The 233,021-nt window shown below is 60.3% G+C and overlaps 16 protein-coding genes across 31 annotated transcripts; 7 read left to right on the top strand and 9 right to left on the bottom strand.

Moving 5' to 3' along the window:
- The first annotated feature begins 1,248 nt into the window (after positions 1–1,248).
- On the top strand, positions 1,249–66,509 carry LOC102101559 (fibrillin-2). The gene is made up of 64 exons (XM_005531629.3): positions 1,249–1,415; positions 8,934–9,016; positions 9,639–9,737; positions 12,608–12,703; positions 14,757–14,852; positions 22,880–23,077; positions 23,918–24,043; positions 29,712–29,837; positions 32,442–32,594; positions 33,277–33,474; positions 33,740–33,883; positions 33,988–34,107; positions 34,706–34,831; positions 35,180–35,302; positions 35,980–36,255; positions 36,709–36,762; positions 37,959–38,084; positions 39,219–39,344; positions 40,391–40,510; positions 40,808–40,945; positions 41,195–41,245; positions 42,151–42,276; positions 42,942–43,169; positions 43,252–43,377; positions 43,773–43,901; positions 45,220–45,345; positions 45,895–46,020; positions 46,356–46,478; positions 46,659–46,784; positions 46,887–47,012; positions 47,564–47,686; positions 48,344–48,466; positions 48,715–48,840; positions 49,183–49,305; positions 49,486–49,608; positions 50,257–50,418; positions 50,815–50,883; positions 50,975–51,100; positions 51,386–51,511; positions 51,929–52,078; positions 52,291–52,362; positions 52,990–53,115; positions 53,386–53,511; positions 54,028–54,153; positions 54,274–54,390; positions 54,496–54,624; positions 55,424–55,543; positions 55,767–55,892; positions 55,975–56,127; positions 56,398–56,463; positions 56,723–56,848; positions 57,562–57,681; positions 57,985–58,107; positions 58,955–59,086; positions 60,200–60,325; positions 60,722–60,928; positions 61,667–61,792; positions 62,380–62,502; positions 63,010–63,126; positions 63,722–63,850; positions 64,262–64,381; positions 64,953–65,184; positions 65,472–65,640; positions 66,127–66,509. Exons 1-64 carry the CDS (start codon positions 1,249–1,251, stop codon positions 66,499–66,501), a joined length of 8,619 nt encoding a protein of 2,872 aa, XP_005531686.3. The 3' UTR covers positions 66,502–66,509.
- Positions 66,510–69,171: 2,662 nt separating this feature from the next.
- CTXN1 (cortexin 1) lies at positions 69,172–85,203 on the bottom strand. Of its 3 annotated transcripts, none has more exons than XM_088067732.1 (3): positions 85,086–85,203; positions 70,919–71,036; positions 69,172–70,363 (listed from the first exon to the last, which is right to left on the bottom strand). In XM_088067732.1, the coding sequence occupies exon 3, from the start codon at positions 70,225–70,227 to the stop codon at positions 69,973–69,975; it is 255 nt and encodes an 84-aa protein (XP_087923858.1). In that variant the 5' UTR covers positions 70,228–70,363; positions 70,919–71,036; positions 85,086–85,203; the 3' UTR covers positions 69,172–69,972. The 3 variants fall into 3 exon arrangements, with proteins under 3 accessions (XP_087923858.1, XP_014115768.1, XP_087923857.1); XM_014260293.2 differs by lacking the exon at positions 85,086–85,203 and adding an exon at positions 74,037–74,260; XM_088067731.1 differs by lacking the exon at positions 85,086–85,203 and adding an exon at positions 72,927–73,018.
- Positions 85,204–89,494: 4,291 nt separating this feature from the next.
- TIMM44 (translocase of inner mitochondrial membrane 44) lies at positions 89,495–101,509 on the bottom strand. Its single transcript, XM_005531627.3, has 13 exons — positions 101,409–101,509; positions 100,617–100,721; positions 99,985–100,155; positions 99,456–99,536; positions 98,899–99,048; positions 97,775–97,914; positions 97,091–97,176; positions 96,231–96,323; positions 95,766–95,890; positions 94,879–94,929; positions 93,569–93,658; positions 91,773–91,883; positions 89,495–90,539 (listed from the first exon to the last, which is right to left on the bottom strand). The coding sequence occupies exons 1-13, from the start codon at positions 101,430–101,432 to the stop codon at positions 90,420–90,422; spliced, it is 1,347 nt and encodes a 448-aa protein (XP_005531684.2). The 5' UTR covers positions 101,433–101,509; the 3' UTR covers positions 89,495–90,419.
- An 854-nt stretch (positions 101,510–102,363) lies between these two features.
- LOC102101001 (heterogeneous nuclear ribonucleoprotein M) lies at positions 102,364–111,684 on the bottom strand. 2 transcript variants are annotated; one of them, XM_014260332.2, is made up of 13 exons: positions 111,558–111,684; positions 111,382–111,475; positions 110,467–110,661; positions 109,997–110,150; positions 109,080–109,129; positions 108,703–108,763; positions 106,672–106,773; positions 106,050–106,094; positions 105,591–105,665; positions 105,103–105,201; positions 103,596–104,377; positions 103,230–103,281; positions 102,364–102,756 (listed from the first exon to the last, which is right to left on the bottom strand). In XM_014260332.2, the coding sequence occupies exons 2-13, from the start codon at positions 111,457–111,459 to the stop codon at positions 102,593–102,595; spliced, it is 1,857 nt and encodes a 618-aa protein (XP_014115807.2). In that variant the 5' UTR covers positions 111,460–111,475; positions 111,558–111,684; the 3' UTR covers positions 102,364–102,592. The 2 variants fall into 2 exon arrangements, with proteins under 2 accessions (XP_014115807.2, XP_005531683.3); XM_005531626.3 differs by lacking the exon at positions 106,672–106,773.
- A 471-nt stretch (positions 111,685–112,155) lies between these two features.
- Positions 112,156–120,119, bottom strand: LOC148182499 (uncharacterized). The gene is made up of 3 exons (XM_088067790.1): positions 119,902–120,119; positions 117,709–117,878; positions 112,156–112,366 (listed from the first exon to the last, which is right to left on the bottom strand). Exons 1-3 carry the CDS (start codon positions 120,117–120,119, stop codon positions 112,302–112,304), a joined length of 453 nt encoding a protein of 150 aa, XP_087923916.1. The 3' UTR covers positions 112,156–112,301.
- Positions 120,120–120,913: 794 nt separating this feature from the next.
- On the top strand, positions 120,914–126,464 carry YJU2 (YJU2 splicing factor homolog). The gene is made up of 8 exons (XM_005531625.3): positions 120,914–121,004; positions 121,571–121,671; positions 122,346–122,490; positions 122,878–123,012; positions 123,205–123,386; positions 123,751–123,871; positions 124,880–125,039; positions 125,827–126,464. The coding sequence occupies exons 1-8, from the start codon at positions 120,981–120,983 to the stop codon at positions 125,913–125,915; spliced, it is 957 nt and encodes a 318-aa protein (XP_005531682.1). The 5' UTR covers positions 120,914–120,980; the 3' UTR covers positions 125,916–126,464.
- A 1,063-nt stretch (positions 126,465–127,527) lies between these two features.
- Positions 127,528–130,438, top strand: SHD (Src homology 2 domain containing transforming protein D). Its single transcript, XM_005531683.2, has 6 exons — positions 127,528–127,740; positions 128,324–128,408; positions 128,485–128,697; positions 129,000–129,129; positions 129,542–129,661; positions 130,200–130,438. Exons 1-6 carry the CDS (start codon positions 127,528–127,530, stop codon positions 130,384–130,386), a joined length of 948 nt encoding a protein of 315 aa, XP_005531740.2. The 3' UTR covers positions 130,387–130,438.
- A 542-nt stretch (positions 130,439–130,980) lies between these two features.
- On the top strand, positions 130,981–136,096 carry FSD1 (fibronectin type III and SPRY domain containing 1). Of its 2 annotated transcripts, XM_014260314.2 has the most exons (13): positions 131,009–131,056; positions 131,764–131,871; positions 131,946–132,077; positions 132,190–132,291; positions 133,083–133,105; positions 133,314–133,435; positions 133,718–133,927; positions 134,049–134,147; positions 134,232–134,391; positions 134,468–134,547; positions 134,832–135,083; positions 135,659–135,747; positions 135,827–136,096. In XM_014260314.2, the coding sequence occupies exons 1-13, from the start codon at positions 131,045–131,047 to the stop codon at positions 135,929–135,931; spliced, it is 1,494 nt and encodes a 497-aa protein (XP_014115789.1). In that variant the 5' UTR covers positions 131,009–131,044; the 3' UTR covers positions 135,932–136,096. The 2 variants fall into 2 exon arrangements, with proteins under 2 accessions (XP_087923783.1, XP_014115789.1); XM_088067657.1 differs by lacking the exon at positions 133,083–133,105 and having other exon boundaries at positions 130,981–131,056; positions 133,788–133,927.
- Positions 136,097–137,635: 1,539 nt separating this feature from the next.
- Positions 137,636–141,364, top strand: MPND (MPN domain containing). Of its 3 annotated transcripts, none has more exons than XM_088067656.1 (13): positions 137,636–137,683; positions 138,513–138,739; positions 138,938–139,168; positions 139,244–139,406; positions 139,477–139,561; positions 139,635–139,731; positions 139,881–139,953; positions 140,025–140,101; positions 140,177–140,345; positions 140,434–140,504; positions 140,603–140,692; positions 140,938–140,985; positions 141,067–141,364. In XM_088067656.1, the coding sequence occupies exons 1-13, from the start codon at positions 137,677–137,679 to the stop codon at positions 141,151–141,153; spliced, it is 1,425 nt and encodes a 474-aa protein (XP_087923782.1). In that variant the 5' UTR covers positions 137,636–137,676; the 3' UTR covers positions 141,154–141,364. The 3 variants fall into 3 exon arrangements, with proteins under 3 accessions (XP_087923782.1, XP_087923781.1, XP_087923780.1); XM_088067655.1 differs by having other exon boundaries at positions 140,893–140,985; XM_088067654.1 differs by having other exon boundaries at positions 138,938–139,406; positions 140,893–140,985.
- A 635-nt stretch (positions 141,365–141,999) lies between these two features.
- On the bottom strand, positions 142,000–164,203 carry SH3GL1 (SH3 domain containing GRB2 like 1, endophilin A2). Of its 3 annotated transcripts, none has more exons than XM_014260268.2 (10): positions 164,021–164,203; positions 150,432–150,500; positions 150,257–150,329; positions 149,592–149,735; positions 148,110–148,243; positions 147,076–147,234; positions 146,616–146,719; positions 145,780–145,904; positions 145,282–145,338; positions 142,000–143,883 (listed from the first exon to the last, which is right to left on the bottom strand). In XM_014260268.2, exons 1-10 carry the CDS (start codon positions 164,063–164,065, stop codon positions 143,687–143,689), a joined length of 1,107 nt encoding a protein of 368 aa, XP_014115743.1. In that variant the 5' UTR covers positions 164,066–164,203; the 3' UTR covers positions 142,000–143,686. The 3 variants fall into 3 exon arrangements, with proteins under 3 accessions (XP_014115743.1, XP_005531680.1, XP_014115744.1); XM_005531623.3 differs by having other exon boundaries at positions 145,282–145,335; XM_014260269.2 differs by lacking the exon at positions 145,282–145,338.
- Positions 164,204–164,656: 453 nt separating this feature from the next.
- Positions 164,657–178,677, top strand: CHAF1A (chromatin assembly factor 1 subunit A). Of its 2 annotated transcripts, none has more exons than XM_088067679.1 (15): positions 164,657–164,712; positions 165,639–165,689; positions 165,878–166,797; positions 168,527–168,583; positions 170,364–170,605; positions 171,056–171,116; positions 171,555–171,623; positions 171,995–172,218; positions 172,355–172,523; positions 172,705–172,785; positions 172,862–172,951; positions 173,157–173,418; positions 174,014–174,477; positions 177,034–177,121; positions 178,362–178,677. In XM_088067679.1, exons 2-15 carry the CDS (start codon positions 165,641–165,643, stop codon positions 178,427–178,429), a joined length of 2,844 nt encoding a protein of 947 aa, XP_087923805.1. In that variant the 5' UTR covers positions 164,657–164,712; positions 165,639–165,640; the 3' UTR covers positions 178,430–178,677. The 2 variants fall into 2 exon arrangements, with proteins under 2 accessions (XP_087923805.1, XP_014115820.2); XM_014260345.2 differs by lacking the exon at positions 164,657–164,712 and adding an exon at positions 165,030–165,070.
- Positions 178,678–180,097: 1,420 nt separating this feature from the next.
- On the bottom strand, positions 180,098–184,134 carry UBXN6 (UBX domain protein 6). Its single transcript, XM_005531622.3, has 11 exons — positions 183,916–184,134; positions 183,612–183,769; positions 183,307–183,368; positions 183,041–183,163; positions 182,726–182,823; positions 182,324–182,399; positions 182,154–182,238; positions 181,712–181,931; positions 181,506–181,636; positions 180,747–180,892; positions 180,098–180,247 (listed from the first exon to the last, which is right to left on the bottom strand). The coding sequence occupies exons 1-11, from the start codon at positions 183,996–183,998 to the stop codon at positions 180,122–180,124; spliced, it is 1,308 nt and encodes a 435-aa protein (XP_005531679.1). The 5' UTR covers positions 183,999–184,134; the 3' UTR covers positions 180,098–180,121.
- A 2,139-nt stretch (positions 184,135–186,273) lies between these two features.
- HDGFL2 (HDGF like 2) lies at positions 186,274–195,674 on the top strand. 3 transcript variants are annotated; one of them, XM_005531680.3, is made up of 16 exons: positions 186,274–186,424; positions 188,020–188,096; positions 188,170–188,308; positions 190,051–190,230; positions 190,592–190,708; positions 190,847–190,918; positions 191,156–191,297; positions 191,453–191,528; positions 191,611–191,896; positions 192,499–192,593; positions 192,964–193,034; positions 193,367–193,437; positions 193,577–193,678; positions 193,775–193,988; positions 194,628–194,745; positions 194,903–195,674. In XM_005531680.3, the coding sequence occupies exons 1-16, from the start codon at positions 186,353–186,355 to the stop codon at positions 195,003–195,005; spliced, it is 1,935 nt and encodes a 644-aa protein (XP_005531737.3). In that variant the 5' UTR covers positions 186,274–186,352; the 3' UTR covers positions 195,006–195,674. The 3 variants fall into 3 exon arrangements, with proteins under 3 accessions (XP_005531737.3, XP_014115772.2, XP_087923947.1); XM_014260297.2 differs by having other exon boundaries at positions 194,900–195,674; XM_088067821.1 differs by lacking the exons at positions 188,020–188,096; positions 188,170–188,308 and having other exon boundaries at positions 194,900–195,674.
- A 360-nt stretch (positions 195,675–196,034) lies between these two features.
- LOC102110612 (perilipin-3) lies at positions 196,035–198,801 on the bottom strand. Its single transcript, XM_014260283.2, has 8 exons — positions 198,678–198,801; positions 198,265–198,322; positions 197,858–198,053; positions 197,681–197,763; positions 197,181–197,595; positions 196,886–197,076; positions 196,677–196,799; positions 196,035–196,603 (listed from the first exon to the last, which is right to left on the bottom strand). The coding sequence occupies exons 1-8, from the start codon at positions 198,791–198,793 to the stop codon at positions 196,259–196,261; spliced, it is 1,527 nt and encodes a 508-aa protein (XP_014115758.2). The 5' UTR covers positions 198,794–198,801; the 3' UTR covers positions 196,035–196,258.
- A 685-nt stretch (positions 198,802–199,486) lies between these two features.
- LOC102110424 (perilipin-3-like) lies at positions 199,487–203,205 on the bottom strand. Of its 3 annotated transcripts, XM_088067714.1 has the most exons (9): positions 203,103–203,205; positions 202,177–202,238; positions 201,903–202,098; positions 201,569–201,651; positions 201,298–201,484; positions 200,798–200,871; positions 200,558–200,761; positions 200,348–200,461; positions 199,487–200,158 (listed from the first exon to the last, which is right to left on the bottom strand). In XM_088067714.1, the coding sequence occupies exons 2-9, from the start codon at positions 202,225–202,227 to the stop codon at positions 199,736–199,738; spliced, it is 1,332 nt and encodes a 443-aa protein (XP_087923840.1). In that variant the 5' UTR covers positions 202,228–202,238; positions 203,103–203,205; the 3' UTR covers positions 199,487–199,735. The 3 variants fall into 3 exon arrangements, with proteins under 3 accessions (XP_087923840.1, XP_014115760.2, XP_014115761.1); XM_014260285.2 differs by having other exon boundaries at positions 200,558–200,871; XM_014260286.2 differs by lacking the exon at positions 200,558–200,761.
- Positions 203,206–204,006: 801 nt separating this feature from the next.
- Positions 204,007–222,142, bottom strand: SEMA6B (semaphorin 6B). Of its 3 annotated transcripts, none has more exons than XM_088067703.1 (17): positions 222,116–222,142; positions 210,913–211,061; positions 210,433–210,562; positions 210,261–210,321; positions 210,060–210,122; positions 209,626–209,727; positions 209,333–209,423; positions 209,140–209,259; positions 208,973–209,061; positions 208,614–208,831; positions 208,250–208,381; positions 207,920–208,069; positions 207,242–207,436; positions 206,337–206,477; positions 206,077–206,154; positions 205,852–205,910; positions 204,007–205,774 (listed from the first exon to the last, which is right to left on the bottom strand). In XM_088067703.1, exons 2-17 carry the CDS (start codon positions 211,025–211,027, stop codon positions 204,801–204,803), a joined length of 2,718 nt encoding a protein of 905 aa, XP_087923829.1. In that variant the 5' UTR covers positions 211,028–211,061; positions 222,116–222,142; the 3' UTR covers positions 204,007–204,800. The 3 variants fall into 3 exon arrangements, with proteins under 3 accessions (XP_087923829.1, XP_087923830.1, XP_005531734.2); XM_088067704.1 differs by lacking the exon at positions 222,116–222,142 and adding an exon at positions 213,966–213,984; XM_005531677.3 differs by lacking the exon at positions 222,116–222,142 and adding an exon at positions 212,766–212,943.
- Positions 222,143–233,021: the final 10,879 nt, after the last annotated feature.

Here is a 233,021-nt window from a genome sequence, read left to right as displayed (position 1 = left end):
AATTTTCTTTGTCTCCTTTCCCCTTCCCACTCTCCTCACTCACTGCGTTTGAAACCTTAGAGCCTGAAAAATTCCTGCCCTCAAGAGCTGAGACATTCCCAGCTGGGACGCTGGGAGCAGCGAGGGAAATCGAGCTTTTAATTATTTCTAATTATTTTTAAAAGAATTTTTAGGGTTTGGGTTTTTCTTCTTTTTTTTTTTTTTTTCTGGTGGGGTTTCTTTGTTGGGATTTTTTTGGGGGGATTTTTTTGTTGGTTTTTTTTTTTTTGGTTCAGACACATTTTCTGTCCTGTCTGGGCTGATTTTCGAGGCTGGGCTGGCCCGGGAAAGCTGCAGTGGGAGAGCAGGGGGGACAGTCAGGGGTGGCTCGGGGGCCGCTCCTTCCCCACCGGGGCCTCTCGCAGCACGGATTGTTCCCACTCCGGGCCACTTCCAGGACGATTCCTCATTCCTGGAACACCAAATTTTGGGGGTGTCGAGGTGAGAGCTGCATCCCGAGCCGCTGCTGGCCGGCAGGAGGAGGAGGAGGAGGAGGAGGAAGGATGGGCTCCCCGCGGGCAGAGCTGGGGGATTTGGGAATGGTTCCCTGGGGATGGGGTTGGATCCTTTTTGGAGCCTTTCCCTTGGGATTTCTCATCTCCCCGCTGATCCCAGCCTTGCCTCCCCCCAGCCCGTCCCGGGGGCCACCCCCAGGACACCCCGATGTCCCGGGGGGTCGGTGCGGTGCCAGGGGCTGTCCCCATGCCGGGACAGGAGTGTCCCCAATGCCACGGCCGGGCCGGGAGCTTTTCCAGCTGTCCCGGGTCCCCCGGAGCCCGGCAGGGCTGTGCGATGATGGTCCAGAAACTCGAGCTGCTCTTTCCTCACCTTCTCCTCTTGCCCGGAGGACTTCGGGCGCTCTTTGTTTCTCCATCAGGAAAATAAATGTGAGGCACAACCACAAGTCTTGGACACCTCCTGCTCTTGGGAAAGAAGGGTTTGGCAGCGGTGGGGGCTGGCAGAGGGAACAGCGGGGGGACTGAGCCCCTGCACCCGCTCCAGGAGGGGCTGCCTGGGCTGATCAATGACTTCAAAACCCGCAAAGTCCTTAAAAATCTATTTCCCCCTCTTTTCCTTCCAGAAAGGGAACTCCAGGACGGGTCCTCGGCACCCGGGGGCTGCTGCCAAAATCCATCCTCCTCCTCCAAGGGCAGCAGGGACCCTGCGGCTGGACAGAGCTCTCGGGGGACGCTCGGAATCGGGGCCAGCATGGGGGATTTGTGGCTGGCCAGGCTCCTGCTGGGCTGCACGGCCGTGCTGGCCGTGGCACCGGCCCGGGGACAGTACGAGGGGGACTTGCAGACAGACAGATTCGCAGCCTACGAGGAGAGACCCCCGAACAGGGTGAGGAGAAGGGGCCAGGACTCGCTGCGAGGGTGAGTTGGAGTTCTCGTCTCTTCGGTGGAGCGGATTTGGGGTTGGCAGCAGAGCACACGGAGCTGGGCTGGCAGGATTGCCATTCCCCGAGCTCGGGAAGGAGCTGGAGCTGCAGGAGGGCAGCTCCTGGCACCGGGGACAGCCAGGGAGGATCCCACGGGAGCAGCGCCGGGCACCGAGCTCCCTTTGGGGTCACTCACCTGCAGGGTCTGCAGAGCCCCCACACCCTCCTGGTGCGTGGGTTTGTCTTCCCTGCGAGGGTGGGCACAGAATTCCCAGACAAGCCGTGGATTGTCTGTGGATTTCCCATCCCTGGGAGCGTCCCAGGGGCAGTGGAAGGTGGCCCTGATGGGCTCTGAGCTCCCTTCCAGCCCAAGCCATCCCGTGCCCTGCTGCCTGTCGTTCCCACGTCCCCTGTGGGGTGTTGCCAGCTCGGGATTTGTCCCTGGAGTCCCTCTGGTCCCCGCAGCTGCCGCGGCTGTGCCGGGAGGGTTTTACCCCTGGGCTCTGCTCGGTCCCTCGGGGCAGCTCCTGCTCCTCCCCAAATTCCTCACCTGAGGAGAGCTCCGGGCCCAGCCGGGCTGAGCTCGGCTCTGCTGCTCTCACACGGGTCCTGCGTTATTTGAAGTTATTTGAAGTTATTTGAAGTTATTTGAAGTTATTTGAAGTTATTTATCCCGCTCTGCTCCCGTGTCCGTGGGCAGGAGCGGAGCGGGATCCACGCGCGGGGCCGGGCTGTGCCGGAGGCTCGGGAATGCTGGAGAGCTGCGGGAATGGGGACAGGGCCCCCAAAAAGGGCCGGGTTTGGGCCGTGGGGATGGAGGCATCTCCTCCTGGAACGCTCCCTCCTTTCCCTGCCCTCTGGAGCTGCTGCTGCAGGAAGAGAAACCCCCCGGGAGAAGGGCAGGGAAATGTGTGCGGCTGGAACTGGAGGAATCATTGTTCTCCTGCTCCCAAGGAGGGATTCCTGGTGGGCAGGGCTGGAGCTGCTGCCCCAGGGCTTCCCGGGCTCCCTGAGCATCCCGGGGTTTGTGTCCATATCCCTCCTTCCCAGCCCTTCTGCTGGAAATCTCCCTCTTTGAATCCCCTGTGTCCCAAGGTCTCGGGATGAGAAATGGGATGTGTTAAATAATGCCCTGTTGACTTTGGGAAGCAGCCCCAGACGGCACCAGGCAGCCCCAAATCCCAGAGATTCCCCAAAATGGTGCTGGACCTTTGTCCCTGCAACAATTCTGGGAAGTTCAGTCATGGATCAGCATTGGGAGGCTGGACTTGATGATCTCAGAGGTTGTTCCCAAATTTAAGAATTCTGGGATCTTCCCTGAGCTGCCTTTTGCTGCTTTAAGGCCTCAGGATCCTTTGGTGCTCTGGAATTTCCCCTTGGTGAAAGCGGATCGGTCACAGCTCCAGGTTTGGTTCAGAGTGGCCAAAGGGGTGAACCAAGGGGGAAATGTCAAGGAAGGTTGGCTCAGCTGTTTGAATCTGGGGTTGTTCCACAATGTGGGCACGTGGGTGACCTTGACAACTGCATTTTGAGGAATTATCTCTTCTCCAAAGCCACCCAGTGAACATTTCATGCCATTTATCATTTAACAGCTCAGGACACCGCTGCAAATATTTGCTTTGGCTTTGCCTTCACAGCCCTCAGCTTTCCCTTTCAGGGAGATAAACCAGCTCCAGTCCAGGCTCTCTCCTGGGCTGAGCCTTCCCGTGGCCCCAGCGCTCGCAGGAGGAATTTGGGCAGAGCTGGAATTAAAATCCAGCTGAGCTCAGCTGGGCTGGACTGGAGATTCCCTGGGCACTGAGGCTGCTGAGAGAGGGTGCAAAGGTTTGGATGTTGGGTCTGGATGGAGGAAAATGGACAAATGTGGAGGATTTGCTGTTGGATTTGAGGGTGGAGCAGTGCAAGGTCCTGACTCACCTTCCCAGGGCTCCGGGACTGCCTGCAGCTCTATTTGTCCCCTGAAAGAATTTGATTTCCCAAGGCGAGTTAATCAGAGTTTGCCCTTCCCACACCTTTTTTTCCACCTCCCAAAACCTTTTACAGCATTTTCCTGCCATTCCTGGAGCATTTTATCCATGGCAGAAGTGTTTTCCTTCCCCAAACACCTGGTGAGGGACGGACACATCCAGGGACTCACAGGACAGTCACCAACCCTGACAAGATTTGGATTTTTCCCTTTCCTTTGGGAATTTTCCCCTTCCCTTTGGGCATTTTGCTGGGTTAATGGTTGGGATGATCCCGAGGTGTTTTCCAGCCCTAAGACTCCTGGGATTTATCCTTGACTGCTTCTTCTTTTCTCCCTCCATCTCCAAATTCTGTTGTTTCCCAAATGGGGTGAGAAAGCAGAGCCCCCCAGAAGGTCAGAGAGAGAAATGGGGCTCAGGTGACTTTTTAAGGAGTTTTTTTTTTATCTCTGGGAGATGAAAATACCCAAACATTGGTTCAGTTTCTCTTAAATGTCACCCACAAGTGGCACAAAGCATTTCCTGTGGGTTCTGTAGAATCCCGGAGTGGTTTGGCTTGGAAGGACCTCAGAGATCATCCAGAATCCATAAAAACCTCGGGACTGGGAGGGAGGAGCTGCTCCCAGTCACTCCAGGTGCCCAACACGAGCTGTCCCTGCTGCTGTCACTTGGAGACACCTCGGGAAGAGGCTCCAGCAGCTCAGGCTGGAGATTGGGGCTGTTTCTGCTGGAATTACATTTATTTAGAGCCCATTCTCCCCAGCCTCCTTCAATAAAGGGGAAAGTATGAAATAAATGCAAAGCAGGGATTAAATACAAAATAAACAAGCCTCTTATCCAGCCCTGCTTTCCCAAATAACAATTAATAAAGGCATGGGGAGCAATAAATCCCAGCCCAGGCCCGGCTTTAATCCAGCCTTAAACTCATTAAAGGAGAGACAATTCCAAATGAGCCTTTCCTGAAGACAAATCCCGTTCTGAGGCAGGATTGGGATGGGATTATTGCTTTAATGAAGCCTTGAGCAGTTTCCAGGAGCAGGGATGGTTGGACTTCCCGGGACTCTGGGTGTCCAAGGAAGGATAAAGGCCTGGCTTTAAACACATCTCATTATGTTAATAACAGGAAATAATTAATGGTAATTATGGGCTGGCCCCTGTAGGTGAGGAGATGGGTGGGGAGAGGATGGGGAGGCGTCTGTGGGACCCCTCCCCTGAGGGCAGCGCTCAGAGGGGGCCAAATTAAAAATTCCTTGTGGGGAAAAGGGAACGGGAGCAGCTTCCAGCTGATTCTGACACCTCCTCATTTTCCACTGGGGAATGGAGAGGGAAATGCTGGAGCTGGGGGATGCAGGGGGGTTCTCCAGAGTCTCCCTGAGCCTGGCTGCAGAGGAGAGGGAAAGCCACGGGGCACAAACGGGCCTGGAGCTGACTCTGGGGTGATGATAAAGATCGAGGACAGAGCTCCAGCACCTCTGGGTGCCCTCAGAGAGGGGCACAGGTGATTCCCAGCAGCATTTCCATCCCTGAGCCTGCAGTTCCACCAGAATCCTAGGAACGAAAAAGATCCCAAGCCCACATGGGGTGGGACCTGGGGACCTGCTGGTGACCCTGCTGGTGGCACTGCCTGAGGATCTCAAAGTCTTTCCCAGATTCTCTGAACCAAGGTGCTCCTGAGAGGCACCAGAAGCTGAAATTTCCTAATTTTTAACTCAATCCTGGATTTCAGGCAGCCAGAACCCCTCATGGAGGGGGAAAAAAGAGCTTTAACTACAACGACTGAAACACTTCAAAAAACCAAATTAGCAAAAGAGCCCCAGATTCCCTCCAGGAAAGGTGAAACTGGAGCTCTGCCCCTGGGATCCAGCCACCTCTGGAGCACATTCCTGCTTCCAGCTCCACGTCTCAGCCTCCTTCCCAGCGCCAGGGCTGGAATACTACGAACAACACCAGGAACAACGAGAAGGCAGCACTTGGAAACCTCTGACTCGAGACTTTTGTTCCTCAATTTTCCTCAGGCCCTGATTTATGTTGTGAAATGGTTGATCTTGGCCCCCTGGCCGTGGCTGGCTTCTCTTGTTTTTGGCAGGGGGAATATTGGAATGGCAAAGGAATATCTGGCAGAGGAGCCAGAGGTTGTATGGGTTTTGTCTGGAAGTTTTAAGGGTTGCATTTGAAGTTTTGATTTATTTCAGAATTTAAGGAGGGGGAAAAAAAAAAAAATGGAAGAGTTGGTAGTGCTGCTTTCCAAATGAAAGTGTGAAGTAGTTCCTGGAAATCTGTTGGGTTTTTATTCTTTTTTCAAAGGAAAAGGTTCCTTGTTGGTCTGTAGGGGTTGAATTAAATGTGCACCAAGGAGGGAGATTTTCCTCCCATCACTTTGAGGAGATGTGGGAAAAACTCAATAAAGGGGAAAAATATTCTTGTGGACAAAGCAAAGGTGATTAACAAGATTTTATAGATCCCCCGCTTGCTGAAAAAACATAAAATAGAAAATGATCAGGAATATTGAGCTTGAACCCAGAGCAGCTGGAACCCAACCCTGCACAGCCTTTCAAGGCTTTCCTTCTCTTTTCCTTCATTCCTTCGATGGAACTGAACAAGAATAATTAAAAATATCAATTCCAGCTCCCAGAGGTGAGGCCCTGGAAGAGAATTCCCGGAGCAGCTGTGGCTCCTCCATGCCTGGAAGTGTCCAAGGCCAGGTTGGAGCAGCCTGGGGCAGTGGGGGTTGTCCCTGCCCGTGGAAGGGGTGGATTTGGATGGGATTTAATCCTTCCAGCCCAAACCAGTCTGGGATTTTATGATCCCATGTTTCTACGTGCTGAACTTGGAATATTTTTTGTGCTGGCAGTGTCACACATCCAAATTTCTGTTGGAAGTTCTGAGCTTTGTGGCTTTTCCTCATGGCACATTCAGCACCTCTCACCTTTAAACCCCAAACCAAGAAGAACCAGAAGTAATTGGAATTGTTGGGACTTGAACCCATTCCTGAAAGTCCTCAGGAGCTTTTTGCAGAGCCAGGGACGGGTTCCAGCTGGGAGGAATTCTGAGCCCCCTTTGCAGCACCTTGTCATTATCCCCACACTGGACAGGGGCAGCTCCGACTTTTCCAGGGGGATTTCTGGAATTTTCCCTTTGCAAATTCCTCATCAAACACAGCCAGGCCTGGGGGAGCGAGCAGAGGGCTCCTCAAAGGGAGAATTCTCGGCAATAAATCCCTTTGGCATTTCCTGGGGGGATCTGGTCAGTCCAGCAGGACACGGATGCACCGAGCATCTCAAAGCCAGCATTGTTTGGGATCTGTTCCCACAACCCCAAACCCCTCTGGGGAGGGGAAGACGCTTTCCCAAACCCACCCTGGCATTTGGCACCAGCTGCGGTCCCCTGTGACCCCCCCGAGGCCGGGGGGCTCCCGAGCTGTCCCCAGCCATTGTCAGAGCTGATCCCAAGGGAGCAGCAAAAATCCGGGCACGGAGCAAAACCAGAGCGAATCCTGAATTGGAGAAAAGATTTCCAGCTCGGACGGAGAGGTGGGATCATTGTCCCTGGAAAACCACAGGCTGAAGTCATCCACATTCATTTTCTTTGAGTTTCACAATGAGAGAAAGGGGGGCCACAAATAATCCCAAAAGAAACTTCCCTGTTTGTTCCTTAAAGAAGATTTTCCGGCTTCTTTTGGCACTGCAGATCCTCATTAACCTGGAATTAGGAAGATTGGCACTGATGAAGCAAAAGCTGCCCCTGGATGGTTGGGAAAATGGTCAATGGACATTATTTCAAAGGTGAACGAGTTGGGAATTGGCTGCCTCTGTTCCCGAAGGGTTTGATTTTCCCCACAAATTCTGCTTAGGATGAGCAACTTGAGGACAGAAGAATTTTCCAATCAGGAAAGGGACAGGGAAGGTGGGAACTGGGAATTCCACTCTGCTCCCGCCCTGGAGGAGTGGGCAAAGCAGGAGAGAGAATTCATGGCTGGAGTCACACAGAGAACACAGAGAAAGAAAGGAGAAAATAGCTGGGAAATATTGAGATGTTCCCAAAATATCGGGAAAGCTGAATGGATCCCAGAGTCAGGAGATGCCGCTCGAGCAGGAGAGGGAGCGGCGGCTCCCCTGGAATCCGAGCCCGCAGATTCTCGGATTGCCCCAGTTTTCCTCCCTCTCCAGCCTTTCCCAGGATCCGGGAGCAGCCAGGACCGAGCCCTTCCCAGCTCCTTCCTCCTCCCGGGGCCTCATCCCGGTGCTCCCGGAGCCTTTCCCGGCTCCCTGCAGCCCCATCCAGGCTCCACCCGTGTCCTGGAGCGGGGTTTGGGGGGCGGCTCCTCCTGCCGAGGTTTCCCGTCCGATTTTTCCCATCCCAGGGCTCTGTTCCAGGTTTTTCCCTCTGTTCCAGGTTTTTCCCTCTGTTCCAGGGTTTTTCCCTCTTTTCCAGGGTTTTTCCCTCTATTCCCGGCTCCCGCTGGAGGCAGCGCATCCATTGAAATTCCCGCTGGCTCCATCCCTGCGTGTCGCCAATCCCGGAGGGTTTGAGGCGATGCCCAGCGCTTGTTTTCCCTCTGTCCTTCCTTAGCATCCCTCTGTGGGTCACACTCACCTCATTTGCATAATTCTCATTAGCTAATGAGCCCTTTCAGCGGCACAAAAGGTGAGAAGGGACGATCCATCCATGGAAAAACGCCCCAGGGCTGCGCCAGCTCTTGGAAAAAACCCCGAGCTGAGAGGAGAGGGAAAAAAATCCTTTGGATTTTTAAGTTTAATTTTCAATTTTTTAATTTTGTTTTTTAATTATGTCCTCATCCCTGGAAGGGTCCAAGGCCAGGTTGGACGGGGCTTGGAGCAGCCTGGGACAGTGGAAGGGGTCCCTGTCCTCGTCAGGGGTGGAATTCCATGAGTTTTAAAGTCTTTCCATCCCAAACCGCTCTGTAATTCCATGATTTTAGGACATCCCTTTTATCCTGACCTTCTTTCTGATGCAAATGAGGGATCCCAGCTCGTGTTTCCCAGCACTGAGCAAACTGCTGAGAACTCTAAAAGCAATTTTATCCCAAATTTGCTGAATTTGATATTTTTCCCCCCCCTTACAAACCAGCGTTGTCCTTCTGGAGTGATTGCTTTGGAATCTCATTCCCTTCTCCCTCTGGGTCATTCCTGGGACATCATTCATCCCAGCCCGTTCCGAGTGGATTCTCCCCATGGTTTATTTTGAAACTCTGCTAATTTTTAGCAGATGCTCAGCAAGGTTCACTTTAGGAGGAACAATTGGCTTCCATCTCCCAGGATCCCTGCTTGAAATCCTTGGATTAATCCGTTTTGGAAAGAGCTGATTAAAACTACTCCACTTTATCCATTCCACTGAGCTCCCTTCTCTGTCTGTCCATGGCACTGACAGAGATCAATTCTTCCTCCACTGATTTTGACCAAAACCTCCCAAAATTCTAAGCAGGAGGGCGATGTCCCACAGGGAGCTCTTCCCTGCTCTCCTGCAGAGCCTGGATTTATCCAAAGGCATGGGAACAGAGGGAAAAACCCCAAACTGTGTTTGATTTTCAGCCCAAATGTCTGCGGCTCCAGGTTCCATTCCTACTGCTGTCCCGGCTGGAAAACTCTGCCTGGAGGGAACCAGTGCATTGTCCGTGAGTATCCCTTTTTCCCTGGATCCACTGGATCCATCTGATCCATTTCCCTGCTCCCAGGGAGCTGCCAGCCCGCTGGGAAGGAATTCCCAGCTCAGGTCGGGGAGGGCTCCTGGGAATCCCCAGCTCTGCTAATCCCGATGAAAGCCGGGCGGTTCCAGTTGGTCCCAGTTACTGAATTCAGCCTTTAATTCAATTTAATTTAATTTCATTCACCTCTCCTGAGGCGCCACCGTGTCCCTTGGCAGCGCCTGCTCGGGACAGGAGGCTCCTGAGGAAGGGATCCCTCGTTCCCATGGAATTGATGGGGACACCGCAAACCCGCTGCCACCAGAGCTGTGTCCCAGCGGGAATTTCCATCTCCAAGGGGCCACGGGAGGATGGCTGAGATAAATCTCACCTGGATTGGGAGTTTTCCTTCCTGTCAGGGCTCTCCAGGGCCGGTGTCCCGCATTCCTGTGGGATACAGGGTCCCTGCCCATGGATGGGATGGGATTTCGGGTCCTTCCCGCAGAGCTGCGCCAGCCCCTCCCTGGCGGGTTCCTTTCCGAGGGATGAATCCAGAGGCAGAGCCGGGTCTGAATTCCCGAGGTGTAATCCCAGTGTCCTTCTGTGCCCCCAGCAATCTGCAGGAATTCCTGCGGGGATGGATTCTGCTCCCGGCCCAACATGTGCACGTGCTCCAATGGACAGCTCTCCCCGAACTGCGGCTCGGCTGGAGGTGAGGGAATTCTCCTGCTGCCCCCAGGGTGCTCTCCCCAAGGGAACGGAATCCAATCCCTGCACTTCCACCCCGAACTCGCTAAATACACCAGCTTTCAGAACGTGTTCCGTGTTTTGGGGTGCTTTCCCTGAGGGCTTTTCCTGCAGAAATTTGGATTTTGGAGTGTGTTAAGGTCTCGGCTGGAGAGAGCCATCCCGAGAATCAATTTTCCCTCAGTGCCCAGAGGAGCCTTTGTGATGAAGTGACCCCTCAAATCCACAGTCAGGGGGTGCCTGGGAGAAGGGAATTCCCGGGATCTGCTTCCCCAGAGCCAGATCTCCCGGCAGATCCCCCCTCGGCCAGGGGAAGCTTCTGGAGCCACCAAACTCCGGGAGCCAGGGTCCATGTGGGAGCAATCAGGGAGGAATTCCAGGAATGCCGAGAGCTGTGCATCCATCTGGGCACGGTCCTGGCATTCCCGGGAGCCTGGGCTGGCTGGGAAGGGGGGGCTCCTCTGCGGGGGCTCCTCCGATCTGGAATTCGCTGTTGGGGGCTGGATTTCTGTGGAAAAACAGACAAATCCTGCATTCCAGAGGCAAGAAAAGCCACCGTGCCTCCTCTGGAATAACAAAGAGCGGCGTTTCCTGCTCGGTTTCTTGCTCCAGGGAGTAAAGATGCTTTAGGAGCCCTCTGAAGGGGCCGGTTAGGTGGAGTAGTGAGTGAGTAGAGACCAAAACCCCACAGCTGATCCTTGGCAGAGCCACTGATCCCTTCCAATAATTTGTGGGGCTAATCCAGTCCAATCCAATCCTGGAAAAGTTAATGAGGACGAGCTGTCATCCTCCTTTTCCTGTCATTCCTCCTTTTCCTGTCATTTCTCCTTTTCCTGTCATTTCTCCTTTTCCTGTCATTTCTCCTTTTCCTTTCACCCTTTTCCTACAACTTTGGCCTCTGCTACCCTGGCAAATCCTTGAAATTCCTGGTTGGAAGATGCTCTTCAACATTCCAGATCCACAGGGGGCTCCAGCGGAGCCAGGCTTGGGCAGTCCCGGGTTGGACAGGGCTTGGAGCAGCCTGGGATCCCCGAAGGTCCCTGCCTAGGGAAGGGCTGGAATGGGATGAGCTTTAAGGTCCCCACCAGCCCAAACCTGTCTGGGATTCCCAGACAAATCAGAAGGTGATGGCACCTCAGGGATTTTGGGATCGTGGCAGGAGTCAGGAACGGGACCTGAAGGGTGTTTCCCGCTTGGTTGGAAATTCCTGGCCGAGGATCAGGGCTCTTCCTGTGCCCTGAACCCCCGAATTCCCGAGCTCGGGATGTTCCCCTGCCATGGGCACAGCTCTGGCACCGGGCCCTCCCCAGCCCCCTCTGGCTCCCAGATGTGCTGGAATTGCTTTCCCAGGAATGCCTGGGCGAGCTGAGGCTGTAGGGAAGTGTTTTCCGGATTGGAGCCTTTTCCCAGTGGGAACAGCCTCGTGTCTGGCGGTCCAGGCAAGGCTTTGAAGCCTCGAGCTCCGTTTCCTGAAGGATTAAACTCCCATCTAAACCTGGGCTGATCCCCGGCCGTGGGGCGGGAGGAAGACGAGGAGACATCGGGACGGATCCAGAGCAGCCCCGGATCCGATGCCCAGCCCTTGTGCCGAGCACTTGGAGCACTGACACTTCCCAGCCCAGCCCTCCCTGCTCCCAGAATTCCCACAAATCCAGGGGAATCCACAAAATCAGCCCCGGAATTCTCCCACTCGGACACTCGTGAGTGCTGCTGCTCCTGGACGGGCGCTCGGCTCCAGCTCTTCCCTGCCTGGAGTTGGTGTTGGAGGAGCCACGGCTGAGCCTCCATCCCAAAAATCCGGCCCTGGAGCTGCCAGATCCCGGCTCCTCCTGTCCCCGGCAGCCCCAGCCCAGCTCTCCGTGGGGCTTTTGTGTCAAATCCACTTCTCACACCATTTGCTCTTGGAGTGCTCGCACCTTCCAGAGGAGGAATGTGTTATCCCAGGCATTCCAGAGGGAAAGTTGTGTTAGTTACTCACTCTTGAGCCCCAAACCTGGGCTGCTTTAATCCCAAATTCCTTAAAGATGGAGTGAGGAAACAGTTAAAGCCTGAGGACTCGGTGTCCACAGCAGGATGAAACTTCCCAATTTATTTATTGCTATTGTTTTCCTGCGGTGCCTCAGTCACATCCAGCGGGTCATAATCCAGTGGGAAAGCTGAGCTCTCACATGGAAGAATGGAGGATTCGTGCTTTTCTTTCCAAATCCATGAAAAAAAAACCCTCTCCCAGTAACTGGATCTTGCCAAGGAGGCCACGTTGTGTTTGCAAAAGGAGGAGAAATGTCTTAAAGTTGATGGTTTTCCTCCACCAAGGAAATCCCATCCCCCAAACTCCTCAGAGGGCTTTGATAGGGAGGAATTTGGAAGATTTGAGTGTGAAAAGGGTTGAAAATGGAGCAATAATGGAAAACAATGATAAAAAGAGTGGGAAAATATTGGAAAAGTAGAAAATCCTGAAAGAAAAGATTGCGTCAGAGACAGGGAGACATCGGGAATCGTGCCCTGGTCTGCAGGGAATCCTGCAGGAAGGACAAAGCTGGAAAGGTTCGATTGGGGTGGATTCCCTAACGGAATAAAGGGATGGATGCCTTGGGATTGTGTGGAAGGAGGGCTGGGATGGGTCTCAGGGAAAGGTTTTCCCGAGGGTGCTGGCACTGGCCAGGCTCCCCAGGGAACGGGCGCGTTCCCAGAGCTCCAGGACAGCCCCGGCTGGGATTGTTGGGCTGTCTGGAGCCAGCAGCTGGATCCGGGATCCCTGGGAGTCCCTCCCAGCCCAGGACATTCCCTGAGACGGGAATTCCCGGGGTGATTCCCTGTCCCTGTCCCTGTCCCCAGTGCAGAGCTGCAGCGTGCGGTGCATGAACGGCGGCAGCTGCTCCGAGGAGGCCTGTCTGTGCCAGAAGGGATTCACAGGAACATACTGCGGGCAGCGTGAGTGTGGGGTGGGAATAATGGAATGGGAATAATGGGAATAATGGGAATGGGAATGGGAATGGGAATAATGGGAATGGGAATGGGAATGGGAATAATGGGAATGGGAATGGGAATGGGAATAATGGGAATGGGAATGGGAATGGGAACGGGAACAGGTCCTGTCTGTGCCAGAAGGGATTCACAGGAACATACTGCGGGCAGCGTGAGTGTGGGGTGGGAATAATGGAATGGGAATAATGGGAATGGGAATGGGAATGGGAATAATGGGAATGGGAATGGGAATGGGAATAATGGGAATGGGAATGGGAATGGGAACGGGAACAGGTCCTGTCTGTGCCAGAAGGGATTCACAGGAACATACTGCGGGCAGCGTGAGTGTGGGGTGGGAATAATGGGAATAATGGGAATGGGAATGGGAATGGGAATGGGAATGGGAATAATGGGAATGGGAATGGGCATCCAGGACACTCCAACATCAGCACTGTGTTCTCCTTCCCTCTCTCATGACCAACACAGACACAGCTCTGGATCAAAATACAGATATCAGATATAATTAATGGATTAATTTATTTCCCAATATACTGTATAATATTATAATATAGATTTTTCAATCGATTATAATATATAGATAACAGATACCAATAGTATTGTATTTATTGTATTATCTATATGTGATGTAGAGATAAGTTATATATTCTAATATAAAATAAATTCATAATATAGAATGTAATGTATAGTGTATATACATATTCATAATATCTCATGTATTATTATATATGAGATAACATTATTATAGATGAGATAATGTATGTACAATATATTAAACATAACAGGCACCCATGTATCATATATACAATTATACCTCTCAATAATTATATATTCTCTTATTATATTACCATGATATAATTCTATTTCACACATTACAGTTATTATATCATTATATCAATTATAAATGATATCTATATATTATATATATTCTGCCATGTGATACATTTGAAGAAGCCTTTAGTGAGCAAATAAGCACAATATCTTTGAAAGAATCTCTTATCAATGCCAGCAATTCGAACTTCCCAAATTCCGGATCCACGTGGGAATCACTCCCAATGAAATCACCGAGGATTCCTAAAGACAAAATCCCCCATTCTCCCCAAACTCAGCTCCGCCCGATCCCTCGCTGCTGAAACTTCCCCAAAAGTTCAGCTGGAGGCTCCAGATGGAAAATTTCATCCCGAGCAGCAAAAGCTTGGGAAAATTCTCCGGAGCAGCAGCCTGGGACGTGCAGCCGTCGCTACGTGCTGCTCCCAGCCCTGGCAGCACATCCCGGCAGCCTCGGGAATCTGCACCCCTGGCCCGGAGCAGAGCTGGGAGCTGGGGGGTCCCTTGGGGGTCCCTTCCCCCTCTGGACATTCCATCAATCCGTGATTTCCACCAGGAGACTCCTTTGGCTCCAGCCCTGGGTGCAGGCTTTCACCCCAGGGTAGCAGGGCTACGTTAAAATCAGAAATACTTAAAGGCAGGAATATTTAAAGTCAGGAATATTTAAAGTCAGGAATATTTTAAAGCAGGAATATTTTAAGGCAGGAATATTTTAGGTCAGGGAACACCCAAGTGCTGCTCAGACCTCAGTTCCTCGCTCTGGGCACGTGGGATTAAATCCCTGAGCACCCTCCCATTCCAGCTGCTCCATTCCTCACTCCTTTCCCTTGCTGCATTTTCCCGTCTGTATCCGCTCGTCCCGACCGTGCCACTTCAATCCCGAGGCTGAGCTGAGGGAGCCGAGATTCCAGAGGGCAGGAAATCCTCCCCAGTGCAATGGGAGTTTATGGCCTTTGCAGAAAGGGGCTCAGGCAGGGTCAGGGAACAATTTTTCCAAGGAAAAAGCATCAAAATCTCGGATTTCTCCGCATTTGCCGCGGGTGGGAGAGCACGGAGCTGATATTCCAAGCTGTGGTATTCCAGCCTCCATGGAGGTGCCATCCCAAGCTCTGCAGCAGCACTGAGGGGTTTCTCCAGGAGCAGAAATGATGGAATTCTCTGTTTTCCCTCTCAGCTGTGTGTGAGAACGGCTGCCAGAACGGGGGCAGGTGCATCGGGCCCAACCGCTGCGCTTGTGTCTACGGCTTCACCGGGCCCCAGTGCGAGAGAGGTGAGCATTCCCTCATTCCCACATTCCCTCATTCCCTCATTCCTGCATTCCCTCATTCCCACATTCCCTCATTCCCTCATTCCCACATTCCCTCATTCCCTCATTCCCACATTCCCTCATTCCCTCATTCCCACATTCCCTCATTCCCTCATTCCTGCATTCCCTCATTCCCACATTCCCTCATTCCCTCATTCCCACATTCCCTCATTCCCACATTCCTGCATTCCCTCATTCCCACATTCCTGCATTCCCTCATTCCCACATTCCCTCATTCCTGCATTCCCTCATTCCCACATTCCCTCATTCCTGCATTCCCTCATTCCTGCATTCCCTCATTCCCACATTCCCTCATTCCCTCATTCCCACATTCCTGCATTCCCTCATTCCCACATTCCCTCATTCCTGCATTCCCTCATTCCCACATTCCCTCATTCCTGCATTCCCTCATTCCCACATTCCCTCATTCCCTCATTCCCACATTCCCTCATTCCCTCATTCCCTCATTCCTGCATTCCCTCATTCCCTCATTCCCTCATTCCCACATTCCCTCATTCCCACATTCCCTCATTCCCTCATTCCCTCATTCCTGCATTCCCTCATTCCCACATTCCTGCATTCCCTCATTCCCACATTCCCTCATTCCCTCATTCCCACATTCCCTCATTCCCTCATTCCCTCATTCCCACATTCCCTCATTCCCACATTCCTGCATTCCCTCATTCCCTCATTCCCTCATTCCCACATTCCCACATCATTCCCACATTCCCACATTCCTGCATTCCCTCATTCCCACATTCCCTCATTCCCACATTCCCACATCCCCACATTCCCACATTCCCTCATTCCCTCATTCCCTCATTCCTGCATTCCCTCATTCCTGCATTCCCTCATTCCCACATTCCCTCATTCCCTCATTCCCTCATTCCTGCATTCCCTCATTCCCACATTCCCACATTCCCTCATTCCTGCATTCCCTCATTCCCACATTCCCACATTCCCTCATTCCCTCATTCCCTCATTCCCTCATTCCCACATTCCCTCATTCCCTCATTCCCTCATTCCCTCATTCCCTCATTCCCACATTCCCACATTCCCACATTCCTGCATTCCCTCATTCCCTCATTCCCACATTCCCTCATTCCCTCATTCCCTCATTCCCTCATTCCCTCATTCCCTCATTCCCTCATTCCCACATTCCCACATCATTCCCTCATTCCCACATTCCCTCATTCCCTCATTCCCTCATTCCCGCATTCCCGCATTCCCACATTCCCTCATTCCCACATTCCCACATTCCCTCATTCCCTCATTCCCGCATTCCCGCATTCCCACATTCCCACATCATTCCCTCATTCCCACATTCCCACATTCCCACATTCCCACATTCCCACATCCCCACATTCCCACATTCCCACATTCCCTCATCCCCACATTCCCACATTCCCACATTCCCACATTCCCTCATTCCCTCATTCCCGCATTCCCGCATTCCCTCATTCCCACATCATTCCCTCATTCCCACATTCCCACATTCCCACATTCCCACATTCCCTCATCCCCACATTCCCACATTCCCACATTCCCACATTCCCTCATTCCCTCATTCCCTCATTCCCTCATTCCCGCATTCCCGCATTCCCACATTCCCACATCATTCCCTCATCCCCACATTCCCACATTCCCACATCATTCCCACATCATCCCCACATTCCCACATTCCCTCATTCCCACATTCCCGCATTCCCTGCCATTCCAGGGGCAGCTGCTGGAAATCCAGGCTGGGTTTCACGCTGTGGCTTTGGGTTTCTGTCCCGAGTGCTGTGTGTGGCTGCGGGTGTGGGATGGGAATTCCCGGGATGTGGCTCGGGGTGGCTTTGCTGGGTTGCTGCAGGAGCAGGTCTGGGCTCCGTGGGCACCGCTGAGCTTTGGCTGAGCCAGGGAATTCCTCCCTTTCCCGCTGGCTCAGGTGGGCACCCCCAGCTCCCGCAGGATTTTTGGAGTGGCCCGGATCCGAAACACGGAGCCGATTTTGAACTCCCAGACCTGAGCTCGGAGCCGCTGGAAATGTCCCGATTTTCCAGCCTCCAGTCTCCCAGGACTGGGCTCGTTCTCCATTCCCAGGGACTGGGCTGCCCTTGCCTTCCCTGGGATTTTTCCATGTGGTTCAGAGGGTGAGGCAGGAGCGGCAGCTGGGCTCTGGTGGCTCAGCCAGCAGGAATCCACCCAATTCCACCGGGCTGTGCAATTCCCGGGAATCCAAAAGCACCTCCCGGAGCTCGGGGTGCAGGTGAGCCCCGTCCAAGGCCTCTGCTGGAGTCTGAGCCGCTCATTTTTGGCTGCAGAGAAGGGAAAGCTCTGTAAAAGCCTCCACACGTCCCCTGCAGTAACCTTGCCTTGTTCCCGTCTCCTTCTTTGGAGAATCGGGGAATTGTGGAGTGGTTTGGGTTGGAAGAGAACTGAAAACCACTCAGGAACAACTCCCACTGTCCCAGGCTGCTCCAGCCTGGCCTTGGATGCTTCCAGGGATGGGACATCCCCAATTTTCTGGACAATTCTGTTCTGCAGCTGTCAGAGATTCTTTAAACCCTCTCCTTGCCTTTTTCCAACACCCAGGAATTACCAAATTACGAGGATTTCTCTCTGGAGGGCTCTGCCCTGGGAGATTTCTCCCCCAAAGCCCCAAACCCAGAGCCTGGTGAGCTCCTCACCTTTTCTCCCTCACTGGGGCCTGAGGTGCTGAGATTCCCAAATCCACCCAGATGTTGGCTGTGTGTGAGCAGAGAGCTGGAAATTCCTGAAAGAATCTTCTGGAGAAAGCTGGAAAATCCAAGTGTCCTGTGTGTGTGTGGAGAGGGGAAGAGGCAGGGGCTGAGCAGGGGCAGACTTTGGGGCCGTTTGTATAAAATTCTTGACAGAAAGGAGCATTTTCACAAAGCCTGCAGAGATTTGGCTGAGCCAGACTTGTGTGAGAGACAAAACAAATCCTGCAGCTGTGTCCACAGCGCTGCTCCCTGCCAAGGCAAACACAGCCTGGGCTGGGAGGGGATCCTGGGGGCTCTGCAGCCAGGTGAGTGCCTGGCACTCAGCTTCCAGGGAAAATCTGGGAGCCAGGGAACAGCTTCAGCCTCCCCAGGGAGCTCTGGGCTCCTGCTCCATCCCCAGGGCTGTGAGAGGAGTCCCTGAGCACCAGGGTTGGTGTCCTGCTGCTCCAGGGGGTGTTTGGTGGGTCCATGGGATCCTTGGGAGTCTCCAGGAGGAGATCCCAGCAGCGGCTGCACCTTCTGTAGCTCTCAGGTCAGCTCCAGCCCTCTTTCCTGAGGATTTTCCTGGAGCAGGAGTAACTCAGAGCAGAGCCTGAAGGCTTTTCCTCGTAGGGAGAAAGGACAAATCTCATCCCAGAGCCAGGGAATGTCCTGGGCTCTGCCAGGTGTGGAATTCTCCGCGCTGAGAACCGGAGTGATGAGTGAGGAGCATAAACACAAACAGAAGAGCAGAAATTCCACCCCAGCAGGAGGGAAAAGCTCTTTCCCTGGAGGTGGCAGAGCCCTGGAGCAGCTGCCCAGGGAGTTGGGGATTCTCCTCATCTGGAGACCCCAAACCCACCTGGTTCTGTGTCACCTCCTCCAGGCCACCCTGGCTTGGACTGGGTGATCCCCGAGCCCAGAATCCCGGGATTCTGTGAACCCCATCCCTGAAAAAAGAGCTCATCCACCCCAGATCCATCTGATCCCAGATTTATTTCAGGGCTTCACTTGAATTTACTTTGCTACCGCCGTAACAAGAAATGATTTCAATTTTAAATTGGAACAAAGTGAATTTCTGAGTGCTGAGAGCAGCTCCAGTAAGAGGCTGCTTTGTACTGGGAGCAGAACAACCCCCCTCACACCTCATCCAGGAAACTCCCCCCTCCAGAGGGAAATACCCTCGGAGCAGGCACTCAGAATTCCAGCATCATTTCCTCCCTCTCCCTGGCATTTTCGGGGATGAGGGGATTTTGTGGAACCTGAGCTGCCATTACATCAGTGTGGGAGGGGAAGCTGCAGCCCAGGAAGGCTGAGGCCAGGGGCTGCTCAGGGTTTCACGGCACAATGAAGGATTTTGGTGTCGTGGCTCTGACTCCAGCCTCCCTCAAGTAGGAAAAAGTGACTCGGGGCGAGCGGCTCGGTCGGGCTCAGGTGATGTTTGGAATCCTCCTGTGCTCCAGGGATGAGTTTGTCATTTGGGGTTGTTTTTCCAGCCAAATGAAATCTTCCCTGTGGAGCTCATCCCTGGGATCCAGGAGCTCATCCCTGGGATCCAGGAGCTCATCCCTGGGATCCAGGAGCTCTTCCCTGGGATCCAGGAGCTCTTCCCTGGGATCCAGGAGCTCTTCCCTGGGATCCAGGAGCTCTTCCCTGGGATCCAGGAGCTCTTCCCTGCGATCCAGGAGCTCTTCCCTGGGATCCAGGAGCTGTGGTCTCTTCCAAGGGACTCTGGGCAGTGCCAGGTTTCCAGCTGAGTGCTTGGGAAGAGTCTGGAGCTCTGGAAGTGCCACCCCAGCCCCTCCCCTGACCAGCCCTGACCCCGAGGGCTCTTCCAGGACTTTCCAGCTCTGACATTTCCAGCCATTCCTCCCGCTCTGGAAGCACCAGCTCCCTGATTCCCTGTGTTCTTTGTGCCCCAGGAGCTGCTCCGTGAAACTCTCTCGGGTTTCATCAGGCCGAGACTTCATCAGGAAACTGTAAAAATAGGACAGGAAAACTCAGAAAAAGTTCTCCCTTTACAATTTCCTTTGGACGTGTTTTTCCAGCACTTGGAATGTCTGGCCGTAGAAAGTGCCCCCGCCAGCTTTTTCTTTTCTGCAAAAATCCAAACAGTTAAACTTGAGGAATGTGGCTGTGTTTGGGTGAAGTAAGGAAATGACGAGCTGGAGAAAGCATTCCATGAGAAAGGAGCCCCTCAGGGAGACCCTCGGGCTGCTCCCCTCCCCTGCCCCGAGCCCGAGGGGCTGGGGGAGCTCCGGGGCTGGAGAACACCGGGGGAACAACAGGGGAACAACAGGGGAACAACAGGGGAACAACAGGGGAACAACAGGGGTACAACAGGGGTACAACAGGGGAACAACAGGGGAACAACAGGGACAGTCAATCCTGGCTGGAGAACACCTGGGGAACAACAGGAACAGGGTCTTTCCCAGTCCCAGTCTCTCCAGTCCCAGTCTCTCCAGTCCCAGTCTCTCCAGTCCCAATGTCTCCAGTCCCAGTCTCTCCCAGTCCCAGTCTCTCCCAGTCCCAGTCTCTCCAGTCCCAGTCTCTCCAGTCCCAGTCTCTCCAGTCCCAGTCTCTCCCAGTCCCAGTCTCTCCAGTCCCAGTCTCTCCAGTCCCAGTCTCTCCAGTCCCAGTCTCTCCAGTCCCAGTCTCTCCAGTCCCAGTCTCTCCAGTCCCAGTCTCTCCAGTCCCAGTCTCTCCCAGTCCCAGTCTCTCCAGTCCCAGTCTCTCCAGTCCCAATCTCTCCCAGTCCCAGTCTCTCCAGTCCCAGTCTCTCCAGTCCCAGTCTCTCCAGTCCCAGTCTCTCACTGGTGGCTCTGGAGCATCCAGTCCCAGCCATGGGCTCCTGCCCCATCCCGGGATTTGTGGCCCCGGCCCGGAGCTCCCTGGGGATGATCCACAGGCCACTCTTGTCCTGCAGGGTTTAAGGAAAAGCCTCCATTGTTTATTGTGAGAGGGAATTGGAGTTTGGCAGAGGAAAAAGCTCCTCTTCCTCAGCTCTGTTTGTTTGGTTTGCAGAGCAGGAATTCAGCCCTGTCCCGGGAGGGGATTCCAGAGGGTGGGAGAAGAGAGAAGCTCCTCATTCCCTCCCTCTTCCCTTGTGCTGCACTCTGGATCTGGCTGTCCTTGAGGCAACACAGAAAATCCTGGAATTATCCCACTTTTCCATCTCCAGGGATCTGAATTCCCACTGGATTTGACTCAGGGACACCGTCCTGACTCCGTGGATGTACAGCAAATCCTTTTTTCTTGGGAATATTTTCAGAAGTTCCTGATCAAACCCTCTCCCCAGAATCCCCCCTGATCCAGGATTTCTTGCTGTCCTTTGATGGGAATTGTCATTGGAATTGTCAGGGATTCAGAGCTCAGGGGGTTCCCTAAATCCCCCCAAATTCAGGATTTCTTGCACTCCCTCAACGGGAACTTCACCCGGAGCTGCTCCCTGTCCCACTCTGGGCTCTGCTTTTGTCAGGCTCAGGGATCTGGGAAGAGGGAACAGCAAATCCCAGCTTTCCCTGGGCTTTTCCAAGGAAAAACCCAACTCCTGAAGGCCAGCTACCTGCAGCAGGATTCCTGGAACACGGATCCCATGCAGGGACTGGGAAAGGCTTCAGACATCTCCTAAGCATCCTGATTTCCTTCATAAAATTTCATTGGTGCCTCATTAAAAATTTAATCATTTGCCCATTAAAATTAGCACCAGCTGGGGCTGGGAGGCAGCCAGGGCTCTCCAGACTGCGATTTCCTTGGCTTCCTTCCCTCCAGAGGAGTCATCTGCATAGGAAAAGTTATTTTGGGCAATTATGGGCTTAAAAGGGGGTGTTCTCCTCACAATCCCGCATTCATTATCCCTCTCCAGGAATTCCTGCAGTGCCTGGGGGAGATGAGGTAGGAGATGAGGTGGGAGGTGCAGGTTCAGCCACTTTTCTCTCTCAGAGCATCGGTTTGGGGCTTTTCATTTATGAATCTGAGTTTTTTTGGGGTCCACCCTGCAGTGACATCGGCCACTGGTCTGGGGACTTGTAAAATTGGGGCAGCAAAAGAAGGATCATTGTTTGGTAACTCCCCGTGGTTCTGGTCGGATTCCCAAAAAATAAAAAGGCTTTTTTTGGGAGGTGCCATCACCTTCACACCAACACAACATCCAAACCATTCCCTTTTCCCCTCTCAAATCCTTCTCCTCTCGAGCACATCCACAGCCCAATTGTCTCAGCTTTCATTCTCAAGTTCCAACTGCTCCAGAGCACAAATCAGAGGGAGCACTAAGCTGGAAACGAGGAATTCTTCGCTAATTGATTCTTTCCCAGACAGGAGAATTTCCTGGGTGTTTTCCACGGATTTTGGGACAGGGTTACCTGGGGCTCTCACCCCCCTCCACACATCAAACCCAAATCTTTCCCTGCAGGGATGTCTGGGGGTTAATCCGGGAGCAGGGAATTGGGGTCATGGCGGTTCCTAATTACTGCCTAATTCCATCCTGGAAATTCCTGGAGCCGTCTCAGCCGGGCTCTGGCTGCCTGACCAACACCTGACTGCTCACACACTTCAGGGGGAATTTTCTGGGCTGACCAGGACGTGCTCCAAGCTTTGGGTTTGTTTTTTTTTTATTCCCAGCCACAGATCAAACACTTCTGTGCCACCACCTCTGCCCAGCTGAAGGAAAAATCCCACGGAAGGATTTTGCTTCCTGCTGGATTCCTGCTGTGCCAAAATCCCTCATCAAGGGTCCAGGCAGTGGCAAACCCACATTCCTGGGGGCAAAACCCCGCAAAAATTGGGTTAAAATCCTTGGGGTTTAAGGGATGGGAGGATCCTAATTGGGAATGGGAAACCTGCTGGGTGTTCCTGCAGTCTGGGGTTTAAAGTTGAAGTTGCCAGGAGATGTTTGGGAGTTAAAGTGAAGAAATGAATCATGAGAGAGAATCCCAGAATCCCAGACTGGTTTGGGATGGGAAGGGAACATAAAAATAATGGAATTCCACCTCCTGCTTTGGGCACCTTCCACTATCCCAGGGTGCTCCAAGCTCCGTCCAGCCCGGCCTTGGGCACTTCCAGGGATCTTTGTAACTGAAGTGGAATTCGATTGCTTTTCTCACCCCTGGAATTGCCAGAACAGGCGCGGTTGCAGCCCTGGAATTGCCTCTTTGCCTGACTTTTGATTTCCAGCTCCTTTTAGGGCCAGCACCGCCTCCGTGGCAGTTTCCCCCCCGGAGCTGAGCGCAGAAATCCCGGGATTCCCAGGCGGGATCTAACCCAGGGATTCATTCCTTTCCTCCCCAGATTACCGCACCGGGCCCTGCTTCAGCCAGGTGAACAACCAGATGTGCCAGGGCCAGCTGAGCGGCATCGTGTGCACCAAGACCATGTGCTGTGCCACCATCGGCCGCGCCTGGGGCCACCCCTGCGAGATGTGCCCGGGCCAGCCGCACCCCTGCCGCCGCGGCTTCATCCCCAACATCCGCAGCGGAGCCTGCCAGGGTCAGCACCGGGACCCACAGCCCCCGGGGGGAATTCTGACAGCAGAGCCTGGAAAACAGCCCCAGGGAGGGAATTCTGAGAGCAGAGCCTGGAACAACAGCCTGAAACAGCCCCAGGGAGGGAATTCTGAGAGCAGAGCCTGGAAAACAGCCCCAGGGAGGGAATTCTGAGAGCAGAGCCTGGAAAACAGCCCCAGAGTAGGGAATTCTGAGAGCAGAGCGCCAAAATAGAGAGTGAGGAGAGCAGGAGCCTAAACCAGCCCCAAAATAAGGAATTCTGAGAGCAGAGCCTGGAACAGGAGCCTAAACCAGCCCCCAGGGAGGGAATTCTGAGAGCAGAGCCCCAAAGCAGAGCCCCAAAACAGCCCCAAAGCAGAGGACACTGAGAGCAGAGCCCCAAAACAGAGCTCCAGTCTAGAGCTCTAATCTAATCTAATTAAACCAGGGAATACAGAGAGGAAAAGCCCCAGAGCACAGAACTCTCTGTGGAGCTCTGCCCAATCCCCCCGTGGGTCACGGAGCATCTCCAGGGACCCAGGGTGTCCCCTGGGATCTCCCAACACCATTTTATCCCAGAGATTCTGGCCACACTCGGCTCTGGGCGAGCTCCTCCACCCCACAGGGTGTCCAGGTGTCGGGACACATCCTTTGGGAAGCATTCCCATGCTTTTATCTCCCTCTTGCTCGAGCCAGGAGTTCACCCCTGTCCGTTCCCTGTCCTTATCCCTGGTGCAATCTGCGGGGAGATTCCCTCTGGGACGTGATCCAGCTCCTCGGGGCACAGGAGAATCCGTGGATCCATGGCTGCTGTTCCCTCACGTCCCTGCTCCTCCTCCCGCAGATGTGGACGAGTGCCAGGCCATCCCTGGCCTCTGCCAAGGTGGGAACTGCATCAACACCGTGGGATCCTACGAGTGCAAGTGCCCTGCTGGGCACAAGCAGAGCGAGACCAGCCACAGGTGTGAAGGTAAGGGAGGCTCCACGCCTGGGTTTGCCAGGATTCTCCACTTCCCAGTGTCCCAGGAGTGTTTAAAGCCTGGGTTTTTCCACGGCAGAGTTGGGAGAGAGCTCCCATTCCAGGCTGGATCCCGTTTCCCAGCCAGCCCTGCCAAAGGGGTTTTTAATCCACATCCCAGAGGCCAAGGCCAGGAAATGAGGGGTAGGCCTTGCCTGATCTCCTGATCTTCCCTCAGACCAGGAGGAAATGGTTTGGTTTGTTCCCAGAGGGTTTTTTTTAAGGATATTTTAATGGGAACACAGGCTGATGGCACAGGAGGAGCCTCTGGAAGGCTTTAGCCAGGCTCAGCTCAGCGCTGCCTCCAAAGCTCTGCCGGGTTCTGAGTCCAATCAAGCCTTGAAATCTCAACAACTTTTCATTCTGAGGCTCTTCATTAGGGCTGTGAAGATTTAATCAGCGTGAAATGGGAAATCAGGCTGGCTGTGGGAGCTCAGGGAGAGCTCTGCCTGCCTCTGGAAGCCTCTGGAATCGGGATAGGGCGAGGTGGGATGAGATGATCTTTAAGGTCCTTCCAACCCAGACCATTCCAGGATTCTGTGCCCTGGCTTCAGCCCCTCAGGAAATCTTTCCCAAAGAGATCCAGGAGGTCAATCCCTGCTGGGGGATGGACATTCCTTCACCTCCAGGAAACATCTGTGTCTGAGCATCTTCCTGATGTGTCTGAGCATGCCAGGAGACTTTCCCTAAAACCCTGACAGAATTCCTGCAGAGCTCCGACACCCGAGGAAAGCAGGAGAATCCAAACCAGCCCTTCTTTTGTGTCAGGTGAAGGAGCAGCTCCCCAAATCCAATGACATTCCAGGAATTTGCCTGGCCAAGGTGGGAGCAGGGGCAGCAGGAAGCTGCTCCTGCCTCTCCCACGCCGGCTGGGGAGCAGAGCACATCTGAAACCAGTTGAGCTGGAATCTCCTCCATCCCGGGATTAAACCAAATCCATTGTCTGGATCTGTCCTCCAGATGTGAGGGGCCTCCCACTTCCCCCAGTGCCTGGCCACAAACAGCTCCCCTTCCCTGTCCTGCCCACAAAAAGGGACAACTCCGGCATTCCCAGGAGCTGCTCCATCCCTGGGATCACCACCAGCACAGGAAGCTTCCCTTTGGATCTGGGAACGGCACAAACAGCAGGGATGCTCCAAAGGGACGGGCTCTGAGGGCTCCTGCCCCAGCTGTGTCACCTGCAGGTCCCAGTGGAATCACCTTTGGGATTCCCTGAAATGTTGTGGACGGGGGAATCGAGAGGGTTCCCCTCCCGCTTCAGGGACACGAGAAGATTTGGGCCCCGAGTTCCCTGAAAACCTCCGAGTTTCCTGCAGCCTTTGATCCATCAGGAATCTGGTCCAGCAGATGGAGCATCAAATTCCTGAGCTTCACATTCCTGCTGGAACTGCCAAAATCTCTGCCTTGCCCCGAGTGCTCTCCTCGCTGAGCCCAGGGCTTTGATCAGAGCACAGCCAGAGGACGGATTTGTTATCCAGGTGTGCTCCAGGCTCCGAATCCCAGGATTCCTCCTTTGAGTTTTGGGTTCATTTTCCAGCTGGGCAAAGGAGGGAATGCTCTGCTTCCCTCTCATTTTCACATTCCCCATCCAAGCCGGGCATCCAGGGAATATTAAAACCTCTTTGAACCTCTCTGGGAGGTTCTCCTGGTTTGTGCTGGGGGATTCCCGGTGGGAATGCGCTGGAGCCGGAGGTCAGAGCTGATTTGCGATGTCCCCTCATTAACGCCGTCCCCTCATTAACGCCGGTCCCTGGTGCGAGCAGAGCGGTGCCTTCCTTATCTCCCGGCACAATCCTTATCTCCCGGCACAATCCTTATCTCCCGGCACAATCCTTATCTATCTCCCGGCACAATCCTTATCTCCCGGCACAATCCTTATCTATCTCCCGGCACAATCCTTATCTATCTCCCGGCACAATCCTTATCTCCCGGCACAATCCTTATCTATCTCCCGGCACAATCCTTATCTCCCAACACCTGGAATTGCGTCCCCGGAGGATGAAGGCGCTTTTCCATCTCCAGATATTCCCGGCTGATATCGGAGGCCGCGATGTCCCGGAGGCAGCTGGATATTCCCGGGATGGATTCTCGAATCCTTTTCCTCTCCGGGAATCTCCAGCCTGGATTTGCAGCGGAGCCTCCTCCAGGCTCCGGCTCATCCCGGATGGATGGGACACTTGCAGAGGGTTCTCCTGTCATTCCATTGTCCATTTTATCCCAAAGAGCTCCAGGGAGGATGAGGATTCCTGGCGCTGCTCCCCTGGGAGGGATCCGAGCAGGAATAGGAACAGGGATTGGATTTCGGGAGGGGAGGGGTCGGGCTGCTCCCAAAAAAACTCGGGAGAGGTCGGCTTGGGAAGCACCGAAAATTTGGTTTATATTGTGCAAAAAGATGAAGAAAGAGGGCAGGAACAGCCAGGTTAGGGATGAATCAAGCGATCCCACGCCTGGATTGTGGCGGAAGAAAGGAAAAAAAGCAGGATCTGCTGAGGTTTTAAGGGAATGAGAGCCTGGGGAGAAGGGAAGGTTTGGATCCAGCTGAGCTCTTAACGCGGCGGGAGGAAAATTGTTGAGGACACAAGAAAATTCCTGGTGCAAAGTGGAGAGAGGGAACATCAAAGCTGAACTCGGACACATCCTGCTGCTCCAGAGACCTGGATCCATAAATCACAGCGAAGGGGAAGGGCTGTGGCATTTTTAAATTCTCCTGGAAGCGACCGGAAAAATGACACCGAAGGGAACAATTCCGTGGTGTGGAGTTAAGGGGGAACCACTGGCTGGACAAAGCTTTTCCTGCCATAATTCCAGGGTTTCTATGCCAAGAATTTCACTTTTTAACAGCCCTTCCTGAGCTGCAGGACAAAGGCCAAGCTCTGCTATCAGTGAGGTAATGCCAGTGCCTCCTCCAGGATGCTTCCCAAAGGAATGTGTCCTGCTTCCAAAACCCATCCGGGGTGATAAGAGATAACAAAACCCCGTGGAGAGACACCAGGAAAGGGAGTGGAAGGCTCCAGACAAGCTGTGTGCAGCAGCCTCAGCCAGGATTTGCCCATTTTTGGCCTCTCCAGGACATTCTGCCAAAGGGAACAAATCCTGGGATTCCAAATCTCACCTTTTTCCTCACCCCTTTAGATGTGAGGAGCTCCCCACAGGCCAGGCTTTTATCACCAGGGCACAAAATCCTGAATTTCCTGATGTTCCTGCACCAGAGGGAGCTTCCCAGAGTTTTCCACGGGCAGATGGAACCCCACAACCACTTTCTTTCCATTTCCTCACAAAACCCCTCTGAAGAGCTGATTGTTTGGCTCCATCCCGAGCTCATTTCCCTGGATTTGGGTGGTTTGGAGGTTCCATTCCCCCCTCTGTGGTTCCTTTCTGGGAGGGGAGGGCAGCGAGTCCCCGGTGCTGCACCGAGGGACCCCAAGGCACGGCTCCTGGGGGTGTTTTCTCCATCAAATCCAGGGTTTTTAGCACATGGGGAGGTTGGGGTTCCCACAGCTCTGCAGCTCCGGCTCTTCCAGAGGCTCTGCTGCCTTTGGCTTTTCCAGCCTTTTCAGCCTTAAGGACGAGGCCAATTCCAGCCCCAGCCCGGCTCCAAAATCAACGTTTGCCTTGAATCCTGCCATTGTCTGAGCAGCAGAGCACAGGATCCTGCTTTAATTCTGAACAGAAGGCTGGAAAAGTCGGGAAGGAGCCAGGCTGGGGCTGGCAGGGTTCCCTCCCCGGCGCTGGGTGTTAATGAGAGGGGAATGAACCCGTCCCACTGGGGCAGCTCTGCCTGAGCGGCTCCAAACCACCACGGGACGCTCACAGAGGGAAAACTGAGAAGGAAAATGCGGTGGGGAAGAACTGAAAGGACAACAAAGCCCAGGGCTCAGGTTCCTGAGGCACAGGATGTGGAGTCCTGGAGGAACGGGCTCTTTTCCTGCTCCCCAGAGCTGGGATTTTCACAGGGGGTGGGGGAAAGAGCTCTTGGATTCCCTGGTTTTCCATGGGAATGGGATTCCCTGGTTTTCCATGGGAATGGGATTCCCTGGTTTTCCATGGGGATGGGATTCCCTGGTTTTCCATGGGGATGGGATTCCCTGGTTTTCCATGGGAATGGGATTCCCTGGTTTTCCATGGGGATGGGATTCCCTGGTTTTCCATGGGAATGGGATTCCCTGCTGCCCCTGGTGCTGCCTGGGGCTGAGTGAGGGGTGTCAGAGGCACAGATCAGCCAGCAGGGCTCGGGTCCTCCCCAGAACCACTCCAAGTTTTTGGGTGGTTCTGGTTTTTTTCCCCAATGGAGTGACTTTGCCTTCCTAAAGCTCTTTTCCTTCCAGAGCTCCGGGGCTTGGAGGGCAGGGCAGGGATGGAATGACAGGGCAGCCTGGCTGATAAAATCTCCTTTTGGCTGCAGGGGCCCGGGTGGGGGAGGCATTTTCTGGTGTTTTCTGTGCTCTGCTCTCTGCCCTGGCAGCTCTCAGGCTTTTCTGACTGAGGGACTCGGAGCATCAAAGAGCCAGAGCAGCACCGGGGGCGCGGGGGACACCTCAGGGGGCAGAATCCCAGAGTCCTAAAGAGCCAAGCAGGAATTTGTCTTCCCCTCTTGACTGGAATAGAATCCCAGAATGGAATTGTGGAATATCCTGGGCTGGGAGGGGCCCACAGGGACCTGCAAGTCCAGGCCATGAGCCACCACCCCCATGGCACTGAGAGCCACACCTGGGCTTTCCTTGGACACCTCCAGACCTCCCTTTCCAGTGTCCAGTCCCTCTCTCTGGGAAGGATTTCTTCACAGATCCACAGAATTCACAGAATGGAAGAGACCTCCCAGCCCACCGAGTCCAGCCCAGCCCAAACACCTCAGCTAGGCCACGGCACCGAGTGCCACATCCAGACTTTCTTTAAACACATCCAGGGATGTGCTGGACTCCATTCCAGCACTTTCCTTGGGTGTCCAGCCCAAACCTCCCCTGGCAGGAGCCGTGGAGAGAAGCAGAGCCCCCACAAACCCCTCTGGGCGAGTTTGGGAGACCTTTCCTGGCCTCCAGCACCCCCTGACCGCCCACAGCCCCGGCTGGTGCTGTGTGCCCGGGTTTGGTGGGGAAGGGGACATTTGGCACTCAGCTGGTGCTGTGTGCCCGGGTTTGGTGGGGAAGGGGACGTTTGGCACTCAGCTGGTGCTGTGTGCCCGGGTTTGGGTGGGAAGGGGATGTTTGGGCTCAGCTGGTGCTGTGTGCTCAGGTTTGGTGGGGACGTTTGGCACTCAGCTGGTGCTGTGTGCCCGGGTTTGGTGGGGAAGGGGAAATTCGGGCTCAGCTGGTGCTGTGTGCCTGGGTTTGGGTGGGAAGGGGATGTTTGGGCTCAGCTGGTGCTGTGTGCCCGGGTTTGGTGGGGACGTTTGGCACTCAGCTGGTGCTGTGTGCCCGGGTTTGGATGGGGAAGGGGAGGTTTGGGCTCAGCTGGTGCTGTGTGCCCGGGTTTGGTGGGGAAGGGGATGTTTGGGCTCAGCTGGTGCTGTGTGCCCGGGTTTGGGTGGGGAAGGGGAGGTTTGGGCTCAGCTGGTGCTGTGTGCCCGGGTTTGGTGGGGAAGGGGACCTTTGGCACCCTCCCAGCCCGGTTCTGTGCCTTGCAGACGTGGACGAGTGCGGGGCCATCCCCGGCGTGTGCGACGGCGGCGACTGCACCAACACCGTGGGCAGCTACGTGTGCTCCTGCCCCCGCGGCTTCGCCAGCAGCCCCGACGGCTCCCGCTGCCTCGGTGAGGGAAAAACGGGATCCGGGGCCGGAGCGGGGCTGGGAACGTCCACAGAGGCACCTGGGGGTGGATACCGGGAGAAATGTTCTGTTTTGCTCCATCCTGCTCCCAGTCTCGTGCTCTTCCTCCCTCTCCAGAATTTGGGCTGTGAATTTGCTCTGAGAATCCGTTTGCCTCCAGGAAGATGAGGATGGGGAGGTTTGGGAAGAGGAATTCTTACAGCGCAGGCAGAGATTGGTGGTGCAATGCAAAGTGTCAGGTGCAGCTTTCTGTGGAAACGAATACAGAAAAAAAAGAAAAGAGAAAAAATCAGCTCCAAATTCTTTTCTAGCCACGGATCCTGGAGCAGGATTAAATGTTTTAGTTCCAGGAGGAAAAAAACGTTGTGAAGTGTGAGTAAAAAGTAAAGCCTGAGTCCTCTTGTTTGGGAAACTGATAGATTTTAATGGGAATGGAATTTTTTCCTGCTGTTTCCCAGCCCCTGCCATGAGCCCAGAGGGGTGTGACAGCTCTGGGATGAGTCATGTGGACATTCCCCGCTTTCCTTGAAACCAAGAACTTCAAGAAATGAAAATAAATAAAATTAGAAAGCTCAGATTTAAAAATAGTCCTGAGCTGATTTAGCTGCAGTGGACTCAGACTCCACCTGAACTGGCTCGGGGTGCTCCAGCCTTTCCCTGAGCTCCCTTTTTGGGACAGGCTGGGTTTGTTTTGGCAAAACCCACAGCTCCTGCTGGGGTGGGGCTGCCCTGGCACCCAAATTCCCCCAGCTCTGCTCGAGGGGACCTCGGGGCTCGTTTGGGGAGTTTGGGGTTCCAGGTTTACATCCCATGGAATAAAGCGAGGGAGCAGTTGGGGAAACGGAGGATGGATAAATAATGTGGGCACTTTCAAAGCATGGCCAGCGTCAGGAGAGGGGAGATTGTCACCCTGGAGGTGACCTCAGTGCCTCAGGAGAAGGCAGCTGCTCATTCCCCTCCCTCCCTACACCTTTTTTACCACAACCATCTCCCGTAGTTTTTACATCTGGAGCAGCAGCACCCCGAGCTGGAGCCCATCCCCAGGGCCAGGAGCTGCTCCCAGCGCCTGCCCCAGCAAAACCCCAGCAGGAGAAAACCCCATCCCGGCCCAGAGGAACATTCTGGAGCCGTTCAGGCACCTGGGCTGGCCACCAGAGCCCGGTCCCACCCTGGGCCACCAGAGCCTCGTTCACTCCTTGTGCTGGGGGCTCCCTGCATTTCCCTTGGTACAAAGGGTTCCTCTTCCAGAGCAGCTTAAAAGAACCATTTTCTACTGAAGAAAAATGGCCTTTTGGTGCATTCCCAGACGAGCACACGGTGTTCCTGCCCTCCCTCCTGAGACTCAGCGCTCCTGCTCTGGCCTTTCCCAGATTTTACCCTGAGAGCGCAGCGAAGCTCGGAAGGATTTGGGTTGTGCCTCTCCTCGGGCAGAGTCAGAGCTTCCAGTCCTGGGTCCTGCTGAGCCCTGGGCTCAGGGAGGGCTGGGAGGGTCTCACCGAGGCCTTGGCCTGCCTGAGGGGCCCTTGTTTGATCCACTTTGGGCTCAGCAAGAGGAAAAAGGAAACGTGAGGCTCCTGGAACCATGGAATGGGTCGGGAGGGGTCTCAGGGTGTGCCCAGGACATCTCCCACCAGCCCAGTTCTGTGGGATCAGCTGTGCTGGATAATCTCCCCTGCTTCTCCTGGGATCAGGACAATTCCCGTGGGATGGGTGCAGGCCCTGCCAGACCCCCAAGGATGGCTCCTGTCCCCTCAGGATGAGCAGGACCCACTCCCCCTCCTGCTCTGCCATCCTGACCTTGTCACCCCCAGGGCCCTCTGGGCTCAGTCCCCACCTCTGAGCTCTCTAATCCCATCTGGAATTTCCCCTCCCCTCTCTCCTGCAGCATTTTCTGCTTTTCTGGGATTTTGTGCAAACTGGGACCCCACACTTCTCCTCTCCTTCCTCAGGATTAGGAGCTGATCCACTTTTGCTTTCAATCCCTGCTTTCAAATCCCCCTTCTCCAGCTCTGACTTTCTCTCTGCTGCTGTTTTCAGTGGCTAAACTTCCCCAAAAGGAGCAATTCCCTGGGAATGCAGCTCTGAGCAGGGCTGGGGGTGCTGAGGAAGGACCTGCTGGTTTGAACTGGGGTCAGCATCCCCTGCGGGTGCCCGAGCTGTGCTGGGAGCAGAGGGGCACCCACAGCCCGCAGATCAAACAGCCCCAGGCAATTAATTCCAATTACATTCCCGGGAAGTGGCAGCCACATCCCGGGAGACTTTCCCCCTCATTAATTGACTTGAGAAACAACAAGGTGGGAGATGACCGAGGGGAAGATTCCAGGTTTTCCTGGAGGGATCGGTGCCAGCTGGAGCCTGCTGGATGTGAGAGACCCTCAGTCCCCTGGGCCTTGGCCAGGAGCCACAAACCCCCCAGCAGGGCCAGGGTTGGGGTCAGGGGGGTCAGACTGGGACAGGGGATGGCCGGGAGAGATTCCACCGGGAATGGGCCCTCAGGAGCTGGCTGAGAGGGTGGTGGTGGCACATTGTGACCATGTGTCTTGTCCCTGTCCCTGTCCCACCCCTGTCCCTGTCCCTGTCCCCCCAGACCAGCGCCTGGGGACGTGTTTCTCGGCTCTGCTGGGTGGCCGCTGTGCCGGGGACGTGCCGGGCCAGGCCAGCAGGATGCAGTGCTGCTGTGACTCCGGGCGCTGCTGGGCCATCGGCCAGACCCCCGAGATGTGCCCCGTGCGGGGCTCAGGTCAGTGACACCCCGGGACCCCAAAACCCAGCATCCTAAACCTGTGGGTGCTGTCAAACAAGGCTGGGAGAGCTCCCCAAGAGCACCAAACCCCGTCCCCAAGTGCCACATCCCCATGGCTTCAAAACCCCTTCGGGGTTTGGCTCCTTTGCCAAAGCCACCATTTCCATGAGGAATTTTTTCCCTGATATCCAGCCTAACCCTCCCCTGGCACAGCTTGAGGCCACTCCCTCTTGTCCCCTCTGTGTCACCTGGGGAAAAGCCCAGCCCCATCACCTGGGCCGGCTGCTCCTCCTACCTGGGCCACACCTGAGGCCAGCACTGGTCCCTGTCCTGCTCCTGCTCGCTGTCCCTGGCTCCCAGCACAGCTGGACCTTGGGGCGAGCCCCGGCAGGAGGAGCGGAGGGATGGAGCCCGTCCCTGTGCATCGCCTCCCCCCGGAGCCGCCGGCACCTCCCGTGTCCTTCCCTGCCTGCAGGGACACAAAAATCCTCTCCAGACCCCTGGCGAGCTGTGCCCCGCCGTGTGCTGTGGGGTGAGGGGTGTTCCGTCCCTCCCTGCCCCGTTCCCATCATTTCCCATTTCCCATTTCCCATTTCCCATTTCCCATTTCCCATTCCCGCTGCCTTTGCTCCCTGCCCGTCCCTCCGCTCGCTGCTGGAAAATCCCTGTTTTGTTCCAGACGAGTACCGCAGGCTGTGCATCGAGGGACTCCCGGTGGTGCCAGGCTTCCCCGGGAACTTCCCAGGAGTTCCTGTATTCGGGCCCAACGGGGTCGGGCCGGGACTCAACGGGCCCGGGGGCATCGGCCCGAACGGGGCGAACGGCCAGGGCGGGATCCCGGGGCTGCCCGGGATGGGCCCGGGGAGCTCCAGCATCGGTAATTCCCGGCTTTGTCCCGATCGCGAACGGCTCTGGGAGCAGGACGTGTTCCCCACGCCTGGAATGGCACATCCCTGGATGTGCTGGCTCGGGGCAGAGCTGGGATGTGGCAGGAGCTGAGCCCCCGCACAGATCCAGCTCCCTGATTCCCAAATGCTCCAAGCAGGAGCTTTCCCATCACCACCACCTCATCCTCCCCTCCTGGCTTTGCTCCCCACCTTGGGCTCCCCCCAGGGGCTCCCCAACCCTCCCTGTGCCCCCAGGAACGGCCACGCTGAACCAGACCATCGACATCTGCAAACACTTCACCAACCTGTGCCTGAACGGGCGCTGCATCCCCACCCCGTCCAGCTACCGCTGCGAGTGCAACATGGGCTACAAGCAGGACGTCCGTGGGGAATGCATCGGTGAGTGGGGGCTGCTCCCACAGCTTCCCCCGGCTGCTCTTCCCGTTCCTGGCCTTTGCTGTGCCTCAGGGTCCCTCACAGGGAGGCTTTTCCCCCCCTGGCAGATGTGGACGAGTGCTCGAGCAGCCCCTGCGTCCACGGCGACTGCGTCAACACGCCGGGCTCCTACCACTGCAAGTGCCACGAGGGCTTCCAGAGCACCCCCACCAAGCAGGCCTGCATTGGTAAGGGCTGTCCCCGCTTTTGGGGGGCTGCGGGGGTGGCAGAGGGGTCAGCAGAGCCCCTGGAACCAGAGAAGTGTTGTGGGGGTGAGATGCAGTGAGGAGTCCCCAGGTGTGGGATGGGATCCGTCCAGGAGAAGTTTCCTCTGCCTTGGCTTCCCTTCAAGTTTTGTGGTGGCAATCAAGGGACCTGCAGAGTCCTCCCCAAGAGCAGAATTCTGTTGGGAGGACTCGGTCTGACAGCAGGGGGATTCTGGTGTGGATGCAGGATTTCCCCCAAGGCTGCTCTGCCAAGAGGCTGCTGCAGGTGAGGGACTGCCGAAAAGGAGGGAAGGGAATGTCCCACCATGGGAACAAGCAAAGGCTTTTTCCATTTCCATGGCAGTGCCCAAGCTTGGAAATTTTTATTTTCTCCCTTCCTGACAAAGTGGCTCCCAAAGGCTCCCCCATTGCCTGGCAATGTGGGAAGATCCCGGTTTTCCGAGTGGGATTTTTGAGGATGAATTCCCGTGTCTGAGGGAACGCCTGCCTGGGTTTCTCACGGAGGGATGTTAACGTGGGGTGCTCCTGTCTCTCCCACATCTGGGTGATTTCCCTGCAGACATCGACGAGTGCATCATGAACGGGGTGATGTGCAGGAACGGGCGCTGCGTCAACACCGACGGCAGCTTCCAGTGCATCTGCAACGCCGGCTTCGAGATCACCCCCGACGGCAAGAACTGCGTGGGTGAGGCTCCAGCAGCTCGGGGCTGGGCTGGGATCGCCTCCTCCCGGGGCAGTAACCTGGGATATCCCCCAAGGAGAGGGCTGGACTGGGTCGGTGTGTCCGGGGGGCTCCCGCGGGGTTTGGGGTGCAGGGGATGGGCAGGGCTGGGGCTGGAGGTGCTGCAGGACTGCTCTGACCAGGAAAGGTGACCCTGGCTTGGAGCTGATGCTCTGGGAGCTCCCACCCCCACCCCTCTCCCCCCCTGCTTTGAGACCCAGCTGCCACCAGCACAATTTGGGATGGGGCACGGGGGGGGTTGGGGCACGGGAGGACCTCGCTGCAGCTCTGGGGTCCTGTCTGTGCCCCCAGACCACGACGAGTGTGCCACCACCAACATGTGCCTCAACGGGATGTGCATCAACGAGGATGGGAGCTTCAAGTGCATCTGCAAACCCGGCTTTGTCCTGGCTCCCAACGGGCGCTACTGCGTGGGTGAGTGAATCCCACCGGGCTCGTCCCAATCCCAATCCCTGCCCACATTCCTGGTCCCTCCCAGGGGCAAGGGGAGCTGAGAAATCCGGGGGTGCAGCCTGGCAGCCCCTGCTCTGCCACCAGAAATTGTTCTTTTGTGGGAGAATGGGAAAAAGGGGAAAGGTTCTCATGTCCTGAGCCCCTGTCTGTGTGTCCTGAGCCCCTGTCTGTGTGTCCTGAGCCCCTGTGTGTCCTGAGCCCCTGTCTGTGTGTCCTGAGCCCCTGTGTGTCCTGAGCCCCTGTCTGTGTGTCCTGAGCCCGTCTGTGTGTCCTGAGCCTCTCTCTGCATGTCCTGAGCCCCTGCCCATGTTTTCTGCACCCCTGTTCATGTGTCCCAATCCTCTCCCTATGTCCCAGTCCCCTCTCCTCATGTCCCAACTCCTTCTCTGTGTCCCACCCCTCTCCCCGTGTGTCCCATCCCTCTCCTCATGTCCCACCCCTCTCCCCGCGTGTCCCACCCCTCTCCCCGCGTGTCCCACCCCTCTCCCCGCGTGTCCCACCCCTCTTCCCGTGTGTCCCATCCCTCTCCCCGCGTGTCCCACCCCTCTCCCCGTGTGTCCCACCCCTCTCCTCATGCCCCACCCCTGTCCCCGCGTGTCCCTCTCCCCGAGGTCACCCCACTCCCGTTCCTTGCCCAGACATCGATGAGTGTGAGACCCCCGGGATCTGCATGAACGGCTGGTGCATCAACACGGAGGGCTCGTTCCGCTGCGAGTGCCTGGGGGGGCTGGCGATCGGCGTGGACGGCCGGGTGTGTGTGGACACCCACATGCGCAGCACCTGCTACGGGGGCATCAAAAAGGGCACCTGCGCCCGTCCCTTCCCCGGAGCCGTCACCAAATCCGAGTGCTGCTGCGCCAACCCCGACCACGGCTTCGGGGAGCCCTGCCAGCCCTGCCCGGCCAAGAACTCCGGTGAGTCCATCCCTGGCTGCCCGGGAAGTGCTCGGGGATGTCCCGGGATGGGTTGGGCAGCTTGGAGAACCTGGAATGGGGAAAGGGGAGCCAGGCAGCCGGAAAATGGAGAGTGGACGCCCAAATCTGGTGCTGGGATGTTGGAACTGGGAGTATCAGCGTTAAAATGAACGAAGTCACAGCAGCAAGGCTGGGAGAGCTCGAGGAGAGTTTGGACAATGCTCCCGAGGACAGGGTGGGATTGTTGGGATGTCTGCGCAGGGCTGGGTGGTCCTCGGGGTCCCTCCCAACCCAGCTCGTTCTGTGATTGTGTTGTGTGAGCATAAACAGACCTAGAGCTGCCAAACAGAGAATTAAACCCTCAGTTTAACTTTTAGAATTAAACTAAGCTCAGTGAATCTCACTGTGGGCAGTTCCTGCCACGCTGATGGCTCTGCTGTGCTCTGTCCCCAGCGGAATTCCAGGCTCTCTGCAGCAGCGGCATCGGGATCACGGCTGATGGCAGAGGTGGGTGCAGGATTCCTCAGGGGTGTGCAGGGTTCCTCAGGGGTGTGCAGGATTCCTCAGGAGTGTGCAGGATTCCTCAGGGACCGTCAGGATTCCTCAGGGACCTGCAGTATTCCTCAGGGGTGTGCAGGGATCCTCAGGGACCTGCAGGATTCCACGGGCACATCCCACAGCACCCTCAGCTGCTTTTCCTGGAGCAGGGATGGGTCTGTGCCAGCAGAGGCTGGGCTGTGCTCCGTGCTGTGATGGGAATGAGCAGCGGGACCCTGCTGGCTCTTTCCCTGCTCTGCTCTCCAGCTCCTCCTTGGGGTGTCCCGGGCAGAGGGAGGTGACAAACCGGGCTGCTCTGAGCTCCGAGAGGTGCCAGTGGCAGCCCTGGGCAGCGCCTGGATCAGCAGGGAGAGCAGGGAGCAGCCAGGCAGGCACGGCCGTGCCAAGCCTCCCGGATGGGAAGGAGCCAGAGGCGAAGCCCCGGTGGCTCCTCGGGCTCCCATCCAGGGCTCCGTGTCCTGGAGCCGTCCCACGGGAATGATGAGACTCTCTAGCAAGGCCGTGCTCTGGTCATTCCATCCCTGGAGCCAGGGCTGCACTCAGAGCTCTCCAGGCTGCGTTTCCCTGGATGGAGCTGAGCTCCAGGAGCGTGGGGACGAAGGCCAGCAGTGCCTGGGCAGCCGTGGCCACCTGGCTCTGCGGGGAGCCTGCGGTGCCAGCGCCGGGCTGGGCGAGGCTGGGGCTTGTTGGGGTGAAATCAGGGATGTTCCTGCAGGGGAGGGACGGTGCCCACCCGGCTGCCACCTCTGGGTCACTCAGTGCTGAATCCAGGGATCACCGACAGGCCTGAGCTCGGTACTGGGATAAAGAATCTGGGATGTCACACAAGGACCTGAGAGCCCTTGGCATAAAACTGGGCTCATCCCAGCCCCTCATCCAGCTCTCTCCTCCTGAGCTCACAGCCCCGGGCTGGGTCAGGACAGGGAGAAGCTGTGGCTGCCCCACCCTTGGATGTGTCCAAGGCCAGGCTGGACAGGGCTTGGGGCAGCCTGGAATGGTGGAATGGAATGAGATGGGCTCCAAGGCCAAATTCCCACCCAAACCATTGCGGGACTCCACGATTCCTGCAGTGAGGAACCAGGAGGTGGAAGGTCTGGTCTTTGCATTTGCTGGGCTCCATCCCATGTGCCTCTTTTCCCTGTCAGACATCAACGAGTGCGCCCTGAACCCCGACATCTGCCCCAACGGGATGTGTGAGAACCTGCGGGGCAGCTACCGCTGCATCTGCAACCTGGGCTACGAGTCCGACCCCACGGGCAAGAACTGCGTGGGTGAGTCAGGGGCTGGATCTGGGGCTGCAGGGGATGCAGGGGATGCAGGGGATGCAGGGGCTGCAGGGGATGCAGGGGCTGCAGGGGATGCAGGGGCTCAGGGGCTGCAGGGGATGCAGGGGCTGCAGGGGATGCAGGGGCTCAGGGGCTGCAGGGGATGCAGGGGCTGCAGGGGATGCAGGGGCTCAGGGGATGCAGGGGCTGCAGGGGATGCAGGGGATGCAGGGGATGCAGGGGCTCAGGGGCTGCAGGGGATGCAGGGGCTGCAGGGGATGCAGGGGATGCAGGGGCTGCAGGGGATGCAGGGGATGCAGGGGATGCAGGGGCTCAGGGGATGCAGGGGCTCAGGGGATGCAGGGGATGCAGGGGCTCAGGGGATGCAGGGGATGCAGGGGCTGCAGGGGCTGCAGGGGCTGCAGGGGCTCAGGGGATGCAGGGGATGCAGGGGCTCAGGGGATGCAGGGGATGCAGGGGCTCAGGGGATGCAGGGGCTGCAGGGGATGCAGGGGCTCAGGGGATGCAGGGGATGCAGGGGCTGCAGGGGATGCAGGGGCTGCAGGGGATGCAGGGGCTCAGGGGATGCAGGGGATGCAGGGGATGCAGGGGATGCAGGGGATGCAGGGGCTGCACCTCCAGGAGCTGCTGCAGCCCCTGATCCCCTCAAGCACGGTCCAAACCCTCCCCAGCAGCTGAGCCGGGGGGAGAATGGGAAGGGAGGAAGCTGGAGCACTCGTGGGTCGGGATCAGGACAGTCCAGTGGGGAAAGGAAAACCAGGACTCGTTCCCTGCTCCCTGCGGGTGTCCAGCGCCTCCAGGAGAGCAGGGGGGACTCGATGAGTTCCTGGAGAGGGAAGAGCAGGGGCAGCTCTGCTTTCTGCTCTGGGACAGGACCCGGGAAGGGCTGGAGCTGTGCCGGGGTTTGGGATGGAGCCCAGGGAACGTTCTTGTCCCCGAGGGTGCTGGGCACTGAATTCCCCCAGGGACGGTCCCGGCTGGGACAGCGCTCTGGGATTGTTGGGGGTCTGTGCAGGGGCTGGGGCTGGATCAGCCATCGGGGGTCCCTCCTGGGATGGTGTGGGGGCAGTTAACCCTTCCCAGCCCGAAGCAGCTCACGGCTGCCGCGTCTGTCCCCAGATGTGGACGAGTGCAGCGTCAATCGGCTGCTGTGTGACAACGGGCTGTGCAGGAACACCCCCGGCAGCTACACCTGCACCTGCCCCAAGGGCTTCGTGTTCCGCACCGAGACCGACACCTGCGAAGGTACCGGGGCTGGGCAGAGCTCCTGCCCGGGGCAGCTCCCTGCTCCCTCCCGGGCTGCAGCCGCTGCACCTTGGGGCACCTGGCGGCTCCCCCACGGTTTCAGGGATGTCTCACACCGGGTTCAAAGCAGTGAGCACCTGACCCCGAAACATCTCAGCCTGGAAACCAGAGCAATTTCCTCCAGGGCCACAACATTTGAGCTTGAGGCCTGACCAAAATTGCAAGGCTTGGGGAATTTGATTGAAAGGCTGTGATTTGGAGGGGCAGAAATGGTTTCCTGGGCACAGAGGCCTCAAATATTTGAGAACTGGCACGTTGCACCCAAGTGCCCCAACCACCCTCAATCCAAATAATTTTTTTAAATCTTCCATTTTTAATACTGTTATTAGACTTCTCTATATAACATGCTTATATCACAAGATATTTCTGTATTACATGCTTTATATATATTTATATATTTATATATATTTTATATATTTTAATATATTTTAATATTTTAATATTTATATATTTTTATATATTATATTTTATATATTTATGTATTTTATATATTTATATATTTTATATAGTTATATATAGTTATATATAGTTATATATAGTTATATATAGTTATAATAGTTATATATAGTTATATATAGTCATATATAGTTATATATTTATATATATATAACTATATTTATATATATTTATATTTATATATTTATATATTTATATATTTATATCTTTATATATTTATATATTTATATATAAATATATATTTATATCTTTATATATTTATATATTTATATATAAATATATATTTATATCTTTATATATTTATATATAAATATATATTTATATCTTTATATATATTTATATATTTATGTATAATATACTTTAACATGTCTTAAATTTTATTATTATATTTAAAACAATCTAAAAAACAATTTAAACCCACCACTCTTCACTCTCTGCGCTCTCACCTCCTCCAGTTTGTGTCCCCCAAGGCCGTGTCCCCTGTCACTCCCCGCAGTCACCTCTGTCCCCTCTGTCCCTGCTCCCCCCAGACATCAACGAGTGCACGTCCAACCCGTGTGTGAACGGGCTGTGCCGGAACAACGCCGGCTCCTTCGCCTGCGAGTGCTCCCCGGGCAGCAAACTGGACCCCAGCGGCACCATCTGTGTGGGTGAGCTCCATCTCCTGCCAGGGCCGGGCACCCCGAGCCCCAGGCGGGATCCTGGGCAGGAATTCCTGGCTGTTGGTTCCCCAGGGCAGCCGTGGCTGTCCCTGCATCCCTGGCAGTGCCCGAGGCCGGGCGGGAGCAGCCTGGGGTCAGGGGAGGTGTCCCCACGGCAGGGGTGGCACCGGGTGGGTTCTGGGGACCAGCCCGGTTTGTGGGACCGGCCTTGGCCGCGCATCCCGAGGGATCAGTGAGTGCCAGGGCAGGGATCCAGGGCTCTGAGCCCCCGCTGTGTCCCTGCAGACAGCATGAAGGGCACCTGCTGGCTCAACATCCAGGACGGGCGCTGCGAGGTGAACATCAACGGGGCCACGCTGAAATCCGAGTGCTGTGCCACCCTGGGGGCAGCCTGGGGCAGCCCCTGCGAGCGCTGCGAGATCGGTGAGGCTCCGCTGGCTCCGGCATTCCCAGGAAATGCTGGAGTTGTGCCGGGGGATGGAGAGGAGATCGGGAACGGGGAAAAATCCCCAGAGGGTGTTCGGGCACTGACGACGCTCCCAGGGACGGGGTGGGGTTGGTGGGGTGTTGTGGAGGGTCAGGAGTTGGACTGGATGATCCCAGCGCCGGAGATTCCAGGATTCTGTGGGAAAGCTGGAGGGGTTTCCTTGCTGACATCCCCGTCCCTTGCAGACACCGCCTGTCCCCGGGGGTACGCCCGCATGAAGGGGGTCACCTGTGAAGGTAAAGAGCTGCAGGGATGGAAAACTGCTTTTCTGGGGAATGTGGCCGTCGTCTCCTTGTTGCTCTCCGAGTCTTGGGGAGGGATCTCCACTCTCTGGTCCTGTGTGAGTGTGTGAGTGTGTGAGTGTGTCTGTGTGTCTGTGAGTGTGTCTGTGTGTGTGAGTGTGTGAGTGTGTGAGTGTGTGTGTGTGTCTGTGAGTGTGTCTGTGTGTCTGTGTGTGTGAGTGTGTGAGTGTGTGTGTGTCTGTGTGTCTGTGAGTGTGTCTGTGTGTCTGTGAGTGTGTCTGTGTGTGTGAGTGTGTGAGTGTGTGAGTGTGTGAGTGTGTGTGTGTCTGTGTGTCTGTGAGTGTGTCTGTGTGTCTGTGAGTGTGTCTGTGTGTGTGAGTGTGTCTGTGTGTGTGAGTGTGTGAGTGTGTCTGTGTGTCTGTGAGTGTGTCTGTGTGTCTGTGAGTGTGTCTGTGTGTGTGAGTGTGTCTGTGTGTGTGAGTGTGTGAGTGTGTCTGTGTGTCTGTGAGTGTGTCTGTGTGTGTGAGTGTGTCTGTGTGTGTGAGTGTGTGAGTGTGTCTGTGAGTGTGTCTGTGAGTGTGTCTGTGAGTGTGTCTGTGTGTGTGAGTGTGTGAGTGTGTGAGTGTGTGTGTGTCTGTGTGTCTGTGAGTGTGTCTGTGTGTCTGTGAGTGTGTCTGTGAGTGTGTCTGTGTGTGTGAGTGTGTGAGTGTGTGAGTGTGTGAGTGTGTCTGTGTGTCTGTGAGTGTGTCTGTGTGCCTGATCCTGATCCTGGCTCCGTTTGTGCCCGGTTTCCATGGATAAGTTGTCATTTAGAGCCTGGTGGGCAGCTCTGGGCTCCTCCAGGCCCTGCTGGCCGTGTCCCGGTGTCACCCCGACCCTGCCCACCCCTGTGCCCCCAGATGTGAACGAGTGCGAGGTGTTCCCGGGCGTGTGCCCCAACGGGCGCTGCGTGAACTCGGCCGGCTCCTTCCGCTGCGAGTGCCCCGAGGGGCTGACCCTGGATGGCACTGCCAGGACCTGCGTGGGTAAGGACACCTCCTCTACCCGGATCCTGCCCTCCCAGCTGCCCCCTCCCCACCAGGAATTCTTGGGAATTGAGTCAGACCTGAAAGACCCCCAAAACCTCACAGCTGAAGCGGAGTTCCATGTCCCCAAGTCCAGCCAGTAACACCATTGTCCTTCCTGGGTGGGTTTCAGGGGTGGCCACACAACCTTCGGGGTTAAAGACAAGGTCCAGCAGCCCTAAAACAGCTCCTGGGCACCCGGTGCCAAACCCCTGCCCTCTGCAGGGGCCACCCGCTCTTGCAGCACCGCGTTTAGGCACAGCCTGGACGCGGCACTCGGTGCTGCTGGCTCACGGGCTGGACTCGATCATCTCAAACACCTTTCCCAACATAAACCCCGGGATTCTGTGAGGGTCCATCCTCTGGTCCTGCTGCCAGCAGTCCATGCCCCTGAATCCCTCCCGAAAAAACCCTTTCCTGCTCCCGGTTGCTTGGAGAGCTCCCCGCAGCCCCGCCGGGTGCGGGGTGCCGGGTGCCGGGTGCCGGGTGCGGGGTGCGGGGTGCGGGCTTTGCCGGGTGCCGGGTGCCGGGTGCGGGGTGCCGGGTGCGGGCTTTGCCGGGTGCGGGGTGCCGGGTGCGGGCTTTGCCGGGTGCGGGGTGCGGGGCTGAGCCGCTGCTGTCCGCAGACGTGCGGCTGGAGCAGTGCTACATGCGCTGGGACGAGGACGAGTGCACGGAGCCGCTGCCCGGCAAGTTCCGCATGGACATGTGCTGCTGCTCGGTGGGCTCGGCCTGGGGCTCGGACTGCGAGGAGTGTCCCCGGCCGGGCTCCGGGGAGTACAAGGCGCTGTGTCCCCGCGGGCCCGGCTTTGCCAACCGGGGCGATGTGCTCTCGGGACGGCCCTTCTACAAAGGTGAGCGGCACTCGGGGCTGGCCCCGCTGCCGGGGGGGGTTGGTGGAGACCCCCGAGGCTGAATCCCTCCGATCCCCCCCAGATGTGAACGAGTGCAAGGTGTTCTCCGGGCTCTGCACCCACGGCACCTGCAGGAACACCATCGGCAGCTTCAGGTGCATCTGCGGCAACGGCTTCGCTCTGGATGCCGAGGAGAGGAACTGCACAGGTGAGGGACCCCCGGGCTGCTCCTGCTGCCTTTGGGGGGCTCAGCCACAGTCCTGGCACTTATCTGGGGAGGAGCCAAGGGCAGGACCACGAGCAGGAGCATCAAGGCCGGGCTGGACGGGGTTTGGAACAGCCTGACACAGTGGGAGGTGTCCCTGCCCATGGCAGGGTGGCACTGGGTGGGATTTAAGGTCCCTCCAAGCCAAACCATCCTGGAATTCTGTGACTCCATAAAGCTCCTCCTGCCTGTGGGGTGAAGGCTCAGCCCCAGGGAGCCTCTCCAAGGATGGGGAATTCCTTTTCCTGCTGGTCCCCGGCATGCAGTGCCCACAGCCCAGCGCTGGCTCTGGCCCTGCTGGTGGCCTGTCCTGCCCCAGTCCCTGTCCTTGTCCCCAGACATCGACGAGTGCCGCATCTCCCCCGACCTGTGTGGCCACGGCTCCTGCGTGAACACCCCGGGCAGCTTCGAGTGCGAGTGCTTCGAGGGCTACGAGAGCGGCTTCATGATGATGAAGAACTGCATGGGTGAGTGAGGCTGAGCCCCCTGGGCACCAGAACTGCCCAGCTGCCCAAACACCGCGTGGATCATGAGGAGTTCTGGGGCTCCCTGTGCCCCCCTCACCTCTCAGCTCCAGGGGCTCCCTTCACCTGCCCATTTAATCTCCCTTTATCCTCACACAATTCCTCACAGCTCCTCCCGTCTGCCCAGGGCTTGTTTTTATTCTGTCCGAGTCTCATCTGTTTTCAATTGAATAATTCTTGTTTGGAGCTTAAAAAATCCCATCAGTGACCTCAGTACCTCAGTTTGTCTCCAAGAGCTCAGCCAGACTCTTGCTGTCCTCTGATTCCTGGCATTCCATGTTCCTCTCCTCTGTCCAGCCAGACTCGCTTGTCTCACTGACCTGCTCTTAATATTCTGCCTTGGCTTGGACTTTCAAACCACTTCAAGCCATGATTCAACACCATTTATTTATTTTTCATGTTTTATTCTCTGTGCTCTTTAAAATAAATCACTGCCCCTGGCAGGGGCTTTGTCTTTTCTGTACAATTTGTAGCGTGGGTTTCCACAGCTCCCACTGATCATCCTCCTCCTTCTGCTCCATTTCTGGGACACTGGGAATGTCACAGTCCTCACCCATGACCTGCTGCCTCCTTGCAGTAATCAGATTTCTGACCTTTATAGAAGGATATAAATTTCATTGTTCTTTTTGTTGTTCTTTTTTATTTTTAATTTAATGCTCACTGTTACTTGTCCAATTCCATTTTATCCTTTTTTTTTCTCTGGGTGACAGGGAGCTGAGTCATCTCACCCCAAAGGGGGTGGTGACGTTTTGTCATTGCCTGTGGTCAAGGATTAACTTCCCACCTGTGTTTGGGAAAAGAATTTGGCTTCAGCCTCCTGAGGGAGGAATTCTTTCCAGCCTGGGGCAGGGGACAACACCAGCAGTGAAAATGCAGGCTGGGATTCACCGGGAACAGGTTCCCACTGATCTGGGGCTGTTTGGTAGGGATCTGTCACCTCCATTTTCAGGTGTGTCCCAGCCCTCTTTACCTGCAAATCTCATCGGTGTTTTATCCAAGTCAGGGAAAATATCCCATTCTTGACTTCAAGGCTGGAGTCAGGAAAATAAACGTGAGAGGAAAATGAGGTTTTTTAAATAACCAGCCTCAGTCCCTTTCTCTGCTGTCACTGAGGGGCTCTTGGGTTCTGCTTCCCAACATTCCCAACATTCAGACTCCAACCAGGAGACCGCTGGGTCCAAGCCCAGCTTTCCCTGCCCTGTTCCCTGAGCGCTATTCCCATTCTGGGATGTTCTGGGACCAATCCCGTTTTCCCCTGCAGACATCAACGAGTGCGAGCGGGACCCGCTGCTGTGCCGGGGTGGGATCTGCATGAACACCGACGGCAGCTTCGAGTGCATCTGCCCCCCTGGGCATGAGCTGACAGCCGAGGGCAACACCTGCATTGGTGAGGGAAATTGAGCAGGGAAACGCCACGGGGAGAGATCCTGCAGGGAAACCTCATGGGGAGAGATCCTGCAGGGAAACCTCATGGGGAGAGATCCTGCAGGGAAACCTCACAGGGAGAGATCCTGCAGGGAAATGTCACGGGGAGAGATCCTGCAGGGAAATGTCACAGGGAGAGATCCTGCAGGGAAATGTCACAGGGAGAGATCCTGCAGGGAAATGTCACAGGGAGAGATCCTGCAGGGCTCTGGCTGCCTCCTCCCCATCCCATACATCCCATCCCTGCAAGTGGCCCAGGGCTTGGAGCAGCCTGGGCTAGGGGAAGGTGTCCCATCCTGGCCAAGGATGATCCTTACGGTCCCTCCCACCCAAAGCCTTCTGTGCTTCCATGATAAGGGGGTCCAGCTCATCCAAGAGGAGGGGCCAAGCTCATTCCCAGCATTTTGTTGTTCATTTTGCTGCTCCCTGTGACCAATGGGACAAATCCAGTTTGGACACCAGATGATGGCCTGAGCAGGGCTGGCTGCTCCAAGTGCTCTTGTCCCCTCAGACATCAACGAGTGCTCCCTCAGTGACAACCTCTGTCGCAACGGGCGCTGCGTCAACGTCATCGGCACCTACCAGTGCTCCTGCGACTCGGGCTTCCAGGCCACGCCGGACAGGCAGGGCTGTGTCGGTGAGTGCTCCTCCAAACCGTCCTTCCAGAGCCTTGGGATGAGCCCAGAGCCCTGCTGGGCTCGTGTGTGCTGTGTTCAGAGGGTGAAGCAAAGGGGGAGCGTCCTGCATAAGCGACAGCCAAATCCGTGCTGCTGGCGAGGGAGGGTGAGCGGCTGCGAGGGCACTGCCAGGGGCTGGGGAGAAGGAATGAGGAGTTCTCTTGTGGCTGGGGGGGATTTGTGTCCTCTTCTCCCACCCAAACTGCTGCCTGGGCTCTTGTCTGTGCAGGGCCAGGGGCTGGGCTGGCTCCCCGTGGGTCCCTCTCAGCTCAGGCCGCTGTGTGTTTGTCCCCAGACATCGACGAGTGCACCATCACCAACGGGGGCTGTGACACCCACTGCTCCAACTCCGAGGGCAGCTACGAGTGCAGCTGCAGCGAAGGCTACGCCCTGATGCCAGACAAGAGGTCCTGTGCAGGTCAGTGGCCCCCTGGGCCCTTGCAGGCGGCTCCAGGATGAGGGCTCTCATTTTGTAGTCCCTTCCCAAGGAAGGGTTTTCCTGGATGGGTGATTTTGCCACCTCCAGCCTCTCACAGCTGGGGATTCCCTCCCGCCCCCTCGTGCTCCTGTGTTCACCTTCACCTTCTCCTCTGTGCAGATATCGATGAGTGTGAGGATAACCCCGACATCTGTGACGGGGGGCAGTGCACCAACATCCCCGGGGAGTACCGCTGCCTCTGCTTCGACGGCTTCATGGCATCCCTGGACATGAAGACCTGCATTGGTGAGGCCCTGGCCGTGCCCTGGCCGTGTCCCAGCTCTGCCCCCTGTCCCCAGAGCCACAGCGGGGTCCTCGGGGTGTCCCATGGTTGGTTTTGTGCTGCAGATGTGAACGAGTGCGACCTCAACCCCAACATCTGCCTGCACGGCGAGTGTGAGAACACCAAGGGCTCCTTCATCTGCCACTGCCAGCTGGGCTACTTCGTCAAGAAGGGAACCACGGGGTGCACAGGTGAGAGCTCAGCACACCTGGAGCCAGGGCTGCCAGTGATGGAGAACAGGAAACGCTCCCAGAGCTGCCCTGGAGAGCCCCGTGCCGGGGATGCTGCGGGATGTGCAGTGGGCTGGGCAGGCACAGAGGGACAGGAACCCCCCTGTTCCCAGGTGATGGCCAAGCCAGGAGCCTGCCCTTCCTCCCTGCTCATTTACCAGGGCTGAGCTCCTCAGCTCCAGGCTCCCAGCCCAGGCAGCCTCTCCTCCAAAGCCCTGGGAGCTCGGGGAGCCTTCAGTGCCCAAACCCAGAGTGGGATCACCCCGAGCTCGGGGAGCTGTCAGTGCCCAAACCCAGAGTGGGATCACCCCGAGCTCGGGGAGCTGTCAGTGCCCAAACCCAGATCAGGATCACCCCGAGCTCGGGGAGCTGTCAGTGCCCAAACCCAGATCAGGATCACCCCGAGCTCGGGGAGCTGTCAGTGCCCAAACCCAGATCAGGATCACCCCAAGCTCAGCCCTGCAGAGCTGGGAGAGCCGAGCTGTGCCAGCCCCGCTGTCCTTCCTCTGCAGACATCGACGAGTGTGAGATCGGGGCGCACAACTGCGACATGCACGCGTCCTGCATCAACATCCCCGGCAGCTTCAAGTGCAAGTGCCGCTCGGGCTGGCTCGGGGACGGGCTCAAGTGCAACGGTGAGTCCTGAACCAGCAGGATCCCTCACCAGCTGCTCTGCAGGCACCTGGGAAACTGGGCTGAGCTCCCACTGCAGCACCAGTGCATGGAGGGGCCCAGCCTGGAGAAAAGGAGGCTCAGGAGGGACCTTGAGGCTCTGCACAACTCCCTGCCAGGAGGGGACAGCCGGGGGAATCAGGGTCTGCTCCCAGGGGACAACAGGACAAGAGGGAACAGCTCCAGGCAGGGCCAGGGGAGGCTCAGGGTGGACATTGGGAAAATGTCTTCATGGAAATGTCCAGCCCTGGCCCAGCCACCATCACTGGAGGGATTTAAAGCCATGTAGATGTGGCACTTGGGGACATGGCCAGTGGCTTACAGCTCATGGCCATAGAGGTCTCCAGGGATGTATTGGAGCCCCCAAGTGCCCAGACAGTCTCCTGGGCCATTTGTGCACCCCTGGAGCTGCTCAGGCTCAGGGCAAAGGAAGAAAAGGTGTCCAAGGCTGGGCTGGACAGGGCTTGGAGCAACCTGGGCTAGTGGAAGGAGGTGGAACTGGATGATCCTGAATCATTGGATCATGATTCCCACCCAAACCACTCTGACACCTGAGTCCAGCTCGTCCAGGAGCCCAGATTAGCCAGGCCAGGCACTGACAGGGTGTTCTCTGTGCCCAGACCTGGACGAGTGTGCGACCGAGGAGCACAAGTGCAACCTGAACGCCAACTGTGTGAACACGCCCGGCTCCTACCGCTGTGCCTGCCGCGACGGCTTCAACGGCGACGGCTTCTCCTGCTCGGGTGAGAGCTGGCAGCAGGAATGGGGCTGGGACAGGGACCTGTCCCTCGGGGCCACCAGCCTCGCTCGGTGCTGCCTGGGCCCGGGACACCTCCAGCAGGGACCCAGCCCCTCCTCGCTGCGCTTGGGGAGGCTCAGGGCCGTGGCAGGAATTGCAGCCTCCCAGCAGCGGGTGGGCTCAGGCTCCTGGGGTCCCCTGGGCTGGCTGGGGCAGCCCCCAGCCCTGTGTGGACGCTGTCCCTCCCTGCAGACGTGGACGAGTGCGCGGACAACGTGAACCTGTGTGAGAACGGGCAGTGCCTGAACGCCCCCGGCGGGTACCGCTGCGAGTGCGAGATGGGCTTCAACCCCACCGAGGACAGCAAGGCCTGCCAGGGTGAGTGCCCTGACTCCCTGCTGGCCTTCTCTGTCCTCTGCTGGCACCTCCCGAGGCAGAGCCAGACCCCAGCACCTGCTGGTGCCCGAGGTGCTGCCTGTGCCTCTGGCAGCAGCTGGTCCCCGGGGCTGAGCCCGGATTCCTGCAAAATGGAAAACCAGGAGAGCAGGGGTGAGGGGAGAGGGTGGGAGAGTGGCCCAGCTGCCCCAGGAGATTGTCTCAAATGGCAGCAGGGCCATCCTGGGGTGGGTTGGTCACATCTGGGCAGGAGGAGGGAGCAGGAGCAGCCTGCCCTGGCCCTCACCCTGGCGCAGCCTGTCCCCAGCTGTCTCTGTTTTGCAGACATTGATGAATGCACCTTCCAGAACATCTGTGTCTTTGGCACCTGCCAGAACCTGCCCGGGATGTTCCGCTGTGCCTGTGACGATGGATATGAGCTGGACAGGAGCGGGGGCAACTGCACAGGTCAGAGCTCCTGGGGCCTGCTCTGGGGTCTGCCGGGCTCGGCTGGCCCCATCCACGGCTTTGCCACACCTGAGGGGCTCCGTGGGGTGGGGATACACCTGGGCACAGAGCTCAGGCTGGGCTGGGCTTTCCTGGCAGTGCTCAGCTCCATCTTCAGTGTCCATCTGTCCATCCTTTCAGACATCAACGAGTGTGCAGACCCTGTGAACTGCATCAACGGGCTCTGCGTCAACACCCCCGGCAGCTACCTGTGCAACTGCCCCCAGGACTTCGAGCTGAACCCCACCGGGGTGGGCTGTGTGGGTGAGTGGGACCTCCCACCCAGACCCTCGGGGTCCTTGCTGCTGGTCCCGTGTAGCTGGAACTGGAGACAAGGAGGGTGGCTGTCCCCAGCTGGCTGTCCCCACCTGTCTGTCCCCACCTGGCTGTCCCCCCCTGGCTGTCCCCCCCTGGCTGTCCCCCCCTGGCTGTCCCCCCCTGGCTGTCCCCCATGGGTTTAACCCTGCAGCAGCAGCAGAACCCAGGTCCTGATGAGTGTGCCCCACCTCGTGTCACTGCCACCACTGTGGGTGTCCCTCTGGTTGCTCCAGGGCAGCTCTGGAGCTGTTTTGTTCCCTGGGAGAGTCCAAGGCCAGGGTGGACGGGGCTTGGAGCAGCCTGGGACAGTGGAAGATGTCCCTGCCCATGGCCAGGATGGTCCTTCAGGTCCCTTCAAACCATCTGGGATTCCACGATCCCACACAGCTCCCGGCACAGAGCCCCAGCAATCCGCATTTCTTCCTTATCCCTGGAAGATTTCCAATTCCTTTGCGGCCCATGGCAGGGTGTGGAACGGGATCACCTTTAAGGTCCCTTCCATCCCAAAGCACTCCACAATTCCGTGATTCCATCCCTGCTGCACCCAGGAGCTCTGCAGGCCAGGCTTTGCTCAGCAGCGCTGTCTCTGTGCAGATACCCGGGTCGGGAATTGCTTCCTGGACACGCAGGACCGAGGGGACGGGGGCATCTCCTGCAGCGCTGAGATCGGCGTGGGGGTCACCCGGGCCTCCTGCTGCTGCTCCCTGGGCCGTGCCTGGGGCAACCCCTGCGAGCTCTGTCCTCCAGCCAACACCAGTGAGTGGGGAAGAGCTTGGGGTGGACACGGCTGGGGAGGAGGGCAGAGAGGCAGGGACGCTTCCCGATGGATCCTCAGCTCAGAATGGAGGTGCCGAGTTCAGGATTTGCTGCTCCGCCCAGGGCAGGGCAGAGGTGAAGTGGGGTGGGGGAGGCCAGGCTGTGGTGTCTGGGGGATCCAGGCTGTGGTGTCTGGGGGATCCAGGCTGGGATCCTTCATTCTGGGCGAGGGAATGTGGAATGCTGCCCTTGGAGGGAGGGTGGGCTGTGGGATGGCTCAGCTGGCTTGGCAGGCGATGAGCCCTGGCCACATCCTCGTGGCCAATTCCAGGATTCTCCTGGCTCTCCCTCCTGGCTCTGGGGAGCCCCCTCAGCTCTGCCTGCCTCTCTCCACAGCCGAGTACAAGACCTTGTGCCCTGGGGGAGAAGGGTTCCGCCCCAACCCCATCACCGTCATCCTGGAGGGTGAGTTATCCCTGTTCCCACGGCCCTTCCCGAGGGATGGGGTGCTGGGGGACCCCAGCCCTGTGGGGACACCCCTGCTGTCCCTCCTCAGACATCGATGAGTGCCAGGAGCTGCCAGGGCTGTGCCAGGGCGGGAACTGCGTCAACACCTTCGGCAGCTTCCAGTGCGAGTGTCCCCTGGGCTACTACCTCAACGAGGACACCCGGATCTGTGAAGGTACCGGGGCTGGGGACAGGGTGGCACCTGCTCCAGGGGCTGGGGACAGGGTGGCACCCTGTATGTGTGACAAGGTGGATACCGTGTGTGCCAGAGCTGTGTGTGCATCCCAGCTGCCCCAGGAATGGTTGGGAGCATCCCTTCCCCTTTCCTTCCCAGATTTCCTCATCACAAACCTGTCCCCATGCCAGCCTGGCCTGGTCCCTGTGCCAAAGCCACCCATCCCTCGTGCCAGGCCTGTCCCCAGCCCTGCTCCAGCCGTGCTCTGACTCCTTTCTCCCGCAGATATCGACGAGTGCTCTGCCCACATCGGGATCTGTGGCCCCGGCACCTGCTACAACACCCTGGGCAACTACACCTGCGTGTGCCCCCCCGAGTACATGCAGGTCAACGGGGGAAACAACTGCATGGGTACGGCTCCCATCCGGCTGGATCCGTGGGAATGGTCCGGATCTGTGGGGAGGGGGCTGGCACTGCCATCCCAGTGCGGGCTGTGCCAAGGGGATGGAGCAGAAGTGCTGGAAACAGGGGCTGGGATTCATAGCTGGATGTGGCACTCAGTGCTCTGGTCTGGGTGACAGATCAGGCGTGGGCTGGGCTCGTGTGGGGGTCTTTCCTGCCATTCCCAAGGCTGGCAGTGCCATTCCCAGGAGTGGCAGTGCCATTCCCAGGATTGGAAGTGCCATTCCCAGGGCTGGCAGTGCCATTCCCAAGGCTGGCAGTGCCATTCCCAAGGCTGGCAGTGCCATTCCCAGGGCTGGCAGTGCCATTCCCAGGGCTGGCAGTGCCATTCCCAGGGCTGTCCCAAGCCTGGCACTGCCGTTGCAGACATGAGGAAGAGCGTTTGCTACCGCAACTACAACGACACCTGCGAGAACGAGCTGTCCTTCAACATGACCAAGAAGATGTGCTGCTGCTCCTACAACATCGGCAAGGCCTGGAACAAACCCTGCGAGCCCTGTCCCACCCCTGCCAGCCGTAAGTCCTTCCCGTGTGATCCCTGTCCCGTCCATTTTCCCGTTTTCCCATGAAATCTGGGACATGGACACCAACGAAATAAATGGGGAGAAAGGAGAGCGCTCTGGAGGTGGCTCCAAGCACGGTGGGGAGCCTCTGCTGCCTGCCAGACCCCGATTCCAGCGCGCTGTCCCTCCCTGGGCACAGCCGTGACCTCGCTGTTCCCTTTCCAGCCGAGTACCAGATCCTGTGTGGGAACCAAGCCCCCGGCTTTATCATCGACATCCACACAGGGAAGCCCATCGGTGAGTAAATCCTGCATCCCCACAGGGGCTGCTCCCGAGCCCCTGCTGTCATCCCGCAGGGAATTAAAGGTTATAGGGCAAGGAAAAGAGGCTTGGCAGTGCCAGGGACTGAAGAGATGAGCTGATCTTTTCCTGGGAAGGAAGTGCAGCAGGGAATTGGTGGTGGGACCCCAGAGCCATCCCGATATCTGCATGGGACGCTCAGAGGGGGATGTCCTGGATGGAGCCTTCCCAAAAATGTGTCAGCAATCTCGTGGCTCCTAAAACTTGTTGGGTTTTAGGGATTACTGCATTGCCAAGATTCTGTAGAGCAGCCCTAGGCTGGCAGGACCCAACCTGCAGGGTTCACTCTCCACCATCCAAGGGTTGCTTTCCTGGCAGCCCTTTCCCACTGATCCTCTCTCGGGCAGCATCTCCCAGCATTCCCGGGATGCTGGGGCGGGATGCTGATGTCGTGGAGCATTCCCGGGATGCTGGGGCGGGATGCTGATGCTCTGGAGCATTCCCGGGATGCCGGGGCGGGATGCTGATGCTCTGGAGCATTCCCGGGATGCCGGGGCGGGATGCTGATGCTCTGGAGCATTCCCGGGATGCCGGGGCGGGATGCTGATGTTGGATTGGGTGCAGATATCGATGAGTGCAGCGAGATCCCGGCCATCTGCACCAACGGCGTCTGCATCAACCAGATCGGGAGCTTCCGCTGCGAGTGCCCCATCGGCTTCAGCTACAACAACATCCTGCTCATCTGCGAAGGTAGCGCATCCCAGCGGGAATTCCGGCTCCTCCCGCCCCGGGACACTGCCCCGGGGCTCCCAGCAGCTCCACGGGGAGCGATTTTTGGGATGTCCTGCACGGCACCGGGGGTTGGACTCCCCGATCCCGCGGTCCTTCCCGAGCCGGGCTGTTCCCGCTGGGTGCAGCGATCCCAGCGCTGCCTCAGAGCCCCCGCTGGATTTATCCTGCTGGATTTATCCCGGCGTTCCCGGTGCCATCCCGGCGTCCCTGTGTCCTCTGTCCCCGCAGACATCGACGAGTGCAGCAGCGGGGAGACGCTGTGCCAGCGGCACGCTGAGTGTGTCAACATCCCGGGCAGCTTCCGCTGCGAGTGCGCCACCGGGTACCGCCTGTCCCCGGGGGGGGCCTGCGTGGGTAAGGGAACAGCTGGGGAACAGCTGGGGAACAGCTGGGGACACCTGGGACACACCTGGACACACCTGGGGACACCTGGGGACACCTGGGGAACACCTGGACACACCTGGGGAACACCTGGACACACCTGGGGAACACCTGGACACACCTGGACACACCTGGGACACACCTGGACACACCTGGACACACCTGGACACACCTGGGGAACACCTGGGGAACACCTGGGGAACACCTGGACACACCTGGGGAACACCTGGACACACCTGGACACACCTGGGGAACACCTGGACACACCTGGACACACCTGGGGAACACCTGGACACACCTGGGGAACACATGGGGAACACCTGGGACACACCTGAGCACACACCTGCTCACACCCCCCGTTTTTTCCGGGATGACAGCACACAAATCTCATCGTCTGTGAAGTCACCTCTCCAAACTGTGCGTGGGGCTCTGCTCTCCCCACCTGTCCCCTCCCTGCCCCTCACCTGGACCCCCTGGGCTCCGTTTCAGGTCGCAACGAGTGCCAGGAGATCCCCAACGTGTGCAGCCACGGCGACTGCGTGGACACCGAGGGCAGCTACGTCTGCATCTGCCACAACGGCTTCAAGGCCACCGGGGAGCAGACCATGTGCATGGGTCAGTGCCACCCCAGGGGACACAAATCCCTGACACTGCAGGGTGCTGCCAGGGACAGCGGTATCCCCCCAGGCTGTCCCCGTGCCCTGCAGCCTCTCAGGTGTCCCCTCATCCCCGTAGACATCGACGAGTGTGACCGGCAGCCCTGCGGCAACGGCACCTGCAAGAACACCGTGGGCTCCTACAACTGCCTGTGCTTCCCGGGCTTCGAGCTCACGCACAACAACGACTGCATGGGTGAGTGCCCCGAGCCCTGGGGACACTGCCACCAGCCCTGCTGGCCCGGAGTGTGCCACGGCTGACTGTGACACTCTCGCTCTGCCTCTGCTCTGGGCGCCGCAGACGTGGACGAGTGCTCGTCCCTGGTGGGGCAGGTGTGCAGGAACGGGCAGTGCATCAACAGCGTCGGCTCCTTCCAGTGCCTGTGCCAGGAGGGGTACGACCGCACCCCCGACGGCAAGAACTGTGTGGGTGAGTGTCCACTCCAGTGCCCACTCCAGTGCCCACTCCAGTGTCCACTCCAGGGTCCACTCCAGTGTCCACTCCAGTGCCCACTCCAGTGTCCACTCCAGTGCCCACTCCAGTGCCCACTCCAGTGTCCACTCCAGTGTCCACTCCAGTGTCCACTCCAATGCCCACTCCAGTGCCCACTCCAGTGCCCACTCCAGTGCCCACTCCAGTGTCCACTCCAGTGTCCACTCCAGTGCCTACTCCAGTGCCCACTCCAGTGTCCACTCCAGTGCCCACTCCAGTGCCTACTCCAGTGCCCACTCCAGTGTCCACTCCAGTGCCCACTCCAGTGCCTACTCCAGTGCCCACTCCAGTGTCCACTCCAGTGTCCACTCCAGTGCCTACTCCAGTGCCCACTCCAGTGTCCACTCCAGTGTCCACTCCAGTGCCTACTCCAGTGCCCACTCCAGTGTCCAGTGCCCACTCCAGTGCCCACTCCAGTGTCCGGGGTCCTCTGGCCTGGCTGGTGCTGTCCATGTGGTCCCCACGCTGGTCCCAGCAGTGGGATTCTCCAGAAGCAGGCACAAGGAAGCGAATCCTGGTCACTGAAATGCCCATGGATGGCCGGACTGGCCCCTCCAGGCCTGTCCTGTCTGTGCTGGGACCTGCAGGAGGTGGGAGAAACGTCCTGCCCACGCCCTAAAGTCGTACCAGGGGTGCCCTGGGAAGCAGCCTGGAAACGTGTCCCCTGTTCCCTGTCACCTGTGGGGCGAGGCAGGGCCCAGCCAGACCCCAGCCCCGGCTGTTTTCCCCTCTGCAGACATCAACGAGTGCGTGAGCCTGCCCGGGACCTGCTCCCCTGGCACCTGCCAGAACCTGGAGGGCTCCTTCCGCTGCATCTGCCCCCCTGGCTACGAGGTGCAGAACGACAACTGCATCGGTAAGGTCGGCTCCGTGCCCACGGGACACCGCAGCCTGTCCTCCCCGAGGGGCCCGGGGCACCCCGGATCGCTGCTGGCAGCTCCGGGGCACGGGAGGCTCGGGGTGCTGCCGTGCCCGTTGTCCCCGGGAGGGGTGAGAGGTGGGGCAGGGGTGGTGTCCAGCCCCCCAAACACCCCCTGAGCTGTTCTAATGAGCCCTGGCTGTGTCCCTGCTGCTCCCAGACATCAACGAGTGCGAGGAGGAGCCCAACATCTGCCTCTTCGGGACGTGCACCAACACCCCCGGCAGCTTCCAGTGCGTGTGTCCGCCGGGCTTCGTGCTGTCCGACAACGGGCGCCGCTGCTTCGGTCAGTGCGGCCGCTCCCGGGCGGGAGGGAGCGCAATTCCCGGGATCCCCCCTGACCTTGGCACGTCCCCATCCTCCCCCAGACACTCGCCAGAGCTTCTGCTTCACTCGCTTCGACAACGGGAAGTGCTCCGTGCCCAAGGCCTTCAACACCACCAAGGCTCGGTGCTGCTGCAGCAAAATGCCAGGGGAGGGCTGGGGAGACCCCTGCGAGCTGTGCCCGCAGGAGGGGAACGGTAGGAACGGGAGAGGGGTGGGGTGTCCCCGGGAGAGGGGTGGGGTGTCCTGGGAGAGGGGTGGGGTGTCCTGGGAGAGAGGTGGGGTGTCCCGGGAGAGGTGGGGTGTCCTCAGGTGAGGGGTGGGGTGTCCTGGGAGAGGGATGGCTGTGTCCTCTTGGGACAGTGGTGGGTGTGTCCCCAGGGGACTTCCAGAAGTCTCCAAAGCCCACTTCAGCTGCTGGGAGCAGAATCCCTTCAGCACATCCCACTTTCCTGCTCTCTTTCCAGTTGCCTTCCAGGAGCTGTGTCCCTATGGCCACGGGGCCATCCCAGGCCCGGGTGACACCCGGGAAGGTGAGCCTGAGTGCGGGGATGAGTTTGGGCTGGGGGTTGGTGCCTGGCTTTGACCAGACCCGGGCTGCTGGAGAGCAGGGTGGGATCCTGGGGGCACACGGGACTGGGCACCCCCAAACCACAGCTGCTCACCAGGGCTTCACCCCTCAGCTCTGGAGAGGGAACGCCTGGAGCTCCCGGGGTCACCCGAGCATCCCCTGCCAGTCCCGAGGGGACAGGGCTGTTTGTGGCCGTGTGAAGCTTCATTTTCCATTTCCAGATGTGAACGAGTGCTCGGAGAACCTGGGGGTGTGCATCAACGGCGCCTGCATCAACACCGACGGCTCCTTCCGCTGCGAGTGCCCCTTCGGCTACAACCTGGACTACACCGGGGTCAACTGCGTGGGTGAGGCTCTGGGGGCCTCTGGGAGGGTCTGTGGGGTCTGTGGGGGTCTGTGGGGTCTGTGGGATCTGTGGGGGTCTGTGGGATCTGTGGGATCTGTGGGGTCTGTGGGGGTCTGTGGGATCTGTGGGGTCTGTGGGATCTGTGGGGTCTGTGGGGTCTGTGGGATCTGTGGGATCTGTGGGGTCTGTGGGATCTGTGGGATCTGTGGGGTCTGTGGGATCTGTGGGGTCTGTGGGATCTGTGGGGTCTGTGGGATCTGTGGGATCTGTGGGGTCTGTGGGATCTGTGGGATCTGTGGGGTCTGTGGGATCTGTGGGGTCTGTGGGATCTGTGGGATCTGTGGGATCTGTGGGGTCTGTGGGGTCTGTGGGATCTGTGGGATCTGTGGGGGTCTGTGGGGGTCTGTGGGGGTCTGTGGGGTCTGTGGGGTCTGTGGGATCTGTGGGGTCTGTGGGATCTGTGGGGTCTGTGGGGTCTGTGGGGTCTGTGGGATCTGTGGGATCTGTGGGGTCTGTGGGGGTGCCCTGCTCCCTCCTGCTCTGTCCCACTCCCTCCAGAGGTGCTGGATCGGTGTCTGTATGGACACGCTGCTGCCCTGCTGGGACACTTTGGGGGCTGCAAGAGCCCAGCCCAGCCCCATCTTCCTCCTCCTCCTCCTCCTCCTCCTCCTCCTCCTCCTCCTCCTCCTCTTCCTCACGCTGCCGTGTTCCCAGACACGGACGAGTGCTCCATTGGCAATCCCTGTGGGAACGGCACCTGCACCAACGTGGTGGGAGGCTTCGAGTGCGCCTGCGACGAGGGCTTTGAGCCGGGGCCCATGATGACCTGTGAAGGTAACCCTGGGCCACAGACCCTTCATCCCCACCACGCTGGGCTCTGTGGGACCCCCGCCCCTGCCCGGGCCAGCCCCCCAGGGATGGTGTGGAAAAGCCGGATGGGTCTGCTCCGCACGCTGGGCTCCTTCAGCTCCCTCTGGAGCGCAGGAGCAGCCCTGGATGAACACGGGAGCTCCCCAGGGACCAGCGGCCCGTTCCCATCAAAGCTCCGGAGGGGAGGATGCCCAGGGAGGGTGGCTGTGCCCTGGGGAGGTCCCTGCTGAGGGCACCCAGGTGAGCTCTGTCCTGTCCTCCCTGCAGACATCAACGAGTGCTCCCTGAACCCGCTGCTCTGCGCCTTCCGCTGCATCAACACCTTCGGCTCCTACGAGTGCACCTGCCCCTCTGGGTACGCGCTGCGGGAGGACAGGAGGATGTGCAGAGGTAAAACCCCTTCTGCAGCCAGCAGGGCACGGCCCAAACCCAGCCCAGCCCCCGTGCTCGGCCAGCTGGGTACGGGAATGGTGGGAATCCTGCGCTGGCTTTTCTCAGCGTCACCCACCTCGGTGTCCTGCTGCCAGGGAGGAATTCTTCCCTGGGAGGGTGCCGAGGTTTCCCAGAGCAGCTGCGGCTGTCCCTGGATCCCTGGAATTGCCCGAGGCTTGGCTGGGCGGGGTTTGGAGCAGCCTGGGACGGTGGGAGGTGTCCCTGCCATGGAGGTGTCCCTGCCATGGAGGTGTCCCTGCCATGGAGGTGTCCCTGCCATGGGACGTGTCCCTGTTATGGGAGGTGTCCCTGCCATGGAGGTGTCCCTGCCGTGGGAGGTGTCCCTGTTATGGGAGGTGTCCCTGCCGTGGAGGTGTCCCTGCCATGGAGGTGTCCCTGTTATGGGAGGTGTCTCTGTTATGGGAGGTGTCCCTGCCATGGAGGTGTCTCTGTTATGGGAGGTGTCCCTGCCATGGAGGTGTCCCTGTTATGGGAGGTGTCCCTGCCATGGGAGGTGTCCCTGCCATGGAGGTGTCCCTGCCGTGGAGGTGTCCCTGCCATGGAGGTGTCCCTGCCATGGGAGGTGTCCCTGCCATGGAGGTGTCCCTGCCATGGAGGTGTCCCTGCCGTGGGAGGTGTCCCTGTTATGGGAGGTGTCCCTGCCGTGGCAGGGGTGGCACTGGAGGAATCCCAGGCTCATTCCGTGGTGTATCCAAGCCGTGCGCCAGCCGGGCTGCGGGGATGGGCGGAGCAGCGCAGGGAGGGCAGAGCTGGGGCTGGCAGGGCTCTGACGGTCTCGGTGCAGATCTGGACGAGTGCGCGGAGGGGCTGCACGACTGCGAGTCCCGGGGGATGCTCTGCAAGAACCTCATCGGCACCTTCATGTGCATCTGCCCGCCGGGGATGCAGCGCCGGCCCGATGGAGAGGGGTGCACAGGTACCGGGGCAGGCTGGGGGCACCCCGGGGCACGGACAGCGTCCTCTCCGAGGGATCATCCATCCACGGAGCTGTGCTCTGCATCCTCCTTTCTTCTACATCCTGTATTTTACATCCCGTGTTTTACATCCTGTATTTCACATCCTCGGGTCCTCCCTGGGCTTTCCCACATGTCACAACCTCCCGAGTGTCCCAACAGGACACACAAATCTCTGTGCATCCCTGTCCCCCCGGGGTGACAGCCCTGTGCCACCACGTGTCCTTCGGAGCTTTCCTGAGCTGCTTTTGGAATGGGTGGGAATGAACAACCCAGAGCTGCACAGGACAGAGATGGCTCCAATCCAATCCAATCCAACCCAACCCAATCCAATCCAGTCCAATCCAACCCAATCCAGTCCAATCCAACCCAATCCAATCCAATCCAACCCAATCCAATCCAATCCAACCCAATCCAATCCAATCCAACCCAATCCAACCCAATCCAACCCAATCCAATCCAACCCAATCCAATCCAATCCAATCCAACCCAATCCAATCCAATCCAACCCAATCCAATCCAATCCAACCCAATCCAATCCAATCCAACCCAATCCAATCCAATCCAACCCAATCCAACCCAATCCAACCCAATCCAACCCAACCCAACCCAATCCAATCCAATCCAACCCAATCCAATCCAATCCAACCCAACCCAACCCAATCCAATCCAATCCAACCCAATCCAATCCAACCCAATCCAATCCAACCCAACCCAATCCAATCCAATCCAACCCAATCCAACCCAATCCAACCCAATCCAATCCAATCCAATCCAACCCAATCCAACCCAACCCAACCCAACCCAATCCAATCCAATCCAGTCCAATCCAGTCCAATCCAATCCCAGCAGCAGCTGGAGCATGGGAAAGCCAGGGAAGCTGAATTCTGGCCACCCTGCTCTGGGAGAAGCCTGGGATGGGTGGGTGTTTTCCCCAGGGCAGGCAGAGGTTCCTCCCAGCTGCCCAGAGACACAGAAGGGATCCTCAGGGGCTCGAGGGTGTTCCAGAGGGAGTGGGAAGCCGGGAAGGTTTGTCCCTGGCCTCAGCAGGGCCGTGTGTGGTGTCCCCCTGGCAGATGAGAACGAGTGCCGCACCAAGCCCGGGATCTGCCCCAACGGGCGCTGCGTGAACACGGCCGGGAGTTATCGCTGCGACTGCAACGAGGGCTTCGAAGTCAGCCCCTCGGGCACCGAGTGCATCGGTAATGCCCCCCTGGGCTGCACAGGGAGCTCTTCAGGGGGGCTGGGAGGGTGGGACAGGGACAAGGGATGGAGGGACAGGGCACGGGGAATGGCTTCCTGCTGACAGATGGGATATTGGGAAGGAATTCTTCCCTGGGAGGGGGTGAGGCCCTGGCACAGGTGCCCAGAGCAGCTGTGGCTGCCCCTGGATCCCTGGCAGTGCCCAAGACCAGGGCTTGGAGCAGCCTGGGACAGTGGAAGGTGGGATTTAAGGTCCCTCCAACCCAGACCATTCTGGAATCCTTTGCTCCTGAGCAGGAAGGTTTTTGGAGCACCCCAAACCCCCCCACTGCTCCGTTCCCCCTGGTGCTGGCACCGCCCCAGCCCCTGGATTTGTGTCCCCTCTCCGTGCCCAGACACCCGCCAGGGCTTCTGCTTCACGGAGGTGCTGCAGACCATGTGCCAGATGTCCTCCACCAACCGCAACCTGGTCACCAAGTCCGAGTGCTGCTGCAACAGCGGGCGCAGCTGGGGCCCCCAGTGCGAGCTCTGCCCCCTGCCCGGCACTGCCCACTACAAGAAGATGTGTCCCCACGGCCCTGGGTACTCCACGGATGGCAGAGGTGAGCAGAGCAGGGCTGGGCACGGGGAAAATCCCCCTGCAGCTCACCAGGAGCTGCTCCAGTGTTCCCTGGCAGCTGGCAGAATTCACTCGCTCTGGTTTCATGGGGTGAAAGGGAGTTTCAGCCCAGCCCTGCCTTAGCCTTGGATTTTTGGGTTAATTTTAAGGAGTCCCTCTGGCATTCAAGGTCTAAGGATGGCAGATCCAGGTCTGATATAAAATGAGTTATTTATTAACAAAGGAGATAACAGATGAAAGGTCTTAATCAGAATTATTTATCACACAGTGTAAAATGAGAAGAACTGCTGGAAGATTACAGCAGAACATAAACTCTGCAGATATCGAGGTGTTAAAGCTGGCAAAAGGAATAGGATGGGTCAGGAGCCAAATGTAGCTTAGCATGGAAATGACGATAATTTAACAGAGTCCTTCAGTCAGCCTCCATCCCTGCTCTGGGGAGAAGCCCCACACATTTCCAGGGAATGTGCAGAAGATTTCTGCTTTGTGAAAGTTCAGCCAGAAATCCAGTTTATTGAGAAATCCAGTTTATTGAGAATTCCAGTTTACTGAGAAATCCAGTTTATCCTTCAGCTTTAACAGGGGGATGTTTATTGCCAGTTGGGAGCTGCCAGCCCACGGTGCCCGGACAGCTCCGAGACGTTTGTCCTGTTTGAGTTAGCTGCCAGATAAGATTTTTTTGGGGGTGATGAGCCCTGACAGCTCCTCCCTCCCTTGGCAGACATCGACGAGTGCAAGGTGCTGCCCAACCTGTGCAGGAACGGGCAGTGCATCAACAGCATCGGCTCCTTCCGCTGCCACTGCCGGCTGGGCTACACCCCGGACATCACGGGCACCGCCTGCCAGGGTGAGCCGGTCCCCTCCCCGCCCTCCCGGCCTCCCCTCCCCGGGTTTTAACCCTCCCTGCCCTCGGGGAGCCGCGGGGCTCTGCATCCCCCGCCTCGTTTCGTGGTCCTCTGCACCTCCAAGTCCTCGTTGAGCTCCTGGAGAATGAGTTCTTTGTGTTCCCTGAGCCCAGGTGTGGCAGGTGGCGAGCACCGGGATCCTGAGCTGAAATCTGGGAGCTGCCAGCTCCCCTCAGGCAGCACAGCTGGTTCCACCCAGCCCGAGCGCCGTGCTGGGAATCCAGATGTTGGCATAAAAGGCACCTCTGGAATCACAGCTCTCTCCCTCTGCAGCATCTGGCCCAGATTTGTGGTGCTGGCTCAAACGGAGCTGCTCCCCAAAGCCCTTGGCTCTGCTCTCCTGCCTCCTGGAGGGTGAAAATGGGGTGTTCACCCAGGAATGCCAGAATCCAAGGGGATTCTCACCCCTGAGCCACAAAACCCGGGGTCTCCTTGTGCTCAGGAGCCCCTGAGCGGGCTGGGAGGTCCAAGGGGTGGAGGGGACCCTGCCCAGCAGCACAACCTGATGTGTTTTGTCCCTGGGGTGCAGATCTGGACGAGTGTAACCAGTCCCCCAAGCCCTGCAACTTCATCTGCAAGAACACCGAGGGCAGCTACCAGTGCTCCTGCCCCCGGGGCTACGTCCTGCAGGAGGATGGCAAGATCTGCAAAGGTGAGGAGCCAGGAGCAGGAGCGGGGAGAGGGGACAGGGCAGCCAGACGTGGACAGATGGCAGCAGGAGGATGTGGGGAGAGGTGCCACGCTGGGCTGCTGCTTGAGGGTTTCACCCTTCCCCACACCAGATGTGTCTCCTCAGGGAAAAAATGCTCCTGGCCCCTTCCTGGAGACTGCACAGCACATGCTGAGCTCCAGGGAGCCTGGAGCTGTTTGTCCCTGCACGTGGGCCGTGCCTGGCACTGTCACCAGCCAGAGCTGGTGTCACCTCCCCCAGAGCTGAGCACCACGTGTGAGGAGCCTGGCCTGAGGAGCTTTGTGAGCTGCAGGAGAGGCAGGGAAACATCTTCCAGATGTGTCTGTGTTCGCCTGAGGTGGGGAGGGGTTTGTTCTCCTCCTGAGAACTCGAGGGGTTGTTCCTGGGGCTGGTTGTGCGCATCCATGGGGACACGGCGGTGTCACAGCCTCAGTGGGACAGACCGAGCCCTTGTCCTTGTCCCCTCAGACCTGGACGAGTGTTCCACCAAGCAGCACAACTGCCAGTTCCTCTGTGTCAACGTCATCGGGGGCTTCAACTGCAAGTGTCCCCCTGGCTTCACGCAGCACCACTCGTCCTGCATTGGTGAGTGCAGAATTCCTGCCCTGCGCCGTCCCACGGAGCAGCTCCGGCTCAGGAGAACCTTCCAGACCCCGGCTCTGGAACCCTGCCCCGCTCCAGCCACCCTGGCAGTGTCTGCACTGTCCCTCTGCTGCTCAGCCTGGGCTCAGCCACAGCATCTGAGGTGGCCCCAGGGCCAGGGATGGACTGCCAGGTGGTCAGGGATGCATTCCCAGGTGGGCAGGGATGCATTCCCAGGTGGGCAGGGATGCATTCCCAGGTGGGCAGGGATGCATTCCCAGGTGGGCAGGGATGCATTCCCAGGTGGGCAGGGATGCATTCCCAGGTGGTCAGGGATGCATTCCCAGGTGGGCAGGGATGCATTCCCAGGTGGCCAGGGATGCATTCCCAGGTGGGCAGGGATGCATTCCCAGGTGGTCAGGGATGCATTCCCAGGTGGGCAGGGATGCATTCCCAGGTGGGCAGGGATGCATTCCCAGGTGGGCAGGGATGCATTCCCAGGTGGGCAGGGATGCATTTCCAGGTGGGCAGGGATGCATTCCCAGGTGGGCAGGGATGCATTCCCAGGTGGCCACAAAGCCCTGCTGGTGTTTTGCAGACAACAACGAGTGCACAGCTCAGCCCTCCCTGTGCGGAGCCAAGGGGCAGTGCCTGAACACCCCGGGCAGCTACAACTGCGAGTGCCAGAAGGGATTTTCCCTGGACAGCTCCGGGGTCAACTGCGAAGGTGGGTCTGGGCTCTGGTGCTTCCATGGGGAGGAATTCCCGGGGCATTCCTGGGCTCTGAAGAGCCTCAGTCCAGATGGGAAGCTCCAGGAGTGCTTGGCTGATGCTCTCAGGGACAGGGTGGGATTGTTGGGGTGTCTGGGCTTGGACTGGATGATCCTCAGGGAAGGGAACGGTCCCATATTCCACCAGAAGAGATCTCAGCCTGAAGCAGAGCAGGGGTTGGACTCAGGGCCCATCCCAGCAGATATTGGGAACGGGGGGGGGGTCACTCAGTTCCAGCTTTGCAGGAAGAGCCAGAGTGGGCACAGGAGCCCCCCGCCCACAGGAGCAGCCTGGGGGGTGCCAGGGGCCCTGAGCCCCTGCAGGGGCAGGGGACAGGCTCTGAGCTCCCCGTGTCCCTTGGCTGCAGATGTGGACGAGTGTGACGGGAACCACCGGTGCCAGCACGGCTGCCAGAACGTGCTGGGGGGCTACCGCTGCGGCTGCCCCCAGGGCTACGTGCAGCACTACCAGTGGAACCAGTGCGTGGGTGAGTGGGGGGACACGCCTGGGGGAGCTGTCCCTGCCTGGGGGACCTGTCCCTGCCTGGGGGAGCTGTCCCTGCCTGTAGAGTGCATGCTGTACCTGTGGGGTGTGTCCTATGGGGTGTATCTTGTATCTGTGGGGTGTATCCTGTATCCATGGGGTGTATCCTATGGGGTGTATCCTGTACCCCTGGGGTATATCCTGTATCCGTGGGGTGTATCCTGTACCCCTGGGGTATATCCTGTATTCGTGGGGTGTATCCTGTACCCCTGGGGTATATCCTGTATTCGTGGGGTGTATCCTGTACCCCTGGCGTGTATCCTATGGGGTGTATCCTGTACCCATGGGGTGTATCCTGTATCCGTGGGGTGTATCCTATGGGGTGTATCCTATGGGGTGTATCCTATGGGGTGTATCCTGTACCCATGGGGTGTATTCTGTATCCGTGGGGTGTATCCTATGGGGTGTATCCTATGGGGTGTATCCTATGGGGTGTATCCTGTACCCCTGGGGTGCATCCCATGGCTCTGTGACCCCATGGCTCCGTGATCCCATCATTCCATGACTCCGTGCAGACGAGAACGAGTGCTCCAGCCCCTCTGCCTGTGGCTCTGCCTCCTGCTACAACACCCTGGGCAGCTTCAAGTGCGTTTGTCCCTCGGGCTTCGACTTCGACCAGGCCTTCGGGGGCTGCCAGGACGTGGACGAGTGCTCGGCCGGGGGCAGCCCCTGCAGCTACGGCTGCTCCAACACGGACGGGGGGTACCTGTGCGGCTGTCCCGGGGGCTACTTCCGAGCGGGACAGGGGTAAGGAGCGGCCACCGGGGCCTCCCCGGCTTCTCCTCGCCCATCCCCACACCCTGCTGGTCCCAGGGCTGCCAGCAGATGCTCTGTGGATACACCCAGTGCGGGATGGGGATTAATTAATGACTTAATTAATGAGACCACCTTGCTGAGGTGTCAGGCGCGTCCTGTGCCGGTTCCCAGCCCCACACGTGATCCTGCGGGTGTTTCCCGCACGGAGAACCCGGGCGTGGTGACGTTCCCTTGGATTCCTGGATCTGAGCTGGCTCTCTCTGCTCCTCTGCCACCAGCCACTGCATTTCTGGCTTGGGATTTGGGAAGGGTCCCTACCTGCCTGCGCCCCAGGAGGAGGATGAGGACAACCTGCTGTCCCCCGAGACCTGCTACGAGTGCAAGATCAACGGGTACCCCAAGAGGGGCCGGCAGCGGCGCAGCGTCAACGGCACAGAGAGGCACCAGGTGAGAGATCCAGGGCGTCCTGCAGGAGCTGGATCCCTTCAGGAACAGAAGCCTGGAGTGGATCCCGTTCCCTCAGTCCAGGCACGGCCAGTGGCTCAGCCATATCTCCCCGGGTTTGGCATCTCCAAACCCTTCTTGTGAAGCCAAGGAATAAAGCCCACGTTTCCTGTCCCTGGAAATGTCCAAGGCCAGGCTGGACAGGGCTTGGAGCGACCTGGGATAGTTGGAGGTGTCCCAAGGGGCTGGAACAGGATGAGCTTTAAGGTCCCTTTCAACCCAAACCATTCCATGGTGCTGTTCCTCAGAGGGAGCTCTGGCCTCTGTCCAAAACTCTCCCGGGAATTTCAGGAGAGGTCATTTTAGGGCTTGGAAGGAGAATGGTCCTGAAGTTATCGATCCTCCCCAGGGGTGGGGCAAATCAAACCCAGCTGCCCCATCCCTGAGCTTTCCCTGCAATCCCTGAATTCCCGGAATGTCCCCTGGCAGGAGCACGCCGTGAACTTGGCCAGCATGGACGTGGAGGCGCCGCTGTCCATGACGCTGAACCTGTCGGAGCTGGCGCGCAAGGAGCACATCCTGGAGCTGCTGCCGGCCGTGGAGCCGCTGGAGAACCGCGTGCGCTACACCATCGCTCAGGGCAACGAGGAGGGGCTGTTCCGCATCCACCACAGGGAGGGGCTCAGCTTCCTGCACCTGGGCCGCAAGAAAATCCCGCCCGGCACGTACCTGCTGGAGATCGTGAGCGTGGCGCTGCCCCGCCGGAGGGAACTGCACAAACTCGAGGCCGACAACCACCTCGACTACTTGGCGGGGGAGCTGGGCCAGGCACTGAGGATGAAGCTGCAGCTCCAGCTCTACTAAAGCCACGAGAGACCCCCCAGTCCCACCCGACAGCGCAGCCCTGCCCCTCGCCACCCACCCCGGGAACAACGGGATCCTCTCCTGCCACCGCCGGGACAGCCACGGGAAATGTTCCTCTGGATCAGCCACGGGAAATGTTCCTCTGGATCAGCCACGGGAAATGTTCCTCTGGATCAGCCACGGGAAATGTTCTTCTGGGATCACCCACGGGAAATGTTCCTCTGGGATCACCCACGGGAAATGTTCCTCTGGATCAACCAAGGGAAATGTTCTTCTGGATCAACCAAGGGAAATGTTCCTCTGGATCAACCAAGGGAAATGTTCCTCTGGATCAACCAAGGGAAATGTTCCTCTGGATCAACCAAGGGAAATGTTCCTCTGGATCAATCAAGGGAAATGTTCTTCTGGATCAGCCATGGGAAATGTTCCTCTGGGATCACCCACAGGAAATGTCCCTCTGGATCAGCACCCTCTGGGGCTGCTCTGCTCCAGGGGGTGCCTGAGCCGAGCCCACAAGGCCGAGTCGGAGCACAAAGGTTCCAAACTCCAGAGGTTCTCCCTTCCCTCTGCTCCCCCCCGTCCCCCTTATCCAGGACACTCGGAGCTGGGGAGCCGGCTGTTCTCCAAGGCCACATCCCAGGAAAAGTGAGGGGGGCTGGGGGCGGCTCTGGGGGGGAGCTGTGGCTCCGTTGGTGTCCGTGCATCTCCCAGCAGCTCCTGCTCCTCCTCAGGATGGTGCTGCAGGAGCCATCCCAACTGATCCCAGTTCCCAGGATCAGAGGTGCTCAGTTCCCGGGATTAAAGGTGCTCAATTCCCAGGATTAAAGGTGCTCAATTCCCGGGATTGAAGGTGCTCAATTCCCGAGATCAGAGGTGCTCAGTTCCCGGGATTAAAGGTGCTCAATTCCCAGGATTAAAGGTGCTCAATTCCCGGGATTGAAGGTGCTCAATTCCCGAGATCAGAGGTGCTCAATTCCCGGGATCAGAGCTGCTCGATTCCCGGGATTAAAGGTGCCAATTCCTGGGATTAAAAATGCTCAATTCCCGGGATTAAAGGTGCCAATTCCTGGGATTAAAAATGCTCAATTCCCGGGATTAAAGGTGCCAATTCCCGGGATCAGAGGTGCTCATTCCCACGGAACTGCCTCATCCCCAGGCCCGAGGTGCCCGCAGCTCCCAGGAGCTGCTGCTGGTTCCTGGCCGGCGTTCTGCACTGTATCCATCCACCCTCCCGTATTTATGGCAAACCACCAAGGGAATGCTCGCTCGGTGTTGTCAGGAGTGCATTTTCCTGTAGCTTTACATTTTTTTGGCGGGGTGGGAATTTCTCCTGGTTCGCTGCCGCCCAGGGGTGGGGGATGTGTGTGTTTACTGTATCGGGGCTCCAGGCAAACTTGAAAACTCTTCAAAGCAGCTCCAGACTCTGGATTTTACAAGAGTCCCAGAGCTTGTGACAGGATGGGTGGCCTGATGTTTGGGATTGTTTTTTTTTTTTGGTTTTTTTTTATTATTATTTTTGGTTTGTTTTTTTCCAACAGGTGCTTTTTTTTAAAAAAAAAAAAAAAAACCAAAATCCAAAAAGTATTAATAATAATAATAATAATAAATTAGCAGAGCTGGGTTTGTGTGTGTGTGTTGAGCCAAAGTCTCAAAGCTCAAGGTTTCCTCTCCTCCTCTCTGGTGTGGTGTATTGGTTTGGTTTTTTTTATTATTTTTTTTTTTTTTATATTGCCATTTCTTGCTGGTTGGTTTATTTTGGGGGAAGTGTTGAAACCCCAAACCTGTGCCCCTTGTCCCGCACAGAGAGGTGGCTCTTTGTGGAATTCCTTTTTTGTATCAGAAGCAACGGCAACAATAAAATTATTTTGGGTTAAGTGGGGCTGTGTCTTTGTGTGGGGACAGACGAGGGGGGCAGGACCCACCCAGCTCCAGCCTGGAGCTTCCATGGAGACAGAATTGAGATTGTCCGGCCTGGAGAAGCTCCAGGGAGATCTCAGAACCCTCCAGGGCCTGAGGGGGCTCCAGGAGAGCTGGAGAGGGGCTGGGGACAAGGGCTGGAGGGACAGGACACAGGGCATGGCTCCAAACTGGAACAGGGGAATTTGGGTGGGATATTGGGAAGGGATTCCTGGCTGGGAGGGGCTGGGATGGAATTCCCGGAGAAGCCGTGGATCCCAGGCCGGGCTGGGACAGAGGGGGTGGCCCTGCCATGGCAGGGGGGCACTGCAGGGGCTTGGCCGGGTCGGGCCGGTGGAGTCCGGCACGGACGCTCCTTCCAGGCCGATATTCCCGGTTTTTGGAAGCTCCTCCCGGCTCCCGGCGCAGACGGAGCCCGGTGCCAGCAGAGGGCGGGCGGGACTGCGGCACCCGCGGCCGGGAGAGAGGGGACAGCACCGGGAGAGAGAGGGGACAGCACCGGGAGAGACGGGACAGCACCGGGAGAGAGGGGACAGCACCGGGGATGGGGAAACCGGAGCTGGGAAATGTCCCGGGAGCAGCTCCGTGGTGCCAGCGGGATTTGTGTCCGTGCTGGGACAGGACGAGGCCGGGCTGTGTCCCCGTGGTCACTCCTCAGCTCCTGGCAGTGCCTCCTCCAGGGGCGGCCCCCAGGATTTGGAGGGGCTCCGGTTCCCGTCCCGGGACGCGTCAAAGAGCGGAGCAGGAGCCGGCTGGGGTTGGCACGGTGCGGCTTTATTTCCATGGAGGGGTCGAGGTTCTCCCCCGGGGCTCAAATCCCTTCCTACAAATCCTCCCGCTGCCCTCCACGGGCTTTGGGAGCTCCCGCTCCCCCCCCGGAGCCAGGGGAGACAGGGAAGGGCCGGACACCCCCGGACACTGCGAGGCCACCCCGGCAGGGCCTGGGATGCCCGCGGGAGCTGCCGAGGAGCCTCTCCCGGGTGTTTTGTGGGGCCCGAGATCCGCGCTGGGGTCCCCAGGAGCGCCCCTCGCTCAGCCCGGCAGGGCCCGGGGGAAGGGGCAGCGCTCGGGGGGCTCCAGCCGCCGCTCCCGCTCGGGGGGCTCGGGACGGGCACACACGAGGAACGAAGCCGGCACTCGGCTGTGAGGAACCCCAGACGGACAGAGCTCAGCTACAGACACACACACACACACGCACTGCAGCACGGGCAGCACTCCCGGGGGGCGCGGGGGGCAGGAGGGCTCCGAGGGGTCAAAGCTCGGCTCCGGCACCGGGCAGAGCCCGGCCCAGGGGCCCCGCGGGCCGAGGGCAGGTCCCGCCATGCCCCGTCCCGGCCCCTCCTGCCCCTCGCGGTGCCCGGGGGCACGGGGGGCAGCGGGGAGCCTGAGCCTGGTCGGGCCCCGTCCCCCAGCGCCCCGCCAAGAGAACTGAGAAGTGCTTAGAAAAGAGAGAAACGCCTAGAAAACCTCCCCCGGGCTCGGCCCCGCGCCCGGAGCATCCCCGCGGGGCGGCACCGGGGGCGGGCGGGGCTCGGGCTCGCCCCGTGGCCACCTTCACACCAGGGCGTAATCGAACTGGCCCCGCTCCAAGCCCTCCTTGTGGTCCGTCCAGGAGGAGGCGGGCATGCGGCTGTAGGGGTCCAGCAGGATGCGGAAGCAGCGCACCATCAGCATCACCAGGAACACCAGCAGGAAGATGACGAAGGCGAAGACAGTTTTCTGCTCGGCATCCATGCCCGCGGAGCCCGCGGGGTGCTCCACCAGGGATGGCGAGAGCAGTTCATAATCCATGGTGGATGCATCATTCATGGCAGAGGCCGGGGGCTCCAGGGCACGGCGCCTTCGGGGCGGCCAACCTCAGCCTCCCGCTGTGCCCGGGCACCTGGAAAAGCGCCTATTCCATGGCCAACCCCTCGGGATCGGCTCCTGGCCCGGCCCAGAGCTCCTGGAGGGAGAAGCAGAGAGGGTGAGGGAGGGAGAATTGGCCACGGGGAGAGCAGGGATGGTGAGGGAGGAGGAATCGTGTGTGGGGGAGGCAGAGATGGTGAGGGAGCTGGAATTGGACGTGGAAAAACAGATGGTGAAGGAGAAGGAGCTGGATGTGGGGAAAGCAGAGATGGCTGGGGAGGAGGAACCGGCCACGAGATGCAGCAAGAGGAGCAGGGAAGGGCGGGGATGTTCACAGGGAATTCTGGAGTTTCTGGCAAGCCCAGGAAGCCACAAGGGTGGGCAGCTCCGGGGGCTGGGCCAGAGGCTGCTCCTCGGACCATAAATCCCCGGCAATCCCTGGAGACACCCGGGCCGGTGCTGAGGGACCCTTTGGAATCCCAAATCCCAGATAATTCCCACCAAAAAGGAGCTGTGGGGGCAGAGGGGCTGCTCAGGGCTCCTGGCCCAGGGCTGTGCCAAGATGGACACGAGGACAGGGGGGGTCATTCCTGCCGGGAATTCGCGTCCAGCGGCCGCTTCGGAGCAGAGGGAGCGGAACGGGAGCACCCACCTGGCTGCGGCTGCGTGGGGACAGGAGCAGGGACAGGAGCAGGGACAGGAGCAGGGCCAGGCCGTGCCCACACGGCCCCGTCACCGAGGGAGCCTCGCCGGGGTCCGGCTGTCCAGGGCTTTGGAGAGAACAGGGACAGGGTTAGAGGGGCTGGGGGCACTGCAGGGAGAAATTCCCGGGACACCTCTGCAATTCCCAGCTCTGCAGTGGGGGGAGCTGACCCGGGAATATCCACACCAACATCCCGGGAATATCCACACCAATATCCCTGGAACATCCACACCAATATCCCTGGAACATCCACACCAACCTCCCTGCAATATCCACACCATCCTCCCTGGAATATCCACACCAACATTCCTGGGAGAACATCCATGACAACCTCCCTGGGAAAACATCCACGTCATCCTCCCTGGGAGAACATTGACACCACCCCCTCAGGAGAACATCCACACCATCCTCCCTGGAATATCCACACCAACATCCCTGGAATATCCACACCAATATTCCCTTTCTGCATCCTGGAGCCTGAATTCAGGCTCCAGGAAAAAAACTCCAAAATCTCCCTGGGAGAGCTCAGGAGCATCCCCTGCCCTCCCTGGCAGTGATATCCAGTATCCAATATCCAAAATCCAGTATCCAATATCCTTGGGGAAGGCAGAGCAATCCCAAAGTCACCACTGGCCCTGTCCCCAAGTCCCACATCCATAAGATTTTCAATCCCTCCAGGAATGGGGGTTCCACGCCTGCCCTGGCAGCTGGGCCAGCCCTTTCCATGGAGGAATTCTTCCAATATCCATCCTCAGCCTCTCCTCATGGACATATTGGGTTAAAAATTCCCCTTCCTGGTGCTCAGGACAGCAATAAATCCCAGAGCTGGAGATGCCCAGCTGGCTCAGGGCCCAGGTCCGGGGAGGAACAGGCACAGTCAGGACAAAAGAGAAAAATTCCTGCTCATTTGGAACCCTGGTGTATCTACGTTATTAATATAAATTAGATATTGATATAGTTTATACAGTATATTAAATATTGTTTATCCTGGAGTATTCACGATAAAGGATTTATTCCCTTTTGGGATTTGTTGCCTTTTCATCGCTGTGGGAAGAACCAGAACAGGTTCCCAGAGCAGCTGGAGGTGTCCAAGGCCGGGCTGGAGCAGCCTGGGGTGGAGGAATTGGATGGAATTGGATGGAATTGGATGGAATTGGATGGAATTGGATGGAATTGGATGGATTTGGATGGATTTGGATGGATTTGGATGAGCTTTGAGGCCTTTCCAGCCCAACCCATTCCATGACTGCTCTGGATTTCCTGGGAATTTGGTGCAGAGCCCCATCCCTGCGCTCAGGCCCCTCGAAGGAGGCTGCTGTTATTTCAGGAACAGTTGATGGAGTTTTATTAAGATTTTATTCCTGTTCCCTTAGTAACTCAAAAGACACAGGCGAGGAAATTGCTTAATAGGGACAGAGCTCACAAAGGAGCAGGATCACTGTCAACAATTCCAGGAGGCTGTGCCCAGGTTTTTCTGGGAATGAGGCACGAATTAAATGTTAATTTGGGCACGGCAAATATCTAATGAGATGCTTATTTAGAACAAAGGAAGGAGTCAGCTCGGAGCCAGGCAGGATCCGCCTGGGATCCAGAGCAGGATCCAGCCGTGGGGTGGAAGGACCTAAAATCTCATCCAGAGCCAACCCCGACACCTCCCCCTGTCCCAGCCCGGCCTCGGGCACATCCCGGGATCCAGGGGCAGCCACAGCTGCTCTGGGAATTCCATCCCAGCCCCTCCCTCATCCTAAAAAATATCTCCCTCATTTCCACCCCAAATCTCCCCTCTTTTCCCTTGAACCATTACCCCACCCTCATCTCGCCCATAAGTGAAGCATTGGAAAATCTCCCTGGAGCGTTTTTCCCATGATTTTTGGTGCCCGAACTCCTCAAAGGTGGGGAAAGGTTGGGGGTCCCTCCCTGGGGGGGTCCCGGGGGATCCCTCCCTCCTTCCCTTCACCTCCACAGCGGGTCCCGGTGTCCGAGCCGTGTCCAGCGGGGCTGAGGCAGCTCCGTGCCCCTCTGCGCTCCCCCCGGAGCCGCTGGAATCTCTGCTTTGCCTTTTTCAGTAAATGCTGCTGCTGGGACGGGCCCTGGCAGCCTCTGGAAACATCCAGGGGCTCTGCCAGGGAATCCTGAACTTCCAGCGGGATCAGAGCCCCGGGCAAGGGGGCTGTGCCCCGATCAGAGCAGGGTGGGGAGCTCCAGGAGGGCACGGAGCTGCTCCCGCTGATCCATGGGAACAAAACCAGGGCTGGGACAATCCCCATTTCCCTCTCTCCCTTTGCTGTTATCCCTGGAAATCTGCTCCTGCCTGTGCCCCTGCCCCGAGGGCTCCCCCTCTGTCCTGCCCCAGCACAGCCAGGAAGGAATCAACGTGTTCCCCATGTCAGGAATGCGATCCTCTGGGATCCGCTGGGATCCTCTGGGATCCCCTTCCCTGCTATCCCTGCCATGGACAGACCCTTCTTCCCACACTGTCCGTGCCCGGGGGATGCTGAGCTCCCCCCCCAGCCCTGTGGGACGAACAAAGGGATCCAGGATCCAGGAGCGATCCTGCCCCGAGCCTCGCCGGGATTCCCTGGATGTCCCCTCGCGTTCCAAACCCCGCTCCAGCTCGGGGCTGGCGGCTCCAGCACCTCCCGAGCCATGAGGATGCCGTGGGTGGCCTCTCCCAAGCTGGAATCCTGCCTGGATCCAGCGGTTTGGGGCAGACGGATCCAGGATCCAGGGAGATCCAAGCGGATCGGCCCCGGCTGTCCGGGATGTCCCGTTCGGGAGGGACGGGAGCAGCCCAGGGGGGGAGGCTCAGCCCAGCCCAGCCCAGCCCAGCCCGGGTGGATTTCCCCAAATCCCAGCCTCTGAGGCCCCCGATGCTCCCGGGGACGTTCTCCCGAAGCCATCGGAGCCCCAGGAAAGGCAGTTCCCACCCCAACCCCTCCTGCCCTCTCCAGCCAGCCTGGACACAGCTCCGGAACATTTCCCGGCTCCAGCCCCGAGCCCTCCCAGCCGAGCGGGCCGGGGGTCGCTGGCAGGGCAGCCCCGGCTCTGCTGCCCCGGGATGCGGTACCTGGCTGCCCTGGGATCCCGGCTCCATCCCCGGCCATCCCGGAGCTCCCGGGGAAGCGGCCGCCGCTCGCCGCCGCCGGAGCGGGTTCCTATGGCGATGCGGAATCGATTAGAATAAAAGGTGGAGCGCAGCAATTGGAGCCGGGAGAAGTTTCCTGAGGCGCCTGCCTGGGAAAACCGGGAGTGCCCGGGGCTGGGGGGCTGAGCTGCGCCCCCCGGCCCGGCTCCTCATCCCTGTGCTCCCAAAAAACCCCCTCCCATCCCCCGGGAAGCACCTGCATCCCATAAACCTCTCCAAATCCCTGGGCAGTTCCACCTGTGCCCCCCAAATCCCTCCTGATCCCCGGGCAGCTCCTGCACCTGGGGATCCCCAAATCCCCCCGATCCCCGGGCAGCTCCTGCACCCCCGGGATCCAGAACTGTCCCCGTCTGTCCGTGTCTGTCCAGGGATGCTCCAGGATTCCCAGGCAGGGACCAGGATGGGCCCCAGGGACACACAGGGCTCACACGTGGCAGCACCCGGGCCCCTTCCCAGCCCAGGACCCACAGGGATGCAAAGTGCTGCACCTCCAGTGCCCCTTTCCCACAGGGAAAAATCCTTGGAAACACTTGGGAACAGGCACGGGTTTTGCAGCTCGGTTCTGATGGAGCTGGGGTTTCTGGGAGGTGCCCAGGGGAGTTTTCCACACTCCAGCAGCGCAGGGAACGCTCGGTGCCCGGGGCACAGGGCAGCCTCAGCAGGGGCAAATTAAAATTGCTTTGCTCATCCTCCCTGGCAGGCCTGGGAGGGAATGGATGAAGAATTCCTGAAGGTCTGGAGTGAGCCTGGGGTGGCTGCCCTGGCAGTTCTCAGAGTTCCTCTGGAGAAATACATCCTCTGTCCCCGTCCCCAAATCCCAAATGTGGCCACGGGGTCCCTCAATGCCTCCCCACCCATCCATCATCCATCATCCATCCATCATCCATCACCCATCATCCATCCATCCATCCATCATCCATCCATCCATCATCCATCATCCATCCATCATCCATCCATCATCCATCCATCATCCATCCATCATCCATCACCCATCATCCATCCATCCATCCATCATCCATCCATCATCCATCCATCATCCATCCATCCATCATCCATCCATCCATCCATCCATCATCCATCCATCATCCATCCATCATCCATCCATCCATCATCCATCCATCCATCCATCCATCATCCATCCAACCCTCCATCCATCCAACCATCCATCCATACATCATCCATCCATCATCCATCATCCATCCATCCATCCATCATCCATCCATCATCCATCCATCCATCCATCCATCCATCATCCATCATCCATCCATCATCCATCCATCAACCATCCATCCATCCATCCATCCATCCATCATCCATCATCCATCCATCATCCATCCATCATCCATCCATCCATCATCCATCCATCCATCATCCATCCATCCATCCATCATCCATCCATCCATCCATCATCCATCCATCATCCATCATCCATCCATCCATCATCCATCCATCCATCCATCCATCCATCCATCCATCATCCATCCATCATCCATCATCCATCATCCATCCATCAACCATCATCCATCCATCCATCATCCATCCATCAACCATCATCCATCCATCCATCCATCATCCATCCATCCATCCATCATCCATCCATCATCCATCCATCATCCATCCATCCATCATCCATCATCCATCATCCATCCATCAACCATCATCCATCCATCCATCATCCATCCATCAACCATCATCCATCCATCCATCCATCATCCATCCATCCATCCATCCATCATCCATCCATCCATATCCATCCATCCATCCATCATCCATCCATCCATCCATCCACAATTCAAGTTTCATTTTGAGGTTTTTGTCTCACAATCCCCCTGCCTGTGGGATTTGCTGTGTGGAGATTCCCGCTCTGCCCTTGGACGGCTCTCAGGGCTGGAAGAGATCCTGGTGCTCAGATTTTTCCTCCTCCAGCACAAAAAGCTGGCTGCTCCTGGGGGAGCTCAGGACATCCTGAGGCACAGGGACAGCTCCAGCACTCGGGAATATCAATCCCAGCCTCAGGGCAGGGATTTGGAGCTGCAGCCTCACAGGAACCGGGGTTTGGGGGATGCTGAAGGGACTCCAGATGGAGACAGGAAGGGAGCTGATTCCTCCTGGATAATGAAATGAGCCCTGCACTTTGGGGAGAGGAAAATCCGAGTGTTCCTGTAATCAGAACTCCCTTCCCTGTGAAGTGCCATAAATCCCTGGCAGGATCTGAGCCCTTTTTGGTGCTGACAAAGGGATCTGTGCGATCAGCAGCGGCTGCTCCGGGTACAGCCCTGTGGCACCGAGTGACTGTTCCTGCTTGGAGGACAATCCCACACTTGGCTGCTCCAGTTCCAGGAGAAAAACGCTGCCCGTGGCTGGGGGAAAACCATTTGTGATCCCTGCGGGTTCCAGCCATGGAAGGCTGGATTTAACTGCCGGTGGAAATGGAAGAAAATCACCTTGGACTTACAGGAGGAAAAATTCCTGCGGGGAAGGTGGACAGGCCTTGGGACAGGCTGGATTCCCTCTCCTGCAGGGGATGTGGCACTTGGGGACAGGGGTGGCCTTGGCAGTGCTGGGAACGGCTGGGCTGGTGCTCCTTGGGGTTTTACCCAGCCCTAATAATTCCGTGATTATTCTGGATGACACCCCCGGGACCCCCGTGGTGTGGGGCAGGGACAGATCCCGGCCCTTCCCGGGGAGCCCCGAGGGGGAGCCCCTGCCCTTCCCCTGGGGCTCATCCCAACATTTCCCCGTGCCTGGAGACACCGAGGGGAGGGAAGGGAGGGGAGTGTCCCTGTCCCTGTCCCTGTCCCTGTCCCTGTCCCTGTCCCTGTCCCTGTCCCTGTCCTCATCCCTGTATCGTCCTTTCCAGGCTCCCCTGCTCAAGCAGAGAATTCCAGCTCTCCTGGACAGGTGAGGGATGTTTCACACCTGAGTTCTTCCCTGGTGCCTGCAGGGGCTGGGAGCTCTCCCTGCAGCTTCCTTGAAGGGCTGAGGAGAGGGGAGGAGGGGAATCCTGATCCTCTGGGGGCTCCAAGGAGGAAAGGGAGAGGTCCTGGAGCAGGAATTTCCAGGGTCGGGAGGAATCCCGAATTCCCAGGGAGCCCTGAGGTCTCCCCAGGCAGGAATTGGGAGCTGCAGACAATCGACTTCCCAACCAAATTCCCACAGTTTTCCATCAAAACCAGCCCTTCCCGGCACCAGAACCAGGGGAGTGCCGGGGTCAGTCCTCGATGGCTGCAGGGACAGCTCTGGGGACATGGGGACACCAGCAGGCTCCAGAGCCACAAACATTCCCTGATCCCGCTTTCCTTGCCGTGGATGGACAACAGGAAAGTCCCAGTCCCTGTCCCCTCCTTCTGCTCCGTTCTGCCACCCCCAGCCCCGCTCCAGCGCCCAGGGAGGAGCAGCCCAGGCTCCAAAAACAGATTTTGATGCCGGCCCAGGTGACCCGGAGGCCCCGAGACACAAATCGTGTTTCCACATCCAGTGGGACGCATCCATCTGCTCCATAACTCCTGCAGAGAACCTCTGGATAACGAGGAGCATCCCACGGGACGGCTCTTCCTGAAAGAATTTGTCACCATCCATAAATTGCTGGGAGATTTATCCCCGCCAGCCCTAAAACTGCACACAAAGTAATGGGATTTGTCCAAAGCCTTTAACGGGCTGTTCCCCTTGATTTAAAGGCTGTTGAAGTGTCTTTATTTTCTTAGCACATTATTAATTCACATTCTGGCTCCGAGATGCCTCCAGAGCAGGCGATTTGGGAATGAGAGCAGGAAAGGGCAGCTGGAAGGGCTTAGGCAGCGAAAAAGCAGCTCAGGGTAACTCCAGGCTGGGAATAAGCAAAGGTTATCCGTGCCTGGAGTTCTTCATGGAATGGCCACGCTCAGCTCGGAGCTTCCAGGGCTCTGCACACAAATGTGGGAATTATTCCCTGTCCTCAGCCCTTGGAATTGCAATCCCAGCTCCAAGGCTGGGGCAGCACTCCCTGAGACTCCGGGAAATGTCAGCTCCAGGTGGGGACAGCTCCCGAGAGCTCCCGGCTCCAGGATCCATCCCTGGGGATCGAAACCTGGGGAAGGCTCAGCCGAGCGCCACTCCCAGCTCATCCCAGATCCAGATCCTGACCCTTTCCCAGCGCCATTCCCATCTCATCCCAGCGCCATTCCCATCTCATCCCAGCGCCATTCCCAGTTCATCCCAGCGCCGCTCCCGTCTCATCCCGGTGCCGCTCCCGACCCTTCCCTCGCTCTCCCAGCCCTGGCTCCCGGCTCCCGTTTCCATGGCACCGGGATGTCCCCGCGCTCCCCCCGTTCCCCACAAGGCTCCGGCTCCCCGGTCCCGGTGGTCCCGAGCCCGGCTCCGGTCCCGGCTGGCACCGGGCTGGGATCGCTGCGGTTCCCGCACCGGAGGGAGTTTTTTCCCTCCTGGAATCCCCGATTCGCATTCTCCATTTGAATGGCATCACCTCCCGGGTTTATCTGGGAATCTGTTCCAGGATCTGCCCGATTTAAATCGATTTAAAGGCTCTGGCTGCGGCCTGGGCGCTCCCAGGACCAGAGCTGGGGGGAATCGCTTCCAGAATCATGGAAAGGTTTGGCTTGGAAGGACCTCAAGACCCATCCGTGGGCACGGACACCTCCCACTGTCCCCAAACCCCTCCAGCCTGGCCTTGGACACTCCCGGGGCTGGACAATCCTTTCCAAGAAGAAATTCTCCCAATATCCACTTTAAACTTCCCCGGCACAACTCGGGGCCGTTCCCTCTTGTCCTGTTGTTCCCTGGGAGCAGCTCCCGATTTCCTCTTGTCAGGAATTGTGCAATATTTATAAATACAGCCACATTCCCTTGTCCAAACTCCCAAATCCAGCCCCAAAAGCACCTGGACATTCCAAACCCCCCCATCCAAAGCCTGGCGAAGCCTGGGAAAGGGGACAGGGATCAAACCCCGGCTTTTCCCACCTCTGCTGCCTCATTTTGTGTTAATTTTCATTTTCCCTGGGTTTTATGAGCCAATAAAAGAGGGCGGGGCAGCACCAGGCTCCCCCCAGCACAAATCTAGAGATAAATTTACAGGAAAACAGCCTGGGAAACAGGGAGGGCGTTTCTGCTGTGTGCAAACAAGCCCAGAAATGCTGAGTAATTCCTGGAGCATGGGAAGCGATCATTACTTTTAATTACCAATTAAATGACTCGGTAATTTCTCGCATTCAAGCAGCAATGGAACTGCAAACAATGCCAGGCAAATCGGGTCTTTAGCATTTAATTACCGGGCTCTGCCATGGATTATTGAGCAAATGGGCAAAGACTCCGCTCCGGAGAACTCCGGTGCTGCAATTGAGGGATTTTGGATCATTCCTGGCTCGGAGTTTGGAGCCGCTCTCCACGTGCACCGAGAGCCGAGGCTTTGTGCGGATCACGGAGCCGAATTCCCCCAAAATAATCGGGGCTGGGAACGCACACGGGCGGGATCGGCAATTCCAGATTGTCCGGCTTTGTCACAGAACCCCGGGATGCTCTGGGTGGGAAGGGGCTTTGAGCACCCCCCGGCTGCCCCAGGGAACCCGGGCTGGGAATGCGGCCAGGGCTGGGAAGGGATCAGTCCCGAATGTTCCTGGGCTCTGGAAAGGTCCGAGCAGGGGTTCGGGAGCGGTGCTGGATGCACAGAGCTCCTGCTCTCCAGGCGAGGATCCCAGCCCTGCTCCCGCTCCCAGAGCTCCCTCCTGGAGGGAATGATCCCATCCATCCCAACCGGGACAGCCGCGGCTCCAGCCCGGCCCCAGCGGCTCCTGCCGGGCGCGGGAGGGGAGGGAAGAGCAGCCAGGGAAAGGCAGGGCTGGAGGGGCCCGTAAATCCAAGGAAAAATGGACTTTCCAAGGGCCAGCACGAGCTGATTGTTGTCATCGAGGAATCCCAGAGGAAACAAGAGCGATCCCCCTGCCTCGGGAATTCTCTGGGATTATTCAGCCCCTCCACACACCCAGTTCAGAGGCAAACGGGAGCAGGAGAGGGAGGAGAAGAGGGAAAGCAAAACCTTGCTGGATTTGCTCCATGTCCTTCCCAAAGCACGAGGTGTCCCAGCCTCCCTCCCTGGGGAGCGTTTTAGGCTGGAGAACGTCCCTGCATCCCTCATTCCTTCCATCCCTGGATCCCTGATTCCCTCCTTCCCTCAATCCCTGCATCCCTCATTCCTTCCATCCCTGGATCCCTCATTCCTTCCATCCCTGCATCTCTCCATCCCTCATTCCCTCATTCCCTCCTTCCATCCCTGCATCCCTGGCTCCCTGATTCCCTCCTTCCCTGCATTCCCAGGCTTTGCAGGACGCGTGGGGCCCTGCAGGGGAGCTGAGGGACCCCCAGCAGCACCCCCAGAGCAGAGCCGAGCTGCTCCTGCTCCTCCTTTCCCCGCTCCTCCTCCTCCCGCAGTGCCAAAGCCTCTCCCTGGCTGAGATGAGCTGATAAAAATGCAGATCGATGGCAGGGCCAGGGCTCAGCTCCCGGAAATCGATGCCGTTCCCATGCTGCGAACTCCCAGTGATTTTACCCGGCCCCGGCGGGCTCAGGGCTGCAGAAGCCGGGGGATCCCATTCCTGCTTCCCTCAGGGAAGGTCCCGATCAAACCTGATCCTCGGGCACCCGGAGGAAAGCGGCACGGGAAGGAACTGGGAGCTGCTGGTGGATGAGAGGCTGCCCTGAGCTCCTTGAGATCCAGATCCAGACTCTGCTCCAGGGATGGGCTGGGGGTGGACAGGACTGGGGAAACCAGGAATGGCCACAGACCCAGCAGGACCCAAATCCCAGCAGGACCCAAATCCCAGCAGGACCCAAATCTCAGCAGGGCCCAAATCCCAGCAGGACCCTCTGGCCCATCCCCATCTCTTCCCAAAGGCTCCTCCGTGGCTTCCCCAGGGCCAGCAGTGGCTGGCTGTGACCCACACGGGGACAGAACCTGCCCAGAACCGGATCCCAGATCCTCTCACCCCACTGCTGGAACCCTTCCCGTGCCCGCTCCCGCCGTGCCAGGCAGGGATGGGCAGGGGGACAGGATTGTCCTGCCCCGGGGTCCGTGCCAGGATCCCGCCTGTCCCCAGCCTGTGCCAGGACATTTTGTGCCATCCCAGCGCCAGGCGCTCTCCATCGCCGCCTGATCCGTGTCCCCGGCGGAGAGAGGCATTCCTGGAAGCACCTTGGCAGCCGAGCCGGGCGGCTGCTCCCGGCCTTGGCTCCTCTGCCCCGGCTGCAATCCCAGCCCGGGGACATCGGGCCCGAGCGCGGCGCCGCCAGGGCAGGACAGGAGTTCCCGTGGGGACAAGGTTCCCTGGCTGCTGCTCTCAGGGAATGTTCCCGATCCCCCTGTCCCGCACAGCTCCGGAGAATCCGCGTCTTTATTCCAACCCCTGCCCCTGGAGCAGCTCCAGCTCCAGCCCCCTCCTTTCCCGGAGGAGCCTTGGGCGCATCCCACGCGCTCCCGAGCTGGAAAGAAGAGGATGCCATGGATGGAGCAGCTCCATGGATCCAGCAGAGAGCGGCTGCCAGAGCGCTCCTTGCACAGAGCATCCCCCCGGTTCTCCCGTTCCCGGGAACCCATCCCGATCCTCGCTGGAACGCTCCAAGCTGTCAATTCCTGGCTCCGTCCAGGTGTTCCCTACCCCTCGATCCTCGGGAAGGCTCAAACAGCCGCTGGGCCCATCCCCAGCTGTGGCCCGGGTCCTGATCCCGGCGCGGATGCTCCAGGCAGGGATGAAGGAACCAAAGGAGTTCTCGTTACAAAACACGAGCCCTTGGAGCAGGGAAGGGAATTTGGCCGGCACCGCTCACCCTTCCAGGCCTTAATCCCTTCGTTAGCTCAGCCCGGAGCAATTAAAGACAAACTCGCAGCCCTGCAATGCAGAGGGGCTGCGGGAGATCCCGGGAATTCAGGCACCTCCGCAGGCGCCGGAGCCTCCGGGCTGAGGAGCCCTTCCCACCCCGGGCCGATCCAAGGATTTTCCAGCTGGATTCCAAGAGCTCTCCCACCCCAGAGGTTCCCTCATCCCCCGGGCCGGGAGCCCAAGGACGGCGAGGTTGGGATGGCAAAGCCACCTCTGCGGGAATTGTGGGATCATGGAACGGTCTGGGAGGGACCTCGGGGTCAGGGACAGCTCCCGCTAGCCCAGGCTGCTCCAAACCCCTCCAGAGCCCATTCCAGGCTGGAAGAGGATCCAGAAAATCCTGCCCTGCTTCTCTGGGAGCTCCCAGGAGTTTGTTCCTCTCCATGACCCCAAGCTCAGGGATCTCTGCTCCAAAGCGTTCCCATGAACTGGGGAATTCCAGCAGAAGCCAAATGTGCTTCCAAAGAAAGGTTTGGATTCCAAAAATCCTCCCTGAAGGAGGTTCTGCCTGGGTGGTTGGGATGGAGAGACCTGGTGGGCACCAAGCCCTGCCAGGACAAGAAGGGAAAGCCACACGAGGGCTTGGGAGGATGTGAAAATCCATGGATACACCTGTGCTGCCGGACCCTGGGAGCTCCCCAGGCTCCAGTCTGCACCTCAGCCACGTCCCAGCAGCATCCTGCCCTTCCCACAGCCTGGATCCTCCAGCCAGGCTCGGTGTGGAATGGTCTGGTGGGTTCCTCCCTCGGGAATCCCGTGTGCTTTTCCAGACAGGCCTTGGGAAGGCAGATCCAGCACCAGGCAAGGCTGGAATGGGAATGGGAATGGGCAGGATCTGTCCCACCAGCCAGGCACCACTGGGATCAACAATTCCAGACCCACTCCAGGCCCCTGTTTGGATTCCCACAGCTCCTCCCTGCAGGTTCCAGCTCCTTCTTCCAGAAACAGCCTCCAGCTCTTCTTTAAATCCCGTTTTCCATCCCCGGCCCCGCGCCCCGGAGCAGCGTGATCCCGCATTTCCCTCCCCATCCACGGTTATTCCTTTGATCCCGGCTTTAACGCCCCGGCCCGGGCAGCAGCCGCAGCATAATGGCCCTAAAATTCCTTCAGGGAGCTCGGATCCATCGTCTGGACTTTGTCGGGAATGTTTGGAGCCAGAGTAGCTCCAGGCTCCTGCCGGCCGGCGGAATGAGCGGCTGCTCCCAAAGCTCGGGGTTCGCTGGAACCTGGAAATTCCAGAGCGTTCAAAGCCACGAGCCCGAGGGTGGCACCTGCTCCTGTCACCGCATCTGTCACCCCTCCTGTGTCACCCTCCTGTCACCCCTTCTGTGTCACAGCTCCTGTCACCGCTCCTGTCACCCGGGGGAGGTGCGGAGCTGCCGAGCCCCGGCTGCCGCTCCAAGCTCCGGCTGTTCCTGCGGCCGCCCACGGTCCTGCTGCTGCTCCCGGCCCGGCAGGGGCTGGGCACGGCCCGCTCGGTCCCGCTGAGCCCCGGGAACGCTGCCCCGGCCCCGCGGGGAGCGGGAGCAGCTTTCCCCGGCACCGGGAGAGCCGCGGGGGCACCGGGGCCCGCCCGGCCGGGGCCACCTGCAACAGGTGGACGGCGCCTTGGGGACAGCAGGCGCTGCTGGGTGGCCCTGGAGCTGCCCCAGATCGTGGAATCAGGGAATTGTTTACATGGGAAAAGCGCCCCCAGGATCATGGAGCCCGTTCCCAGCGCTGGCCCCTGTCCCCAAGTGCCACAAGGACACGGCTGTAGATCCCTGCAGGGATGGGGACCCCCAGAGCCGCTGTGCCAGAGCCTCAACAGCTCTGCTGTGGAGAAATCCTCCCGATATCCATCCCAAACCCCGCCCGGCACAGCCTGAGGCCCTGTCCTCGCGTCCCTTCCGTCCTTTCCCGGGGGGATTTGCAGCTCGGGGTTTCAGCCCCGTCACTCACAGATCTCAGGGATGATCCCGCCTCTCTCCCTTCCCCTCCTGACGCCGGAGCCGTGGGGAGAGACCCCAAGCACATTCCCGGGGTGCTCAGGGAAAACCAGAGCCTCACGCGGAGATCCGGGCAGTGCCGGGAGCAGCTGGGGCTGCCACGGACAAGAGGACAGACCCTGCTCCCTGCTCCCTCACCAGGAAAACCATTCCCAGCTCCTGTCCCACGCACGGCCCTGCCCAGGCACCGCCGGGTCCCCTCCTCGGCTCTGGGACTCGCTCCTGGCCAGCAGCAGCAGCTGGGGGGAGGCAGAATCCCCCCGGGAATGGCAGGGGAGGGGATGGCGGCGCGTCCTGGGCAGCCCCAAAGCGCCGCCAGTCCCACACCTGGCACTGCTGGAGCTTCATCTCGTGTTCACCACGAGGCTCTGCAGCAAAAGCTGCCTCCAGCGAGCCCCGGCTTCCCGGATTCCCCGTGCCACGGGCAGGGCTCCCCGGCACTCCCGGAGAGCTCCCGCAGCTCCAGCTCTTCCCGAGGGGGCTGAGAGTGAAACGCGCCCGGCTCCTCCGGGGGGCGGCTCCGTGGCTCAGCCCCTTTGTCCCGGGGCTCTGCGGGATCCCCCCGGCTCCAGCAGGGACCACGCAGCTCCGTTTCATCCCAAAGTTTCCCGCAGCCGCCCTCCCCCGTCTCCCAGACACCCCCAAAGCCCCTCAGCCCTTGGGGGCTTCTGCAGCCTCTCCTTTGCCCCCCGAGAACAGAACTCCAAAACCAGCAGCTTTGCAGCAGCAGCAGCAATTCCTTGTTTTCCCCAAAATGCCCATCCCAGATTTTATCTAACAGCGATGTTTCTTCCGAAATTCCCCTTTTCCCCCTCTCCCCCTCACCCCAGGCTGTCACAGACCCCCGGGCGCGCCCCCACCCCGGGGATACCGCACCTCTCCGGACCCCCCATCCCCGCAGGGACCCACCCGGGGCGGGGGCAGTCGGAACCGGGATCGGGAACGGCCCCGGGATCGGCCCCGGGATCGGCACCGGGATCGGCACCGGGATCGGAGTCCCCCCGCATCCCGCACCGCCCCTGCGGAGCCGCGGGCGGGCGGTGCCCGGTGCAGCCCCGGGGCTCCACCACCAAACTTTCCCGGTTCCCCCCGGTTCCCCCCGGTTCCTCCCCGCTCACCTGCGCTCCGGGCGGCGGGCGGGGGCCGCGCCCGCCCCGCAGCTCCCCGAGCCCATCCGGACCGGCCCCGCTCCCGGTCCCGCTGCCGTTCCCGGCCGCTCCACGGCGCAGCCCTCCCGGCCCGGGGAGCGGAGCCGCCGCCGGAGCTTGCGGGGCCGGGGTTTGAATTCCTCCGAGCGGCCCTGATTGGGCTGCGGAAGGGGGGGGGAGCTGCGAGCGGGGGGGCGGAGTGAGGATCCGGGCTGGGGAGGGCTGGGGGCGTGGAGGGAGCGCTGGGGGTGCGGGGATGCGGAGGGCGTGGAGGGATGCGGGGGATGAGAGGGACGGGGGATGCGGGAGATGGAGGATGCGGGGGTGTGGTACCCGGCGTGGGGGGGATGCAGCGGCTCGGAGGAGGCGGGAGGGGGTGGGAAGCGTGCGGGAGGCTGCGGGGGGATGGGATAACGAGGGGATGCGGGAAGGTGTGCGGGATGTGGCGCCGGGGGGATGCGGGACGAGGTGGTACCCAGGGGGGATTTTAGGGATGTGGTACCCTGGGGGGATTTTAGGGATGCTGTAACCCGGGAATACAGGTGGAGCGGGGGGGATTTAGGGATGTGGGATCCTGGTGGGATTTTAGGGATGTGGGACCCTGGGGGTGCGAGGGATGCGCTGTCCTGGGGACGATGCCGAGGACTGTGAGGGGTCACACGGGGAGGTGACAGCACAGGGAGCGGGGACAGGGGGCTGCAGTGGGTGTGGTACTGCAGGAGGACCCTGGGGATGCAGGGAGGAGCAGAGCCACGGGAATTCTGTGAAAATACGGGATTGGAGGGTCAAGGTGGCTGCAGGGGCATCCACGGGAGTGGCCCTGGGGATGTGGGGGACAGGAGCCGCCGTGGGGGTGTCGGGAAGGGGACACAGCCTTGGAGCAGCCCCGTGCTGGGACAGGCAGGAGGGATCCAGGCCCCACGGGATATTTCTGCCAAGATCCTTTCCAAATGCCAGCTTGGAATTCCAGCCTTGCTGCTGCTTGTGCTCATCCCGTCCTGCCGAGGATCCCTGGGACGCTCCCGGGGCCAGCACGGGCTGACAGCAGGGACAGGACGGTGGTGACGGAGCTGCTGCTCCTCTCCAGCAGAGCATCCCTGCAGCCGAGCACATCCCTGCTGCTGCACCATTCCTGCTGGATTCCTGCTGGATTCCTGCTGGGTTCCTGCTGGATCCCTCTGGAGCGCTGCCTTCCCGCACGCCCGGGGCAGAGCGCAGGGTGACCGTGTTTCCCCTCCAGCTTTTGTCCCTCCCCAGCTCTCCCCGAGCCCCTTCAGGCTCTGAGCTCTCCCTGGATCCTTCCCTTCTCCAGGTGCACCCCCGGCGCTCCCAGCGCGGCTCCAGGGCAGGGATGCCCCATCCCACATGGAATCGTTTCCTCTTGGAGATGGGAAGAGGTGCCCGCTGCTGTGGCACAGACCTTGGAAGCAGCGGGATGCTGGGAGCAAGGAGAAGCTCTGCCAGGGCTCTCACCCGACATTCCATAGAAAATTCCACTATTTCCTTAAAATTACCAGCCCTTGCTGTGGGCACAACAGAGTCACACGGACCCGGGGAGGCTGGCGGGGGGAAAAAGGGAAAAAACGCCTGGAAAAGTGTTGCTGTGCTCGGCTTCGGTGTCTCCATGGCTACGGGAGCTCGTGGCAGACGTTCCCGGGGAACTCGGACGTGCCGGTGCCAATGGAGACCGCGGGGCTCATCCCCGCCAGGGCAGGTCCCACTCACATCCCACGGCACCAAAACAAACGCCGGGAGGAGAGAGCTCAGCCCACGGCCGGGTGGGCTGCAGGCTCCAGAGCCCGGCACGCGTTCCCGGGAAAGCTGAGCCTGTATTCCCGGGAAATCTGAGCCTGTATTCCCGGGAAATCTGAGCCTGTATTCCCGGGAAATCTGAGCCTGTATTCCCGGGAAATCTGAGCCTGTATTCCCGGGAAAGCTGAGCCTGTTCCCAAGGAAATCTGAGCCTGTTCCCAAGGAAATCTGAGCCTGTATTCCTGGGAAAGCTGAGCCTGTATTCCCAAGGAAATGTGAACCTGTATTCCTGGGAAAGCTGAACCTCTGTTCCCAGGGAAACCCGGGCGGGTGGGGCAGCTCTGGGCCGCGGTCACCGATCCCGCTGGAATCAGAGCCTGTCAGGATTTCGGATCCATCCTTTCCCAGAGCAAACCTTGCTGGCGGGAAGGATCCATCAAAATCACGGCGGATTTTCAGGGTATTTTAAGAAAATGGTTTCATGAAGTTTCTGCTGCATTTGCGTTTAGAAAGGGAGGTATTTTTGGAAGTTATTCCTTTCCCATTTCAAAATCTATGTAAATCCTGTCAGATAGTCCCAGTTCCCAATTAGCAGCACTGCAGCAGCCGGGGGAAAAAGAATTAAAGACGTTTTAAAAAGCACCTCAGCTGAAAACATCGCAGGGAAAGGCGAGACCAAGGCCAGAGGAAAATGTGCGGCTGCACCCTTGACCCGGGGCATTCCCGAGGGCTGCTGTGAAATCCGGCCGCTCCCAACCCCCCGGAGCCGGGACGGCTCTAAGGGAAGGCACGGAGGTGTCGGATGGTGTCGGATCCCATTTCCCGGGGGATTCCCGAGGGTTTCCATCCCCGGGAGCTCCCCCGAAGCCCCGCGGGCCCCGCTGGTGCCGCGGCCGGAGCCTCTGGAGCGGGGATGCTGTGTCAGGATCCTTCTCCTGTTGGGAATCTGCCTCCAGACGCTCCCGGGGGATGTCCGGGAACTCTTTTCCCTCTGGAAAACAAATCGCCGCTGGGCTCTGCCCAGCCCAGCCCTGCTGGCTTTTGGAGCGAGGAGATTTTCCTGCGGCTGCTCCAGGTCCCCGCGGTGCTCCCGGCTCCTGCAGCGGTGACTCCGCAATTCCCGGGGCTCAAGCGGGGACTCGGGGGCTGCCTTGGCTTGGAAGGACCCCAGAGCCCGGCCGGTCCCACCCCGTTCCCACCTCCCGCTACCCCAGGTTCCTCCGAGCCCCGGACACCCCCAGGGATGGGGCAGCCACGGGCAGAACCTTCCCAAGTGGGATTTGCTCCCCGTGGGGAGAAGTGTTCTCTAAGCCTTTGCCTTCATTAAGCTTCATTTATTTATTTTAATTGGCAGGAATGGTCAGAGGCAGAAGAATCCCCAGGTCCCTCAGAAGTCACCCCCGCTCCTGCCAGCGGCTCCAGGGAGAGCTCGCAGCTCTTGGAGCTGATCTGAGACAGGGAATCGTTTTGGAATCCTCCACCACAAAAATGAAAACATCTCCGAGGCTTTGGCAAGGAGCTGAGCTCTGGAGAGGCAGCACAGGAGGCGACTGCTCCATGGATCCGTCCCAGCTCCTTTCCCAGATGAAAAACACCTCATTGAGAAAACCTCCCCCCTCTAATGAATTGTTCTTAAACGAGCTTGGTGCTCCGGGCTTGGCACAGCTCTTCCCCCGGAGCTGTCGTTTGGCAGGGATGTTTTGTGTGCTGAAGGCTGGAGAGAAGAGACCCTGTGCCAGAGAGGCCCGGGGAGGACAATTCCACCTGGCAGCAGGGGCTGCATCCCTAAAAAACGCATTGGAGGGAGGAACAGGAGCACAGAGCGCTGAGGGATCAGCGGGGACGGGCTCGGAGCCGTCCCGGTCCTCACACCCCACCCAAATCCAGCCTGGAACCGGGAGATGCCTGAACAAAACCCCCAGGGCGGGGCTGGTCTGAACCGCAGGAGCCGGGGAAAGCCCCGAGAGGCTCGGGAGAGCGGGGAGGGATGGCCCAGACCTCCCAAAGGCACCACAGAACCGCGGAACGGGGCCGGGCTGGAGCTTTGGAGCAGCCTGGGAAGGTGTGGGGGATGTGGGGGCTCAGAGCTCCCCATGCCGCGATGGGAACAGCCCACGGAGCCTGGCAGGGAGCAGCTGAGTCACCATCCCACCATCCCCATCTCACCAGCCCACCATCCCCATCCCATCCCATCCCATCCATCCCCATCCATCCCATCCCATCCCCATCCCCATCCCCATCCCCATCCCCATCCCCATCTCACCAGCCCACCATCCCCATCCCATCCCATCCCATCCCATCCCCTGGATCCCATCCCATCCCCATCCCCATCCCATCCCATCCCATCCCATCCCATCCCATCCCATCCCATCCCATCCCATCCATCCCCATCCCATCCCCATCCCATCCCATCCCATGGATCCCATCCCATCCCATCCCATCCCATCCCATCCCATCCCATCCCATCCCATGGATCCCATCCCATCCTCTGGGAATGCTCCAAGGGCTCGGGACAGCCTCTGCTGCCGGAGCTGTCCCATCCCAAGGGAAACGTCTCAGCAATGTGGGGCTGTGGGGAGATCCCAGGGATGTTCAAAGCTCTGGACACTCGGAAGAGAAGGAGGAACTGGAATTATTCTCTTTAATCACGGCAGAGCTGTCCTGCCTCACCCTCAGCACCACAGCAATCCTCAGATTTCCTCTTCCAAACCTTTTCCCACCCTCCCTTTCCATGGACAGGGGTCAGGCCTGGCTCAGCTCCCCAAACTCCTGCAGGAGAAGCCCAAAGCCCGCAGCTCCTGCTCCCCCTCAGGCCAGGAGGAAGCTCAGGAAGGAGGGTCCTGAGCTGCCACTGGAACCTGAATTTGGGGGATTTTTTTCATGATCTGGGATTTGCAAAGTCCATTCTTTAGATTTGGGCTGGATTTCACCCCACGAGCAGCGAAGTGGGGAAGTTCCTGCTCCTGGACCTGGGATCTGTGCAGGGATGAGGAGCAGGCAGGCCCAGAGAGCTGAGAGAGGAGCACAGCATTCCTCCCGGGAATGAGGCAGGACAGAAAACTTGAGTGTTCCCAAAGCAGCCCCACTGCTCAGACACCCCCTGTGCTCCTCCCGTCCTGCCCCACAGCCTCTGCCCTCCCCAGGGATGCAGCTGCGGCCAGAACCAACAACGTTCCCCCTGCCAAGCCGTGGAGAAACAAATCCCACCCTGGCTATTCCAACATCAGCCCCACCCCAGCACCAGCCTGAGCATCCAACACCTCCACGTGCAAAGTCCTGGTTGTATTTGGTTTGGGAAAGTGCAAGACACGGCAGGGACACGAGGCTGGAGCTCGGACGGGAGATTGGCAGCCCAGAGCCCCTGGAGGGAGTGAGCTCTGTGTGATCCCAGGAGCCTCCCGAGGACACAGCACCGCCACAGCTCATCCCAGACATTCCCCCACTCCCCAGGGATCGGGATAAGCAGGAGCTGTCCCGGGATCCCCGGCCTGGGCTGCTCCCCGTGGCGATTCCGGGCTGGAGCCGCTCGCAGAGGCCTGGGCAGGGCCGTGCTCAGAGCACCTGCTCCGTGCTGGAGGAGGAGATGTCCAGCAGCCTCCAGGCCATGTAGGGGTTCAGCTCGTCCTGGTCCCGGCACAGGGCCCACACGTAGAGCATCCGCAGCACCTTGTCCTGTGGGAGAATCCTGTCACCTTCCAGCTCTTTCCAAGCCCGGAATTCTGTGGATTTGAGGCTCCCCTGTGCCCAAAGCTCCCCCTGTTCAACATTCCAGGAGCGGCTCAGCGGCTCCACCCAACCCCAGGCACTTGATTAAAGCTGAGGTTTGGGCTCCACTGGAGAATTTTAATGCCTCTCCCTGATTTATTGCAGCTCCGGAGGAATCCGACAGCAAACAGACTTTGATATCCCGTTCAATAATTATCCCATCAATATTTATCTCCCAGGAATGCAGGAATTTAATGCAGGGAATCACTGGATCAGCAATTCCTGCCCTGCTTGTGAATCAGCCCAGATGGGCCCCATCATTCAAATAATTCCCATTTTTCCAGCCCGGACCAAAGGCCAGGGTTGCAAAAGCCGATATTTGTTAAATGCCTGCATTAATTCCAAGGAAAACGTGCTGGGAAGTGGCAGCTCCAGCCCTGACCCCATGAAGCCACTGAAGCACAGGACAGGCTGGAGAGACACCTGGGAATAAAGGGACTCCAGGAACCTGCTCCAGCCGCTGCCACAAACGCTGGGATCAGGGAATTCCGTGGGCCAGGCTCCGCTTGGGATCAGCCGGGAGGGAACAGCCCGGGAGGTGCCAGGGATTTGCTCCACAGATCATTCCCTGCTCCCCAAGAACCACACACAGCCTGAGCTACAAGCGGCTGTGGGCGTTCCCTGTGGGATTCTCATGGAATTAAGGCGTGATTTGTGTAAGTGTGGGGAGCTAAAAGCGGGGATTTGGGGATTTTTTCATCCGGTGACTCAACTCTGCTCCCACCCTGTTTGCCAGAGGGCTCCGCTCTGCCAGCGCCCTTCGGGAAAGGAGAAGGGGAGGAAAGGCAGCAGGGACAGGTGGGAATGGGATGGAGCTGGAGCTGCAGTGGGAGATCCCAAACGTGTCCCAGACCCCAAACATGTCCCAGACCCCAAACATGTCCCAGACCCCAAACATGCTCCAGATCCCAAACGTGTCCCAGACCCCAAACATGTCCCAGATCCCAAACATGTCCCAGACCCCAAACATGTCCCAGATCCCAAACATGTCCCAGGCCCCAAACATGTCCCAGACCCCAGACCCCAAAACCCAGACCCCAGATGTGTCCCAGACCTGCCCCAGACTCCAGATCCCAAACCCCAGACATGTCCCAGCCCCCAGCCCCCAAACCCCAGCCCCCAAACCCCAGCCCCACTCACCGGGTCTCCCTCCACCACCTCCCCTTTGTGATTCTTGATCACCATCACCACCTGTGCCTGGAAGGTGATGATCAGCACCGGGCCCTGCTCCATCATCTTCCCCATGGCCAGCTGCAGGGACACGGAATTCCATGGGAAACATTCCCGCAGGGCCACGCCAGGACAGCTCCCCCCACATCATCCCATGATCCAGCCTTTATGGAAAAGCTGCTTCCCAAAAAACTCCCAAGTAAAAAAAAAAAATCCTTGGGAACCTTCAAAGCTTTCCCCAAACCGTTGGGAATTGGTTTTCATTATTTCCCCAAGTCTGTAAATCTGGGAAAGGGGAACAAGCTCTGCTCACTTATTTCCAATTAGAAAGGAAAATCAAAGACTCCCCGCTCTCCAAAAAAACGGAATTTTCTGAAGGAAATGCTTGGAATCAGAACATCCTGAGCTGGAAGGGACCCACAAGGATCAAACAGAGCCTTTTCTCCTGCTTTTAAATCAGTTTTTGCCAGGAAGTTGTTCTGAACCAGACAAAAACTGCACCAGAAAGACTTCAAGGTGGGAACCTTCAGTTTGCCAGGATTTTTTCCCTCTGTTCTGAGGCCATTCCATTAAATATTTAAAGGTTTTATTCACTGGAACACAAGAGGAGTGAAAATTCAGCTTTTTTGTCTTTTAAAACGCAGAATTCTCTTTGTGCCCATTGTGGGAAATCTCTTGCATCCCCTTTTTTGTGGGAGTGCAGGATGCCATGGAATGCTCTGCTGCTCTGGAATTCCTGCCTGTGCTGCCCCAAAAGGAATCACAAGGACTGAGGACAGCAGGATTTTCCCCTTTTGCAATGTTCCCAAACATTCTGTTTTATCCCCAATAAAGGAAGCAGCACCAGGACAGGCACGAGGCTGGGCCGTGGCACAAAGGAATAAATTGATTTATAGGGAGATTTTCCTGTTCCCTGAGGGAATCTCAGCAGCTCTGCAACGTTCCCGTGCTGATCCCGGGGATCAGCTCCCTCTGACCGCCCCATCCCACGCCTGGAGCTCAACCCACACAAACAAAAAACACTTTTCCAACCCCAGCCCGATTTCCATCAATAATCCCACAGCCCCCAGGAGCGCTCCTGGCCAGTGCATCCCTGCCAGCCTTCCCACTGGGATAATTCCTCAGGGCTGGAGCGGCCCCAGGCAGCTCAGGACTGGGAGCTGAGAATTCCTGTCAGTCCCCAGGAGGGGCAGGAACAGCTCCAGGAGCTGGAGAGCACCTGGAATGTGCAGAGACTTGGCCAAGTCAGCCCAGAGCTCCTGGCAGGGGTGGGAAGGACCTTAAAGCCCTCCCAGCACTGGGAATTCCCTGCTAGAACTGGGAATTCCCTGCTAGAACTGGGAATTCCCTCCCAGCACTGGAATTCCCTGCTAGAACTGGGAATTCCCTGCTAGAACTGGGAATTCCCTCCCAGCACTGGAATTCCCTGCTAGAACTGGGAATTCCCTCCCACCACTGGAATTCCCTGCTAGAACTGGGAATTCCCTGCTAGAACTGGGAATTCCCTGCTAGAACTGGGAATTCTCTGCTAGAACTGGGAATTCTCTGCTAGAACTGGGAATTCCCTCCCAGCACTGGGATTTCCCTCCCAGCACTGGGATTTGCCCTCTGGGAGCAGAAACGCCAATCCCCAGAGCTCAAACCCAACAAAGAGGGTTGGAGCTGATGATCCTGGAGGATTTTTCCAGTCTTCACGATCCTAAAAACCCCAGCTGAGCCCAGGAGTTCAATTCCTCCCCCGAGGGAGAGCTGGGCAGGGAACTCACGTCGATGTTGTCGATGTCCAGGATCCTGGAATGGAACTGGAGCCCCAGGGCCTTGGCCTGCTGGATGGGATGGGCCAGCTGGCTGTAGGTCTGAGGGAGGAACAAATCCGGGTTGGGAATTGTTTGGAGATGCTCAACACCAAAAAAAAACGGGAATTTTCGCTTGGAGGGAGCCAACAAACAAACAAAAAAAAAACCCACAAGAAAAAAGTCACGTTTTTTGCAAATGGGCTGAAGGAAGGGATCAAAGAACTGCAGGAAATGCTTTGGGGTTCACCAAATTCCCAACGGAATTCCCACTTTTCCTGGGCAGAACATGAGGACAGGAGAGCACCTGAGAAATGAGGGACTCACAGCTGGACTGAACAGCAGAGACAGGGAAAAGCAGGGAAAGCAGGAAAAGCAGAGAAAAGCAGGAAAATCAGGGAAAGCAGGGAAAGCAGGAAAAGCAGGAAAAGCAGGGAAAGCAGGGAAAGGAGGGAAAGCAGGAAAAGCAGAGAAAAGCAGGAAAAGCAGGAAAATCAGGGAAAGCAAGAAAATCAGGAAAATCAGGGAAAAGCAGAGAAAAGCAGGAAAATCAGGGAAAGGAGGGAAAGCAGAGAAAAGCAGGAAAAGCAGGAAAATCAGGGAAAGCAGGAAAGTCAGGGAAAGCAGGAAAAGAAGGGAAAGCAGGAAAATCAGGGAAAAGCAAGAAAAGCAGGAAAATCAGGGAAAAGCAGGAAAAGCAGGGAAATCAGGGAAAGCAGGAAAAGCAGGGAAAGCCAGGGAAAAACAGGGAGTTCAGAATCACCATCTCAACACCCCTGGGATCCATTAAGAGGTTTTATCCCTGGATTCTCAGGGACAGGATTCCCATTTTCTCCCCTGGCTTATCTGACTGATCACTCTCGACTCAGGAGCTTCACTTCCAATTCCAGCTGCCTTGGGAATGTTTGCCTTTGGAAGCTGCTGCTCCCCTCCAGAGCAATCCACGGTGTCATTCCCAAGGTTGCAGGGAAGATCCTTTGCTTTCAGACTTGATTATTGTTCCAAAAAAACGCTCAGCAGGATTTATTAAATTGGAAAATTCGGCTCTCCCAGCCCTCTGGTGGTGGGGAGCAGCACTGGGAATTCACTTGGAAAAACTCAGAAGAGCAGAATTATTTTGGATTTTGCAGCACAATAATTTGGAGGAATGAAGAGCCAAATAAAAGCAACACTGTCAGGAAAGGCTCTGCTGTCAGGGGCTCCCCGAATTCCAAACCCTCAGAACAACCCCATTTTCAAGGGAGAATCCCAAGCTTTGGGGAGTTTCTGGGAGCTCCACTCACGGCCTCATAGCACCAGTCCTTGAGGATGTCGAGCTCTCCGGAGATCAGAGCCTGAGGAGGAAATCAGACAGAGCATTTTACATCAAAGTGGGACCAGTCGTCCCCTCCAGCAGCAAAACACCTTAAATCCCACGTTTTGTGGGACTCTGGGGCTGCAAAGGGGAACAGCAAAAAAGGATTTCCATAAAAACACAGGAGCTGAGGCCAAGGGACATAAAACCTTGGGATAATTCAACTCTCTTAAAGCTTCCAGCTGAACCTTCCCCTTAAATCTTCCTGCTCAAGCTGCCAGAGAGCCAGCCAAGTTCCCAGTGCTCAGAAATCCTGGGATCAAACAGGAGCAGAGCTGCAATTTTCCGCACTGAGAAATTCAGGGCACAGAAGGAACAGAGGAATCCCACGTTTGGCTCCTCAAGCCCCACTTTTCCAGTCTCTCCAGAACAATTCCTGCTCTGTCTCAAATCCCCAATCCCCTCTGTCCTTCCTGCTGCAGTGACAGGGACCCACATCCATTTACACATCGAGTCCCCAAAAACCTCCAATTCCAGACACTTCCATGACCACTGAGCCTGCTGCTCTTCCCAAATCCCAGATCAGCAGCCAGGAGCACATCCCAAATTCCTTCCTTATCCCTCTGCTATCACCATTTCTCACCCACTTCCCTCTGACCCCTCTCATCATTTGCTGTTTCCCAGACCAGAACAACCCTTTATTATCCCATGCTTTGAATCCAAATGTGGGATCCAACTCCTCTCCCAAGGTTCTGTGCAAAGCTGGAGAAGCAAATCCCATCCCAACTTCTGATTTTAGGAATGGGAAAGCAAAGGGACCATCTTCCATGGGATAACTGAGGGGCGAAGGCAGGAACAGAGCGGGGGCAGCGTCACCTCCAGGACGTTGGGGATGATGTCCCGCTCACACTGCTTCAGGAAGCGATCCTTGTCAAAGGAGGGATCCACCCTGAGGATCTCCGTCAGCACCTCGGACATTTCCGTCTTGGAGAACAATCCCCCTGCAAAAGCAGCTCCGTGAGGCGCTGGCACCGGCCCCAGGAGGGAGCATCCCCATCCCAACCCATCCTCATCCCCATCCCATGGATCCCATCCCCATCCCCATCCCCATCCCAACCCATCCTCATCCCCATCCCATGGATCCCATCCCATGGATCCCATCCCATGGATCCCATTCCCATCCCATGGATCCCATCCCATGGATCCCATCCCATGGATCCCATTCCCATCCCATCCCATGGATCCCATCCCATGGATCCCATCCCATGGATCCCATCCCATCCCATGGATCCCATCCCATGGATCCCATTCCCATCCCCAGGGCTCTGGGACAATCCTCACCCAGCAGGTCGGTGACGCGGTCGGTGACGGCGCGCGACGCTCGGATGAAGGCGTTGTCGCTCTCGTCGTATTTCATCTTCATCTCAAAGAACCCTGCAGTGGGACAGAGAGCTCTGAGCGCTCCCAGCTCAGCCCAGCCAGGCTTCCCTGCAGGATCCAACCTCTCCTCCATCCCTCTGCTCAGCACCGGGCACCAGCTGCCTTTTCTCCCCGTTTCGTTCCCCATTTTCCTGCCATGTTCCGATCCCTCCGCAGCTCTCCCTCTGCTAACACTCAGATTTAACCTCTGGGAAGGGCCTTTATCCACTGGAAATTCAGGATTAGGCTCATTTTGAGCAGTGTTGCTCCAGCTGGTGGAGTCTCCATCCCTGGAGGTGGCCCTGGGGGTGACAAGGTGGGGACCAGGGACAGCTTGGACTCGATGGCCCTGGAGAGCTTCTCCAACCTAAATTCTGGGATTGTGCTCAGGGAATTTTCACTAGGAACAGTCTCAGATGATACCAAAGCTCAGCTTTACGCTACAGAGAGCTCACAGGGGCTTTAAAGTCTTTCCCCAATTTGGAAGTTGTGTGAACCTCCCTCGATTTTCCAGGATTTTCCAGGATTTTCCTTGTTTTAAGCCCCAGCTCGGGAGGAGCGGAGCTGCCTTCCCTCCTGCTGCTGGCAGAACAAAGCTGAGGAGGGAGGAACAGGAAAGGCAGGAGCTGAGCTCCCTCTGAGCAGGGTTTGTGCCCTCCTCCCTCCCCTCACAGCACTCCCAGCCCACAGGGAAAAGTGGGAATTTGGGATTTGCAGCGGGGCTGGAGGCACAGATGGGAGCAGATCCCGGCAGGGAGCAGGGCTGGGAATGTGCTGCTCACTGTTGAAAACCACGTTGTTGTCCTTGAAATCTTTCCACTGCTGGTACCACTTGGAGTCTTTATGCAGCACCATGCCCATGGCCTCCCTAGAGAGGGCAGAAAACAGGGATAAAACGTGGATATTTGGGAAAAATTAACTGGGAACAAATACAGACAACACCCTGAGGAATATCCCTGGCATCACTGAGGCTGAGACAGCACAGAAATGATGAGCTCAATTACAAGATAAATCATGGCCTCATAAATGATGAAATAAATTCCAGCCCCATAAATTCCAGCCCCATAAATGATCCACCAGATAAATGAAGCACCAGAGAAATAAAAACCCAGATAAATAAAACATGAGATAAACAAAACTCCAGGAGATAAATAAAACACCAGACAAATAAAACCCTGCTAAAAGCCAAAGGGAGCTCAGCTTTAGTCCTGCCCAGCCTCACCCAGCACAAGGAGTGAAAACTGAAATCTCAGCTCAGAATTTCACCTCTCAACATTAAATGTGAACTTCAGAATTCCGAGTTTCCAGTCTGACCACAGGAAGGTCCGGGATCATCCACTCCCGCTGGGAATGTGCTCCCAGAGCCAGCTGCTCCCACCCCACAGCTCCTGGATTTTAACCCCTGTTTTGAAGTTTTCCATGGAATTACACACGGAAATATCCCCCCCCAGAGGACCCCCACGTACTCATTGGCTTCAAACACTCGCTGCTCTTTAATCCTCTCTCCGGAATATTCCGTCCGCTTCCGGAGCCGCTCCGGGCGTCTGTAGGGACCCGTCTGTCCCAGAACGCTCTCATCTATTTCCTTCTTAACAGTTTCCACTCCCTGCAAGGCAAACAGCCCCCTCAGAGTGGATTTCCTCTCCTCCCAGAGCCTGAAAGCCCCTCCTGTGATGCTCCCAGGAACGGGGCAGCCACAGCTTGGCAACAAAACATTGGATATTCCCTGCAAAAAGAGGGATTTAAGGAAGGCAAAACCCCACTGGAGAGAGGCATTTCCCACCCTGCTCCAGCCAGCAGCTGTGGCAGCAGCTCAGCCCTGCTGGGCTCACTCCAGACCTGAGCTCCTGGGGGAGCAGCGTGCTGGATTCCCCCCAGAGCCATTCCCCAGGCTCTGGATTCCCCCAGAGCCATTCCCCAGGCTCTGGATTCCCCCCAGAGCCATTCCCAGGCTCTGGATTCCCCCAGAGCCATTCCCCAGGCTCTGGATTCCCCCAGAGCCATTCCCAGGCTCTGGATTCCCCCAGAGCCATTCCCCAGGCTCTGGATTCCCCCCAGAGCCATTCCCAGGCTCTGGATTCCCCCCAGAGCCATTCCCCAGGCTCTGGATTCCCCCCAGAGCCATTCCCCAGGCTCTGGATTCCCCCCAGAGCCATTCCCAGGCTCTGGATTCCCCCCAGAGCCATTCCCCAGGCTCTGGATTCCCCCAGAGCCATTCCCAGGCTCTGGATTCCCCCAGAGCCATTCCCCAGGCTCTGGATTCCCCCCAGAGCCATTCCCAGGCTCTGGATTCCCCCCAGAGCCATTCCCCAGGCTCTGGATTCCCCCCAGAGCCATTCCCCAGGCTCTGGATTCCCCCCAGAGCCATTCCCCAGGCTCTGGATTCCCCCGGAGCCATTCCCCAGGCTCTGGATTCCCCCAGAGCCATTCCCCAGGCTCTGGATTCCCCCCAGAGCCATTCCCAGGCTCTGGATTCCCCCGGAGCCATTCCCCAGGCTCTGGATTCCCCCCAGAGCCATTCCCCAGGCTCTGGATTCCCCCAGAGCCATTCCCCAGGCTCTGGATGCCCTGGGAGCGCAGGGATCAGCACCTGGGAGATGGCTTTGAAGGCTGCAGTCCTGCCCAGCTTCTCCCCTCCCCTGGTCACCGACTCTGCCGACTGTTTGGCCGTTTTGGCCGCTTCCTCCACGCCCTCCTTGATCTTCCTGCCCAGGTCGCTCCTGCTGACCTCGTCCAAGCTCTGCAAACAGGGAAAGGTCATTCCAGCTCCAGGCCTCGCTCCCAGCCCCTCCCCAGCTCTCCTGGAGCCCCTTCAGGGGGCTCTGGGCTCTCCCTGGATCCCCCCAACTCTCTCCAGAGGGGATCCAGCCCCAGGAGCAGCTCCATGGGTTCCTCTGGATCCCCCCAGCAGCTCCACGTCCTTATTTCGGGCAGGTCTGCAGCTGGGGTCTCTCTCCTCTCTTCTCCATCCCCCAAAATCCCAGAGGAAATCCTGGCTGGGTCTGCTCTGACACATTCAATCCATTATTTTATTAAAGCTCCAGGGTCTGAATCACCTCTGGAACAGCAGCACCTGCCAATAATGACAATTCCAGCCCCCCAAAAGCCCAACTTCAGCAGAGCTGCCCTGGGGAAAGGTCCTTTTACCTCTTTAACCGTCCCTGTTATTTCTTCAAGTTTCTTTTTAATCACTTCTGAGGTCTTCACTGTTTCAGATTCAATGGTTTTCTGGGGGAAAAGAACATTAATCAAGAGGCAGGAACTACTCAAACCCAGCTTGGATGGAGCACAATCCATTAAAGCTGGAATTGAGGGCAGAAAAAGCGACGTTTCAGGGGCTCGTGGCCTGAGTCAGCAGCAGCAGCAGCTCAGCTTTGCAAACGACGCTCAGAGCTCTCTGGACAATGCAAAAGAAGCATCTGATGCTCAATTTAATGCCTCGTTATTTGATCTGCTCAGAAATGCAGCCAAGTGTCTGCTGGAAAGACTTTCCACTGAAAAATAAAACCCCAAAACATTCCAGCAAATAAACATTGCGAGGCAGCCATTCAGCGCCCAGTGCCTCCAGCCAAGCAGAACTTCTCCCGAGCAGTTCAGCCGTGAATTCCAATTTTCCCTGGGAGCAGGGAGAGCTCAGGGGCTGCCCAATAAACCAGGGAACACTCCCAGCACTCACATATTTCCTCCTCGCTTCCCGCAGCGCGTCCGACTCCTCCAGCTTCTTCGCCTCGTCTCGGAATTTTTTAATGCTTTCCTTCATCTCTTTGTTTTTGGCTAATTCCTGTTTGATGTTCTCCACAAAACCTGAGATGAATCCCTTCCTTCCTCCCGAGGAGTAGCATCTGGACTGGAGGAAACCATCCCATGTTGGAGAATCCCAAGGGACTGCAGCAAACAGGACCCAAAGTGCCAAGGGCAGGGGTGGATGGACCCAAGGCAAGCACTGGGTCACTTTTAGAACGTGTGGGAAACGTGGAGCTGCTTGGAAAAGCAGCAGCTGATCCTTCACAGAGCCACATGTCCAAGGGATTTCACGGAATCCCAGGATGGAATGGGTTGAAAGGACCTTAAATCCCACCCAGCTCCATCCCCTGCCAAGGGCAGGGACACCTCCCACCGTCCCAGGGTGCTCCAAGCCCCATCCAGCCTCAGCTACCCCAAAATTCCTTGAGTTCCACTTAAAAAGTGGAATTTTCCACCCTGGAACTGGCTCTTCCCAGAGCCACATCCCCATCCAGCTCAGGACTCTGCTGGATGGAAGTGAAAACACTTTGGGGTGGAAATGGAATAAACTGAGGTGGGACCAACCTGGGGGGTGCCCAGGGCAGGGCTGCTGATCCTGTCCAGGATCCTGGGCAAGGCAGGGATGGGATAACGGCGGGACAGGAGCCACAGGCCGCTGAGGAGACATTTCTGCAAGGAAAAGAGCACAGCAGCAGCTCAGGGACACGGATTTGGGACAGCAGCGATGCACAAATCCATCCTGGAGCTGAAACGTGAGAAGCACACGGGTTTCTCTGGGGAAACTCTTCCAAACACAGCTTTCTGTCAGCTCTGGAGGGTGCCAGGACAATCCCTGGATGGTTCTGCTGCCCCTGCCGAGGTCAGACGTGCCAATTCCTGCTCTGGAAGGGCTCAGTGCTGAGCTCAGGGCTCCCAGCGGGGGAATCAAAATCTGTATTCGCTCTGGAACCCCGGCAGGTCCCGAACGGAGCAGAAATCCCGAATATCTCCTTGAACTCTGGGCACGGAGCAGCCCCGGGCCGCTCCTGCCCCGGGCGGGCCGTGAGGGAGGCGCTCCGGGCCCCGCTCCCAGAACCCGGCACAGCCGCCCCAAACGGGCCCGGGAGCGGCTCGGGACACGCCGGGGGGACACGGAGGGGCCCGGCCCGAGGGGACACGGCTCCGCCGGAGGCTGCGGGGGCCCGGGCGGGGCCCGGAGCCGGGGCTCCCCAGCGGGGGCTGCCAGCGCCGGGGCCCCGCGGGCCGGCAGCGAACGGCGGCTCCGGGCTGTCCCCGCCGGGCCGAGCAGGCCCCGTCCCCGTCCCCGTCACTGTCCCTGTCCCGTCCCCGGCCGGGCCGCGCTGTCCCCGCGCTCACCCGGCACCCTCCGGCCGCCGCCATGGCCCGCGCGCCCCGTCACCTTCGCGCGCCGCCGCGCCGTGACGCCACTGCCGCGCGCCGCCCGCGCCACGTGGCCGCGAACGGCGGGAGCGGGCGGGACCCCCGGGAACGGCTGGGAACCCACCGGGACCCGCTCCGAACCCACCGGGACCCCCGGGAACGGCTGGGAACCCACCGGGACCCGCTCCGAACCCACCGGGAACGGCTGGGACCCACCGGGACCCGCTCCGAACCCACCGGGACCCCCGGGAACGGCTAGGAACCCACCGGGACCCGCTCCGAACCCACCGGGACCCCCGGGAACGGCTGGGAACCCACCGGGACCCGCTCCGAACCCACCGGGAACGGCTGGGACCCACCGGGACCCGCTCCGAACCCACCGGGACCCCCGGGAACGGCTGGGAACCCACCGGGACCCGCTCCGAACCCACCGGGACCCCCGGGAACGGCTGGGAACCCACCGGGACCCGCTCCGAACCCACCGGGAACCACCGGGACCCCCCGGGGCCGCCCCCAGCGCCCCTCCGTGCCCCACACCTCATCCATTTGTGTTCCTAAAAGCGTTTCCTGCAGGAAAGGGGGAATCTCCCCCCGGCCCTGCAGCAGAGTTTGTCCCGTACCCGCCCGGGCCAGGCGCCGCCGCAGGAGACAAAAACGAGGCGTTTAAACCCATTTCTTTCAGCTCGGGCCTTGCCCGTGGCACCGACACGAGGCAGGGTAGAAGATTGAAGATTTTGGTTTTAAAGCAGCATTGGCACTGAGCTGGGATTGTGCAGGGGTTGGGTGGGACACAGGGCAGATCCTGCACTCCTGGAGACAGATTAAAGAGATTCTGTCAGAAAACAAAAGGAAGACTGGATTTTTTTTTGACAAACTGGAGTTTGCTGAGCGAAGCTGGCAGGGATTTCAAGCAGAGTAAAGGATGCTGCGATTGAAGTCTTGAACTTGCGTTTATTATCAAAGTCAGACTGTTTACATCTGTCAGGTCAACGAGATGCCACAACTACAAAAAAAGATTGTGCACATGGCAGTTCCAATGCAAAAAACCAGTAAAACGGGGCTCCCTCAGTTAAAAAAAGGACTTAAAATTACTCCAGAAAGCAACCGGGTGGGGCTGAAGAGCTTTACATCCAGCGGCAGGGGCGGCAGGGCGGGCGGCTTTAGGCGTTGCGGTCGATCCGCACGTCGATCTCGCGGCCGCGCAGCTGCAGCCCGTTCATCATGCGGCACGCGCGCTCCGCCACCTCCGGCGACTCGAACCGAACCACCCCGCAGCCCTTGGACTTGCCGTTCTCCATCTTGATGTCGGCGTAGAGCACGTGGCCTGCGGGCACAGCGGGCACGGCACGGTGAGCCCCGGCACGGTGAGCCCCGGCACGGTGAGCCCCGGCACGGTTAACCCCGGCACGGTGAGCCCCGGCACGGTTAACCCCGGCGTGGTGAGCCCGCGGCGCTCCCGGTTCCCCGCCCGGTGGATTTATCCCAGCTCGGGATGTGGAAGGAGCAGAGCACGAGCTCTGTCTGGAACGGGAGCCCAGGCTCCAGCTCACAGCCCAGGCTGGGTTTGGCTGCCGTGGAATCACGGAATGGTCTGGGCTAGGAGGGATCATCCACCTCCCGCTGTCCCAGGTGCTCCCAACCCCATCCTGGCACTGCCAGGGATCCAGGGGCAGCCACAGCCGCTCCGGGAATTCCATCCCAGCCAGGAATCCCTCCCCAGTATCCCACCTGGCCCCACCCTCTGCATTATCTGGCCATTATTCATATTCATTCCTCAGAGTGAGGAAAACAACTCACCACATTCATTGAATTTATCTTTCAGCATTTTCCATGTAAAATCAAAAGGCAGCTGTGGGAAGAGAGGAATAAACCATCACCGAGGCTCCACTGAACGACCTGCAGGCACCCCCAGCTCCCCACACATGGAACCCAGCCCAGGACAGCCACTGCCATAAAACTGTGGGACCACAGTGAGCCAGGAGCTCTTGTCCTGGGATGGAAATGGCTCCAACTGCCCCCAAAATCTGGCAGCGTCCAGTACTGGACACTGTGATTGGAAACCGAGCATGGATGAGATCAACACACCAGTGACAATGAATGCCACGGGTGGGAAAGGGCAGGAGGGGGAACGGGGGAGCACCGAAAGGAAGAAGGGGTACTCACATTCCTCACAAATATCTGGCAGGCTTTCCGGGCCACGCCGGCCGCAGGGCCTCCGGCTCCTCCCAGGGACCCTGCAAAATTCCCTGCAAAGTTGCCCCGCTCCATGTCCATGGGCCGCTCGAAGTTGCTGCCCATGGGCAGCCCCATGCGCTCGATGCCTGCCCCCATGCCCTGCCCCATGGGCGGCCCCATCCTCTCCATGTTGGCGGCCCCGATGCGCTCCAGGCCCATCCTGTCCATGGGCGCGGCTCCCATCCTCTCTATCCCGATCCTGTCCATGGGCGGGCCCCCGATGCGCTCCAGCCCCGCGGGCATCCTCTCTATCACCTGCCCCATGCCCGCGCCCATGCCGGCGGGCACCATGCGCTCCAGGCCGATGCCCATCCTATCCATGCCCGCGCCCATGCGCTCCACGCCGGAGCCCATCCTGTCCATGGCGCCGCCCACGCGCTCCATGGCGGCTCCCATGCGCTCGATGCCGAAGCCGATGCCGGAGCCCATGCGCTCCATGCCGGAGCCCATGCGCTCCATGCCCGGCCCCATGCGCTCCAGGTTGGGGGCCAGGTGGTCGATGCCCAGCGGGGCCATGCGCTCCATGCCCGAGCCCATCCGCTCCACGCCCGAGCCCATGCGGTCCAGCACCAGCCCCATCCTGTCCATCTCCGAGCCCACCCGCTCCATCCCGTGCCCCATCCCGGCCGGGATCCGCTCGATCCCCGCGCCCATCCGATCGATGCCAGGGGCCATCCTCTCGATCCCGGGAATGCTGGCGTTGCCACCACCTGCAACACAACACACACGGCATCGGCGCCTGGCAGGAACCCGAGCGGCTGCTCGCTCTGCTGGGGTGAATCCCAACGCTCAGAGCTCCCTCCCAAACCCAGGTGCTCAGGTCAGACCCCCCTGCCCCAGCCCTGGGACCCCAAGATAAGGAGCTGGAGCTGCTGGAGCCAGTCCAGAGGAGGCTCTGGAGCTGCTCCAGGGCTGGAGCCCCTCTGGAGCCAGGCTGGGAGAGCTGGGGGGGCTCACCTGGAGAAGCTCCAGGGAGAGCTCAGAGCCCCTTCAGGGCCTGAGGGGGCTCCAGGAGAGCTGGAGAGGGACTGGGGACAAGGGCTGCAGGGACAGGACACAGGGAATGGTCCCCACGATTCTGAAATGTTGTGATTTGACCAAATTAAGTCTGGAAAATGATGGGGGAGCTCTGTCTGCTCAGAGATGTTCGGGTTCAGCTTTGCTCCCGAAATTCTGCAGTTTCATTACTGAGATTGTCCAGTGTTCCCAGGGAATGTGTTTGGAAGTTAAATGGGACACAGGCAGCGGGTGAAGCAGGATTTTGTTTTCATTGACAAAAATTAACAACTTCCCAGCAGCATTTAAAAGCCAGACAGCAAATTCCTACAGCAAATATAAAAACTGGGGGTTTTTTATCTGTATCACCCCCATAATTTTTGTGAGCAGTTCAGGGATGAAAAGCAGACAAGAAATGGATTTCCTTTACTGCACTCACCTATTCCCCTCTCCAAGGTCTCTCCAAAACTCCGGGACATTCCCATCTCATTTCTTCCAAACTCCCTCTCAAATCCCCCTCCCATGGCCCGATCCATCTCTGCAAAGAAGAAGGTGGAGAAGTTTGCAGGGGGGTTTTGTGACCCCTGAGGGAACATTTTACCACAGGAATGGTTTTGAAGATCCACAGCACAGGAAGGTTTTTGTGGTTTTGTCCTGATCCTTCTGTCGTGGTTTCAGGAGCCCAAAGCCCCAGGGAAAAGCAGGATTTACCCCAAAACACATGGGAGGCTCTGGGGACTGGACCAGAATCCTTCTGAATAAACCAAATTCAAGGTACCACCAACGAATCTCTGTGTTTGTGCAGCTCAGAGGCCACAACATCAGCTGGAAAATCCCCAAGTTATTCCCATAAAACTGAGAAGAGGCTCTGGAAAGAGGGATCCCTCCCAGGGAAGGCAGCAGAACACACAAAAACCCAGTGCCTACCACTCATCCTGCCCATGTTCATCCCGGCTGGGAAGCGGCCGATGTTTTCCATGCCACCAAAGGGACCTTCCATTCCTAAAAAACAGATTTTCCAGGGATTCCTGAGCACTGCATTCCAGCTGCACACTGCACAGCCAGCAGCTGCTGCCACACGACATTCCCACAGGCACCAGACAACTCCCTGCCAGCGGGGTCAGGATTTGGGCATTGTAAAAATCACAGAGCGGTTTGGGTTGGGGGATTGAGGGCGCGGTTCCAACCCCCCAGGGATGGCACTTCCACATCTCCTGAGCTAAGGAAGCACAGGTCAGGTTTTGTGGGATGTACCCACCCTCCCCACACACCTGCAGCAGTTTCAGTACCCAAAAAGTGGGTGTGATCTCCCAGCACACCAATTCCTGCCACACGCACACGGCTCAGCCCGCGGGACTTGCACGAAGATCAAGAACCACAGCTTACCTCCCATTTTATTCATTCCAAAGCCCATGCCTTCCATTCCCATTCCTCAAAATAAAAGAGAAAGCTTTATATAGCAGGTGTCACCCAAGAAATTCCAGCCAGAGGCTGCAGAACTCAAACCACACAACACATCCATGGCTTGGGTTGAAGAGCTTACATGGGATAACTCTGAGGAGATTCCAACATTCCTGCTCAGAAAATCAAGCAGCAAAGGGGAAAAACCCACTGGCGTTTTGACATGGAAAGCTGAGTGTGTGCTACTTTTTTAGGTGGCTCTTTGAAACTTGTGCTATTTCAACAGATCCTCACCAAAGATTTGCAAGCCCACTAAAAGTGTTAAAAGTGAGAGATGGTTTGGAGTTTCATGGATCTTTGCAGTGTCTGCTGCTCATGCTCAAGAGTCAGAAAATGAGAGCTGTGTCTTGACCACAGTGAAAAAAAAATAAAAAAATGGAGCAGTTGGTTAAATTCAAGTTTCCATTATCAAGCTGAACAAAAAAACTCATTTGGCTTTAACATTCCTAAGAAACTACCAACTTTTTTGGGGAGGCAAACAAAGCTATCTACCTTCTACACAGCTTAAAGCTCTCATGAAACAAAAGCATAGGAGTAATCTTCTTACCTCCAGGTCCCATGTTGCCCATTCCCATGCCTTTGTTTAAATGATTTGCATCAATAGGTTGACCTCCAGGTCCTAATCCCATGCCAATACCACCAAGACCATCTGAAGAAAATATTCAGATATCAAAAAAGCCTTCTTTCCATAGTTTGACAAAACAGCAAGTTTTATTTCTTAAGTAATTGACTTTCATTCTCCAAAAAAAGCTTGCTGTGTCCCCCCTGTGGGGTGTGTACTGAAAGCAGGGAAGTGTGGAGCAAATCAAGAGTAGATGTGTCTTGAAATAGGCTAAAAACTATCTCCAATTATTTGGTTTCGTGTTTAAATTTCCATCTTACTGCTGAGAAAACTCGGTTTGGAGCTGACTCCTGAAAAAGAACCGGCTAGAACACTGCTTGCTTTGGGCAAAGTCCTCGGCTGAGGAGGGCGGAGTGGGCAATTTGGGAGAAGATTCCCCTAAACCTGTGCACAGTTCTCAGCCTGGCTTGCCAATGGCTCATTTCCCCCTCTGCCAGGGCTGGCCCCGTGCAGGGGAGAACTGAGGCGCCAGGAGCAGCCTACGGTCAATGACAGCCACCGATGGAATTGCGAGCACACAGCCAGCCTCTCTCCGAGCAAACACAACGCGGCGTTCCCAGGCAAGGAGCTCAACCTTCCTCAACGATTCCCCAGCCCAGAGAAAGAAGAAAAAGCCCTTTTTTTTTTTTTCCTGAAGCAGGAAGAAAAGTTCTCTGCTTGGCACAAAAACCAGCTCGTGGCATCCTCTGCCTGCAGGATTCCCTCGTTTCCAGCTCAGCACTGAACACAGGAGTGTTGAATCTTGTTTTAAAACAGCACAAGGTCCCCCTTCCCCGCCCCAGTAAAGGCCAAAATCCAGGCTTCCAGAGGGATTTAGGGAGTTTTACACCAAGGTAATGGAACTGGAACCCAATGGCTTTGTCCTGAAGAGAGGAACATCCTTACAGTGATCCTGCTGCTGAAAGCTGAACTAGGGAGGGACTAATTAATGATCATTAATAATGGGCAATTTAGCAGCACACAACAGGTCTGGTTCCCAGGAAGAAAAGAGCATCTGTCTGAATTCCGAGAATCCCAGAACCCCAGACTGCTTTGGGTTGGAAGGGAGCTCATCCTCTCCCAGCCTGTGCCCTGGGCAGGGACCCCGGCTGCTCAGGACAGTCCAAATTCCTCCAGCAGCCCCAATTTAGCTGCACTGGAACAAACTCAGCCTCCAGCTCTTCCAGTCCCAACTCTTCTCTTCAGTATTCCCAGCATCTCATCCCAGCGTGGGAGGGGCCTTTGGAGGGCCTCAGTTCAGCCTGGATCAAATCCACAGCTTTGGGGTATTCCCAGGGATGGAGACCCCACAGGAGCTCTGAGCAACCCTGCCAGGAATGTTTCCTTACATCCACGTGCAGTCTGTGGATTTCCACTGCTGGTTTAGACTCGATCTTTTGGTTCATTCAAATTCCAAGTTGGAAGGAGCAGCTTGGGGCAGCCAATTATTCCGAATTTCCATCTCCTGGGTTTTGGTCGGTGCTTTCTGCATCCTGCACCTCCAAGAAGAGCCTGCTTCCCTCTTCTTTCCATATTTAATACACTGATAACATCTCCTTGGGAAATTCGAAGGCCTGGAAGACTCCCAGGTCCTGAATTCAGCCCTTCCAATTTAAGGGAAAAGATTCCATTCCCAGAGCACCGTCCCACAGAAGGAGGTGCTGACTGATCCAATGTTTCCATTAAATCCCACTATTAATGGAAGGCACTGGGATCTTGGAACTGCAATGGAGAGCTCTGGAAGCCTTGAGAAGGTGAATGTTTTAAGACAAGCTTCTGGCCATGAGCTGAAAGAAGTATCCAAAAAATCACCGAGCAGCTCTTCTTCACTATTCTCCCTTCTGAAATTATTCAGGAATTTGGATCCCAGGTTTCCAGATTGAACCAGAGTTTTTTACTGGGGCTGGGACTGGTTCCCAGGTGCTGAACAGCCAAAGAAAAAAGCAGAAGATGTTGAATCATGCAGGGGACACTTACGAGGGAGTTGTTGGGGTCGCTCTGGAGGGAAGAAATCTCCTTTGGGAAAGGCTCGTTCGTCCTAAAAGGAATTCAACACGTTAAAGCTGGCAAGGAAAGCAAGAAATTATTCCCTGATGCTTAAAATTTTGAATTGAAATACAGAAATTTCAAGTTAAAGCAGACTTGACTGTAGTTTTGATTTGTCTTTTAGCAGAATAATCTGAATTAACCTTCCCTGATTGCATCAATTCAGGAGACAACAGACAAATCACACATTTCCCCCTCTGGATTTTGATCCACCCTCGAAACCACAAATCCCCAAGTCAGGAGTGCATTCCCAGGTCAGGAAGCAGTGGGAATGGGGAATGGGGAATGGGGAATGGGGGTGTCCTCACCATTTTGACGTGCATGGGTCTGTCAAAGAGCAGTTGCCCATTGAACATCGCTGGGGGTGGTTAAGGATCGTTGTTCAAGCACTGAGGGCTCTGACAGGAGCACAAAAACCCCTCAGAAAATCCCATCTCCTCAATTATCAACCACAGATCATCCCAAATCCTTCTGCCTTCTCCAGGACTAAAAACCCTTGAAATCCAAATATACTGAACATTCAAAAAAAGGCTTTTTGAAATTAAAAAAAAAATTATAAAAACACATTTCTGGGTAAGATTAAGTTCACAACGAGATAGAAAGCGTAACTCTAAGTCAGCCCCAGTGTTTAAATGTTTCCTCAGTCACTTCATCCATAGAAATCAGGGAAAGTTCCACAGCAACAACCACTTTTTGAAGTGTGCCATTCCAGCAAATCCTCTGTGGGTGCAGTGCAGAAGGGAATTAACACTCAAACAGAAACTTTGGGAAATGGAAGGGGGAATATTTTCCTCCTTTCCACACCATAACCAGGAGCTGAGAGAGAAATACCTGGAATTTTATTGCTGTTTGTTTTCTAGGTAGCAAATCCTTGCTTGGCCAGTGGAAGGACACAGGAACAGGAAAACACCAGCTCCGTGTGCCTTGGCACAGGGACATTTTCCTTTCCAGACAAATCTCAGAGAATTGTGTTTTAATACTAATTACAACCCAGAGACAGAAACTCATCTGGGCCAGAAGTACATTCATCCACTCAGGAAAGGGAATTTCCTTTGCCAAAGATCCTGAGCAAAGCGCAACAACTCCTTCAGGATGGAATTTTGTCTCTGTTTCGCTTTTCCTTCCATTTTCCATCCACTACAACTTGACCTTCCCTGCCCTGGAGCACAATTCCCTTGGGATACAATTCCCACTGTGCCCCATTCCCAGTTTGCTGCCAGGATACAGATGGCCTGCACGGCCTCGATGGCCTGCTCGAAGGTGACGGTGCCGATGCCCCGGCTCTTGCCGTCCTTGTCCTCCAGGATGTCGGCCCGGACCACCACCCCAGCCATGCTGAACACCTCCTTCAGCTTCTTCCAGCCCACCTTGTAGTCCAGCTGGAAAACAGGGCATGGTTGGAAATGCAAGAGAGGTTTCCATGAGGAAACAGCTTTAGTGGGCTCGTGTCCTTCCCTGGCATTGGCACAAAAGCTGCCGCAGAGCCGAGATAAAATTTAATGCAAATACAGAGGTTTGATCCAAAATCCCAATAACAGACCCTGTGGCACAACTCAACTGAGAACCTCCTCTGCACAGAGAACCAAGAGGACACAGAGGAACTTTGCCTGGAATTCCCAAGGCTTTTCCTCCCTGAGATTTGCCCCAGCTGAGAGGCTGATGCTGCTGGCCGTGCAGCAGGGCTGTGGCACTCACGTTGGCCACGAAGACGGTGCTGCCGAGGCGGCCGGCCTGCAGGGCGTGGATGATCTCGTTGGGGATGTTGGGGTTGTTCAGGATGCTGGGGGGGATGTTGATCATGCCGGGGCCGCCGGGGCCGGGCCCGATGCCCATCCCTCCTGCTGCCATCACCTTCTGCATGGCCCTCCTGGCGTGATCCCCGTCGGGGTCCTGGGGACACACACACACACACACAGAGGCACAGGGTCTTTATCCCAGGATATCTGCGCCCTCAGCATTCCCAGCCAGCTGCTTCCCTTTCACTGGCAGTCAGTTTATTTTATTTCAGCCAACACCCAGCACCCTTTATCATTTAAACAATACCTTTATTACTGGTACCCTTTATTATCCAAGTTATTCCTGCCCAGGCATTTCCCTGGTTCCCAATGTGTTTATCCATCATTAATACCAACAGCAAACCTCTGTTAGACCTGTTCCAAACCCTGATAAACCCCCAGTGCCGCTGGAGAGGGTTTGGAATGAACTCCCAGGACTGGCTGTCAATAGCCAAGCCATTAAAAGACGGAAATACATCTTTGAGGTATTCCAGGAAAGAGCCGACTCCATGGAATTGTTGGTGGCATCCATTCATTCTGATGTGGAATTCAAAGGGAAGTTTGTCAAGAACAAACACTCGTGGAGGTTTCTGTGTCAAATCACTACCAAAGGAACTGCAATTAAAGCCAAACTCCTGCTTTGTCCTCACATCAAGTTTAGTCTTGATAACCACAAGTTCAGCAGTGGTTAAAATTATCAGGAAAAGGTTGGCTGGTGTTTTTATCCTATTGAAGTGCTGCTTTCTGTCCATTATCCTCTGAGTCAGCCCTAAACCTTTAACAAGAACCCCCCCTCCCCACCCCACCACCCCTGCCAGAACAGATCCCCCCTTACTTCTTTCACTTTCAAGGGTCTCCCACCGAGACTGTGCTTGTTCAGAACCTCAGCAGCCTTCTTCATGCTCTCTTCCATCTTGAACTCAACCACCCTGTGGGGACACAGCACAGCTCAGCATGTTCTGCTGTCAGAAGCTCCCCTGGATTTCTGGGATCAATTCAGAGAGAACTTACGCGCATCCCTGGCGAGGTGATTTCCCACGACAGTCACAGCGAGGAGGGAAAAGAGAAGAAATAAAGTCAGTGAAAGCCCAAATCACACACAAATATTTTCTTATTAAAGCCAAATCACATCAGTTAAGCCCTACCAGCGAAAATAAATGTAACCTTACACAGGCAAGCCTCCAATACTGGAATTCCATAATTTCTTATGCCTTAGCAGGATTAACCTGGGGTCTCTGAGCTGGTAACAAACACTAAATCCCGACTCCAAGAAATACCACACGCTTCCTGTCACCTGCTCTTCCCTGGCATACAGCAAAACCCTCCACACTCTCACCCTAAATCCATATCCTTCAGGACACTTAGGAGTGCTCCTATTGTCTGATCCTGGACTCGAGGCCCATGAAGGCACTGAACATTTACATTTAGGAATTTACCTCGCTCTACTGGCCCGGGAAATGGAGTTTGCAGCACCTGCTGTTGCACCCTGGCCCTTCCAAACTCAGCCAACCACTCGAGTGACTTTTCCAAAGCACAGGAATATTCCAGAGCCCTGTCCTGCCTGCTGGGCTCCGGGGTCACACGGCCAACGCCAACGGCACGCGGGGAACAGCTCCTGACTGCAGAGCCCACCCCACCTCCTCCCATCCCACAGCACTCCTGACCTAGAGCCACTGCACATCCACACTCTGAGCCTCCCTGGCCTCCTGTCCAGCACACAGAAACATTTCAGGTAGAAAATCCACAAAGAAACTCTCAAACACTTACCCTTGACTTTCCTTCAGCGTCCATTAAGAGCTCCACGTATGTTACCTCACCAACTACAAATCAGATTCCAGACGACACAGATACCAAGGGAGAAAAGCCAAGAAAACAATGGGAATTTAGAACAATCAACAACCGTGTATGGAGCCTCTGCCTTATAAGAAAGCCCAGAAACACTCCATGTTCTCTAGACCACAAAACTGGACAATTACAGGTATGCAGTAAAGGCTTCAAGCACTTCAATATGTTCTTGGTTTTCCTCCACCTCACAAGCCAGAGATTTCTGCAGTTCCCTGGATCTTTAGTGCCCACTCGTTAGCTGAGGCAATCCAAACCCATGGGAAAGGCTGCAGGAACAAGCTTCCTTCGCTTTCCACAGGATGCCGTGCTGGCTCCATAATCCAGAATTTCAAGTGATCTGTTTTTTCTCAGGATTTAAAGACAAAAAAAGGAGTCACACTGAACCAACAGATCAAGAGATCACTGCTTGCCTGCTATTTATTTCAACAGGTTTTTCTTAAGCCACAATAAATTTCATTTTAGCATTAAAATCTGCCGTATTTGCTCTCCAGACAAAACTGTCAACAGCAAAAATCCATGGAAAACTCCACCTGGCCCTTTCCTCACAGGATTGGGATTGCCTCCCTAGGACCAAATAACCCTGGCAGGGACCTCCAGAATGCAACTACCCAAATGGCTGCTGCCTTTGAAGGGACTGGCATACAGAAGAATGGAATAAACACTTTTTTTTTTTTTTTTTCCTTTTTCCTTTCTGGTTTTAAAAGTCCTGGGGTTTAAATTTAAACCAGGAAGACCCCAAGTTGCATTATCTGAATGGTGGAATGTTTTGTTTGTGGGAAACCACGAGCCAGTTGAGTATGAATTTAGTTTGGAGCAGGGAACTGGGGTTTCACGAGACTCTGCCAGGGACAGAGGGAGGTGTTCAGGCTGACCTCCCCCAGGCCCAGCGATTTACAGGACACTGGAAAACTGTGTTTTCTGTGGAAAACTGACAGCCTGGAAGGTCTCTCGTGAAGCTGGAAAAAAAAAAAAAAAAAGGAATGCTTAATGAAACTACTGGTTTTTAATCTCTGCTTCTTATTTTAAGCAACAATTTAGCAGGAAGAGCATTCCAGGCAGAGAGCAGGACGAACAGCTCAGATCCGCTCCTGCTTTTGGGAGGACGAGGTTTGAGGCTGGAAAAGGCTGGCAAGTCCCTCTGAAAGGGACTCCACTGGAGTGTCCAGTGTCATCCACAGCTCCACCAGCTGGATCCATGTTGGTATCAAGCCTAACAAGGAATTCCAGTCTCTAATCCCTCCGAGCTCACGCAGCACACGTGGGATTGTTCCCAAGGAGTTCTGGGGGTTCAGCATTCCCACGAGGTTCTGACGCCATCCAGCTCAACAGCAGCAGCCAGAGTCCAACCTCACCTGGGGCAGGGATGCAAACGGATTCACCCATCCTTCCCAGCTGAGCTCCACTCCAAAACCTCTCCCAGCTTCCAGCTCTGGCACTCCCTGCACTCCCAGCCCCGTCACCTACAGCTCCTCCTGCAGATCCACACCAACAGCTCCCACAGGAGTCTGCCAAGCTTGAGGACACCCAGTACGATTGAACATCTTGTAACCAATCCCTGACTCGGAACCACGAGATCTCCAGGAATCTCTTGGAAAGTTGAGCCTGTGCCAATTTTGCTCAGAGCTTCCCGTTGGAGCCTCACATGAAAACCCAAATATCCAGCCTGAAGTAGCTGCTTTCCTTTAAAGGACACCTGAACTTCCTGAAGAGCCCAGAGTCAGAACAGCTGGAGGGGGAACGACACACTCAGAGCAGCAGCTCTGAGCCAAGACAGAGCCCAGAACCACTGCCACAAAAATGCATTCATTTCACCTTAAAATGTGTGAGAGGAGCCAGCCCTGCCCCTCTGCCAGGAGAACACTGTCTGTGGCCAGCAAAGGAAACCTGCTTTAACAAGTTAGGCTGGGTCACATTTTATTTGGAGTTTTGGGGTTTCTTTTCTAGATCCCAAACCACAGGAAGCCACAGCAAGAACCAGGAGCAGATATCCATGTGCTAGACCAGGATAAATGCCCAGTGACCCTGGCAGGATTCCCTGCTGCCAGAGCACAGCTGGATTCTGCCAGGGAACATCCCACAAGTGGAGAGATTTCATCCAAGCACTAAAACTGTGACTTCAGGAGCCTCCCGAGGGAGGAAACTTCCAGAAAACACCGGCTCCAAGTCACTGCAGGTTTAATTAAGGAACATGTTCCCCGTGGTGTCTTTAAGATTTAACGCAGAGGAGACTGATTTATGCATTTATTTAAACCTCACACTTAAAATGTAGAAATTGCCAATTTCCCAGACCAAGAGACTGGAGCAGAATTTACTGCAAAAACCAGATATCCAAACTGAAGAAAGCTTCAGTGTTATTTATCACAGTCATTATTTTTCCTCCCCTTTAAAACTTTCCCTTTTCACTTCCCAAAGTTTATCAGTACAGAAAATGCCAATGGTCAAGCTGGGCTGCTCCAGCAGAATTCCAACATTCAGCAGGGTCTGTCCAGGAAGCTCGGATCAGGACACATCTGGGAACTCCCCAGAACAAGCTCAGACAGCAATGTCAATTTTAGGTTGGGCAATTTGATTTTAACGATTTGTGACAAGCACAGAGCTCTGAGAGGTGTGAAAAGTGCAGAGAGGGAAGTGTGAGCAAGCACAGACCTGGGACGGGGGAAATGCTTTGCACAGTTATTCCCTGGCCTCCAGGGCCACGAGTAAATACTCAACAGGAAGGAAAACCCCAAACTGGCTGGACGTCTCATCTCCTGAAGAATGAGTGATCCAAGGGGATCAAAAAGCTTCACACTCCCAGTGTGAGGCAAAGCAGGGCTGGCCACAGCTCCTCCCTCATTGACAGACAAAGCCTGGGACAGGCAATCCCTGAGAAGTTACAGGGGGCTGGGGAGAGAAGAGGAGCAAGTTTTACACACACAAAGCCTCAGCTGAAAAGGGAGAAGGAAAACTTTCCCAAAGCAGAGACAGCAGTCAGCAGTTCTGTCACAGATGGGAAAGGGAAACTTCCCTTTTGCAAGAGAACACCCAGACAAAGTGGTGATCTTGGCTCTTGAAGAGCTCAGGCAGCAAAGAGAGTGAAAAGCTCCCTGCAGCCAGGACAGGGCTGAGATTCCTTGGAAAGATGGTGAAAGCCCAAGGGAAACAGAGCAACTCATCAGAGACCTCAGCAAATGGCAGGGGGAATAGGCCAAGGGTGGAACAGCACATCCCTGCCTCATCCCTCCCTCCCTGACTCCCCACAACTGCACAGCGTGACCAAATCCTGGGCACTGAAACTGGACACTGCAGAGCCACTGTCACCAGCACTGGGGTAACTGCTGCTGGAGCAGCCCCAGTGCTCACCGGTGCTGCCACTGGGCAGGGAGAAGGTTCAAAATACAAAATTCAGTTACTTCCATGGAAAACTACTGCCTCTGGAAGCCCTTCCCAAATTCCCGTCAGCGCTGTGCTCAGTCACTTTGGTAACACCTAAGGAGGGAGTTCCAAGCAAGAACATCTCTTCATTCCATTACCAACATTCCCACTGCATACCTGTAATTGAGTTTCTCCAACCAATCCACTGGGAGCCACGGCGTTGGGAGACAGAGAGGTGGCACCTGGAGCAGCCTGGCCACCCCAGGCTGCAGGAACAGCGGCAGCTCCTGCCCCAGCAGCTCCTGCACGCTCGGCACCTCCCCGAGCTCCTGCTGCTACAGCCCCGGCTGCACTGCAGAGCCCGCACACAGGGCCCAGGGTTTCCCCTTGGGCACAGAATTCCGCCTGCTCCCGGAGCCTGGGACGTTTGGCCTGGCGTTCTTACGCTTCCGAAGCAAGAATTCCAACGGGTCGGAGTTTTCCACGGGCACGTTCCTGGGGCTTGGAACTGCTCTGCCGAAGGACAAGGACTGAGCAAGCCCCAGCACAGCTGTCTGGGAGAAGTCCAGAACAACAGCAAATCCAAACTGCTGGATTCATCAGCAGTGCCAAACCCCGGGAAGGAAGATCCCAGTTTCAGCAGGACAAGCCCTGCAGCCAGAAGAGGCTCCAACGTTCCCCTAGGAGCATCTGCTGGAATGAGCAGCTGAACAGCCCGGCAGGAAACAACCTGAGCCCGGCCTCTGCCATCCACGGGAACTGGAGAGAAACCGCCAGACACTGGGAACGGGATTCACCACAGCACAGAGAGCTGGACATCTCCACAGCCGAGATCCCGAGCACCAACGGACCTGGGGCAGCCACGGGGCAGTGAAGGCTCCCTCCATAACCAGGGGCTGTTTGAGCAGCCTTTGAGGCTGACGCTGTTGCCATGACACAAAACCACTGCTGGCTCTCAAACAGCCCCCAGTTAGAGAAGCTCCCGGTGCTCCCAGTCCCAACGGCCGTTCCACAGACTCGGTCCCCCTTTGCCTCCAAAGACAAACATTTGAAACCCTCTGGAACTTTGTTTTCCCCTTCTTTAGGCCACACCTCAAACAGCTGAACTGTCAGTCCTTACCCAGCTCCAGCACAATGACCACTGCCCACTAGCCTGGCCGCTGCTCTGTATCCAGAAGTGCCCCACAGGAAATGTTGTGCTGTTACTCTGAACTCGGTTTAGACATTTTAAGGCCGGAGAAGCCAAGGATTTTCTTGCCACTCCACTGCACTTCCAAAGTGACTTGAAAACTAGAAATCTGGCCACCAGCCTGAAGAAATGACACTAATTTAGACTTGTCACCACCTGAGTACTCAGCTCAATCTCTTCATCTTCCTCAAGAGATGAAGATGTTCAGCAAAGGCAACCCCCATCCACACAGGAATTAAAGGGAATTGTGGAAGGGGGAACACCACAAACCCGATTTCCACAGCCCTGGTTCTGCTGCAGCACGTGCCAAAACACCAACCTGATTTTGCAGGTCACCCTTAAATACATTGAACTGCAACCAATGGCAGCATGGCTCTTGAATCCAGCCCAAACCCCTCCGAATCTGGGGACACAGCTGGATATCCACACACCAGAGCAGGACGGAACCACCTGAATGCCCAAAAAACGTTAAAATGCTTTGGAAAGTTCTGCTGCACTTCAAGGCTAAAATCTGCTGAAAGCCTGGGGTTGGATGGCTAAGGAAAACACTGCTAATCCCGGGATGAGGCTCTGTCAGCTGCACGCCAGAGGCCTCCACAGGACCCGTCGCCTGGAAGGCTGCCAGGGACGGAGGTTGTGCAACACCCAGCAGGGCTCCGGGGAGAGCCTTTCCAAACTCGTGTGGCCAACTGCACCCACAAGTGCAAGTGCTGAGCTACAGCCAGAGCCAGGCTGGAGCGCAGGACAGCCTGGGCCACCCGAGCTGCACTTTACCTTTCTCTTTCACCAGGTCCTTCAGCGACTGCCACTTGACGTCGAAGGGGATGTTGGTGATGAAGGCTCGGTACCTCTTGGCGGGGTTGGCGTAGGGCTCGAAGCGGTTCCCTCCCCTCTTCATCCCCTTCTCCTTCTTCTTCTCATTCGGGGTCGGGCGCTCGCCTTCGCTGCAAGGAGAGAACCCCTGTGAGCTGCAGGGCACGGAGCAGCTCCACCTCCAGAACACAGAGTCACTGAACCCCAGGGCACTGAGGCTGGAAAGGAACCCCAAAGCCCATCCCATTGGAAAGGAAAAAAACAAGGCAACAAAATGCTTCAGCCTCTGTCTCACATAATTCCCTTCACTAATCCAATTAATCTCCTTGCTCACTCAGTGCTGCTGGAGAAGATGCACCAACACATACTGAGGAGGAATTCAGAATAGGAAAAATTTCAGATAGAAAAGTTGAAGTTTCTACAACCTCTCTGTCCCGAGCTTTTCCCAACCTAGGACCTGGCAGCCCTGCAAATTCCAGATCAGAAATCCCAGCTGCAGCCCTTCGGGAGCATTTCAACCCTTGAACAGACAACAGCCTGCACGGAAAAAGGAAATTAAGAATGCAAAGGCCTCTGAATGTTTAAAGTTGAGCGTGTTCCCTGCTTCTATCACCCAGCAGCTGAAGCTTCTTCAGACACAGGGATGGGAATTTTCTAGTCTTTCTCTCAGTGAACTTTTTTAAAACTTCTTAATTAATCAAGTAATTAAAACTCCAAAATTAGACTTGAAATAGGACAATCCTTCTTCCACCTTCATTTCTGTTTGGTTGATAAGTAACACAAAATGTAGTAGTTATGTTAAAAGCTGCACTCAGATTTTAGTGGTTACTCCTTAAAGTGGATTTCCTCAAGGCCACTGAGAATGTGCCCACAGCAGCGTTGGTGTTATCCCTGTGGAAGTGAGAGATCTGCCACGTGGAGCTGGATATTCCAAACAACTTCACCTGGAGACACAACAAATTCCCTGGAGGCATCCCAAATGTAACAGGGTCAGGAAAAACAAGATCACAGCAGAGAGATATCTTCATTTATACTTCCAGGAATTAACTGGCTCCTCATGGAGATAAACTGCTGATTCCATGTTCCCAGGGCTGCTGGAAACACCCTTCCCAAGCCTTGGATTCCCTGTCCCTGGGATCAGGGATGTCTCTGCCCTGCCCAGCTCAAGTTGCACAGTCAATGAAACTGTGTCTGTCAGCATTTTACTGCCCGAAGCGCAGTCTGACTGTTCTTCAATGGGAAAAAAGTAAATAAATATGGACTTTTTTTCCCCCCAAAGTGATACTTTGGAAGCTGAACGAGTTCCTGGTCTCGGGAAACACAAACCCAAATCCAACCTCACGTCCTCAACAGGAATCACAGCACACCAGGCACAACCTGATTCTTATCACCCCGGCAAGGAGACCAAAAACGCCCTGAGGGAAAAAAGTTCTTTCTATTTCATGGATTCGGTACCAAAGCCGGCTTTGCCGACTGTGGAATTTTCATCGAGCATCAGCATTGAGAAAGCGAGAAGCAGCTGAGACTTTTTGTGCAGTTCATCCCCACATCTACAGAGCCGCAACTGCGGCGCTGCTGATCTTGGTTTAAATTTCCATAACATTTTACCGACAGCAGCCACCGGGATTGTGCAACTCCTCCCCGGCACCACCTGAAACTCTCACCCTCGAGGTGTTTGCGCTCCTAAATCCCCTCACGGATAAATCAGCCCCAAAAGGAACGCGCTCGGCTGCAAAACGCGCAGCAGGGATGGGGAGGCTGCTGAGGGCAACGGAGTTATTACAACTTACTGACAGCAAAAAGAGTAATGAACTGAAAACACCTCCACGCTGCACAGCCCGCTCCCCCCGGGGAGGCCTAAACTCCACCAAAACTCAGCAGAAGTTTTTCCTGAGGGGATGGGGATGATCCCGGGGCTCCCTGCCCGCCGGCACCGGGCCCGGAGCGCTGCGGGAGCCGCGGAGGCGCCTTCGGGCCGGCCCCGCCCGGGATCCCAAGGCGCGCCCGGAGGGAGCGGCCCCGCACCGGTAACGACCTCGCCGGGGCCCCACCGGGCCCGCTCCGTCCCGCCGCCCCCGGCCGGGCCCAGGCGCGGGGAGGCCGCACGCGGCCCCGCGGCCCCACCGGCAACGCGGCCCCTCGCGGCCCCCCTACCTCTTGGGGGGCGGACCCCCCGCGCCGGCCGCCCCGTTGGGCGCTGGCGGGGCCGCCGCTGCCGCCGCGGCCGGCGCCGGGGGGGGGTCCATTTTCGCCGGGGGGGTTTGTGGGGCCGGGGCCGGCGCCATTTCCCAGCGCGTCCTTTGTGTGGGGAGCGCGGGGCACGCCGGGACGGCGCCGCCGGCCGGGCCGCCAGGGGGCGCTGCGCCGCGCATGCGCACGAGCGGGAACGCGCGGCTGGCAGGGCGGCGGGAAACGGCGCGTGGGCCGCTGCGCATGCGCGGCGAAGCGGCGCCGCCGCCCGCCCCGGCGGTAATGGCGGCTTTGCGCTGGCGCGTTGTAGCGGCGCCGTGCAGGAGGGGCGGGTAGCGCCGGGGAGCGAGGATCTGAGAATGGGCGGAGCTGACGGCAGCGGCACCTGGGGCTGCCCGCGCTGGCGGGAATAGCGGCTGTGCGCATGGGAGGCGCGCTGTACGGAATGGCGGCAGTGGTAACCGCGCGTGCGCAGTGCGGCGGTGCCGTACAGCATGGCTGCCATGGCTGCGCATGCTCAGTGGAGTGAGCAAAAAAAACCAGCTGCGAACTCCAAAGGGCTCCGAGTCCTCGGTTTTAAGAAAGAAAGTGATATTTTAAGTACAAAACACACTGTTTGTGGACAGCTACCCACATGATGAATATGTGCCATGGGAGATCACGGGAGACTGAAGCCCACATCCCGTGTTGCTGTGAGGAAGCCGAGTTTCCCCCGCTCCAGATCCCATCCCCGGGATCCCCCAGCCCCAGATCCCATCCCCGGGATCCCCCCGCCCCAGCCGGGGACAGCGATCCCCCAGGACCCAAGAATGCGCAGAACTTGTTACGAGGTCTCGGCTCTCCGGCGGACTCTTGGCTGGGTCGCACAAGGCCCACGGGCGCCTCCCGTTGATTGGCAGCTGCAGCAGCCAATAACAGACGAGGATCAGGGGGCCGTGTCTCTCTGCGCCAATGAGCGGCGGAGGGGGCGGGGCCACACCCGGAAGCGGCGGGCGGCGCGGGGGCTTCACCGGCGGCACCGGGGATCGGGAGAAGCCGCAGCGATGTCGGAACGGAAAGTGCTGAACGTGAGTTGAGGGGAGAATCCCCGCCAAGGGGGATCAGGGGAGCGTCCCGAGCCGGGCGGTGCCAGGGGAGGCTTCCCCGAGGGCGCTGGGGGGGTCCCGGTCGGTTCGGGAATCTCTCAGGATCCCGGGATCGTTGAGGCTGGAAAAGAACCGAAATCGAGTCCGAGCTGGGCCCGATCCCCACCTTGTCACCAGCCCGGAGCACCGAGTGCCACCTCCGGACCTTCCTTGGATATCTCCAGGGCTGGAGACTCCAACCCTCCCTGGGCAGCTCATTGCGGTGTTTAACAACCCTTTCCATGCAGGAAATATTCCCAATATCCAATTTAAACCCCCCCGAGGCCTTTTCCTCTCATCCCGTGGCTGTTCCCTGGCAGCAGAGCCCGACCCCAACCTGGCTGCAGCCTCCTGTCAGAGCTGTGGGGACGGAGAAGATTCCCGGCGCTGCAGCATTCCCAAATCCTCTCTTTTTCTTTCCATAGAGATATTACCAGCATTCCCAAATCCTCTCTCTTTCCATAGAAATGTTACCAGCATTCCCAAATCCTCCCTTTCTCTCTCCACAGAAATATTACCCCCCGGACTTCGATCCGGCGAAGATCCCGAAGCTGAAGCTCCCGAAGGACCGGCAGTACGTGGTGAGGCTCATGGCCCCCTTCAACATGAGGTGAGAGCGGCTCTGGAACCACGGGATCGCTCCTGGAACCACGGGATCGCTCCTGGAATGGGTTGGGATGGGTCAGAGGCCCCACAGCCCGTGCAGTGCCATGGGCAGGGACTCTCCGCTGTCCCAGGGGTTTCCAGGCCGTGTCCAGCGGGGCTGGAGCTGCTGGAGCAGGGAGGAGTTTCCCTGGAGCTGTCTGGGTGCAGCTGCTGCCCCTGCTGACCCCGGGCAGGGCAGGAGGTGCTGGGGGTGCTTTCCTGCCAGGACCTGAAGGAGGGAGGGAGGGAGAGGGACCAGGGACACAGGGAATGGCTCCCACTGCCAGAGGGCAGGGCTGGATGGGATATTGGGAAGGGATTCCTGGCTGGGAGGGTGGGGAGGGGTTGGGATGGAATTCCCAGAGCAGCTGTGGCTGTCCCTGGATCCCTGGGAGTGCCCCAGGCCGGGTTGGATGGGGTTTGGGACAGTGGGAGGTGTCCCTGCCATGGCAGGGGGGGCACTGGGTGGGATTTGAGGTCCCCCCAACCCAAACCAATCCACAATTCCCTGATTTTGGGGTCGGTCCCCACTTAAGTTCCAAAGGCAAAACCCTCCTGGCCCAATAAGTCCCCTGGGCTGCTCCTGGTGTTCATTCCCCGCTGTTCTGGCTCTCCCTGGACGTTTCCCTGCCCTGGCAGGTGCAAGACGTGCGGGGAGTACATCTACAAGGGCAAGAAGTTCAACGCCCGCAAGGAGACGGTGCAGAACGAGGTTTACCTGGGGCTGCCCATCTTCCGCTTCTACATCAAGTGCACGCGGTGCCTGGCTGAGATCACCTTCAAGGTGAGCCTGTCCCGCTGCCCCGGGGCATCCCAGCATCTGCAGCTCTGCCAGGAGCCTGCCTTGGGTGTCAGGGAAAGGATTTCACTCCAAGGGTGGTGGGGAAGTGAATTCCCCCCGAGGCTGCCAGAGCTCCGAGGAGCCTTTGGACAATGGGATTGGTGGGATTGTCCCATTCAGAGCCAGGAGCTGATGGTCCCTTCCAGCTCAGGGAATTCCATGATTCCCTGGCACTCCTGTCCCAGCAAGGGCTGAGTCAGGGTGGGGTTTTGGCTGGACCAGCCCTTCCCGTGGCACTTTCCTTCATGGAAATCGGGCTCTGGAGGTGGCCGTGGGCTGGCTGGAGCAGGATTCCCACCCACGGTGGTTTTCCTGCTGTTCCCCCCTCAGACAGATCCCGAGAACACGGATTACACCATGGAGCACGGCGCCACCAGGAACTTCCAGGCAGAGAAGCTCCTGGAGGAGGAGGAGAAGAGGATGCAGAAGGAGAGGGAAGAGGAAGAGCTCAACAATCCCATGAAGGTACGAGGACTGCAGGAAAACCTCTCCCACCCTGCCCTGCTCTCCCCAGCCACAGCAGTGACCCCGTGGCTGTTCAGGTTTTCCTGTCCTACCCAAAAATGAGGATGAGGAGGATCCTCTTGTGCTTCCTCCAGCATGGGGAGGTGTTGGAGGCTCCTGCCAGGCTGAAATATCCCAGCTTATCCCGCCCAGGTGCTGGAGAACCGAACCAAGGACTCCAAGCTGGAGATGGAGGTCCTGGAGAACCTGCAGGAGCTGAAGGAGCTCAACCAGCGCCAGGCCAACGTGGATTTTGAGGCCATGCTGAAGCAGTACAAGGAGCTGGAGGAGGAGCAGAGGCGCAAGGAGCAGGAGGAGGACGAGCAGGAGATGAAGTGAGGGGCTGCAAGTGCTGGCAGTGGGATGAGAGAGGAGGGCTGGATTCCCAGGATCTGGGGGGTGGGAGGAGATCCCGGCCTGTCGTGGCGAAGTGTTCAGGGAGAAGGAGTGGAAGGTCCTTCCAACCCAGCCAGGCTGGAATTCTGTGGGATCTGGGCTGCTGGGGGGGTCCAGTCCCCTGGGAGGTGCCCTCAGTTTCTGCTCTGGGGTGAAGCTCCAGATCCCGCTGCTCTCGCCCCTCGGGCTTGATCCTGGTCCCATAAAACCCCCCCAGGCAGGTGGATCCCGAGGCTCTGCTGCCCTGGAGCAGGCAGGGCCTGGCAGTGGATGGATCCAGCTCCAGCTCCCCTCTCCCGACAGAGCCATGCTGGAGCAGGCCCAGAACCGCCGGCTCCTGGTGGATTCCGACTCCGACGAGGAACCGGCAAAACCCCGCGCGAATCCCACGGCCCAAACAAAACCCACGGACATCCTGCAGGAGGTGATGAGGCCCAGCCTTCCCCAAATCCTGTAAATCCTGTCCTGGAGCTGTGTGTGTGCCCGTTGTGTCCCTGCTCTGAGTGCCACCGGGCTCCCGGAGGCCGCAGGGCTGAGAGGAGCCAGGGATGGCTCGGGGATTTCGGCTGTGCCTGCTGATGGGGCAGGGATGGAGCTGCCCCCATCATCCCACCCTCCATCAACCAGCTCTGCTGGGCCCTGCTGCTGCTTCAGGCCGGATTTCAGAGCTCTGGGCCGGCCTCTCCCTGGGTTCTGCTTTGGATTCAGGCAGAACAAAAGAGCTCCTGGAGCCCGGGCTGGAGGGAGGGATTATCCCAGCAAACAGCCCTGCCCTCTCCCGCTGTCCATCCCTGCCCCAGGGCCCCGGCTCCGCTGGGCTGGATCAAAGCTGCCGTGCCTGGGAGTGGGGCTGGGGTTAATCCCAGCCGTGTTCCCTGGCCCGGCACTAATCCCTGTGCCCCGGGATTCACTCCGGGATTCACTGGCTGGACCACCTGCAGGCACCCGGGGCTGCTCAGCGGCCTTGGAAGGAGCTGATAAAGCAGAGAGAGACTTTTCCCGACTTTTCCCCAGGCAGGGAGGGATAGGACACGGGAAATGGTCTGGATCTGCGGCAGGGGAGGGTTGGGTTGGGTCTAAGGAGACCCTGGAACAGGCTGCCCAGAGAAGCTGTGGCTGGAAGTGTCCAAGGCCAGGTTGGACAGGGCTTGGAGCAGCCTGGGGCAGTGAAAGGTGGGACTGGATGGGCTTCACGGTGCTTCCAAGCCAAACCATCCTGGGATTGCTTTCTCTGCCTCCTCAGCAGCCCAGGGCCGTCCCGAGGATGGGTTCAGGTCTCTGGCAGTGGGACATGGATCTCCAGGGCAGTTTGCAGGTGCACATCCCTGTGCCATCACTGCAGGGGCACAACTCCTGTCTCCTTCCTGTGCTGCTTTATCCCCACTCCCCCCGCGTCCCCTCCGAGCCGCAGCCCCTGACCTGTGCCCCACAGGACCCCCAGAGCAAGAGGCCGAGGACGGAGAGCTGGGAGCGCAGCGTGGGCAAGCTCAGCACCAAGGCCCAGCTGGCCGGGCTGGTGGCCCGCAGGAGGCAGAAGCCGGACCCTGGCCCGGATAACGGGATGGAAACGCGAGGCACCGCGCCCAGCACCGGTACCTGCCCCGGCACAGCTCCCGAGTGGGGTCTGGGCCCGTGCTCACAGCCCGGGCTGGGGGGCTGTGGGAACAGGGGCTTGTCCCCGTTTCCAGGAGATTCCTGGGGAAGGGGAGGCTCCTTCCTGGCTCTGAGCCACGGCCTTGGGGCCAGATTGGCAGGGCCAGGAGCTTCCGAACAGCAGCTACAGCCCTGGGAACGTCACAACAATGAGATAGGGGTGGAACAGCGGGAGGATTGCTTTGGTTTGGGGCCTGCTGATAAATCCTGCCTAGCTGCTGGAGCTGGGAAGCTTTAAGGAACACAAAGCAAGCACCTCAGTGAGCTGCCCAGGGGATCCATGGATTTGGGGAAGGAGATGGGGGATTGATTTGTTCTGGGCTGGTTGATCCAAAGCCTTTGGCTTAGAGAGTCCCCCTGCCCTCAGGGGATCCCTGGCAAGGGACAGCTCTTGGAGGTGTCCCCTTTTCCCTGTGCTTCCCCAGCCACCTGCTCCTGGCTGCTGTCCCAAGGGCTGGGGTGGTGGGAGCCCAGAGCTGGCTCCTCTCTCCCTTCCCAGGGTCTGGAATCTCCCAGGGGGCTCCCAGACCTTGGTGCTTCCTGCAGGGTGGGAGAGGGGGGCTCCAGGGCTGCAGGAGCTCCTTGTGCAGGGATTTATCCTCCCTGACCTCAGGCTCCGCTCGGGATCTCTCCAGCTGCGAGCAGCCAGCCAGGCCGGTGTTTCCACACCGGGGTTTGTCCCGGGGAGGCTGAACTGACGGATCCTCTCTCTCCCTCCTCCTCCAGGCTCGCTTCCAGCAGCAGCAGCAGCAGCCACGTCCTCGCTGGGTTTGTTGGGAGCCTACTCGGACAGCGAGGACAGCGCCAGCGACTGAGGATCCAGCGGGGCAGGGCCGGGGCTGTCCCGGCTGCTCCTGGAGCCCCACACGGAGCTGGGAGCACGGCCAGGGGGATCCCTGCTGCTCCCACAGCCTGCCCTGCAGCAGGAATCCTGGGGAAGCCCCAGCAGCTCCCCAGCCCCGCTCCCAGGAGATGTTGGGAAGGGCTGGACTGAACTCTGGGGTTCCATTCTGGGGGTGCCACCGCCCCCACCCCGCAGTGCTCGTGCCCGGGCCGGGTTTGGGGTGCCCTGACCCCCTCCAGCAGGACGGGGACCCCAGGGCTGTCCTTCCCAGCGGGGTGCAGGGGGAGCTGGGCGCTCAGCCCCTCTCCTTCACTTCAGCACCAGCTGCTTCTGTCCCAGGGTGTCTCAGATCTGCACAGAGCCGGGGCTCATCCAGCTCCTCACGGCGGGGACGGGGCTGTCCTGCCACCAGCGGCCCCCCGGTGTCCCCAGGAACTCGGGGACAAACCCCTCCCTGCATTCCGAGCCTGCCGGGCTCCAGCAGCCACAACTCCGGAATAAACGTGATCTGGCACAGCTGCTTCGTCTTCTTCCTGAGTGATTTGTACGTGGGCTCCTGCCCCAGGGACCCCCAGTGCCCACCCACCCCGAGTGGGGCTCTCCTCACACACGGCCATCAGTTTCCCCCTCACCAAACACCCACCTCTAATTGCTGAGCAGCCTCGGGCTAATTAACCCCCCCACACTGGGGCTGGTGGGAGGGGGCCCTGGGGGCATCAGGGAGAGCTGGGCAGAAGCGCAGCCCCCCCGTCCCAATTAGTGTTTTGTGCACATGCCTTAATTAGTTTCTTCAAGTATTAATGCTGGGCACTGGGCTCGGCCCGGGGGGGGCGTGGGGGGGTCTCTGGCCGTGTCCCCCCACTCGGCAGCTGTCCCCACCCCCGGCACCCGGAGGGACCCCGGAGAGGAACCTTTGTTCTGGGGACAGACAATGCCAGGAGGGGACCCGGGGCAGGCCTGGGGGGCTCCCAACCTGCTGCCCCCCGTGTGGTGCCTGAGCCCCCCCCAAAACCCGGGGCAGAGGGAGCAGAGCCCCCCGCGCCCCCCAGGGATGGGTGACAGAGCTGGGGGGGTCCTCGTTCCCCCCAAAGCCGTGCCCCCCTCCCATGGGACAGCTCCGAGGAGCCGGCGGCGGGGGGGGCCCCACGGCCGGCTCCGGGGGTGGGGGGGGCCCCCACTTGTCCCTCTGTCACACGGGAGGGGCCGCCCCGGGGTCACTCGGGGGTCCCGGTGCCCCCCGCCACTCGGGGGGGCTGAGAGGGCCCCTCCCGCGGGGTCCCGCCGTGTCGCGCTCCTTGTCCGTGCCGGTGTCCCCTCGGTGCTCTCACCCCCCCCCTGCCGTTGCCCCCACGGTGCTCCCCCCCCCCCCGTGCCGGTGCCCCCCCGGTCCCCTCACCCCCCCGTGCCGGTGCCCCCGGCGGGGGGGGCGCGGGGGGGGATCGGGGGCCCCGGCCCGCGCCGCGCGCGGCGGCGACACAAAGCGGCTCCGGCGGCGGCAGCGGCGGCGGCGGGGGGGGGGTCCCGGCGGGTCCCGGAGCCGCTGGGTCCCGGCGGTCCCGGCGCTCCCGGTGCCGCTCCCCGCCATGGCCAAGTGGCTCCGGGAGTACCTGGGCCGGGGGGCCCGGCGCTCCCCCCCGCGCCCGCCCCAGCCCGACTACAGCGGTCCCGGCAGCCCCGGGGGTCCCCCCGCCGCCGCCCCCGGGGCTCCCCTCCGCGGCCCCGCCGCCTCCCCGCGCCACCGCCTCGTGCGGGGGGGGGGCGCGGGGCCGGGGGGCGCCCCCCGCCGCCTGCAGCAGGTACGGGCGGGGGGCACCGGGGGGTACCGGGGGGCACCGGGCAGGAGCCGCAGCCGAGAGCCGGGAGCGGGGAGGGCGGCGGAGGGAGCGGGGGGTGCAGTGGGGCAGCGGGTGGGGGGCTGGGGAAGGGGAGCGGGGGGCACCGGGAGGAGCGGGGGGGGTCGGGGAGGTGTGAGTGAGGCAGCGGAGAGAGCGGGGGGCGGCGAACGGGGGGACCGGAGGGGATGGGGGGAGATGGGGAACGGGGGTGGGGACCGTGAGCGTCCGAGACTAAGGTCCGGGAGAGCGTGTCCGAGCAAGCGGAGAGTACCAAGGGACCGGGGGGGCAGTGGGACACCCTGGGAGGACCTGGGGTCCCTGTGAGAGGGAACCGGGAGCGGCTGGGGACGGTGGAGTCACTGGGAGAGGGGGAAGGACACAGGGCTTGGGGGACAAAGGGACCCGGTGGGCGGGAGTGGGGACAAGGCTGGGGACACCCGTGTCGGGGCTGTGGGAGCCCGAAGGGCCCCGTGAGGGCACCCAAGGGACCGGGGGGCAGCAGGGGGGGCAGTGGGGGTCCCGTCCCAGCCGGAGCCCCCCGCAGGGCCCAGGGGAGAGCGAGTACTCGGAGCCCTTCGAGGGCGAGCAGGACCCGGCGCTCGAGGGCGGCTGCGACGAGGAGGCCACAGGTGGGTGACACCCCGGGCACCCCCGGCACCCTCGCGGGGGTCCCGGCCGCCTCCCACCGCCCGCTCCCGTCCCCAGGCTGCCCGAGGCAGGGCGAGGGCCGGCGGGTGCGGCCGCGCCGGGGCCCCCAGCTCTACGACACCCCCTCCGAGGAGTGGGACACGGCCGGGGACGGCCCGGGGGCACCCCCGGCCCGCGAGAGCCGCCTCCCCCGCGACGACGAGCGCCCGGCCGATGAGTACGACCAGCCCTGGGAGTGGAAGAAGGATCACATCTCACGGGCGTTCGCAGGTGTCAGCGTGCCCGGTGTCCCCCCGGGGACCCACAGCTCCCGTGGGGGCCGCTCCTGGCTCCCAGCATCCTACAGCGCCCGTGGGGGCCGCCCCAGGGTCCCCCAACCCTGCCCCCCGCAGCTTCCATGGGCACCAGTCCTGGACCTCAGCATCCCCCAGCACCCCCCCGTGTCCCCCGGTGCCCATGGCTGTCACCCCACGGCAGGGCAGAGCCACCTCCGGGACATTCCTTTGTGGCGTGGCGCTGAGAGGAGCCCCCCGCAGCAGGCGGGGAGGGTGACACCCCCTTTGTCCCCGCAGTGCAGTTTGAGAGCCCCGAGCGCTCCCCCAGCCTGTCCCGGCAGCTGCCGCGCTCCCCCCGGGCCCCCAGGCCGGGCTGTCCCCCCAGCCCCAGGCACGTGGACACCTCGCTGCCCCTGGAGAAGCAGGCGTGAGTCGGGGGCGGCCCGTGGGGTGGCACGGGGGCAAACCTTTGGGGCAGGAGCTCCCCCTCGGGCGGCTCCTTGTGGGGTCAAGGGTGTCCCGTGGTGTCCTCGGACCCTTTGACGTGGATGGGTCCCCGTGGCTTGTAGAGGGCCCAATGTCATGGGTGAACCCCCATGGGGTCGGGTACCCTATGGGGTGGTTGGGTGCCCCATGGGATGTTTGGGTGCCCGATGGCGTGGTTTGGTGCCCCATGGGGTGGTTGCCCCTCTGACTCCGTTGGGTGCCAATGCCCTGAGTTTCTCCACGATGTGGGAGGTGCCCCGTGGCACAGGAGGTCCCGTGGGGTGTGCCTGGCTCCCGGTGCCGCAGGGGCTGCCCTGGCACGGGGGGTGCCCGTGTGACCCCGCTGTCCCCAGCTGGTACCACGGCCCCATCGGGCGGGCGGGCGCCGAGACGCTGCTGGCGCTGTGCCGCGAGGGGAGCTTCCTGGTGCGGGACTGCGAGACCAGCCCCGACGACTACTCCCTGTCCCTCAGGTGAGCGTGGGGACACGGCCACAGCCGGGCACAGCGGGCACCGCCGGGATCAGCCAGGATCAGCCCTGCCGGGGCGGCCGTCGCGGGGCCGGGCTGGCAGTGGGGGCTGGATCCGGGTGCTGGCGTGTTCGGATGTCCCCGAGTCCGTGGGGGAGCGCTGGCGTGTCCCCCTGCCTGGGGACAGGCTGGAGGTGACCCGGGAACCCGCCTGGGGTAGTGCCACTCCCTGCCCCTGCTCTGGATGGGGTCCCCATCCCTGTCCTCATCCCTATTCCCATTCCTATCCCAGCTGTCCCCCACGCCTGTCCCCATCCCTGTCCTTGTCCACCTCCCTGTCTCAGCCTCCACTCAGCTCCTCATCCCTGTCCCCATCCTCATCCCTGCCCAGATACCCCCCTTATCCCCATCCCATCCCATCCCATCCCATCCCATCCCATCCCATCCCATCCCATCCCGTCCCCGTCCCCGTTCCCGTCCCCGTTCCCGTTCCTCATTCCCCGTTCCCGTTCCCGTTCCTCATTTCCCGTCCGTCCCGCAGGAGCAGTCAGGGTTTCGTGCACGTGAAGCTGACGCGGACCCGGGAGCAGCACTTCACTCTGGGCCGGGCCGGTGCCGCCTTCCCGTCGGTACCGGCGGCCGTGGGGCACTACACTGCCCGGGCTCTGCCCGTGCGCGGCGCCCGCCACCTGTCCCTGCTGTACCCCGTGGCCGTGCAGCCCCTGTGAGCCCGGGACCCCCCCCGGGACCCCCGACCCCCATTAAAGCCGCTGTGTCACATCGGGGTGGTGACGCCGTGGTGCCTCCGGGGGGATTTGGGGGGCGGGATTCGGGGAGGAGTTTTTGGGCAGAGATGGGGATGTAGGGGGGAGGTTGGGGATTGGGGTTTGGACAGGGGTCTGAAATGGGGACAGGGATGGAGACAGGGGTTTGGATGGGGATGGGGACAGGGATGGGGGACACTATCCGGTGCAAGGACAGGTGACAGCACCTCCTCAGGCACCGCCTTGATCCTTGACCCACTCCAGCCTGGGGAGGAGCCCCGTGGGGACTTCCTCTGATCCCCCCGGAGCAGGGGGTCCCCTCCCGCCCCCCGAGCGGGCTGGGGGCCACAAGCGCGGCCATGCGGGGAGGGTGGGGTGTCCTGGCCTGGGAGCCCCCCGCGCCGTGTGACAGTGTCCCCATGTCACCCGCGAGGTGACAATGTCCCCCCCTCCCCTCTCCCCCAGCCTGGCCAGGCGCTCCCCAAGCCCGGGGGTCGCACCCCCCGGACTACAACTCCCGTCGTGCCTTGGGGCGGGGCCCGCGGGGGGCGGGGCCGGGGCGGGGGCGCCGCTCCCCCTTTGTTGGTGTCGGCGGGGCCGAGCGCGGCGGGGCCGGCCCGGAATGGGCGACCAGGTACGGGCCGAACCCCCGGGAACCGGCACCGCACCGCGGCCGGAGCAACAACCGGGAGGATGGAGGAAGAGGGGATGGAGAGATGGGGGCGGGCGGGATGGAGGATGGAGCGAGCAGGGTGGAGGGAGGGAGGGAGGATGGAGGGAGAGGGGATGGACGGGTGGAGGGAGGGAGGAGGAGGGATGGAGGAGGGATGAAGAAGGAGAGATGGAGGAAGAAGGGCCGGAGGGATGGAGGAGAGAGTGATGGAGGAAGTGGGGATGGAGGGATGAGAAGGAGGAAGGAAGAGGGAGGGAGGAAGGAAGGAGGAAGGGATGAAGGAGGGATGGAGGGGCAGAGGGATGGAGAAGGAGGAACAGGGATGGAGAAGGAGGGATGAGGAGCACAGGTGTGGAGGCCAGAGGGGTTCGGGATGGCACCGGAGAGAAGGAGGGGCGCGGGAGGGGAGCGGGGGGCTCAGGGCTGGCGCACTCACACTCACACTGCCAAGTCATCGGCCCTGCCATGCCGGGCAGCCCAGCCGGGTCCCTGCGGCCCTGGCACGGCCCTGGCACGGCCCTGGCACGGCCCGGGGAGCCTGGGGAGCCCGGGGGGCTCGGGGGGCCCGGGGGGCCCGGGGGGCTCGGGGGGCTCGGGGGGCTCGGGGGGCCCGGGGGGCTCGGGGGGCTCGGGGGGCCCGGGCCCGCGGGCACTGACGGCCGGTGCAGGGCGCCGGGCAGGAGTCTCTGCGCAAGATCATCACCACCCTCGCCGTGAAGAATGAGGAGATCCAGAACTTCATCTACTCCCTCAAGCAGATGATCCAGAACGTGGAGGTAGCCCCGGCCCCCCGCCCTCCCCCGGGCCCCCGCTGGGCTGGGCCCCGCTGAGGCCCCGGCCTTGTGCCCAGGCCAACTCGGCGCGGGCGCAGGAGGACCTGGAGGCCGAGTTCCAGTCGCTGTACGCGCTGCTGGACGAGCTCAAGGAGGACATGGTGATGAAGATCAAGCAGGAGCGCGCCAGCCGCACCTACGAGCTGCAGGTGAGCCCCGGCCTGGAGCCCCCCGGGCCTGAGCCCCCGGGCCTGAGCCCCCCGGCCTGAGCCCCCCGGCCTGAGCCCCCCGGCCAGCGCTGCCCCTCTGCCCTCCCTCCAGGCCCAGCTCGTGGCGTGCTCCAAGGCTCTGGAGAGCTCGGAGGAGCTGCTGGAGGCGGCCAACCAGGCCCTGGGCACGGCGAACCACCACGACTTCTCCCAGGTGGGTCCCCAGGTGGCCCTGCCTGGCTGTCCCCACGCTGGGGGTGGCCTCACCCCCCCTTGTCACCCGCTGGATGCCCCCCCGGGCTGGGCACCCCCTTTTCTCTCTGCGCTGGGGCCGTGCTGGGCTGGCTGTGCTGCTGTGGGGCTGGGCTGGAGCAGGGACACCCGGGCTGCTGCCAGTGACCACAGGGACCCCAGTGACCCCAGTGACCCCAGTGACCACAGGGACCCCACTGACCCCAGTGACCACAGGGACCCCAGTGACCCCAGGGACCCCAGTGACCACAGTGACCCCAGTGCCCCCTTCCTTCTGAGAATAAAGGGCACCATGGCAGGGACATGGGGAGCACTGGGGGCACACGGGGTGCTGAGCCAGGGGGGTCCTGTGCCATGTGTGTCACTGTGGAGTAAAGGGATGCTGTGGGATGCAGGGAAGCTCTGGGATGCTCTGGGAAGCTGTGGGATGCAGGGATGCTGTGGGATGCTGTGGGATGCTCTGGGATGCTCTGGGATGCTCTGGGATGCTGTGGGATGCAGGGATGCTGTGGGATGCAGGGATGCTGTGGGATGCAGGGATGCTGTGGGATGCTGTGGGATGCTCTGGGATGCTCTGGGATGCTCTGGGATGCTGTGGGATGCAGGGATGCTGTGGGATGCAGGGATGCTGTGGGATGCAGGGATGCTGTCCTGCTGGGTGCCACAGCTGGTACAGGTCCCGCATGTGCCCCCCTGTGCCCGGCTCTGCTGCCTCACTGCTGCTTTTCTCCTCTTTCCCTCTGCGCTCACAAGGCGGCCAAACAGATCAAGGATAGGTACGGCCCCCCGAGCCCCCACCCACTAACCCCATCCTCCTCCTCCTCCTCCTCCTCCTCCTCCTCCCAGCCAGGACCCCACAGAAGGTGGTCCCAAGGGGCTGGGGTGGCCCTGAGGGTGCGGGGTGGCTGTGCCCACCCTCCCCAGGGCCGTGCAGGGCAGGGTGGGTGCCCGGGGCGCTGAGCCCTGTCCCCTGTCCTGGCACAGCGTGACGATGGCTCCGGCATTCCGCCTGTCGCTCAAGGCCAAGGTGAGCGACAACATGAGCCACCTGATGGTGGATTTCGCCCAGGAGCGGCGGCTGCTGCAGGCCCTCGCCTTCCTGCCAGGTACTGCCAGGGCGGGGGGACACGGGGGGACAGGGCAGGGCCAGCCTGGCTCCGGGGAGGGGGTGCCACGGGATGGGGCAGTGCCAGGCCTGGGGTGCCCGGGATGGATGGAGGGGTGAGGGCTTGGGGGCCGTGCCCGGGGGCAGCGGGGGCCGTGCTGGGGGTCCCAGGGGTGCCGTGCCTGAGGTCTGGGACTTGCCGAGCCCCGGGGGCGGCCGGGAGCGCTGGGGAAGCCAGAGTGGCAGGGAGGGGGGACACTGGCACGGCTGCTCCTGCGGGCAGTGCCCAGCGCCCCCGAGATCGACCTGGCCGAGTCGCTGGTGGCCGATAACTGTGTGACCCTGGCCTGGAGGATGCCCGACGAGGACAGCAAGATCGACCACTACGTGCTGGAGTACCGCAGGACCAACTTCGAGGGGCCGCCCCGCGCCAAGGAGGACCAGCCCTGGATGGTCATCGAGGGCATCAAGGGCACCGAGTACACCCTGACCGGTGAGGGCACAGGGGTGGAACCGGCCCCGGGGGAGCGTGGGGCTGTCCCAGGCTCTGCAGGGGACACGGGGGTGGCAGTGCCCTCCTCGTGCCCCACGCTGTGACCCCGCTGTGCCCGCAGGGCTGAAGTTTGACATGAAGTACATGAATTTCCGGGTCCGGGCGTGTAACAAGGCGGTGGCGGGCGAGTTCTCCGAGCCGGTCACTTTGGAGACCAGAGGTGGGTCTGGGGGGTGGCAGGTGTCCCTGTCCCCCTGTGCCACCCCTGTGGGGCCGAGGCACCGCTGACAGGGGCTGTTCCCAGCGTTCATGTTCCGGCTGGACGCCAGCACGTGCCACCAGAACCTGCGGGTGGAGGAGCTGAGCGTGGAGTGGGACGCCACGGGCGGGAAGGTGCAGGACGTCAAGGCCCGCGAGAAGGACGGCAAGGGCAGGACGGCCTCCCCTGCCAACTCCCCTGCCAGGTAACGCCACCCCCGGGCCCCCCAGCACCGCCCCTGGGCCTGGCAGTGCCAACCCTGCCGCTGTCCCCTGTGCCAGGGTGGTGCAGTCACCCAAGAGGATGTCCCTGGGACGAGGGGGCCGCGACCGATTCACCGCCGAGTCCTACACGGTGCTGGGTGAGAGGGGCACCCGGGGGTGCAGGGGGGATCTGGGGTACCCAGGGGTGCAGGGGGGATCTGGAGCACCCACTGTTGGGGGTCCTGGGGTACCCACGGGTCTGGGTGAGGAGGGGGCACAGAGTGAACAGGGCACAGGGGGTGGTGTGGGGGCACAGGGGGTGGTGTGGGGGCACAGGGGGTGGTGTGGGGGCACAGGGGGTGGTGTGGGGGCACAGGGGGCACCCCTGGCGGGGTGGGGACAGGCAGGGCACGCCGTGGGTGCAGAGCGTGGCCGTGCCCAGGGGACACCCTGATCGATGGTGACGAGCACTACTGGGAGGTGCGCTACGACCGCGACAGCAAAGCCTTCGGCGTGGGCGTGGCCTACCGCAGCCTGGGCAAGTTCGACCAGCTGGGCAAGACCTCGGCGTCCTGGTGCCTGCACCTCAACAACTGGCTGCAGGTCAGCTTCAGCGCCAAGCACAACAACAAGGCCAAGGCGCTCGACGTGCCCGTGCCCGACTGCATCGGCGTCCACTGCAACTTCCACGAAGGTGGGGCTGGGCTGGGGCTGGCACCGGCACCTCCGTGGGCATTGTCACCTCTGTGGGCATTGTCACCTCCATGGCCATTGTCACCTCTGTGGGCATTGTCACCTCTGTGGGCATTGTCACCTCCATGGCCATTGTCACCTCTGTGGGCATTGTCACCTCTGTGGGCATTGTCACCTCCATGGCCATTGTCACCTCCATGGACATTGTCACCTCCATGGCCATTGTCACCTCCATGGACATTGTCACCTCCATGGCCATTGTCACCTCCATGGGCATTGTCACATCCATGGGCATTGTCACCTCCATGGGCATTGTCACATCCATGGGCATTGTCACCTCCATGGGCATTGTCACCACCATGGGCGCTGTGCTGGGCTCTGACCGCCCTGTGCCCAGCTGTGTCCCCATTCCCACCTGTGTCCCCATTCCCACCTGTACCCCATTCCCACCTGTGTCCCCATTCCCACCTGTGTCCCCATTCCCACCTGTGTCCCCATTCCCACCTGTACCCCATTCCCACCTGTACCCCCATTCCCACCTGTACCCCATTCCCACCTGTGTCCCCATTCCCACAGGTTTCCTGTCCTTCTACAACGCCCGGACCAAGCAGCTGCTCCACACCTTCAAGGCCAAGTTCTCGCAGCCGGTGCTGCCGGCCTTCATGGTGAGGTGGGGCAGGGCTGGGGGCTCCGGGGGGCTGCCAGCGCCGGGTTCAGCCCCCTGAGCCCCCTCTGTGTCCCCAGGTGTGGTGTGGCAGCTTCCAGGTGACGTCGGGCCTGCAGGTGCCGAGCGCCGTGCGGTGCCTGCAGAAGCGCAACAGCACGGCCAGCAGCTCCAGCCTGCCCTGAGCGGGCACAGCACTGAATGTACCCCCTGCCCACCCCCTGCCCCCGCAGGGCCCTGCCAGCCCCGGGCCACCCACGGCCCCCACTCCGTGCCCCCCGTGCCGCCGGGGCGCCCCCAGCACCGAGAGCTGCTTCTGGCCTGGAGAATAAATTGGGATGTAGGTGTGACGTGGCCGTGGATGGGGGAGTTTGGGGTCCCTGTGACACCCCCACAGTGCCAGGAGCGGGAAGGGGCTGGGTGGGCACAGGGTCCTTTACTCACAGTGCCCCCCCAAACACCAGGGGTTTCCCCCTCCCCGGTGTCACCCCGGGCCAGGGGACGCCCCAGAGTGTCCCCATCAGTCCTTGGGGTGCGCCTGGCGCAGCTGCAGCTTCCTGAGCAGCTCCTGGTTCCTCCCTGTGCCACCGGGGGCTGTGAGCGCCCGGCAGAGAATCCCCCCCGCCCCCCGGGACCCCCCGCTCCTCCCCGTTGTCCCCCGAGCCGGTGGCAGGACCCAGCGTCCCCGTGTCGCACCCTCGCTGTGCTCGGGGGTGACGGCGGGGCCGGGCTCGGTGCCGGGGGTGTCCCCGCCCCCCCCCGGTTCCCGCAGTCCCGAGCGGCCTCACCGGGGTCGTTCATGCAGATCTGCTCCCCCCCAGTCCGGGGGGTCCCGCCCCCTTGGCCGCTGCCCTTTGGGGCGCCCCAGTCCCTTGGGGTCGCGGTTCCCAGGGGTCCCAAACCCGCGAGGTCCCCTGTCCCTTCTCTGGGGGGTCCCGGTTCCTTGAGCCCCCGCCCTGTGGGGACCCCGGCCCCTCGGTCCCACCCTTGGGTGGTCCCGGGATTCCCGGGGACAAGGAACCGGGAAACGGCACCGGGAACGGGGAACCGGCACCGGGAACGGGGAAACGGCACCGGGAACGGGAAACAGCACTGGGAGACGGGAAACAGCACTGGGAACGGGGGACCGGCACCGGGGACAGGGAAACGGCACCGGGAGCCGGCACTGGCACCGGCGGGGAACAAGGACCCGGCCCGCGCGGCGGAGGGGACGCGGGGAGTGCCGGGGGGGACCGTGCCTGGGAGTGCCGGGAGCGGTCCCGGGAATCGGCCCTGGGTACCCGAGAGTCGCTCTTTGCGCTCGGACCCGGGGAGTCCCGGGTGTCGGTCCCGGGGGTGCCGGTGTCGGTTCCGAGAGTGCCGGTGTCGGTTCCGGGAGTGCCGGTGTCAGTCCCGGCCGTGTCGCCCACCTGATCCCGCGGCCCCCGCTTGTCCACGAACCCCTCGTTGTAGCACCGGGCCCGGGGCCGGGTCCCCCGGGGCAGCGGCACCGGCCGCTCCATCTCCGCCACCGCTCAGGAGCCGCCGCAGTTCCCGGCACCGGCCCCGCCCGGACCGGGGCGAGGGGGGCGAACGGGTGTCCCGGCCGGGCCGGAGCATCCCCGGTGCGGGGCTGAGCCCCCGTGTCCGTCCCTGCGGACACAGCAGGTGCGGGGCTGCGCTCCCGTTCCCCCTCCCTGTGCCGGTGCTCCCCGTGCCCCTTCCCGGGGGGCGGGGGTCCCACCGGGCGGGGTCCATGTCCCGGTCGGGGCTGAGCCCCCGTGTCCCCCCCGCCCGGTGCGGCAGGTGCGGGGCTGCCCCCCCCCCGGTGCCGGTGTCCCCGCACCCCCCCGGGCGGGGCGGGGCGCCCGGGGCCGCCCCATCACGTGTCGCCGCCGCCGCCGCGCGCACCGGGGGGAGGCGGGAGCGGCGGGAGCGGCGGGAGCGGAGCATGGCAGGTACCGGGGGGCGGGGGCGCACCGAGCTCCGGGAACCGGGAACCGGGAACCGGGAACTGGGAACCGGGAACCGGGAACTGGGAACTGGGAACCGGGAACCGGGAACCGGGAATCGGACACGCACCGGGCACGCTCCGGGATCGCGCGCACACCGGGCACGCAGCGGGCACGCGCACACCGGGCACGCACCGGGCACGCGGTACCGGACACGCACCGGGAGCGCACCGGGAACCGGACACGCGCGCACGGACGCGCGCCCCGGCCGGGGACACGCACCGGTCACCGCCCCCCCCGCACACACCCGGGGCACGCGCGTGCACCTGCCCGAGCCCCCCGGGACCGCGCTGGGGACACCCCGGGACATCCCGGGACACCCCTGGGGCAGGAGCGGGGCGGGGGCGGAGCGGGGACACCCCCCCCCCCCCCCGGGGACCTGTCGTGTGTCACCCCCGGCCTCCCCCGCAGCCCTCTGGGCTCACACCGGGCTCTGGGGACCTGCTGGGCCAGGGGAGGCTCACCCCGTGTCCCCCGACCAAGTCCCCGTGTCCCCCAGCCGTGTCCCCACGTCACTCAGCCCGTTCCTGTATCCGCCAGCCGTGTCCCCGTGCCCGCTGTCCTTTCCTGTCACGCTCTTGTGTCCTCACCCTCATCTCCGCACGTCAGTGTCCCCCATCTCCCGTCCCCCAGTCCCCCTGTCCGTGTGTCCATCCCCTCCATGTCCTTGTGTCCCCTCCGTGCTTGTGTCCCCCCGTCCCCGTGTCCCCATCCGCAGGCACAAACCATGGGGGGACACCCAGGGGTGCTGCCACACGCTGTCCCCCCCCGGCAGCGCTGGCGGCCGCCTCCCCCGGCGGGGACGAGTGTCTGGAGGAGGATGAGGATGAGCTGGAGCCGGGGCTGGACGAGGCCGAGGCCGAGCCGGAGGTCGGGAGCGGCGCGAAGGCGGCGGGGGGAGCCCGGGGGGCCGTTCTGACCCGCAGGGGCATCACCCTGAGGGTCCTGCTCCGAGACGGGCTCCTGGAGCCGGGCAGGGGCGTCCTGTCCATCTATTACCTGGTGAGCCTGGGGACACTGCTGGGGACAGGGGACACGGCTGGGGACAGGGGACACGGCTGGGGACGTGGGACAGGGAAAGGGACGGGAAAAGGGACCTGGGATGGGGACGGGGGATGTGGGATGAGGACAAGGGATGCAGATGGTGAACGTGGGACAGTGATGGGGACAAGGGGACGTGACTCCCGCCATCGCCCCCAGGGCAAGAAGTTCGTGGGGGACCTGGGCTCGGACGGGACCATCACCTGGCAGGAGACGGGGCAGGTTTTCAACTCCCCGAGCGCCTGGGCCACGCACTGCAAGCGCCTGGTGAACCCCGCCAAGAAGTCGGGCTGCGGCTGGGCGTCCGTGCGCTACAAGGGCCAGAAGCTGGACCAGTACAAGGCTGCCTGGCTGCGCAAGCACCAGCCCAACGTGCCACCCCCCGAGGAGGTGGGAGCGGGGTCGCCTCCCCCTGTCACCCCCAGGGTGCGGGGCGAGGTGGGTGCCAGCCCCGTGTGCCCGCAGAGCTTGGCCAGCGAGGGCGAGGAGGAGGAGCTGCCCGAGGATGAGGAGGAGGAGGCGGCGAGGGAGGGTCGGGTGCCGGTGCCGGAGCCGGCCGCTCCCAAAAAGCCGGAGGAGAGGAGCAAGAAGCAGCAGGGCAAGAGCCTGGCGGAGCCGGCGGGGACGGGTGAGCTGCCGTGGGGGTCCCGGGGGTCCCGGGCAGCCCGGCCCCAGTGACGGGACCCTGTCCTTGGCAGATGCCGGCGCCGCGGGGAAAAGGCTGGAGGTGAAACCCCGGGTGCCCGTCCGCTACTGCAGCCTGGGCACCCGCGACTCGGCCAGGTAGGGGACACGGGGACCCCGGGGCTCAGCAGAGCCGGGGGCAGCGGTGCCAGCGGGGCTCTGGCTCTTCCAGGAACCCCCAGACCCTGGTGGAGGTGACGTCCTTTGCCGCCATCAACAAATTCCAGCCCTTCAACGTGGCCATCTCCAGCAACGTCCTCCTGCTCCTGGTGCGTCCCCTCCCCAGGCTGGGACATCGCTGATGGCGCTGGGGACACTGATGGCGCTGGGGACATCTGCAGCGAGCGCCGTGTCCCTCGTGTCGCCGTTTTAGTGCTGAAAGTGCTGAACTGTGGATTTGAACCTCTTTTTCCTTTAGGATTTCCACAGCCACCTGACGCGGAGCGAAGTGGTGGGGTACCTGGGGGGACGCTGGGACACCAACACCCAGTGTAGGTGGGGTTTGGGGGGGCGGGGGTGGCTCTGCCGTGGGCCGGGGGTGTCACCAGCAGTGTCCCCGCAGTGCTGACGGTGCTCCGAGCCTTCCCGTGCCGGACCCGCCTGGGTGACGCCGAAGCCGCGGGCGCTGTGGAGGAGGAGGTGAGGGGCTGCTCCAGCCTCGGGGGCTGGCGGGGGGCTCTGGAGGGGCTGAATCCACGGTTTGTGCCCCCCCAGATCTGCCAGAGCCTGTTCCTGCGGGGGCTGTCGCTGGTGGGGTGGTACCACAGCCACCCCTTCGGGCCCGCGCTGCCGTCCCTGCACGACATCGATGCGCAGATGGATTATCAGCTCAAGCTGCAGGGCAGCGGCAACGGCTTCCAGCCCTGCCTGGGGCTCATCTGCGGTACGTGCCCGGGGCCCGGGGGTCCCGGGGGTCCCGGGGGGCCGGGGCTGCTGTCAGCCCCCCGTGCCAGCCCCCTCTGTCCCCACAGGGCCCTTCTACCACGGCAACCCCGGCGTGGAGTCCAAAATCGCGCCCTTCTGGGTGATGCCGCCGCCAGAGGTAAGTGGGGGAGAATTTGGGGTGGGGTCCCCCCACGCAGTGCCCGCGGGGGACCCCCGAGCTGCGGAGCGACCCCTGCCCGGCTCCCCATCCCCCAGCAACGGCCCAATGACTACGGGATCCCCATGGATGTGGAGGTCACCTACATCCAGGACGGATTCCTCACCAACGACGTCGTGCAGGAGATGGTGAGAGAGGGGTGGGGGCCCCCAAAACCCCCCGAGCCCACTGGGGCAGGCTGTGCCCCCACTCGTCCCCACCGTGCCCTTAGCCCTGGTGATGGTGGCAGTCCCTTCCCCAGCGCCCCCGGGTCCACCGAGCTCTTTGGGGTCCCCGTGCTCGGTTTTGGGGCACCCCCAGGGCCCGCAGCCCCTCTGTCCCCCCCCAGACGCTGCTGGTGGAGTTCTATAAGGGGGCTCCCGACCTGGTGAAGTTCCAGGAGCTGTGGAGCCAGGATCAGACCTACCTGGACAAGCTGAAGGTGGGAAGGGCTGCGAGGGGAGGGGGCTTTGGCGGGGCACCCATTCCCTGGTCTGGAATTCTCTGGGGTTCCCCCGCTCAGGGCTCCCTGGCCTCCCGCACCCCCAAAGACCAGAGCTTCACCCACGTCCTGGAGCAGATCTTCAGCCTGCTCAAGCTCAGCGGGTGAGGGCCCGGGGCCCCTCGGTCGGACCAGGTGCCTCCCGCAGCCCGGGCGGGGCTCAGCCAGAGCCGGTGCGGGGCAGCCCCGCGGCTCCGGAGGCTCCCGCAGATCCCGGAGCGCCCGCAGATCCCGGGGCTCCCGGAGATCCCGCAGCTCCCGGAGATCCCGCAGCTCCCGGGGCTCCCGCAGCTCCCGGGGCTCCCGCAGCTCCCGGAGATCCCGCAGCTCCCGGGGCTCCCGCAGCTCCCGCAGCTCCCGGAGATCCCGGGGCTCCCGGAGATCCCGCAGCTCCCGGAGATCCCGCAGCTCCCGGGGCTCCTGGGGATCCCGCAGCTCCCGGGGCTCCCGCAGCTCCCGGAGATCCCGCAGCTCCCGGGGCTCCCGCAGCTCCCGGGGCTCCTGGAGATCCCGCAGCTCCCGGGGCTCCCGCAGCTCCCGGAGATCCCGCAGCTCCCGGGGCTCCTGGAGATCCCGCAGCTCCCGGGGCTCCCGCAGCTCCCGGAGCTCCCGCCGGCCCCGGGGCAGCCGTGCTGGTGCGGCAGTGTCTGGGTCAGTGGCTCGTGGAAGTGATAGTTTGAATAAAGAGCAGTTGCAGAAAGGCGGCTCCGCTGGCTGGGGACGCTGCGGGCTCGGGGACATCCTGCCCTGGCCTGGACTGAGGGGATGGGGAGGAAACTCCTCCCTGGCAGGGGGACAGGCCCTGGCACAGGTGCCCAGAGCAGCTGGGGCTGTCCCTGGGTCCCTGGAGGTGCCCAAGGCCAGGCTGGACATTGGGACAGGAGGAGGTGACCTTGCCCAGACCTTCCAGGTCCCATCCAACCCAAACCATTCCCTGATCCCACGACGCAGCCATTAGAAAGAAGAAAACATTTAATACTTTCATTCAGAGATACAAGTCAAGAATTGTGGGTCATCATTTTTTCCCCTAAAAACCAGGAGAAACCATTACCAAAAAAAAAAAAACCAAACAAAACCCAAAAGAAAAAAAACCAAACAAAACAAAAACAAACTCGAGCGAGTTGTCCCAGCTGACAGAACGCGTTTCAATCCACCTGAGCAGGAGCCGGGGTCCCCGGGCCGTGACCCTGCTCCCACCGGGGAGGGGACAGCGGGGTCAGACAGACACACGGACACTCACAAACCTCCTGCAGCAGGACAGGGGAGCTGCAGCACAGCCCTGCTCGGAGCTGGAGCTCCACGAGGGGAGAACCCACTTTTGCAGGGAGGAAAACCTCGGAGCCCAGCAAGCTGCTCTGCCCAGCCCAACCCCAGTCCTGGCCCCGGGAAGGACAGCTGAGGGACCAGGGGTGGCAGAGGTGACACTGAGATGAACCAGCCCTTTTCCCACCGCAGCAGGGGTGCTGCCCCGGGGAGGGGGCTCCGGGCAGGCTGGGGGCCAGGGGAGGCACCTGAGGAGCTCCAGCCCCAGGAGGGATCCCGGGAAGGGGGAACGTGCAGAGCCCCGGGCACAGGAGCCACAAGCTCTGCCCCACCACAGACACAGCCCGGGCTGGGACCCAGCTCCTCCCTCTCCAGAGACCCCTCGGGTGTGAGCGACTGCGGGGAGTTTGTAGCAGGAACAGCCTCAGCTCCAGGAAAGAACCACGGGCAGAAGGAGCAGGGTCCCCCCAGGGGCTGAGCTCTGCGGGGAGGGGCCGGGCGGGCAGGGGACATCGCTCCTGTCCCTCCGGGATGGGCAGGGGTGGCTCTGAGAGCCCCAGGCAGGGCTCAGCACCTGCCCTGCAGGGCTGCCTTAGTGTTCTCTGCGTGTTTTAGTGTTGCTGTGCCCCAGCTGCCCTCCCCTGATCCCTCGGGGATCCGTGGGGACAGGGCAGCGCTCGCTGGGGCTGCCCTGCCCTGGGGCCGTGTGTCCAGGACACATCCCCAGGACACATCCCAGCTCATCCCAGTGTCCAGGACACATCCCAGCTCATCCCAGTGTCCAGGACACATCCCAGCTCATCCCTGTGTGTCCAGGACACATCCCAGCTCATCCCAGTGTCCAGGACACATCCCAGCTCATCCCTGTGTGTCCAGGACACATCCCAGCTCATCCCTGTGTCCATCCCAGCTCATCCCTGTGTGTCCAGGACACATCCCCAGGACACATCCCAGCTCATCCCAGTGTCCAGGACACATCCCAGCTCATCCCTGTGTGTCCAGGACACATCCCAGCTCATCCCAGTGTCCATCCCAGCTCTCCTGTGTGTCCAGGACACATCCCCAGGACACATCCCAGCTCTCCCACCTGGCTCATCTGGGCACTGGATCCAAAGGAAGGACAGGGACTGGGAAGGGCCAGGGCCAGGGCAGAGCTGCCCGCGGCTGGGGGTGGGCAAAGTACCGAAGTTCAAGCACCAGAAGGACAAAATAAAAAAAAAAAAGAAGAAAAAAAAAAAGGAAAATAACCAAATTGCTGGGGGGAAGGGGCCGTGGGACCCTTCTGGTTTGTTCCCTGGGAGCGCCTGGCCCCGAGGTGGGGAGGGCGGGCTGGAGCTGGAATGGAGCTCGGGACACTCGGGGCGGGAGCGGCGCCGTTTCACTGAGGTAGCGGGACCAGCACTTCCACGTAGTTGAGCGGGAAGAAGCCGGACTGGCCGTGGATCATCCCCTCGTACCAGTTCTCGTCGATCTGGTTCGTCAGGGTGATGATGTCGCCCTCCTTGAAGCCCAGCTCGCCGTCGTTCTCGGGCTCGAAGTCGTAGAGGGCTTTGCAGCAGGGCTGGTCCAGGGGGGCTGTGGGGACAGCGGGGACACATCAGCAGCACCCCACACAGCCCTGGGATCCTGCCACGGGCTCTGCATCCCGCCTGGGCTGCCAGGGCGGCTTCCACGGCTTCCTCCGTGATCCCAGCCCCGCTCCCAGCACAGCTCCTGCCTCCAGCACCGCCTGCTGCTCCTGCTGCACTCCTGATCCAGCCCGAGCACGGGCACGGCTCCTCATCCCTCTGCACAGGGGAGAGGCTGCCCTGTAGCTCAGTGGTGGGGCTGGACACGGAGGGGGACTCTGGAGGGGTCACCCCACACCTGGGGGGGACAGGACAGCAGCTGCCTCCCTGGCCACAAATCCACGAGCAGCCCCCCCAAAACTCGGGAGAAGCCCGAAGTCTCATTCCCCCAGCTCGGCTCTGGGATTTAAGTGCCACCTTTTGCCTGCAGAAGGATTTTCTGTGCGATTTCCTGCTGCTCACTCTCTGCACTGGCATTTTGGGACTCAGCTTTGGAGCTGGGAGAATCCCAGTGGAAAGGGACAGAGCTAAGAGAGACCCCCGGGGCCTGCAGGACCCCCCAGCCCTCCCCACTGTGCTGGGGCTCTCCCAGGCACGCCAGGGGCAGCCAGCACATCCAGCTGCTCAATATCCCTGCAAGTGCCCAGGGCTGGGGGGGACGGGGCTTGGAGCAGCCTGGGACAGCGGGAGGTCTGGCCCAGGGCAGGGAAGGATTGGGATGGTCTTGGAGGTCCCTCCTAACCCAAACCATTCCACGATTCCAGACCCACAGCAAGGGAGGGCCCAGCATGAGAAGAGCACTCAGAAATCCCCACAAGCCGCAGGCAGACGTTGATGGGTTTGAGAACTCCCCAAATCACCAGGCTGGCCCCACCACCACAGCCCTGCTCCACACTCCCAGCACAGCAGCTCCAAGCCCCAGCCCAGCCGGGATCCCAAGGTCCTGCAGGAGGAACCACGGACCCCACATCACCCCACAACCCCTCCGAGGCCCAGCTGGGACCACACCCCACGAACTCCACCAGCTGAGGCTCTGCCTCCTCCCTCCAGCCTTCCACAGGGACACGGGGAGCAGCAGTGGGAGGGATCCAGGCTGGGTGCTTCCAAGAACAGGGAAATCCTTGAGGTGTCTGACCTCTGGTGGGGAAGCACCCGATCCCTCGGGATCAGGACATGCCTGGGTGCCGGGAGCTGCTGCAGCTCCTCCGGGTGAGCCAGGCCCAGGTTTTGGGGTGGAAAATCCCACTGGAGCAGGGCTGGGTTAATTCAGGTTAATTCAGGGCTCAGCCCAGGCTCAGCACAGAGGGATGAGCAGCTCCAAGGAGCAGCAGCAGCGGGGAGGAGCAGCCAGGAGGGACGGGGAGAGGAGGCCACACACGGAGCAGTGCAGAGGGAGGAAACTCACGGATACTCCTGACGGAGGACCGGGACGGCTTGTCCGACCGGAAAGAGGTGGAAGCTGCTTCCAAACAAAAGAGAGACATGCTTAAACCAACGGGAACGGGAGACAGGGACAGGCAGGGCCCAGAGGGGTCTGTTAGGAGAAAAGCAGGACCCCCATGCTGTTAGGAACCTGCTGGGATCGGGGAGGGAGGGATGCAGCGGATGGAAGACAAGGAGGGAGGAAGGGAGGGAGGGAGGCTTCAGTTTTCCTGTCTGGCACTGACAGCGAGAGGCCCAGGCTGGAGACCCCTCTGGCACATCCCCAAAGCCAACACAGCACAGGCTCCTGGGTCCCAGGAGAAAACAGCCCGCTCTAGAGGCATTCCCGACGTTTTCCAGAGCCACGGGCTCGCGCAGGAGCGTCCAGCACACCGGGAACATCCTGTGCAGGCACAGCAGCTGCCCTCCTTCCCTGGGAGGCTGCTCCAGAGGCACCAGAGAACACCTGGGACAGCGTTACCTGAGACTTTGGGGGTGGGGTTGCAGGAGAAGCCCCCGTTGGACTGGTCGGTGTCCCTGAAGTCGTAGGTCTCCCTGGGCTTGGGTTTGTATTCCCGCTTGGGACGCGAGGACGCCTCCCTCATCCTGGGACAGGGAAAAGAGCCCTGGGTAAGGCAGCAAGGAACGGAGCAGGACGGGATGGACACGGTGTTTGTCCTCCTGGGGGGCTGCCCAGGGCAGGAGGGGCTTTGCAGACAGGGATCTGTCCCTGGCAGGGGGGACTTCCCCAGGGTTTGGGATCTGCCCTTCCAGAGGGCTCACACGTGCCAGGTTTCACGATGGAATGCTCAGGAATTCAGGCCAGCAGAGGACACTCGTGCTGTAGTTTGAGAGCTCAGACTTGGCAGGATCCTCCCAGCTCCTCCCAAATTCAGAGCAGGCACGGGATCCACTCCGCAGTGCCTCCCAGGAGGGAAGAGCAGCAGGGCAGCGCTGCCAGGTCCTCCCCAGAGCGGGGAGGCTGAGGAGGGAGAGGTGGGACGAGCCTTCCTCAGCCAGGATTTGGGCTGGATCAGACACCCAACGAAATTCAGACCCCACCTGGAACAGCCAACAGCTTTTTCAAGGCCAGGCTGGACAGGGCTCAGAGCAACCTGGGGTAGTGGAAGGTGTGAGCTTCCCACCCCATCCACTGAGGGACCCTGTGATTCCAGAGGATGTGATTTCCAGAGGATGTGATTTCCAGAGGATGTGATTTCCAGAGGATGTGATTTCCAGAGGATGTGATTTCCAGAGGATGTGATTTCCAGAGGATGTGATTTCCAGAGGAACCCCAGGGAGCACCCTGGGACTCACCTGCGCTTGAGCTTCTCGGCGAGCTCGTCCAGGATCTGCACGGCCTGCCTGTGGTAATCCAGCTGGGCGTCCACCAGGGCTGACAGCTGGCTCACCTGCTCGATCTGGGGAACCACGGGGCTGGGATCAGCGCTGCTCCCAGCTGCAGCCTCCTGCGCTGCCCCGGGGCTGGGCTGGGCGAAGGCAGCCGTGGGGAGCCCAGGGGAGGTTTGGGATTCGGCTGTGTGGGACTGAGCCCATTTCCTGCCACTCCGGGTTTGCCAAACCCTTCCCAGCTGTGCTGCCCCCCAAACCGACCCCCAGCACCCTGAGAGGAGCCTGTTTGGTGCCAGGATCAAAGACCTGTCACATCACCCACATCTGGGCGTTCCCAGAGCTGAACCTCACTCGGGAGGAGTGGGAATCGGGGTGTGATCACAGCCTGCCCCAGGGACCCCCAGCTCTGCGCTCACACACTCACATCCGTCTCCAGGAGGTTGTGCATGCTGGTCTCTGCCACTTCCTTGGATTCCTCAAACTTCTCCATGGCCTGCCGGAGCTCCTCATCGGGGATCTTGCCCTGTCGCTTCTTCTTGTAGTCGAAGTCCAGGCGCCTCCCTTCCAGCTTCTTGAGGTGGTGCTGGGGGAGGATGGAGAGAGCAGGGAAGAGGGAAAAGCCAGAGGCTTGGGAGGACAGCTCCGGTTACAGGCCGAGCTCACTGGTGTCAGACACCCGATCCCCTGGGGCTCCCACCTCTGCTCCAGGTGGCAGAGAGGCCCCAGGGTGTGATGGGGGAATGATTCCAGACCCTTTCCACTGAGGAAAAGGCTGCAGAGCAGCTTCTGTTCCCCACAGAAGCCTTCTGGGAAGGTGAAGAGCTCCCCAGGAGCTGCAGGGATCTCTGGACAGCAGGAATGTGGCTCCTGGGCACTGCACTCCCGGATCTCGGGGCAGGGATGGTAAATCAGCCCCACGGAACCGGGGTACGGACAGGCACTGAGGCAGCACCTGGTTATTTCCACTGAGAGTGAAACTCCCTCAGGAGACCTGACTGGGACCTGGAGGTTGGGATGGATCCTGTTCCAAAGCCTGGACCTGACTGTGTGTAGCACACTGGAGCTGCTGTTCTCCCCGTGAGACCACGGAGGGCTCCTTGGGATGCTGAGACCTGAGGCGAGCTTGCAGCCCAAATTTATCCCATCTGGGAGCTCCCAGCACTAAGAACCCAATTCAGCAAGCCCAGCAGGGGTGTTGGGATGTATTCCCACAGCACCCTCCATCAAAATGGCAAAGGGAGAACCATTCCAACCTGCATCCAGCCTTTTGGGCTGCTCAGGAGCAGCGGGAGCAGCGCTGAGCAGGGAGGAAATAGCAGAGAGTCTGGAGGGAGAAAACACACACAGTGCAGGGAATTCCTGCCAGCCCCTGGTCCCCAGCACTCCAGAGCAGGCTCCGTGCACCAACAGCCAAAGAGCCCAGAGAGCAGGGAGATGAGGAGGAGAGGGGGTGCTTACCTGGATCTCTTTCAGGTCTTTGTCACACAGGTTCTGCAGGGGATCAATGAAGTTTTGTTTGACTTCGATGTCCAGCGAGTCCTTCACCTCTGCCAGGCGTTTCATGGACTCGCCGGCGTCGAGGAGCGCGTCCCCTGCGGGGACAGCAGCAGGGAGAGGGGAATTAAACACGGCCTGAGGAAGCCCTGGTGTGTCCCAGAATCATGGAATTGTTTGGGGTGGGAACATCCTAAAGCCCATCCAGTCCCACTTTCCACTGCCCCAGGTCGCTCCATGCCTTGGACAGCCCCAGAGCTCAAAGTCGCTCACTGAAAACTGTTCAGCTCCATCCTTTTCTAAGGCTCTGGCCACTCTGACATTTAAGCCAGGCAGACTTGCAGAGCAAAGCATATTCAGGGCAGGAAACATTTAGAGATGAAATTATTCCTGTGCAGCTTTGGCAAAACAACGATTTCAGCAATGCATGAACACAGGAAAACGCACGAGAGAGAGAGAGAGAGAGAGAGGGTCAAGGGAAAACATCTCTCCACTGTCCAGCTGGAAAAATCAATAGACCAGAAGTGTTATTTTAATTGTAATAACTCTGAATAACCTGGAAGTGAGGGATGGAGTCCCCAGTGCTGCTTTAAGGAGGCCATTAAGGAAATAGAGTTTGTGTGTGCTCCTAGAAGCCTCCTGCCCTGGCTCTCCTCAGTCCCTGTGAGCCAGGATTGATGTAGAGCTCTGAGCTGGCCAGGGAGGATCTCCAAAATCCTCTGTCAGTCCCAAAAGCAGCCAGAGGTTTTTAATTTTCCTAAGGCAAGGCAGCTCCTCCCTGCCCTGGCAGAGCCAGCTGTGCTGCCCGGGGCCATCACGTGCGCTGGCCGAGGTTCCAGGGGATTTGATGTCACCAAAAGGCTTCACCCCCTCCTCCCTGCCACTCACACGTGGCCACAAGGAACAGCCACGCCAGAAGGTTTCTTGGCTCCAGCGTTCCTGTGGGATCACAGCAAGGTTTGGGTTGGAAGGGATCCTTCAGAGCTGTGTGAAACTCCCAGCTTTGCTCTGTCCCGCTCCTGCTTTGCTCTTCAGTTTAGAGGAAAGTTTTTATTCTACGTGAAAATTTATCTCAGTGTTTAATAAGAGAGTGGATTGAGATCCAGGATAGCTGGGATCACCCAGAAACAGAATGGTTTGGGACGGAAGGGCCTTAAAGCCCAGCCAGTCCCACCTTCACTGCTCCACCCTGGCCCGGGGCAGTGCCAGGGATCCAGGGGCAGCCCCAGCTTCCCTGGGCACCTGTGCCAGGGCCTTTCCCCCCTCACAGGAATTCTTTCCAATATCCCACCTACACCTCCTCTCCTCCTCTTGGAACCTGCTCACTCTGGAAGTTTTTTAACCCCTTCTAAGCCCCACAAAATTCCAAACCCTTCCAGGATTCCGAGGGACACCTGGGATGTGAAGCAGGATCCCCCTCTGCCCCCGAGGCCGGGGGACACTCACCGAAGTTGGAATCGTCTCCCAGCTCCTTCCCGTAGCGGATCATGCACTCCCCCAGCAGCCCCTCGGACTGGGGGTAGCCGGGGTTCTTCACCTGCCCGCGGATCTTGGACATGGTGTTGAGCATGGTGAGCTTGGCTCTGGAAGCTGCCACACAAACGCCTCAGCCTCTGCCAGCTCTGCATTCCCTGCACCCCCTGCCTGCTGCCAGCCCGGTTTCCTTCCCCCCCTGCTGCACACAAAGCTGGGAGGCTCCATTGTCTCCATCCCCCAGAAATATCCCTCACTATGAAGAAAAGGTTTTTCCAAGAGGCAAAGCAAAAATAGTTCCCCAGTGCTTGGCCAGGGGAGGCCAAAGGAGTTTCCCCAGCCCTCCCAGGGTCCCTGGAGCGCTCTCTGGAGCAGCTGGCTGGGAGGGTGCAGGGCTGACAGAGCCAGCCACCCCTTCCCAGCCCAGAAACAACACTTTTCCTGGACATTCCGAGAAAAACGGGTCCCCTCAGGGCCTCTCTAGGTCTGAGGCAAAGGCTGCATCTGTCCCTGCTCAGCAGCCTGGATTCAGGACAGGAGGGGAACCCAGATCTCCACTGACCCAAAGCTGTCTCCCTGCCCAGCTCCCTGTTTCCCTGGGAAGCTGGGAAGGGGACAGGGGAGCGCCAGGCCCTCACCTGGGTTGGGCTGGAGGTACTCTATGGTTCTGGTCAGTACTTCTGTCACAGCCTTGCTGGTCAGGTCCACTTTCTGCAGCAGAGACGAGAGCCCAGGGAGGATCAGCTCAGGGATTCAGCCAGTCCCACAGGAGCCATGGGGTGATTCTGGGGATTGCTCTGGTTCCCCACTCACCTTTTCCATCTCCTTGAAGTCATCGTCTAACTTGGTCCCTTCGGCCCCTCCGACCTTCTCGCTGACCAGCTGTGGAGAAAGGACAAGGGAGGGGGGTCAGGCTCTGAGTTCCCACCTCATGGAGGAATTCCCTGGAAGGGGAACAGGGATGGGCCACACAGCGCCTGCAAGACAAAGGAGGCGGCAAGAACAGCCCAGAGCTCCTGAAAAAGACCCCAGCAAACCCCCAAACATCCCCCAAAGCTCGGCTCAGTCAGGATGCTCCTCACCCACCAGCAGCTCCTCAGCTCCCTAAATCCCAGCCCACGGCTCCAGCTCCAACGCCTGCTGGAAAAAACAAGCAGCACAAGCGTCTCTCAGCTCCATTTGGAGCCAAGGACTCATTTTCACACACGGCAAATTCCAAGTAAACAGGGAATGAACACGCTCGGCTCCCGGCAGCCAGCACAGAGCAGGGCTGGAACCGCTGCAGCAGCTCGGGAGCTGGGACAAGGGGCTGGAATTCTTTGTCAGAGGAGATGTTTGGCAAGCTGGGAAGCCAGGGCTCATTTATGGCAAGGCCTCGGCAGCTTTTTGAGGGGATCCCTCGGTGCAGGAGCAGCTGCAGCCCGCAGTGCACACCGTGAGCTGCCCAAGGGTGACCGCAGCCTCTGTGAACCCAAAGGGTCCCTCCCTCAGCCCAGGGACCCGGGCAGGGAGTGCCTGGGGGTGCAGGACGTGGGAATTGGCCAAAAGTGGAATCAGGGAATCACTGGGGTTGGAAAAGACCTCCAAGATCACCACACCTGACCTTGCTCACCTCTAACCCGCGCCGAGTGCCACGTCCATTCAGGTGGGGACTCCACCACTGCTCTGGGCAGCTGTGCCAGCGCCTGGCCACCCTTCCCATCAACAAATTTCCCCTGATTTCCAATCTAAACCTTTCCTGGTACAACCTGAGGCCGTTTCCTCTCGTCCTGTTGTTCCCTGGGAGCAGAGCCTGACCCCCAGCTGGCTCCACCCTCCTGTCAGGGAGTTGTGGGGAGCAATTAGTGGTTATTTTCCCCAAACAACAGCAAATTCCCCATCCAGACATCCAAAGTGGTCCGGGAAACCTGGCACCGGCTCCCAGGCTTCCACTGCCAGGATTCCTCCTGTTTGTACTGAAAACTCCAGATCTGAAGGAACAATCAGGTTTGTTTACTCTAACATCAAACATTTGATTTTTATCGAGGCTTTCTTCCTCTGGAACACTCCTGCTCCCGTGGGGATACAAAATGGGGCTGGATGTTTTCTGAGGAAGAGGAGGAGGGACCCCTTTAGGGAATTCTCCAGGTTCAGAAGCACCTGGAGACACCAAACCACGGGGAGGAGAAGGGAAGGGAGAAGAAGAGATGGGAAAGGAAAGGAAAAAGAGAGAGGGAAGGAAGGAAAGCTCTCCAGCACAGCTCTGCCCCAGCTGCCACCCCTGTCCCCTGTCCCCTGTCCCCTGCCAAGAATGCCACAGCCACAGCGGGATCCCTTCCACCAAGCTGGCGCCTCCAGAAGCCTGCTCTGTTCCCTGATACACCTGGGCAGGGTGCAGGCATCCCAGGCAGTTCCATTCCCACTTTTCTCCCTGGATTTGTGGTCTGGGAAGCTGTAAATAACCCCTGCCAGCACTCTGCTCCGAGGGGCCGCATGCCAGGCTGGCAGAATCCATCACCACAGCGATTCCGGAGGCTCCACGCCCTCTGGAGAGCCCAGAGAAGCAAAGGAGGCAAAACCCCCTCATTTCCAGACTAATTTAATCCTCCTTTTGACGTCCAAGAAATGCTGCTGCTGCCCTGCTGCGAGGGAATAATAAGATTGAGGTTCTCTCCCTGCTGGCTCTAATTAAAGTGGGAGGCGTCAGCACGGGAGGGAAGGAGGAGGGACCCCATCCCCACATCCCCACATCCCCACATCCCCACGCTCCCAAACCCGCCAGGAAGGGACACAAACCAACAGGGATCCCCCTGATGTCAGCCTGGAGCAGCCAGCACCGGCTCCTTGTTTAACCTGGAGCCTCACGAGGCGAGCGGGAGCCAAATTTCCCAAGTGCCACATTGTGCATCCCACTGCGCTGCCCCAGAGGGGCTGGGGAGGAGCGGGAGGAGGTGCCTGCCTTCCTCTGGGAAGCACTGACCTCTCCAGGATCCATGGAAGGAAGGAAGGAAGGAAGGAAGGGTTTATCCATACATTGCACAAGGGAACGGGGAGGCAGTTGGAGCAATGCTGGCGCTGCAGATTCCAGCAGCCCTTCCCCCAGGAAGCAGCTATGGGGCTTTTTGGAGGATGTGCTGACAATTCTTCTGCATTTCCATTTCCTGAGCAGCCAGGAGAAGGCCTGGGATACATCCCTGTTCCCCTGGCTGGGATCCAACCTCTCCCAAGGCCAGCCTGGGAAGGGACAGCAAGAGCAGACACGGAAACGGTTAAAAAGCAAAGCAAACACTTGGGGAGTGGAAGAGCAGAACGAGTCTGGGCTCCCTGGATCCAGGACGGGGACACATCCAAGGGCTTCACCCTGGGAGAGCCGGAGCCTTCGGCCAAACACTTCCCAGAGCAAATATTGGCGCAGGGCGCTGCAGCCGGGTGCCACGGGCCGATCCAATCTGCTCCCCGCTGGCATTTCACCTGGAATTCCACCCACAGGGCCCTGGCAGGGAGGCAGGGCTGGAATTCATCCCTCACTCAACAAGACACAGCTCAAATGTGCCCCAGACAGCTCCGAGCCCGGGGAGGTGCCTCGGATTCCTGGGGTGCAGGGAGCGTTCCCGGGAGCTCGGCATCCAGCCAGGAATCCTCGGATCCACGGGGGCCGGACACGGCCCCAAGGCTGCTCCAGCCACGGCTCCACTCTGCAGCTCACGGGGGATTCCTTCAGATTCCTTCAGATTCCTTCAGATTCCTTCAGATTCCTTGGCAGGAGCGTGGGAATGGGAACAATCCCGACTTCCCCCCGTGCCCAGCCCCGGCGTGGGGGAAGATGTTGGGAATGAAAGAGCCGTTGTTGGAATGAGCCAGGGGGAACAGGGGAGAGGCAGGAATGGTGTTCATGGGGAGTGGGAAGGAGGGATGCACAGGGATCCTCCTGGCAGCTGCCCTGAAATTCCCTGAAATTCCCAGAACACTGGGAATGCTTGTGGACGCTCCCAGGAGTTCGGCTGGGATGTGCCTGGGTAAATCCAGCAGCATGGGAGATCAGGAGAGGTTTTGGGAGCACAGCTGGGGAATTCAGAGGTGGGGCAGAGGTGGAGGAAAAAAAAGGTGATTTTTAGGCTGCACCGCCAGCAGAATCCCTGATAAAGCTGGGAAGGTGCCAGCAGCCAAACTTCCCCAGCCAAGGAGCTCCTCGAAAGCTGCAGAAGGGCAGATTCCAGCACATCCACCCTGAAGGTCTCATCTGCCCAGCTCATGGATCAGGGAGCCTCAGTCCGTGTTATTTTCTGCTCATCACCAGCTTCCCCATGGGACTTCACAGACCTCATTTTAATATTTTGCTCTCCAGCCTTTAAATATTTTAAAACGGAAAATTATCCCTAATTCCCTCAGCCTCAAACAAGCAAAACACACCAAGAGAAACCAAAAAAATCAGGGTTTTTTTTTAAACTCACTTTCTTTTTTCCATCGCAGTCAGCCCTATTTATAACACATCAAACATTTGCCATCCTTGCAATCAAAACAGTTCCCTACAGTCGACTGAAAACCTTATTCCTGCAGACTCTGGGGTATCAAAGCCTTCTTCTTCCTCCCCTCCACCCTCCCAACAGCAAGTTGCCCTCAAGAAATACAAAAACAAACCCGCAGATGAACAAACAGAGAAGCAGCTCTGCCCTCATCCCAGCCCAGGGGGAAAAGCCAGCCCACAAACCCAGGGAAAAGGGGGTGGGAATGTTTTGAAGCCCCAAAGCTCGGCACAGACGCGGAGGAGAAGGAGTTAAGGAAAGCCAGGGTTAACTGGGATCGCTGGTGCCCAGTTTCAGCCGTGCCCAACGGCACAGATCTGTGGGATGCTCCGTAAAACCCAAACAGAGCCACCAGCACCTCCCCAGCTCAGCAGGGCGTGACTCCCTGGAATCCAGCTTCGTTTTGGGTCATCCCCATCATCCCAGCGCCGCGTCCCGCAGAGCCGGCGAGAGCCGCGCCAGCCCCGTGCGTGTGCTGGAGCTTGGAACGGAGCAAAGGGCTCCAGTCACCCAGCCACTGGGGCTTGGCAATGGCAGGGCTGGAAAAACCCCAGAACCTCCTGGAAAAACACTCCAGCCCAGCTGCAGCACCTGGCAAAGCCTGGGGGCTCTCCTGGAGTGCCCCACACGGCTCTGCTGCCACGGAGGCTCCCTGCAGAACCAGCTGGTCCTGGGAGGTGTCCCGGGCCATCCCAGGATCCCATCCCAGGATCCCATCCCAGGATCCCATCCCAGGATCCCAGCCCAGGATCCCAGCCCAGGATCCCAGCCCAGGATCCCAGCCCAGGATCCCAGCCCAGGATCCCAGCCCAGGATCCCATCCCAGGATCCCATCCCAGGATCCCATCCCAGGATCCCAGCCCAGGATCCCAGCCCAGGATCCCAGCCCAGGATCCCAGCCCAGGATCCCAGCCCTGCTGGGCTCAGCCCATCCCAGGATCCCAGCCCTGATCTCCCAGAGCAGCAGGCAGCCTGGGTTGGGGCGAGCTGGGCACACCCCGAGCACAGCTCACTCCGATCTGAGCAACTCCTGACCTACTTTGAGGAGAAGAAAACAGATCCCAGTGTTTATTGTGCAGAGCAGGGGAGGAACAATTACCTCCAGCCTTGGAAGAGGGAGGCACATTCCCAAGTTCCCAGTGGCTGCTCCATCCCTGGAAGTGCTCAAGGCCAGGTTGGACGGGGCTTGGAGCAGCCTGGGACAGTCCCAGGTGTCCCTGCCATGGCAGGGTGGGACTCCATGACCTTCAGATCCCTTCCAACCCAAATTGCTCTGTGACCCTGGGAATTCTCACATCCCCTCCCGGCAAACCAGAGGAGGAGCAGGAGCAGCCGGAGCTGTCGGGCTCCAGCCCCTCGGAGCACACCCTGTGCTGCCTCCCAGCGTCATCCCTACGGATCCCACCTGCCTGGGGGACCTGGACACTCCACTGCCTGATCTTCCCGAGAAACAGCTCCCAGGAGCATTTCCCCTCTGCTCTCCAACCCTCAGCCTTCTCCTGCACTTCCTTCCCTGCGCTTTTCCCATTCCCATCCCACCAGAGGCCAGTCTTGGCTGAGCCTCACACCCGAGGGATGAGCTCCATGATGGAATTGTGGATTCACTGGCTCGGAACAGACTCGTGCCAAGGCACTTGAGGTGCTCGGCTGCCTCCAGACACGTGCGCAGGGAAAACGTGGAACACCCTGAGCTTCCCACCCCCTCAGCAGCTGAGAGCGGGATCTCTCCCCTCCCCACAGCGCCACAGGAATTCCTCGATCTGGAGCAGGAAGGTCAGCCTGGAACAATGAACAGCTCCTTCCCTTCCCTCGGCCCAGGAGGAAAAACTTCCCAGTGACCTCGGCTCGTAATCTTATCCTATGGAAAGCGCAGGGAAGAGCTGCGCAGGCGGCTTTCCAGGAGCCACCTGCCAGCCCTCCTCCTCCTCCTCCTCCTCCTCAGCATCGGGTGACTCATCTCCATCAGCAGATGGGCTGCAGGAACGAGGACAGCAGGAATTAAAGGCAAACCCAGGATTTCAGCAGCAGCCCAGCCGAGGGCACCGGGAGGATGCTCCGCAATGCAGCTGCTCCTTCCCGGCCGTGGGGATTGCTCCTCTCCGGGGCTGCAGGGCACAGCTCCAGCCCTGCCTGTCAGCCCTGCTCACCAGGCTCATCGGGGCCATCTCCCAGCTCCTTCTTCCAGCAGGACACAGAGGGGCTGAAGGGCACGAGCCTGTCCCCAGAGCAGACTCATCCCAAAGGATGAGGGTTTCCATAGGATTCTTGGAATGCTCTTGCTGGAGGGATGGGGGCAGCTCCCAACAGCCATTTGCATCCTGTTTTCTCCTGTTATTACTTCTCACACGCTCTGAACCAAACCAGACACAATTTCCATTCAGCTGGGAAAAAGAATCATGGAACTGGGTCAAGTTCCAGGGAAAACACAAACACGTAAGGAAGCAGCTCCTCTCTCCCAGCACTGATTTCCCCTCACACACTCCCAGTGACTTCAGCAATGGAGAGGAAGTTCACTAAACTGAGGGCAAACGTGGAATCCCGGCCTTGCATGCAGGATTCCTGCGCAGCCTCCCCGTGTCCTGTGGCAGTGAATCACAGCCTGCCTTGTCCAGAGCTGCTGAGCCATCCTTCCTCGGCAGCTCCACCCCAGTGGATCCGAGCCCTGGACACCTGGAGCTGCTCTGGAGCTGCTCCTGAGATGGGATGGGAAAGTGCCAAGTGCTTAAAGTGCCTCCCAGGAATTGCAGTCCTGGAGGAGCAGCCAGCTTTGTCCTGTGCTCAGCGTTTGGAGGGTGCTCCGAGGGATTCCCCAGAAAACAAGGGGAAAAAGAGGGAAAGGAGGGTGCAAGACACCTGCAAATCCCTGGGAAAAAAAACCACCAAGCTGCAAAAAAAAAAAAAATAAAGCAAAGCAGCAGAAGGGATTTCTGCTCCCTGTGAAAAGCAGGAAAAGCAGCTCCATGAGGTGCAGGACACTGCTGGGATCACCCAAAGCGAGGATACAGCAGGGGACAGAAAAGCTCTGGATTTGCAGGATGCTGGGACACGGAGAGCTGCTGGGACACGGCTCCACAGCCACCAGGGAGATCAAAAGAGAGCCGAGGCCCCCCAAAGGAAGGCAAACTCCTGTTCCCGGCCGGGAGAGCCCCGTGCAGAGCACGTTCCACACCGGGAGCGGGCCTGGCGCCCTCAGACATCAAAGGGACAGAAATGGCTGAGGACACTGTAAACACACGCTTTCCTTGCTCCTCTGAATTGTAGGAAAAGCTCCGTGGCTATCGGAGCAGGGCACGGCATCCTAAGGAAAGGGAGAGTGGGAAGGAGCGATCCCAGCACCCCTAAGGCTGCCAGGGCTGGAGCTGGATCAAACTGGTGCACCAGCTCCTCCAGAGCTCTTCCCCACACCCAGGGACTCTGGATGCTCCCAGCCCATCCAGGACGCCGCTGAATCCCGATTTTTTCCCCTCACTGCACACTGAGACTCATTTTGGAGTGGCTGAAATGGGGTAAAATCCCCCCCAGCACTTGGCATCACCGTGGCCTTGCCGCCCTGCAGGCAGAGCCAGCCCACAAATCCCGGGAGATGACATTTGGATGATGTTTTATCCCAGAGCCTTTGCCCTTTGGAGCTCCCCCAGCGCAGTCAGGAGGAGCTTTAGTGGCACAGGAGCTCCTCCAACATCTGGCACTGTGGATTTGTGCTGCCCCTGCTCCCCCAGAACCACGGACACACGTCAGCAGGGAACAAGACGGTTCCTAGGCCAGGGAAGAAAATCAGGGAAAGGAAACAAACACCCAGCACCTTCTCCTGCAGTGGATTTGCTTCGGGTGTAGAGAATTGTTTAGCCTTTTTCTGCCTTTTTCATCATGAAAGTGGCAAAATTAAGTTTAAATGCGGCTAATCCTGGGATGCCAAACCAGATTTGGTCGGGAAAGTGGTTAATAAATTACCACTGGAGAATAAAGGCTGGCCCAGCCAGGGGGTGCAGCCGGGTTTTCAGGCTCTAGGATGAATTATGAAGCATTTTCTCAATTAGGAAAAGCCCTTTAAAGCTTTAATCATGCAAATTTAACCTGTCTCAAAGACAGAATTTCATTATGGAGATGTTTAACTCATCTTTTTTTTTCTTTGGAGCAGAAAGGCAATTTAATTAGTGACAGTACCATGAACTTTATTAATAGCCAGGCATTAGGAGATCCTAAAATTCCCAGTGGCTTTAAGAGGAGTGCTTTTATTAATTAGCTATTGGTGGCAGGGCTGGAAGGGGGTTCCAAGGCTTTTCTTGGAAGCAGGAGCAATCCAGAGTCTCCTGATGGATTCTCCATCCACTGGGAGAGGAGCAGGACCTCGGGCACCTCCAGGCAGTCCCAGCCCCAAAACCAGGAGAGGAACCCCCAGCTTTGTCCCTGAGCCTGGGCCAGGCCCCTTCCTGCCACAGGAACCTTTCCTGGAAGGGATCACTGGCTGAAGGGACGGGGCTGAGGGGAACAGGAAAAGGAAACCTGAAAAAAATATTAATTATCACTTTTATAATGACAGGGAGAGGCCAAGCTGGGCTGGATCCTGCACAAAGTCCTGTCATGGAGCAGCTCAGGAAAAGGGAAGCTCTGGGGATGCTGTGGGGCATTCCCAGGACCTGGATCTTTCCCGTCTGATCCAGGGAGGAAGGCTGGGACACGGCTGTGGCACAGCTCGGAGGGAGCAGATCCAAGGAAAAGCCAGGATCAGGCTCCTGCCTGCTCCCACCCCAGACATCACATCCCAGGCTGGATGAATCCGTGCAGTTGAGGATGGGGAGGAGCAGGGACAGCGACCTCAGAGCCCTCTGAAACACCAAGAGGGAGAGTGTCCATGTGAATGAGTCCAGCTGGAATTACACAGCCACAACCATCAGGATTAGGGATTTATTTCATTCCTGGACTTTCCAGCATCCTGCTCCGGGAGGGACAGACACAGCAGGACCAGCCCCTCACATCCCAGCTCCATCCCCGAGGGCAGCCCGGGCTTTGGCACTGGGGTTCTGCAGCCCTGCTCCCTCCCCAGCCCTCGGAATTCCCACAGGGATGGGGCTGGGAGCCCTGGCAAAAGGCTCTGGCAAATGCAGGGATGGGGGAGAGGAGGAAAAAGGAAAAAAAAACCCAGAATGTGCTAAAGAAATGAATCAGCTTTCACAAGGCAGGCTGCCTGAGCTCATCCCCATTTTGCTCTTTCCCAGGAGGAAAGCAGTGGCAGGGAAAAGGGGGAGGAAGGATTTCCTGCCGCTGCATCCAGGAACCATCCCCTGTGCAATCAGCTGGATAAATCCATGATTTCAGGCTGATGACGTGGATTCAGCATCCACACGACCCCCCCAGGCCTGAGTCACGGATCCTGCCCTGATCCCAGATTCCCCAGCTGCAGGATAACGCTTTCCCTGGCTGACATCAGCCACGGCAAGGGGAACAAATGCAGCAGGATATGGAGAGCTGGAGTTTCCCAGCTCTGGTTTGTGCCTCTGCCTTCCAGGAATCGGAGCTCCCGTTCCTGTCAGAGCCCAATGGCTGCAAAAACAACCTTAAATGGGGGGAAAAACCAATTTATAGGAAACTCTGGAGAGAAACAATCCTGGAAAAATGAAAGCTGCTTGGTTCTGGGGCTGCTCAGCTCCAGCAATGATTAACCAGCCATCACAGGGACAGCGTTTTGATGCCAAATCATGCAGGAAAAGGAGAGGGAATCCACAGGAAAATACCAGGTTTTCCCCTGGATGTGGCAGAGGCAGCTCTGTGAGTGTCCAGCCAGCACCAGCCAGGCCTGAAGGGATGCACTGGCACCTCATCCCTGCCTCCAGGAGCTCTGGGGACACTCAGCCTCTGCCTTCCCCCTGCCACACGTGGAGTCATGGAATGGGTAAGGCTGGAAAAGAGCTGTGGGACCCTGAGCTCACCTCTGTGTCCCCAAGTGCCACCTACACGTGTCTTGTGAACACTTCAGGGATGGGGACTCCACCGCTGCCCTGGGCAGCCTGTTCCAATGCCTGACAACCTTTTCCATGGAAAAAATTTGCACTAATATCAAATTCCAGCCTCCCTGAGGCCGTTTCCTCCGCTCCTGTCACCGGTTCCCTGGCAGACCGAGCCCTACCCCCTTCCAGGAGCTGTGGAGAGCAAGGAGGCTCCCCTGAGCCTCCTTTTCCCCGTGGATCCACAGAAACATCAGCAGAACAGCCAGCCCCAGTGCCAGCAGGGCTGCAGGGAGCCAGGGGAGGATGCTCCGGGATGGATCTCGGCTGGAAGCGGAGCTGGAGGATGTCACCCCAGCAAATCCAGCCTCCCTCGGCCTCGGGAGCAGATTAATGTGGAAAGATAAACCCAGGAGCTGCAGGGGAACCCAGCCCAGGTTAATGTTAATACAGAAACATCAGGTGCTGTGGGACAGAGGTTGGCAGGAGGCTCTGGGCTGGCAGGAATCAGAAAAATCCCTCATTTTCCCAGTCCAAATTCCCGTGTACAGATAAGGAGCTTAGAGGCTGCCGCTGCCAAATCCCTCCCACAGGAACTCCCTGCTCCCCTCCCTGCTCACAGGGGGCTGAGGCCTGGCACAGCTCCCCAAGGATGTTGTGGCTGCCCCATCCCTGGAATGGAGCAGTCTGGGACAGTGGGAGGTGTCCCTGCCCATGGAATGGGATGAGCTTTAAGGTCCCTTCCAACCCAAACCATCCCAAAGACACCTCCTGCATCCCAGAGGAAGCCTGGAGACGCCAGAGGGAGCAGGGCTGACTTATTATCAAAATGCCCCAAATGAACAACAAAAAAAAGGAGCTTTTGAAAGGTTCATCTGAGAAAGGGAAGAAAAAACCCCACATTTGAAAGCAGAGCACAAAGTCACCGCAGAGAGAAGCCCGGCTGAGGAGGGAAGGAGGAAATCCCAACCCAAGGAGAAGTGAAGGAAATCCCAGCTCAGCAGCACCGAGAGCGATGACCACGAAGGCCAGAGCAAAGGGGAAGTGCCCTCCCTGCTGTCCCCTCAGTGTCACCCTGCTCACACCACGGCAGCTCCTGGGGGAAGCTCACGCACGGAAATCATTCCCTGCTGGCCCAGGAGCTCGGGAATGCCGGGTCCTGCTGGGCCCAGCCGCAGCCTCTGGAGCACATCCCGGGCCAGGCAGGGAGCAAGGGGCTATTTATGGTCAAAAATACCTCTGGAAGCCTTGGGAGCTGTCATCAAACTCAGGGAAATGCGTGTGTGCCACGGGCTGCTGAGTTTTAATTAGCACTTGCCTTCCCTCCTTCTGGAAAATGGCTCTGGATGTGGAGGAGGCTGGGCTGTGGCTTGGGCCAGCGCGAGCTCCTGAGCCCAGGCAGGCCTGGCAGGGTTTAGGCTCAGCTCACACAGGCGTTGGGAGCACATTAATCCAGTCTGGAATGACAGCAGCGCCCAGGGCTGAGCCCCAGACTGGTCTGGGTTGGAAGGGACCTTAATCCCAGGCAGTGCCAGCCCTGCCACGGCAGGGACACCTCCCCTGCCCCAGGAGCTCCAGCCCTGTCCAGCCCGGCCTGGCACACTCCCGGGGATGGAAGGAGATGAGCTCCGGGGTCTCCTCCAGCCCAAGGCCTCCCTTGATCCGTGGGCAGCACCCCCAGCAGCTGTGGGCTCTGGAAAGGGCAGCACACGGCAATCCTGGCATTCCAGAGAGCTCCTGGGCTGCTCCTGCTGCCAGGTGAGCGGGATCCAGGCAGGATTCCCGGGATCAGCCAGCCCCGCCGTGCTGCTCCCCATCCCTGGCGACACCCCCAGCACTCCCTGGGATTCCCTGGGAACAGCAGCCCGTCCTGCCCACTGCCTGGGAAGATTTGCAGGATTTTAGGATTTTCACCAGTTTGTACAAAACCCAAACGGTGCAAACGAAGCTGTTTCTACACCAGAAGGTCCCTGCGAATTCCCGGCTGGATGGAACCTTGGACCAGGCAGGCAGGGACTTCCCACCCTGTTCCCAGCTCCAAGCTGCTGCTGTTTCTCCCCCTTCCTCAGAATGTTTTCTCCAGCTTTATTTTCTCAGAGAACAGTTTGCTGTGAACAGGCAGAACCTGTTCTGGACGCACTCGGAGCCGTTCCCCATCCGCAGCATTTGCCAGCACGACTCGGATTCATTTTTTTTCCAGGATACTCCGGGTTCTCTCCCGCGTGTGGGCGCCCGGCTGCCTCACCCAGGGGAGACGTGGGCTTGGAGGAATCACATGGATGAGGCCCACGAGCCAAGCCCTGCTCCCTCTGGATCCCAGACAGGGATCCCAAACCCTCCGGGGTCCCTGCAGAACCCAGTCCTGCCTCCATTTCCCTTCAATTAAGGACAGACGTGGAACAAAACGTAACATTTTAGGAAAGATCTTCCACATGTTGGGCTTTGGCAGCGTCTGATGGCTTGAAGGGAGCCAAAAAATAACTAATCCTCCCCTCCTTCAGCCAAGGGCTGAGTGGGACCAGAGGGGGGAAAGGGAAGGAACGGGAGAAGGGGAGAAAGGGAAGGAGGAGACAAAAAAATGGCCAAACTGGAACCAGTGACTCCCAGTTTCCAGTCAGAGCATCCTTAAATCATGGACACCTCTGTCCCTGGAGCAAGGGGGGAAGCACCTCTGGAAGAATTTGTAATTCCTGCAAGAAACAGTTTCATTGAGGGGTTTAAAATGATATTTTCGGGCTTAGGAACACATTAGTTCTGAGTCACCGAGGGGTTTTCACCTCCTGACACCAGGCCGGCAAAATCCTCCCACACCAAATTCCCAGCACGACCTTTCCCCATGGAAATTGTGAAAAAAAACCCCACCCCACCATGGTTTAGTGGGAAAGGGGGTGGGGGATGACTTCAGGAATTTGTTATTTTGCTTTGCCGGGTAAATAAAATGGATTTGGGGAAATAGAGCCAAGGAGACACACGTCGCACGCAAGGGTGGGATGAGCTGAAAGGGTTTAAACTCAGTGATGGAAAACACGATCTGTGCCAAATTTATCTGGAATTTAAAACAGGGGCAGGAAAGCAGCAGCAGAGGGGGATTTGTGATTCCTGAATCCTTCCCAAAACGCATTAAAAAAACCCCTCACAGCTGTTAACAGGAAGCGGTGGGAAGGATAATTCTGCTCGGGGGGATCGGGAATGGCCACCCCTCGCTGGAGGGTGAGGGAAAAGGGGTTTAGGAACCTTGTTCGAGGCCGATTCCCACAAGGAATGATGGAATGGTTGGGGTTGGAAGAGACCCGAGAGATTCCATCCCATTCCATCCCATTCCACCACCCCAGGCTGCTCCGGGACCCGTCCGGCCCGGCCTTGGACGCTTCCAGGGACGGGGAATTCGGGGGAAGAGCTCCAAGGACACAAACTCCGCGATCCCGCCTGCAATTCCCGAGGCCGAGCAGCTTTCTCCGACCGTCCCCGGTCCTTTCCCGGTGCTCGGGGCTCCCCCTCGGGCCCCACAGCCCTGCCCGGCTGCTCCGCAGGCACCGGGAGCTTCCCGAGCCGCCGGATCCCGGCGCATCCCGGCTGTACCGGGGCCGGGGTGAGGGTTTGTGCCGTTTGTGGGAAGGGGAATCACCCCCGTTCCCCACCGTGACCCCCCCGTGTCACCGGGCCCGTTCCCCGGCGGAGGAGCTTCCCCTGCCCGCGTCCCTCCCTCAGGAGAACGGGACCCCCAAACCGGCCCCCCGGGATCACCGGGAGCCAGCAGCCCGGGGTACCGGGGGGTGCCAGGCTGGACACCGGGGGAACCGGCGGGCTCCGCACCGGGACACCGGGAGGGGATAACGGCGGGGATCGGGCACCGCCGGGGCAGCAGCGGCCCGGACGGCTTCTCCGAACCGGTAAGGGAAGAGCGGCCTCCCCGGAGCCCAACGGCGGCGGGAACGGGCGCGGGGTGCCGGTGTCTCACCTGGCTCGCTTTGTAGAACTGCTTCTTCAGCCCCGCCACCGACATGGTGCCGGTGCCGGTGCCTGCCCCGGTGGCGGCGGGGGCCCGGTCTGCGGGCGGCGGGAGCTGCTGCGGGGGCGGCGGGAGCCTCGGGAGCCTCAGGACGCTCCGCCCGTCCCAGCCCGGCCCGTCCCCGCCGCCGCTTCCGCCGCCGCCCGGCCCCGCCCCCGGCCGCCACCACCGAGCGGCACGGCCGGAGCGCCCCGCGGAGCCAGCGCGCCCCCTGCCGGCCCGGAGGAACCGCCGCGGAGCGACGGAGCGAGTCGCTGTGTCGCGACAGGCGGGCCTGTTGGGAGCTAACTGTGGCGCAGCCGGCTTTTTCCTGAGGGATCCAGCACCGCCCGCAGGGAGCGGACCGCGTGTGCGACACGGGGACAACCGGGCCGGGACCCCCGCCATAGTCCTGGGGGGAAGATGGGATGACAGACGCTCCAATGGAAAACTACGACTCCCAGTGTCCCTCGCGACAGCGCCTGCGCCTCGCAGCGGCGGGCGCTAATTGGCCGCCTGCGCCGCCGCCATTTCGCGCGTTGGCTCAAGGCCCGTAGCGAAGCGGCGCGCGGCAGGACTGGCTCCGCCCCCTCCGCCCGGTGCTGCGGACAGGCCGGTCCCGGGACCGGCCCGCTGCGGCCCCGTTCCCGCCCGGTGAACGGGTAGGCCTCGGGCCCAGGCGCAAGAACCCAGCGGCGCCCCGCCGGCCCGCTACAAAGCCACCCAATCAGCGCTCGCAGCGCGCCAGACCGACAGCCGCCTCCGCCAATCAGAGGCGCCCGCCGCGGCAGCCAGTCGGCAGGCGAGACGCAGCGGGGAGTGTGGCTGGGCGGGTCACGTGGGGAGCGCTCCGCCAATCAGCGCCGCGCGACGCGGGGTCGCCCCGGCTCCCGCCAAGTACGAGCGGGACGGGCCGGGCGGGACCGGGCCCGGGAGCGGCGGGGGCTGCGCGGCCCGGCCCGCCGCGGTCCGCCCGCCGCCGCCCGGCCCCGCCGCCAGCCGCGCCGGCCGTCGCCACAGGTAGGGCCGAGCTGGGGGTGCGGTGCGGCCCGGCCGGGGCGCGAGGTGTTTCCGGCGGCGGTTGGGCCGCGGGGTGCGCGGGGCCCGCCCGGGGTAACAAAGGAGGCGCCGGAGCTGCCGCCGCGCCCCGGGACTGGGCCCGGGCCCGTCCTGCGGCCTCACTCGCGGAGTCACAGACCGGTTTGGGTGGGGAAGGATCTGAAATCGCACCCCATTCCAGCCGTGTCACGGGTACGGACACCCTGAGGGCTCCGGCCCGGCCCGGCCTTGCGCACTGTCAGGGAGCCGGGGACAGCCGCCGCTGCTCCGGGCACCTGTGCCACGGCCTGCCCCCCTCCCAGCCGGGAAATTCCCCCTCACACCTCGCTGGGTGCAGGCCCAGCCTCCTGGGGACATTCCCGGCCAGCCCAGCGAGGGGGACACTGTGGCTGCCGGGACCCGCCGGCTCGGGGTTCCTTTGGCTTGGGGGGGTCAGGGGGGCCCCTCTGTCCTCCCTCAGCGGCCCTGGGAGAGCTGCTGGGCTCCTTGGGAACAACCACGGGTGTTGATTTGCTGTTTTCTTCCGTAGCCATGGAGTGCAGAGACAAAGCTGCTGTTCCTCCACGGAAGCTCGTCCAAGGTAAGGGAATGTCTCTCACCCAGCTCAGTTTTAACACATTAACAGCAGTTCAGACCTGGTTTTGTGAAATACATTGGCTCTGCTGTGATTAAACCACCTCTAAGTGGCTCTTCTCAATTTTATGCTTCAAAATGAATGAAATCCTTTGATGTTTCCTGTCACTGAGTAACCTGGTGTTGTTGTTGCAGCTCGGCTGCCCTTCAAGCGCCTCAATCCTGTGCCAAAGGAAAAACTCGATCTGGATTCAGAAGTGAAAAAAGTCAAGAGCTCCCCAAGTGCTTTTGTTCCGAGCAAGGATCCCTCCCTGGATGCCTCGGGTGGCTCCCTGGACAATGTGGAGAACGACTGCCAGCTGGGCTCCGACGGGAATCTGACTCCAAAACTTGTGAACGGGAAGGGTCCGTTGGACCATTTTATCCAGAAGAACCCAGGAGGTGACACGAGTGACCCTGGGGACGATCCTGACCTCTCCAAGGGCCATTTTATCCAGAAGAACCCAGGAGGTGACACGAGTGACCCTGGGGATGATCCTGACCTCTCCAAGGGCCATTTTATCCAGAAGAACCCAGGAGGTGACACGAGTGACCCTGGGGATGATCCTGACCTCTCCAAGGGCTCTGGCCACGGACTCGAGGGGGATGTGGATTCCAGAGCTGCCGTAACCAGCGGCACCACGATAGGAAAAGAGCTGAACCAGCTGAGCTGCCTGAATTCCTCACAGAGCAGCCCAGCAGGTGACTCCACGGAGACTGAGGGGCCCTGTGCAGCCGCAGCCAAGGCAGAGCAGGATCCGGGAGCTGGGATCCAGCCGCGCTCCAGGGCGGTGGCAGGCAGGAAGGGGACCCAGGGCGAACTGAAGGATGTGCTCTTTGAGGGGAAGGTGCCCGTGGTGCTGCTGGAGGACATCATGAGCCTGAAATCCCCCCAGGTGGTGTCTCTGGACAGCAGCGGCACAGGCTCGGAGAACGAGGCCCTGGAGTCGTCCCACGAGGGAGACTCGGGACTGAGCAACTCCTCGCTGAGCTCCGGGAGCTCGCCCGACGTGCAGCTCATGGCAGAGGCCAAGAGGAGCTCGAGTCCTTTGGCTGCCTCCACGCCTGCCAGGAAGGTTGGTCCGCTCTGCTCTGGGGTGGAAGCTGCTGTGCTGCAGTGTTTGGGTTCCTGGGATCGTGGGGAACAGGATGAGTGGGGCAACGAGGAGTGTAGGGAAGGTGGTGGTGGTTAATTACTGAGTTATTGCCCTTTGGAATCTTTTAAGTCCTACAGCTAAAGGATTTGATCTTCCCTGGTCTGGCTGCTGCTGTGTTTGCATTTCTTTAATGAAATGCCCACTTGGGACTTGGTGTTTAGGTAACAGCATCCAAGAGCAGTCTGTGCTCCAGTTGCTGTTTCCCAAGCTCAGTTCATCCTCCTGGAAGCTGCTGTGGTTCCTGTGAGGATGTTCCCCCAGTACCACCAGTGCAGACGCTTTTCCAGCTCTCAATTCCTGCAGCTGCCATGGAAAAGCTCTGGCACAGGTTTCCCAGAGGAGCTGGGGCTGCTTTGGAGGTGCCCAAGGCCAGGCTGGTGGGGGTTGGAGCAGCCTGGGCCAGTGGAATGTGGCACTGGATGGGCTTTAAGGTCCCTCCCAACCCCAAGCATTCTGGGATTCTGTGAAAAAAGCTCTCAGTGAGGGGCTTTTTGGTCACCTGAGTTTCAGTTTAGCAGCTCTGCTCCAGCAGAACACCCCCAAACACCCTGATTTTTGGGGCAGTTTTGACAGGGAAGCTTCCAAGGGCAGCAGCACCTGCTCAGGTGGCTGGAACACCACGGGCATGGTTCTCCCAGTCCTTTTGTTGTGTTTATCAAGTCAAATGATCAATTCCTCCTCTGTGAAAGCTCCCAGTCTTCCACCTCTAAGATAAACAGACACACTCAAGCAGGCATGAAGCATTTGCAGCGTAGCAGAACAACAGAAAGCACTCCTGGTGTAATCCAATAGCGCCAGTGGGGCTGGATTTGTGCGTGTGCTGCTCCCCAAAACGAGGGTCTGCACCCCAAGCTGTGCAGCTGCGAGTCCTGGCAGGTTTGTTTTCCTGGGAGGAAACAGCTCTGAGGAGCTGAAGCTTCCACATTGGCAGAACTCCTGTTTTATATCAGATAAATATAGCAAATAAAGCAGTTGGGCTGTGTTAGCCCGTTAATCACAGTTTAAATGTGATGCTGTGAATGGCAGGAGGAGGAGGAGGAGGGGGGGATCCAGTAAATCAAGTCACAGTGTGCTGAAAGATTGATAAATTAGGCCTTTAACCAGTCTATCAACAATAATCTTAAGCATAAAACCCCTTTTTCTTCTCCCCATAAATAAAAGCTAAATGGGAAGTGTGCCCTGTTTGGAATTTAGGGTCAGTGGGCTGTTACTGGTGGAAGATCAAGTGGACTGTGATGGCAAGAAGAAACAGTGTTAAAATGTGGAAAACAGTCCTTGCACTCACGAAGTTCCAGCTAAATGTCACAGCAAGACAGGTGGATGCAAAAAAAGCCCCAAAGAAACCCAAACTGACTTTGGTTGAGAGCAGCTCCCCTGGGTGCTGTGCAGGTGACGTTCCCAAAATGTTCCTGTGGGGCTGAGGGCACCAGAGGGGTTTGTTGATGCAGGCAGGGTAAGGTGAGGATTTCTGGGATGGATCCAGGCTGGGGTGGGAGGGGGGAGATGGGACGTGCCCGAGCTGTGTCCTCATCCCCTGCTCTGGGGGGATTTGGAGTGGCTGGATGTGATCTGCAGGAGCAGCCTGCTGTGGCTCAGGCTGGAGAGGGAGGAGCAGGATCTCCTCTAAAACTTGATTTTGTAATTGCAGGTACCTCAGAAATTCCACAGAAGTTCAGCAGAGAAGGAGAAGCTGAGATTGCAAAGAGTAAGGCATTTCCCTGACACCTCCCCTGAGCAGCCTTTTGTCTCAGCCCAGCTGGAACATCTCTCTTGCCGTTTTTCCTCACCCTGAGGAGTGTGGAAGAACCTTTAATGCAGGCAGTCAAGGTGCTTGGCTCTTTCCAAAGCTCCTGAACGGAGCTGTGGCTGCATTTGGGGCTCTTGGGGAAGAGATTGGAAACGTTTAAGCCCCAAATTGCAGGTTCTGTTTTTATTAATACACCAGGAGAGTGTATTAATAAATACACTTTTATTTAAGAGTGGGGGAAGCGAGTCTGAGGCTTCCCAGAGAATGTCACCACTGGATGCCACCACTGGGAATGCTCAAGCTCCAGGTTCTGTGTGCTTGGCTGCAGCTCCTTACTCTGCTCCCTGATTCTGCTGCCAGCCATGGAATGCTGGATATAGAGGAGGCTGAAGGGTCTCTGGGGTTTCCAGCAGTGAAATGGACTTTTTTGGGGTTGTTTTTCCTGCACCTGGGAAGGTTTGTGCTCAGGAACCGTGCGTCTCTCAGTGGCTTGTTTATAAACTTGTGTGTTTTATGTAAGTTGTAGCTGTAAAGCTTCTTGCTTTTTCCCAGTGCCCCATATAGAATTCCAATCTGTTGTTTTCTTCCCTTCTATAGCTCTGTTAAAAATAGCGGGGATGTGAGGGAGAGAGGAGAATGGAAGCTAAAAATGATGCTGAGAGTGAACTAGAGCCACCAGTGAGCTGTCAGCTTCACACCAGCACCCAGCACATTCCATGACTCAGGCTGACAGTGTTGTTTCCTTGCCATTGGCACCACTTGGCTGTTGGTGGCTTTCTGCAGTTATTTGTGTTGTGACACTGCTCAGGGAGCCTTGATGTTGACAAGGAGAGATGTGAAATCAATAAAAGAAAACTGAAAATACCCAGGGAGGAGTTGGAGTGTCTGGGCACAGGCAGAGCCTCCTTTCCTGGTGACATCAGCAGCGCCTGCAGCACAGAAAAGCTCTTTTTCTTTAATTTGACATTTTCCTCCTGTGTGTCAGCAGAGCCACGGTGGGAATTGCAGTTGTTTTGGGAGGAAACACCACAAAAGGCAACACTTGCAATAAATCTTCCCCCCACTGTTCCCAGAGCGCCCCTTGAACAAGCTCAGGGCAGTGGTGGTGTCTGAAATGGACGGAGAGGAGGGATGAGGAGTTTGGAGACTCCGGTTATCCCCAGGGATCACGGAATGTCCCAGCTTGGGAGGGACCCTGGGGATCATCCAGGTCTGATTTCTGTGACAGGGGGTTTATTATGTCAAATCAGCTCCAGTTCAGCTGCAGAAGTGACACCACTGTAGCCCTGTGATGACACCACAGCATGAAAGCTTAGCTCAGGAGGAAATATTTTGGAAAGAATCTGAAATCTCCTATTAAATAAGGGAATAATTACGATTTTTTAATTCCCATCTAATTTTCCATAATGCTACAGTGGCAATGAAGATGACTCAATACAAAGCTTTCTTTGTTGCTTGGAGAAATGGAAACACCTTTTTTTTTTTTTTTTTTTGCAAAAGGGAAAAGAATAATTAAAGCTTTCTGGGAGGCAGCACGAGGCAGCTCAGCTGGCACCAGGGAGCCGTGGATGTGCTCCCAGCTGCTTTCCCGGGAAGGATGAGGGTCCCTCCCATTGCAGGATATTTTGTGATGCTGCAGGTCGAGCTCTGGGTGGGTCCAGGCTCCTCTTGCAGAGGTGGGATGCTGATTTTGGTGCCACGAAGGCGCAGTTCCCTGAGTGTCCCGTTTGTGCCCCAGGATCAGGAGCGCGCAGACAAGCTCCAGAAGCTGCAGGCAGAGAGGGAGGAGAAGGGGAGGCTGAAGGAAGAGGCAAAAGCTGCGAAAGAACGAGCCAAGGAGGAGGCAAAGAAGAGGAAAGAGGAAGAGAAGGAGTTGAAAGAGAGAGAAAGGAGGGAAAAGAAAGAAAAGGAAGAGAAGGAGAAAGCTGAGAAGCTGCGAGTGAAGGAGGAGAAGCGCAAGGAGAGGCAGGAGGCCTTGGAGTGAGTGCCTGGGCTCCTGGGGACCCTGTGCTCTTCCCATCCCCACCTCTCCCTGTCCCAGAGGCTGCCCTGCTCCAGCAGCACGGGCCTGGGCTCAGGGCTGGCTCTGGAATGCTCGAGGGGCTCTGTGTCCCTGTCCCACAGTGCCTCTGCTGTCCTGCTGCCCCTCCTGGCAGGCTCTGGGCCTGTTTGTTGCAGTCACCCGTGACTTGGTAATTGAAATTTCCCGGTCTGGAGGGAAACTCGAGGCAGCCTGTTAACTTTGGCGCTAAAATGGGTCAATATTTGCTCTAGAGCGAATGAACAAAGCCTCCTCTACACTTAACCAGGGTGGTTCTTGGCTGGACTGACAGATGATCCTCGTGGTGGGGTCTGGGGCTTCCCAGCTCTTCCTCAGTGCAAATAAACCCTTCCTGGAGGGTGACAATCCACATGAACTTTGTTTTCAAGGGCAAAACTTGAGGAGAAGAGAAAGAAAGAAGAGGAGAAACGGTTAAAGGAGGAAGAAAAGGTAAAAAAATACTTTCCCTGGCTTGTCTCTGAATTCTTTCTGGGGTGAGATGGTGGTGCCAGCTGGGGTAGAACAGATCCCTTTTGGGATGGGGCAGATCCCTTTTGGGATGGGGCAGATCCCTTTTGGGATGCAGCCCCGTGACCTGCTGGCGCTGCTGCTCCGGATTTTTACCTGTTGCTTTCACTCCTGCTGGTTCCTTTGCTTTCACCCTCTCAAACGATTTCTGTTTGTGCTTCTGAATGCCCACAAGTGAACCCTGCCCTGGCAGTGGCTCTGGAGCCCTGCTTGTGTCAGGGGGCACAAGGAGTGTTCCTGTTGAGTCACAGGAGCTGGTGACTGCCTGAACTTTGCTTTGAAGCTGAGTCATGCCTGAGCTCACCTTGAATTCCAGAGCTTTCTTCTGTCTCTGTGTTGACATTTGGGTTCTCATTTCAGCGCATCAATGCACAGAAAGCAGAGATCACCAGGTTCTTCCAGAAACCAAAGACTCCACAAGCCCCCAAGGTGAGGGATTGCTGGTCTCTCACAGTTGTTCCTAACAAATGCCCTCATTTCCTTCTCAGCTGCCCCTTACAGCTTCTTAGGTGGTCAAAACATTGTTTTTTCTTAATTTCCTGCTCTCAAAAGCGTAAAGGATTTTAAGAAAAAGGCCAGAGCAGAGACTGCAGGAGACATTTGTGGTTGTTTTAGCGAATCTCAGCTCTGTCTTCTGCATTGCCTGGAAGATCTGCTGGAGTCTTGGACAGGAGGGGTTTAACCTAAATCTTCACTTAACCCAAATCTCAGACCACACCTCAGCAGCAGGTGTTTCCTGCATTGTTGGTGCTGCAGCTTCTCGCTGTCCAAGCCCTGACATTGCTCACTTGATGTTTCAGACCCTTGCTGGCTCCTGTGGGAAGTTTGCTCCTTTTGAAATTAAGGAGAACATGGTCTTAGCCCCGCTCAGCCGTGTTTCCCTGGATCCAGACTACCTGGAACAGCTGGATAAGCTCCTGCGTGCCCAGAACGGCGACAGTTCCTTCTTGAGGGAGCTAAAATGTCGTAAACCACGAAAAACTGGGCCCACTTTGGTCAGTGACAGCAATGACAGTGTGAACAGGTCAGTCTGCGCTTGGGGGCTCGGCTTCTGTTTGATAAAACAAACTGAAGAGGGTTTGAGGGAGTGATGGACACTGGAGAGGAGGGAAGGCTGGAGCTGTTCTCCGGGGCCTGAGCCACCTTCACTGTGTTGGCAGTGACGTGGTGGTGGTGGACAGCTGCCAGGCAGACGCTGTTCCTGAGAGGGAGAAGTTTGGCAGGATGAAGCTTCTGCAGTTCAGTGAGAATCACCGCCCTGCCTACTGGGGCACCTGGAACAAGAGAACCGCCCTGATCCGTGCCAGGAATCCGTGGTCCAAGGACACCGTAAGCACCTCGGCTGCTGCGTTCTCCCCCTCTTTGTGCTCTGGGAGTGAATGTGCTTGGCCAAGTCCTCTGCCTGCCTGGGATTGCTGAGGCACTTTGTTTCCTCAGCTCTGAAACCCCAGGCTGGGTTTGGTGCTGTGCTCTCCAGCGAGGGACAGACGTTTCTTGGCATCTCTTGCAGAAACTGCTGGACTATGAAGTAGACAGTGATGAAGAGTGGGAAGAGGAGGAGCCAGGGGAAAGTCTCTCCCATAGTGAAGAGGTGAGGATCCTGCATGCTGAAACAGTTGGGAACCATTTGCACTCAGCAGTGTAACCTGTAATCCGTTTATGTGCAGGATGATGAAGAGGAGGGAGAGGATGAAGACGAGGACGATGGGTTTTTTGTACCCCATGGGTACCTATCTGAAGATGAAGGTGTGACAGAGGTGAGGGTGTCCCTGAGTTCCAGTGAAGTGTGGAATGTCAATATTGGCAGGGGAGGGGAGCACACAGCGCTGGGCTCCCTCAGGCCTGCACGCTTCAGGAGCCCTGTGTGGCTCGGGGAACACGAGGAAAAGCTGGGTTTAAAAAGCTCTTTTGTGTTTTTAACTGGCGTGGGTGCAATGAGTCCTTTGTCCCCTGTGGCTGCAGGAGTGTGACCCTGAGAACCAGAAGGTTCGTCAGAAACTGAAAGCCAAGGAATGGGATGAGCTGATAGCCAAGGGGAAGAGGTTCCACGTCCTGCAGCCCGTGAAGATCGGCTGCGTCTGGGAAAGGGCAGCAGACGACAACAGCACCAACACGGACCTGAAGGTGCTCCAGCAGTTCACAGCCTGTGTCCTGGATCCACCTGTGCCAGAGGAAGAGCAGCAGACACAGAAATGTAGCAAGAAAAGGGCAAAAGATCAGCAAAGTAAGAGTACTTGCAGACTGTTGTACTCTGCTTTGCAGGGAGTAGGGGGATTACTGAGTGTTGAATTCACAATGTTTCTGACAAGTCTGGAATCCCAGGAATCTCTGAGAGCTCTTGGAAAGGAGTTTTCTGGCAGTGCCTCTCCAAAAAGTCTTGCTCTGGGCAATCTAGGAAATAAAACCAACCAGACTTGAGCAGGCTCTGATTTAGGATGGGCTCGAGCCTGTTTATTGTCTGGGGGAGAGGGTTTGGTTTCTGTGTTGGGTTCCTGTCCTGGGCTTTTCCTGCTCACAAGGACGTGAATTACTCACACGAAGGCCAAACAGGGGGCGAGGATTTCACTCCAGGGTGTTGTTATTATCGAGAGTGAGTTTTGTACATCAAATTCAGCTGCTGTTACAATCGTGGAATCCCAGAGTGGTTTGGGCTGGGAGGGACCTTAAAGCCCATCCAGTTTCTGCCATGGGCAGGGACCCCTTCACTTGCTGCAGTCCCCCTCCAGCCTGGCCTTGGAGCCTTCCAGGGCCGGGGCAGCCCCAGCTCTGAAATCACCCCTGCTGTTTTCCCCCTTTAACCCTTTCCCTGCCGCCCGCAGTCCTCGGCCACCTCCTGCCGCTGCTGCACGGGAACGTGCACGGGAGCAAGGTGATCATCCAGGAGTTCCAGGAGTGCTGCCGCCAGGGACGCTTCAGCGACGTGGCCGAGGGCGGCGACGGGAGCCCCCCGCCGGCGCAGCCCCCGGCCGGGGAGGACGGCGGGGTCCCCTCCAAGGCCAGGCTGAAGAGGATCATCTCGGAGAACTCGGTGTACGAGAAGAGGCCCGAGTTCAGGATGTGCTGGTACGTGCACGCCGAGGTGCTGCGCAGCTTCGGGCACGAGCGGCTCCCCGTGCCGTGCCGCTGGAGCTACGTCACGCAGGTGCCCTGCGCGGGCAGGGACGAGGGCAGCGCCGTGCCCGCCGTGCCCGCCCCGCAGCACACGCCCCCCGCAGCCAAGAGGAAGGCCATGGCGAGCATGTCCATCACCAAGTTCATGAAGAGACCTCGGGATGCTGAGCAGGTGAGTTCTGGCAGGGTGAGCGTGCCCCATGGCTGGGGGTGTTGGCACCCTGGGCTGCCCCCCCAGCTCGGCCTGGTAGCCACAGGCCCGGCCTGCAACACCACAGGGCCATTTTTTATGGGGAAAGAAGCGAAATGATGGGACTAAAGAGATGGGTTTCTTTTGTGTCCCTGCAGCTTGGACTCTCTGTTCCATTTGAAACGTTGCTCTCCTGCTGCTCTTCCATTCTCTGCTATTTGGCAGTGATTGCATCCAAGCTGTGAATAGTTTGAGAGTCTGCTTGGCCTTGGTTTTACAGCTGTGTGTAATTTGTGTGCAGGTTTTATGTGTGCCTGTGGCTGCCAGATGTACAGCCCGAGCTGATGACTTACAGCAGTTGCATGTGAACGGATTAAATGTGGTTCCCAAGTGCTGCAGCTCAGCCCAGAGCAGTCTGTAAAGGCTCCAGCTCATCCTGACACACATAAAGCTGAGTTTCAAGAGCTGGTTTAAAAATGCAATAACTCACAGGGACAAAATGAGATGGAATTGCAGTGGTTGCTGCTTGGGAGCTGTGTTGTGGTTTTCCTGTTGTTGCTTCTGCTTTTCAGGGCAACCACAGGTAGTGCTGGAGCCTAATCATGACTGGAAAATGGGATCATGGAATTCCAGAACGGGCAGGGACGCCTCCCGCTGTCCCAGGCTGCTCCAGCCTGGCCTTGGGCACTCCCAGGGATCCAGGGGCAGCCACAGCTGCTCTGGGAATTCCAGCCCAGCCCCTCACCTCCCTCACAGGGAGGAATTCCTCCCCATATCCCATCCAGCCTGGCACTGGGAGCCATTCCCTGTGTCCTTGTCCCTCCATCCTGGCCCCCAGTCTCTCTCTGTGTCTCCTCTTGGCCCCTTCAGGCACCCACAAAGCTCGGGGTGCTCAGTTGAGGCTTTAGGTGCTGGAACTTTGGGGTTATCAGGGTTTGAAATCCCTGCCAGTGGATTTATTCCTCCTTCCCTGAGCACCAGGTTCAGAAAGAGCCCCAGAATGGTTTGGGTTGGGAGGGACCTCAAAGCTCATCTCGTTCCACCCCCTCCCATAGACCACAGATGAGGCTTTTGATGCTTTTTATGCTTTGCCTTCCCAATTTATTCTTGGCTTTTTTGGCTTTTCTACTGAAAAAGCTCAGCATTCAGGTATTGATAGAGATCAGAGACTTGTGAGAAGCTGTTCAGCCCCCAAACTCCATCTGCTTGGGTTTTTTCTTGTACACTAAATAAAGGCAGAGATAAAAGTCTCTGCTTGGCACCCACTGGAAATTCAGCTTATAAGGGAGCAGAAATAGCAAAACAAAGACTTTTAGGAGAATTACATCACCAGCCTGAATGCTTCAAAGCCTCTCAGAGCTGTGCTGGGGAGGTGCAGCTCCGAGCAGAGGTGTCACAGCCCCAGCAGCTTTTCATTCCTGCTGGCTCAATCAGCCCTGCTCAGGTGCTGAGCTCCCAGCCGAGCTGTGGAGCCAGGCTGGAGCGTGGGGAGCGGCTGGGAGGGCACAGCTGCCACGTTCCCACTCGTGTTCCTCTGCTGGAGCCTCACACCAGGGCTTGTGTGAGTAAAGGTGCTCTTACATAAGCTGTGGAGAGAAAAACGTGGTGCTCAAGTGGGCAGCACCTGCCCACGTGTGGGAGGGATTTCATCTGAGAACTGGGACTTTATTGAGATGTAAACTGAAAATCTCTTGGCTTGGAACAGTTTTTAGGAGATGGGGACTGGGATTTTCATTCCAGGTCCAGCTGAAGGGAAAACAAACAACTCAACAGACCCTCACAGCTGGGCAACTTCAGGCTGTGTCACAAATTGTGTTCTGTGCTCTCAGTTCAAAATAGGGAATTCGGGCTTTTCCCGTGGCAGGAAGAACTGCCACCAGTCCCTGAATAAAAACTGATTGGCAAAGATGAGGAGGAGACAGGAGAGAACAAGGCCCAAACTTGACAGACAACAGTAATTCTCCATCCTGAGGAGGGAGAGAGCATCCAGAGGGGTCAGAGGAGGCTCAGGGGGAATTTGGGGCTGTGCAGAACTCCCTGGCAGGAGGGGACACCAGGACAAGAGGGAACAGCCTCACATTGCACCAGAGCGGGTCTGGCTCGGAGACTGAGGGAACATTTCTTCACCCAAAGGACAGCCCAGGGCAGGGTGGAGTCCCCTCCCTGCAGGGATGTGGCACTTGGGGACACGGCCAGTGCTGGCCTGGGCACTGCTGGGGTCGCTTGGGCTCGCTGAGCTTTACGAGCCTGTGATTCTGTGAAATTAATTAACAGAGAGGGGAGAGAGTTCCTTCCACAATTGCAGCAAGAGTCAGATTTCCCTGAAGCTGCGGGGGTGCTGAGCACGTTGTGTAACAGGGAGGGATCCTGGAGCAGGAGCTTGGCCTCTTTCCCACCGCCTGTGCACTGCAGATGAGGCCTTGTGGCACGAGCCAGGGGCTCCTGGGGCTGGGAGTCACAGCTTTCCCTGCCCCCAGACGTGCCCAAACTGCCCAGCACCCTCCAGACTCACAGCTGGTGCCTGTTCTCTCCCTCAAGGCTGCAGAGATGGACGGCTTTCAGGCAGACACGGAGGAAGACGAGGAAGATGACGACTGCATGATTGTGGATGTACAGCCAGCAAAAGGTGGGAAGTGGGCGCCAGGCTCTTGGCAGACACTCCCCCAAGGAGCAGCAACTGCGTGGGCTGAGCTTGGGGCTTTCTGCCCCTTCCTCACCATTCCTCGAGCTTTTCTTTCTACAGATACTTTATTCTAGAAACTCCTGCTTTTTGGGCTTTTTTAAAGATGCTGCTTTGCTATTTCTGGGCTCCTCTGAGCTGCTCTTGCCTTCTCTGCCCTCCCATCGCCTCAGTGGCACGCAGCCCCGTGAGCAGCCCGTGGCTGCCAGCGTTCCCTGCCCGTTTCTGGGAGCACAAGTGAGCTGCAGCGGTGAATCACTGTAAATATCTCTGCTCTCAGGGGCGTGCAGAGCCCTTCAGGGCTGCCAGGTCTGGCTTTTCACCCCTCTGGTGCCTCCTCGGAGCTGCAGGCGGTGTGAAGGGGATAACCTGGGGGAGCAGCCTGGCTGCTGCTGTGCTCCAGAGCTGAGCTGTGTTTGTGTCCCAGTTATCCCCTGGAAACGGCTTCAAAGCCCCTCTGCTGCGGCGGCCGTGCTGGGACCGGGATGTGGAGCAGCTCCTTTCATCTCCCAGAGCTTCTGGACGTGCTCACCCAGATCAATGAGCTGCCTGCAGGCACGTGCTGCGCTTCCCAAAGCTCTGGGCTCTTTCTTCCTGCTCACAATGCAGCTCTGAGCAAAGTGGGTTTGTGTTGGGCAGCTCCTCTGGCAGATAAGGACTCCAGCACAGAAATTCTGTAGTGTTTGACCCGTTCCAGGCATTATCTGGGCTCTCCTTCCTCTCTGAGCTCCTCTCACCTCCTAGAGCAGACAGTGGGACTGCTTGACATGAAGCCTGGCTTTAATCTTAAGCTGCTTTTGCTGATTACCAGGCTGTGAGCTGAAAACCTCGCCCCAGCTTTGTCACCTCTTGTTCTGAGGGTGCCACTGAGCAGCTTCCCTCCCTCAGGCTCTGCTGGCACACATGCAGCTCCGTTTGTTTGGCTCTGCCTGACTCCAAAGCACTGAAAAGATTATGAAAATCCTTTTTATGGTTGAAAAGTGATTTTTTTTTTTTTTATTATTTTATTCTGGATTGGTGATATTAAATACAAAGCCAGTATTAAAACCAGTTTTTAAATAGTGTTGAAAAGGAGACTCACAACAGATGCAGGAAGCTAACACAGATAAAACATAAAGCAGTCAAATTCTACTGGATTAATGAGGATATTTATAAAAACAAACCCAACACATTCTCTCCTTTGCAGGTTCTACAGCTTCAGAATCCAGTGGCACGAGAGCTGCTGACCAGGACAGCCCATCTAATACAATTTGAGACTTAAATGCCTACTAACTCCTCTGTATGTATGTAGAATGAGCTAGAAGATTTTAAACATTGTGTATCTTTGACCAAGATACTTGAAAGTATTCCACATTTCTTGTAAAGAGAAGACAGCACTTTGTTCTGCTTCAGACCAGATGGAAGCTTAAATTTTTAGTTTTAGCTTTTTAGCTTTTTTTTTTTTTTTTTTTTTTTAAATACTGCATATTAATCTGTCCTTAATAAAGCATTATTGAAATTTTGATACTTCTTTGTAATGGAAGGTATCTTAAGTTATCTCTAAAAGTAGCTGAGGGATTTTGGAATAAGCTTATTGTGATGCCACTGGGGAATGACTGTTCATAATGTTGTACAGCGTGGCCTTGGGTATAAATGATGTACAATTATATATGAATTTATGCTCTTGTACCATCCTGTTTGTGGTCTTACTTGTTCCAGAGAACAGCAGCAGGGTTTACCTTTGGAAAAGGAAAAATGTTTCTCTTATTTCGGGACAGGCCAGGGCTGGATTCTGTCTCTTGTCCCCATCAGAGCTGGGCTCTGTCCCACAGGAAAAGTTGGATTGAGGTTTTAAAGGACTTGATGCTGCACAGAGAAACTCGCTGGGGCTTTCAGCTTTGTGTGACTGGAGAGTTATGAATTATTTCTTTAAAAGACTGTCTGTAGCTGGAGGTTTGTTGTCACCACCAGGCTGTTCCCTGCCGTCAGTCTCTGCTCCCAGTCACACCAGTGCCAGCCCCAGCACAGACTGGTTTGGCATCTCAAACCTACAACACCAGCATAACCCAAACAGCTGGGATCAGAACTGAGTCCTTGAATAAATCCAATTCCATTTGATCAGACTGAGTTTTCTCCCAAGAGCTTCTCTCCAGCAGAGTCACAGTGCCCACAGGAAGGGAAGCCGAGTTCTAAATCAGCCCCATAGCCAGGCTCAGGCTGGGTCTGCAGCCTCACCGCCCCGATCCCTGCTCCTGCTCCAGGTCCCTGCTCCAGCTCCTGCTCCAGCTCCCTGCTCCAGCTGCTGCTCCTGCTCCAGCTCCCTGCTCCAGCTCCAGATCCCTGCTCCTGCTCCTGCTCCTGCTCCTGCTCCCTGCTCCAGCTCCAGCTCCCTGCTCCAGCTCCCTGCTCCAGATCCCTGCTCCAGCTCCAGCTCCCTGCTCCTGCTCCTGCTCCAGCTCCAGATCCCTGCTCCTGCTCCTGCTCCTGCTCCCTGCTCCAGCTCCAGCTCCCTGCTCCAGATCCCAGCTCCAGCTCCCTGCTCCAGCTCCAGGTCCCTGCTCCAGCTCCCTGCTCCAGCTCCCTGCTCCTGCTCCCTGCTCCAGCTCCAGCTCCCTGCTCCAGATCCCTGCTCCAGCTCCAGGTCCCTGCTCCAGGGCCCTGCTCCAGCTCCCTGCTCCTGCTCCAGCTCCTGCTCCAGCTCCAGGTCCCTGCTCCAGGGCCCTGCTCCAGGGCCCTGCTCCAGCAGCTCCTCGGGATCACCTCTGCAGCCCCTGCCCCGCTCTGGTGCCCGCAGCCCCCGGGAGCAGCCGGGACAGGGGAGAGGGTCTGGGGCTGCCGCGGGGACAGCGAAGCTCCAGCCCCTCCGCAGAGCCAAACCAAAGCCACCTCCGAGCTCAGGGAGCTCCAGCAGTCCTGGGAAAGGAGGGACGAGTAAAGGCAGCAGCACGGGAGGCAGGGCCCTTTATTTCAGGAGAGGCTCTGGGCCCGGGCCAGCAGCTCGGGCCTGAGGGGGCTGCGCTGCTCCTCCGCCGCCGCCTCCACGTCAGCCATGACCGCGGCGTCCCAGGCCAGGCTCAGCAGGGCCGAGGGCACCTGGCAGGACAGGCAGGTTACTGACCACAGCCAGGAATCCTAAACCCGTCCAGTCCCACCCCTGCCCGGGGCAGGGACACCTCCCGCCGTCCCAGGTTGCTGCATCCTGGCCTTGGGCAGTGCCAGGGCTGGGGCAGCCACGGCTGCTCTGTTCCCCTCGGCCTGTGTGCGTTCACAGAGCTGCAGCTGCTCCAGCTGCAAGGGACAAGGCTGGATTCTGCAAGCAGCTCCTTCAGGGGATGCCAACTGGGGCTTTCTGTTGGTACCCTCCCTCCCCATCGCTGCCTTCCCTCCTCCCCAGCCCCTGACAGCTGCTCTGCTCCAGGAGGGAGAGCCCTGCGCTCCCCTCCACACCTCGAGGCCCCCAGGCAGTGACTGTGCTTAAAACGAGGGGCCAGAGCACAACTTGTGGCTCTGAAAGGACACAAACTCCTCCCCCAGCTCTGAGCAGTAGAAGTCTCTGACAGCCTCAAGATGCTCTGGGATTTTTTTCACTCACCAAGCCACATTCATTGAAGGCCAAGCTCTCGTCAGTCAGTTTGAGACCTCCGGGTCCCAGGAGCTCAAAGGGCAGCCAGTCATCTCTGAGCGCTTCTCTCACAAAGTCGTAGAGCACAGATACTGATTCTCGGGCATAAAAAGTCCCTGCCATGAGAAAACAAGGTGAGAGAGTCTGGCATTTACCAAAATCTAACCTTTTGTGGTCGGTTCCATGGGGCTTCACCTACTGATGCTGACTTGATCAACGACTTCCCTGACACACAGCCAGCCTAATTTAACAGAAAACTATAAAAGCAGAATCCCCAAAGAAAAATAGTCAATTGTTGGGAGCCCCTGCCAGCCTGTAACAAAGAGCTGGGAAAGCCTGAAATGATTTCCAGAGTTCCAGTGGAAAATTTGAAGAGGATTTATGCTGTTGTACAGTCTGACATCACACGGGCAGCCTCACGCTGGCTGCTGTCACACACTGATCTAATGAGTCCAGCTTGTTTCCAGAGGCCTGGGAAGAGCAGACTTTAATTAATGATGCCTTGAGACTCTTCCCTCTCTGTCCAATCCTGGCTTAAAATCCCAGCCCTGAGCAGGGGGAGGGTTTGGAGACGGGAAGAGTTCACGGAGAAACGTTACCCCACCGTGGTTTGGTGTGATTTATTCCACCAGCTGAACCCAGCACCTCCTGTCACCCAGTTCCTTACACCACACCTACCCCCGGGAGCTTCTGGAGGTGCCCCAAGGAAAGGTGAGGAGTGTGTTTTACCTTGGAGGATGTATCCATCGGGAAAGCGCACCCGGAGCAGGGTGTAGTTGTACTTCCTCATCTCCCTCTGCTCCTCCTTCTCGCGCATGGCCCTGGTCCTCAGCATCGCCGCCTTCTCCACCGCCTCCGTCCTAAGGGGAGACACCCCTGTAGGCCCCGGGACAGCCACGAGCTCCTGGCCGGTGTCCCCTGGCCCCGCTGCTCACCGGAGCCGCTGCTCCCTCCGGAGCTCCTCCGCGCTGAGGTTGAAGAAGTCGTGGGGCAGCTCGAAGCGCGCGGCCGCGGCCGACGGCTGGAACACCGTGAGCTGCCGGTGCAGCTGCGCCCGCACGGGCTCCGAGCTCAGCAGCTGCTCCTTGCGGTCCTTCAGCTCCTCCAGCCTGCTCAGAACCTCCTCCTTCAGCACGTAGAACTCCTCCGTGGCCTCTGCAACCACAAGGATGGGCCGTGAGGCTCTCGGTCTGCAGGGCAGTGACACAGGGACGAGCATCTCTGGGAAAGGGTCACGTCTGGACAAGGAATGTGCTCCTGGTTTTGTTCCAGCCTTGGAGTAACGAGCTCTGTGGAGCTGTCAGCAACCAGAGCTGCTCCCCAGCATCCCAGCACCCCCCAAAGCCCTGACTCCACATCACCACCAGCAGCTCTTGCCTTGTCCTGGAACAGGCAGTGTTTTTGTCTCAAACCCGACAGCCTGGAAAAATTTGTGCGTCCCTTCCAAGCAGCTTATCCTTTCCTGGAAGAAAAGGACAGAATTTAGATGGAGTTTGCTCCAAGCAAGGGCTTTCCAAGGCTGGGCAGCTACAGGAGTCTGAGCTCACCTGGAACACCTTGTTCTGCAGTTTGATTTTCCGGTATTTCTCCTCCTCTGGATGGAGATAGATGTTATCCAGGTACCTGCAGGAAGAGGAACGCACTGCCTGGGTCGAAGCAGGACACTCCAAGGTCAGAGAGAAAACAGACACCTCACAGTATTTCTCACAGAGTAAAAGAGATGAGAAACCCGGGTAAATAAAATACATCCATGCTTTGGGGTCAAACCAAACACCCAGCAGCTCCCAAACCTCAACAAATGGGATCAACATCCTCCAGGACGCCGACATGGGGTCAACTGACAAATTGGGTGGTTCAAGAGTTCGGTTTTCTTCCAAAAAAAAAAAAAATACTTTGGCAGAAGCAGAGCAAGAAAATCCACCAGGGAAGGGATGAGCAGTCACACTCACTTGGCCATGGTCTCCACGCACAGCCGCACCTTCTCCCGGTCCCTGTTGAAGGTGTGGATCTCCATGATGGAAGCAGCCACCGGGTCCACAGAGAAATACTGGGGGAGAGGGAGAGAAGCTCAGGGAGGAGCTGACCCCAGCTCAGCTCAGTTGTTCCCCATTTGCTGGGCTGGAGATGATTTAACAGGCAACGTGAATTTGTCCTGGCGGAGATTTTGCAGGAAGGAGGTGGAGGGTTGGCGAGGTCACTGCTGGACCCATGGCACAAAAGGAGTTTGAAGAGGGAAGGGAAGGAGTCTGAAGGGAAGCACTCACTGCCTGGATGGCTTCTCGGAGCTGCTTTTCCTTCTGGTCTTTCCTCACAATTGCACCGCTCAAGGGGCAGATGAAATAAACCCCCGATACAGAGGGAGCAGCTGCCCCTTCCTCCTCCTGCTCCTGGAGGAGATAAAAGCAGGCACCAAACTGAGCACAGGGAGGTTTTGGGAGGGTTATGTTTATAAACACCCTGGCAGATCCCCTCAGGACAGGGAGAGCAGCCCCGAGGGGCGCTGAGCAGGGAGCGGCAGCATCTCCCTCACCTTCTCCTCCGCCGAGAGCTCCTTCTCGCTGGCAGCTGCCTCGGCCATCAGCTCCTTCCTCACTACAACACACAAACCCCGTTGGAGTGGAGGCTCAGCGCATTCCAGAGGCTTTTGGACAGCTCATCGCTGCCCTGGGAAGCAAACACCTGCCCGGGTGTGGTGTCCCAGCCCAGGGCTGCCCATGACCCCATTTCCACGACAGCTGCCCCAAAACAGCCTCGAGAGCCGCAGCCGGGCGCTTTTCCAGCCGGGCCCGCTGTCCCCGGGCTCCGGTGGCCACGGCTGCCCCGTCCCGCTCCTACCCTGGCTCCTGATGGCCTCCTGCGAGCCGGACGGTGCCTTTGCCTTGGGCTTCAGCTCCAGCCGGGCCAGCGCCGCGGCCGCCGCCCTCTGCGCCTCATCGGTCGGGGCCTGCCGGGGCTTCGGGGCCACCTCGGCTTTCGGCTTCTCCTTGGGGGCCCTGCGGCGGAGGACACGGGCTCGGGCTCCGCTCGTGCTGCCCAGCCGCCGGTGACACCCCCGTGTCCCCCGCGGTGCCCCGGGAGGTGCCGCCCGGGGCTGGCGTTACCGGCGGTGGCGTTACCGGAGAGTCCCCCCAGCCCGTACCGGGACGGCTCCGAGAGCTTCTGCCCGGGCCCCGCCGTCTTGAACTTCAGGTCGGCCTTGATCTCCTGGAAGAACTTGCGCATGGCGGTGCCGGGCCGGGAGCGGGCCTGGACGGGAGCGCCGGGACGGCAGCACCGGGACGGGAGCACCGGGACGGCAGCACCGGGACGGGAGCACCGGGACGGGAGCACCGGGATGGGAGCGGGGCCGCCGCGCCCCCCCCGCGCTTCCGGCCCGCCCGCGCCGTCACCGGAACGGGGCGGGACCGGCCCCGCTCGGGCGGCGGGGATGGGGGCGAGGAACACCGGCACCGGGACCACCGGGGGCTGGCGGCACCGCGGACCCCAGACCGGCACTCACGGACCCCTGACCGGCACTCACGGACCCCAAACCGGCACTCACGGACCCCAGACCGGCACTCACGGACCCCAGACCGGCACTCACGGACCCCAAACCGGCACTCACGGACCCCTGACCGGCACTCACGGACCGCCACAGAGCCCAGGTTGCATCCACGGACCCCCGGCGGCACCCCCGGAGCCTCACGGAGCCCAGAGCACCCCAAACCTGCACCCGCAGCCCGCTCGGAGCAGCCTCGGCTCCCGGTGCCCCGGGGGCAGCCCCGTTGTGAGCCAAGCGGGCTGAAAGGAGCCCTGGGCAGCTCCGGAGCGAACCTGGCGTGGAGATGGGACACAGCCGGGGCTGGACAAGGAGCGTGGTGTCCGAGCCATCCCCGGGACACCGGCCGAGCGCTCCGAACCGCGGGATGGACACAGCCGGGGCAGCCCCCGCGGGTGCTGCGGGGTCACGGCCTTTATTCCCCCGGCACAGCTCCTGCTCCCCGTCCCCAGGGGACACGCGGGGAAGGGGCTGCGACTCTCGGGAGCAGGCGGAGCCCACCCCGAGCGGGGGCTGCGCCTTCACCTGTGCAGCCGCACCTGGCGCTGCCCCTCCGGTGGCACCCGGTGGCACCGAGAGCCGGGAGCGCCTGGAGCAAGGCTGGACACACAGCGGCATCGCCAGCGGGAATCATGGACTGAGACACCGTGCCCTCCAGCGCCCTGGCACAGGACAGGCTGAGGACAATGTACAGAGCCCTGGAGCTGCTGGGATGTGGCAGAGCTGGGATACGGCGCGGCCAGGATGTGGCACAGCCTGAAATACTGCACAGCTGGGATACGACAAAGCTTGGGATATGGCAAAGCCAGAGCATGGCACAGCTGGGATATGGCAAAGCCAGAACATGGCACAGCTGGGATATGGCAAAGCCAGAGCATGGCACAGAGTGGATATGGCACAGAGTGGATATGGCACAGAGTGGATATGGCACAGAGTGGATATGGCACGGTCAGGATGAAGCATGGCTGGGATATGACAAGGCCAGGATTTGGCACAGCAGGGACGTGGCACAGCCTGGCAGGAGTGTGTCACACTCACAGTGTGACAGGGACACAACACCCCCGTGCACCCCGACACGAATTCCCTGCAGCGGGATTTCCCCTCCTCACACACCTCCCCACAAAGCCCTGGCAATAATTTCTCCCCAGACCATGGGTTGAGGTTTGGGTTTTGCTCCCGCCCGGCCCGGTGCGGGCAGGGACCGCTTCCCTTTCCATGACCTTGCAGAGACACAGTTTGGGTCAGAGCCGGGTCCCGGCCCAGCTCAGCCCGGCTCAGCCCAAGCTCGGAGCCCGTGGCTCGGATTCCCCAGTGACCCTCCCGGTGCCCTGTCCTGGGACACGGACATGAGCACCCACCGCCCTCCCCAGCCCAGGAGGAGTTTGGGGTCCCGGGATGGCCCCGGGGAATTCAGGAATTCAGCCGGGAGCCGCATCCCCAGGCTGGGGGGCTGAGCTGGGGGCAGTGATGGGGCAGGATTTGTGTCACCATAGCCCTGACCCTCTCCCCACAGCCCTGTCACTCTCACACGGTCCTCTCCTCCCCTCAGGTCCCGTCCCTGTCCCCGTCCCTGTCCCTGACCCCCTCAGGTCTCTGTCCCCGTCCCTGTCCCTGACCCCCTCAGGTCTCTGTCCCTGTCCCTGTCCCTGTCCCTGTCCCCGTCCCTGTCCCCCCTCAGGTCTCTGTCCCTGTCCCTGTCCCTGTCTCTGTCCCCGTCCCTGTCCCTGACCCCCTCAGGTCTCTGTCCCTGTCCCCGTTCCCCCCCCGGCCCCTCAGGCCCCGCCCCCCAGCGCCCCCCCCTTCGGCGCCTCCGGCGGCGCGCCCCAATCCCGTTATCCCGCCGCGCCGCCGCCTCGCTTCTATTGGCCGAGTTGGTTGAACGACGTGCGGCGGAGCCAATGGGAGGCGCGGTCGCGACCGGGGGCGGGACATCCTGCGTGCCGTGCGGTGCGGGCCGCCCCCGCCGCCTGCCCGGTGCTGCCGCGGCCTGGGCTGGGCCTGCCCGCGCCCGGTGCCCCCCGCGCCCCCCGGTGCCGCCATGCCACACAGCTTCAAACCCGGGGACCTCGTCTTCGCCAAGATGAAGGGCTACCCGCACTGGCCGGCCCGGGTGAGACGGCGGGGCCGCGCCGCGGGGGAACGGAGCGGGAGAGGGGCGGGGGTCCCGCACCGGGATGGGGGCGGGATCGGGAGCGGGGACCGGGGACGGGATGGGGACGCGTACCGACCCCTGTCCCCGGAGCGGAGGCCCTTGGCGGGATGGAGATGCCATAACGGTACCTGTACCGGGATGGGGACACGGTGCCGGCGCAGGAGCACGTCCCGGGATGGAGATGCCGTAACGGGAGCCGTGCCGGGATGGACAGGCTGTACCGGTACCGGTACCGGGATAGGTGTCCCGGTGGGGATGCGGGACCCTGGCGGGTCTGTCGCGAATCCGGTGCTGGCAGGAGGGGCTGTCCCGGCACCCGGAGCGGGATGCGGGGTCACATCCCTGGAGTGTCCTGGGCTGGGGCCCAGCAGCAGCGCGGGGTGACCCGTTCTGGGACGGGAGATCCCATTCCAGCACCTCTACTGGGATGGGGGCCAGAACTGGAATGGGGTGTCCTGTGCCGGAATGGGGGACCCCACAGCAGCTGTGCTGGGATGGGGGTCCAGCACTGCCTCAGAGATCCCCTGAGGGTACGGGAGCTCGGTACCGAGGTGGGATCCTGCACTGGGATGGGATCCTGCGCTGGGATGGGATCCTGCGCTGGGATGGGATCCTGCAGTGGGATGGGATCCTGCAGTGGGATGGGATCCTGCACTGGGATGGGATCCTGCGCTCTGGGGCCTGCGGTTCTGCCCCTTGTTGGGGACACTGAGGGGACGCTCTGGGTGTGCCATGGGTGGGGGGCTGCTGTCCGCACTCACGGCGTGGGATCAGCAGGTGCTGCTGTGCTTTGGGGCCGTTATTTGGGGTGCTGGAGTGCTTGGGGAGGGGGACAGCTGGTGCCACCGGCCGGGTGACAGCGTCGTGCCGCGGAGCTCCTGGAGGAGACCGGGAGCTGCTTTGGGATGTGCTCAGCTGGGGGGTGCCTGGGGGCTCCGCGGGGTCCCCGGGAGCAGCCGAGGGCATGGCAGGCTCATCCAGTGCCCTTGGACGGGAAGAGACTGGCAGGTGGAAGCCTGTGGGATCGGGGAGCTCAGGCGGCCGGAGTTGACACCGCTTGGCTGCACCTCGCCGTGAGACCCGGGACTGCCGCTCCTGCCAGGACAGCCCCTCTGCTTTAGCTCGCTTGCTTTTTGGGGAAGGGTCCCCCCACCCCGAAGACCTCCCCAGCACCCCCTGCGCACCCCGAGGCTCCCCGAGCACAGAAGACGGGGTGTCCGGCCGGCAGCGGGGCTTTTCCTGCGGCCGGGCTCCAGCCAGGACGGACCCTGCGGCCGCTCATCCATCGCCCCCCGCCCGCGCCGCCGGGCTCCCGGCCACGGATCCCGGGGGAGTAGCGCAAGGCCCACGTTGCCCACAAGACCTCGGTGCCGGATCCTTCCCGTTACTCTGGTAGAGATCCCGCGGGGACTCAGATCCGTAGCCAGGGCCCCGTCCGGGTGCTTTCCTGCCGCGCTTGGCTCCAAGCGGGTGCCGGACCCGACGCCGCTTGCCGGGGCTGAGGACGTGTCACCGCTGTCTCTGACCTCCTCGTGCTTTGGGTTTCCTTTCAGATCGATGACATCGCGGACGGCGCCGTGAAACCCCCCCCGAACAAGTACCCCATCTTCTTCTTCGGCACCCACGAGACGTAAGCGCTGCCTCGCTCCCCCCGCCGGGCTCTGCCTCCGCTCCGGCCTCACCTCTGCTTTGTCTCTCTCCAGCGCCTTCTTGGGCCCTAAAGATCTGTTCCCTTACGAAAAATATAAAGACAAATATGGGAAACCAAACAAGAGAAAAGGCTTCAACGAGGGCTTGTGGGAAATCCAGAACAACCCCCACGCCAGTTACAGTGCCCCTGCGGTGAGTGTGGGCTGGGCAGGGCATGGGGCCGTGGCCCCTCCGCGCCCCCGAGTCGCTCCTCCTGTCTCTGCTTCTCCTCGCTGCCGTGCCGATTGCTTCCAGCTTCCAGCTTGGCTTCCTTGGGGTGGAATTAGCTCCCCTCTCCTTCCCTGCCCTCTCCCTTCCTCAGGGAGTCTGCTCTCCTCATCTTCCTCCATGGAGGGATTTCCCTTGGGCTTCCAGGAGCGCTGGAGGTTTCCGCTTGCTCTGGAGGAAGATGCTTCTGCCCCGTTGTCGCGGTGGAACCGGGGTCGTGCTTTGTGCTGCTTGCCCAAAATCACGGAGGTTTTGTTGTCAGAGCAAGAACTTGAGGCTTGCTTGTCCCTGGCTCCTGGATCTGCTCGTGGACTGTTGGGAAGTCCCCTTCTCCATCCATTCCCAAGGGTCCTGAGCCCTCCAGCTGGATTTGGAGCAGGCCAGGCCAGGGAACAGCTCTTTGTCAGCTGCTCATGGGGGCACCTCATGACCACGATTGGGATCCAATTTATTCTGTAAATCACATCATGTCATCACAGGAGGCGTTGGCTTCGTAGGCAGTGGGGCTGAAGAGGCAGAGGAAGGTCTGCAGGGTGAGCGGCAAGGTGGAGGTGGTCCCTGGAGGTCAGCAGGAGCAGGGAGTGAGTCCCCCAGGCCAGGCCTGAGTGAGGATGTGGTTTGAGGGGCAGGGGTTGGGAAATCGCCCACCCAAAGCTGTGGATGTGGGGCGAGCTGAGGCTGTGGAGGTGCCTGAAAACCTGGAGATTGGTGGTGGTGAAGGAGGAAGCACCTGCCACGGGCGGGAATCCGATGGGAACTCCCCTCAGGGATGAGGGCTCACCAACACCCAATGCATCCTGTGGATGAAAGGAGAAGACACAGAAGTTTCCTTGGCTTTGAGACCTGAGTGAAGAGAGGTGCCAGGAGCAGCCGAGGGTGAGGAGAGGCTTTCCAGCAGCTGGAAGAACCCCGGCTCTAGGAATGTCAGTGCTGCCACACACAGAGGAGCAGCCCAGAAGATGAAGTTGGGGTGTGTGATGTCCCTGTGTGAGGAACCTCCCGATGGGCTGCAGAAACAAGGAGACCTTCAGGGAGCAGGACACAGGAGATCCCAGCTGGGAAGAGCACCGTGGTCACCTGGATTCCTTCTGTGGACCTTCACCGTGGGGAAGGTGTGCGAAGAGGACGTGAAGAGCCTGATCCAAGTGGAGGCAGAAGGAGAGGCTGAACCCAGCCACCCCGGCTTGTCTGGCGCCGTCAGGGCAGAGGAGGGCTGGGCTGTGCTCCAGGCTGCTGCAGGGGTTTTGGCAGGGTGTGAGGGTGGGGGGCAGAGGGCAGCGAGGCAGCAGCACCCCGGGAGTGTGTCAGGAGCGCTCTCGGAGCCGTGTGTCACGGGCTGCAGGAAGGGCTGCAGCGTTGTCTGGAGCTGCTCCGGAGAGATCCGTGCTGGGAGGGGAGGCTGCCCTGCCCTGCTCTGCCCTGCTCTGCACTGCTCTGCACTGCTCTGCACTGCTCTGCCCTGCTCTGCACTGCTCTGCCCTGCTCTGCACTGCTCTGCACTGCTCTGCACTGCTCTGCCCTGCTCTGCACTGCTCTGCACTGCTCTGCACTGCTCTGCACTGCTCTGCACACCCAGCTCTCCACCCTTGGTGCCCCCTCTCCCTCCTCTCCTGCCCCCCAGTGCCCCCCAGGCCCCCCTGACCCCGCTGTCCTCCCGCTGCCTTTAGCCCGCCAGCTCCTCCGACAGCGACGTCCCCGAGAACGACCCCATGGCGGGGAGCGACGCCGGGGACGACGAGGATGACTCTGCCATGGCCACCGTGCCCACGGAGAAGGTGGACAGCGATGAGGACTCGGATCGAGGCAGCGACCACAGCGGGCTCAAGAGGAAATCCTTGGCCATGAAAGTGAGTGAAAGGCTGGGGACAGGAGGGTGGCCCAGCCAGGGGACACTGTGGGTCCATCACAGAGCTTTCCTTGAAGCCACCTCAGCAGAAGGTGCTGGAGAAACCAACTCCCTCTGGATACTCCAGAGGGAAATGGGGCTCAGTGTGATTTTGGGGGTCTCACAGCTGTCTCATGATGCCGGTGGGGTGGTCAATCCTGGTGGGGTTAGCAGCCTGGAGGAGGATCCAGAGCTGCAGATCTGAGTGCAGCTCTTGCAGGTTGGGAAGAGTTGGAGAAAGCCCTTCCCAGGATGGACTTTGCTTTCCATGGTGGGTGGAGAAGGAATGAGCTTCTCTCATCTTGTCACATCTCCTTTGCCAGATGCCTGTGACAAAACGGCCTCGGAAATCCTCCAGTGACTTGGATCAGGGCAGCCCCTCTGTCACAGAAGAGGAGAACTCAGAAACATCTTCTGAGTCAGAGAAAAACAGTGACCAGGTGAGGGGATTTGGGGGTTCACTGGCAGGGTGGTGGGGAGAGCATCCCTGTGGGAGTGAGGCAGAGGCTGGAGGGAACCTGACTGGTGTGATACCGTGGTGACACTGTTCCACATCTCATATTTCCGTTTTTCTCCAGGATTTCACTCCTGAAAAGAAGCCAGTGGCCCGGGCTCCCCGGAGGATGCCGGCAGCGGGGAGGAAGAAGAAGGTAAAGGGCCCCTAATGAGGGAGACTGGAGAGGAGTCGGGGTCTGCGCTGTGGGGAGGGGGGAGCTGGGGGTGACAGGGCTGTGCCCTGGGCTGGAGCACCTGAAGGGAGCTCGCTGGTCTCTTGGTGACCTGCTGGGGCTCGGGATGCAGGACACTGCTGGCTTTGGGGGGATGGCTGGGACTGGGGCAGTGCCACACCACGGCCAGCTCCCATCCCAGCCCCGCTCTGCCTGCAGAAAATGGAGTCTGCCTCTGACTCCGACTCCAAAGTGGACTCGGATCTGGAGATGGGCAATGCCACCGTGGACATGACCAAGTCGGACTCAGACTCGGACTCGGACGTGTCGGTGAAAAAGGCGCCACGGGGCCGCAAGCCAGGTACCCCCGGGGCTGCTCCTGCATCCCCAAGCCTCTGGGAATTCCCATCCCGAATTGTGGGCACATTCCAGAAGCTCTCTGCCTCCACGAGCCGGGGCTGTTTCAACAGAGGCACCTCCAGGCCTCCCGCAGAGCATGTCCCTGTTGTCTTGCAGCTGAGAAACCCCCTCCCAAGCCCCGGGGCAGGAAACCGAAGCCAGAGCGAGTCCCCAGCAGCTCCAGCAGCGACAGGTGAGCTCACCTGGGCCACTGGGACACTGTCACCCTTGGGCTGGGGGTCACGCAGGGGTCCGAGCCTGCCCTGTCCTGGCAGTGACAGCGACAGCGACGTGGATCGCATCAGCGAGTGGAAGCGGCGGGACGAGGAGCGGCGGCGGGAGCTGGAGGAGAAGAGGAAGAGGGAGCAGGAGGAGGAGATCCGGCGGCTCCGGGAGCAGGAGAAGGAGGAGAAGGAGAAAAGGAAGGAGAAGGCAGAGAAGGGCGAGGAGGTGCACTCGGACTCGGACAGCAGCGCCGAGGATGAAACGGCCAAAAAGGGCCGGAGAGGCCGGGCCAAGGCTCCGTCCTCCTCAGACTCTGAGCTGGAGCAGGAGAAGGAGGTGAGTGCGGAGCTGTGGGGGCCTGGGGGTGGATGGACAGCCTGTCACCTCCCTGTCAGGCCATCAGGGACCTCCAGGAGTGGCAGGGACCTGCTCTCGTGCTCCTGGGTTACCCTGCAGCTGCCCAGATGGTGTTGGGAAGGGTTGTGTCCATGGCAATTCCGTGCCTTGGAGTGGGAGCTCTTCCCCTGGCCCAGGATGCATCATCCAGCTGTGGGCCTCACATCTGGCACAGGTGCCCAGAGCAGCTGTGGCTGCTCCATCCCAGGCTGGACGGGGCTTGGAGCAGCCTGGGACAGTGGAAGGTGTCCCTGCCATGGCAGGGGTGGGATGGGAGGAGCTTTATGTTCCCTTCCAACCCAAACCATTCCCTGATCTCCAGGGTGCTCTTCCAGCACGGTCACGGGGTTTGCTCCACTGTCCCCCTGGAGCCTTTGGGAGCCTGTAGGGTGACCGTGTGCTGTGGGGTGACCACAGGCTCTGCTGTGGGGTGCCTGGGGTGCCCCTGGGCCGTGGGGTGGCTGTGGGGACGTTGTGGCGTGGCCGTGGCTCTGCAGCAAGGAGGGCTCTGCCGCTCTCCCTGCATTGTTCTCTCCTCCAAGGTAAAGAAGCCGGTGAAGAAGCAGCCCTCGGAGTTGTCAAGGAAACCAAATCAGAAGGAGAAGAGGGGCCGAGCAGAGGAGAAGCCACGGAACAAGTCAGCATCTCCACATCTCCCTCCCCTTTCCTCCTGGGAACGGGGCTGTTCCTGCACGGCCCCAGCACCGCGGGGTGGGGATGGGGCTCGTGGGGCTGCTGCTCCTGCACAGGGGCTGGGCTTGTTCCTCCCCTCCTGCCGAGCTGAAGGGGCTGCAGGAGCTCTTGGGGGTTTCCAGGATGAGGTTCTGTGGTGTTTTCTTTCTCGTGGGGCTTTTCCTGTCTGCATTCCTGGGAAGCTGGGGCACAGGGGAGCTGTGATCAGGGTGGAGGGGTCTCGGGTGCTGCAGGCAGTGCCATCCCCTTGTTAGCCCAGTGGTGAGCAGGGCGTTCACCACAACCACCTTCCCTTTTTCCTTCCCTTCCCACAGACCTCTGAAAGTGGAACGAGGCCGGAAGAAATCCGACCCGATCCCCGAAAGGAGGATGGAGAAGAAAAAGGGTGAGAGAGTCACTGCTTCCCATCACAGAGGGGAGGAGAGGGAGGGGAGGGCTCCAGGGTTGGTTCCCCCATCCCTGGGACAGGGAGGGATCAGTGAGTTTGTGCCAGGGTTTTTCCCAGCACTGCTGTGATCCCAGGATCACTTCCCTGCCGTCCCCTCCCGATCTTGGCACACCCCAGCCCCTGAGACATGTCCCAGAGACATTCCTGGGGCCGTGCTGAACTTTGGAAGTGCAGGAGGACACAAACCCCTGCCTGGGAGTGATTCCAGGCCCCAGAGCGGATCCTGAGCTCTGTGTGCCCTGACACCTCTGCCTGTGTCTCTGCTCCAGAGCCCACAGTGGAAGAGAAACTCCAGAAACTTCACAGCGAGATCAAGTTTGCGCTGAAGGTGGATAACCCGGTGAGTGCCTGGCCTGGGACATCCCTGCTGGGCCTTGCCTGGCTGTGAAACCCGGGAGGCTCCTTCTCCTCCCTCTGGGGGTGCTGGGAGGCCCCAGGTGCCCCCAGGGCAGCTCCTGATCCCGGTGCCATCCGTGCAGGACATCAAGCGCTGTCTGAACGCGCTCGAGGAGCTGGGCACGCTCCAGGTCACTTCCCACATCCTCCAGAAGCACACAGACGTGGTGGCCACGCTCAAGAAGGTAGAGCAGAGGGCTGAGCCCTCCTGGGGCGAGTGGGGAGCCTGTCCCAGCCCTCAGGGGCTCTAAGGGGGTCCCTCCTCCCGCTCCCCGGGGCAGATCCGTCGCTACAAAGCCAACAAGGACGTGATGGAGAAAGCAGCTGAAGTCTACACCCGCTTGAAGTCGCGTGTGCTGGGCCCAAAGATGGAATCCATCCAGAAAGGCAACAAAGCCGGGCCCGAGAAGGACAAGGGGGAGGCGGAGAAGGGCCAGGAGAAGCTGTCGGGAGCGGAGACACGGAATGAGAAGGGGGAAGAGGAGACAAATGCTGGTAACATCCCTGAGCATCCTGAACATTCCCTGCCCTGTGTGGGCAGGTCACAGTCTCCTCCCTGGGGCGTGGCCCGTCCTGCTGGGGACAGGGACATGGGGAGGTGGCTTTGGCCCGGGGTGGGGGGATCGGCACCTCCAGGCCAGTGCCAGGAGCAGGGAAGGGTGGGATGGGGAATGCACTGAGGGCACAGGGCAAACCTCCAGCCCCACTCCCGGGCTCCGGGGGCCCCCACGCTGCTTTTTGGCCCAGGAGCAGCTCCTCCCTGCCAGGCTGAGCTCTGCTCCAGCCATGAAGGAATGTGGAGATGTCCTTGGACACTGGCTCAGGCTCTTGCACAGGCACTGGTGACTGGGACCTTCCACCCTCAGAGCCGGGTCTCTGCCTGGGGCTGTCCTGGTGGTGCTGCAAGAGCCTTCCCTGAGGAACTGACGGGGAAAATCCACCCTGACGGTGCCTCTGGGCTGGGGGATGGAGGTTTTGGGGACCTTCTTGTAGCTGTGGGGATCAGGCCGGTCCTGGGGTCCCCTCAGGCTCGGCTGCATGTCCAGGGACAACCTGTGGCCATGGATCCTCAGCCACGAGGGTTGGGATGGGCGAGGGGATCCGAGAGCCTGAGCCTCTCTCTCTTCCCTCCAGACCTGTCAGGTCCTGTGAATGGTGAATCCCAAAAGTCAGAGGGCACAGAGGAGAAGGACAAGAGCCAAGGGCCAGGAGCTGGGGAGCTGGAGGCATCCACAGAGGAGCCCCACAACAAGTGAGTGTGAGGGGCAGGGCTGAGGTCGCTGGGCTCGGCAGGGATGATTTGGGGACATCCTGTGGGTTGTGAGAGGGTTCTCCCAGCTTGGGAAGGAGCTGGGACGTGGCAGAGAGGCAGGGCCTGAGCTGTCCCTGCCCCTGCTCTCCCCCAGCAGTGTCCAGGACTATCCCAAGGCCGGGCTGGAGCGAGCTCGCGGGGAGTCGGAGGCTGCGGACGAGGAGGAGGAGGAGGAGGAGGAGGAGGAGGAGGAGAGCTGAGGAAGCAGCTCCCACCTGGAGGAGGAGGAGAGGCTGTGAAGGGAGAGCAGCCTCTGCCTCGTCCCCTGCCTGAGTCACTTCATTAAGTCCCACCGTAGCCGATGTCCTTGGTCTTGTCCCGTGTCCCGTCCCTGCGGAGGCAGCACCCGCGGGGGGGCTGTGCTGGTGTCTGTATTTGTCCCTTACCCTTGTTTTTAATTTTCTGTTCTGGTTTTTTTTTTTTTCCCCTCCTACCTAATTTCTTGTGATTTCAACCGACATGAAATGAATATAAAGGGTTTTCTAATGAAAAACAGAAGGAACCCCAGTGTCTCTTTCTTGAGGCATCTCTGGCTGGGACGAGGGTCAGGGCTGGAAAGCACCCCATGGCTCCCCAGTTTCCCTCTGACCAGGGTCAGGCACTCAGGAGCTGCTCCAAGCCCCTTCCCTCACCATCATGATCCTCTCTCCATCCCGAGGCAGCTGCCGGAGCCAGATCCCTCGGCCCCAGGGGTGGCAGCAGGGCTGGGCACCAACTTTTTGGGGTGAAACCAGGGTACAAAGGGTGTGTTCTGTGCTAAGTGTGCCGGGGGGGGGACTGACCCTGGCAGCATCCTGCCCGTGCTGGGCAGCAGCTCCGTGTCGGTCTCTGCTCTTTTGTCCGTGTCCAATAAAGAATTCCCGGCTCCACCCGGCGCCGCCTCCTCTTTGTGCCCCGACCCCCGACCCCCCTGCAGGCTGCAGTAACTCTGCCCTGGGGACACTTCGCTCCTTGTTCCGGGACTGCTTTCACTCTCCTCCCTAAACAAGACCCAAATAAAGCCCAAAACTTCCCGAGTGCCTCTTGCCCAACTGCGGGGAAGTGGGAGGCTCCGTCCAGGACCCCGCTCTGATCCCACCGCCAGGTCCTCCCCTCCCGGGGGCAGGGACAGGCTGGGGGGGCTGCCTGGGGGAAGGGGGGCTCAGGACAGGGGGGTCCCCAGGTCTTGGGGTTTGCTCCTCCAGAGCCCAATTCCTCCTCCCCACGCCCCCAAAGAAGCCCCAGGCCAGTGCAAAACTAACCAGAGTTTATTTCTTGTGCCGTTTTAAGCCTACAAGGCACCGAGGACATGGGGGACCCCCAACAGGCACTTGGGGCAGCCAAGGCACTTCTGCAGTCCCCAGCAAGGGGACAAGGGACAGAGCTGGGGCAGGCACAGGGTGGGGGGCGAGGGGGGCTGGGGGTGTTTAAGGCTCCTAACGAGGCGTTTTTGGGGGGAAGCAGCCCAGAGCTGCTACTCCATCTCCAGCTCCACCGGGCGCTTGCCCGAGGGGGCGAAGGGTCCCACCAGCCACGTCAGGGGGGTGTTGAAGGCCACGTGCTCCACCAGCTCGTCCATCAGCTGCCGGGCTTTGGTGGCGTGGCTGCGGGCTCGGGCCAGCACGGGCCCCGTCACGTCCTGCAGGGAGGTGACAGAGGCCAGCGCCGCCCGCAGCTCCTCCACGTTGTGCCGGACCTGCCCCGCCGTGTCCTGGATGCTGGTGGGGAGCCCCTGCAGGCTGGACACCAAGGGCTGGCAGGAGCTCTGCAGCTGCTGGCTCAAGCCCTGCAGCATGGTCAGCGTGCCCGACTCCACCGCCTGCGGGGGGACACGGGGGGTGAGGGCTGGGGACACCCCGGCTCACCCTGGGGACCCCCTGCCCTGCTCCTACCTCCGGTGGCGCCTGGTCCTTGCCACCGCCCGGCTGCTTCTTGTTCCACTCCAGCCACAGCTGCTGCAGCTTCTCCTGCCCTCCCTGCAGCCTCTGGTCCACGTCCTGCCTCAGGTGCTCCACCTGCGAGAGGGGCACGGCCCGGCTGGGTTGGGGGGCTGCCAGGGGACACCCCAGGGTGGCACAGGGGGCGCGGGGCCGGGTCCTACCAGGTCGAGGGTGCGCTGGAGCTGGGCCAGCAGGTCCTGGCTGCTCTGGCGAGCGCTCTGCAGTTTGCCCAGGGAGTGCTGGAGCGCTCGGTGCCGCAGCTTGGTGGAGAGGGAGCCCAGGCGCACGAAGTAGCTCTGCTGCTGCCTCTGCTGCTCCGGCTCGAAGCCCTCCACGGCTGTGGCCAGCTTGGCTGTGGGACAGGAGCTGTTCAGGGGGTCCCAGCACCACCAACACCCCCCAGAAAGCCTCCCCAGCTCTGCCCCGCCTCGCTGGAGGTTGGGATCAGCTGCTCACCCAGCTCCTCATCTGTCATGGGCAGGTAATGGTCCACCAGCTCCTCCGACTTGCCCAGCACGGAGCCCACCCCGCTGGCCACCATCTGGCCCACGGTGCTGACACCGCTGCTGACCGCGGACTTGGTCAGCTCCACACCGCCCTGCACGGCCCCTTTGGTCATGTCCATCACACCGGTCACTCGGCTGGTCACTGCATCCTTGGCCCCTGCCATGGTGCTGGTCACTGCATCCCTGGCCCCGGCCACGGTGCTGGACACTGCGTCCTTGGCCTCGGTCACTCGGCTGGTCACTGCATCCTTAGCCCCAGCCACAGTGCTGGACACTGCGTCCTTGGCCCCGGCCACGGTGCTGGTCAGCACATCCCTGGCCCCCGTCACCGTGGAGGTCACCAGCAGTTTGGTGTCCGAGATGATCTGGGTGGACACACAAACCTCTGTTAAGCACTGGGGGGGCCCCGAGTGTGCTGCCCACCCCACCCCACCCCACCCCACCCGGTACCTGCTGGGGGGATTGCTGCAGGATCGGCAGCTTCTCCTCCAGCTTGTCCAGCCCCTTGCAGGCCAATTCATTGGCGCTGGAAACTGGAGATGTGAAAAGAGGTGTGTTCAGCACCCTGCTGCCCTGCAGGAGCTCTGCTGGGGACAGCTTTTGGGGTCCCCCCCGCCCCGCACTCACTCTGGGGCTCCAGCCGGGTGAGGAGGGGCTGGGCCCCGCTCGCTGCTGCTGCCGTCAGGGTCCTCACCCCTCTCTCGGCGGCGTCGCAGACGGAGCGCACGCAGGGGTGGCTCTCCTTGGTGCAGGTGTAGGCAGAGGACACCATGTCGTAGGCAGAGCTCACCAGGGGCAGGTTGGCCACGCGTGTCCCGATGCTCTGGGGGCCAGAAGGACTCAGGGTGAGCGTGGTGGGGAGGAACCCCCCCCAAACCTCACGGGGGGTCTGGGTGTTCCAAACATCCCGGGAATGGTTTTGGGGCTCTCCCATGGCTCTCCAAACCCATCGGAAGGTGGGACAATCCCGATCCCGGTCTCCAAGCAGGGACCCCGTGGATCGCCCCCAGATTCCCCCCCTTGCCCGCACTGACCTGTTGCTCCTCTGCCTTGGACTGCGCCGGCGTGGGCTCGCTGGTGGCCATGGTGGGGCTGGGGGGCACAGGACGGGACCGTGAGTGGGGTCAGGCCCCCAGCGCCCCCCTCCCGAGGGGAGCACCCCAAGTTCCCCCTCCCCGGAACGGGGCAGCTCCCACGCGGCTGGAAAATCCCGGGACGGGGCGGGGAGGGGTCCCTGGGACCGGGATCGCGATCGGGATCACAGGCGGGATTGGGACCGGGATCGCGATCGGGATCACAGGCGGGATTGGGACCGGGATCGCGATCGGGACCAGGATCGCAATCGGGATCGGAACCGGAACCGGGATCGCAATCGCGATCGGAACCGGAACCGGGATCGCAATCGGGATCGGAACCAGGATGCGGACCGGCCCCGGATCGTGCTCACCGCTGGCGGCTGGGCTCGGTGCGGCTGGGCTCGGTTCGGCTCCGCTCGGTTCGGCTCCGGGCTCGCCCCGCTCCTCCCCGCCGCCCTTTATACCCCGGAGCCCGCCCCGAGCGCATGTGACCGGAGCCGCCCAGCGGGGCCGGCCCGGGGCGCACCGGGAGCAGCGGCCGGCGGGGGCGGGGGCCCGGGGGGCAGCGAACCTCCGGGCCCGGCACAGAACCGAACCTCCGGGCCCGGCAGGGCAATGAACCCCCGGGAACCGAACCCCCCCGCCCAACACCGGAGCCCCCGGGATCCCATTCCTCGGTCGGTGCTGCACTGATCCCCCCCTCCCCGGTACCGGATCGCCCGGGACTGAGCTGCCCCGACCCCCCCCCCCAAGCGTCCCCGCCCCTCGTGGGGGTCCCGAGCTCGGGGGTCCCGGTGCGCCCCCACACCTGGCCCGGGGCAGTTGGTCGAACCGGTCCCAGTGGGTTCTGGCGGTGGGAGGATGGTCAGTGCCGGGGTCCCCGGTGTCACCCCACCGGCTGCTGTCACCACGCTGTGCTTGTGACGTCGGGGACACCCCGGGGCCCGACGGTGACAACTGGGGCAAAGTTCAGTGCCACACGGCTGCGGGTCACAGTCCAGGCGTCCTGGCACCTTGTGGCACCCTCCCTCCCGGCACCCCACGGAATCCTGCCCCCCCCCAGCACCCCCTTACTGAGCCCCCCTCGGGGGCGCCCCCGGCTCTGCCGCCCGTGCAGAGCCCCCCGGTGAGCCCGGCACGGTGGCTCTGCCACACCACTGCAGGCTCTGAGTCATTTTAAGGCAAAAAAACTTGTTTTCTTCCTCTTTAAACTGGTTTGAAGCTGTTAAGACATGAAATCCCAGCGCTCCTGGGGCTTAGGGCAGCCCTGGATCCCAGACAGACCCACACCGCGTCCTCCCCGTGCCACCATCGCCACAGGAGTCCCCGGCCGTGGCACCGGGGTCCCACGCCGGGTCACCAGGTCCCTCATCCCCGGTGTGGTTCGTGGCTCCGGTGGGCGCTCCCCCAGCTCAGCGGCACCGGTGACTCAGTGCTGGCTGCAGAGCTGGGGGGCAGCGGGCACCCGCTGCGTCCCCCCCGCGGTGACACAGCCCTCCCACTTGGACATATCCACCGGGACATCCTCCGGATACTCCACGAGCGCGGGGGCGAAAGGTCCCACGAGCCAGGGCAGCGGCGTGTGCTGCCCCACGTGCTCCAGCAGCCCCTCGAGGCTCAGCTGTGCCCGCGTCACCGCGTCCCGGCTCTGCGCCAGCACCAGCCCCGACAGGTCCTGGAAGGAGCGGGCGCTGGCCAGGGAAGCCTGGACGCCCTCCACGCCGTGCCGGACGTGTCCCGCCGTCTCCTGCACGCTGCTGGGGAATGCCCGGGCGCCGGCGGCCAGATGGGAGCAGGCGGAGTGGAGCTGGTGCAGGAGCCCGTGGAGCATGGCCAGCGTCCGAGCCTCCACCTGCGGGGTGGGCAGCGGGGCTGGGGGCGATGGACCCCAACCCCGATGGACCCCAACCCCGATGGACCCCAACCCCCACAGACCCCAACTCCGCCTGCATGGACCCACACCGGGACTCCAGGTGTCCCCTTGCCACGTGTCCCCATCCTCTCCAGGCGGAGCCATCTGTCCCCCAGGGCCCCCCTGTACCTCGCTGTCCTCCATGGGCACCGCGTCCTGCTGGCTCCACTCCAGCCACAGGCGGTGCAGGAGCTCCCGGGTGTTGTGCCAGGGCCCGTCCGTGCCCCGCTGCCCCTCCTCGATCTGGGGGGAGGTTCAGGCAGGTGGGAGCACACCCGGGGGTGCCCGGGGGTGCCTGGGGCTGACACGGGGCTGGCACGGTCCCTGCCCCATCCTTACCAGCCAGATGATGTGGTGGAGCTGGGCCAGGAGCCGCTGGGCGCGGAGCCGTGCCCGCTGCAGCTCCCCCAGCGAGCGCCGCAGGGCCCGGTGCGGCAGCCTGGCCGACAGGGAGCCCACACGGACAAAGTAGCTCTGCCACCGCCTCTGCTGCTCCTGCGCGGCCACCTCTGTGCCCGTGGTCACCTCCGTGCCTGTGCTCACCTCCGTGCCTGTGGTCACCTCCGTGCCTGTGCTCACCTCCGTGCCCGTGGTCACCTCCGTGCCCGTGGTCACCTCCGTGCCTGTGCTCACCTCCGTGCCTGCTGCAGCCGCTGTGGGACCAGGGGTGAGGGCAGTGTGGCTGGGCCATCCTCTGCTGGCCACTGGAGCTCAGCGTGAGCACCCACTGGATGCTTGGCCACCAGGTCATGCGGAGATGCCACCAGGTGGCCTCTGCGGTCACCTCAGCTGTGACATGGGGCCAGCTTTGCCTAATGTCACCCAGTGCCAGGCTATAAATACCCGGGCGGGCACACGGGACTATATTTGCTGTTGGGTTTCCAGGTGAGAGTTCACCCAGCGCCATCCCGTGTCCTCCAGGTGGGGACTGTCCCCTGCGTGGGGTCACGGTGGCCTCAGTGCTCCGGCACCACTGTGGGGCCACCGTGAGCAGGGAATGCCAAGGCAGCCCTGAGGGACAGGGTGAGGGTCTCAGGAGGGCTCGGCACCCCGGGATCTGCAGGATGGTGGGCACTCACCCAGCTCCCCGTCCGTCCCGGGGCGGTGCCGATCCAGCAGCTCCTCCGATTTGCCCAGCACAGCGCCCACGCCCGTGGCCAGCAGCCGCCCCACGCGGGTGCCCACCACGGCCCCGAGCGCCGAGCGCGTCCTCGCCACTGCCCCGCTCACCGTGCCCGACACCAACTCCCTGGTCCCGGCCACCACCTGGGAGGGGACAGCGCAGGGACAGCTTGTGCCCGCTCCTCGCTCGGCGCTGGAGCCCTGCCCGCGCCCCCCGGGTGACGTTACCCTCTCGGGGGGCTGCTGCAGGATCGGCAGCTTCTCCTCCAGCTTGTCCAGCCCTTTGCAGGCCAGTTTGTTGGCGGTGGAAACTGGAGATGTGAAAAGAGGTGAGTTTAGCACCCTGCTGCCCTGCAGGAGCTCTGCTGGGATTTCGCTACCCCAGAACTTGTGGGGTGTTTCCCCTCTAACCCTCCAGCTTCTCCAGCCCTTCACTCATTGCTGCTACAAACCGGAGATGTGAAACCAGATCATTCCTCTCCTGCCGCCTCACCAGAGCTCGGGGAGAGCCGGTCTTGGGGTCCCCCATCCCCATGGGGTGCTGTTCCCGCCCCGCACTCACTCTGGGGCTCCAGCCGGGTGAGGAGGGGCTGGGCCCCGCTCGCTGCTGCTGCCGTCAGGGTCCTCACCCCTCTCTCGGCGGCGTCGCAGACGGAGCGCACGCAGGGGTGGCTCTCCTTGGTGCGCCCGTACGCCGAGGCCACGGCCCCGCAGGCACAGCTCACCAGGGCCAGGTTGGCCACGCGGCTCACCACGCTCTGAGGGTGGGGGACAGTGAGACGGGGTCCCCAGAGCCCCCCGCAGCCCCCCCGAACCCTCCGTGCACCCACCCCTACCTTCGTCTCCGGCCCGGCCTCTCCCGGCACCGCCGCGTTTTCGGCCGACATGGCAGCGGTGGCTGCAGCGGGAAGAGGGAGATTTTGGGGTGCCAAGGGTGGGTGAGACTGGTGAGGACCCCCTGGAAAATGAGACCCCCAGCACCCCCAGCCCTGCTCCCTGAGGGCTGAGAGCCACCAACTCGTGACGCGAGTGGGAGCGACTGGCGGGTTCTGAGGGGCTCACGGGGGTGTTAGGAGGGGTCTGAAAGGGGTTTTGGGATGGGGTTGGCCTTCTCCCCTGCTAGGAAACGGGGGGACTGGCTCCCCTCAACCCCTCTTGGACCCCCCTGTCCCCTCCGGGATCCCCACACCCCCCTTTTGGGGCCAGGGAGGGTTTTTTTTTGGGTGATTCAGCACAAGCCAGACTGGATCTGTGTGTCGCAATCCTGAGCTGGGGACGTGCAGCCCGGCACCATCGCCTGGGCCGGGGCAGCCCCCGAACCCCCGCAGGGAGCCGAGCCGAGACCCCGGCCCCGGCAGCCCCCCCCGGCCCCGGCAGCCCACCCTGGCCCCCGGCAGCCCCCCCTGGCCACGGTAGCCCCTCCTGGCCCCCGGTAGCCCCTCTGCCCTTTGGGGTCCCCGGTGGCACCCCCGGCCTGACCCTGTGCTCTCCGGGGGACGAGTTCTGGGGGGACTCGGGGGGGCTTCAGGGAGGTCCCTGGGGGGGACAGATCCCCCTGGGACTCTGGGTTGGCTCCTTTGAGCTTCTGGGAGTGTCCCTCTGGTGTCCCTGTAGTGTTCCGGGGACCTCGGGACCCCCGACCTCCCCCGGACCCCCCGGAGGCTCCCGGGGACCACCCGGAGCCTTTCTGGAGCCCCCCGGGCCGGCCCCGGCCCCATTGCCCGCCCTCCCGCTCCCGCCCAGCCCCGAGCACGATACTCACGGGGGTGGGGGTGGGATTCTGTCGCGACCCCCGGGCCAGATCGCGACCCCGGGCCCCGCCCAGCGCGGACCCGCGGCCGGCGGGAGCCAATCAGAGGAGGGGCGGGGCCGGGTCTCCGCTAATGAGGAAAGGCGGGCGGGGCCTGGGCGGGGCTCCGGGGCCAGCCCGGCCGCCCCTCGCGTGTCCCCGGTGCTCCCCCCCCGCTCCCGGTGTCCCCAACCCCGTTATCCCTCCCCGGTGTCTCCAGCCCCGTTGTCCCCTTGCCACTTGCTCCCACCTCAGGGGACACCACGGCAGCGGTCCCCGCCCTCTCCAAGTGTCCCCATCCCAGGGGAACCAACCATTGATGGCCGCCAGCCCCGGTGTCCCCAACCCCGAGGGACCCGGTGACCGGCGTCCCCAACCCCGAGGGAGCCAAGGCCGTGTCCCCATCAGGTGTCCCCACCCCAGGTGTCCCCAGAGCCCCTCAGGGGACAGCGATGCCTGACGGGGGCCAGGGGGCCGTGGGTGACCCCCGAGGGTGGCTCGTGGGGCACGAGGTGGCCGGGAAAGGGGACAGGGAGGGGAGCCGGCGGGTGTGGCACGGCAGGAACACGGTGCCGGCACTGCCGTATCCCGGGGTATTCGTGGGGAAAGTGGGATGGGGACCCCGTGGGGCCGGGCCAGGGGGCGGCGTGCGGGGGGGCGGGGGTCTGTGCTCCGGGCTGTGCCCACGGACGGGGTGTCACCCCCTGAACCCCCAGCCCTGTGCTCCCCTCCCCCGGCCGGTCCCGGCTCCCGGGGGGGTTAAGAAGGTGCCGAGGAGGCGGCGGGGGAGACGCCTCCGGTAACCGGGTGTTTATTGGGGCCGCGGGGTACAGCCCGCGGGCGGCCGCATGCATGGCCGCGGGGGGGGGGCTCCCGCCGCCCCCCGCCCTATTTACAGCCTGTCACCCCCTGGGGACCTGCCATCCCCCGGGGACCCGCCACTCCCCCGCGACACGCCACCCCGGGTGGGTGCCGGGCAGGGTGGCACCGAAAGGGCACCCTTTGCCAGCAGAGAGTGGGTTCGGTGGGGACCCCCCAGCCGTGCCCCCCCCACCCCGGCTGTGCTTTCCAGGAGGGGGTGCCGGGGGGGAAGGATGGGCAACCCCCAGGCTGGCACTGGGGAGGGGTTGACCCCGGACTGGGGGTGGGAGGGTGCCCCAGCCCCAGACAGCGCCACATTCGCGGGGCCCCCAGCTCCCCGCACCCAAAATGTTCACCGGCTTCCATCACCACAACCAACGCACCCCCGGCCGGGTGTCCCCAGGGGGCCGGCAGCACCCAAAAGGCCCCCCCGGGTGTCACTGACGGGCCGAGGGGCTGCGGGCTGGGGGGCACAGCCCAGTGCCCGCGTCCGTGTGTCCGTCCTGCTGCCCCCCAGGGATCCCCCTCCCAGGGGGCTGCGGGCCCTGGGTCCAGCCTGGGGAGGGGACACGGTGGACGGGCCCCCCCGGCATTTGGGACAAAGCAGCCGGAGCGCAGGGCACTGCCCCACGCCAGCCGGGGACACCCCCAAACCCCAACCGGGGGCACCCAGGGGGTGCCTGTCCCCCCCTCAGCCATGCAGCACCTCACCCCATGCCCGCAGCTCCTGCCCGGCCACCCCTCCCTGTCCCCAGGGAGCCGGGGGTCCCATCAGTGTCCTGGCGAGGGGGACGCACACAGGGTGGGACCCTATTTTCCCGAGGGAGTCCGCTCCACGCCGTAGCGCAGGAGGTGGTGCAGGTCCGTCAGCGGCCGGGGGGTGCCCGGTGCCCGCGCTGCCCGAGCCGCCGTCCCGTGCCGCCCGTAGCCGCCCCCCGCCGCCTCGCCGCTGTTGAACGTGTGGTTCCTCTTGAGGTGCGAGCCGGGGCGGCCCGTGCCGTTGTTGGCGTTGAAGTTCAGCTGCTCGGGGTGCCAGGGCGGCCCCTCGGTAAAGTCTCCCCCCTCCCCGCTGGGTGCCGAGACCACCCGCCGGCGCTCGGGGCTGGGATGCGGCGTCCCGCCGAAGTCGCCGTAGGAGCTGCGGGGCGGGCGGCGGGCGCCGGCGGGTGGGTGCTGCCGGGTGCGGGGACCCTCCTGAGGGTCCCGACCCCAATGCCCGTCACCTGAGGAGTCGCTGAGTTCGGCCTCCAGCTCCTGGTCCACCAGGATGGCGTGGCAGGAGAGGGGGATGCCCCGCGGCGGGCGGCCGGAGCCGCCGTGCCCCCGCCCGGCTCCCGCGGGCCCGGAGCCTCCAGGGTCCCGCAAAGCCGCGTTGATGATGTTGTGACTCTGCTCCCAGCTGCAGTTCTGGAGGGCGCCGGGGCAGCGCTTCTGCTGCAGCGGGGTCTGCTCCGGCGTGGGCAGCACCCCCGAGTCCAGGTCGTGTTGGGTGACCTTGCCCAGCTCCTTGGGCCACCCGTTGGGCATGAGCGGGGCCAGCAGAGCTCCCCGTGCCCGCCGCTCGCCCAGGCGGCTGACGCTCACCACCGACTCACTGTGCGCCAGGATCGTCTCCTTGTCCTTGCGCCGCGCCAGCTCCTTGCGGTCCCGGTGCCCGATGAACCAGCACACGCTGAAGCCGGAGATGACGGCGCCGATGACGAAGGCGGCGACGGAGGAGATCACCAGCAGGTTCACGGACACCAGCCCGTCCGGCTCGTCCACGAAGCTCTCCGTCACCAGCCCTGGGGTTGGGGACGCGTCAGGGGACCCGCGGGTGCCACCGCCCCGTCCCCGAGCCCCGGCCCGGCCCCGCACTCACCCTCGCACTCGCCCAGGTGGGAAGTGCTGCCGCCCGCGATGTCCTGCTCGAAGGCCACCCTGGGGGCACAAATTGGGGAGGTCAGGGGGTCCCAAATGTCCTGGCAGAGCCTCCCAGCGCCCTTCAGCGAGCGATGAGTTTGTTGGGGCTCAGCGATTGGGGGCTGTGGGACTCTCTGGGGACACCGCTGTCCCCCCTGCGTGTCCCCAGGGCTGGCAGCATTACCTGGGACTGGGCTCCAGGAAGATGCAGGAGCCCTCGGATGTCCAGCCGCAGTAAGGATCCCGGCTCCCGAGGCAGTTCCTGGCAGGGAGCAGAGATGTCAGGGTGATGGGGGGGACACAACACCCGGCCCCCGCGAGGGGCTCTCCCCACACCGCGCTGTGCCTCAGTTTCCCCAGCCATCCTGTCCGGCCGGATCCCAGCACAGGGTGAATTCCTGGGATGTGAGGTTATGTGAGCCCAGCCCAGCCCGAGGCACTCACTTCATGCAGCCCGAGTGCTGCTGGCAGCGAGCCACGGGCACCCTGGCCACGCACGGGGGGAAGGCCAGCAGCAGTGACCCCGCAGCCTTGTCCAGCTCCAGCCCCAGCAGCCGCCGCTCGTCCTCCGTGTCCCGGCCACACCTGGGGACAGGGCAGAGCTCATCACAACCCCAGCCCTGCTCCACAGAGCCTGCCCCAGTCCAGAGGAGATTTTCTCATCCGTTCCCCTTGCACCCCTCTCATCCATCATCCATCCATCCATCCATCCATCCATCCATCCATCCATCCATCCATCCATCATCCATCCATCATCCATCCATCATCCATCCATCATCCATCCATCATCCATCCATCATCCATCATCCATCCATCCATCCATCATCCATCCATCATCCATCCATCATCCATCATCCATCCATCCATCCATCCATCATCCATCATCCATCCATCATCCATCCATCCATCATCCATCCATCCATCCATCCATCCATCCATCCATCCATCATCCATCCATCCATCATCCATCCATCCATCCATCCATCATCCATCATCCATCCATCCATCATCCATCCATCCATCATCCATCCATCCATCCATCCATCCATCCATCATCCATCCATCCATCCATCCATCATCCATCATCCATCCATCCATATCCATCCATCCATCATCCATCCATCCATCATCCATCCATCCATCATCCATCCATCCATCCATCCATCATCCATCATCCATCCATCCATCATCCATCATCCATCATCCATCATCCATCCATCATCCATCCATCATCCATCCATCCATCATCCATCCATCCATCATCCATCCATCCATCATCCATCATCCATCCATCCATCCACCCAAACACCCACCCCTTTTATTGCCCCCTGTCCCCCTCTGGCTCTCACCTCCCGGGCTGGTAGGTCTCAAACTCCTCCAGGAAGACGCTCTGGCTGCCAGGGGCGGCGGGCGCGGGGCTGCTGGTGGCATTGGGCAGGATGAGGAACTTGAGCACGGTGCCGGTGCTGGAGCCCAGGAACACCACGGTGTGGTTTCCCCACGGCCCCGCGGCGTTGTCCACCACGATCTTACGGAGCTGGTACCTGCGTGGGGGAGGGAGCGGTGTTGGGGTGTGGGGGAGGCCAGGTGTCCCCAGGGAGGGGGAAACTGAGGCAGGGTGAGGGACCCAGTCCCACAACCCCATCTGCGTGTCCCCATCCGCAGCCCTATGACCCCAGCTCCAGCCCCACATCCCTGTCCCCATCCCCTGCCCCCATCTCCAGCTCCCTGTCCCCATTCCATGTCCCTGTCCCCATCCCCGCTCACGCCCCTGCTGCCCTGCTGGCGGGAGGCTGCGGCCCGAGAGCGCTGCTTGATTAATTCCCCATCAAGCAGCAATTAAGGCAGATTTAATTAGGACGAGACAATCTTGACTGCAAAGTGTATGAGATTTATCAGCTCTCCCAGCGCTCCCGGTGCTGGCACAAGCGTGGAAAGGCAGCACGGGAGGCTCTGGCCAGCAGCTCCCAGTGCCCCCCAGCCCTCCCAGTGTCCCCCAGTGTCCCCCAGCCCCCCCGGGCACCCACCGGGTCATGGTGCGGAGGATCCAGGGGGTGTTGCCCAGGGCCGGCACCGCCTCATCCATCAGCGGGTGCGTCTTGACGAAGTTGAGGATCTCGTCGGGGAAGGCGCTGGAGGAGTTGTAGCGCATCCCCGGGGACGCGCAGCACCCGGGCCTGCAGCCACGGCGAGGCTCAGTGGGGCTGTCCCAGCCTGTCCCCATCCCTGTCCCCAGCCCTGTCCCCATTCCTGTCCCCATCCCTGTCCCCATCCCTGTCCCCAGCCCTGTCCCCATCCCTGTCCCCATCCCTGTCCCCAGCCCTGTCCCCATCCCTGTCCCCAGCCCTGTCCCTCACCGAGGTTTTGGCACCATGTCCTCAGGCACGGGTGTCCAGATGGACTCAGGTGACTTCTGCTCCCGGAACCGTCCCTCGAAGACGGCAGCCACTTGGGTCATGTCGAAGGCGCAGACGGCGGAGCCGGGAATGCTGTGGGGACAAGGCCGTGGGGTGAACACAGGGGGGCCCGGGGAGTGCCAGGGGCCCTGCAGATCCCAAATGGAAACGAGTCCAGATCCTCTACAGAACCCAGCTGGACCCATCCCAGACCTCGCCCAGCGCTCGTCCCAGATCCCACTGGGGATCCAGCCTGGATTCCACCCAGATCCCGACTCAGGTTCTGCCAGTCCCGGGGAGTCTGGCGGGGCACAGGAGCTCTGACCTGTTGGTGGGAGTGGAGAACACGGCCAGGACCACGGGGCGCCCGTCCAGCTCCAGGATGTCCGTCACGGCTTGGATGACGTTGAAGTAGAAGTGGGAATCTCCCGGCACGGAGCAGTTGAGCCGGGCCTTGAGGAAGGACGTCCACTGCTTCTCCAGCACCCGCTGTGAGCCCCCCATGTCGTTCTTGCACACCCGGGCCACGCGTGACACCACCACCTGTGGGAGGACACGCGTCACCACCCGGCCCTGGTGGCCGTCCCCGTGTCCCTGTCCCCCCCCGGGTGTCCCTGTGGGCACCACAGAGTGCTTTGGGTCGGAGCTCAGGGATCATCTGCTTCCCGGTGGGAGGTGTCCCACCTTCTCCAGGTAGTTGAACTCCATGGCGATCTCCCGGAAGAAGAAGTAGACGTGGCTCCTCCATTCCACGGCGTGCACGAAGTAGGGCTCTGCGGGGACAGCGGGGTCAGGGATGGCCCGGGGGGGTCACGGGGGACGTGTCCCCACAGCCCAGGGTGGGGACACACCTTTGAACCACTTGGAGTCGTGTTTGACGGTGCGCAGGGTCGGGCTGTCCCCGAGGCTGCGGTAGATGACGGCGTCGATGGCCAGGAAATCCGTCACCGTGGCCGTGAAGAGCATCCCCCCTGCGTGGGACAGGGTGTCAGCGGGGCTGGGGGACACAGTGCCCGCCGCGACAGTGGCAGTGCCACCACCGACCTGTGAACAGGGCCACGTTGGCGTGCTTGGGGTCGTAGGGACACCGGGCCATGCCGCTGATGTTGTCCCCGACGGGCTCCAGCGTGTCCATCTAGAGAGGGTGAGAGGGGGACGTGAGGACACACCCGGGCACGGGAGGGACCTTTCCCAGGGGTGTTCCCTCCTTCCCCGACCCCAAAACCTTTCCCAGGGGTGTTCCCTCCCTCCCCGACCCCAAAACCTTTCCCAGGGGTGTTCCCTCCCTCCCCGACCCCAAGCCCCCTCCCACACGGGACCCCTCCCGGGGGGCTCACGCTGTAGTTGGCGCAGACGGGGTTGAAGGCGTTGGTGCCACAGACGAAGAGGAGGCTCTCGTTCCTCACCAGCAGCACCTTGATGAAATTTCGGCACTCTGCCTGCGCCGGGAGAGGGGACCGTCACCCTCAGCACCCCAAAACCCCCCTCACCTCATCCCACCCCCCCCCAAGGCCCTATCACTGCCAGGGGATGGCTTGGGGGGGCTGTTCTCACCCCAGAACTGCATTTATGGGAGCTGGGAATGGGATTTCTGGCCTCAAATAATTAATTACAAATTAATTTAGCCAAGCGGCCAATAAATCAGAGATACAAGCGCTGGCAGGGACTTGGGGGGTGGCACCGGGGAGGGGACAGGGTGTGACACGGTCACAGGGGGTGCTCAGTCCCCAGCCGGGGGTCCCCAAGGGGTGCAGAACCCCCCAGCCCGTACCTCGTGCTTGCCCTTCATCCGGCAGATGCTGATGTCGTGCTGGTTCGAGCGCCACGTCAGCTTCTGGGTGGGGAAAACCAGCGTGGGGACGGGGAGAAGCCAACAGCAGCCCCCCGAGACCCCCCTGCGGCCCCCCAGAGCTCGCTGGGACCCCCCAGCACCCCCTGGGACCCCCGGGAGCCCGGGGAGCCCAGCACTTACCCGGTGGTAGCGCATCTCAGCGGCCCCGCCGGGCTCCAGGCTCACCCGATAGACGTTGTCCCTGGGGAGGGGGACACGGCTGTCACCACCCCCAGCCGGGTGCCGCGGGCAGGCAGCGGGGCGGGTGTGGGGAGGGTGTGGAGGGGAGGCTTTGGGGTGTCGGGGTGCAGACCTGTCCCCGATGAAGAGGGTCCGGTTGACCTTGAGGATGCGCTGGATGTTGAGGCGCTGGGTGCCGCCCCCCTCGGGGCCCCCCGGGCGGGCGGTGCCGTGGCCCACGAACACGGGGTAGTGCTTCACATCTGGGGGGGCACGGGGGGCACGGGGGGACCCCCACACAGCCCAGGTGACCACCCACCACCTCCCTCCTGCCTTCGGCCCAAAACCCCACCCCGCGAGTGCCCCCCCGCCCACCTTAACCCCAAAACACCCCCAAACCCCTAAAGCCCTTCCACAGGTACCCCCAAAAGTGACCCAAAGCCCAGCCCCGCCCGTGGGTGCTCCCATCCCCGCTTCACTCCAAACCCCTCCCTTGGATGCCTCCTCTGCCTTCACCCCACACCACCCCAAAGCCCCTTCCCTCTCTGCTCCGAGCCCCCCCCGTGCCCCAGGGCAGCCCCCCGGGCCCCCCCAGCCCCGGGTGGGCACTCACAGTCCGGGGGGGCCACTGCGATGGGCCCGGGCTCCTCGGGGAAGGTGCCCCTCGCCATCCTCTCGGCCGCCAGCAGCAGCAGCAGCAGCAGGGGCACGCGGGGTGGGGGTCCCATGGTGGCCCCCGCCCTGGGTGGGCACCCACAGCTCCTGCGGGAGAGGGCAGGGCTGGGAGGGGCGGCACCCACCGGGGCGCCGGGGACCCCCACAAACCCTCGGGGGTCTCTGGGGGTTGGGGCCGGCCTGGTGGCTTGTCATGGGGCCAGTGCTGGGGACATGGCAGGGATGGGGACTCGGGGACAGGCGGGTGAGAACACCTGGACAGAGGGACAGGGGGACATGGGGACACGAGGGAAGCCAGAGAGGCTCTTCCGCCTCCCAAAACGCCACCGGCATGTCTTGGAAAATCTCTGGGGACACTTCAGAGTGTCACAGCACCCCCATCCAGACAGCCCCAGTGCCACCGCCACTGTCCCCGCACCGCACTGGGCCACCAGCCCCACCCTGTCTCCCGTCCCCGAGGGGCTGGGGCAGGGCCGGGTAATTAGCAGCCGGGCAGGGAATTAATTGATCATTAATTCCATGGGAGCAGGGAGCGGGAGCGATCGAAGCGGCGCCCTCCTCCCCCGCGGGCACCGAGGACGGGTGACATTGCGACATTGTGTGGGGTGGGGGTCACGGGGTCTGGGCTCCGTGGTGCCACCGGGCCCGGCTGAGAGCCGCCACTGTCCCCACCGTGGTCATCTCTGCGGTGCCACAGCCCCGGGGACCTGACCCCGACCCCGCTGTGTCACAGCCCCGGGCCAGGAGGTGGCCCCGGAGGGACCCTGACCTGCTGTCACAGCCCCAGGGGACAACTGACCCCATCCTCGGGGTGTCCTGCGACACCCATCCATGTCCCCACTATCTCGGGGACATCCAAACCTGTCCCCACAGTGTTACAGCTCCCAGTGCCACCCGGCTTTGTCCCCACGGTGTCCCCAGCAAGCGGGAAATGAGCTCCCTCTGGCCGCTTTGTCACACAGCAGCACCCGAGAGCCACCGAGCCCCGCGGGGAGCAAGGAGGGGCCCCAAAAACCACCCCGGGGAGGGGCTCGGTGTTTGTCCGGCCACCTGAGAGCCTTTGGGGGCCGGGGGGGCCGTGTCGCTGCCCCGGGAGCCCGAAAGCCCGAGCGGGGGTCCGGTGTCACGGTGCCCCGGGCTGTGCGGGGACAGCGAGCGGGGAAAGCGGAGCCTCCGGAGCCATAAATGGCAGCGATTGTGCGGGGAAAGAAAAGGCAGCGGGAGGAGGGGGCACGGGGAGGAGGGGGCACGGCGGGGAGGGGGACACGGCGGCAGGGGGGTGACAAACAGGGACCCATTCACGGCAGGGGGAGCGGGGGGACGGCCACCGTGCGTGTCCCCAGAGTGGCTCTGGGGAAACTGAGGCAGCGGGTGGGGACAGCGGGGGATGTGCCGGGAATGGGGAGGGGTCTCCCCTTGGGTATCTCCGACACGGAGCGGGCGAACGGCCTCGGGCACGTCCCTTGTTCCTGTCCCTGCCCCGTGCCTCAGTTTCCCCATCCCAGAGCACGCTCACACAAAACTTTGGGGGGCGGGGGGAGCTGCTCGAACCCCCCCCCCAGCATCTCTGCTACCCCCGGCCCTGGGGGAACGGGGCAGGAAGGGGGGGCCGCCCCCAGAGCTCCCCCCTTGCTGGAGCTGCCGGGGGCTCTGAGCCCAGCGGGATCTCTGATCCCACAGAGGGGGGGTCCTTGCTGGGGGGGTCACTCTGCCCCCCCTTCCCGTCCCTTCCCGAGGGTGGGGGCCCTTCCCCGCCGCATCCGCCCCCTCCCAGTGCCGCGCTCTGCCCACCTGAGCTGCTCCGGCCGCCTCCGCCGCTGGTCCTGTGTCACCAGTGTCCCCTCTGCCCGCGGGGGGGTCCCGCAGGCGCGGCTCCCATGCCTGGGGGTGGCTGCCCCCCTCCCCGGGACGCCCCTGGGGGCTCCGGCGTCCCGAAAGCCGCTCAGCTGTCACATCAACCCCCCGCGACCCCCGGGGGGGCCCGTGCCCCCCGCCCGCGCCAGGTGGGAAGGTAGAGCTGATGTCACCGTAACCGGAGCCACCAACCCCCCCCACCCCGGCAGCTGTCACCGCAGCCGGGGGGGCACCCATGGGACCCCCGAGCGGCACCGCCGCGTCCCCATGGGAAAGCGCCGGTGAGACCCCCCCCGACACAGCGGGGACAGGGGGACAGCGGGGTCCCCCCAGCCTCGGAGGGACCCCCATCCTCATAAACCCCTCAGAAGGGCAAAGGGAAAGAGGGGACATAGAGAGGGGGGACACACTGGAGAATGGGGGGACATTGGGAAGGGTAGGATCTGGGGAGGGGGGACACACCGAGAAATGGGGGGTGGGAAAGGCGGAAGACACCAACAATGAAATCCCTTAAAATACAACTTTTTGGGAACCCCCTCCCTGGGATAAACTCAATATCCACATCCCGCTCCATCGGTCTAACGCCGGATTTTGGGGACATTTCCTTCAGCAGGTGCCCAACGCCAATTAGAAATCAGTAATTAGATATGCTAATGAGGCCTTTACACACACCCCCCATGTGCTCCAGCCCCCCAAAATGTGGCCGCCGGTGCCCAGAGCATCCCTCGCTCGCTGGGGTCACACAGTGCCACCCCCACGGCCACAGAGGGGTTTGGGGGTCACCAGCAGTGCCCCCCCAACTGCCATGGGGACCCCCCCCAATCCCAGCTGCTGCTGCCGCCGGGGCTGGGGGGCTCAGCCCCCCCCGGGTTTCCGTTCCGGGGCCGGTTCAGATGGCAGAGCCAGGAAGCAGCTGTCCCCACGGCGGGGACGGAGCAAATGTCACCCCGGCCACCTGGCACCGCGCGCCGGCCCTGGCCCTGTCTCCTGCCTGCGTCCCCCCTTTCCGAGCGGCACCTCCCGGGGCTGCGGAGTGCCAGAGAACGGGGGAACACCCGCACCCGTGGGGTCCCCGCGTGGGTGACAGGGATGGGGGGTCACCGGCGAGGCGGGGGGGACACAGCACCCACCATTTACCTCGGCGCTTCCACGGCCCCGCCGGCGGCTCAAATGTCCCCCCGGGCCTCCCGCTCCGGTTACCGGCTCCGCTTACAGCTGCCGTTTATAGCCCCGGTCCCTGTCCCTTGTCCCTTGTCCCTTGTCCCTTGTCCCTTGTCCCTTGTCCCTGTCCCCTCCCCATCGCCCACCGGCTGGGGGACACAGGCATCCGAGCCCCCCAGGACACCGCAAGCGACCAAGGGCACCGGCTCCAGCCCCCGACACGGGCACGGGCGATGGACGGGACCCTGCGGTCACCTTGGGTGGCTCTGTCGCCCACGGTGGGCGCGCAGAGATGGCCCCAGCTGCTGGGTGCCCCCTCGATACCCCCCGGGTGACACCCATGGGTGCCCCGACACGTCCCTCCAGCCCGCCGGCGGTGCTGGTGGCCGGCCAGAGCCGCATGGTGATTTGCATATTAAATACAGCCTCATCTGCATATTAAGGACGGTTTCCTAGCGAGGAGGATCGCGCGTCACGCCGAAATAAACCCCGGGGTGGGGGGGACAGAGGGGGTGGCAGACGGGGCCTGTGTCCCCTCAGTTCACAGCCCTTGTCCCCTGTCCCCAAAGGTGTGGCCCTGTCCCCCATTCCCAACCCTTGTCCCTTTGTCCCCCCATTCCCAGCCCTTGTCCCCTCTTGTCCCCCCCCCAGTTCTATGGGACAGGACCCTCCCATCCTGCTGGTGGCCACTTGTCCCCACAAGTCCAACACATCCTCCCATGTCCCTCCTGTCCCCCAAAGACTGTCACACGCCCCCTGCCTTGTCCCTAAAGGGGCACATCCTTGCCCCTCCTGTCCCTCCACAACAGCCATTCCCCTCATCCTCTTTGTCCCCAAAGCCCCACATGTCCCCTTGTCCCCAAAGGCACTCACCCCCTGGTCCTGTGCCACCCCAGGGGCTCAATGCCCTGGCGGGGTCCCCTCGATCTCAGCCTGTCCCCCCTCTTTGGCACCCGCATGGCCCCGGGGCCGTGGCAGGAGCAGATCCGGCTGCTCTGAGTCACCGCCTCCGGCCTCGTGCCTCAGTTTCCCTCCGGCGGGGGAAGAGGGAACCCCCTGTTCCTGTCCCGAGCCCGGGCACCGCCCTGGGCACCCCCAGGCAAAGCCCTGCCAGTCCCGGGCTGGCACCTCCCCAGGGCACCCCAGGGCAACCCTGACCCCAGGGACCCCGGTCACCTCCTTAGGGAGCCCCTGTCCCCAGGGTGTCCCCAGGGTGTCCCCAGGGTGTCCCCAGGGTGTCCCCTTGTCCCTGGATCCCTATCCCCACGGGATCCCTGTCCCTGAGCAGCTCCTGGCTGGATCCCATGGGAGACCCTACAATAACAACCTGCAGTGTTTACATCCGGCTCCAGCCCTCAATTACATCCCAGGACACGGAGCCCCGGCATTCCCGGGAAGGGAGGCTGCCGAACACACCCACACCACCCACGGACACCCCAAACCCGTCCCAAAGCCACCCCAATCCTCAGAGAGCAGCCCTACAGTAACAACCCACCGATCCCAGAGCCAGATGAGCTGGAGGAGGCTCCGGGAGCTTGGGACCGAGGGTCAGCCCCACAGCCGGGTCAGGTTTTAAACCCCAATAAAGCTGGGTTTTGGTTTTGGGGGTGTGTTGGCATTCGGGTCCCCCCTCCCCACGTCAGCTACGCCAGGAAACGGGGCCGTTCCGCTCTCCGGGCCCAGAACCGGCACTTCCCGTTCGGGTTATCTTCAAACCCTTCCTGGTGTTTAAATAAGGTTAAAAATGGGTTCCGTGGGGCACAGAGGGGTGGGGGTGGCAGGCCCCAGTGTCACCCCAGTGCCACCCCAGTGCCACCCCAGTGTCACTGCAGCCTTGCCATCCCAGCATCCTGCTGTCCCCAAGGTGCTGATGGCCCTGGAGGTGGCACTCAGGGTGCCCATCCCTCTCGGAGCCACCCACATCCCAGGAACGCCGGGATGGGGACACCGGAGGGGACAGGAGCCAAGGCCACCTCCAGCAAATCTCCTCCCGCTACCGCCGCTGGGCCCAGAGAGTGACAAAGTGACAAGTGGTGGCTTCCGGTGCCAAGGTGTGGGTGAGAGCACCGGAGCCTTCATCCCGCGGCCTCCTCCTCCTCCCCTTCCCGGTGCCGTTCTCTCCATCCCGCTCTCCTTTTGGAAGTGGCCTCTGCCATGGCTGGGGACAGGTGGGAGCTGTGTGAGGTGACACCCAGCACCCGCTCCCGGCTCGGAGCCCCCCGGGAGCTGCGGGAGCCGGGACTGGGAGGAGCGTGGGGTGTGGGATGAGGAGTGGGATGTGCAGATGGAGTTTGGGATGTGGGATGTGGAGTGGGATGGGGGCTGGGATGCAGGGTGGAGGATGGGATGTGGGATGGGATGTGGGATGCAGGATGGGATGCAGGATGGGATGCAGGCCGGGGTGTGGGATGCAGGATGGGATGCAGGATGCAGGATGGGCTGTGGGATGCAGGATGGGATGCAGGATGGGATGTGGGATGCAGGATGGGATGTGGGATGCAGGATGGGCTGTGGGATGCAGGATGGGATGTGGGATGCAGGATGGGATGTGGGATGCAGGATGGGATGTGGGATGCAGGATGGGATGTGGGATGCAGGATGGGATGCAGGATGGGATGCAGGCTGGGATGCAGGATGCAGGATGGGCTGTGGGATGCAGGATGGGATGTGGGATGCAGGATGGGATGTGGGATGCAGGATGGGATGTGGGATGCAGGATGGGATGTGGGATGCAGGATGGGATGCAGGATGGGATGCAGGATGGGATGCAGGATGCAGGATGGGCTGTGGGATGCAGGATGGGATGCAGGATGGGATGCAGGATGGGATGCAGGCTGGGATGCAGGATGCAGGATGGGATGTGGGATGCAGGATGGGATGCAGGCCGGGCTGTGGGATGCCAGCGGCTCACAGAACAAAGGGCCATTGTTCCCAGCGCCGCCTCCGCGCCGCCTCGCCGGAAGGTCCGAGCGGCCTCACCGCCCTCGGAGCTGCTCCTTGTTCTGCCCCGCGGCACCCGCCAGGCACCGCTGCCACCGCCACCGCCACTGTCACCCCACACTGCCACTGCCACTGCCACCCCCACCGCCACTGTCACCCCACACTGCCACTGTCATTCCCACTGCCACCGCCACCGACGCAGCTCCTCAGGCCCTAGTGCCAAAAGCCTCAGGGCAGGATGGTGGCCCTGTCCCCTGCATGGCCCTGTCCCCTGCGTGGCCCTGCCAGGTGTGCCAGGTGCCATCTGTGCGGGGGGGGTGGGTGCTCGGGGTGTCACGTGTGTGCAGGGGGTGTCCCCGTGTGCCGTGTGTGTGTGTGCAGGTGTCGGTGTGTACAGCAGGTGTCACACGTGTCACATGTCTCTGTGTCAGTGTGTGTGCACCAGCTGGCCTGTGCGTGTGCAGGGGCTGCCAGCAGGCACCGGGTGACACACATGTGCAGGAATGTGGCCACCAGCTGGCACCTGGCTGTGACGGCGTGTGTGGCACCTGTGTGTCTGTGCAGGGGTGTCACGTGTGCAGGGGTGTCCATGAGTGTCACACATGTCCAGGTGTGTCCATGGATGTCACACGTGTCCAGGTGTGTCCATGAGTGTCACACATGTCCATGGATGTCACACATGTCCATGGATGTCACACGTGTCCATGGATGTCACACATGTCCATGGGTGTCACACGTGTGAGGCGTGTGCTGGCACACGTGTGACCAGGGCTGTGCACACAGGGCTGGCACAAGGGACGGGTTATTTTGGGCACATGGCAAGGATGGATCCCAGTTCCCACCTCCCAAACCTCCACCTTGACGCTTCCCGGTTTCCCGAGGCTTTCTCTCAGCGTTCCCGGCGGGAGGTGACGGATGGGGGCTGAGGAATGCCCGCGGTGTTCCCACGACGCCAGTCAGGGATGACCCGCGGCTGCTGCCACCGCTGCCCCGTCCCGTCCCAGCCTCTTCCGTCACCCTGGGGCTGTTCCCAGAGCTGCCTCCCTCTCGTCCTGGTCCTCGCTTCGTGCCTCAGTTTCCCCACCCGAGCCCCCCGCAGGCTCCCGCAGCCCCCGGAGCCGCCGCTCCCCGGGGCCACCGCGTCCCCCCCGTGTCCCTCGCAGATGCCCCCCCGCGCTGAGCTCGGCGCGGCGCTGCCGGGTTTGATGGGATTATCCCGGCGGGCGGGATTACACGGGAAGAGTGAGGATTAGCCACGGCGCATCGGCACGACAGTGCCACAGCCAGAGCCACTGCCAGAGCCACAGCCACTGCCAGAGCCACTGCCACTGTCCTGTCACAGCCACTGCCACTGCCAGAGCCACTGCCACTGTCCTGTCACAGCCACTGCCACTGCCAGAGCCACTGCTACTGCCAGAGCCACTGCTACTGCCACAGCCACTGCCACTGCCACTGCCACAGCCACTGCCACTGCCACTGCCACTGCCACTGCCACTGCCACTGCCAGAGCCACTGCCCTGTCACTGCCACTGTCACTGTCACTGCCACTGTTACTGCCACTGCCCTGTCACAGCCACTGCCCTGTCACAGCTACTGCCACTGCCACTGCCACTGCCACAGCCACTGCCACGCCGCCAGCGGCCCAAACTGGGCTCAACTGGGAGCAACTGGAGCCCAGGTGTGATGCCAAGCCCCAGCGCGGGGTCCCCCGGGAACGGTGGCTTCGGCAGCCGTTGTTTAATTAACCGGCTCAAAGAGGCGAGAGGGATCTCCTTATCCCACCCCCCCGCCTTTTTTTTTTTTTTTTTTGATTTGACAAAACTGTAATTAAATAGAGAGTAAAACCCGTTAGCACACGGCAGCCCCTCTGGGATCTCCCCAGTGCTCCTCCTCTCCCTCCTGCTTCACTCTGGGAGTCCAACCCCTCCTTGCCCCTTTTGGGGGACGCCACCAAAGCCTGCAGGTCCCTGGGGCCGGGCTGGAGGCTCCCCAAGGCCATCGAGTCCCGTTCGCCACGGGCCGGGCTCTGCCGAGGCTGCGGAGCCTCACCTGGGCGCCGCCTCCAGCCCCGTCCCGGGCACGGAGCAGAGGCCGGAGCTGGCCGGGATGAGGCTCCCGTGGCACCCCCAGGTGAGGCAGGGATTGCTCCCGCTTGTCTTTACCGCTGTTTGTGCTGCCCAAACGCATCGGATGCCACCGCAGGGAGCGAGTCCCGGCCGGGCCTGGCACAGCGGGGACAGCGGCGTGGCACAGCCACCCTGGGCAGGCTGGTGGCACCGAGCTCGACAGCAGCCGCGATCCGGCCCCGGCGCGGGAGATGCTCCAAGCCCGGCGCAGCTCATGCCTTAAATCGCATCCAAACTGGCAGGTTTAATTAAAAATATTCCAGCTTGTCTGGGGATACAAACCGCATCCGGCACTGCAGCAGGGATCTGCATCCAGCTCCAGCGCCTGGCGGGCAGGGCCTCGCGGCCGGGCTGTGCCCCAGCACCGCTCTGGGGCTGCTGGTGCCGGCGCAGCGCTTACTGGTTTAACTGGGAGCCAAACCATGGCCCGCTGCAGGGCCGAGGGGACCGGGACACTCAGTGTCACTCTCCTGTCCCGCGACTTGGGGCTCCCGGTGAGGCTTGAGGGGACGCAGCGGCAGCAGAAGCCGCTCCGGGGGGAGCACGGGAGGCCCTGCAGCCCCCCCAGAGGGGACAGCTCTGCCGTGGGGAGCCCACCCCTGTGACTCCCGTGCTCGTGTGCGGGGCCACCGGGCTGAGCCGGGCCGTGTCCCTCGGTGGGAACGGCACCAAAACCATCGGGGGGTTCCTGGGAGGGGGGTGAGCCGTGTCCCCCCACACTCACACACCGGCGCTGCTGGTGGGGTCCGAGCTCCCCCGGCACCCCCAGAGCTGAACCCGAGCCCCGGGGCCACCTCCGGCCCCCCGTTGCACACAAAACCTCCCCAGCGCAGCCACGTGCCCCGGTGACAGCGGTGACCCAGTTCCCGTCACCCCGGGGACGCTGCCGAGGGGCCGCGCTCAGCCCCCGGGAGCCGGCGGGATGTGACCCCAAGCGCAGCCGGGCGGTGGCACAGGGGACACACGGCCCTGCCGGAGCCACAGCTGCCCTCGGTGTCATTCTGTGGGGTGAACTGCCGGGGGGGGGCACAGGGGGGCCCCCCAAAGCAGTACGAGCCTTCCCCAGGGCCGTGTCTGTAGCACAGGGAGCTCTGTCCCCCCTTCCAGCGCATCCTGGAGCCGGATCCGGCCCTGCTGCACCCGGAGAGACCGAGGGGGGCACCTGGGGGGGACACGGCGGTGCCTCACGTGCCACCATCACCCCACCTCTCCCAGGGAAGCAGAGCTGCTGCCCCGGTGGGGGTCACTCGTGGCCGGTGTTTGACCCCCCCCCCCACACACCCCAGGGTGGGGGGATGGATTGGGGGTCCCCTCTGCAACCCCCCACAGCTCACAGCTTGGTTTGGCAGAGGGAAACTGAGGCACGGCAGGAAGCGGAGCTCACCCAAGGTCACCCCATGCCGCTGGCACAGCCCCTGGGCATCCCCCCCCTCCCGCTCTAACGGGGGGTGCTGGGCCCCCTCCCCAAAGCCCCTGAGCAGGGACAGGGCTCCCCTCTCCCCTCTGCCCCATGAGGGGCTGGGGGGGCTCGGGGTGCCCCCTGCCCTGGGTGATGTGGGACGATGGAGGTCAGGCTGGGGGGGCAGGGGGGGTTTCTGGGCTCGGGGGGTGTCCGGGGCACCCCAAGTGAGGCTACCAAGGGAGGACTGGGCTCGGGCAAACACCCCCAGCCGGGTTATTTTAGGGTTCCCCCTCGCCAGATCTGACGCCGGTGCGGCGGTGCCGAGCCCCAAAAAGGGGGACAGAGCCCCCCCAGCCCGGCAGACGCCGCCTGCACAGCCCCCCCTGCCCTGCCCTGGCTCCGGGGGGTGACAGCCCCCCATGCACGGCGGGTCCCCCACTTGTGCCGGCTGCCCCCCCAAACCTTGTTCCCTCCAAGTTACAGCCCCGAGACAGAGCCGGGCACCCCCTGGATTTGTGGGGGCTCTGCCCCCCCACCCAGCCCTGCGGGGTTATTTGAGGGGGGGCACAATCAGCAAGCCCCCCCAGGCTGAGCCTCGCAGCTCCCCGATGCCCTTTTGGGGTCTGCATTGGCCGGACCCCCCATTTCGGTCTCTCCGCCCCCCAGCCCAGCAGAGGCTGCCCGGGGTGGGGGGCACAGAGCAGCCCCTCCTTTTCTCACCCTCCCCCCCCCAAAAAAAAACAACAAGCCCTGGCTGCTTCCCAAAGAAGCAGCGGAGGCAAAACGGAGCCCGACGAAGCAGAGACACCCCCCCATCCCCATCCTCATCCTCATCCTCATCCTCATCCTCATCCTCATCCTCATCCTCATCCTCATCCTCATCCTCATCCTCATCCTCATCCTCATCCTCCCAGCCCGGGCAGGGGGGGGCTCCGTATCCCGCGCCCATGGCGTGCCCGGGGGGCTGCTGGGTGGGAGGGGGGCGTGGGAGGGGATGGGGGGTGGGACTGGGTGCTGGGTGGAGGGGATGGGGGGGCTCAAGGGTGCGGGGGGGCTGTCGGGGTGCTGGGCTGGGGAGGGGGTGCGGGATCGGGGCGCTGGGGGTGCGGGATGAGTCTGGGGGGGGAGCAGGGGTGCCGGGGGTGGGGACATGGGGTTGCGGGATCAGGGTGCGGGGAGGGTCTCCGGGGCGCCGGGGTGGGGGCTGGGGGTGCGGGATGAGGATGCCGGGGTGGGCTGGGGGTGCGGGCTGGAGGGGGGGGGTACGGGAGGGGGTTGGGGGGGAAGAATGGGGGTGCGGGAGGGACCCCCAGGAGTGCCGGGGTGGGGATGGCGATGCGGGATGGAGGTGCCGGGGGGGGAGCGGGGCAGGGGGGCTCAGGCTGCACACAGCGGGGACAGCGGGGTGCGGGTTGGGGGGCGCGGGGGGGCCCCTCCAGTCCGTGACCCTTCAAGGTTCCGCCCGCTCCGCTAACAAAAGCGCCGCTTCCCAATGCAGCAGCGGCGGCGGCGGGAGGGGGGAGGGCTGGGGGGGGGCACCCCCTTTTCTCCCTTCCCCCCCACCCCAGGAAGGGCAGCGGATGGAGAAGGAGGAGGATAAACCGGGACGGGAGCGCATCGGGAGGGGGGCGGGCGGGGGGCACCGGCCGCGCTCTTACCTCGCCGTCCCGGGGGGGTCCGGGGGGGCTCGGGGCACCGCGCACCTGCGCCCACCGGCAGCGGCTCGGCCCGGCCCCGCTCGGCTCCGCTCCGCCGCGGCGGGGGCGCCGGTACCGGGGCCGGGCGGGGCGGGGGCCGGGGGGGGGGGGGGGGGCGGGGCCGGGCCCGCCCGGTGGCTGCGGCGGCACCGGGGCCGCTCCGGCAGCAGCGGCGATGGAGGGGCCGCCGCCGCCGGCGCTCCCGGGGCGGCTGCGCCCCCCGCCCTGCCCCCGCCCCGGGGAGGCGGGGCGGCCCGGCCCGGCCCCGGGCCCCCCGCCCCCGGCGGGGAGGGGGGAGCGCGGGGGGAGCCGGCCCCGCCTGCCTCGGCCCCCCCGAAAAGGGGAAGCGCTCCCCCCGCATTCCCGGGCACCGGGGGAGGGGGGGGCGGCCCCCTCGTCCCCTCCATCAGTTTCGCATCCCGGGGGCCGGGCGGGGCTGGGATTGATCCCCCCATCCCCTGCCCGGACGCCTTGACACGAAGAGGGGTCCAGACAGAGCCCCCCCCCCCCTCATCCTCTGCCTCCGTTTCCCCCGCCCCTGGCACGAGAAGGGACTGAGGCCGACCTTGCCTGAGTTTCCCAAATTTCCCATCGCGGTGAGGGGCCCCCACAGCCCCCAAGGTGACCCCCCTCCATTACTGCCTGTCCCCAGGCTGAACCCCCGCCCATCCCCTGCCTCAGTTTCCCCTCGCCCCCAGGAGCTGCTCTGCACCCCACGGGTGCTGCCCCCCCAAACCTGCCCGCCCCGGGCTGCAGGGGAAGCCAGGACGGGCCCGGGGGGCACCCGGAGGCCTGGGGATGACACGCAGGGTGGGGGCCTAGCACGGCATCACTTCGGTCCCTTTGTGCCGGTTGTTTTAGCCTGAAAACCCCAAACCGGGGTAAAACCTTGTCCGGGTGTTGCGGGTGGCCCGAGCTGTGCCCGCCCTGGCGAGCGGGAGGTTCGGAACATGATTCACCTCTTCCTGCATCCCTCCGGCCCTGCTGCTTCCCAGGGCAGGGGGGGCACGGCCGCCCCCGGGGGGACCCTGAAAGGGGAAGGGGGGTCTCCAGGGGAAGGAAACGCAGCCATGACTCAGCGCCTGAATCACCGTCCCCAGGGGGACAGCGAGGGGACACTGCGAGCCCCTTGACCTGTTCACACAGCCCCGGCCCTCCGCTCCCCTAGCTCGGGCTCATTATGGCTAATTAATCGACCCTCATGGGAATTAACTCCTCCACAATTCCTGGAGGCAGCGTCCAGACGCTGAACATCAGCACCATCCTGGAGCACCCCGATATCCCACGGATATCCCACGGCACCCCAGCATGGCAGGGCACCCGAATATCCCCCGGTACTGTCCCACTGCACCCCAACACCCCACGGCACCCGAATGTCACCGGTACCCCCATCCCACCGGGTCCCACGGCACCCTAACAGCCAGTGGCACCCTGAGACCCCCTGGCACCCCGACATCCCACGGCCGTGGTGGTCCCAGGACTCCTCCCGAGCAGGAATTTTGGCTGGCACTTTGGAAAACAGCGGCCCTGGGAGGGCTCTTCCCATCCGCAGCCTCCAGATCGGGATTTATTCCCGGATTTGGGGATTTATGTGACCTTTAAGGGAACAGCGCGGAGGAGTCGATGGGCTCGGGCAGCCTCAGTGCGATGAGCGGGGCCGGTCTCAGCTGCGGGGAGCGGTGGGATGGGGGGGTCCGGGCTGTGTCGGGCCCCCCGCCTGTCCCGGCACGAGACCCCCACAGCACCCCCCGCCCCCTCGCTCCTGCTGGGGCCCAGGCAGGGGTTTTGGGGAGCGGTGCCTTCGCAGCCCCCCCCGTCTGCACTGCAGATCCCCCTCCCAGCCAGGGATGCACCCCCGGTACCCCCAGACCCTCCACCCTGCGGGGAGAGGAGCCCCAGTCCCGGGGGATCCTGGCACGGCAGCCCCGTCCTCACTGGGAGAACCCCTGGATCAGGACCCGAGTGTGCGCGTGTGGCTGTGCACAATTCATGTGTTTGCACCCTTGTACATGTGTGTGTCCGTCTGTGTGTCCATCTGTGTGTCCATCCATCCATCCATCCATCCATCATCCATCCATCCATCATCCATCCATCCATCCATCCATCCATCATCCATCCATCCATCCATCCATCCATCATCCATCCATCCATCCATCCATCCATCATCCATCCATCCATCCATCCATCCATCATCCATCCATCCATCCATCCATCCATCATCCATCCATCATCCATCCATCATCCATCCATCCATCATCCATCATCCATCATCCATCCATCCATCCATCCATCATCCATCATCCATCATCCATCCATCCATCATCCATCATCCATCATCCATCCATCATCCATCCATATCCATCCATCCATCATCCATCCATCCATCATCCATCCATCATCCATCCATCCATCCATCATCCATCATCCATCCATCCATCATCCATCATCCATCCATCCATCCATCATCCATCATCCATCCATCCATCATCCATCATCCATCCATCATCTATCCATCATCCATCATCCATCATCCATCCATCCATCATCCATCATCCATCCATCCATCCATCCATCATCCATCCATCCATCCATCATCCATCCATCCATCCATCCATCCATCATCCATCCATCCATCATCCATCCATCATCCATCCATCCATCATCCATCCATCCATCATCCATCCATCCATCCATCCATGTGTCCATCCGTGTGTCCATCTCTTTGTGTCCATCCATCTATCCGTGTGTCCATCCATCTGTCCGTGTGTCCATCCACCCACCCGCGTGTCCCCCTGTCCCTGTCGCAGCCCTGCAGAGCTCTGTTTTCCCTCCTCGCTGCTCTCTCAGCTCGGATCCTCTCCCGGGGCATCCCGGGCCCCGCCGCTCCCGCAGCCGCCGCCGGCCGTGCCGGGGCCGGCCCTTCCCGGCACGCGGGCGCTCGGGGAGGAAGAGTGGTAATTAACTTAATTTGCACATGCAAATCATCCGCAGTTGGAATCTGTTAATTTTATAATTTGATGTTTAATGTACATATCTGCTGTGTTTTCCCAGGCAGAAACCCAACATTTTCTGGGTGCTAATGACGGGGGCCGTGCCCCGGGGTGGGGGACAGGGACCCCCCCGGGGGTCGGGGCGCTGCGAGGCACCGGGGATCAGCCGCCACCGGGAACGGGCACATCCCGCCCGGTCCGGCCGCTGTACGCTTGGGCCAGCCCCAAAAATGATTGAATTTGCCTCGTTCTGGAGGCGGAGCATCTTCTTTCCACCCCGGGAAGTGTTTTGGGATGATTGTGGTGAGCTGAGACCTCGTGTCGGTTTAGGGGGGTGCAGTGGCCACCGGAGCATCCCCACCCTGCGGGGTCACCGATGGCACCCAGCACCAACCATCAGCACCCCAAAATGCAGGAGACAGGGGACAGGGTCCCCTCCCCCTTCCCCAGCACCCCTGGGAGCTCTGAGGCCTCATCCCCATCCCCAAGGTCCTGCCTGAGCACGGGGAGGCTGCAAACACTGGGGCTGTGCCCTGGGGCTGAGCATCACCCCAAATACTGCCCTGGGACCGAGAATCACCCCAAATACTGCCCTGGGACCCAGCATCACCCCAAATACTGCCCTGGGATGAACATCACCCCAAATACTGCCCTGGGACCCAGCATCACCCCAAATACTGCCCTGGGACTGAACATCACCCCAAATACTGCCCTGGGGCTGAGCATCCCCGGGCGCTGGGCATCGCTCCAGGGCTCAGCATCCCTTCAGAGCTGAGCGTCACCCCGAGTTCAGGCATCACCCCGGGCCGAGCAGCACCCCGGGGCCAACCATGGCCCCAAAGCCGACCCCCAAAGCCGATCATCCCCCAGAGGCAGCGCTGCCCGAGGCCGCCCCAGCCCGTCCCCGGTTATCTGCAGGAGCAGCTGGGGCTTTGCATGTGCCGGATTTGTGGGTTCCCTTTGAAGCTGCGGCTGCCGCCGGCCCCGCGCCGCTGCTTCGGCGGAGATAACGCGGTTCCCGCAGCCCCGGGGCTCGGAAGGACGCGGTCACCTCCTCCCCGGGGCTGGATCCGCCCGGGAGCTCCCCCGGGAGCAGGGAGCGGCCCCTGGGGAGCAGGGGAGGGTGATGCCACCTTCCTAATGAAAACTAATTGCCATTAATCCCGTCTCATTGTTTACTCGGGGCTGATTTAAGCACATTTCAGGCAAGACTGAGCAGTTGAACATTTCTAATGTATTTTTCTTTCTGCTTTAATGACCTTGTTCCTGCCACCCGGCTGCCATCTCCGTGCTCCGGGAGGTGACTGCTGACTTCACCGAGTTCATCCGGACAGAGAAGGACCCTCGGTGGCTGCGCTGGGGGGGTTGGGACGGAGCTGAGCCCTCCGAGCCCCAGGGGGACCCGGCTGGGCCCGGTGCCGGCTGGGACAGCCCCTTGTCCCCATCAGTGTCACCTTCACCGGCCTCTCCCGTCCAGATGTACCCCGAGGCCAAATCCAGCTGTTTCCAGCGCTGTACAGCCCTCAGGTCCCATAGCTCTGCCATCCAGATGTGCCCCCCGTCAGCCCATTCCAGCTGTTCCCGCTGTCACCCCAGGGCCATCCATCCAGCTGTTGCCCCCGTGCTCCCAAAACAGCTGTTCCTACTGTTTCCCCATCCAGATGTGCTCCCGGGAGTCCGCTGTGTCCCAGCCCAGCTGTTCCCCCCCAGTCCACGGCCCGTCCCCCCACACCCCCCCCCCCCCCGTGCCCCCCAGCCCCCCCAGTCTCCCACCGAGCCCGGGTTATTTTTATCCTCCTTTCAGCTCTCTCCTGCTCCGGTTCCATCCGGAGTCAGTGACTTTCACAACCTCCTTTATTCCAACCCCAGACTTTCAGTTCTCCCTCCCCCTGGCAATGAACCAGCGCCGGGGGGGTCCCCCAGAGGTGCCCGTCCCCCCAAATGGCTGAGGAGGGATTTTGCCACGCTCAGGGGTTGTCCCCGTCCCCGCTCCCTCCTCAGCTTCCCTCCTTTCTCCTCAGCAGGGTAAAATCCTTAACATTTCCGTATTCTACCGAGGAGGAGGAGGAGCAAAGTCAGGGCTTTTGGGTGGGCAGTGATTTTTTCCTCCCCGGGGTCGTGGTGTGCCCCATGTCCCCCCCCCTGCCCCGACCCTTGCCCTGAGCCCCTCCCTCGCAGCTCGTGCCTCAGTTTCCCCAGTGACACACCGCACCAACAGACCCCCAAACCAAACCGCCGCCCCCCAGAGTGACCCTGCCGGCTCCCAGCGCCCCCCGTGCGGATCCCCCTGGCAGAGCGGCTCTTCCCGGGGAAAATCCGGGGCCGGCTCCTGGCTCGGGGCCCCGGCAGCGATTGTGATTTTCCCCTCAAGCGTGGCTAACGCCGGCCCCGCAGCACAAGCCAAAGCATTTCCCACCCCCCGGGGGAGCTCTGGCAACTCCCACTGCAGGGACAAACCTGGGGATGCGGGATCCCCTCCCGCAGCCAGCAAAGGCAAAGGGATTTCACACAAAGTAAAGGCACAAACCGGGAGCGGGCTGCTGGACCCATCCTGCCATTTACTGGGATTTTTTTGCCCCCTCCATCAGTTATTTTCCAGCTTTCAGCCCAGTCCCGTAGTTCTGCTGTCGTCTTTGCACGAGGATAAACCCCCAGGAACTGGGGTTCTGTTCCTCAAAAAGCCTCATTAATTCAAGGACAATCAGAGCCGAAAAAGCCGCTTTAAAAAAAAAATCTCTTTATTTATGCCATTATTACAGCCACAGAGTAAAAATGATGCACTCCTGGCTTTGAAGCAGAGCAAACAAACCGCCCGAAATGGTTAAAAAACCCCAATTAAATGGTGAAAATCTTGCCCTTCCTCCCTGCCTAAGGACTGGAGTTAAGGTCAGCTCTTTCCTTCCTTAATCTGTGATTTTTTATCAGGATAGCAATTTTCCCTGGGCTGCCAGGCGCTTGGTAAACGGCCTCTTTTGTCTTTAGCCCTTCCTTTCTCCTCAGGAAAATGGAATCCGATTTTTTTCTCGGTGTTGTTTATAGCCCGGTGCCCGGTGCCCCGAGCTGGGGATGCTCCCGCTCCAGGTGCCGCGGGCGCGGCGGCTTTGGGCGTCCGCCCGTGCCTTGTTTAACGTCCCCGTCTGTCACGGCGAGCGCCCGGGACCCGATCCAGGGAGAGCTTTGTGGCGGTGAAGTGCCAAGCCGGCACGCCGCGGGCGCCTGGCAGGCGCGGCCAGGGTTCATCGGCGTTTCCCATGGGCCAGCACGTCCCCAAGCCGCCACCCTTTGTCCCCAAAGAGGTTCCTGCGCCTCCTCCGGCCTCCAGACCCCGAGGCCGGATCCTGCGCCCCTTCCTGGGGAAGCCTTGGGCCTCGCTTTGCCTGGGCTTTGCTCCAATCGATGCTCCAGCCTCTCTTAACACCTCGCAGGGATCGATGGACAAGGCAGGGAATTGCCTGCGCCGAGGGACGCGGATAATCCCCCCGGCAGGGCTCTGCCTGCAGCGCTCACCTTAACCCTGCCCGTGCCGCGATGGGCACCAGGCTCCCGGGCGGTGCCACCCCCCTGTGCCCATCCCCGGGGCCTCCGGTCCCCAGCCCTGCCCTTCCTGCAGCTGCGAACAGCTCCCGCAGCCGCCGAGAAAACCCCAAATCCACCAAAATCTCCCCAAAACCGGACCAGCTGCTGGCACCGGGGCAATATCCCTGAGGGTAGGGACACCACTGCCCGCTGCTGAGCGTTCCCTTCCCGGATCCCCTCCTAGATCCCCACGCTCCACTTCCACAGTGCAATTTAATCACTAAAAGGCAATTTGACACCTTAAAATCTCACTCTGCAAAAGGCTGCGGGGCTGCCCACGCTCCCACGGGCTGTGGGAATGTCCTCATCCCGCCCTGCCCTCATCCCTGGAGCAGCGGAGCAGGAACCAGCCCGGCCGGTGGCAGAGCCCTGTCACAGCTCAGAGTCACAGGGGGGATCCAGGTCCCCGAGGGGTGACCCGGCCAGGGATGCTGGGGACAGCGATATCCCAGCGAGGAGCTGGATCCCATCCTGGGGAATCGGCTTTCGAGGAAAAACAATGTGGGGAGAGGGAAGAGGAAGCTGGAAAAGCTCCAAGATCAGCGGCACCGATACGAAACCATAAATTACCCTCCGGCTGTGCCGGCTGCGGGGACGGGCAGCCCCTCGGAGGGCCGGGGAAGCGGCACCGCCGGCATCGACCCCGGCCCTGCCGCCGCGGCTGAGCCGCTGCCATCGTTAGCGGGAGCTGCAATTTCTCATCAATCTAAAGCGACTAATTAACAGGCGCCGCGGCCGGGGCTGCTCCCCGCATCCATCACGGCACGCGGCCCCGCATCCATCACGGCCCCGCCGGCGGCGGGGTTGGTGCCCGCTGTAAATCACCGGTACCGGGGCTCTGCGCCGGAGCTCGGGGCCAGCGGGAGGGGCGCAGAGCCCCCGGTTCCGGCAGCTCGGGATGCGCCCGCTGGGTCGGGAGGACTCCGGTTCCCTTCATCCCCCTCCGGCAAGCGTTAAGCAGCTCCGCTTCCCGGCATCCCCACGATCTAATTACACCCGGGATGAAGCAGGGAACGATACCTCGCCGTTAATTAATAACTCGTCACGGCTCAGAGCAGGCGGAGAGCGTGAACGCCGGTGCTGGTGGATCAGGGCGCCCAGGTTTTGGGGTGCAGGGGGAGGGCACAGGCGCCCTCAGAGCCGGAAAGGGAAAGAGGAGCTGAAAAACGACATTTAAATAATAAATCCCAGCTATTAAGAGAGGCTGTACCTGGGAGCGCCGGGCAGCGCCGGCGGCCAGCGGGGTAATTAGACCGCGGCTGAAATGATGAAAAGATATCTGCAGGCTTTGAGGCCGAGGCTTTGAAGCTGTAAATCCTGTGAAGGCAGCATCCCCGCACGCACCCGCCGGGAGATATTTACCCGGGACCTGCTTCCCACCATCCACGTGGTGTGCAGAGCCGAGGAAAAAATCCCCCCGCCACGGGAAGATGATGAGCCCGGAGGGATATTCCTCCCAAATTCTGCGCTCTGGGGAAGGACAGCGGGGGTGCGCTGGGCACCGGGGTGCTGCGGTGGCTCAGCCGGGGGTACCCCGGTGCCGCAGCTGCCTGTGCCGGCAATGCCAGAGCCTCGTCCCGTGGGGTGTTGGAGCTTCTGGGACGAAGGGAGCGGTCCCGGTCAGCGCAGGGGCTGAGGGTGAGCTCAGCAAGGGGGGCCAACACCACCGAGGGAGGGTTGGTGCTGCCGGGGGGTCCCGCCGGCCTGGCCGGGGGTGTTCCCCCAGCACAAGGAAAGGTTTGGATTTCAAACACCGCTGTCCCAAGCTGGCACTGCACACTCCCCACGGACACACGGACACCCCTGCCCGTGCCCGGGTGTTCACCCACCCCCCGCGGCAGCGCTCGGCCCTTGGCAGCGGTGTGGCTGTGCCAGGTCACCCAAAGGGATGTGACAGGGGTGGCACCCGCCTCAGAGAGCCCATCCAGACTGGGAGAACCTTGGATTCGGCCTCTCACCGGCCCAAAGCCCCTCGGCACGGGGCTCTGGGGCCGGCGGTGCCACCGGGGTGCTGCGTGGCCGGACAGGCAGAGCCCAGCAGGAGCGATGCGGCAGCTCGGCACAGGGGTAATTAGCAGCTTTGATTCCAGATCCTCATTAGGGGCTGGCACCCCCCGCTGTTGCGCTCCGTGCAATTAGTCGCTAAGTAACACACGGATATTTATACCCCGGCACAGAACCGGGGCCGGCACGGTGCCGGCATCGCCGGGATGCTCCGGCTGGGACCGGCCGCGGCCGGGACATTTTGGGACCAGGAGCCCGGCCTTGGAGCTGGGCTGAGGGGCCGAGAGCCGGCCCGGGGCGCTCAGTGCGGGGCAGCAGCCAAGGGTGGGCACCCACAGGGACACGCGTGGCACCGGCAGCCCGGGGAAGCCACGTCCCTGGGACCGGCAGCTCCGAGAGGCTTTTCCACGGGGAAGATGTTTTATCTTCCCTCTCACCCCACCCTAATTAATTGTTTTAATTAAGGAAATGCCACCTCCACTCCCGACTGCCATTTGCCTGCAGAAACGTTGCTAATTCCGGCGAGGGAATCGCGCCGGGGCTCGTTCGCAGGCAGCTGGGAGGGGGATTGTGAGTGCCGGGGGGGGGGCTAAAAATATATGGGAAAAAGGAAAATAAATGAGCTCTAAGATGTGCAAATCACCCTCCAGGCAGCGGAGGGACTTTGGGGGTCCCCTGCCAGGGAAGGGGTGGCCGTGGTGGGGGATGCGGTCTGGTGCCTCCATCCACCCCCTCCGGCCGGCCGCGGGTGGGTGCCGGGGGAGCCGGGTCCCTTGTGGTGTCACCCGGCCGGAGAGAGGTTTGGGAAGTGGGGGGCTGAGCCCCGAATTTGCCACTACACGGAGCTGGCACCACCGCCTCCCTCGCCGGCTTTGTCAGCAGCAGCCGGGAGCTCGCGCTGCGCTCTGCTTTTTAACAGCTTTCATGAATTTTAATGGGCAGTTGCTGCTGGATTTCTCCTCTTCCCGCTGCCTTCCCGCTCCCCGCAGCCCTTCGGGTCGCCCTTTTCCTCCCCGGGGCTGCTCCGGCTCTCGGCATCCTCCGAGCCCCCCCAGATCCCCCCGGTGCCCCCCTCGGCACCCGCAGATTTGTCTCCAGCAGCGCCGGGTGTTGGCGGCGGTGCCGCGGGTCTGCCCGGTGGCTCCGGGCACCCCGGTGGCTTTTCCCGAAATTCCATGGATACAAAAGCTCCGGAGACGCCACTTCAGAACCATCCGTCTTTATTAGCAGCTGGTTAACACCTCCCCGAGGGACCATAACGAAGGGAAGCGACTTAATCACCGTCATGCAGCAAAGTGCGGGCGAGCTCCTCTCCCCCGGCCATTCCCACCCCCCGCGGCCTCTTCCCGGTGCCTGCGGTGTCCTCGGGTGCTCCCACCTGGTGCCGGAGCCCGTCCCGGTGCCCTCCGGTCCTCTGCTGATGTCTCTGCTGGCTCCGGGTGACAGCATCACCCCTGGGCCCGGAGCCTTGTCCCTGACGGGCCCTCCTGGTTCTCCACTATGTCCCTCCTGGCCCCAAGCAATGATGTCCCCTCTGATGTCCCCTCTCCTCCCTGCCGGTCCATGATGGGATCCTCCATGGGAGGGATTCTGCCCTTTCCCAGGGGATTTGGAGTGTGGGGCCGGGACAGTGCAGAGCAAAGGGGTTTGGGTTTGTGAGGAGAAGGTCACAGGGCCACGGCTCCTCGGGCACAGGGGTACGGGGAGCCGCTTGTCCCCGGGGGTGGTGGCACCCCCAGCACCCCCTGAAGTCCCACAGTGGGGGGATATCGTGGGGGTGTGGATCCAGCCCCACCGGCTGCCAAACCCACCAGCCCTCGCTGTGGCTCCATCCCAGCTCCCAGCAGCTTTCCCAGAGGCTCCATTCCCAGCTCCTTTAGATTTGGGTCCCATTCCGAACACAAAGCGTCGCTTCGAAACGACTCGTGGTTGCCAAAGGGATCGAAATAACATTTTCTGGCGAAGATTTCACTTTGTTTTTTAAAAACGCTGCTTAGAAATGGCTCGGCGCTGTCGGTCCCTCTCCTGCCACCGCCAAATTCCAGAGATTTTGGAGCTGATCCCACCTGGCTCCAAAATTCCTCTTATTCTGGGAGAAATTTCCCGGCTCCATCCCCCTCTCTAAGAGCCAGTGTTGGACCTGGGTGAGCTTTGGGAAAGATAGAAACAGGCTTGGACTGCTGGTGGGTCTGCTTGACTCCCTGGGCTAGGAAAAACTTGTTCCAGGAAGAGTGTGGAGGAGCAGGGGGAAGGAGTGGGAGAAGCTGGATCAACCCTGCCCAGGTTGAACCAAGTCC

Source organism: Pseudopodoces humilis, chromosome 28 (genome assembly GCF_049639895.1).
Source record: "Pseudopodoces humilis isolate 2021_Gansu_Grassland_sample_001 chromosome 28, ASM4963989v1, whole genome shotgun sequence".
In the NCBI taxonomy this organism is placed as follows: domain Eukaryota; kingdom Metazoa; phylum Chordata; class Aves; order Passeriformes; family Paridae; genus Pseudopodoces; species Pseudopodoces humilis.
Note: the sequence above shows the minus strand (reverse complement) of the source record. Positions and strands in the feature narration are given on the sequence as shown.

Coding starts and splice junctions, on each gene's coding strand:
- YJU2 (XM_005531625.3), top strand. CDS start 120,981: ATGTCGGAACGGAAAGTGCTGAAC. Junction 121,005..121,570: donor CGGAACGGAAAGTGCTGAAC/GTGAGTTGAGGG, acceptor CTCTCTCCACAG/AAATATTACCCCCCGGACTT. Junction 123,387..123,750: donor GAGGACGAGCAGGAGATGAA/GTGAGGGGCTGC, acceptor CTCTCCCGACAG/AGCCATGCTGGAGCAGGCCC.
- LOC102110612 (XM_014260283.2), bottom strand. CDS start 198,793: ATGCGCTCGGGGCGGGCTCCGGGGTATAAAGGGCGGCGGGGAGGAGCG. Junction 198,323..198,677: donor ACCGAGCCCAGCCGCCAGCG/GTGAGCACGATC, acceptor TGTGCCCCCCAG/CCCCACCATGGCCACCAGCG. Junction 198,054..198,264: donor CCAAGGCAGAGGAGCAACAG/GTCAGTGCGGGC, acceptor TCTGGCCCCCAG/AGCATCGGGACACGCGTGGC.
- SH3GL1 (XM_014260268.2), bottom strand. CDS start 164,065: ATGTCGGTGGCGGGGCTGAAGAAGCAGTTCTACAAAGCGAGCCAG. Junction 148,244..149,591: donor GGGAGACGATTCCAACTTCG/GTGAGTGTCCCC, acceptor CTGTCCCCGCAG/GGGACGCGCTCCTCGACGCC. Junction 145,339..145,779: donor CCCCACCCCCAAAGTCTCAG/GTAACGCTGTCC, acceptor TTTGTTTGGAAG/CAGCTTCCACCTCTTTCCGG.
- UBXN6 (XM_005531622.3), bottom strand. CDS start 183,998: ATGCGCAAGTTCTTCCAGGAGATCAAGGCCGACCTGAAGTTCAAGACG. Junction 181,932..182,153: donor ACTGCCTGTTCCAGGACAAG/GCAAGAGCTGCT, acceptor TTGTGGTTGCAG/AGGCCACGGAGGAGTTCTAC. Junction 181,637..181,711: donor CGGAGGGAGCAGCGGCTCCG/GTGAGCAGCGGG, acceptor GTCTCCCCTTAG/GACGGAGGCGGTGGAGAAGG.
- TIMM44 (XM_005531627.3), bottom strand. CDS start 101,432: ATGGCGGCGGCCGGAGGGTGCCGG. Junction 100,722..101,408: donor CGGCGGCCGGAGGGTGCCGG/GTGAGCGCGGGG, acceptor TTTTCCTTGCAG/AAATGTCTCCTCAGCGGCCT. Junction 96,324..97,090: donor CAACAACGTGGTTTTCAACA/GTGAGCAGCACA, acceptor GTCCCACTGCAG/GGTTCTTTGAGATGAAGATG.
- SHD (XM_005531683.2), top strand. CDS start 127,528: ATGGCCAAGTGGCTCCGGGAGTACCTGGGCCGGGGGGCCCGGCGCTCC. Junction 128,698..128,999: donor CATCTCACGGGCGTTCGCAG/GTGTCAGCGTGC, acceptor TTGTCCCCGCAG/TGCAGTTTGAGAGCCCCGAG. Junction 129,130..129,541: donor CTGCCCCTGGAGAAGCAGGC/GTGAGTCGGGGG, acceptor CGCTGTCCCCAG/CTGGTACCACGGCCCCATCG.
- HDGFL2 (XM_014260297.2), top strand. CDS start 186,353: ATGCCACACAGCTTCAAACCCGGGGACCTCGTCTTCGCCAAGATGAAG. Junction 190,231..190,591: donor GGAAATCCTTGGCCATGAAA/GTGAGTGAAAGG, acceptor CTCCTTTGCCAG/ATGCCTGTGACAAAACGGCC. Junction 193,989..194,627: donor GGAAGAGGAGACAAATGCTG/GTAACATCCCTG, acceptor TCTTCCCTCCAG/ACCTGTCAGGTCCTGTGAAT.
- LOC148182499 (XM_088067790.1), bottom strand. CDS start 120,119: ATGCGCGGCGCAGCGCCCCCTGGCGGCCCGGCCGGCGGCGCCGTCCCG. Junction 117,879..119,901: donor GGGGGTCCGCCCCCCAAGAG/GTAGGGGGGCCG, acceptor CTCTCCTTGCAG/CGAAGGCGAGCGCCCGACCC. Junction 112,367..117,708: donor GGACCTGGTGAAAGAGAAAG/GTAAAGTGCAGC, acceptor TCTGATTTGTAG/TTGGTGAGGTAACATACGTG.
- CTXN1 (XM_088067732.1), bottom strand. CDS start 70,227: ATGAATGATGCATCCACCATGGATTATGAACTGCTCTCGCCATCCCTG.
- MPND (XM_088067654.1), top strand. Junction 140,346..140,433: donor CTGCCTGGGGCTCATCTGCG/GTACGTGCCCGG, acceptor CTGTCCCCACAG/GGCCCTTCTACCACGGCAAC. Junction 140,505..140,602: donor GGGTGATGCCGCCGCCAGAG/GTAAGTGGGGGA, acceptor CCCATCCCCCAG/CAACGGCCCAATGACTACGG.
- CHAF1A (XM_088067679.1), top strand. CDS start 165,641: ATGGAGTGCAGAGACAAAGCTGCTGTTCCTCCACGGAAGCTCGTCCAA. Junction 172,219..172,354: donor AGCAATGACAGTGTGAACAG/GTCAGTCTGCGC, acceptor CTGTGTTGGCAG/TGACGTGGTGGTGGTGGACA. Junction 172,952..173,156: donor AAGATGAAGGTGTGACAGAG/GTGAGGGTGTCC, acceptor CTGTGGCTGCAG/GAGTGTGACCCTGAGAACCA.
- LOC102101559 (XM_005531629.3), top strand. CDS start 1,249: ATGGGGGATTTGTGGCTGGCCAGGCTCCTGCTGGGCTGCACGGCCGTG. Junction 23,078..23,917: donor CCGCAGCGGAGCCTGCCAGG/GTCAGCACCGGG, acceptor CTCCTCCCGCAG/ATGTGGACGAGTGCCAGGCC. Junction 46,479..46,658: donor AGACAAGAGGTCCTGTGCAG/GTCAGTGGCCCC, acceptor TCCTCTGTGCAG/ATATCGATGAGTGTGAGGAT.
- LOC102110424 (XM_014260285.2), bottom strand. CDS start 202,227: ATGTCGGCCGAAAACGCGGCGGTGCCGGGAGAGGCCGGGCCGGAGACG. Junction 202,099..202,176: donor AGGCCGGGCCGGAGACGAAG/GTAGGGGTGGGT, acceptor CCCCACCCTCAG/AGCGTGGTGAGCCGCGTGGC. Junction 200,462..200,557: donor TCCACCACATCATCTGGCTG/GTAAGGATGGGG, acceptor ACCTCCCCCCAG/ATCGAGGAGGGGCAGCGGGG.
- SEMA6B (XM_088067703.1), bottom strand. CDS start 211,027: ATGGGACCCCCACCCCGCGTGCCCCTGCTGCTGCTGCTGCTGCTGGCG. Junction 209,728..210,059: donor GGATGAAGGGCAAGCACGAG/GTACGGGCTGGG, acceptor CTCCCGGCGCAG/GCAGAGTGCCGAAATTTCAT. Junction 208,832..208,972: donor AGTTCAACTACCTGGAGAAG/GTGGGACACCTC, acceptor GTCCTCCCACAG/GTGGTGGTGTCACGCGTGGC.
- LOC102101001 (XM_014260332.2), bottom strand. CDS start 111,459: ATGGAAGAGAGCATGAAGAAGGCTGCTGAGGTTCTGAACAAGCACAGT. Junction 109,130..109,996: donor CGAGGCCGTGCAGGCCATCT/GTATCCTGGCAG, acceptor AACCACCCCCAG/CGATGTTCAATGGGCAACTG. Junction 102,757..103,229: donor AGATAAATTCAATGAATGTG/GTGAGTTGTTTT, acceptor CTGTGCCCGCAG/GCCACGTGCTCTACGCCGAC.
- FSD1 (XM_014260314.2), top strand. Junction 134,148..134,231: donor GGTCACTTTGGAGACCAGAG/GTGGGTCTGGGG, acceptor GGCTGTTCCCAG/CGTTCATGTTCCGGCTGGAC. Junction 134,392..134,467: donor CCTGCCAACTCCCCTGCCAG/GTAACGCCACCC, acceptor CCCCTGTGCCAG/GGTGGTGCAGTCACCCAAGA.